Source organism: Balaenoptera ricei, chromosome 1 (assembly GCF_028023285.1).
Source record: "Balaenoptera ricei isolate mBalRic1 chromosome 1, mBalRic1.hap2, whole genome shotgun sequence".
Classification (NCBI taxonomy): Eukaryota; Metazoa; Chordata; class Mammalia; order Artiodactyla; family Balaenopteridae; genus Balaenoptera; species Balaenoptera ricei.
In genome coordinates, this window is record NC_082639.1 from 174,807,902 (window position 1) to 175,095,788 (window position 287,887).

General features: G+C 38.2%; 4 protein-coding genes, 1 non-coding gene and 2 pseudogenes across 7 annotated transcripts; 5 read left to right on the forward strand and 2 right to left on the reverse strand.

Moving 5' to 3' along the window:
• Positions 1–5,158: 5,158 nt before the first annotated feature.
• Positions 5,159–96,186, forward strand: RAB3GAP2 (RAB3 GTPase activating non-catalytic protein subunit 2). Its single transcript, XM_059942260.1, has 35 exons — positions 5,159–5,433; positions 23,652–23,713; positions 40,076–40,199; positions 41,079–41,160; positions 43,064–43,111; positions 43,187–43,262; positions 43,572–43,673; positions 47,893–47,992; positions 50,263–50,361; positions 56,539–56,687; positions 57,874–57,953; positions 58,077–58,166; positions 59,916–60,055; positions 61,941–62,157; positions 62,730–62,873; positions 63,110–63,192; positions 63,545–63,609; positions 66,891–66,981; positions 68,997–69,124; positions 71,852–72,065; positions 72,451–72,548; positions 74,548–74,653; positions 75,279–75,439; positions 76,530–76,758; positions 78,834–79,007; positions 79,108–79,214; positions 81,588–81,654; positions 84,047–84,117; positions 86,617–86,652; positions 88,484–88,558; positions 88,846–89,064; positions 91,400–91,489; positions 91,693–91,914; positions 92,810–92,968; positions 93,174–96,186. Exons 1-35 carry the CDS (start codon positions 5,319–5,321, stop codon positions 93,327–93,329), a joined length of 4,179 nt encoding a protein of 1,392 aa, XP_059798243.1. The 5' UTR covers positions 5,159–5,318; the 3' UTR covers positions 93,330–96,186.
• LOC132354874 (small nucleolar RNA SNORA36 family) lies at positions 52,634–52,765 on the forward strand. Its single transcript, XR_009499442.1, has one exon. It is a non-coding gene; the product is annotated as a small nucleolar RNA SNORA36 family (small nucleolar RNA).
• Positions 96,187–96,438: 252 nt separating the features above from the next.
• On the reverse strand, positions 96,439–174,462 carry IARS2 (isoleucyl-tRNA synthetase 2, mitochondrial). The gene is made up of 23 exons (XM_059942273.1): positions 174,101–174,462; positions 172,614–172,736; positions 136,942–137,101; positions 135,170–135,318; positions 135,037–135,086; positions 134,847–134,956; positions 134,669–134,759; positions 134,121–134,236; positions 130,774–130,943; positions 129,939–130,029; positions 128,476–128,627; positions 126,240–126,400; positions 116,588–116,690; positions 115,864–115,957; positions 106,295–106,403; positions 105,227–105,329; positions 104,032–104,157; positions 103,283–103,414; positions 102,358–102,464; positions 100,971–101,116; positions 100,085–100,275; positions 98,160–98,304; positions 96,439–96,956 (listed from the first exon to the last, which is right to left on the reverse strand). The coding sequence occupies exons 1-23, from the start codon at positions 174,365–174,367 to the stop codon at positions 96,814–96,816; spliced, it is 3,039 nt and encodes a 1,012-aa protein (XP_059798256.1). The 5' UTR covers positions 174,368–174,462; the 3' UTR covers positions 96,439–96,813.
• Positions 159,304–159,754, forward strand: LOC132347414 (D-aminoacyl-tRNA deacylase 2-like; annotated as a pseudogene).
• Positions 174,463–177,821: 3,359 nt separating the features above from the next.
• On the forward strand, positions 177,822–197,943 carry BPNT1 (3'(2'), 5'-bisphosphate nucleotidase 1). Of its 3 annotated transcripts, XM_059942287.1 has the most exons (10): positions 177,823–178,130; positions 182,275–182,402; positions 185,371–185,475; positions 186,171–186,278; positions 187,556–187,604; positions 188,827–188,918; positions 190,374–190,418; positions 193,310–193,507; positions 195,906–196,011; positions 197,042–197,943. In XM_059942287.1, exons 2-10 carry the CDS (start codon positions 182,283–182,285, stop codon positions 197,188–197,190), a joined length of 972 nt encoding a protein of 323 aa, XP_059798270.1. In that variant the 5' UTR covers positions 177,823–178,130; positions 182,275–182,282; the 3' UTR covers positions 197,191–197,943. The 3 variants fall into 3 exon arrangements, with proteins under 3 accessions (XP_059798282.1, XP_059798270.1, XP_059798272.1); XM_059942299.1 differs by lacking the exon at positions 182,275–182,402 and having other exon boundaries at positions 177,822–178,130; XM_059942289.1 differs by lacking the exon at positions 190,374–190,418 and having other exon boundaries at positions 177,958–178,130.
• Positions 197,944–202,284: 4,341 nt separating this feature from the next.
• LOC132373306 (serpin B4-like) lies at positions 202,285–204,083 on the reverse strand (annotated as a pseudogene).
• Positions 204,084–210,514: 6,431 nt separating this feature from the next.
• Positions 210,515–278,667, forward strand: EPRS1 (glutamyl-prolyl-tRNA synthetase 1). The gene is made up of 32 exons (XM_059942313.1): positions 210,515–210,802; positions 214,541–214,625; positions 217,441–217,540; positions 218,404–218,560; positions 219,858–219,997; positions 221,281–221,375; positions 224,916–225,042; positions 225,736–225,928; positions 227,750–227,921; positions 229,335–229,568; positions 230,622–230,706; positions 231,127–231,186; positions 236,034–236,144; positions 239,408–239,544; positions 240,934–241,141; positions 241,758–241,870; positions 245,241–245,358; positions 250,565–250,924; positions 258,093–258,326; positions 259,312–259,574; positions 261,501–261,552; positions 262,031–262,240; positions 262,626–262,698; positions 264,031–264,110; positions 264,340–264,441; positions 265,814–265,969; positions 266,440–266,637; positions 267,118–267,291; positions 271,080–271,240; positions 273,643–273,721; positions 278,136–278,200; positions 278,307–278,667. The coding sequence occupies exons 1-32, from the start codon at positions 210,757–210,759 to the stop codon at positions 278,455–278,457; spliced, it is 4,539 nt and encodes a 1,512-aa protein (XP_059798296.1). The 5' UTR covers positions 210,515–210,756; the 3' UTR covers positions 278,458–278,667.
• Positions 278,668–287,887: the final 9,220 nt, after the last annotated feature.

Consider the following 287,887-nt stretch of genomic DNA (forward strand, 5'->3'; position numbering starts at 1 on the left):
AATCTGGGCACATAGCTGCCCTGGTAATATAGGGGTTATCTTGTAAAAAACGAGGGAGGGGGCATGGCTAATGGGCAACTAGTAATCTCTTCCACATGTCATCTCATTGTTTTAAATATGGTGGCTTATTTACCTGAAGTCCTAAATGCATTAAGTTCAAGAAGATGGAGACTTACATGTGAAATTTAAAAAAACAAAAACAATAAAAGAGCTGTTAGACAGCATAGTGGCGGTTGCCAGAGTGAGGGGTGGGGGGTATGGGGAAAAAGGATGAAGGGAGTCAAAGGGTAAAACTTCCAGGCGTAAGATAAATAAATCACAGGGGATGTAATGTACAGCATGGTGACTATAGTTAATAACAGTGTAGTAACACTGTAACTTAATATTTGTAAGTTGCTAAGAGAGTAGATCTTTAAAGTTCTGATCACAAGAAAAAAAAATGTAACTATGTATGGTGGTGGAGTTTAACTGGACTTATTGAGATGATCATTTCACAATACATACATATTGAATCATTATGTTGTACACCGGAAACTAATATAATGTTATATGCCAATTATGTCTCAAAAAAAGTAATCAATAGCACACACACACAAAAGAAGATGGAGACTTAAAAGCACTATAGCACTTAGATTTTTTAGCTATGTTAATATCTTCCTTTCTTATGCTATTATAAAGTACATTTTGGCCCACTATAAACATTGGAAAATATTGAAAATATAAATATATTTTCTTGTATTCAAAAAAGCAATAAATGTTGCTTTTGTTAAGTGAAGTTAGTTTTTTCATGAGTGGTAAATGCCAGCAAAAGAAACCCTTCTTTTTCTTCCTAAAATGTTTCTCCTTAAGCCACAGTTAAAGACAAAGATTGCCATAGCTAGCCTCTGTGGCTGTTAGAAAAAGAATCTACTAGTGAAGAGAGGTTACAAATTTTCTGCCAAGGAAACAGAGTTTGGCTGATCTGTAAGTTGGGTAATCACTTGTGACTTCCTCCTGACTAAATGCAATCATCTCTTCTCAGCCTTCACTGCCCTTAAATTCTTTATTGAATTCAACACAGTAGATTCACCTGTTCATGAAATTTTCTTTCCCTTCCCTTGGCCTCTGTGACATGGTGCTACTATATATGGTTTATTTCTCTGACTGCTTCTTTTCAATCTCCTTTTCTAGAGCTCCTTCCTCCATGCACCCCTAAAAAAGTAATCCTCCCATCTTGTTTCCAGGACCCAATCCTTCTCTTACCCCATGTAGAGTTCAGTGACACTTTCATCCCCACCCTTCAATATAACTCCTGTGGATGGCCTCTCTAATCCCACATTTCTAACTTCTGTTTATAAAAAGCATGTTTGTTTGTTTGTTTTAACCTAGATCTTCCATAGACACTTCGAATTCAACAACTCCAATACTGAGTTCAGCCTATTCCTATCTGCATCCAAATCCATTCCCCCTTTTGCCTTCTCCCTCTTGGTTGCTGACATGACACTGCCATCTCTCCAGTTCTTTAGACAGAACACTTGAATATCATCTTGAGTCTCATCTTCCCTCCCCACCATCCATATCTAATCATATACCAAAAATCCATTGATTCCGGCCCCAGAATCATTTTCATTGCCATTAGTTTTCATTTAGAATAATGTTACGTTACCTTGAGGTGTCTCTCTGCTGTCGGTCATGCCACGTACCGCTACCCATCCTGTCCTACCTCTTCTAAAAAAAATCTTCAATTGGCTACACCTTGCACAGAGAATAAAGTTCAGATTCTAGTATTTGGACTTTGAAGTTCTCTCTAATCTGGAACCAATCTGTTTATCGCCTTTCATACCTCTTTCCCCACTACTCCCTTTCCACGGGACAAGCCTAGGAATCAAAATGAATCTCCCCCTTATTTCTCCCACAGCACTTTATGAGCACCGAAAGTCACCCATGGGAAAAAAAAAAAAAAGTCACCCATGGTACTCATCACACTCTGCTTTTTAGAGCTATTTGTGCTTGTCTGTTTCCCTGGTTAGGCAGTGAGTCTCTGGAGGACTCATTCTTACCACCTCACTGTGCTCACAACAGTATCTTTAGTGTAGTAAGAGAGATGTTATCCTCCGTGGATGTTTGCTGAAGAAAAACGAGCTGTGTACAGCCTTTGCTTCTGCTCACAGAATTCAGAGTTCAATTCAAGGACGACCCTCAGCACAGCTGTGACATAAGGCTTCAGTGCTTCAAGATATTCCCTTTTTCCGCTCTCCTTTATTTCACTTACAGATGCTCAGTGCCCTCTTGTTCACTCCTGCCCACCCAGGCCCCTTACTAGGGTGTCTACATAGACCCGTCCTTTTGAGCAACTCCAACGGCGAGAACTTTTCCTTCCCATTTTCTTACCAAAACCTATACATCCCTAAGATGGACTTCAGACTCCATTCTTCCCATTTCATAGATCGAGGGACTAAGGCCCAGCAAGGTGATATGAATTGCCCAAGTTCATGTGACCTATTAGGAGGCCTAGCTGAGACAGAATCGGGTCCCTTGACTCCAAGTCCATTGCCCTATTTTTCACACTTTGCTGCCCACCCTTTCTCTCCTTCAGCCTTCAGCCTCTGGCTGCTGTTAAAGACTGGCAAGGCCAAGCCTCTAATGCTCAGTGAGTATCTCTCTTTGAAAGACAGTTATCCATGCTCTGAGTCACAATAACAGGTATCGGAGAGAGTTCACATCAGTCCCCTCTTGCGATTGTTTGGTCACAGTCTCTTCCTAGCTTCTGAAGTCGCACCTTAGAGAGACACTGTCTAGGCTGGGATATGGAAAGCCTGCACATTTCTGAAGCACATGTGCTTCCTTATGGCTGTGTGGTTAGTGATATTCACTGTGTAACACAATCCTCCCACGCTTCACAGAAACCATGGCAACAGAACTCCAGAGGCATCCCGCTGCAGCTTTAGAACTTCCCCGGGGGGAAGAGTTCAGTTCATGAATATGAGGTAACTTCCGTGAAGGGTATTTAAAGCCCTTAAAAACATTCATGAATGAGTCTTTTCAATACTACTTGGAAGGAAGTCAGGGACTTCACCATTGAAACCGAGCAGTAATGAAATTCAATGTCCGCCACACAAGAGATATGAATGCCTCAGGGCAGAACAAAGACCAGCTGAATCAGCCAAGGGCAGTTACTTCCACAAAATGCATTTACCTGAATAGGAACTTGAAGGGTTTTCAAGGAATGACACTGTGTCCTTTCCAAAAATATCATGTGTTCTTTAGTCACCATGTAAAACTAAGAATCTAAATTTTATTCTAGTTTGGTCTTGATGCCATATTTTACGGTTTAATCATCAGGGCTGGATGATCTGAGGAAGCACTGCATTTTTTCAGATGGAAAAAGGAAGCAGTGAAAGCTTGCCTTTTCTACAGGCTTTGATTTTAGAATTATAGCTCTCTGATGCTGAAGGAACTTTGTAGCACATCTAAACCAACCATATATTTTAGAAGTAAAGAACTGGTCCCTGTTCATCTGATAACATAGAAATTATCCTATTTTGTGAAAATCATTCTACTTTAGAAACAGGAATTAATGAAGTAGGAATCTGGGCACTTAATCACAGTTGTTATATTATTAGGACTGAGTGGGCACACAGATCTGACAGAAATGAATGCTCTGGACTTCATCTATTTGCCTTCAATTTATTTCCATCCCATTTTTCTGTTGTACAAAGTAGACGACCACTTTAGGTTTCCTTCGGAAAGCTTGTGAGTGTCTACATTTCTTTATGCTAACATTAAAATAATTCCTTTGCACAACAGAAATTAATCCATTGATCTAAGAAAGAAATGGAAAATTTTATTTGAGCCACATTTCAGTATTATAACCCGGGAAGAGCAACTCAGAAAGCTCTGAGAACTGTTCCGCCAGTTAGAAGTCCAGGCACAGTTATATAAGTGTTTTTTGAGACAGAGGACTGTACATCAAATGACATATTATTGACAGTTTACATAATCCAGATCTAAGTGCCATGTGACCCCTTACAAGATCAAGAAGGAATGTTATCTTTTTTGGTTTTTACTTTTTAGAAAAATCATTTAAATGGACTTAAAGAGTCTTCTCAGAGACACACAGATAAATTTCTTCGTTAAAAAAATGAGATAAGACACACTTTTTCAGGATGGCATTGTGACTACCTAATTGGACAATGTGTGGAAAAATACTCTAAAAAATATATAGTTCTTTGTAAAAGAAGCGGGTTGTTCTATTTACGTTATGTACACATTCCATTTATTCCTCCAGCAAATATTTATTGAGCTATGTGCCACGTCTTGTGCTATACACAGGATATAAAGGGCATGAAATGACATCCCAACCTTCAGGAGCTTATAATGAAGTCTGTTCCTGATCTTGGCAACCCTCCACCTCCACCCCAGCAAAACAAAGCAAACAAAAAACAACTAGGTGAGGTTCCCTGTTATGTTGTCGCAGCACTTTGAACTTACTTCTTTCGTTCCTGGCATTATCACAATTTGAGTTAAATAGGTGAGTAAATAATTGCTTACTACCCGTGTCAGCCACTAGAATTTTGAGCTCCATGGAACAAGTATTTCATCTCTTTTGTTCTCTGCTTTATACTCAACGCCCTTGCGCGACTGACATAGAAAAGAGGAGGAATGTATTTGTTGAATGGATGGGTGAACGAATGAATGAAAGGGGAAAATGCATGTCGAAAACATGAGTACAATACAGTATAACACGTACTACATTAGGCGTGCACAGGATGACAAGAGGATTTACAGGAGGAGCATTTAAAGCTAGGCTTGAGCGGGCTGATTTCCAGAAGGGAAATTAATCTTTTCAAATTCAGATACTTGCATGATACTGTCCCCCACTGGCCTGCCAGTAGCTTAACAGGGATTATTCTCGGAAATATCAAGATCATGCCAATAGTAGGACATCAAGAAGCTTGGTTAAATGACTCAAAGGCCGGCGCGGACAACGTCCAATTAGATCATCTCTGGCTAACAGCCAGAATGAATAAAAGGGATCAATCCCGGGTGCAAGAGCAGAACTGTGACTAAAGCCGGCTCCCAGCCTCCGCTTCGACGTTAGACCCCCGCTGGCCGCCGCTGGTCACGTGACCCGGGCCGCGGCAGCCTGGGCCGTCCCGCGCATGCGCAGTGCTCCGGGCGGCGGACCCGAGGGTGCTGACAGCTTCCGGTTTGGTTTCCCCGTCCCTGCGTGGCTAAAGCTCTTCAGGCTCCGCGGTGGCGGCTGTAGCAGCGGCGGGGTGGCGGGGGGCAGGGCGTGGTGAGGTAAGGTGAATGCCCGAACAGGGTTCCCCGGAGCCATGGCCTGCTCCATTGTCCAGTTCTGCACCTTCCAGGACCTCCAGGCCGCCCGGGACTTCCTCTTCCCTCGTCTGCGGGAGGAGACCCCCAGCTGCACCGTGAGGAGGGATCCCAGTAAGTGCCCCCGCCTCGCCGCTCCCTTCCCCGCCTCCGCGCGCGGGACCTGCTCGGCGGCGTCGGGCCTCCCACCCCCTCCACCCCTTCTACCCCGCGGCTCCTAGTTGCCCCCGCGCCGCCTCTCTTCTCTCTACGCGGATCCCTTGCCCTCCTCGTCCTGAAGCCGCCTCCGCCCGTCCTGGCTGCGTCGTTGCTGTCTTCCTCTCGCCTAAGCCACTCCGCCCTCTGGCCAAACACTGCGTCTTGCTTCATCTGGTCTCTGCCTATCCCACTTCCCCACCCCCAACTAGTTGTCTCTCCTCCATCTCCCCTCCCTCCAGCCCGGGGTCCCCTGTTACACTCTGCCTGCTCCGCGGTCGCATCCTCCTCCCCATTCCTTGCCAGCTGTCAGCGCTCTAGCCTCGTTTTGCCTCAACCCCTACGCTCCTGTATGCCTGGGACCGTGGCCTTCTGCTGCCTCCCCTTCCGATAGAGTTTATCATCGCCCACACTCTCCCTTCTTCCATCCCCTTTCCTCCCATTCACATTTAGAGAATAAGTGATTGACAAGTGAGGGACTCCTAAGGTGGCGGGTAGGCGGCTCTCAACTAAGGAAAATAACCTGTTAGGGAGTGAGAATCCGCACCAGGAACTAAAGTTACAGTAGCATGGCCATGAAAAGTTAATTTGCTTTATTGAGATGAGAAACCGTCCGCCTGTTTTTATCATCAAACAGTGTGACTTGCCCACGTAGTATAAAATCCCAAGTCTGGTTTATTGGCTACTGCATATTTCCTCAGAATTTCCTACATTTCTCCTATGGAAACGGTGTGTTCTTTTGTGTTTGATTTCTTCATATTTCCACTCTGCTACAAAGCCATATGTCCAAAGCACATTTGGCTTTGTAGTATAGTGCTTTTACTTTGTGCTATACTGGAATGGTGATGAAAGGCCCACTAAATAAACTCCTTCCCTTTTTTAAAATTTAGAAGATATCAAATCAAACCTACTTATGAATATTTACTCTGTGCCAGTCAGTAGTGCTGCAAATCAAATAAGGTTGGTGGTCTCTGCCATCTAAGAGCTTATAATTTGCTGGGACAAATAAATTAACCCCTTGTTAATTTCTATATATCTCAATACAGCGTGATTGAGATATATATATATATATATATTTATTTATTTATATGGCACTAGGGGATACTTCGTTGAATTGGAGGTACTTAGGCCTACCTTTGAAGTAGTAGTTAGATGAATAAGGGAGAGGTAATAGCATATGCAGAGGAAGGGAGGCCTGAAATGGCATTATTTAGAGAGCCAAGAAAGGCTGAATGGCTGAAGAGGAGAATATGAGGGAAAGGGTTGGGGGGGGTGAGCTGTAAAGGTAATAAGGAGCTTGATCACGAGCCTTCTGAAAGGAGTGGGATGCACCTGAAAGACATTAAGCAGAGGAATGACGTGGTCAGATTTGTACTTAATGTGATCAACAAAGTTTTTGAATACCTGTTTTGTGCTTTGACAGCAGTGTGGAGGAGAGATAGGCAGCAGGGAAATTGGTTGGGAGGCTATTCCAATAATCCATGCAAAAGTGATGCAAGCTTGAACTAAAGTAGCTTCAGCAGGACTTGAGAGCAGGAGGTAGATTAGAAAGATATTAAGGAGGTAGAATCTACAGGACCTAATGAAGATCTGGTGCTAGGGGTTGTAGCTGGTGAGGGAGAGGGAGTTGAGGATGCCTTTGGCTTTTGGCTCGGGCAAGGGTTTCTAATGAAGGGGAATGAAGGAAATAGGTTTTGGACCTTTTTCATCTTAAATGTTTGCAGTTTGTCCAGTTTTAAATGTATGCAGTGAGTCCAGTAGAACAGGTCTAAAACTTAGTAAGTATCCCTGGGCCAGAGGCATTAATTTGGGAGTTACTAGCAAAACGTGTCAGTCAGTCTCAAGGGTTATGAATATAGTGAAATGAATGCAGGACTGAAGATGTGACCATAGAGGAGCACTGAAGTTTAAGAGTCAAATAGAGATTAATGGGAAGAAGACTGAGAAAGAGTAACAGAAAGAGAAGAAACCCAGGTGAGAGTAATGCCCCAGAATTGAGAGCGGATTTGATGAAGGGAAGAGTGGTCCGCAGTTTCAAATGCAGCAGAGGTCAGCTAGGATAAGAATGGAAAAGGGCTCATTGGCTTTGGGAAGGTGGAGGTGACTGGGACCTTAGGACAGCTTCAGTGGAAGGGTTGGGGGCAGAAAGCATATTTACCAGATATTGAGGAGTTAAAAAGTGAAGTTGCCTATTTCAGGGAGCCAGGTTGTGAAGGATGGTGAACACAGGACTGTAGACAGGGGATGTAGAGCATGGACACATTTTCTCTATCCCATTCCCACTTGCCTGGTCCAGGCCACCATCTTCTCTCACCTGGGCAATGGCACTAGTCTTCTTTTAACAGGTCTTCCTGCTTCTACTTTTGGTTTCTTTTCTTTCTTTCTTTTCTATATATAATAGTTTGCATCTACTAATCCCTAACTCCCAGTCCTTTCCTTCCCCACTGCCCCCCATGGCAACCACAAGTCTGTTCTCTATATCTGTAAGTCTGTTTCTGTTTTGTAGATATGTTCATTAGTGTCATATTTTAGATTCCACATATAAGTGATGTCATGTGGTATTTGTCCTTCTCTTTCTGACTTACTTCACTTAATATGATAATTTCTAGGCCCATCCATGTTGCTACAAATGGCATTATTTCATTCTTTTTAATGGCTGAGTAATATTCCATTGTATATATAAATATATACCACATCTTCTTTATCCATTCATCTGTCAGTGGACATTTAGATTGTTTCCATGTTTTGGCTATTGTAGGTAGTGCTGCTATGAACATAGGGGTGCACGTATCTTTTCAAATTATAGTTTTGTCTGGGTAAATGCCCAGGAATGGGATTGCTGGATCATATGGCAACTCTATGTTTAGTTTTTTGAGGAACCTCCATACTGTTTTCCGTAGTGGCTGCCCCAATTTACATTCCCACCAACAGTGTAGGAGGGTTTCTTTTTCTCCACACCCTCTCCAGCATTTAGTATTTGTAGACTTTTTAATGGTTTCTTGTAATTTGTAGACATTTTAATGGTTTCTTATAGTTAGTTACCAAAAGCAGTCAGAGTGAACTTTTAAAGACATAATTTAATCATAACAGTCCTCTCTCTGTAACCCTCTTTGTCTTTCAATTGCACTTAATATAAAATCCGAAGTTCTCAAATGGCTTACAAGGCCCTTGAGGACCTGCTTCCTGCCACTTCTTGCACCTCATACTCTTCTCCCCTCATTTCTTACGCTTCAAACACACTTTTTGGTTGTTAAACCAGTCAAGCCCATTCGTGCCTGAGGCCTTTGCCCTTGCTCTTGTCCCTGCGTTGGATATTCTGTGCAGATCCTTGCGTGCTCTGTGCATCTTGTTCAAGTCTCAACATCTCAGGGAGGCCTTTTCTGACCATCTAATCTAAAACAGTCACCCCTACTCCCTTGTTCTCATTTGTTACTCGAAATCATTTCATCTTGTTTATTTTTCATCACCAAGTCTATACTGTCCAGTATGGTAGTCTCTAGCCAGAACTAGCTGTTGAAATGTGGGAAGCGCTACTGAGGAACTGAATTTTTAGTTTTAGTTAATTTTAATTAATTTAAATTTAAATAGTCAGATATGGCTAGTGGCCACCACATTGTATGGCACATTTATAAATGCTAAAAGTTAGGCACCAACAGATTGAATACTTGTCCAAGGTCACACAATGAAGGGTAGCCTTAGGCTATGAACTTGATCCAGACATTTGGGAATATAGTCATACCCCAAACATCTAGATTAATTTATAATATGCCTATGGGTTTGCAAATATGATTTAATTTATTACCCTTTTAAATAAAATTCATAGCATATGTGTGTTGGTATTATTGTGGCTACCAGCAATTCAAGTAGAAAAAAAATGGAGAAAGAACCTCTTAACCGGTGAGCCCCTTTGCCAAATCTGTATTTTACAGTTAGAATGGTGCTTTAATTTAGAAATGAAAATCAGAAAAATAGCTTGTCCTATTGTAGATGGTTTACTTGGAATTCTTGAAATGACTAGGACTACAGATTTCAGTAATCACTCCAGGCCATCTTTTACAAAACATCAGGCTTTGTAAAGAGCTCATCATTAAGAAAACCTGAACCTAAACTTTTGTGAGGGTGAAAATTTAGAGTAAAAATGAAGTTATGGTGGTGTTTGGCTTTGCTTTTCTTCACTTTATTAGTGTTGTAAATGATTACTTTATTGGGAAGTAGAAATCATGAGATCATTTTATTTAGCTTATATAGTTTTAATTTCTTATACCCGTTCATCTCTAGAGGGTATGTAAAACCAAAAAAAAAAAAAAAAAAAGAAAAGAAAACTCAATTACTTGTCATGATTTGTCCTAGGCAACTGATAATTTTGAAGACTTATCTATTAGTTTAATAATTTTTTAATTTTAATGTGGATAGCTGCCATTGACATAGTGATACCTAGTACCTGGGCACCCAGATCTCAGTACTACTCTTCTATATTTGAATTGTCAGAGAATAACAGTATGACTTTACGTTACTTTGTATCATCAATTATAAAATGAGACTGTCTTCTGTTGCTTTAAAAGAGGTCTTGAACCCTACTATTTCCCAGTGTTTACATTAGTGATAAATATTTATAATTGGTTCTACTCAATCTAGTGCTATCTATTTAGACATAAAATTTGGTCTCATACTTTGAAATTTTGGAGATGGGCAATAGTATGGGTCCCCACCTGGCCTACAGTGACATAATTTCCAGGGAGATTGGATTTCTATACCAGAGCCATCTGATATTTATAATTGAGTTAGGCAAAAGAAAGGAGAGAAGGAAGGAAGGAAAGAAAGAAAGACATGTACAGAGAGGGAGAATCAAAATATTTGGAGGTAATTTAGGTATCATAATATTGTGGATCTATTAATTTACCTAATAGTAAAATAATTTTCTGTTGCCATACTAATGAGGTAGAGCAGCTTTCCCTCTTGCCTCTTTTATCAGAAAGATAGAAGAAGATAAAGCATACAGAGAATTTACCTCAATTAAAGTCACGTTTTTGTCCAATCACTGAGAAAAGTATGCTTTTTAGGATAACCTAAAATCATGGAATCACTTTGGGATATTATAAATGGTGTAAAGTACCCACTTTTTTATACTGAGTGAAAATGCTTTCTTTTGTTTGTGACCATAGTGGCGAGAGAAAAGTAATCTGAAAGTAGAATATTTATAGGAATTTCAGAAAATTTATAGAGGTATTGGATTTCATTAGCTATTTAAAATTGGAAGAGGATCTTAGAGATAAATTTTTGTCAGTGACAAAACTGACACATGAACAGTCTAATTCCTTTATTCAGCTAATATTTATTGAGCACCTACTGTGTACAAAATAGTCTTAAAGGTAAATAAAATGGGTCCCTCTCCTAAAGGAGCGTTCAGCCAGTAAATGAGTGTTAGAGGTGTTATGCTATAATTTGACACGTGATAGTTGGAGAATGAAGGAGTGTTAGTTCACGCTGTTTAGGGGACTCAGGAAAGTCTTCACAGAGGAACTGTTATTTTCACCATGTCTTAATAGTTTAATAGAGGTCCATCAGGTGGAGAGAAAATGGTCAGGCAAGGGATGTGAAACAGCATGGGGTTCAGAAAGATGCAGACAGTAAATTCTGATGGAAGAGTGGGATATGGTGGGATAAAGCTGCAGAGATTGGCAGAGGAGTTTAGATTTTATGCAATAGCAAGGAAGTAAGAATACCTTGGGGATTACAGGGAAATTTGCTAAAGTTTACTTGGGAACAGATAGTTTTAAGCAGGTCAGCTTCCAGATGCACCTATATAAGTGCCTACTTTCCCACCCTACCTTCTCCTGTTTACTAAACAAAGGCTCACCTCTCACACATTTTAAATATTATTATAGTAAGTTGCTCCCAAGGCATTTAAGAAAACCTCCCCTTTAAGGCACCGTAAACTCCCCCATCCATCTTAACAAGAGACTTCCAAATAATTTTTGCTATTTATGTTTAATAATTATTTGTCAACATTTGTGATAATGTATGTTGTTTTTCTCAGTTATCTGCTTCTAATAATAATTGCAATAAGTCAAGTAAGAAAACTTTTAATACTTAGAGCCTTTGATCCCAAGAAAACTGCTTTTTCTCAGTTCTTATCTGTTTTTGCAGAGAAAGTTTTGGACTGATGATACATATCTGTATTACATTAGAATAGCATTCTGTGGAGGAACTGAATGGAAATAAGAATTCAAGGAGAAAAAAGGACTTATAAAATTACTCTTAGAGAAGATAATCATATTTTTTAAATGGGTGTTTGTGGGTAGTATTTCCCAGTAGTATTTAGAATCCACTGAATAAATTTAAAAGGATGATATAAATCTATATTGAAACATCCATGTTTAATATATCAGAAATTACATTTTTTGTGCAAGGGATACATATTATTGAAAAACTCTTTTGGGGTGTGTATAATCAAAAAGTTTGAAGACATTCTATAGGGCTCTCCTTCCCAATCTTTTTTTTTTTTTTCATCATAGCATGCATAAAAATGAGACCTACGCCCTGAATAGTGAAAACAATTTTGAAGAAGGAGGAAAAAGTTGGAGTACTTCTACTTCCTAATTTCAAAACATATTGCAAAGCTACAGTAATCAAAAGTGTGTGGTACTGGCATAAAGACAGACAAATAGGATAATGGAATAGAGAGCTCAGAAATAAGGCCTTGTGTATATGATCAGATGATTTTTGACAAGGTGTCAAGACCACTCAATGGGGAAAGGACAGTCTCTTCAACAAATGGTGTTGGGAAAACTGCATATCCAAATACAAAAGAATGAATTTGGACCATTATCTTATACCACATTCAAAAATTAACAAAAAATGGATTAAAGACCTAAATATAAGACCTAAAACTATAAAACTGTTAGAAGGAAACATAGGGGGAAAACTTCATGACATTGGACTTGGCAGTGAGTTTTTGGATATAACACCAAAAGCACAGGCAACAAAAGCAAAAATAGACAGATGGGACTATATCAAACTTTAAGACTTTTGTGAATCAAAGGCTGCAATCAACGAAGTGAAAAGGCAGCCTACAGAATGGGAGAAAATATTTGCAAATCATATATCTGATAAAGGATTAGTATCCACAATATATCAATACAAAGAACTCCTACAGCCCAACAACAGTAAATAACTCAAGTAAAAACCAAGCAAAAGACTGGAATAGACATTCTTCCAAACATGTTATAGAAATGGCCAGTAAGCATATGAAAAGATACTCAATATCACTAATCATGAGAATCACCAGCTTGGCTACTATTAAACAAAAACAAAACAAAACACACAAACAGAAAATAACAAGTGTTGGCAAGGATATGGAGAAATTGGAACTCTGTACACTGCTGGTAGGATTGTAAAATGGTACAACTGCTATGGAAAACATTATGGAGTTTCCTCCAAAAATAAAAAAATAGAATTACTGTATGAGCAATCCCATTTATGGGTATATATCCAAAAGAATTGAAAATAGTGTCTAGAAGAGATATTTGCACACCCATGATCATAGAGGGACATTCATAAAAGACAAAGAGTAGAAGCAACCCAAATGCCCATCGATGGATGAATGGAATGGGGTATATACATACAACGGAAAATTATTCAGCCATTAAAAAGAAGGAAATCATATCACATGCTACAACACGAATGACCTTGAGGACGTTATGCTATGTGAAATATTCGCCAGTCAAAAAAGATAAATGCATGGTTCCATTTATATGAGTTATCTAAAGTAGTTAAATTCACGGAAACAGGAAGTAGAATGGTGGTTACTAGGAACTAGGGAGAGGGAGGAAAGGGGTCTTGTTTAATGGGTTTTACAGTCTCAGATTTGCAAGATGGAAAAGTTCTAGAGATCTGTTTTATAACAGTGTGAATATACTTAACATTACTGAACTGTACACTTAAAAATGGTTACGATGATAATTTTTATGTTATGTGTTTTTAACATAATAAAAATATATAAATTAGTATGGTAGTAAAGAAATGGGTCATAAAATGTAAAACAAAGCTGTTCATGGTGGGAGGTGACCTGCTAGAGGTTCCAGTAGTCCCAGGCCCTACTTGGCTGTCCTGAGAGCTGAGAGGATCAATATCTTGGCTCACCTGTAACCCATTTGCAGTTTACTGGGAATCTCTGCTATAGGCAGAGGGTAACCATTGGTGGTTTTAAGCAAAAATATAGCATTTCAAGATTTGAGTTGCAGAGAAATGGATTTGGGGTCTCTGAAAAAGGTTGGGTAGTTCAAAGCTAGAGGTAGGTGACCATTTGGGAGATGTTCATACAAGTCCAGATCAGGGCCTTCAGAATTAAAGACAGGACTAAGGCGTTAGCAGTGGTGATGGAGTTTGAAAGTTGCTAGCTATAGCAGTGGCAACCTATGCAAAGAATTTGAGCTGAGAAACAGGATAACCAGGTTAATATTTTAAACACCTTCCTTTGTCAGCAGATAATGAATGGGAATGGTGGGTGAAAGTGGAAATAGAATGACCAGTTGGGTGGCCTTTGCAGTATCTTCCAAAAGGGGAGATAATCTTTTCCTTAGCTTGGTATTCTTCAGATGTTATTTAATGGTCTACACAGTGACAATCCTGGAACTATAAGACAGCAAGTATTTTTGAGTGACTACTATGCTAATATCATTTGGGACTTTTGAGACCCTAAATGAACTTTCCTCATGAGAGGGAATCCTTGAAACTCTACGGTGTCTGCCATGCCATATTCCTCCTTTGAAAAGAAGACCAGAAACAGTCCCTTGAACACAGATCACTTTTCTTTGTATCATGTGAGCATAAGCCTCACATATAAATTCCTCAGAAGAGAGAATCTCAGGTCAGGAGAGAGATAATTACCCATGATCACATTGCCTCTTTTTATTTTTTTTAAGTATATAAAATCAGACGTATAAGCTACCTTCTGGCTACTCACATCCCACCTTCCAAATGTTAAAACTTTAGTATTATGCTGTCCAGTATAGTAGCCACTAGCTATATGTGGCTATGTAAATTTAAGTGTAAATTAATAGAAATTAAATAAAAATTCAGTTCCTCAGTCATACTAGTTACATTTCAGTGGCCACATATACCTACCTAGTGGCTACCTAATTGGACAGCACAGATAAAGAACACCTCCATCATTACAGGAGGTTCTATTATAAAGTGCTACCTTAGTGAGAATCTTCCAGACTTTCCGCTGAGACAATAACACACACATACTGCTTGGGTATTTTATTTATCTATTTTAAATTTTATATCATGGACTCATTCTTGTAAAATGTATATTCTGGAGCTTTTTTGGTTTACTTAGTTTAATGTCAACATCTTTTCAAGCTGTATATATAACTCTATAGCATTTTTTCCTAATGTCTGTACAGTATTCCAATGAAGACTCTACCAGGTTTTAGTTAACCATTCCCCTATCAATGAACATTTAGATTATTTCCAATATTTTTGCTATAAGAAAATGCTCCAGTAAGCATCCTTATATATGCTTTTACCCATGATGCCAATATTTCTGTATGTAAATTTCTGGAATTGGAATTGCTGAATAATAGAAATTCACATTTTAATTGTTGATCATAGTTGCCAAGTAACTCTCAAAATTGGTCAGGTTCATTCCTATCCATGGTAAACAGAAGTGCCCATTTACACACTTACTTGTCATCTTTCTGTGTTATCAGTTTTTTTGACTTTTGCTCTTCTGATAAATGAAATGTGGTTCTTGTGTGATACTAAGATAATTATCAGACTTTATCTGTATTTTTTTTTAAAGCAGCAAGTAATAGCAAAATTGAGCCTGTATTGCAAGAATTTAGCTTAAATATAAGGCAAGTTTTCTCACAGGGACAATAATTGAATATTAGACTGTTCTAATAGAGGAAGGAAGGAAGGAAGGAAGATACTGAATTGGTTTTAGAATATGCAGAAATTAGCTTTGGTGAGCTGTGTTTATGTACCTTCATCCTCATTTACATTCCCTCACATTATTTTATGCTGCCTTGGATATAATAAATCAATAACACATAATTATGAAGTGGTAGGAAAGAATTATGTAAGTTCTATCTAATATACATAATATATTATTGCCCTTAGTGACTTCCTTTGAAAAATAAAATGAGTAGAAATAAGAATAGGGCATATTAAATTTCTTCAAGTCTACAGATTTGTTTTGTTTTGTTTTGTTGTTGCTTTTGTCAAGATAGGTCTAAAAGATTTCTTAGGTTTTTGAGCAAAGGAAGCATGCTTAGTTTTTAAACTTTAGAGCAGGAGGATACACTCTATTTCTGCTTAAAAATATTTTCAGTTCTGTCCTTTTGTGAATTGATTATCAGAACATTCTTCTTCTTCTGTGATACAGGAGGCCACTTATTTGACAACAGGAGTCATTAGAATTCCAGAACTGGAAGGGACCTTATAGACCTAGTCCGATTTAATCATGGTGTTTTGAAAGAAACTCCTGCTTATTGAAAATGGGATGGCCTCGTCATTTTAGACTGCTGCATATTTTTATGTGCTGAAAGGAATATGCTAATTTGAAATTTATATTCCCATTTCCATTTCCTTAGAAATAGAAAAAGATTAATAATTCTGAGGCATAGGAAATTAAGCAGCTTCTCTGTTCTTTAGTCTTTTTTTTGGCTTTGTATTGCTATGTGATGCTTTCTGTGCCTTGGCCAAGAAGAGCCAACTAAAATTTGTTGCGCCCCTTGAATTATTTACAAGTCATAGGTTCTAGAGGTTCGTGCTCTTTATAGAAACAAGTACATTATCTCTGTTTTTTTCTTGTCTTAGAAGAACGGAAATGAATTTGCTTCAGCGCTAATAAGATCTTTTCTTAGACCATGGAGATTAAGTTTTCCTTTTCCTAACGTTTAAGGATTTCAGTTTCTCATTTACTTTTTGATCTTGACATACTCATATTGGAAAAAGTAAATACTGTCAAATTAATTGCCCACTTCTAGAATTCAGTTTCCTTTCTAGCTTCAGGTTCTTGTTAAATGAAAAACCAGTACTCAGTTTATGAGGACAGACTGTTCAGAGGCAAGTCAGAATAATGTATATTTTAAATTAAATAGACCTATGGAAAGCAGAAGTTGAATTTCTCATTTAAGCTTTTGTTGGCAGAATAATTCATTCGTTGGAAATGTCCCTAAAAAAGACATCTGTAATTTTTTGATGATTGAATTACAGTGTTTCCTCTATAGTTTGAAGGTTTCAATGACTATAATTTGTCAAGTGAGAAACTGAACAGTTTTTTAATACTAGTATAATCTACTCTCCTCAGGGAAAAAATTCTCTCCAGAGGGAGTTGTAGTTCCATCTTACGAATATATTTTAAAGTCATTGGTTTTATTCACTCAGGCAAAACATTTAACTTGATAAGCGTAAGAACAAGAGTTTATGTTTATGTTACCAATTATTCTAGACAGTTCAAAATAGTCCTCTTCAGTGATAGGTATAAAAAAAAGTTACGGATTGAAAAGTCAAGTTACTAATCAATGAAGAGGTAGTTGCTTTTTGTTACTGTTACTTGTAACTTCATCTTGCTTGTTTTTATTTCTATATCATGTAAGTTGGTTGGAGATCAGCTTAGGAATTTTATTTATATAGAGAGCAAGTATGATTCAAGGTGTGGTATGAAAAAAGAGTGAAAGGTAATTTCAGCAGATGAGGTCGACTAACAAAATAATCTAAACTGGCAAACTTCTTGAAAGACTTAAATTGAATCCTCAGTGCAATCCTTGATTATCTGTGAATTTTAAGGAAAAATGGTTAAGAATGTGAAAAGAATAGAGTTTAAAGGAAACTCACCCCTCAAGAATGGTTTGCTCCCTGCTTCCCCCCCAAAAAAGTTACAGATTCAAAACTAAGCAGAACTGTCTCTTGGACTTGGAAATGCCTTTTTTTTCAGTAAGTTGAACAGGAAATGAGGTGGGAAAGCCCAGTTAAAACATGAACCTTTGAAATATTTTGCTTATAGCTGATGCTGTCCTGATGTAATGTAGTCGTAAAATGACTGCTTTAGGAGCAAACATCTGGCACATGGTCATAGCACTAAAGTAACAAGACTAGGGAATTCAGACAGAATTCAGGAATGACGTGCGTGTTCTTTTCTCTCTCTCTCTTTTTTTTTTTTTGCCTTTAAAATGGTATGGTAATTTATCTGGGGACTCAGTGTTCTTTGTAATTATTTTTTTCTAGCCTACCAAAAAATTAGGTTGAAAGTCATACTTAATTGAATGAATGTGTTGGTTTTCCTTTATTGATGCAGGATCTTTTTAAAGTAATGACACAGTGTTGTTTTGAAATGTTGAAATATACATTGTATATGTGTGTGTGTTTATAAAATAAAAAGATCCATTAATCCATATCAGGCCAACTATTTTGAACTGTATATCTAGAGGATCTTTTTTTACATAGTCAAATTCTGCCACTTAGACTTGAATTCGAACAAAAATACTCTATTTCTCCTATTCTTAATCAAAACTAAAGCTAAGAATTGTTTTTTAATTTTTTTCTTACTATCTAAAATTGAATGGAATGGAGAATTATCAAAATATATATATTTATAATTTTATATAGAAAGCTTATTTGAAAGATGGTTTTGATCTGGGATATAAAGTCTGAGTATATACAATTTATAAAACAAAGTGTTTTTGTATTTCTCTGGAAATGTAAAAGGTTTAGAATCAGCATCTGATTTGGTTACTGTATTTAAATATATTAATTTAAATCTTGATGCTTTGATCCCTATAAAGGGATATATGGGGAAGCATTTGGGTGAGACGGTCATTTTATTTATATTCTAAATGGATATAAATATTTACTTCGTACTTATAGTGTCCTTGAAGATACTTATATATGTGTGTGTGTAAGAGTTTGCACGCACACACAATATACGTATTCCCTGTCCTCCAAGGCTTAATGGTTAATTGTATCGACAAGATGTACATTTATGATAAACAAGTTAACAATGCAATAAATGACCCAACGCAGTTTATAATTAAGTTCTGAAAGAAAAATATAATCAAATGCTATGGTTTCACAAGATCATTGGTGGGTTCGAGAAAACGTCATGAAGAATTAATCCGAGTCCTGAAGGAGAAGTTGGCTTTGGAGAGGTGGAGACAAATGGGAATGCATTTTAGTTGACAAATATGGGATAGGCAAAGGCAGAGAGTAAGAATGAGGAATGGGGATGCTGTATTTGGAGAGTAATCATTTTAACAGCCATTAAGGATGTAAATGTGGCAAGCACTGTTCTTGTAACTGTATCAGTAGATACAGTTATTGACTCCATTTTGCTAAAGAGGAAGCTGAGAGGGAAGAGATTAAATCGCCCAAGGACATATGACTCTTCAGGGGTAAAGCTGGGTATCAAACCAGGCAACCTGATACCAGAGACCTAATAGTTGTTCTAGACTTGTGCTGTCTCAGACTGTAGCCAAGAGCCACATGTGCAGTGGAGCACTCGAAACACGTCTGGTCCAAATTGAGATGTGCTCTAAGTGTAAAATACGTGTCAGATCTTGAAGTCTTAGGACCAAAAAAAAACCAATGTAAAATATCTCATGAATAACTTATTATTGATTACATACTGAAATAATATTTTGGCTATATCATATTAGATAAAATGTATTATTAAAATTAATTTCACCTGTTTCTACTTTTAAACTATGGCTACTAGTCAGTTTAAAATGGCATGTGTGGCTTGCATTATATTTTTATTGGATACTGCTGCTAAAGACTGCCCGCCAGTGAGTGAAGAGTCTAACTGAAGTGAAAGAATAGAAACAAGGGTGAGGGCAGGCAAAGGAAAAAAGGAGATTTCCGATCAGATTATTAGATTGGCATTGAAATTTATCCTTGAAGCTGGTGTTCCTCAGAGCGTGATCCGTGGACAATCTGCCTCACGTTTTCAGGATGGGGTCAACCCTGAAACTTCAGTCATCCCTAATTCATTATTTTAGTCTCTTCCTTGCAGAGATTTTAAGGCTACCTAGAGAGGGGAATCTGCAGAAGAGACTGTAACTCTGGTTTTACAAAGGCAATGAACATGGATGCCATTTTCTTAATATTCTGATCAGTGTTGCTGAATTGGACTTCAGCAAAATAAAGGATACAGGCAGTTGATGACAGTGTCATTTAAAGAATTGCTTTCTGGAGATTGGATGGTTGCTACTTATTTATTTAATATATGGAGGGGAAAAAAACGCTTAAAATTACCCCATAACTTATAGCCTAGCCTTTGACTGAAGTGATTGCCACTTGGCTCATTAGGTGAACTGGGTAAATGCCAATGCCTATGTGATTTGGTGATTTGTGGGGTCTTTGGAATGTTTACATTGGACCCTGACCACCCTAAAGAAGTTGTATGTCCATACGCTATAGTACATTTTGTTAAACTGACTTACCTCTTAAGTCATACCAGAGCTTGGCACTTTCAAATTACCTTGGCCGATAGGAGATTTTGATCTATTTATTCTAAGTGACAATCATAATTGGATAACAAAAAGTAAATTAGTTTTATTTCTTCATGAGTACATAGAAATTTATAGATCTTAAGGTTTTACAGTAAATGTTCCGTATTGACATTAAACAGTGCATAGTTCTCAAATGATAGACACGTTGCTGTGATCATCCACAACCTTGATCAATGATCAGTTAAAATACACTGATGATGATGTGGATTGAAGAATACCATCCCTCATAGAACTGAATAAAATTCAGGACTGCCTGAATAAAATTCTGTACATGAACGGCAACTTTATCAGACATTCAGCAGCTATTTTTTCAGTATAAACTTCTTTTATTTTTAAAAGAATGTGCTTGATCTGCTTGCATATTTTGAGGGCATAAGAAATAACCTTGGTAAAGTGCTGAGATTCTGACACTTTTTAACAGTCGACAATAATACCTGTCAAATAGCAGCCTGCAAAACAGTATCAAAATGATTTTCAGCATAAGTCAGGAGGCAGCAAAATTTATAGCACTGGCACTGAGTAGAAATAGCCACAAGGGTAGTACCAAATTTGCAGATATTTCCGTTTTTGTTTTTTTTAATGTTTCCCATTTTTAAGTTGACTAGAATTTGGAATGCATTTTCTTACAGGATTATAAATAGAATTCTAGACCAGCCTTCAGAAACATCTTTAACCTATCTGAGTCAGTTCTGTTTCACCTTCCTTTAACCTCCGTTTGTACTATGACCTCTTTGGGAAATGTATTCCTGTGATAGCGGGAGATGCCTGATTAAATTTTCTTTCTGTCTTGTTAATAGAAATTCCCCAGTCAGAGGCATTGAGAAATGGGTAAACTGTCATGAACACAAGTATTTTGTAAAAAGAAGGTATTTCTCAAGGTCTTTCTCTTCCTGGATTGTTTTGAATTGCGCGGTAAGGAGATAACTGGGTCTCTGCAGGGGCAGGAAATCCAAATTCCTGCTGTCTTCTCTTGATCCTATGAGTCATTTGTGAATTGAGTCAGGTACTTTTTATACCAATATGGAAGAGAAATAACACATTTTTCATAGTTTTCTTTTGTACAGCATTCAACAAGGTTATGTGCACAAACTAAGCTCTTTGAAGGCTTATTTGCTTTTGTATCTCCAGCACTTAATTAGCACAGGGCCCAACACAGAAGAGATGCTGTGCTGTGTTGAATGAATGAATGAATGAATGAATGAATAAATAAATAAATGAGTAGCTGACCTTTATGAAGTACTATAAATTCTGCATGGTCTCCCAAAGATTTGTGGTAATTTGATAAATATTTTAATAGCAATTTTAACATTGAATTGTGGACTTTAGAGTGATAAGCTTTACTAGGTCTTTGCTTCTCTTACGAGAGACAGAGCATTTTCTAGACGTGTATAAATGGGATGGCCTAGTAGCCATCAGCCCACAATAAGACAGTTGTTTTTGGTGCAGTGGAAAAATTAGCAGAATAAAGAGATTGCCTAACGGAATTAGATTGCCGAAGAGCAAACTGTAACTTTCCAAGTTACAAAAAAAATTTACAGGTCTGAATATCAAGGGAATACTTCCCTTTTAAAATAATAAATATCTTGCTTTTGACCTTATTTGCAAGCCCCACTGTTTCCTAATCTCATCCTTTATAAGCCGTAGGAGTAAGTATAGCAGAATACTTGCTAGCACGGGCTTTGGAATTCAGGCAGACCTGAGTTCAAACCCCATTCCGACACTTAATCCTCTGTCATCTTGGTAGAGTTAAGTAAACGAGGTAATCTGTATTTCTCATTGTAAAAAGGGGGTGACAAAGGATCCTTGTCATGCTTATGTGAATTAGTGTCTATAACGCATTTAAGCATATAGAAATGCTGAATAATGTTAGTTGTTATGTGATAGCCTCTATCTGAAAATGGCATTTTTTGCCTCCGCCTTTGAAAAGTTCCTAGCCACTTTTTAAAGACTTACTTGAAGATGACTCCTCGCTGTATTTTTTCATCTCTCTCACTACCTCATCTGAGTTCCCATAGTAGTCGATTACAGCACTCACCATGGCTGTTACATGTTTGTTTCTCTCCTACACTAGATCACAAATTCTTTAAAGAAAAGGAGTTCATATGTTTGTATTTCTCTGTGTTTCTCCTACAGGGTTTGGCACATGGTATTTCACAGAACATGGGTTAAATTGTTTAATTGATGTGTATACGGAAATCTTCTGTAAGTTGTAAAGTGTTAATCAAATGATTAGAACTATTTTAGGACTTAATACATGCCTAGCAGTGTGCTTGGCACATTAGAAAGTAGTTATTTGGTGTTTAAGTGCCAAAGATGGGAATATTACCACAAAGCTAACTGAGCAGTGATTCCAAGTACCAGACTGTAACATTTTTTATCATCTAATATGTAATTGACTTCAGCAGCTTTTGAAACCTCGTAGGTAAGTGGACGTTCTATTTGCTTCCTTCCTGCCGTCAGCATCCTAGATAACAGGTTCAGTCGCATCTTTTAAGTTGATTCTTCCCCCAGAATTTTGAAGCTGATTGGTTTAAGTACAGTATTTTATTTATATTTTGTAGTATTTTGATAGCTAAATACTGATGACTAGCATTGAGAACTTATCACGTGTCAGGCGCTGAGGACTTCAGTGTGCTGCCTGGTTTAAACGCTCGCAGCAACCCCACTAGGTACTGTCGTTTTCCACTATGTTATGGTAAGAGAACTAAAACTTATAGATACAGGATAACTTGCTCCAGGTCACAGAGCTGGTAAGTGCTGGATCCAGGTTGTGAACCTAGGTAATCTTGATTCTGGGGCCTAAACTTATAATTAGGCAACTGCCTGCTCTTTTCACATTTTGGGGGAACTTTTTTTTTTTTTAATTTAATTTGAGGTAATACATATAAAGTATACTGTTTGTTTCAGAGTAGTTCCTTTAAAAATTATAGTTTTATTCCTTCTCTTCTGATACGATGTGAGATAAATTCAAAGATAATTATATAAAAATGAGTAACACGAGCATTGTAAGGGATCATACTATCCAAACCAATTTTGGGATTTTTAATTCCCTTTTGCAATGTTGGTTGAACATCTTATTTTATTCCAAGAGGGTGTTCTCACATATAAGAAATCACAGAGTATCAGGAAAAGGTGGTGAATAGTAGACCTGTCTGGTTTCAGAATTCAGTTTTCTTTATCTTTGATACCTTGTCTTATTAAAACACTTTTAAAGATATCCGTGTGGAATTTTAGGTGTGTTTTTGGTCACTGTGCATACTTTACTTGTCTGATGTCTTAAGTAACAAATATTTGTCATTTTAAGATTCTTTTAAAATCACATTTGCAGTTTGATTTAAATGTAAATAAACTTGATGTCCAGTATCTTAAGGTCCAAATAACCTGCACACTTTTCCATAGATCTGGAAATTCAGGTCAAATGTTTCCCGGTTATTATTACATAGAGCAAAATCCTGATCTAGTATAGTTTACCATTGTTTTCTTCCTTAATATGAACATTATATTTATATAATATTTATTATATATCAGGGGTTGATTCTATTATGTTTAGAGGAAATGTTTTTAAAATATTTTAAGCTCTATATTTCATGTAAGCACTTTTCATCTTTTTCAAAATAGGTAAATCAAACTGGGAAGATGATGGTTGGGGAGCATGGGAAGAAACAGAGCCCCAAGAACCTGTAAGTCTTTGTAAACAGGTGCATGCTTTTTGATAACGGCATTTTCCTTTTGTAGTGATGGTGACATATTTCAGTGTTAGGTTAACATTTTAAAATCTTTGTCAAGAACATTTTTGTGCTTACTTAATAGTACTTAAGTAGATGCCTCTTCTTAAGGATTTGATGACTTCATAGCTAAGTGGGCTAAATGGAGAATAGTTGTTTTAGGATTCTTTCCCCTTCATTAGTTATTCTATTAGACTCTTGCACTTACTTATTCAACATAGATTTGTTAAGTGCCCACCGTATTCTGGTTGCTGGGAGTATAGCAATGAGGAAGGTAGACGAAGCCCCTGTATATGGTAGTGTATTTTCACCTATAAGTAATAGAAAGTCTAACCTAAACCGGCTTAAGTAACAAGGACATTCATTAGCTCACATAAAAGGAAGTCAGAGATAGTATGTACGCCCAGTTAGGTTGATCAGGCAATTCAACTATGTCATCAAGGACTCAGGTTCTTTCCTTCTGTCTACTCTGCATATACCATGTTGACTTCATCCTAAAGCTTGTTCCTCTCACAGGTGTGGTGGGGCAACATGTGTCTTTATTCCTGACCAGAGGGAGAAAAAGGCCGGGGCTTTTCATGACTCTTTTCCTTGCCTTTTATCTCCTTGGCTCAGATTGGGCCAAAAACTCATTTCTGAACTAGCCACTAGCAAGATATATGAGATTTTCATCAGTCAATCACATCATTTCCTGGAGCTGGAGGATAAAAGGTTCAGCTTCTCCTGAGGCCCACGGCTGCACAGGGGAGGAGTTGACAGCTGAACAAAGTCAGGGTTTTTTATTGAGAAAGAAGAATGAACCTATATACTGGATGGGTCTTAGCATCCCTGTGCCCAGCAGCTTACACTGTAATGGGGAGAGATTTAAAAAAAAATTTCTTTTAAGATAGATTAAAAAGTATCAAATGGTGATAATAGTTACACAGAGAATTCAAATGGTGATGTGATAGCAAGTGATCATGTGACTACTGTAGATTGAGTGGTCTGGGAAGGCTTTTTGGAGGATGTGACATTTAGGCTGAGGTTTGAAAGATGACAGGCAGTCAACGAGGTGCAGGTCTGGTGAAGAGCACCTCAGGCCAGGGCAACAGCTCATGGAAACGCCCTGTGGCAGGATGGGCTTGGAGTTTGAAGGAGTGCAGAGAAGGCCAGTGTGGCTTGGTAGGATGGAGATGGCTACAAGATGGGGTTAGAGAAGCAAGAAGGCCTGATGGAAGGCTTGGCAAATTTGGAGTTTATTCTGAATGCAATAGGAAACCACACCGATCTGATTTCTCATTGTTAAAGTTCATCTTGGCTGCTACTTGGAATAGATTGAAGCAGGGAGCAAAAGTGGAAGCAGGGGAGACCAATTACGAGGCTGTTAGAGTAGTTCAGTTGAGAAACGATGGTGGCTTGCATTAAGGTGGTATTAGTGAAAATGAGCAATTGGTAGATTCGGGATAAGTTTGAGAGATAATGCTAAGACTTTCCTATGAACTGGTTGTGAGGGATGAGGGGGAAAAGAAGAAGCTAGAACTGACTTCTTTGATCTGGGGTATGGTGTGGAGTAGATTAAACATAATAAGACGTTGCTACTCCCTAAAGCTGAGTAATAGGTACCATTCTTTTTGTCAATCTTTGAAAATATCCATGATAAAAAGTCTTTTAACACACCTCCCAGATACTTGGCTTGAGCTACTGGGTGGACGGTGTGTCGTTTATGGAGTCGGGGAAGACAGATCTGGAGGAGAAATGAAAGAGCGTCACGTCATGAGCAGCAGAGCGTACTGAGTTCCTGTGGAGTTACAGCAAAGCTCCAAGGGGAGATGAAGGACAGGAGACCATTTCAGAAGACCTCAAGGAGGATTGGGATGTATTGAATAGGGTGTAATGCAGCTCAGGGACCTTGGTTGTCCCATCACCTCAGCAAACAAACACCTTGTCGCTTTCTGCTCTAGTCCCGTGTCAATATGGAGACCCGCTTATACTCTGTGTCTGCTTTTTCTAAGACTGACTGGCTTCTGCTTACTCGTGATTTAGACTTTCACAGCTTCTACTTCTGTCTTTTGTTTGTGGTTGTCTTAGATTCTTTCTTGTTTTTGTATCACCCTCAGAGCTCATGTGAGGATTTTACTGAATCTGTTCACCACCTTCCAGTGTAGGATATTTGGGAGCAGGGGACTTAGATTTATACCAGGTCACTGCACGGGACATCGGCCAACCTGGTAGTGCCGCCCTCTCGTCAGGCATCCATCAGCAGTCAGTGTGAGCTGTGGCAGGAATGGGGAGGTGCCGAGGGTGTTGGATGGGAGGGGTAAGTATTGAAAGGGTTGGAGCCTCTGCGGGATTCCATGTGAGTAAACCTCTCAGGAGGGCATGTGCTTTGAGAATTTCTCAGAAAGGGGTAGTGTAAGTGGCAGCAACCTCGCAGTTACTTTTAGTATTTGTTTTCGGGAATCATATAGCTAAGTGACTATTGTGAGTAATAGGACGAACTCCCAAGTAAGTTGGAGGTTTTCTGGAATAAACCTCACAGACGTTACACATGCCTTCGTCATCTCAGAGGAGCCTCCGCTGGGACAGTTGTTATTAAATATATAAAATAGTGCTGGTGCCGAGTTATGGTACTTATTTACAAGCCCAGAGGCCCTCATCTTAAACAGTCCATTGGTACATAGTTGGTTCTATCTGGAATGGATTTTTACTTGTGAATGACGCAGTTGGGGATTTGTGTGTGAGGCTAGTTTTCCTTACAAATATCTGCTACATCTCCCCTGAAAATATTAAGGGGGTGGGTTTACTGATAGCGTGCCACAGAGCTGCTTTTTGGCTCAACTAACAGCGTGCCTTCCCTAAGCTCACAGTCTCTCATGGCGTGTAACCCAACACAGGAGAAAATGATTGCTGCTGCAAGCTGGGGTCGGAGAAGCAGGCAGGCCTGGTGTAGAGCTTTGTGAATTTGAAGTTTAGTCTACATGTGATCAGAAACTGCACTATCTGATTTCTGGTTTTTAAAGCTCACCTTGGCTGCTTTGTGGAATAGGTAGCCTCTCATACTCATAAAGATCATGGGTTGGTTTATTTTACAGTATTTTATTTTAATGTTCCACTGTTTCAGCTGATTCTGGGTGACGTGGGCAATGATAGCCTAGTTAGAATGTGTAAGTGTTATCAGGCCTCCTTTAAATCTGACCTGTAAAGTATGTTGTCTTCTCTTTATTGGCAAGCAGATCCTAAATCTCGGGATGACATATCTTAACTGTTTCAGTTAAAAGCTGAAGTATGCTTCTACTCATTCTGAAAACACATGAAATTACTTACATGTGGAATATTTTTTCATTCGGATAAAATTTGAATATTTACAGGTGGCCCTCAGGGATGAGAGAGGCTTGTTGTTCTCTTTGTCTTGATAGGTTTGCTCACACTGTGGATTTGGCAAATGTGGCGAGTGAAACAGTATTGTTAGGCCTCGTTGACAACAATTTTGGGTGTAGCAATCATTCCTAACTGTTTGAACTCTTTACCCTGTCACAGTCTTTTGTACATGGTGAGGGTGTTTGGCAGACAACAAAAGTGGGCCAGGACATTGAGGTTCAGAAGTTATTCAGATGTTAAAGTCATCCTGCAGTGCTTAAGAGAGCTTCTTTGAATTTGAATCCTGTCCTCAAAACAAGACAGCATCTTTGCCAAGGGAGCCTATTTGGTGGGTGAGAACATAAATGGCACTGTGGCCAGGGAAAAGGGTATGACCTCTGCCTTACACTGCAGCATCATCCAGAACTTTCCATGTATAGGATCATTATGAAGTTTTGCTGAGAAACATGTTTTATACCAGGACTATTAGAAATTTTACTAAGCTGAGGCAAAAGATTTCTGTTATTTCTACTACCGGCTATGGTGATGAACAAGTCCAAAGGCACAGCCAGCTCCAGAGGCATGGCAAGAATCAGAGTTAACTTTTGGCGGATGTGTGAAACGCAGAAGTACATGCTCTAGTCAAGGTTAATAGGTGTAGCCACCTAGTCAGCATGGAGAGGGAACTTCGACTCTCGCCTGTCATGCACAGACAGCAGACTCAAAACCTGCCTTCCCTCAGAGCCCACGTGGCAGGCCTTGTCCACGTTAAAGACGAGAGAGACCAGGACTGGGAAAAGTGGACTGTCTTAAGGTCACTTTACGGTTGTGTCAGGGTGCTGTAACTGTCAAAACAATGATAGGCTTCTCCATCAATTGCCACTGGGTGGTGGTTACTGTGACCAGCAGAAGAAAGTAGGCTTTCACTCTTCATTAGTCTGGCATTGGAGACATGTTGTGTTCTGGTCTGTTTAGGCCGGCTGCAGTGGTGTGTCGGTGAACCACAGAGAAGGTGCCTAAGAGGCAAGTGCAGTAGCCACTGCCACCGAATGCCGACCTGCAGGCCAACTCGCTGCTACTGAGTCCAGCGAACAACTGTAAAAACTTCAGGGTGCTTTTTATCTCCAGAAGTCTGTCAGCTCTTTGAGAGTAGTTTCTTATTTTTATGGCAGAAGAGAGTAAAGGGCTTTTGTAATCACAGAGATTTAGTACCAGGGGTCTGGATAAGGCTTTTCTAAGGAAGGAGAAAGCCTCTTTCATTTCGATTCTGGGGTGTCAGCTATAATGAGGGCTTAGGGAAGAAAGCATATTCTAGTATCTGTTATCAGCAGTAGCCAGCCACGTCCAAGAAAGCAAGCGTCTGTGACACTGGTAGGCTTTGGAACTTTAAGGATGGCCTCTCTTACAGAAAAGGACAAACGTCCTTCTCCTATAGATATTTCATACCTGTGTTAGTCTGCTTGGCTGCCATAACAGAATACCACAGACTGGGTGGCTTAAACAACAGAAATTTATTTTCTCACCGTCCTGGAAGCTGGAAGCCCAAGATCTAGGTGCCATCAGGGTTGGTTTCTGGTGAGACTCCTCTTCCTGGCTTGCAGATGGCTGCATTCTTGCCGTGTCCTCACCTGGCCTTTCCCCTGTGCATGAAGACAGAGAGCCGGTTCTGGTGTCCCTTTCTCTTCTTAGAAGGATACCAGTCTATCAGAGGGCTGTGCCCTTATGACCTCTTTTAACCCTAATTAACCTCCTTAAAGGCCCCATCTTCAGATACAGTCACATTGGGGGGGTTAGGGTTTCAACATGTGAGTTTTGGGTGCAGGATACAATTCAGTCCATAACAATGCCCAAAATAACGGATCCATGTCAGGCGTAACTTTTATGTGTACAAGTGCAATGAATAAGGTTAAGGAATTCCTCCTTGCCCGTGAGTAAATACACGAAAGGATTGAAAGGCAAACAGAATAGGCTTTCAAGACGGAAGAAAAGGCAAAACAAAGATCTTCCTCTGTGCTATATTTTAAGCTGACATCATGACAAATGGGACCTGGCTGGGGGAAATGGGAAAAGAAGGTTGTTGTACTACAACATCTACCTATTAATGATCCTATAACAAATAGTAAATAGTAGTTTTTACAGTGTTGTAAGGGCTTTTAGTTGGGGTTATAATTTTTTTGCTTTGGGAAAGAAGTGGTATTTTGCTCAGCCTCATGCTGTAATGGGAATCTAGGCGGTTTGGGAAGAAGCTTGATAGGGTTTAATTTAATTTTAACTGGCAAGGCAGATTTAATGAGCTTTCCTTCATTGGTGTATTAAGACCAAAGGGTTGGAAGTATAGAATCAAGGATTTGCTTGACAGCGGTTTCTGGAACAGGAAGCACAGAAGGTCCTGGGTTAAGGTCCTCAGTTAAGGTAGGCAGCATGGAAATTTTCCACTTAAGAGACACCTTAGGAATGTGTTCCATCTGTTTTACAGAAGGTGATATAATGCAGTTTATGGAGGCACTAATGATTTAGCAGATTAACAGGGAATGAAAAAAGCATGCTGGTCAGATAGAGGCCCCAGAGAAATGTTTGTTTACAGGCTGAGAAATAGGAGACAGCATGACCTGATTAGAGACTCTTAGAGCATTAATAATCTGGGGTAATGCTGGAAAATATTTTGCCTTATTTTAGTGTCCTTAGACTGTGGTGCCATCTACCATGCAAGAGACATAAGCAGTGGATTGGCCAGAGGCAGAAGGAGAGCACCCACATTATGCCAAGGATACGCCCGAGGCCCTCCTCCTGTGAGGGGATGGTGGCCACAGAGGGTCTCTTTCCTCAGGTGGGCTCTCATCAGGACTTTGGACCTTGGACTATTAGAAACACTCATTTTGCCAGTGACTTTCCTCTCTACATTAACACAAGCTGGGTTTAGCCTAGTGCTTCTCAACTGGGGGTGATTTTGCCCCTTAGGGGGCATTTGGCAATATCTGGAGACATTTTTGTCTGTCACAAGTTGGGGGAAGGTACATCTAAGTGGGTAGAGGCCAGGGAGGGATGCTGTGAAACGTTTTACAATGCACAGGACAACCCTTCAAACAAAGGATTGTCAGCCCAAAATGTTTGTCGTGCTGGAGTTCAGAAATCTTGGTCTCGCCCGTGGCTTTCAGTATAACTCTCCCAGCTTTTCTTCCTGCCTTTACCCCTTTTTGTTCTCTAAAATTTCTTGGCCTCTTTTGGGGGCCTCAGAACTTTTGATCTTGTAAATCAGCTCTACCTCAATTAAAAAAAAAAAATAAAGTTATTTAATAAATGAAAAAAAAATAGAAGAGGGGGGAAAAAAACCCTTTGATCTTAATCTTTATGGCCATGAGTTTGGTTTTAGTAGATACCGGTGGAGTGACTTGCTAGTGTGAAAAGTGCAGTTAAAGGATTGTTTGCCAGCCAGCAAAGGTGAGTGTAAGCTGTTCCCCGGCCTTTGGCCACAGACCAGCCAGTATCCGGGCTCAGCCTTGGTGGCACTGTTTATGCCTAACTATGTAAGAGTGACCTGTTCTTAGTCTCACTGTGTAGTCAGTCACCTCTTTTCCTTGCTGTTGTTGATAGTTGTTAATTTTAGTTCAAGTCTGGACTCCTCAGGCATTCCTGCAGGGTGGCTCTGTGAGTTGGTTTTGGTTTGGTGATGGGCCTCTGGTCTTCTGCCAGCAAGGGAGGGACAGTGGCTGACTGTGTGGGGTGGGGGAAGGGATCTGGGGACCTACTTTCAACCAAGCCTCCTGACTTTAGCCGCATCTTTGCCCTCACTCCCAGGGGGAGCTGGCACCAACTCCTAAGCCTACTGGCAATCTCGCAGTGCAGCTGGGGTTGCTTCTCAACTTTCCTCGCCACCACTTTAGTGGGAGTTAGTTTTCCAGGGACTGTAAAATCAGTTACCACCTGTCCATCTGCTTTCTAGCTCTCAAATTTTAGTGGCTTTTCTCCTCTCCTTTTTGTCTGTACTTGAAACAAACTCTTCTACTGCTGTTTTTAGTGGGGTTGAGAGTGCTGGGGAAAGTGAGAGTAAAATTGATCTGTTTAATTCTCTCTTTACCTGGAAGTCCATGTAGACTTCATTTTTACTTATTGTTCTACCTCTTGCCTTTTCCATTTAATGTAATACGGAGGTTTTTCTGTGTCTGCATATATAAATCATCTGGTTCTTGTAAAGGAATACTAACTGTTTCATTGTATAGATATACTATGATTTATTTAGCCACAGCCCTGTTGAGGGACATTTTGTTTTTGTTTGTTCTTTTTCTTTTCTGTTTTCTGTCACAGGCGATGCTGTAATCATCTTTATATCTACTATGCATCTTTGGTTACACATGTGTGTAGTGTCATGAATGAAAGTCAGACTGCCTGAATTTCTATCCTAACTCTGCCACTCAGTGACTGTTAAACCTTGGGCAAGTTACCTAACTTCTCTCAGTCCAGTTACGTCATTCCTAAAGTGGGACTAATAGGATTATTAGTTACAGGATTAAAATCATAGGATTATTAAGAGGATGAAATGAGACGTGCTTAGAATAGTACCTGGAACACACATAGTATGTGCTCAATAAATGTTAGCCATTCTTATTTTTCCTTTAGAATAAATAACTGAAAGTGGAATTGCTAAGGTTAAAAAGTCTACATATTTCAAATATTAATAAAAATTGTTGAAGCGTGCTTCCAAAAGCCTGCCCCAGTGTGTATTCCAAACACAGTATGTGAGAGTGCCTCCTTCTACTCTCTGTGTCACAGAAATGAAAACATCTCCGAGGTAATTGCTTTTTACCATTGTGCTCTATTTATTTTGTAAAAAATGAAATATTTCTCTGTACCCATATTTTTATCAATATTGGGAAACTCAAAACTATGAGAGATGGATGTGTTTTCTTACAGAGGCCTGCTTTTCTCAGGTACTTCTTGAAATTGTTTGCCCCTAGTAGATTATCAAACTTTAATCTTTGCAAAATCAGAATGGTGTGAAATGCCATTTCAGTGTTTTAATTTGTACTTTTAAATTTATGAGTGAGGTTTGTCATCTTTTCAAGCTTTTCACTCAAATATTTTTTAGGAATGTGTACTGTTATCGTGTGTGTGTGTGTGGACACTAATAGCAATTTAAGGTCCATAGCATTTAATTTAACTCTTAGCTCCATTTTGATTTATATTGGGTGCTAATTGATTCTTGTTTATTAGTCTTATTTGTCCAACTAGACAGTAAAGTTTTTGAGCAGGAATTGTTTGGTACTTTCTTATATCCCATGGTGCCTAGGAAGCACATAGATTTAGTATTTAATATTAAACAGTTGTTTCAAAAATAAAGAAGAATGCTTTTTAGTTTTGGTGTTTTATTGTAATTATTTGTGAAATGAATTTTTTTGTGAGTAATGAATTTGTAAAAATGACACGTTTATTACCGAAAATTCAGGTATTATAGAAAAATAAAAAGAGTAAGATAATCAACTTTCTAACACCTAAGGATAATCATCATTATTAACTTTAAGAGGTTATAAATGTAGGCATATTTGGTTGAGTGGTTGGATGAATGGGCCACACAGAAAATTCTCTAAAAATGGGGTCACACTATATATATAATTAAAAAATAAATAATAGAATTAATCCTACTTGAATTGACAGTTGAAATAAAACTGTAAGAGTTACTGAATTATCATTAACTTCCTCTAAGGTTAAGAAGAACAGTAATTTTAAAAATTGAGATTGAAGTCGGAGGTTTTTGTGACTAATTGTGTTTGTAATTTTTTTTTTCCTTTGGGTTATCTGTAATCAAATTTGTAACCAGATTTAGAGCTCTTGCCTTGCCTCATTTTAATTTTGACAAGACCTTAAGATCTTTCACTTGAGAATTTTAGTCCCCGATCTGGAAAATGGCCGGGACCAGTACTTTTCATGCCATGTTAGAGAAAGCTCTAGGGCTCTGCAAAGGTGCTAGGTGTAGCTTCCTCGTTTCTGCTTTTATCTGTATCATATATTAAGATATTGTATAAAATTTTGTTCGGGAATAAAAAGTCTTGCTACCTAAAAAAACGTTTGAGAAGCATTGGGTATTATATATACTAATAGACTAGAAAAAAGGAAAACTTACATGGCGTTATTTACTTTTTTGTGTTTCAAAATTGCTGAAGCACTTATGTCTCTTTGTTTAGAAAGTGTAGGTGACTAGTTTATTTCTTTGATTTAGGTAGGTAAACTACTGAGAATTACAGTGAATATGCTGACAGACCCTTATTTATACTGGATTTTGCTGGCACCGCTGTTACGTGTACATGCCTGTGAAAGTCAGCACGATGACAGTGACAGTAAAAATTGCAAATGACGGACTTATTAACTAAAATTGAAAGCTTTGAAAAATTACTGTGGGCTACTTCAGTGGTTCTCTAGTCATCACAATAGCTGATACACCAGAGAACATTTGCCACTATGTTTACAGAGTGATAATTTACCAGCCCCTGTGGTGGCCAGCTATAATTGAAAGACTGATTAAATTACTGAAGTTTTACCATCTGCTGCGTTGTGAAAGACTAATCGTTTGACAAATTTGTGGGCTTAAAATCAAAAGAAATAAATTTTTAAAATATATATTTGTTGCAGCCCTAGTGTTTAGAAAAGACTCCTTTTCATAACCCACATCAGTGGCTTCCATTATTTGTGCAGATTTTTTTTTTTTTAACATCTTTATTGGAGTATAATTGCTTTACAATGGTGCATTAGTTTCTGCTATATAACAAAGTGAATCAGGGGAGGGAGATGCAAGAGGGAAGAGACATGGGAACATATGTATTTGTGCAGATTGAGAAAAAATTTTACTAGTCTCAAGGCAAAGAAAAATCCTTGAAGTTTAGTCCACACTAAAATAAAATTATACATTCTCTCTTCCCACCGCGAAACAGGAGCTGTGTTTTAAGGCTAATGGATGTGTTTAATGTTACCTTTAGTAACTGAGTACGTGCTGGCTTTTGTGGAAAGCCATGGTAGTCCCTGGTGATGCTGTTTTTGTTTTTGTTAATATCATGCCTCCCTGCGGAAATTAACTGCCTTGTCAGAGGATGGCATTATTTTAGGATCATTATCTTCAGGGGAGTATTGTTCATGGCTGTGGGCCCCATTATTGTGTGGGAGGTTTTCAGAAAAATCTCATTGGTAGGCAGATGCCCTTATGGTAGAAAACAGTGATGAGCTTGCATCTTATTGGCCAACGAATGTGTCCTGAGACTTCCTGGCACATTCTTCCTAGGCCTTTACAGCCCCCTTTCCTCCGTTTACTTTTTTAATCATTGAGGGGCACTCGTCTTTTAGTCTAGAAGCGGAGTAGAGCTTCTCGTCACCCCCTTCATTCTGAACACACAGCAGCAGAGCAGAGTTAAAGGTGCTGTGGCAGTTTTCCTTATAGGGCCCAGCTTCCCAGGGCAGTGCAGTGTGGAAGCAGCACAGAGGTTGCCCAGGCAATTGAACCCCAGTGCCTGTGTCCAGATCCCTGCTCCGTCTGTGTGATGTGGGGAAGTTACCTTGATCAGTCTCTCTTTCTCCATCTCAAAATGAGGGTAGGAATAGAAGCTTCTCTATAGAGTGACAGTGAGAATTAAGTAAGACTTATGTGTAAAGCATTTAACACAGTGTCTGGCACTTCGTAAGTGTTTGGCAGATGTTGCTGTGTACATCATCCAAATCACTGTCGTCATTCCTGTCTCATTCCTGTTGAGTTAGGTGGCCAAACGCAAACACACATCTGGGGCAAACACTTCTTGACGGGCCCACTGTCCTCTGCTTAGGATGATGCCAAAGGATTTCCTTACCGTGAGAGGAGATTTCAAGTGACTGTGGCCTGATTTCTACCAAATTGCTTGGTTACAATGTAGCAGACATTATAGAACAATTTAGGACATGTACTTTCCCATCCTTTTATTCTTTGTTTGCCTTTGTATATAGCGTGTTGATTGTTGATGTATGATCCAGATGTACCAAGGGATTTTTTTTTTTCTTTTTTGAGGACTTATTGAAAGAAATTTGATTTATGTAAGACTTCTTCTCCCACCTCCACTCCCAGTTGTTGTCAATTTTTAAATTTGCTTTATGCTTTTCTGATGACATTTACACTGCTTGGGGCAAAATAGCTAAACCCATGGAGAAATAACAAAAATCTACCACTGTGTATAATTTTAAGGATATCACTTGTTTTCAGTTGTGTCGTTAGCAGCTTTTTATCTTATTGAACCTGATACACTGAATGTTGTGCCTTTGGAATGACATGTGACCGGGAGCTGGTGGTTGTCCCACGCCCACCCCACTGTGGCTGTGGATCCCAAGAGCTCTCGGGCTCGTCTTCAGAGCACACACCCTTGCATTTCGTGACAAAAGCTAGCATCATTCCCAAGCGGCAAGACTAAAGCTTTAGCTCTAGAATTTTATGACACGTCAAATCCTAATGATGATATGCTATAATAGTATAGCATAACATAATCTACTACAAGCATGCCCCATTTCATTGCACTTTGCAGATATAGCATTTTTTTTTTTTTTTTTTTTTTGCAAATTGAAGGTTCGTGGTAACCTTGCCTCAAACAAATTATCGGTGCCGTTTTCCAACAACGTTTGCCCACTTCATGTCTCTGTGTCACATTTTGGCAATTCTTGAACTATTTCAAACCCTCCACCAGCAAAAAGATTATGACTTGCTGAAGGCTGAGATGATGGTTGGCATTTTTTATCAATAAAGTATTTTAAAATTACAGTATGTACATTTTTTAAGGCGTAATGCTGTTATTACACACTTACTAGACAGCAGGATAGTGTAAACATAAATTTTATATGCTCTGGGAAGTCAAAAAAATCCATGTGACTCACTTTGTTGTGATATTTGCTTTATTGTGGAGGTCTGGAGCCAAACCCACAATATCTCTGAGGTATGCCTGTATGATAGAATCACGTGAGGGTTTCCTAACCTGTTTTCGGTGTATGGAACTCCTGCTTGTACGCGTCCAGCTTTGCCACGACAGACTAGGAGAGTCTGCTTTTAGCCCCACAGTGACAAGGAAAGATGGAGAGTTAGAGAGGACGTAGAAAAGGAAATGCAGTGAAGAATGACAGAAGGTACTGGTCTTCACCCTCTTTCCCCCGCATCATCAAGAGATGAAGCCGGAGCGCTGATCCACGTGAAGGTGCTTCTTCTGGTTTCGTGTTACTAAAAATGCACACTTATGAGATGGCTCAGCAGGGTTAGGGATGGAACTAGTCCTTGTGGGGTAGTGTCTCTGAATTTGCTTCCCTGTAAGTGATACCGGTTTCTTGTGCTTTTATCTTGGTTAGTACTTACGTGGCAAAATTCATGTTTGCTCTGGGATCACTTGTAGTCCATTTGCTGGGTTGGTGGCAGGCAGAGCACGATCATAATTTGACACTGAGTTCTAGGCCCAACTAAGGGAGTAGTACTCTGTCCCTTCTCATATATAACTTGTACCTGCCATGGATATACCAGCCAGAATCTTGAAATGTTAAATCGTAATATTACTTAAGGAAAAACATAACTAAAGATGCTATTACTTAAGGATACGTTACTTAGGATACTAACTTTGAATCAATTGCTCATTGTCGTACAGTTTCATGTGCAAGAATAGATATTAGGTTATTCAAGTGTCTTTGTGACTACAAGTAAGGAGAAATTGGAACCCTATTATTTGCTCATTTTTGCCATTAGGGCTGTGCTGCATGTGGAGTTGAGTCATAGAAAGCGTAGAAGGCTTCTAGTCTAGCGTGGGAGAAACGCAATCCCAGCATAAACAGAGAATAGTAAGAGTTTTCATTGCAATAAGTTCGAAAGACGGTAGAAGTCAGAGGAGGATGGAATTGTGATAGGAGCTGCAACTTGAGATGGACAGACAGAAAAGAGAGGGAAGAGTATTCCTAAAGGAATGCTTAAAGGAATGCCTCAAGAGTATGCTGGCTCCCATGTTCAAGTATGGTTCTTCATGGCTCTAAGTCGGTTCACAGAACCACAGAAAGATTAGCCTGGTATATAGTGATAAGTAATAGGGAAGTTCTTTTTGAGAAAGACTTTTTATTGACTGAGTCTAGAGTCAAATCCCAAGGGGAGCCAGGCTTCTCAAAGAGCTGTCGCAGGTACCCACCAAGATGATCAGGGCCCTCCTTTGGGCTCTGACACTGATTGTGTGGCCCAGAGCACGTCTCTTAACTGCCGTAAGACTCTGCTATCTTTATTATGAAATGAGGTTTGGGCCAGTTAGTCTTTAAATGCCTTCCATCTTTGAATTTCTTAAACTCTTTGTCTTTTGAGCAAACATAAAAATACAGATCTCATCCTTATTAGTGGCATTATTTTGAAAACAGGATAGAAACATAGAAACAGTGTTCTTTGTTGAAAAGTAACTTTTACAAACTTTCTAGAGTTTACTGTTTGTACATAATTTTGGAAGTGTGATAAAAGGAAGAACCCATTTGTATAGATGTTCAGTTATTTTTTTTAAGTTATTTTTTGTGGAACTTGCCAAAACGAGAGCTGCATTATCCCTTTTCTGGAGCATTGTTTGGCTTTCTTTTTTATTGCAATGAGATGGAAATTTTAGGATAAGAGACCAATCAAAGAGTTTTAGACGCTCCTAATTTCTTATCAAACACAATACCTAAATTACATCCCTGTATGACTTGCCCTGCTTCTAGCCTCCTTACTGAAGGGGAGACTCCAATCATTTGAAAAATCCTGAACCTCAGAGTTGGTATAATTGGGTCTCAGTTACTGGGGAGGGAACCATAGGGTCGTGATGCCCTCAGCTTACAGCCGAGGCACCGTGAGGAGTCCTGGGTGAGTGCTGGCTAAACAGAGACTGTATGCTCTGACAGAAACTGTGGGTCTAGGGAGAAATGAATTACAACTCACTTCTGCCTTATAACTTTCATCTTTAGGGGATCATTTTCTCCCTAGTTTATATGTAGAAAAACACACATTCAAAACAGCAAACTGAAAAAACAAATCAAAACAAAACAGCAAACTGGATAGCAAAATTCCTAAAAAATGGAGCTTTACTAAAACAAAACTGGGATTTTGCCAGTATTACTCTTCTCGTTATCTTTCGGGAGTGGGTGCAGCCTCTTTAGCATACCTTGCAGAAGAAAGAAGTTCCAAATCTATTCGATTCCTCAGTGTTCCATTGAGAAGGAAAAATAATCACATGACTATCCCAGAGGCTTCAGACCTACTTGGAGATTTTCCTGAAGATGTCCTATAACCAATATTTTATTTATATTTTAAACATTTCTTTGATAGTATCACAGCAAGAAATAATTTATCTTTCCTAGAAATACTACCGTAATATTTCTGATTAGGATGATTTTCTGTTTTTAAAATCTTTAAAATTTCATTATGCTAGTAATACATGCTTACTGAAAGCTTTAAAAAACATAAATATGTATTTTTTTTTTTTTAATGAAAGCAGGCTGCATCTCTTCCCCCCTCTTCCCTGCCCCCATCTTGATTAATTTAATCCAAAAGCTATCGGGTAGGGCTGCGTGAGGTAGGAGTCCGCATGACATAAAACCTAGAAGCCGTAAGAGAGTAAGTTAGTTGATAATTTAGCTACATAAAAAACTTCTGCATGAAGAAAAATAAGCTATGACATGAACTGGGAAAAACTATTTACAACTCTTATGTTCAAAGGACTAATTTTCCTTGTATGTAAAGAGTATATACAAATCAACTAGAACAAGAACAGCAATCCAGCAGGAGATCTGCAAGGGAAAGAACACGCTGTTCATAGAAAAGGCTCTTAAGCATATGAAAAAATGCCTATTCTCATAAGAGGAGCGCTATAGACTGAGATATTACTTTTTACCTGTTAGTTGGACGAAGATCAGTCAGAGTTGAAGCATCATTTGAAGAGTCCCTGAGGAAGCAAGCACTTTCAAAACTTGCTGGGTCAGATTATAAATTAACACAACTTCTGTGGAGCACACTTTGGGGATATCTAGCCAATTTACTAATACACATTCCCTTTGACCCAACAGTTTCACTTCTAGAAACTTACCTTACTGACACACTCCCACGTAAACTGACAAATGTATAAAGTTATTCATTGTAGCATAGTTTGTAGCAGCAAAAGAGTGTAAACAACACAAATGTCCATCAATAGGGCGCTGGTTGACAAAATTGTGGTGTGTCTATACAATGGAATGCTGTGCAGCCATTTAAGAAATTAAGAAACTTCACGTAGAATGAAGTCTGAGGTATATGCTAAGAGAAGAAAGTAAAATATAGAAGTATGCATATAGTATGCTACCATTTGTGTCAGAAACAGGGGAAAAGGGGTAGTTAAATGTATTTGCCCATGTGAGTGGTGTCTCTGGAAATAACGTACGAGAACCGGTCACACCGCTGTCTCCGGAGTGAACAAAGGGTGGGCTGGAATACAGGAATATCAGAGAGACTTTGCAAAGAAGACCTTTTTAGATCTGTGAATTTTTAACCATGGGAATTTACCTACACAGTGAATACATTTTCAATTAAAAAAAGAAAACACCTTTCAGGTTACGTAAAAAGATGTGTCCAAATTATCATACTTTATAGGTCGTAATCGTCAGATAATGTTTTCTTTGCTGTCTAGCTGCAGATACCCTAGCTATCTGTCTCGAATAGGGTTATTTACTAAATATCCTAGTACCAAATTATTCCTAGAATAATCCCTGTGGGAGGTTCTTTTAATGTCTTGCTATCTGTTTCGTTTTAAAAATTTTCAATTAATATTCAAAACTGAGATCTGCTTGTAGTGGATATTTTGTTTATTGGTCATCTTTGACATGTTTTGATAAGGAATATTACTGAGACTATAAAAGAATTGGGATGGTTTCTTTTTCCTTTTTTCCTCTCCCTTGCTTCTCAAGGTGGACATGCTGAGTTGAACTGTTCTCGATATTTTTCCATGGAAGTAATTGTAGTTTTATTCACAGGAAGAAGAAGGAAATACGTGCAAAACACAAAAAACTTCCTGGCTTCAAGATTGTGTTTTATCCTTATCTCCAACCAATGATCTTATGGTTATAGCTCGGGAGCAAAAAGCTGTGTTTCTAGTGCGTAAGTACTCTGTTATTTTCATTTGTTTTAATGCATAGAATAGAAAATGGATTAGGTAGAAAGAAAAAGTTTTACTTCTCTCGTATGCATTATATGGTGGCATTCCATAGTTTGATATGTTATATAACACTTTTTATTCTCTTTCTTTTTATTTCTCTCTCTCTCTCTTTTCCCCTTTTTTTTCCCTTTCTTTTCTGTTTCTTTCCTCTCTTTTTCTTTCTTGGCTGCAGATACTGTAGCTGTCTCTCTATGGCATTTCAGAGGCAGTACTGGGCATTGCCCAATTCTTACATGGGGCAGTCAGAGCTAAAAAGGGCACTGACTGCTTCTTAGTAATAATGTGAGTCAAGTGACTTTCAACTCTAATTTGAAAACTCACAGTGCTGTAGTTTCCTGTTTGGGGCATAAGTTTTCATCTTATAATTTTTGTTGAAGATTAAATTTAAAGTTTGGGTATATATAGAATGTGGAAAACCTCACTGATCAAAATAAGATCTTATATTAAATGGATATGGAATGGTCTTATAAAGCAAATTTGCCCTCCAGTAGCATAAATCTAATAGAAAAAATTTCTCTGCCAACTAAAGATAAAAAGTAGTTTTATAAATAAGGAAGGTGGGGTGGTACATAATAATTAATAACTTTATTATATGGATTGAATTGGAGGAAAGAGACTAAAGAGAGAGTTTTATAAAAATCTTATAAAAAGTTTTAAATATTATCTTATATTTACCTATAAAAAGACCCAACTCAATTAATATAGAACTATTAAATTCTGTACTCATCATTCTAAAGGGAAAGAGTGAAATTTATAAATTCTCTGTTTTAGTATACTGTAGTTAAAGAAGTTATTTTGTGTGATAACTTAATTTTTTTCAGCAAAATGGAAACATAGTGATAAAGGGAAGGAAGAAATGCAGTTTGCTGTTGGTTGGAGTGGTTCTTTAAGTGTCGAAGAAGGGTAGGTACCAGTTAATTTTTTTTGTCTCTCTGTGTGTTAAATGTATATGTGAAATTGTTTGACTTGTATGTGAATCTATTAAGAAGTTTCATTGTTTGGAATGTTTAGTAAATGTATATTCTTTGCAGCTTTAGAAGTTGTAGAGCATGATTTGGCCAGTAAATTTTAATTTTATTAACCATGTGATTACTTTAAAAAAAAAAAAAAAAAGACCTCCTGTTTGGAGAGAATTTAAAGGGGAATTCAGAGAGAATCCCATAACATCCTGTCTACATTTTGTCTTTTCCTCAACTCTTCATTAATTTTATTCAGCTAAAAAGTCAAGGGCAGCCCTTGTCTTCTCTGCTTTGCCAGCATTGGGCTTGTACTTAAAGGGGACAGTGCTACATTAATTCTTAAAACTCATAAATACTTCAGAAATGCAAGCTGATAAATTCAGGTTTCCTACTGATCCATTAAGAGGTTTTTTTTTTTTTATTTTTAATTTATTTACTTTAATTTATTTATTTTTGGGTGCATTGGGTCTTTATTGATGCGTGTGGGCTTTCTCTAGTTGCGGTGAGCGGGGGCTACTCATTGCGATGGCTTCTCTTGTTGTGGAGCATGGGCTCTGGGTGTGTGGGCTTCAGTAGTTGTGGCACGTGGGCTCAGTAGTTGTGGCTCACGGGCTCTAGAACGTAGGCTGTTTAGTTGTGGCGCACGGGCTTAGTTGCTCCGCGGCATGTGGGATCTTCCTGGACCACGGCTTGAACCTGTGTCCCCTGCATTGGCAGGCGGATTCTTAACCACTGTGCCACCAGGGAAGTCCCAGTAAGAGTTTTAAAACCAGATCTCTAGCGTGGTTCCATGAGGGAGCTGCTAGCCTGGAACCTGCAGCCAAAACCTGTTTTCAGTTAAATTTTTATGACTGAAAATTACCTGGTTGGAATGAATAAGATTCTTCAGACTTTGAATTCAGATAAAGACAACCAAGTAGAAATCCATAGTACATGGCTGACACTCTGTAGATACTCAATGAATTGTTTTCTACTTTTATCAAAATAAATAATATTTCTCCTTAAGTCATTTAGTCTACGCATTTTGAAGACATTTAATTTCTGTCCGAAATGCAAAGCAAACATAATGGTTCAATTACTTTAGAGACAACAAACAAACAAAAAGGTTAATTTTGTTTGGTGATTATCTGGTTTGATGTATGTGGAAGAGGGTTTATATTTCGTTGAATAAGCTGGTGATGGTCCTGAGGTTTTACAGGTTAAATAAAAGTCAGTAGGAGTTATTTTAATTTTGAGGCTTGTCTCTGAGTGCGAGACAAATTTTTCACGTCTATGTGTCAGAAAAAAAAAATCTTTTAGGGACCATCCAGCCTAGCAGGTGCGTAGAAATAGGTTATCAGGAGCAATTTCTGCAAAATCTAAAAGAAGAAGCCAGCCAATTGAAATACAGTAAGTCTCTAGATTAACCTACTCAGCAGAAATGCAGTTTGCCTGTAATGTGATTGCCCGTTCCTCCCACCCTCTGCCCAAGTTCTTAGCTGATGCGGAGGAGAGGGGAACAGTAGGAAATGACTGCTTGGAGATCATTTGATGTTTTCTCAGTTTTGTGTATAATCAGTCATGTACAGTAAAGGTGTGCTTTCTTTACTTTTGTGCTTTTCATGACAATACAGAGTGAAAAACACTGTTTTTTATTAACTACAGGTGAATGTGACATTACCTTTTATGTAAATGGATTTTATGACCCTACTTATGGGGGGAGTTTTACTGTTTTTTTATGTAGGCATTGGATACAACTGATCCACAGAGCTGTCTTCCGCTTATTGCCCTTTAACATCCCATTATAGAGCTTTCAAAATAATTGATCGATTCATTAAGTAAGCATATGCTTTTGTTTTTGTTTTTAGGGAATGCATAACCAGCGCTCTGTGTATCCCACTAGCAAGCCAGAAGAGGTAAGGATGAATGAGTCATTTGTTTTCTTTGCTTTGATTATGAGCGCTTAAGATCGTCACTTTTGTTTGTAACAGGAGTTCCACTGGACGTCCAGACTGGACCTGCATTGTGGTGGGCTTTACTTCGGGTTACGTACGCTTCTACACAGAGGTGAGTTGAGTGCTGTGCGGTTCAGGGATACCAGCTTGGTAACCCATCCCCATTACACTCACTTGTGACTCATGACCACCTGCCCCTTGGGACTGTGTATTTGATACTTTATGGGGTGGAGGCTGGAACAGGGGGAGCAGTGGCGGTAGAAAGTTCTGGTAGGAGCTATAGAGAGGAGAAGCCATATTCTGCAAACAGACTACCAGGCATCTATGGAAGGCCTGTTGGGGGAATGATGCTCTCTGGCCGTACCTGTTCCGGTATATTGGTGAGAAAACAAGCAGGGCTTATCTCTGTGCTTCCTCCTAGAGTGGCGTGCTCTTGCTCTCACAGCTCCTGAATGAGGACCCAGTGCTACAGCTCAAGTGCAGGACCTATGAAATCCCACGACATCCCGGCGTGACGGAGCAGGTAGCATAAGAGATTGTGTCCAGAGCAATAGTGGCTTTACTTTGCAGTCGTTTCTTCCCTCTTCCATTGGGTGGAAACTTTAAGTGTCTTCTTGTGGCACAGTTAGCTGTGCTGTCATATTCTAAATAGAAATGTAAGCTACTCATAACTGAGTAAAGAATACCAGTCTTGCTTTTACTTACTTAAAGAAATATTGTATGCTTTGCTCTATAATGAAATAAGACACTTAAGTCAGAAGACAAAAAGTTTTCTCAGTTTTAGAATTTAATAGTGACTTAAGGTAAAAAATGGTATTATGTAACTTTATATCTTTTTTATTTGAACTTAGGTGTCAAAATTATATAGAGAGTCAAAGAAAAAAGTTCTAGCTGTATTATTAATAGTGCTACCACGTTGCACTAACCTATTTCTCAGAAACGGAGTTATTAAGTTTTTATTTATTGTGGAAAATATTTTATATTCATTGAAGATTTTGATAGAGAAAATAATACTGTTGAGTGTCTCAGGCTCTCCACAGTTTTCACTTCTTCCTGGTGCTGTGTGAGATTTTGATTGTCTCACAGTCAAAAAGTAATTGTAGAGCCACATAAACTAATACGCTCTTGTTCAGCACATCTTGTTTGGTACCTTGTCAAAACTATATAATATGCCTTCTTTCTTTGTGCTATCCTGCTTCCAGAAGATTTGAAGTAAACAAATCTTCACATTTGCCCGTGTGGACGTAAATTGTGCGACAGATGGACTGGAGCTGTAGAAGAAACGTAACTAGTGAGAGAGGCTAGACTGATGCCTATTAACACCTGTGAATGAGTTAGTCAGTAATATTAAACAATACCGTATTATTTGCTAGTTTTTATGAACAGAATAACTGCTGTGCACGTTTAGAGAAGAGGGAACTCAATTAGGACTAGGACGAAAAAGGAAAATTTCATTGAGGGGGTGAAGTTTGAATTAAACCTTGAAAATGGGTATAGAACTTAATTAGTGAGAAAAGAAGGGAAAGTATTTTAGGTAGTCCGGAGAAAAATGAAGGAAGATTCAAACATAGGACTATGTATGGGACAACAAAGAAACCTATGTTAGAAACTAATGAGAAATTGTTGAATAGGCGGAGTGGCCAAATTCTTCATAAATTTGAAAGCCAAGCGAAAATCGGAATTAATTCAGGAGATTTAGAAGCTACTAAAGATTTATGAGAAGGAAATGATGTAATCAGAGGGATCTTGAAGGACTCTTTCTTGAGGATGAATTGGACTTGTGAGAGCCTGGAATCAGGGAAGCTAGTTACCTGGTTTTTTAAGTTATCTGTAATAGATGTACAGTGCTAGGAGCCAGGACTGCAATGGCTGTGGGAAGAGAAAGGACTAGTACAAAAATCATTTTGGAGGAACATTTGACAGGACTGGTTATCGTATTGAGATGTCGAATTTTAAAAAGAAAAATGAGTTGCCTCCAAGATCTCCATCCTGAGGCGTGCCATTGACAAAGTTGGAAGAGGGGACTGCTTTGGCAGTAAACAAAGGTTATTAAATTTGGTTTTGGACGTGTTGAGTTTGAGGTGATGGTAGGAAATAAAATGAAAATACCATCATGAATACCATCATGCCTGTAGTGATACGGAACTACCATCTAGACACAAAGACTAGATTGAAGACGATGGTTGAAGTCATAGATAATGAATGAATTCTTCCACGTAAAGGTTATAGGAAAATAAAACTGAAGCCTGAAGACTTAAGTCTTATCATGTTCATCGTAAGGAGACGGGAGAAAATGGAACTATTGAAGGAAACAAGGAAGAAGCTGTTGGAAATCCAAGAAGATAATCTGTTTATTGAGGCTATGTCTCAAGAGCCATTTCCCTTTTTTTTTTTTTACAAATTCTCTGGAAGATGAAGTTTCTTTAAACACTTTAAAGTTGGTTATGTCTATAATAATCTTTTTTTAGAGCTGGCGGGAAAATATAACTCACATTTAAATATTTGTTTGCTCTTTGCTTTTGTGAGTCAAGAAAATCCTTTAGTTGAAAAATAACTCTTGTTAAACATGCAGAGAGAAGCCTTTGTCATTACCCTGTATTCTACATAGCATCTCTGGATCTGATACATCAGTTTATATATCAAAAATATCTATTTGCTGCTTCTTCAGTATACTCCTAGATCTATTAAAGATCACAGGAGCAGATTTCCTGTAATTCAGTTCTGGGGGCAGTGAGTGTAGTAGGTGTGATGGCTGATCATTGCAGGAGAAGATTCCAAATGTTTTTCTGGAATGTCAAAGGATCTTCTTCTGTGGTTTCTGCCTAAAGATCTCTGTCATGTAGCATAATTTCTGCAGCTGTTGGACCACTGGTGTTTGTATGAGTGTCTTCTTCAGGAAGGCGGTTTCGTTTTGGAGATAACTGAGGAGCTGGTGATTAGTTCCTCCGAGTCAGGGGCTCTCTCCGCGCTGCCACGCTCAGTGGACTGTGTAAGCGTAGCCTTGTGAACTTGTTATGTGAGCCCACACCCCAGCTCCCTCGTCCCCTGCTTCCCACCCCTTGTGGCCCACAAATGTCTTTTAAAAATGGAAACACCCCAACAGTCCAGTAGAAAAAGGGGCAAGGCAATTCTCAAAAGAAGAAATATAATTGGTCTAAAGCATATGATAAAATTTTGAACCTTATTAATAATCTAAGGACTATAAGGAACTACATTTGGATAATTTTTCACCTTTCAGGTTGGCAAAGATGAAGATTAACAAAAGTTGGTGACAATATGGAAAAACAGGCACTGTCATGTATTGTTGATAGAAGTAAAAATTGATAGGTACTTTCTTGAGACAGTTTAATAACACAAATGAAAATCATGAACACCCTATGACCCAACAGACCCCCTTGAAGGAATTTACACCAAAGTGATGTGAAAAGATATATACAGAAGAACGTTTATTGCAGTGATGTTTATAATAATGAAAATATTTAATTCATTCACAAATATTTATTTACTGCCTATTATGTGCCCAGCCCAGTTCTAACCACTGAGAATCCATTGGTGAGCCAGACATGCAAAGTTTCTGCTTTCTTGGGGCCTGCAGTTTGGGGATGGTGGAGGGAAACCAGCGATGAATAACTGGGGATTCCAAGGTGATTCCAGCCTCTGATAGGTGCTGTGGGGGAAGTAATCGTGTTGATGAGAATGTACTGAGACAAGGGAATGGAGATGATGTTTGAGACGGAGGCTCAGGAGTAGCCTCTCAGAGCAGCTGCATTTGAGCCGAGACCTGAACCGTCAGAAGAATTAGGCAGGCAAAGACCTGGGAGGTGAAGGTCCAGGCACGCGGAAAGTACTGAGGTGATAATGGCCTTCGTGTTCAAGGAGCCGGGGAGAGAGGTGAGATGAGGTTAGAGACAGGGCCCGCATCTTGTAGCATGGTTAGAGTTCAGGTTTATTCTAAGTGCAGAAGGGAGCCATAGGAGAGCTTTAATCAGGAGAGTGCTTCAGTCTGCTGAGTCTCAGGAAGATCACGCTGGCTGTGGAGCATGGGTGGTGGAGAGCAGAGGCAGAAGCAGGAGGCCAAACTAAATGTCCATCAGTCAGAACTGGTTAACTGAATTTTGGTTCATACAATGAAATACAGCATCTCCACAGCAAAAAATGATTTGCTCGCTTATTGAAATGGAAGAATATCATTGACGTATTATTGAGTAATGAAAAACGTGTTATTAGAATAGTTTTAGAATACCAGAAACATGTTATATGGTATAGTCTCATACAAAAGTGTGAGATTATATGTGACACTATGTACTGATATATGTATATCAGTGTGTATACATTTCAGGTGAGTTTCCTTTTCCTCTTCTTTTCAGATGAGTTTCCTTTTTCTCTTCTTTTTACTTTTATGTGTTGTTTTTATCCATACAGTGACTATATTTCATTTTTATGAAACTTGTACATTTTTTTGGTTACTCCCACCATCGATCCTGAAAACATTATTCACCATGTACAAAGGCTCATAGTTGAGAAGAATGTTAAGTCCTTGGCCAAAAGGCATTCTGAAATTGTCTCTTTTTACTGTTCCTCTGCCTCATATTGTTTTGTGTGTTGGGTGTTTGACAGTTGTTTAGTTATAGTATTTTTTTATTTTACATTAATCATGACATTCAGCTATAATAGAAAAATAGATATGCTTATTTGGCAATAATGAAAATTTATTATTTTCTTCTTTCTTACTCCTTTAATAGAATGAAGAGTTGAGTATCTTATATCCAGCTGCCATCGTGACTATTGATGGATTTAGCCTTTTTCAGTCTCTTCGTGCTTGTCGAAATCAGGTGGCAAAAGGTAATTTTGGGCAAGAAATAGCTAACCTCTGGTGATGTTTGTCTTATTTAACTTAATCTACTTAGAGAATTAAATATGTCTTCTAAATTAAAAAGGCCTTCTGAACTAGATTTAAAGGGAAAAAAAAAAACGGTCACTGTAGAAATGGGAGTGCATTGTTGGGTAGATTGCTTAGTAAGATAAAGGCGAGGACTAGAACATCAACTCTCTTTACATGTTGCCAGTTGAACTGCAGGCTTTGTGCACTGATTCAGCAATATGTCTTGGCCAGTTAAGAGAGAGATTCAACACTGGGGTAGAGAATTTAGTTGCATCTAGCTGAGAAACCAGATTTCTCACTAGATGGGCAGCTATTTGGGCCAGCATACTAAAATCTTATGATTCTACATTGTTTCCATTCTCACTGAGGGTAAAGATACCATAAAGTTTGCAGGGGGCATTTCCCTCACAGAAGGCAGGACCCAATAGGGAGTCAACATAAGCTGCTTTTCACTAACTTGAAACACTTCTGAACAGAAAAAAGAGACCTAAATATAATCTATATAGGCAGCTACATCATTTCCAGACTTTGGCATGAAAAGTGCACAAATAATAATTTTTAATCTTTACTACCCATAGTTTACACTCTGATGCTATTATGTCTTTAGAAGAGGATATTGGTTTTCATCAAATTCAAGATGCCATTGATTATAAGGTGCACTATCATTTTCTGTTTCACTAAGAAGTAAAAATGCTGCCAGTGAGAGTCACACCATCGATTTCCAGTTTTAGAGATGTTCAAATGTTAAAATCATGGGAACAAAAAGCCTTAAAATCAATGAAAATTCCAGTGTTGGTGCTGACTTTCCCCATTTTCTTCTGGGTTTGGATAAAGGAGCCCTAATGGTCCTAAAAAGAGCAAACAAAGTTTAACTCTTAAATGATTTAGACAGCTCCCTGCAAGAAGAGTTCAATTAAGATGTGTTATCTAATTCATAAAGATTGTTCGTAAATCCAGAACTAAACTATAAGACACAAAAGAAACAATTTCTTCTAAGGAAAGAATGCAGCATCTTACGTTGCAATAGAAAAATTTTCACTGTCTTTTTAGCAGATTGTAAAATTCTTGGTTATATGGCTCTTAAATAGTACATGCTTTTCTGTAAAGTCAAAATTTGTTTGAATTTTTATACCTATTTTCATAATCTTTTAAATTATTTAAATTTAGCCCACCATAAGTTTCAATATCTTTGTTATCTTGGAGACATAATAGTCACCATTAATGTATGTGCCCAGAGAGACTGGCCATTTTCTGTAGATAAAAATTCTGTCCATAAAATAAACTAGAAATAGACAATTGTGTTTTAATTGGTATCATCAGCCGTTTCATTTTTACTATTTTTGAATTTCCGTTTATTTTGTTATGTATGAGTCCATAAAGCCATTTCATCTCCTAGGAAGTAAGTAAGTAAGCCACTTTGTGCCCTCTTATTTATTTTAAGTTGCTCTAAAAATAATTCTGATTACTTAGCTGCAGACTGTTGTGACTTCTATTTCACAATATAGGAAAACTCTCTTCTTGGCCTTACTCTGAAATCTGAAGTGCTAAGAGGATTACATTTTTCCTTTATCAGAGTACTTCTACTTCCAGAATAAACAACCAGAATCCAGCCGTTTTCTAATATGTAGCATGAGAATGTACTGATGACTGGAGCCTTGGGCATGAACCTGTGGCAAGAGCTGGAACTGTTGCTTTTCTTTGCATTATTCACTCCCTAGGTGGAAATGCTGAGGTCAGTGATCAGCATTGCATTCATTTTTCTGGCAGCGCTATCGCTGTTAGCATACCTTTCTGGCAAGCCTGGCCTCAGTTACTGGCATTGGAGACCTTTCTGTCACGTGTCCTTTGCTGGGCACGTTGTCAGGTCTCGCTGAGGCACTGGTTGCTGTCCCCAGGATTTCATCCACTGTCTTACTCAAGGGGTAGAAAGTCGGTACTTGGCTTCTACTGCAGTTTGAATTCACCTTGATTTTTAGTGGTAGTCTAGAATTTTTAATAGTCTTCTCTAATTCCTTGAGTGTTCCAGAATCTCTTATGACAGCCAGCTTTTTATGTGCATTGTCTTGGTGTGAATAAATCTCACTGTATGCGTCGTTTACATTACTTTGCCTCGTTATTTTTAGTTGAAATTTTAGAATAATAAACCAGGTTATTCTTGATGATTTTTTGATAAAGCTTCATTTTCTCCATTATATTTAAGTTTGGATTGTCTAATTTTTATCTTTGACAGCTGCAGCATCAGGCAATGAGAACATACAGCCACCACCGTTAGCTTATAAGAAATGGGGTCTGCAAGATATTGACACAATTATTGATCATGCTAGTATTGGTAAGCATGACTAGTTCCAATGCTTTTGGAATTTACTTCTTATACTTTTTGATTGAAGTGTCTCATTTATTGGAAATGTAGATTTATTCTCATGTGAAAAGAATATGCGTTGTCTTTAGTGAGACATTTGGAAGGTAGTTCAGACTTAGAGATTATCAAAGGTTAATGTCTTTAAGAAACGGTAGCAGTTTTAGCAATTATGCCCTCAGCAGCAGTACTGTACAGTTTTAAGTCACCCACTATTTGACTTATTTTTATACAGATGAGTTTAATTCATATAATTACCAGATAGATCATTCTTCAACAAATGTAACTTTTAGACCAGCAAAATATAGAGAAAAGCAGATTTTTTCCTTGCAGCCAGTATTTGAAGGCATACTGTCTTACGTATCGGGAATGCAGGGGTGGAAAGACGTGGGTCTCTGCTGTCAGGAAGCATGAGGCTAGTTGGGAGAAACATGTGAAAACAATACGGTACCACAGCATGATGGTTGTCATAGTAGACAAGTGGACCGGCTGTAGTGGGAGCAGAGGAGAAGCCCCCAGCACCAAGGGAATCAGGGAACAGGAGGTTGACTTCAATCTGAGATGGAAAGAATGAGTAGGACTTGACCAAGAGAACAAGCGTGGGGGAGGCACTCTAGCCAACAGGTACTAGGCCTGGGGTGGAAGTGCCTTGTGTGCAGGAAAAACAGTGAAGACTGGCCCAGGCGAGGCCAGTCTGTAACTAGGAGTCAGGTTCTGAAGCCCTAGTATACTATGCGGCGGAACTTATATCTTTCTCCTCGCCACGTTGAGAGTCGTTGAAGAATTCTGAACAAGAGAATGGTATTATCACTTAGCCTGTTGGAAAAATCACTCTGGTGGAAGTTTAGAGGTTGCAATGTAGGTCAAGACTAGAAACTAGGTGCAGTAAGGAAGCTATAATAATCTCGGTAAGAAGTGATGGGCATCTAAATTAAGAGTAGAAATGGGTGTGGAGAAGAAGGAAATGCTATTTTAAAATATATACCTATTTTTTTCTGTTTAATAATATAGTATATGCTTGTTAAAATTTTCAAATAGTACATAAAAATATAAAGAAAAAAGGAAAAAAATATCCCTCTAAATCCTACCGTCTAGAGGTACTCACCATTGGCTTTGTGGTAAACATCCTTACAGACGTGTGTAAGTGCAAGTGTAATATGTGTATGGTTATGCAGAGGTACGTCTTCATAAAAGGATTCTATCATGCCAACTATATTGTAGCCCTTTTCTAATCAACATATTACAAAGAGGCTTTCACAACAGTTTTGCTAAATATACATTTTCTCAGAGTCCTAGTAGAAGACAGATGGCATCCTTGAAATAGGATAATTGAAAGAGGTTTTATTTGCAGAGAAACTACTTATACAGATGTGGTATAGGAGAACCACAAAGGATAGTACAGCGTCTTGCGGGCTGATTAGCAGTGCAGCTGTTAACCACTCCTAGGCCTAAATTCTGCTCATTGGAGATAATGAGTAGAATCAGCTCCTTAAGAGCAGGATGGCTTTTGGCCAGTGGTCACAAGGAAATAGATATCCTGTCTTCGTTCTCCTTTCTGTCTTTGATGTCCTAGTGGGACTTCCCATTGTCTGAACCCAACTTGAAGTCTGGGCTAATAATATGCACACACTGGCTCCTCGGGGCCAGCAGGGAGAGAAGGAAGGAGTGTGAATCCAGGGGGGGGGAACAGAAGATACCTGACACACAGATTATCTTTGTGTATTGTTGCATTTCTGGTACAGAATACAGGTAGACCTTGTTTTATTTTGCTTTGCTTTATTGCGTGTCACAGATACTGCTTTTTTACAAACCCTGTGTTGAGCAGGTCTGTTGGTGCCGTTTTTCCAAAAGGATTTGCTCACTTCGTGTCTCTATGTCATATTTTGGTAATTCTTGAAATATTTCAACCCCTCTACCAGCAAAAAGGTCATGAGTCGCTGAAGGCTCAGATGATGGTTAGCAATTTTTAGCAATAAAGTATTTTTAAATTAAGGTAAGTACGTTGTTTTTTTAGACATCATACTCTTGCACACTTAACAGACTACAATATAGTGTAACCATAATTTTTACTTGCACTGGGAAACCAGAATATTCACTGACTCACTTTGCTGTGATATCTCCTTTATTTCAGTGGTCTGGAATTGAACCTGCAATATTTCCGAGGTCTACCTATAATCTGTAATAAGCACCTTGTTGGTAGACATTCGTTTGTCTTTACTTTTTGCTAACATAAAAATGTGCGAAATTCCAAAGTGTTGAGTTCAGTTCAGGGTGACTTCCCTGTTCTGTTAATTAAACTTTGGAACATTGAGACAGGCTAGGAGAAATGATTGGATAGAAAATATTATTCTATTCATTTATCTCCCAGCCTACAAAATGAAAAAAGAAAAAAAGGTGCCATGAGCTTTATTCTGTGTACATCTTTATGTAGAGGTCTGACTAATTCATTCAACAAAGAAATGAATGAATACCTGTTACATCCCCAGGCACTAATATTGGTGATAGAAATACAAGGCAGACAGTACCCCTGCCCTGATGAAGCTTACGTTCTGGTGATGGGGAGATAAAAAATAAACAATTAGACCAAATGAATAAATAGGGTAATAACGAAATGTTAGTAAGCATCATGAAGAAAATAAGCAGAGGGTTATGACAGAAGTAAAGGAAGAGGGGACTCTGGGTAAACTGGTGAGCAAAGGCCTCTCCTGAGACATGCAGGATGGGAAGAAGCCGAGATAGAGGCCCGGGGTGGGGGGAGATGGAAGACTGGAGGCTTAAAGAAACAGAAGGGAGGGCTTCCCTGGTGGCGCAGTGGTTAAGAATCCACCTGCTAATGCAGGGGACATGGGTTCGAGCCCTGGTCCGGGAAGATCCCACATGCCGCGGAGCAACTGAGCCCGTGCGCCACAACTACTGAGCCTGCTCTCTAGAGCCCGCAAGCCACAACTACTGAGCCCGTGTGCCACAACTCCTGAAGCCTGCATGCCTAGAGCCCATGATCCGCAACAAGAGAAGCCTCCGCAATGAGACGCCCGCGCACCACAACAAAGAGTAGCCCCCACTCACTGCAACTAGAGAAAACCCACGCACAGCAACAAAGACCCAACGCAGCCAAAAATAAATAAGTAAATAATAAAATTAAAAAAAAAAAAAAAAGAAACAGAAAGGAGGTTGATGTGACTTGATTGTACAGTGAGGGGGGAATGGGACCAGGTAAGGCTGGAGATGTAGACTGGGGTCAGATCACAGAGGGGTGAGGAGTTCGGGTTTTATTCTAAATGCAGTGGACGTCATTGATGGAGTCTAAGTAAGGGATATTTAAAAATATCCCTCTGACTGCTCTTTAGAGAGAGGCTTACAGAATAAAGAGAAGACCAGCAAGGAGTTTGCTGCAATAAGAGAGAATGAGGACTTTGTCTAGGGAGGAAGCAGTGGTGCTAGAGAGAGGTAGACAGGTTGGAGATGTATTTGCACTTGCTAAGGGATGGGTATTAGAAACGAGAGAAGGAAAAGAGTCAGCGACTTCTTGGCTTTAAAGTTTGAGCAGCTGAGTGGACGATCAGGCTTTGGCTGAAATGAGCATAGAAGGCAGAGGTCTGAGTGGACAAGTGGAGAGTTGTGTTTTTTACAGGTTAACTTCTGACACAATCAGACATTGAAATGGCGATGCCAAGTAGACAGTTGGATATACGAGCCATGAGGTCAGGAGAGAGGTCCGGAGTATCCATGTAAGTTTGGGAGGGAACGGTTAACTGTGGAATGCGTCCTAGAATTCAAGAAAGGAGGAGGTCCGTTGGATTTGACAACATAGAGCTAGCTCTTCATTGACCCTGATCTGAGAAGTTTAAGTGGAATGGCGAGGATGAAAGCCAGATGGGGGTACATTTAAGAATAAATATTTCCACCCCCTACTTTCAAAACTCAGAAACGCAAGAACAGGAAATCAACTCACAGCATCTCCATTTTGACTCCAGTCCTGACCTCTGCACTAAACTTCTTACTCATTTTCCAACTACTGAACATTTCCCCCTGGGTATCCAAACTTAACAGATCGCAAACAGAGTTCTTGATTTCCTCTCCTCACACTTGGTCCTCCTTTGTTCTTCTCTCTCGTCTTCGTCTGCTTTCGCCCACAGCAAAAGCGTTCGAGTCGTCCTTGACGGTTCTCCTTTTCTCACACTCCTCGTCCAGTCCCCTTCGTCTCTCCTGCCCCCACAGTCGATCCTGACTCTGACCGAGTCTCATCTCCGTCGTTGGCAACACGGTGGTCCATGCCACCATTGTCTCTTGCCTGAACTTGAGGAGAAAAAAATCCTAACTGGTCTTTCTGCTTCCTTTCTCTGATCTCTCAAATCTGTTCACCAATTAGCAGCTAACGTGATCCTTTTGAAATATAAGTCATAGTTTTGTCCCTTCTCTGCTCACAACCTTATAGTGGCTTCCCATCTTATTCCTGATAAAACCCAAAGGCCTTACGTTGGCATCCAAGGCCTGACATTGTCTGGTTTATGGTACCTTTTGACTTCATCTCCTGTAGAGCTCTCCCCTCCTCACCGCCCTGTTCCACCACGCTGCTCTCCTTACTGATCCCCAGATACACCAAGCATCCTCCCACTTCGGAGTCTTTGTAACTGTTGCCCTTTCTGCTTGGAAGGTTTTACCCAGCTAGTCACATGGCTCTCTCCCTCACTTCGTTCAGGTGTCTGTTCAAATATCATTTTGTCAAAGAGGCCTTCTTTAGCCAATAATAATAGACCTAGAAAATTATCCAGTGAGTTTGACTTTATGGAAATTTGTGTTAAGAAGAACTGTAAGGTGTTTCAAAGTGCGGAAAGGCCTCAGTTGTTCAGGGAAAACCCTAAATGACAAGGTAGTAATAAATCCAGAAAAGAAAAATTCACGTCTGAGGCAGTGTAATTACAGTAGGCAGCTTGTCTCAGCAGTGAGTTCTTTATAATGAGAACAGGGAGTGTGAATTTAATTTAAAAAATTGAGATATGGTTATATTGGAAGAATATGGGGGGGAAAAGAGGGGCTGTATATATGCTATGTCTTCATTTACCTTAAATCAGTGAAACATAGTGCTAAAATTGGTGAATCAAAAGACAACAGTCCTCTAAAGCCCACCAATTTGCCACAATATAGAGAGGAGGACAGAATGTTAAATAATACCACAGGGATGCAGTCAGCAAAATCTAGACTGTAGGAAATCAGTGTCCAACAGCCTGGTTTCTTCAATCAATAGATTTCAAGAGATTTGGGCATGAGAGGGTAGAGGGGCAGAGAAAGACAGTAGGATTTTGGGCTGGTGTTGTATGCCCATTTGTTTGGTGTATTGTTTTTCTCTGGCAATGATCAGCTCTTTTGCTGTAGACAGCAGAGAATGCAGAAAGTTTAGGTCAGATGCTCTCCTACCTTTTTGGTCAGGGTGTAAAATCGGCAGCACTCTACAGTATGCAACGTCACAGTACTTAATAAATTTTTTTTAAAAATGTAGATCCCCTTTGAGCCTGCACTTCTGTTTATGAGGATTTGCCATACAAATGAACTTATATATAGATATGCACAGATCTATCAAGGATATATGTTGCAGCATTATTTGTAGTGGCAAAAGGTGGGAAATAACATAAATGTCCATCAGAGGGTCAGATCGGTTATGGCATGGCCACACAGTGGAATACTCTGAGTGATTGCCAAGAATGAGGCATGTCTCCTTGATATTTTATTAAATTAAAGAAACAAGGCACACATCAGTTTATTTGGTGTGCTGTTATTTATGTACATACAACATTTCTGGAAAGCAGCATAAGAAACTGTTGCAGTTGTTACCTCGAAGAAGTGAACTAATACCTGGAGATATTGGTGGACTCTATATTTCTTGTAGCATTTGAATTTGTGTCTGTTTAAAAAATTAATATTTAAATTTTGTAGTATTCCATAGCTTAGAGTAATTATAGGTGGCAACTTTAATATCTTATGAATGTTTTATGACATTGATCTTGTAGCTTTTGAAAATGACTTTTGTCTGTTAAATGAAACTCAGCAGTTAGCATCTTAGAATGGAGTTGAAATAAAAATCTAATAACCTAAAATGACAATGTCATTTCAGTTCATTAAAATCATGCGTTGTTATTGCTGTTTTATCGTTAGGTATTATGACTCTGTCCCCTTTTGATCAAATGAAGACTGCCTCCAATATAGGTGGATATAATGCAGCAATTAAAAACAGCCCACCCGCCATGTCTCAGTATATCACTGTAGGGTCCAACCCATTTACGGGCTTCTTCTATGCTTTAGAGGTAAGTGTTTCATCACTGATCTTGATTTTTCAACATATCTACAAATTGGGTATGGTAACATAGCCTTAGAAAGATTAAGCAGTTCACATTTCTAAGTAAGCTAAAATTAGTCTCAACTCACTTTCTTCTAAATTCTTTAGATTAACTGAGAAGGTACTAAAGTCAGTGTAAAACAAGCAGCCTTCTTTGTTTCTGATGCCCCGAATTCTTAGTTGAGTTGTCTTTAAATATTGGTGCAGTAATCAGAGGCTTAGTGTTGTTAGTGATGTCAGCCCACCAGGGATTTGAGTAAATGAGGAATTGTAAAGACAGAACAAGCCGCCAACTATAGTTGACAAAGTGGTGAAAATTGCTTCCTAAAATTGGGAAAAATTAGGTGTTAGATTTAGTATCTCCTGTTGTTCGCTTAAAAAGCACCCTTCTCAAAATGGTTCAAACCATCTTTTTGCTTTAATAAAAATACATTTTTAAAAAATAGAGGGGGAGGGATAAATTAGGAGTTTGGAATAAATATATACACACTCCTATATTTAAAATAGATAAATAACAAGGTCCTACTGTGTAGCACAGGGAACTATATTCAATATCTTGTAATAACCTATAATGGAAAATAATCTGCAAATTAAAAAATATATATATATATATGTATAGCTGAATCACTTTGCTATACACCTGAAACTAACACAACATTGTAAATCAACTATACTTAAAATTTTTTTTGTATAATATGAAACATTTCTAAATAAAAACTGCTTAAAAAATGGAAAGAAAAAAAAAAAGAGGGAAAAGGGCCGGTTGTATATGGATAAGAAATCAATAGCCCTGGTAGAAAAATGCCATTTTAATGTCCTAGTTTAAATTTTTTAATTAATTACAGTTTAAAGAGGGAAATCCTAAACATAACTAAACTACTAGTGATGTTACTTTTTTTTTTCTTTTTTTAATTGGCCATGCCACATGGCTCGCGATATCTTAGTTCCCGAACAGGGATCAAACCCGAGCCCCGTGCAGTGGAAGCACGGAGTTCTAACCACTGGACCGCCAGGGGATTCCCTTACTTTTAAACTGTAGAGTTAAAACTTTTGATTATATTGCTACCTTCTACCTTTTTAAGGTATATCTTGTTTAGAAAATATATTTTGTTTATCTGTCAGCTGTTTTCTCTTTCAAATGTTCTGTTTTTCAGGGAAGCACGCAACCATTATTATCTCATGTTGCACTAGCAGTGGCAAGTAAACTCACTTCTGCTTTATTTAATGCTGCCAGGTAATTACGTCACAATTTAAATGATCTAATTTGCATCTCACTAGGTTTTAACTTATATTTTGATAGTCTGCAGTTTAAAACTCTGGAAGCCCTGGTTTTAGTCTGAATTTTCTTTCTTTTCAGTGGTTGGCTTGGTTGGAAAAGCAAGCATGAAGAAGAAGCTGTCCAGAAGCAAAAACCCAAGGTTGAACCAGCTACCCCATTAGCTGTAAGGCAAGTCTGTCGTGCTCTTCTCAGATTTTAGTATTTTTAGGAATGCGCTCTTGAATTAACGGTCTTTCTGTGTGCTTAGCTGATTTGTTGATTTCCTGAGTCTTTGGAGCTTCTAAAAGTCATTAATGTGGGACTAATTTTTTTTTTATTTGTATAAATTATTTTATTTTATTTACTCATTTTTGGCTGCATTGGGTCTTTGTTGCTGTGCACGGGCTTTCTCTAGTTGCAGTGAGCCAGGGCTACTCTTTGTCCCGGTACACGGGCTTCTCATTGAGGTGGCTTCTCTTGTTGCGGAGCATGGGCTCTGGGTGCGCGGTCTTCAGTAGTTGTGGCACCTGGGCTCAGTAGTTGTGGCTCGCGGACTCTAGAGCACAGGCTCAGTAGTTGTGGCGCACGGGCCTAGTTGCTCCGCGGCATGTGGGATCTTCCTGGCCCGGGGCTTGAACCCGTGTCCCCTGCACTGGCGGGCGGATTCTTAACCACTGCGCCACCAGGGAAGCCCAATGTGGCACTAATTTTTTCCACCAGAATGTAAAGTCCACGAGGACAATGATTCTTGCCTGTTTTATCACAGCTGTCTCCCTGTCATGTAGTGGGGGCTCAATATGTATGTGTTGAGTGTGCTCTTCTACAGACACCTGTACACTTAGCTTAAGTTGCAGGAAAATTGGGTTTTTGATAGCTGTTGGATTTCTTTCTGTAAAAAGTTTAGTTTGTCGTTAAGCTGTAGAAACTCAAAAAGGACTTAGTGATGTCTTTACATAAATAAAATAAAACTAGGGGGTCTCATGCATCCAAGCACTCTTCAACATGCTGGCTTGTGCTTCCTTGCTTGCTTCAGCAGTGCTGTAGGATATTTAGTGGATTCGTCAGGTTTTGTGGGGAGTGAGCATGATTTTTGCCTGATTTTGTTTTTAAATCATTTTTTATTACCCAAAAGAAAGGGAAAGAGAAACCTCCTCCCCTTTTTTAGATGTTCTTAAAGAGATATAACTAATTATCTGTTATTAAAATTGATTAAAGATTATCTTCCAGGGTTTTTTCCATCTTAAAGTATGTTATAACACATCACATTTTCTAAGATCACCCAAGAATCAAGAAATAAGCCAAATGGCCCTTATGTTTCCAAATAGATGTAACAAAGTTTGAGTACTTTTGTCTCAGGGACTTTTTTCAAAATGAGCTCTTCTGGTCCTTTCTCAGTACCTCTTTACTTTTATTTTACTCACAGTTCTATTAAGACTGATAATAGACCAAGAGCAGTTTACAGATAACTATTTAGAAGAAGGAAAGTTCTTGTACCTGCACTGGTATCAGCAAGATATGATATCTAGAAAAAAAAAAGAGAATAGATCAGAAATCAGAACTACACAGATGCCTGTGTAGGAGCAGAGTATTCTAAAGTTTAGTTGGTTGTGAGGGTATTGTTTCCTATGATGTATCACTTAATCAAGGAAAGCTAGTTGTACTTGAGACTCTCTGAAAATAGGTTGTGGATATCTATATAGAAAATCTCTGAAATAAAACCTAGGTGTTTTTATTTTGTAATAGAAGAAATTTCCTTATGCATTTTGTATTGCAAAATGTGGTGTGATCAGTTAATAGATTAGGTATTAATCCATAGAAAGTTCATATTTCTTTATATAAAAACAGATTCAGCCTATTTTGTTAATGCATTTCATTATTCTTTTGTGTATTTCTAGATTGCACTTTGATTTGAGCTTTCTGTTTTCTTTCAAATATCAGATTTGGACTTCCAGATTCTAGACGCCATGGTGAAAGTATATGTCTGTCTCCATGTAACACGCTGGCAGCAGTAACAGATGATTTTGGCAGAATTATTTTGTTGGATGTAGCTAGAGGGATTGCAATACGCATGTGGAAAGGTACTTTCTTACAAAAATCCAGAAAAAAAAGTTAATTTGCTTTCTACCCCAGCAGTTGGACAGTGTTATCCTTCTTCAGCTTCTGGTTGATAACAGTGTTTATTTCTTTACGTTTATGCTTTTTGTTTGTTTGTTTGTTTAAACCATAAACTCAGATCAGCAACACTTGATCCAGTAGTCTAACTGATATATCCTTTAAGTTTGACCAACTCATAGGCACTTTTAATCTCTTCCTTACATACCTCTTTTCAATTCTCACTCTCATTGTCAATTCCTGAATTCAGTTTCTTGCCTCCTCGAATGCCAAGTCTTTCAGATTTAAGATGGCAAAACCTAGCAAAATTCATTTTTTTCTAATTTGACTTCCATATCTACGTGCTTGGGTCAGTTCACTTAAGTGTCTCAGTAACTTTGTTAGAAGTTGCATTTAGTGGCCAACAATAGAGCCAAGTACAGAGTTGATAGAATGTCACTGTGATGTCCTCAGGAACTCAGTTTCCTTCCATGTAGCTTCCCCATGCAAGGTAATCTCATGGTTCAAATGGCTGCTGAAGCTCTAGCCTTCTTATCTGCATCCCAGGAAGGAGGAAGGGGAAAGGAAGACTGCCAATTTAGTCCACTTTGAAGATACTTTCTGAAGTCTTGCCAAGCTTTTTCTACAATACATTAGCCAGGACTTAGTCACATAGCCAAACTTAACTATAAGGGAGACTTGAAAATATCTAGGCACATTGTCAACCTGAGTAAAATAAAATCTCCTTGACCAAGGAGGACGGAAGAATGCATTGTTTGAAGTTATCTGGAATAGCAACATGTCAGCACAGACTACTGGTTAGAAATCACAGTTTTGGTGCAATCTGGTCTGTTTTTAGCATTGTGAGGAATAATGGATTTGAGGGCATTAAATTACTGTGGACCAGACTGAGGCCACTATTAACCTTCTTGCCAGAGAATTCCTGCAGTGTTTACCTGCCACATGTTTAAGTGTCTTTAGAAATAGGTTTTAATGCTGCAGATACATCATTTCTCCCTGAAATGGTGCTTGTCTTCTGAAACAACATCAAGGGTGTGTTCTCAGCAAGACTTCTCCAGAATATATACCGGCTGGTCCAAATCCACTATGGCGATCTTATCGCTGCCATTGTTGCCCGTCCTTCTGCAGCTGGTGCGGTCTGTCGTTTTCCTCCCTGTACTGGGAGGAGAGGGGTCACCCTCAAGGGGAAGACGTGTCAGCTGCATCTTTCTTCTCACAAGCCGGAGCTGTTTCCCATCACTCTGCAGCCCATGTTTTCCCTCTGTCTGCACATCACCAAGGGACTTGAGTAGCAGGGAACCAATTTGATCTTTTTCTTATATTTTAATTGTATTTTTAAGTCTGAACCTGATAACCTCCCCAGAATTTTTTAAAAAGAGGGAGGGAGGGGAATGAGATGAGGAAAGGGTGCTCACGAAGCCTCCAGGATAACTGATTTTTTCATAAAGAAAAAAAAAGTGATCAGAAGCAAATATAGCAAAATCTGAAGTTTTAATAAGACTTGGTGATTTAGTGTTTATCATAATTATTATCTTCTTTTCTGTTTAATGTATTTCATAATAAAAAGATAATGTACTTTTTTTTTTAACATCTTTATTGGAGTATAATTGCTTTCAATAGTGTGTTAATTTCTGCTTTATAACAAAGTGAATCAGTTATACATATACATATGTCCCCATATCTCTTCCCTCTTGTGTCTCCCTCCCACCCACCCGATAATGTACTTTTTCAGCTTTTTCTTAAGGCTCCCCCCCACCCCACCCCCGCCAGAAACATCCCAGAGTGCTTCAGGAGGCTACTGCTAAACCTAGATGACATAACTAAGTAGCTTTCCTTTCCTCTGTCTCCAAGGGTATCGAGATGCACAGACTGGTTGGATCCAAATTGTAGAGGACCTCCACGAAAGAGTGCCAGAAAAGGTGGACTTTTCCCCCTTTGGAAGTCCTCAGGGTCCAAGTCGAGTAGCTCAGTTCCTTGTGATCTATGCACCGCGGAGGGGCATTTTAGAAGTGTGGAGCACACAGCAGGGCCCTAGAGTCGGTGCTTTCAACGTGGGAAAGCACTGCAGGTAAGCTGCAAACGCCGGCCTTTTCCTGGTTACAGAAAGGAATGCTTTTGTTAAAGTAAAACTTTTATTAAAGCTACTTATTAGATTACAAGTTGTTTGAGAATTGAAATGTCCTTTATTATGTTTTTTTTCCTGCGAGTGCCTGGTATATAATTAAGGATTAAGTATTTAATAACAAAGGAATCTGATTGAAGAGGCCGTGATATGCTACTGAATTAAAGTCAGCTTTGGTGCTGCCATTTGTCCCCAACCCTTACTTACACTGTGGAGGCTCGAAAGGAAAGATTCTTTCCAGTTCCCCTGGTGATGATGTTGAGTGAGGTGAATGCTTTGTTTGCCACTGCAACTTAGGCCTGATTGTGTTCATTTAATTTTCTAGCACATTTTAACAAGGTGTAAGAACCCTGCTAGTTGGGTTCTGCTTTACTTATGTTTTTGGTATCAGTATTTATTTGCCTTACTAATGCTTCTGAATTGATAATAACGTAGGGGTCCCAAGCTGTAATAATAGCACCTTTTAACATTTTTCCTTTCTCTAAGATTTTTACCATATTGGTATGTGATTTCCTCAGGCTTCTGTATCCTGGCTATAAAATAATGGGCTTAAATAACGTTACCAGTCAGAATTGGCAGCCGCAGACTTACCAGATCTGTCTGGTTGATCCAGTGTCTGGAAGTGTGAAAACAGTAAATGTCCCTTTCCACTTAGCACTGAGGTAAGTTGTATCACGTGCCAGCTTACTTATGTCCCTCTGCTAACTTTTCCTGGTCCTTTATTTGCTATTTGTTTTACTTTGTTTCGTAGCTGTCGTTTTGTTCTCTTTTCTCATTAGACTGATACCTTTAAAGTTAAATAGGAAGAATAGAAGGGAAAAAGAAATCTGGAGTGTGTCAGAATTAGAAGGAAAACAGTTTCACATTCTGTAAGAATTTGTTGTATTTGTTGTTTTAGTGATAAGAAGAGTGAACGAGCCAAGGACATGCACTTAGTGAAGAAACTGGGAGCCTTACTGAAAGCAAAATCTCCCAATCTTGGTAGGTGTCCTTCAACAAAAATGAAGCAAACTGTTATGTCATTTTTTTAAATTATTAGAATATTCTAAGTGGAACAATCAAAACACTTCAGTGCATTTATGAGCTATTTCAACTGCTTTTTGGAATGAGGTGAGGTACAAGTAATCATGTGTAGTTTTTACTGGAATTACTCTGTAGGATGAAATGTGCCATCGAGGGAGTATTAAAATGTGTAACAATAAAACGATAATTTCCGAGAGAACCCAGAAATCCTTTAGACTGACTGATATTGCAAATACATGATTTTTTCTTTCAGAATAAAGTTTAACTGTCATAACAGTGAAAATTTTACTTTGGTTAATTTTCTTTCTAGATTTGATTGAAACAGAAATAAAGGAGTTAATTCTCGATATTAAGTACCCTGCAACCAAAAAACAAGTAAGTGTATATAATAAATGAACTTTCTTGCTGAGTAGCTAGTACATATCCTTCTTAACAAAATCTTTTTTTTTTCCTATTTCCTTCCAAACATGACAGGCTAAAATCTTCCTTTGTGTTTTCGTTCACGTTCATCCTTTTTTATATTCCCATGTGGAAGCTTCTATTGTTTCTTTTTTTCTTTCTTCTTTTTTTAATTAAGTAATATTACCATACACGGAAGCACATGTGTTTTATACACATACACAAACCCATACATAACATATATTCAAATTAAATAATAATAAGACAAAGACGTGTATGACCACCCACCTTAGGAAACAGAATGTTACCAGGAACTCTGAAGAGCCCTGCACGTCCCTCCTCCATCCCATCCCCTTCTCCCATCCCTAAGGTAACCAGTCTTCAGAATTTTGTGTTCCTTTCTCTTTTGCTTTTCTTTACGGATACAGCATTTCTGTATGGCTCCTTTAAAACATATTGATGCATTTTCTGCTTTTTTGGAACTTTATATGAACGGAGTCATGCTCTGTCTTCTCCTGCGACTTACTTCATTCCTTCACCATTGTGTTTCTGGGACTCATCCACATTGCTGCGTGCGGCTGCAGTTGACTCATGTACTGTGCTATATGAATTCCACTCCGTGACTGCCATTGATTTTTTCACTCTCCTGTCAGTGGACATTTAGCTTGTTTCTAGTTTTTTGCTATTAACAACAACGATAGTGTGATTATCCTTGTGCATTTTTCCTGGTGCACATGTGTAAGAGTTTCTCTTGAGTTTATACCTAAGAGTGGAATTTGCTAGGTATGAGCTTTGGCTGTACTAGCTGATGATAAATTGCTTCTCAGAACACTCGTACTAATTTACATTCGCATTTATACTGTGGAAGAGTCCTTGCTGCTCCACAGCCTCAGCCGCTCGTGATACAGTCAGACTGGTTACCTTTTCCAGGCTCCTGGTTATAACATGGTGACTCATCGTATTACTCCCACTCCTCCTATCCACGTCCCTCAGAATGCTGCTCAGGTTCTAACTATAAATTCTTACATGACACATCAATCCTCATGGATGCCTCTGAACTCTACTTTTAATCAGAACCAGAGAGCTAATGACTATAATCGTCCTTCAGTATCCTCAGGGGCATTGATTTCAGGACCCTCTGTGATACCTAAATCTCAAGGTGCTTAAGTCCCTTATATAAAACGGTGTAATATTTGTATGTAACCTATGCACATTCTCTTGTATACTTTAAATCCTCTCTAGATTACTTGTAATACCTAACACAATGTAAGTGCTATGTAAACAGTTGTAAATACAATGTAAGTGCAATGTAAATAGTTGCAAGTGTGTGGCAAATTCAAGTTTTGCTTTTTGGAACTTCGTGGAATTTTTTCTTTCCAAATGTTTTCAATCCATGGTTGGTTGAATCTGCAGATGCGGAACCCATGGATACGGAGGGCCGACTATACTTGTTTTCTAATTATTTCATGTATATTAGTCAAGCTCCCCAACTTTTTCCTCTTTACCTCTTTTAAGCTCCTTCAAACAGGGACTTTACCAAATACGTCATTTTCATAATGCACAGCATCTAAAGTAGTGGGATGAGTTAGTGAATACTGATTTGTTTCTATCCCTCTTATTCTACTGTGGCAGTCTTTTTTTTTTTTTAACATCTCTATTGTAGTATAATTGCTTTACAATGGTGTGTTAGTTTCTGCTTTATAATAAAGTGAATCAGCTATACATATACATATATCCCCATATGCCCTCCCTCTTGCATCTCCCTCCCACCCTCCCTATCCTACCCCTCTAGGTGGTCACAAAGCACTGAGCTGATCTCCCTGTGCTATGCAGCTGCTTCCCACTAGCTATCTCTTTTACATTTGGGAGTGTATATATGTCCATGCCACTCTCTCACTTTGGCAGTCGTTTTTTTAAAACGCTGTTTATCGTTTTATTGTAGAACAGGCAAGTCTCTGACTTTTAATTGAGTTATCCATTCCACTGACAGTACTCATGGGCTCTCATCTTCCTCAGGGCAGCCTCCGTTATTAAAGGGATCTTGTGAGAAGGTGGGCATGTGGAGAGGCAGTTTAGGGCATCAGTCGTGGAAAGGAGGCTCATAACCCACACAGTTCTTCTCATTTTGATACCATCTTTCTTATCTTACATCGTGGAACAACAAAATTGGGAAACTTCAGCATAGTGCAAACTGTCTTCTTGATTTTTTGTTTTACTCTACTACTGAATTTTGTATGAAGCTATGAATTTTATTAAAAATAGTAGACAGCCTAACAGTGAAAGTTGTGTATTGTTTTACAACAGTTAAGGGAGAAAAAAAACCAGTTTCGACTTTGGAAGACTGAATAATAGGACAGTGAGCCAGCCGCTAGCTTGTATAATAGTAGACAGAACAGAGGCAGATTACATTTTCCAGGGTATTTGCCTCTTTTGGTCACTTTCTTTATATCCTCCACCCAGTTGCCTCATCATAGGCCGGACCAACCTCTTGAGCCGCCCTCTACGCCCAGAAACTGCGTCACAGACACACAGAGTTGTTGTGTTACAATCTGATATTTGTCTCATGCCACATTCTTAGCCTACCTTTTAGACTTTTGAATCTCATCAGTCAAAATCCAATTTAATGTGCTGATATGAACAGATAAGTAGGAACTTCAGGTGCTGTGTCTGACCCATTTGTGATTCTGATGGTTGCTTCTTTAGGCATGAAGAGGGATTTTGGAACTGATGATGACCACTCTTAAATATCTACTAGTGGGTAGGAAGGGGGTAGGTGGGGAGTGTATATATATATATACCTATATCTAGCATGGCCTGTGGATTCAGCCAGCCATGCTCAAGGGCAGTAATATAGCAGAAATTACGTTATTGTCTGCCTTTATTATTGACATGACAATGACAGTGTCTGCTTTTCGTTTATACCTATAGAGTATAGACTTATTCAGACTCTTATTGGTGAATACCTTTATCTCTGTTTCTGTTTTGTCTTGGCCATTCTGTTGAACATCAGTTGCCTTCTAAGTTGTTTCATTCTCAGTCTGGACTTTCTGTCATTGTACCATGTTTGGCATGACATGAAATTGATTACATAGTACTTATGATGCAACTTTAATTCTCAGGTAAGTATAATAAAACATCTTAAAAATGGAGCTTCCCTTTGAAACTTGGGGTGGTGAAAGTATAGGCATAAATGTAAAATTTAAAAAACGAAATCATTGCCTTCTAATTATGAGAATTGCTCCATATCTTTCTTCTAGGCATTGGAAAGCATTTTGGCAAGCATACGTTTACCATTTTCCTGCCTTAGAAACATCACTCAGACTTTAATGGACACTTTAAAAAATCAAGGTAATAGGATTTGTGCTAGACTGGAGGTTATGGTCTCATCTCAAATTTTATAACTCTGACGATAGAAAGTATTAACTGCTTATGATGCCATCATGTTACTGTATTTTTTAATTAATTCATTAATTTTTTTATTTTCGGCCAGGCCGAACGGCTTGTGGGATCTTAGTTCCCTGACCAGGGATCGAACCTGAGCCCTCAGCAGTGAAAACGCAGAGTCCTAACCACTGGACTGCCAGGGAATTCCCCATCATGTTACTTTAATGTGGAAATAATATATAAGAAAGAAGGAAACTTATTTCATACCTTTAGTATTGGGGACTTTTTAATTCCCTGTTGCTGTTTTAATTCCCTGTGTGCTGTTGATCTTCCTGTGAGCTTTCTCTGAATATGTTGCCTCTGTTTCTTACTGTAAATATTTTTAATTTGACTCCATCTACTGGGAGGAAAGGTGTCAGTGTAGAACGACGGGAAGTGATTACGGTGGTTTGGCAGGAGGGGACGGAATGGCTGGTGGTGAGCAAGAGACAGCCGGGGTCTCCTGCTGCCATTATGTCTTACTTAACTTTAAGTAATGCTGTTTTGACTATGATACTGATTAAAAAAAAAAATTCTAGGCTTTGATGTATGTTTTGTTAATGTGTGGAGTCCACATGTTTTCATCCACGTCCCTCATGAACGGAGCTAGGACTTCCAAAATCACAGACTATGATTACATGACCAGTTCTGAGTTTTCTGGTTGTTTTTTACCGTTCAGAATTTATTTGTCTGGAAAAGAATTACATCTCTAACTGTGGGTTTGTAACTCCATATTCTGTCCAGCCGAGCTAGAAAAATTTAATTTATTCTGAATTCCTAACATCATTTAAAAATGTAGTGTGTGATGCAGTGACTTCATCTAGTCATGACTTTTTGCTTGTTGTGTAAATATGAAACCAGCTGCGTATTTAATTATATTTAAGCCAACTTAGAGTAGCTTAATAGATAAGTCGTACTATGCTGTTTCAGGACTTTAAGCATCCTAATTTTGAGAATTTTTTTTTTCCAACACATATGTAAAGCTGACTCTTGGTAAATAGTAAACTCCTGTAATGCATACAGCTTGTTAGAAATACCTCTTTCAAAAAGTATAGTGCACTGATAAAGTCCCCCTATCCCCTAAGGCCTTAAACAATATCAAAATTTATTAAATTAAAAATTATCTTGCACTAGGCTGGGAATAAACCAGACACCATTGTCAGAGTTCTGTAACATCACTAGTTTCAAGTTCTACCCATAAATGAGACTCCTAAAAATGCCAAGTATTTAGTATGCTAAGTTTTATTATGGCTGTAAGAACTTGGACAGTCTTCCATGTTACTATATCCCATATCAGAGTTCTTGGGAGTTTTCAGTGTGTGCCTTTTTGGAGAATAAGTATTCATTTGTATTAGAAATAAATATTTAAATTATCATATGTATTATACAGAGAGTGAGTATTTTTCCAGCACTAACCTTGAAAAAAAACCTGATTGATGGAGGATATTAAGTGGAATTCTACTTTTTGCCAGCCTTTCTTGAGGATACATCTGTCACAATCCACATTTTCTGGTTGAATTATAATATCTTTGACCATGATAATAAGAAGAGCCAAGCAACCTTCTATTTGTCTTTCCTCAGGGTGTGAGCATAATAGACAACATATGATTGACGGGATGAGGGAGAACATTTTCAAACCTGTTTCCAAATCATTTATTTAAATTTGAGTACTAGACTAAAATATTTCTTCTTTCTTTCTTTTTTTTTTTTTTTTAACATACCCTGCTATTAGAGCACCTTATTTCATTTAAAAATTTAGACATTTTGCCATGATGGGAAAAATTATTTTTGCCTTCTTAATCCATTTTAGCTTAAGCATCCCAATATTTAATAAAATAGAACATCAAGGAATTATGTAATATTAAGAGATTTAATGAAAGAAAGGCCTTTTTTATCAGTCTGTTAAATATATCTCTTTATTTTTTCCTTCTACCTTATAGAGCTTGAGTGTGTTGATGAAGGATTGCTACAGTTTTGTGCCAATAAATTGAAATTACTCCATCTTTATGAGTCTGTCAGTCAATTAAATTCCATTGATTTTCATTCAGACACGCCATTCTCTGATAATGTGAGTAATCCCATTATTCATTATACAAAATAATCTCTTTGATTTTTTTTTAATTTTTTCAATTGGTAGTAAAGGAGTAGAATATTAAGTTTTTTCTTTTAGATGTAAAAAAAAAGTATTTTCTTTACAAGACCTTCTGCTGGCTTTCTGTGCCTTGCTGCTAAATTTATATTATTTAGGCTAGAATATTGATCTTATTGTTAATCCATTTTTAATACCTAGAAGCATTTGGTTTTCCTTATTTTTTAAGGTTACTTCTTACAATACAACTTCTTCTGGACAGGGTTTACCAATTAAAATGTATGCAATTTACTGAAGTAGCAAAACTTGAATTTCTTTTAAAGAAAAAAAAAGATTCTGCCAAACAGAAGAGACCAGCTTTTCTGTGTTGTTGTTAGCAAGCTCAAACTGCTCTGTTGTTTACTATGTAATGAAATACATTTTTAAAAATATTTTATCTTACATCAGAGTGTTTAAAGTAATTGTGGAAAATGTTCTGTATTTTTATTCTATGAAACGTAAAAATCTGATAACACCTGTATTACAGTGCAGCGTTGCTCATTTCTGAGGAGAGTGTACAGACTTCTTACTTTCCATCTAGAGAAATCGAATTTCTCCTGATAGAGAATAGAGAGAAATATTGTCCTCTCTTCCCTCGACTACTATGTGACCTTGGGCAGGTTGCCTGGCATCAGGGCCTCATGTCTTTTATTTGTCTAAAGGAAAATTATTAAGGTGATTTTAGTGATTTTTCAAGTCACTGGTAATGCTTTTAAAAAACTCATCTGGTGTATCTGAAAGTTAATTGAGTTTTTTGTTTTTGTTTTTTTTTATTTATTTATGGCTGTGTTGGGTCTTCATTTCTGTGCGAGGGCTTTCTCTAGCTGCGGTGAGCGGGGGGCCACTCTTCATCGCGGTGCGCGGGCCTCTCACCATCGCGGCCTCTCTTGTTGAGGAGCACAGGCTCCAGACGCGCAGGCTCAGTAGTTGTGGCTCACGGGCCCAGCTGCTCTGCGGCATGTGGGATTTTCCCAGACCAGGGCTCGAACCCGTGTCCCCTGCATTGGCAGGCAGATTCTCAACCACTGCGCCACCAGGGAAGCCCTAATTGAGTTTTAAAGTGGATGCCTTTTATTGTAAATACACATACATGAATAAAAATTTTTAAACAGAAAAATGAGAGAAGGTTTTCCCTTTGTATTGGAAATAACCTACAAGTCCTAACATCTTTTTTTATCTTTGGGGTTCTAGATGGATTTTATAAAGCATTTTAACAATCTCTTCCCAATAATATTCTGTGAGTGCCATTATAAATGACAAAGCCATTTTTCAGGAGCTTTTGTTTTGCTATCTACTTCACGAATAGAGAAAAATCATTTCAAGCAACAGAAAAGTTCAAGTTGATTAAGTTATGTCTATAGGATTGCCTGGACATTTCATAGATTCTTCAGTGCCTAAATTTTTTTTCATAAAATCAAAACTATCTCTCTTGAACCCTGCAAAGGAAACTTAAACATATGGCATTAATAATCCCTTGTAGAATTCATTTCCACTTGATGGCCCGAATATAGTGTGCAAAAGAATTATAAACTTTTAAAAATCAGTAGACAGATTGTTCTTTTTTATTATTTTTTTTATCTTTAAAATGCTTTTAAAGAATTAAAACCATATTTTGCTGTAGACTTATTTGGATCCTTAAAAAAACATGCAGTCAACTTCTAGGCTGAATGGCTAATTTTGTACATACAAAACTAAAATTCAAATCTAAACTAATTCATTTTTGCTGTCTGTAGGACATAGTTCATGTAAGTTTGGTATAGCATTGAACCACTTGTGTGTGTTCCTTAGCATTTTGCAGTTTACTACTTGTTGTTAAAACAACATCCATAAGTAAATAAATAACAAAACTGCTCTTGATTAAGAATGCAGCTTTAATCATGTAGCATGAGGGGAAGAAAGTTTTGCTTGCTGTGGCGAATTTATGGTCTTTTAAGCATGTGTGTGCGTGTGTGTGTGTGTATGTGTATGTGTGCACTTGTCCCTAATTTAGAAGAATAATAGTAGATCAGGAGATGTTTCTGCACCTAAGGTATGTAAAAACAGTTTGAAAGGCTGGCAGGTTGTATCTCTGCAGCCCCAAGAGCCACATAGAGGATTTATATGTAGATACAGTGAAGACTGTTTTCCACTGCTTTTATTTTATAATGTTTATGCCGCATAATAAACAAGCATTAAATTTCAAATAGTTCTTTAGTTTCCTCGGAATCACAAGAGTTGGCTGTTGACACCCTTTTAATATTTTTTTTTCAGCAGAGAAAGGTTCATTGCAGGGCCAAAGAAGGAGAACAGGTGGCTCATGCTCAAAAACCCCGAACTCCCCGATGGTTTGGGGGGAAAAGCTTAAATTTTTTTTCTGACTAAGCAATAATACATGTTTATTAAAATTTTGACATTTTAGAAGAGTATAATCTCAAGAAACTTTCTAAAAGTGGTACTTTCAGTAATATGTAGTATTTCAAGATTAGTTTATTTAAATAACCTCCTACTCATGAATTGAGAGTAAAGTTTTAAGCAGAGCACATCATAGCTATCACACTAATTCAAAAGTCATCATCTTGTGCTTATAGTCTTGCATTTCATTTCAGATGATAGTGTTGACACTTACGGAAGAGTCATAGAAAGAGACATGGTCTATTCAGAACTTTTTTTTTCCCCCCTATATTTAAGGACTTGGCTGTGTTACTAAGGCTTGATGAAAAAGAACTCCTTAAGCTCCAGGCGTTATTAGAGAAGTATAAACAAGAGAACGGCAGGACTGCTGTCCGATTTTCTGATGATAAGGATGGTGTGTTGCCTGTCAAAACATTTCTGGAATATTTAGAATATGAGAAAGATGTGATCAGCATAAAGAAGATAAGTGAAGAGGACTGTGTGGCTTTAGGTGGGTAGAAGGAGAAATTGCTCTTTGAATCCTCCCTGTTCTAGATGAAAGCCTGGGGGGAGCTTATAGCATCTCCAAGATTGAGTTTGTTTTGAAATTAATTAACCAAAGAATTTAATGTGTGTTTTACAGTCAACAGAAGATCCTCTGGACAGGTAGGCACTATGTCATAAAAGTTGTACTGAATTAGTAAGTACGCTTAGGAGACAGTGTCAGACATGTAATGATTTGCCTTCTGCTTTAATCACTTAAGCCAGTTAAACCACTGATTTCTCTCCTCTCGTGTTGTTTTGCTCCTCTGGGGGTCTAGGTTGCAATTCAGGAAGATTGTGAGTCCAGATGGTAAGTGGTCATTGTCTGACGTGTCTTGTTTCTGTTTTACCAGGCAGTTTCTTTTTTTGGAAGTGTTTATGTGGAGAGAGCTCCACGGAGGATATGTGTCACACTCTGGAGTCAGCTGGACTTAGCCCCCAGCTGTTGTTGGTAAGGTTTCTTGTTTCTGGATGCTCTTCTTCCTTGCTACTGTCACCCAGACGTGTCAGTCTCTTTTTTTTTTTTACCATTGTCTAAAGCATATCATAGAACGTACATGAAAACTTTCTAAAAATGATCAAGGAAATTTCTAATCACCGTATTTAATTGAATAATATTACCTTACTTTGCTCATTCTCTGTGAATTATAACGAGCATATTCCGTGGCTGGCCTAGAATAAATTTAGAATCTGTCATGTATGCGTGCATTTACAATGGACTGTGATCATCAGTAAAAATGTTCATATTGGAACTAAAGAGATCTTATCTGGAGAACAAAGGAAAGTTCCCTTAAAGCAGTATAGAATTATCAGACATTCCCAGACTTTGACCATAGATTAGGATTTAATCTCTGTGCTATAACAAATACAAATAAAAGAATCCTCCAATGGAAAAACTACAACACTAAATTTTCACCCTTTCTGAAAAGGGCAAGGGAGTTACCCCACCATCACCGTCCTGCCCTTTACCACCTCCCACATGTACACATACACACACTCTGTCACAGCCCCACACACATCTTAAATTTTGGCCAGGATTTGGGCATTCCACCTCTATGAACTTGTTGACTGTGTTAACGTATTGTTTCTTAAAGAGATACATACTACATGATTTTATTTTCATAACCTTTATAAAATAACACAGTTGTATAGAGAGAGGACAGCTTAGTGGTTGCCAAGGGTTAGGGATGAGTGTAGGGGAGGAGACAGGTGTGGCTATAAAGAGTTAATAGGAGGGAGTCTTGTGCCGATGGTGGAGTCGAGTGTCTTGATCGTGGTGATGGTTATGTATGCAGTGCTACACGTGATAAAATTGCATGATGCAAAACGAGTGCCTGTATTACTGGTGAAACGTGCATCAGCTTTATGGATTTTACAAATGGCAGTTTCTTGGCTTTGTGTAGGATGTTAACATTAGGGGAGACTGTGGGAAGGGCGCACGGGACCTCCATGTGTATTCCTTTGTGCCACCAGTGAATCTATAACTATTTCAAAATAGAAAGTTAAAAAGAAAGGAGACAAGTATTACCTAGACCTCCGTGTGCATTCCTTTGTGCCACCAGTGAATCTATAACTATTTCAAAATAAAAAGTTAAAAAGAAAGGAGACAAGTATTACCTATCACTCAAAATTGTGATGCTTAAATAGATGAACACAGAATACTACTTATTTTCCGTTGTGTTTAATCAATTTCATTTAAATTTGTTGTCTACATTAAATCGGGGTTAGAGAAACACCTGGAAAAAACAAACCTCACACCTTTACCTCAAGCCATATATAAAATTTAAGTCAAAATGGAACATAAATATGAGGTAAAACTAACAAAGCTTGTAGAAGAAAACACCAGAGAAAGCTTGGTTTAGGCAAAGGTTTCTTAGGGTACAAAAAGCATGAACTGTAAAAGAAAAATATTGATAAACTGTGCTTCATGAAAATTCAGAACTTCTGTTTTTTAAAAGACTGTTAAGAAACTGAAATGGCAAGACTCTTTTTCAAAACAGATCTGATAAATGAATTGTGTCCACATTGTACAAAGAATTCGTACAACTCAGTAATAAGACAAGAGTACAGTTTAAAAATGAGCAAAGGATTTGAACAGACACATTACCAAAACATATACATACAAATGGCAAATAATCAATCACCTGAAAGATGTTCAACACCATTAGCCATTAGGGAAATGCAAAAATAAAACCAGTATGGCCTCTGTCCCAAGAGGCCTAAAGAAGTGGTGGAAATGGGATTTAGATCCCCAACAAATGATAATCTCTTAAGTTAGACAAGCTGCCTGTTCCACCCCTCACGCTACATCATGTAACAAGCAAGCACTTCCCTCTCAACCAGAGAGGCTGGATCGTTCATGTGTACATGTGTGCTCTCTAGAAAAGTACAAGATTTTGTTTATGGTGAATATTTTCTTAGACTGAAAAAGATTTAAAATCTGATTTCAGTCTCTGCTCCTGAGTGTTTGGCTCGCTAAGGAAAAGGATATTTTGGACAACCCGCGGTCTGTCTGCTCTCTCCATACAACACTGTACCTCCTGAGCAAGATGAAAGGTGAGCGCCGTGGACGCCGAGGTCCAGCTCTTCGGGCGCGTGGGCCCCGCTCCCGGAGACAACGTTCAGTGTTGGAATTCTGCGGAAACGGGAGGGAGGATACTTTCTCTTAACAGAAGGAGGCCAGAGGGTCCAAAACGTTTCACTAGCGAGACTCTCCTGTGTAGTCATAGAAAGCTCTTAATGCACTCAAAGCGCGCTTTATGAAAATTATATTTTGCATCATCATCAAAAATGATGTGAACAGTGCGTTTTCTCATCTCAGTGAGGTGAGTCAAATGGTCTTTTGTGGAGGTAATATTTCTCTTATTATTTGGCATGATGAGAACAGTAGTCTGTTATATTAAACATTCAAGAGTAGTTTTCAGCAATGGCGAAAATATTCCAAATGGAGCTTTACAGTTGATTCAGAAGCAAGATGCCTAACAGCATAAATAAATGGACTGTAAGGGTTCTGAATAAAATAAATTGTAGATTTATTTTCCAATTCATTGAGAAATATATAGATGCATCAGTGGGGAGTTTAGTTTTAACATTATGTTTAATGTCGAAGTTTGGACCAATATAAAAAAACGATCTCCCAGCTAAGAGTTTCTTCTCTTTAACTGTCCGCTTTTGCCTGCAGTGGCCGGCGAGGAGGCCTGGGATTCGCAGTCGGTGTCCCCTTGGTGGCAGCAGATGCGCACGGCCTGTATTCAGTCTGAGAACAACGGGGCTGCTCTGCTTTCTGCGCACGTCGGGCACGCTGTCGCCGCCCAGCTGTCCAACAACTTGACCGAGAAGAAAGTGAGTGGGCAGAGGGCGGCTCTGTAGGTGGGGGGGCACCTCTCCGGCCGGCTCCCGGGCCGCTTTCCCCTTCTGGGCTCCATCGTCTTCAGTGTTGTGGAACTTCGAGGATTTGAAATGTGTGTCCAGCAGGATCTTATCTGTCTCTCTCGGGGGTGAAGGGTGCTGTCCTTAATTTGTTTATTCCGATGACATGCGTACTTGAACTTAGTCTCCACATGGCGTAAGGGAAAAAGCACTGGATTCGGAGGGCAGGGATCTGGTCTCAGCCATCAGCTGGTGATCCGTGGTGAGTGCCTTTAAAAGGCAGGTCCTGGTTCAGTTTTCTCATCCAAAAGGATCAGGGTTAGACGGCATCATGTCTCAGATTTCTTTCGGCTCTGACGTCCTACAATTGTATTTATACCTCCCTTTTATAAACAAAGGTGGTTTTGGCATAGAGTGTTGAATGACTCAAATGGAAGTTTCCTGTTGACCTTCTGCTTTGTGGCTTTTCCCCATCTCTTGAAAACTGAAATGTATTTAAGAAAAGAAAAAGACTTAACATCCCTTATATCTCATGGTAAATCAAATAATTTTTTTCTGGGGGGATGTTGCATTAAATTAGATGAGACACTTTAAATAAGTCTGTAGAGATTCACTCAACATTGTCAGTCTCGGTAGTTTATGGGCTAAATTTAATATGACTGGCTTAAGATGTTTCTAATAACGGAGAGAGAGAAATCTAAGACACATTTTTTAGGTTGGCGAGTACATCCTGAGGAGCTGTCAGTATCCTGGTACTGACAGAAAAAGCTGTGGCTCTTGCAGGGATGGCCCTGAAACCTTTGCAGTGCGTGTTAGCTGAATCGGGGGTCTCACTGCTGTTCTCTTCATAAATGCCGCGACTCCATCATCGTTGCCCCCGAATCTCCAGTCTGCTCCTGACCCTCATGTTCCATCCAGCCGAGTAGCAATAGTTGTGAAACAGCATCTGGGTGTTGCTTTGTGATGTGTCCTGACTACGCATCAGCTTTCAAGTTAAAAGCTCATTCAAGTTCATGTAGATCCAGAGTCTTGGCCAGAGTATCACCTGTGCATTTTCTGTTAGTTTTCCCAAACAGTTTCGGGTACTGATTCGGAGGCCCTCACTGATTCCTGGGAGGCCCTTTCCCTTGACACTGAGTACTGGAAACTTCTGCTGAAACAGCTGGAGGACTGTCTCCTACTTCAGACTCTGCTTCACAGCAAAGTGAATGGCCCAGCCTCCAAAGCATCGTCGCTGCAGGCTGAGCCGCTCCCGAAGCTTTCTGTTAAAAAGCTGTTAGAAGGAGGAAAAGGTAACCTGAAGCTTATTTGAGCATCTGCATCCATATACATTTTTTTTTATGGTATGGGCTTTTTTGGGGTTTGCTTTTTATAGAAATGACTGAAAGAATAAGGAAAGAGAACTACACTCAGATTTTAAAAATAAATAACCCACCACATACTTCTTCTCAGTTCATCTCCTCCAAGTCTGATCCTGTCAATCCCTTGCTCAGAAACCACCAGCTACTTCCCCTCGCCTTAGAACATAGGCCGCGGTTCTCAAAGAGTGGTCACGACGGTCCTCTTTTTTTCCAACTTCATCATATCTGTGTGAGGCCAGATCTTCCTCATGCACCTCAGCCAAAACATCAGATCACAGTGGATGGAATGTCGAAGCTGATTGGGCAGTCCACGTCCAAGCTAGACATCAAAGAGATTTGCGGAAGTGTAGTGCCACTCTTCTCACTAAATATCTTGTTTTGCTTTGGCAAATACAATTATTTTCATAAAATACTAGCATGTAACAGGTTTATTATTTTTATTTTAAAATGAATTAATACAATTTTTTAAACATTTTCTCAGTTTTAATTTCTGATACCGTAATTATCAATAGATATAACCCGTAAGCTAAAGTTCTTTGGGCTTGTCAAAAATTTTTACTGGTCTCAGGGACTAAGATTGGGACTGAGAAGTTCAGAAGTGGCTGGACAAAGTGTAAACTCTTAAGCCTGCTCCCCACGCACCTTCAGCTTGGAATGCAGCTCATTTCCACCTCTTGCTTGCTTGTTGCTAGATTTTAATTCAAGTGAAACATCTGTGATTCCCCATCTCTGGCTCTGAGAGGCCGAGGTGCTCCCCGCTCATGGGTCCTAAATCTTACTCACCTTCCAAGGCCCGCCTCGAATGCTGCCTCCCTCCAAGGAACCTCTCATGATCCGCTAACTGCGGATTCTCTCTTCTTCCTCCTAACTGCCACAGAACTTTATGCCGCTTTTCCGATGCATCACTTTCTACTGTCCCGGAGTCACTGGGTTCCTTTGCTTGTATCTTGCAGGATCATGAGCATCTTAAATTTTGAATTTATCGTGGCGTACTCCCTCTCCTTACCAGCCGCTCTGTCAGGCATTTGATACTGGAGTGACTCTATGTCTGGGTTTAGAAATACTGGTATTTATAGTTTTTACTTAGTTAACTCGTTTTTTCATTCTTTACAAGGCTAGTGAACATTTCTCATTGTAAACTCACTACACTCCAATGCTGCCACCTGTTGAAAATGTAGGAACACCATTTTAATATCAACCCGAGCGATAAGATCAGGGCCTTGATCCTGGAACGGGAATTATCAAATGATTTAGAAGCCAAACATAGGAAATCAGATTACCTGGCATACGGCTCTCATTTATTGATATCTCCACTGATAATTATGATTTTACATTCTTTTTGTCAAAAGGTTTATATTTGAATCAAAATAGGAAGAAAGACTGAGAGGAAAAGTTTTGGTTTATTACAGAAGATTCTATTTGTTTTAGGTAATGGGACTCTTCATCTTGAATGTTTTGTATAATTTATAACTTTCTGAACTATATTGATGACGGAAATATGGTATAGCATCATGTTGTTAATTAACTGTGGCTAAATTTTGCCCCCAAATATTCCATATAGGCAAGTTAGTTGACTATTAACAGTAGTGTTTTGCCCTAAGAAACCTAGACACAAGTATCATGCTAATCAGTCTGTTTTCACTTGTATTTAAATGAAAGCATTTTAAACATGCATTCATGTCTCCATCTATGTCCGATAAAGTGCATTTTGAATTTGTGGACGTTGAAGGTATGTGGTGTACAGACTTATGTATGCATCTGCATTAATATTTAGCTAATCTTTTACAAGAGTATAAAGATGCCCTTAGAGATCCAGTATCCCACTTGCCCTCATACAGTGAGTGGTAGGTGGCGACACCTACAAATCTCATAGCTTTGGGGTCACTTTCAGGCTTAAAACAACGTGGCACTTAGATCTTCATGGAGACATTCAGATCCTGTGCTGTACGGGCTCCTTTTGGCAAATGCTGCCAATTTTCATTTCCTTTCATGTCTCCAAACTTTAGGTGGCATTGCGGACAGTGTAGCCAAGTGGGTATTTAAACAGGATGTCAGCCCTGAAGTATTAAAACTGGCTAATAAAGAAAGACATGCAGAAAACTCAGAGGAACCCAAAGAAGGTATTAACAGAGGTTCATCTGAGGTGTCAGAGGTGGAGAAGGACTTGGGAGCCATCCCAGGTAAGACGGAAACGTGGGGAAACATGAAATCTGGCCTAGGGAAGGAGGGCGGAGCTTTCCTCCAGGCAGCAGTAATACGTCGCTCTCGTCTGACTTTCAGACCTGCTGCACTTGGCCTACAAGCAGTTTCCTTGTAGCCTCGAGCTGGACGTGCTGCACGCGCATTGCTGCTGGGAGTACGTTGTTCAGTGGAATAAAGACCCGGAGGTACGGCTCTCGTCACCGCTTCGGTGTTGGTTCTGTTTTGTGCTCCTGCTGTACGTACGTGGGACTGTGTCCTTCCGTCACTTAAACACGCTGGCTTTTTCCCCTTTGCAGTGTCTCCACACCAGGAGCTCTGCCAGGCCTTTTTCATACATTCTCTCTCAGAATCCTCACCGTAAACCTGTGAAGTGTGGGTGTCATCATTATCCCCACTCTAGAGAAGAGAACAATGGCTCGGAGAAGTCAGGTTCCTTGCCTGAGTCGGGCCAGGTTTCAAGCCTAAGTTTCTCTGACGCCAGTGTGTTTTGCCCTACTCCTGGTTAAATTGTGATGAGTGTATTTTTTTATTTCCTTTGGAATTTCTGTGTGAGGTAGCATCTACCTATAGACAGTTCTTCGTATTGTAGTCATCATGATAAAAGCCAGAGTGAAGATTCTGATGCCAACCTGACTCTCTGCTGGGGCATCACTCTCTGCCCCTTCCAGCAGCCGCCCTCGCTCCCAGGCGTTCTCAGTCTGGAAGCGGCGCGGGGAGAGGCCCGAGGCCTGGAGGCTGGAGGCCTGGACTTGATGACTCCAGACAGGTGTCTGGGTTTGGCCCAGTCACTGAATCTCTGAAGCTGGTTTTTCTCCTCGCACCCTTTTTTAATGATGGTGCCAATCCTTCAGGGTTGACACCAGGATAAAGTAAGACGTGAAAACATATGACATGTATTTCTCTTTGCTGTACAGTCGTTCACATAGGCTTCCTTAGTCAGTACTCTGGTAAATTAACCTTTTCAAATCAAAATTCTTTCCTTTATTGTCCTTATATCTGGTTGTACTTTTGAAGAAAAATCTCATTGATGAACTAATTCACACTAATACATTAATGATAACAATAGTTTTCCTTCCTCTAAGAAAAATGTTGTCTTGAACATGTAATCACTTTCATATTAAAGGAAGACATTTTAAAAGTAAGTGCTTCAAACAAAGTAATCGTCTTTGATCAATTAAACTTTGACCAAAAGATGATTTTTAGGGTAGGGGGCCTCTTCATATGCCTCCCATCGCCGTCTTCATTTGACTGCCCTGCACCCTGAATGGTGAACGTATTTAGGCGCCTACTAAACAGGATACTTTTCCCACATGAGAAAAGAACGTTAGGACCAGAACAGAGACATAGTAATTTCTAAAATCTGAATGAATTAATTCCAGGTTCAGGTCTAACAAAGTGATATTTAACCAAAAAACCTCCGTTTTACAGCATTCATTTCTAAACGAGAGGCAGTTTGCGTACTAGACCCAGATGGAGCAGAGTTGAGCCCCATCACTACTGGCTGCGTGACCTTTGGGAAAAGTTCTGAGCCCTTTGTGCTCAGTTTTCTCCTTAAGTAGATGAGGACCATAACAGTAGTATCTCAAAGGGTTGTAGCAACTTACAAAGAAAATGCACGCATAGTGCCTGATGTTTTGATTAGCATATCGTTATCGATTATTATAATTGTTTACATTTAAAATAAGTGGTCAGTTTAAAATGTTTGTTTAGTGGTCATTTTTCTTGTTCTTTTCCTGTTAAATATTTATCTCCTTGTCCCATTCAACAGCCCCTATCCCAATTCCACCATTTTACACACACAGCTTTATTAGGCTCAAAACAGTCGAAATTACTTTTGGGGAACTTCTGACACACATTAGCAAAGGTGATGTGTTTAATATTGTACAGGCCACAAATTTATTTAGCAAACATTCAGATAATTTCATCAGTTTTAATACCATATTTGCGTTTTCATATGTAAACTACCTTGATTAAAAATAGTTGAATTTCCAACATCCCCTCTGCTATTTCCTATTTCCCTTCACTGCTTTAATGTTTTCTCTTTGGCACTTATTACTAACATCCTATGTAATTTACTTATCATATTTATTATCTAGCGCCCTCACTAGAGCATAACCTCAGGGAGGGCAAGGATTTGGGTCTGTTCTGTTCATGACGGTATCTCTGGTGCCTCCAGCAGATGGGTGCATAGTAGTTGCTCAATAAACATTTGTTGAAGAATGAATGAATGAATGAATGATATTTGTAAAGAAAGTAAACCTATTGTTTTCATATCTGTGTGAAATTCAAGTATTTATTGGAGAGAATACTGCTATGATGTACAAACCACAGTAAATTTTGAATCCAGATGTCCTAGGAATCAATCATTCTATAGATGATGTAAATTTAAGAGCGACCATTATCTTATGCAAAATTACTTCTTCCCTAATAATTCTGTGTTCTTAGTATAACATTCTTGGGTAACTTTATGTGGAAATTTATGTAAGAAGTCTCCGTTTGTATTTGAAACACCTATTAAATAATATCTTTTTTCTCTCTTTTTGCTCCCTCTATGTAAGGAAGCACTTTTTTTTGTTAGGTCAATAGAACACTTGGAGCACATTCTTAATGCACATGTTCAGAATGGTAAGTAAACAGGTGTTAAAAACGTTAACTGTTTCATTCCAAAGAGCCAAGTCTCTTAAATTCACATCCTGTTAAAATTTTCTTTGACAGTCCTACCACCTAACACATTACTTTGTATTACTATATGCAAAGTACTGGCTGTTTTAACTGCTTGAAAAAAATGCTGTCCCCAAAGGGGGAGGGGGCTGGCACTAATTATCACCTTCTCTCCCCACCAATCAGTTTCCCACACTGATGACTATTCCTAGGTATAAGTAAGGAGAATATTACGCATGAATTATTGATTCCCTCTGTAGTTCACAGGTAGATAAGGAAAGAAGAATGGGCTGCTCAGGACTGTAATTCCTGATGAAAAAGTTAGATAGCCAAAGCCTAATAATACTGTACCCTACAAACTACTTTGTGCTTCTTCTTCCTCTTCTTTTTTTTTTTTTGTATTTATCAGTAACCTAAGTTTATTTCATTTGTTTACAAAATGAATTGTCTGTGTCAGTATCTGCATCAATTAAAAAAAATGTTTTTATTGAAGTATAGTTGATTTACAATGTTGTATTAGTTTCTGGTGTACAGCAGAGTGATTCAGTTATACACATATATGTTCTTTTTCATATTTTTTTCCCTTATGGTTTATTATAGGATATTGAATATAGTTCCCTGTGCTATACAGTAGGACCATGTTGTTTATCTATTTTATATATAGTATAGTTTGTATCTGCTAATCCCAAATTCCTAATTTATCCCTTCCACCTTGTGCTTCTTTTGATAAACATGAGTATTCTCCATTGGCTGCTGTACCACGGGGACTGCTGATGTCTCCTTGAAAAAAATGTTACAAATTATTGTAGAAAAATTGTCACCAGATTGCTGGTTCCATTTAATAGATAGATGAGTTTCCCTATAAGAATTAATCAAGGAACTCAGTACTAGGCTAGTCAGATACTAAGATAGGCAGTTAATAAAACACTTAGTGGTGAGACTAGGTTTGGGTCCAGGTAAGGGGAGGTATCACCTTTATGTCTCTGTGATACATTCTAGAGAAGCTGCTTATTTCCTCTCCTGTAACACCTTCTTGCAGGTGGTATGAGGGCAAACTGCAGAAATTCTGAAATGTCTCATTTTACATGATAAGAACTTAAAATTTATTTTATATATTCGTATCTTAGCTCTTACTTTCTTCCAAAGGGGAAAAAAAACGATTTAAAGTGACTCATTTGGAAAATATTGTCTCTAGAATATTCTGTCCTTACTGAAAAAATTAAGTTACCTACTGACTTCAGGCTAGTATTTCTTCAAGTTAGAACTTTACCCAGTTTGTCAGGGGAGGGATAAATTAGGAGTTTGGGATTAAATACACACACTACTACATATAAAAGAGAGAACCAACAAGGACCTACTATATAGCACAGGGAACTGTACTCAATATTTTGTAATAACCTGTAAGGAAAAAGAATCTGAAAAGGAATATATACGTCTGAATCACTTTGCTGTACACCTGAAACTAACACAACATTGTAAATCAACTATACTTCAATTAAAAAAAAAAAAACTTTACCCAATTTGTGCATTGAGTAAGCTTCCTGGCTTCCTCTGCAGGACCTCACTCCTAGATACAGAAGCAGCTGTGTGGGTAATAATACAGCATGTGAAATGTCATGTTTACACTGCCTGTCACCTGTTACAGAAGTTTAATATCAGTGCCACAGTTTATTGTATATGGACGTGTAAAGCCCAGATTTTTTGTTTGGTTGGGTTTTTTAAAAACAGTTTTTTTGTATTTTGTTTTGCTTTTTAATACTTTTTTTGTATATCGCTTTATAGTGGTCACATATTAGAAAACTCCATTGGGGTTGTTTCCAGTGTTTGGCTGTTATGCATAAAGCTGTCCTTGACTCTCTCCTACATATTTTTGTGATTGTTTCTGCAGTGGAATTGCTGGGTCACACGGTAGACATACTTAGCTTAGGTAGATACTGCCAAGTAGTTTTCCAGGTGGTTTTACCAATTTATTATCCCACCAGCAGTGTATGAGCATTCTCATTGTTTCCACATCCTCGTCAACACTTGGTGTTGTCATATAAAAAAATTTTAGCCTTTCTGTTGGTTGTGTAATGCTATCTCTGTGTAGTTTTAATCTCTATTTCTCTCATGACTAATGACATAGTCTTTTCTTACGCTTACTGGCCATTTGGATATCCTCTCACGTGGCCCAGTTCTGATTTTTATTAAAGATAAAGGTTTTTATTAATTTTATTATGTAAGATATAAGAAATAATACCTAAATAAATAGCCCAGATAGTTTTATAAGCTTAAGGAAGACAGCAATTTGTTATATATGATGAAAGAGAAAATACAGAAGCATTCTGGTCACTGCTTTACTTTACTTGTTGTTCAGGCATCGCACTGATGATGTGGAACACATTTTTAGTTAAAAGGTTTTCTGCTGCTACGTACTTGATGGATAAGGTAAGGTAATTGTAAATTTCCTGTACCGACTTCTTGTTTATTTGGCTCCCTTAATAATTGACTGATATAAGAAAGATTACTCATATTAGGCCTTGTTAGACTGTTTTTTATTTGACATTACATTTTATTTGTGCTCAGCTGTGCTGGCATTTTGATGATGGTGACTTGAAGAGCCCAAATCCTTGAAAGAGAGTAATGTCCTGTAAAAGCCTCTTAACCCAAGTGATTAGGACCCGTGGTCGATTCAAGCAAGGATTTGCACTTTATTTTAAATTAAAACATATAAATGCACAACTCCTCGCCAATCTTTGGATGTAGATATTTTGGGCCAGGATCTTTGGGCCAAGATATTTTCTCTAAATAGGGTCGATTGCAATTTTACTTAGGTTTTCCTACATTAACCTCACCCATAAAGCATTGCCTGTGATTTCTAGATCCTGTTTCTTTAAAGCTATGATGCAATCTGAGTGCAAAATCTTTAGATTTTTATAATTTATCCCCTAGTTTTGTAGTTGTTTCCTCTGTATCTAATCCAGTAGACCTAGGAGTTAGCTACTCCATAAATCTTTTTAAAGGGGTCAACACAGTATTCACATAAAGAACTCCGTTTTTTCCTCGTTCATATTTCATCAGTTACTTAATTACAGTATGTACAACCAGCATAAGTAGATTTGGGAACAAACCTAACAGGTAAGCCTATAACTCAACCGGTGGGAGAAGCTGCTGGTGTACTGGAGGGTAGCCTTTGGGCCTCAAGCAGTGTGGCCAGGGCCCTTGTCAGTGTGCTTTACAGGCCAGGTGAGAATGTAGGTTACTCTGGCGGCAGTTAAGTGGATGTCAGAACTACCACTATAATGACAACATGTTCTTTGAAATGTACAATGACAGACATTCCTAAACCAAAAACAGCACTGCAGCTCAGACCCCCTGTAGGCCATGGCTCTTCTAGAAAGTGCTTTGACATCATTGGTAACCTTTTTTTGTAGTTAAATCTAAGTTCTTTCCTGTGCGCTCATCTTTCTTGACCACTTACCTGCTGCTTTCTTGAAACGCACTCCTTCTGGCCTTTATGATATTGTTCTATTTCACCTCGGACCACCGTCTTGAGAGACTAATAACACAAAGCCTTCTCTATGTTTGTGTTACCGTGTACAGATGTTCAGCATTCTATACCCACTGTCCCATCTGACCCTCAAAACTCGGGTTGGGGTTTAAGCAGTCCTGAACCAGGAAGCAGAGAGTTTAGGATCATTCATTCAACAAATATTTATTATAAGTATCTCTTATATGCCAAGGACTGTGCTAGGTTCTTTGGTTGCAGAGATAAAAGTCACAGCCCCTGTCCTCAAAGAACCCACAATCAGAAAGATGCTAAACAGACAATAGGGTGCTCTTGGAACTCAGAAGAGGAAGTAAATGACAAGGGAAGGCTTCTGGGCTGAATTTTGGAAGATGAGTATATATGAATCAGTAAGAAGTGGGTGAGGAGAAAATGTCTCCAGCAAAAAGTCCTGGAGATGGGAGACAGCATGTTGGATTCAGAGAGCTGCAAGTAGCTTTGATTGGTTGAAGCACAGGCTATAGCAAGGAGCAGGAAGCCAACCGTGGAGAACTTCCTGTGTGGGCTGTGGATCTGGGGTTTTCTAACACGTGTAAACTAGTTAGCATAGCGCCTGGCACCGCTGGTGAGGGCGCAGTAAATGGTAGCTGTTATTTTGTCTTGAAGACATTGGGGCAGTTTTAAGCAGAGGAATGATATGTTCAGATTTGCATCTTTAAAAAACGATTCTGGCAACAGAGTGAAGTATGTTGAAATTGGGGTTGAAGGCCATTGCAGTAATCGCAGTGAGAGGTAATGAGGCGAAGAGTCTTTTGTCCTTTTCATTTTCACTGTTTGCTGTGAATTGTCTTATCAAGTAATGTTCCTGAAGGGCAGAACCTTTATCTCCCCCACTTATTACCGTATATAAAGTATACAGTTGAATCTTACTAATTACTTACTGAATAAGGACACCAGCTGATTTTCTGAGCCAGGAATATAACTTCTGTCTGCTTTAGATCGTTTTTCCTTCCTTCTGACCATTTAAAGTTTTGTATCGTGTATGTTCATCAACTAGCAGAATTCTTAGCTGCTCCTTATTCGTAGCCTTGAGTTTGGTTCTAGGTTTTAAGGTAGTACAGTAATTTGATTATGCAAAGTGGGAACCAGATTTTTGGAGTTTTTCTTATCTAATAGTTCAAAAATAAGTATTTTTGAAAAGGATTGTTTGTAAGCCCAGTGTATTTTTCATAATATATTTTTAAGTTCCACCACAAAATTAGTTGCTTTGTGTTATAAATGAGTAGAACCAATGTTTAATTGATGAAATTAGTACTGGCTTTATTTATAGCTGCATTTACATTTTTTAAATTTGGTTACTTTTTACTTCCTGTACCATAGTAATGCCTTTTGATTTAAATTATTAATTAAATACAGCATCTTGTGTCCTCTTGTCTCAGGTTGGAAAAGCACCAAAGGATAGGTTATGCCGAAGGGTAAGTGAATCTCCCTTACCTAGATGTATAGTTGTTAATTTTGCACTTTATATAGTACCTTATTAACTGTAGGGGTGAACTTTGCCTTTAACCATTTTGATGACGTATCGGGAGATAAGAAAAATGGAAAGAGAATAGTATATTAATAAGGAAACTGGTCATGAACTATGGCCAATTTTAATTTACCTTTCCAGATTATCAGATAGTATGTTGAAGCTAAGTTTGCCAAGATGTCTTCAACTTTGGACTGTGGACAGGAGGCTGACATGCTGTGTGGTTTTGCCGTCCTTCAGATTAGAAGTTTACAGTGGAAGTGGATTCATACGAGTAGTGAGTTTGCCGTCCTTCAGATTAGAGGTTTACAGTGGAAGTGGATTCATACGAGTAGTGAGTTTGCCGTCCTTCAGATTAGAGGTTTACAGTGGAAGTGGATTCATACGAGTAGTGAGTTTGCCGTCCTTCAGATTAGAGGTTTACAGTGGAAGTGGATTCATACGAGTAGTGAGTTTGCCGTCCTTCAGATTAGAGGTTTACAGTGGAAGTGGATTCATACGAGTAGTGAGTTTGCCGTCCTTCAGATTAGAAGTTTATAGTGGAAGTGGATTCATACGAGTAGTGAGTTTGATCTACCTTTATCTAATAGCTGTTGTACAAATAGTGTTAAATAGTGTTCCAGTCCATGGATACTGGGGCTTGTATTTGAGGTCAGTGATTCACAGTGCTAGCATTTGCTCAAAACTTTGAAATGTTCTTATTACAAATATCTTAATAAATACTTGGACACAGGAATCCAGCCATTATAGGCCCTTAGTCCTGAAAAATCTCCACTGTTGAAGAATTCGTGTATATGCTCTTGAGAGTGACTGTATGACTACCGTTCATATGTGTGTACACACACACTCACACACGTGCCGTATTCCTTAAGGATGACTTACTCAGGGATGTAAGGGATTTGTTGGCTCTTGGTTTTAAAAAGACTGCATGTGAGCACAGTGGCCCCTTGGACAGGCCCCTTCAGGAAGGATCCGTTGCCCACAGCATCAGTCTGGTGTTTAGCTCACTGTCTTGGGGATCCTAGTTTTGTTCAGAGGGTTCAGTTCGGTCCCTAAAAGATGCTCTGGGGGCTTCCCTGGTGGCGCAGTGGTTGAGAATCTGCCTGCCAATGCAGGGGACACGGGTTCGAGCCCTGGTCTGGGAAGATCCCACATGCCGCGGAGCACCTAGGCCCCTGAGCCACAATTACTGAGCCTGCGCGTCTGGAGCCTGTGCTCCGCAACAAGAGAGGCCGCGACAGTGAGAGGCCCGCGCACCGCGATGAAGAGTGGCCCCCGCTCGCCGCAACTAGAGAAAGCCCTCGCACAGAAACGAAGACCCAACACAGCCAAAAATAAAAATAAATTAAAAAAAAAAAAAAAAAAGATGCTCTGGAACCAGACCAAGCTGTTTTCTTGGAACTTATAAGATTCACACATGAGAGGAATCTTACCGCACACCGTGATGGTTTGGCTAGCAAATGCCTCAGCGAGCCAGATGTGAGCGGGAGTGCCGCCCCGCAGTCTGTGGTTAACTGATGACACTGCGTCTTTCCAATACAGAAAGACACTCATTTTTTAAAAGTTGAGGGTAGAACTGTCTTTTTTAAAGCCTAATTTTAAAATTAGTTGAATCTAAAGAAAGGAATTAAAATGTGCTAGTGCCTTGACTTTAAATTCTTACCTAGACAAGAATTCAGTGTAGAAAGTCGAATAGGTGCGTTGTGTTCTGTTTATTTTTCTGATTAAAAACTAGCAGTTTTGCTGCTGGAGCTAATTATGTCCCTTCTTAAAAACAGGATGTGGGGATGAGCGACACGGCAATGACATCTTTCCTTGGCTGTTGCTGGGATCTTCTTCAGACTTTAATGGAGGTAAAAGAGCTGTATTTTCATTCTGAACTGTCTCTAAAGTGTCAAATATTTTGAAAGTCATTGGACTTAAGAACTATAAAAAAGATTATTTTTCATTGATCCACTCCTAAGTTTTGACTTAAGCCTAAAAAATAGTGATGTTTCTTATTATAATTAGATTTTATGGTTTGTTTTTTTTTTATTATAACTTGAGGGGTGGGGAGAAATACGGGTTTGCACTTTGCTGCTGGTAGTAAGCTCCTTAAGATGTTTGCAAACTGTTATTCCTCCCTTGTCAAAACTCCCAGGCAGACGTCAGCCGGGATGAGATGCAAGTGCCCGCCGTGGACGCGGAGGACGCCTGGCTGGCCGTGGAAGGGCCGGTCTCCATCGTGGAGCTGGCGCTGGAGCAGAGGCACATCCACTACCCGCTGGTGGAGCACCACTCCGCCCTGTGTGCCCTCCTGTACGCCGTCATGAGGTTCTCCCTGAAGGCCGTCAAGCCCCTCTCCCTCTTTGACAGCAAGGTGATCCTCGGAGAACTTCAGAGCCTCTCGGAGCTGAGGGTCTAGCAGGACTGGCTGATCGAAGAGAAGTCGTTCAGCCCTTTGTGTGTGTCTTGTATAGGATTCTTCGTCCTGGGGGGTCTCTGTCCCCTCTTCCTCGTCAGGCTCCCTGTTCTGAGTTACCTTAAATATTGGTGTCCCAGGGTTCTGCCCTCTCAGCCATCTGCCCTTCTCATTCTGCACATTCTTCTTGGATACACTCCTTTTCTCCCTCTTGTGTGTCTCCAGGCCTGACCTGTCCCCAGAGTTTGGGGCATGTATTTCTACTGAACGCCTCTCTTGGCATGTGCTGTGGACTGCAGATACCTCCTTCCTAAAATCTCTCTCTACCCTCACCTACCCTTTCCTACACTTGCTGTTCCCCCCGAGTTCGCTGGCTTGGTCAGTTGATGAGTGATGTCGCTGTCTGTGCCCTGGCATAAACTAGCAGCCTTGGAGACAGCTAGCTCAGTTCCCCTCTTCAAGTCCCACAGTCACTGTAAGTTCATTCTTACCTGTTCTTCCTTAAATCCTTTGTGTCCTTCCCCCTCCATCACTGTAGCCTGAGCCCAGGCCTCATCGTCTCCCCTAGGCTGGGACAGCAGCCTCCAGTTTCCCTTTACCCAGTCGCATGCTGCCAGAGCTTTCTTCCCCAAACACAGATTCAATTGTATTAGTTTCATGCCAGTACGTAAAACACAGCCTCAACTGGCTTCTCCACCCCAGCTTGTGTCAGTAAACGATGGTCCCGCTCTTGCGCAGCCAAGGCTCCCGTGGACGGACACCTGCAGGCTTCCCGTGGGGCTCCTGGCGCCGGGAGCACAGGACAGGCGCTCCCCCAGGAAGGCTGCGCCCCGGAAGAAGGGGCAGCAGGGCGCTGCCGAGAGCTCAGCTCCTTCTCCCGAAGGCACCGTCCATTTGGGCAGCAGTGAGAGAGAGCAGGAGACCTGGCATGTTGTTCATATTTCCTGCCACGGGGAAGCGTGGAGCCCGAGGAATCCCACCTCTGCCGTTTACTGGCTAGAGTTACTTCAGTTCTCCTAGCCTGAGACTGATGATTCTAGTGCCTGCCTCACGGTTGTCATGAGGGTTAAACGACATACTCAGCATGAAGTGCTTCGTGTCTGGAACGTAGTAAATAATAAATGTGCACACATACTCCCAATCCAAAGGCTCTGGTGTAGAATAGACCCTTGTATCTTAAGACCTCCAGGTAGAAACTGTAGAGTAACAGACTGTGGGTGAGTGTGTGGGAAAACTTTCAAACGGTCATGTCCAAATGCGGTGGGTTGCCCTTGGAAGTCTGGTATCTCTCACCACTAAAGGATGAGTGGCTTCACCCTACTTGGCGGTCACACCAGCTGACCTGCAATCACAGATTAGGTCTAGAAAGTACCTTAGGTGATATCTGGCATGACCTGAAAAAACAGCAGCCCAGGATGGTGGGGTCATTTGTCCAAGGTGACCTGTTTGGAAGGGTTGGGCCTGGGACTAGAGCCTGGGTCTTCCAGCTCTTTGCTCTGTATTACATTTCCTTCCTGGGGACTTCTGAAATCCTATTTTCTGATATTCCTTTTTGGCTTTCTGGAAACAGATCTGTTCTCTGAAACAAATGTTTTTAAACAGTTCAACAAGTGTTTTTAAGAGGATGCAGAGTATATACTATGTATTAGTTATCGATTATTGCACAACAAATGATCCCCAAACTTAGTGGCTGAAAACAGCAAATGAGTAGCATGTTTTTGAGTCGTTAGGTAGCTCTGGCCCCAGGTCTCTCGCGAGTCTGCAGCTGGGGTGTCAGCCAGGGCTGCAGTCTCACCTCAGGGCTCCACCAGGGTGGGGATTGGGGACCCACTTCCAGGCTTACACGGCTACCAGCGGGATTCAGTTCCTTGCCACACGCATGACTCCACAGGGCAGCTCACGGCACAGCAGCCCTCCGAGCAAGTGAGAGTGACTACGAGCTCCTAGGGCAGAGGGCAGAGCCCTTTTGTTACCTGATCTCGCAAGTGACGTGCCTCATCTCCACCTAATTCTGTCCACTAGCAGTGAGTCACCAGCACCCCCTCAGGGGAATGGGATTACACAGGCACGGGTACCAGGAGGAGGGGACCACTGCGGCCCACCCTAAAGGCTGCCTACCGCACGCTAGATAATAGTTATAAAAATTAAATGAATAGAATTAAGTGTTATAGTTGAAAGACAAAAAAAATCGAAGAGTTATTTTTGATTAAATGACTTCGTTTTTAAATCTTTTTTTCACTTCTTAGTAACAGTTCATACTCATCAGTTTTCTCGGTCTCTTCTTTCTCTTTAGGGGAAGAACGCATTTTTCAAAGACCTAACTTCAATTCAGTTATTACCTAGCGGGGAAATGGATGCAAATTTTATTTCTGTACGACAGCAGGTAATTATACAGTTATTGGGATGACCACCTCTAAGGTATTCTTGAGACTTAATTTCCCTGTAAATTATGTGTCTTTTTTTGGTAACTATTTTAATGGAAAAGCCACAGTGATTGACAGGAAAGTCCACGATTACTTGGATTTGCGTATTTTTAAATGAAACATACTAACAAGATGTTGCTATCCTTCTCTCCCCATCTTCCAGTTCTTACTGAAAGTCGTCAGTGCAGCTGTCCAGGCCCGACATGCAGTCACGAAGGACAAAGACTCCTCAGAAGAGGCACTGACCACTCTTTTTGGGAAAGACCAAGATTGGCCAGTGCTGGCCCTGGATCTGGCCCATCACCTTCAAGTTAGTGAAGATGTTGTTAGGAGGCATTATGTGGGGGAACTCTACAGCTATGGAGCTGACCACTTAGGAGAAGAGGTAATAATCACCTGGTGAATGTCATTTGGGCTCAAGTTTTAAAATTGATAGCTGGAGTAAAGCATCAGTAAAGTCGCCAATAAAGCTTTTTGCTTTTCCTTCTTTTGTTAGAACTTCTAGGCACAAAACTTGAACAGAATTAAAATAAAAGACTAATCAGATTCCTGTTTCTGGTCAGTGTTTAGTGTAACTCCTGCCGTATGCCGGGCCTGTTTTACGCAGAGGGACCGAGCCATAAACAAAACAGACAGGGTGCCTTGCGCAGACTCCACAGTCTACTTGTAGGAGCAGAGAAGCACGCTCAGTTCTGTCCTGCGTGGTAAATGCTGTGAAGAAAATTCACAAGAGCATGTGAACAGACAGAAGTGTAACAGGGTGGTCAGAGGTGACATGAGAGCCGAGCCCCCAAGGATAAGCAGCAGCCCAGCCTCTCAGAAAACCGGGGGAACATTGCTAGAGGCAGAAAGAACACGGAGTACAGAGGCCCTGAGGTGGGGACGAGCTTGCCTGCCGAGGTCTGAGGTCAGGGACCAGGTCACAGGAGGTCTCATAGCCCGTGGTTATTTGAAGTGTGTTCAGAAGCCATCAGAGGGTTTAAGCAGTCACGACATGATTTAATATGATCCCTTCTTTTGCCTAAAGCTTGCAAATAAATGACTCCTGTAGTCATGGTGAACTGAAAAATTAGGAGATAAGAGAAGGAAAGTCAGGTGACGAGCAGAACTTTGGGTTTTAAATGCTGTTTGAATTGGGCTTTATTTTGGTTGTATAAATGGCCATACCTCAAAAATGAAGTAGCCTCTCCTGGGCACCGAACTAGGCACGGGTGGTGCCTTTCCTAAAGCAAGTACAGCTGTTAGCTTTTGCATGTGTCTGTTCACGTTCGTCTCCACAGGCCATCCTCCAGGTTCAGGACAAAGAGGTCCTGGCCTCCCAGCTGCTGGTGCTGATAGGGCAGCGGCTGGCGCACGCGGTGCTGCGCACGCGGACGAGCGAGGGGCTGGAGCTGCTCGCCAGGCTGCCCCCGACGCTGTGCACCTGGCTGAAGGCCATGGTAGGTGCCGGCAGCGGGAGGAGGCGGCAGGCCCCCGGTGTTTTCTTACATGCATTTTTCATAGAGGAAAACTTTAAGTTTAATCTGCTTAGTTCTGAAGAAAAAGCATTTTTACTGGGAAATTACTCTCTGGCTAACTCTTAAGTTCAAGTAAGATGATTCAGTTGTATGTAACTGACAGGTTATTTTTGTGTCCCATTTGCAGAACCCCCAGGATCTTCAAAACACAGAAGTGCCAATTGCAACAACAGCTAAGCTAGTAAATAAAGTAATTGAGCTTTTACCAGAAAACCACGGGCAGTACAGTTTAGCCTTACACCTCACGGAAGCTGTGGAAGCCATAGCTATTCCTCCTTTATGACACTTATCTACTGTAAACAGTCTAAAATTGTGTGACTATAATATGATTTAGTGCATGGTTATTTTACACAGTTAAGATCTGGAATTTTATGGAGGGAATATGGTTTTTTTCCTTTTGTAAAATAAATAAAAATACATTATTACTTTTAAAAAGTGCGGTCTTGGCTAAATTCCCCTCCTTTGGTTAATACTGATGATAAAATATGAGCAAGTATCAATTATACTATTAATTCCTCTTGCAGATGTTTTACTGTTTATTTTTAATTCAAGCACTTAAGTAGCTTTATTGTTAAACTTTGCTATTTAAAATTGGTTATAATTTACAGATTATGTTCTTATTATAACATTCTATATTTCGTACTCAAAACGTTATTGTAATTAAATTTAAACGTGTTCATGTATAGTCCCCATCAGTTAAATGAGAGGAATACACCACTTCCTTTTAACAAATGTCGGGAAAATGCTTTTGTTATCACGCTTGGTCCCGTACTGGGCACTGCCCCCTGGAGATCTGGATGCTGACAGGTTTCTTTCCCAGAGGTTATGCTGTTGCCATCAGAGGATGATGACCCTGCCTGTGGAGGAATAATGGGTTCAAGATCATATATTCATCAGAATGGACACTAAATAGAACCCTTAACCTGCTGTACTTGCCAAAACAGAATCTAAGATGCAAGCAACACAGCAAAATTAATTAAAATGCAAGTTAAGATTTGCTTTTTGCCAAGATTCAAAGCTGTATCCACATCAGGTAATTGTAAAAATGTATTATCTTGTAAAACTTACGTTTAAAAAAAAGGGGCAAAGATGCTAAAGATCTAAGGTCCAACTTTATTTTTCCTACGAGTGTTTTGCGATGTCTGCTTCCGGGATTTGGTAATGTTACCTGTTCTTAGGAACAATACAGAAAATGCTTAGTGATGATACTACAGCTTCAGCGAACCTACCTCCCCCCACCTGGCTTGAGAGGATGAATACAACTGATTTTGTACCCTGTAGTGCCTAGAGCAGTCCGAGTGCTGAATAATCATTTGGTGATTAAAACCAAATTAACCAAAACTCTGTAAGAAGTGCTTTGAGCTGTACAGTCACACCAAGTACTTATTATGGTAAATCTCTGGAATGTAGCCATACAGTGCGAGTACTGACATGTCCTGGGTCACAGCTGTTATTCACAGCAACTCGCTGTGAGACAGAAGTTTGTTTCTTCACTTCCTTAGGAAGAAGCCAACTCTCGCAATAGTACAGATTTGAGGCGTTGTATCAGGAACATAAAGAAAAAATCTGATGTTTGAGGATATCCCAATGTAAATTCTTTTTAACTAAGAGATCACATCCAAATAAGAACTGTCTAAAACTTAATAATTACTGTTTGATTTGTCGATAAAATCTTGAAAGATTAATTTTTCAGATGTCTTGAGGATGTGGGGTGAGGGCCTTGTATGTCTGATTGAGGCACACGCTGCGATAGAAACACTGAAAACGACCTCGGGCTGGTCTAGCCTCTCAGCCTCCGCTGGGATCTCTGCTGCCCCATCCAGACACATTTATATGATTTCTCGTAAACGTGTCTAGCTTTATATAGTCACTTGTGTGTATTCTGAAAGATTAGTTCTTTCTGTGACTTTTCTAAATACTCTGAAAGTAGTTATGAATCTTGGAGGCTGGTCAAAGAAACTTGGAATTACAGGCATTTTTAAAGATTAAATCAGTCACTTTGATTCCATTATCACTTTTGGGGGACAGGGTATCTAATAAGCATTTTAGATAATAAAACTGGCTGAACTTATTCTAGTAGGACATGTAATCAAATTTGGGGATTGCTGAGCATGTTAATCAGCTGAAATGTGGCTCCGAGAACCGTAACAAGTCATTGAGTCTAGTTAGATTTGTAATCCTAAACTTTGCCATTCAAAGAATTTAAAAATTGAATTCTCAGTTGTATGGTTAAAAAAAGCAGTTAAATATTTTACTACTTCATTAAGGGCTTTTAAAATAAATCTGATAGAGGAAAGGAAAATAAATACCTGTGTATGCATTGTGTAACCACGAAGAGCCACAAATAACTATACAGAATGGACGGTTTCTGAAACAGGTTATGTTGCACATACTGCAGTTATTGGTGGGAAACCGATAACCAGTGAGTAGTGTTTTCTTAGATCTACTTCCACCACCACCCCCCAATACACCTTTCCTCATGAACATTAAATAGGCATTTTGTACCTTGTTAAATTCTGTTGTATAATGCAAAGGAAAACAAAAGCGTTCAAATAATCATAAATTCTACATTACAGGTTGTATTTAGATGTAGAACTAGAAGAGACAGGATAAATGCAGATGAAGAGGAATATAGCACACCAAGCTTCTAAATGGTTCATGCTTTTGCAAAAAGAAAAATGAGGTATGGAGAAAAGTGTTTCACCTTTGTTATAAAAATTAAACTAAGGTCAAAGTAAACACTGTTCAATTTAAATTGCTTTCTTTAAAAAAAAATTGATTACAATTTAAAACCACAGAAAACTCAGATTTAATAACACTAAGCATGCATGGAATAATAAGTTCACTTAGCAGTTGCTGTGGTTCATTTCACTTATAAGAGACAAATAGTTTTAAAGTACTCAATAGCAACAGTGCAGGCCCTCTCTCACCCTGACAGGAATGGACTTGCTATATTTCTGCTAAACAGAATTAACCATCCTTGGAAAGATTTTAATCCAGTACTGAATTGTTTATAAAATGCCCTATTATCTACTGTAATGTATTGTAAGTAGTCAAATTCTGTATATACTGCTATTTTCTGTGTCTGTTCATTGTAATGAACTTTTATGTGTATTAGTGAAATAAATTTTCAGCTTTCATGTTGTTTCCTTAACATCTATAAATGTAAGTATTAAGATACTTTCCGCTCTTACAGGAGAATAACAAACTTGGTGATGTCTTCCCTTCTGAGGCAACCCAAAAACTAGCTGTTCTGAAAAGGCCGGTGCGTGCTGTTAAGGCGGAGTGAAATTACTCTTGTCATCTCTTAAGCGAGACACCCCTCTGCCATTCCCCTTCAAAACCACAGGTTTTTATTGGATATTCACAACTTTTGCACCACCATCAGTCAGTAATTTCCCAGGTGCCTTTATTTTTAGACATTATAGAACTTAAATACTGAGTCCAGAAGATTGATAAAATATAAAACATTTTCTGCTGAGCCACATTTGTAGGCAAGCATTTTCAGTGTCTATGTTCTGAGGAAGTCCATTATGGATCCATCTGCATAGGTATATTTTTCCATGTGTATATATACACATTATTTTTTATTTAGTTGCAGAAAAAACTTGTAGCTGTAACTCTGACTCTCATCCTCTACCATTTACTCTTCCACTCATTACCTAAATCTTGGATTTCTTTCCAGTGCTGTGAACAATCCACCTAAACCCCCATGCAGTCCCGTCAGGAAGTTCTTGCTCAGAAAGCCCTCAACACACAGTGAGGTATTACTTCCCTCTCACAACTTCTGCGCATCGCGGACAGAGTGTGTCTGATGACTCAGCAGTGTACTTCCAACAGCGAGGGCATTTTTCCTTGGTAGTTGGCATGACAATTACTTTATATGAAGACTCTTCACGAATATCACCACCTATGAAAGAAAAACACGTGAGGAGTATTTCTGATAGGCCGCTGAACTTGTACAACTCTCTATTTTTTAATTGGTTGGCAGGTGCTTTTTCAAAGCTTCCTCCTTCCTGCCTTGGAAAATACTGCTTCATTTGCACATTTGTACATAAACAGCCAAGACCGTGGGGCTCATACAACCTGGACTGACTGGGGAGAGACGAGGAATCTGAGACCCTGAGAGGCTGATTTTTCCACAGGTCACTGAGTTCTGCATCTACTCAGGCAGAGCAGGCCTTCTAGCTCTTCATCTGGGTACAGTTGTGATAAATTACACTGCCTCTCCAGCTACATACTGGATTAAGAATTTTAAAAAGAGCCAAATTAGACTGACAGTGGCAGTGTCCCCACATTAAACTTCTTGGTTTGGACAAAAGGAAACAAAAACTTCTACACAATGAATAGACCTCAGACTGGTAATGTACAGTAAAGGAAGTAAATTATTTTCTAGTCATCGCATAGAGAATGTAGATCAACATTTTGCCAAGCACATTAAGCAAGAATCTACTACATGGTCAATGCTGCCAGGCCTCAGATTTCAGCTGATGCCTCCCACCTGCTGCTGGCACCTAAAAGCTATTATGAAAAACACAGACAGCATCACTTTTCCCAAAATATCTGCATGTTTTTCTCTGTTAACATTACTCGGCCTCCTTTCCATCAACGAGAATGAATTAAGTTGACAAAATCCCCTATCAAACAAATAACTAACTACAAAATGCTTATGAGATATCAATGTGGGAATGAGTTCAATAAAACTTCTTCCTTGATTCTTCATTAACAGTGGCTACATAATACTTTAATTTGAGGTGAGCACAGTAAGAAATTTTAGACTCAACAGTGGAGAAGGGTAGCAGGGCTGGGCAGGACTAAGTATCAAAGGACAGGGGCACAAAAGCCAACCGAAGTACGGCAGACTGACTTCACATGCAGTGACAGTGACTTATTCCCTCTCCTCCCCCTACCCCTGTGTTCTCAAGATCGGCAGGTGCGGCACTTTGAGAGCTAGTTTAGAAACCTGGCCACTGTTGACACTGCTTCCATAGAAAACCGTAGTCCAAGTGTATATGTGCCTTTAGAATACAAGTAGTCCAGTGCAAAGCTGAAGATGACCTATAATTATCATTCAGTTCCCCAGACAGCAGTGTTACTGTCACCTCCTTCTTACCTTCTAGGTTGATTAGAAATGTCCCTTTAAGCTCAGTTACATCTGCAGCTACTGCTCGTGGTTCCTGAGAGAGCAGAGTTGTCTGGGACGCCATCATTAATTCATTCAGCTGAGAGGTGCTGGAAGTCTCCTCAGCCTGTAGCATCTGGGCACGAGCATTTGCAAGTTACTATCTATCTAAATTAAGCTGTTAACCATAAACAGGTTATAAAAAGAGATGCTGCAAGTTCTTGTGTTTGGTGAGGAACCCTTTGGGACCATTACCTCCTGAGCTAATACTATTAACTAAATCAATTCTTACTAGTATAAAAGGTTATAACTAAAAACTTCTAATCAATAGTATTGACTGAGAATACACTGTAAGCCAGGCACGTCACTTTGCTAGATGCTAAATGTCCATGCAGTATTTGTAATGATCACAAAACAGCTACGGTGTTTTTTATCCCCATTTTACAAGTGAGGAAGCTTGCTCAGAGAGGTTAACTTGCCAGGCGTTCCCGACCAGTAAAATGGTGCAGCTGCAGTTCCAGCCCAGGTCTGTCCACCTCAGAGCCCATACTTCTTCCCTGTATCATGCTTCCTACAGTAGGAGAGGGGTTAAGATACTATCTAAACAAGGATCTGCTTTTAGCAGTGTAGACCAATGGTGGCAATCTGAATAATGCACAGAGCTCTTCTGAAGCACACAATCTGGATATCTGATAAGCACTCTTACATTTTCTGTTGTAATTTCCATCTTCAAAACGAGTGTGTGAGCTAAGTAATACGAAATTCCTTAAGGAAAAAAAAATCAGCTCATGAGAAAAGAGGAGATTCAGAGATTAATTTGGTTTTAACAAATTCATACAGTTAGTAATTGATAGATCCAGGACTCCATTAGACAGCTAGTTAGTGTAATTCCTAAGGAAAATACATTCACATTTTTGAAAATCCCAAAGTATTTTTTTTCCAATATAAATGATCCAAACAAGCTGTGTTGTTTTCAGCTTATTACTCAGAACTAATGAAGTCAAAGGAAACAGGACATGTAGGGGAAAAGCCCAAGTACTAGGCTGTGTGGCCCCAGCCAGGTCGCAGCTTCAATGGGGCTCAGTTTCCTGGCTCATAAAATGGAGTCATCAGCTTCCCAACTTGTAAATTTTAAAATGTGAACATCTTATCAAAATTCTGTTATCTGATCAACAATCTTATACCTACTAGCTATTTCAAGCCTCAAATCTCAATCAATTTAGTTATATTATTAAAAATTTAAATTGAAGTTCCAACCAAATGAGATGGTCATTTTTTAGTAAATTACGATACCAGTAAAACTTTTTTAAAAAACATATTCACTACCAATTTTCTTCTCAAACGTTAAAGCTAGAGAAAAATCTTGAGTCTATGTTAAGCTGTAAGTCAGGCTGCCCAATCAACCCCTAAGAATCCCAAGAAGAAACTTCTGATGGCCCTTTTGAAAATTAAAAAATAGGATGAATGCTTTGAGATCACATGATAATTTGCTGGAGCAAATGAATTTTCTTCAGATCTCATGAGAAAAAGATAAAAAATATTTTTTTGGATTTGTTCTGAATCTGGTCCAGATGGACAAAATTCTGAAAGCTCCCGATTTTTGTGTATTCTGATACGACTGCCACATTGTCTAATTAGCCCTGAGGGCTTACATTTCAAATAGAACTTTATTACACCTTCCCATCCCAACCTATAAAAAATAAGTAGCAACAGTACATGTTTCATAAGAGAAGAAAAAGGAAGCACAGAGAAGTCGGAAACAAAGAACCAGTGATTAATACTAGGATTAGAAGACAGAAATCCTAATTTATAAATTTTTAAAAATATATTATTTACACTGAGATTTTTTAAAACTAAATTTCACGTGAAGCTGTATGGTATGAACACCATTTCAAAAGGAACAAATTGCTGCTTACTTCTATTATCTCAAAAAGCAGTCCCGGCTCGATCACAACGATGACCTCGTACTCAGCGGCATTTCTGCCAGGGATGCTTCCGAGAAACGAGTCTCTCATCGCACACGCGCTCTCCACTGCTTCCTCCAGCCCCGGCTTCTTCCAGACAGAACTGGTTCTAATCCAGCCAGTACGAAAAACACTCTTGGGGTCTTAAAAAAAAAAAAAAAAAGTTAACCAATTTACATGTATTTTAAAGTGTATATAAAGCTCAAACCATTATTTACTATGTATGGAAAATAAGAATTGTTATCTATGACAGTTAGCACGGAGCCATCCTAAATGCTTACCAAACATTTACATCAACATGTGGAAATGTAAACAAAGGATAAAGACATACAGTGAGATCTCAAAGGATGCCTAGAAGAAAATAAAATAGAAAGAAATACCCCAATATTACAGTAGTTGTCTCTGGGTTATAAGTAAGATCATGAGTGACTTTTGTCCTCTTTCTAAAATTCTACAGTTCCTAATTTTCTGTAAGCTGAATACAACCAGACAGAAAAAACTATTATAAAAATATTCACTAACAGGCACTATACTTTGTTTTAGTAAAAGCCTAAAATATATTTCTGACATTTATAAAGGTATTTAAGAAAAGTGATTTCTCAGTATAATCAAGCTGCTAATACATTTCAGAAAGCATTTTAAGGTGGCATGAAATCCACGCTGAAATTCATCCTTCTCCACACACAGGTGCAGAAACTACTAAATGATCGAGATGCACCATGCCACAAAACAGTCACTGTAGCTGAATAAGTGCCTCTTATGGGAAGTAGATAAAATGAGAAGCTGCACCCTCAGCCAGGGTCTTTCTCATTCAGAGAACAAATCAAGTATTTCTTACCTTTGAGGTAAGGTATGTACTGGAATACCTCTTCAGCCAAGTGAGGAAGAATGGGAGCAAAAGAACGAACCATTACATCCAAAATTTCGGCTAATGCAGTCTGACAAGAGCGTCGTTTGGGATCATCTGCATTTTCACAATAAAGCCTGTTCAAGAAAAACTTATTGAGCGGTTGGCAACACTTTGTACACGATGACTGCCAAGATGGGATCTGCCTCAGGCTGGGTTCATTCTGACAGTGCCTAAGCCTATGGCTCCAACGTCTTCTAATTAAAGGATAAAATATTCCATCATACAACTTTTTTGATAACATCTTCTATGCCTTCCAAGTGTGCCCACCTCCTCAAAAACTCTCATACCTATGCTATGTCCAGTTCTGTTTTTCTGATTGATAATAGCTAGAATCTAGACAACTGTGTTAAAGGAAAATTAATAAGTGAGTTGATGGTATTTAAAATGTGACTCCCCACGCCTGTGACCCTATCGGTGTGTCAAGGGAATGGCTGGGAGTTACAGTCCCAGGGGACGGTCCCTGAGGTGCTGACAGATTGGGGCTGACACCTCACACTGGCTCAGTTACTGTCACACACAAGAGTCACACCATAGGGCATCCCTGGTGGCGCAGTGGTTGAGAATCCGCCTGCCAATGCCGGGGACACGGGTTCGAGCCCTGGTCTGGGAAGATCCCACATGCCGCGGAGCAACTAGGCCCGTGAGCCACAACTACTGAGCCTGTGCTCCGCAACGAGAGGCCGCGATAGTGAGAGGCCCGCGCACCGCGATGAAGAGTGGCCCCCGCTCACCGCAACTAGAGAAAGCCCTCGCACAGAAACGAAGACCCAACACACCCCCAAAAAAAAAAAAAAAGTCACACCGTGTCGCCTGCATTCTGGAGCAAAACATGAAGACAGCACCAAGCCTGTCTCTAAAAGGGCATCGCTGATGTTATACAATGTCATTATATTAATAACTGCCTGAATACTTCTCTCTGAGAAATTACCCCCCTCAAGATCAGCAAACTCCTGAGAACAAGCACCGTGTTCACTACCTCACATTCACAGCTAGTACTTACTGAGCACTGACTCTGTCAAACACAGCATTCAGCACATTACTTATATTGTATCTTTTCATTTCCACATTCTGAGACAGGTATTATCATCACCATTTTACAGATTAAAAAACTGAGATCATAGGATAAGTTGCCTCAGCTCATAAAGCTAGTAAGTGACAGGATGAAACTTCCTAATCAGACTTGACTCAAGAACCCAACTTCTTAATAATGGTACAGGGCAGCCCCTCTTGCTTGCCTCTGCTTTCCAACATTTGCCAAGCAGAGTAGACGTTCAAGCAGTGTTTGTTGAGTATTTCAATATTCAGTCATACCTACCTATCTTTGATTACGCTGAAATAAAAGTTGGAGAGTTCTCTGGTATAAAATGCTCGTAATAGCCGAACAACTTTTCCAAAGTCATATTGCTTATATGAATCGGTAATCTAGGGAACAAAGCCAAAATAAATTTGGAAGCTGGGATAAGCAAATAAAAATGCAAGTCATCATGAGAAAGGATGTTCCTTTTCAAAATATGTTTCAAAGGCAGACAAATACAAAACAGGCAAAACTCAAGAGCACCTAAGGATCTTTAAAATGTAATTTCTGGATATGAAAGTCACTATCCTCAGAAAACACTGAGTAGTCTACCCTGAAAACTACAAAAGAACACACATCAAATGAAAAGATCACGTTTTAAATGATGAAGCCACACTATTTTAAAACAGCAAAGAGTTTAAGTTACCAATGTTCCTTCATTTATGCCTGAAAAGTAAAACTGGGCAAAAATCTGCATGTACGACTGTTACGGGTATGTGGAAGCAATTCCAATTTTTGAGAAAACACAAAATATTTGTGTTTATATATGAGAGGATATCTTATAAGACATAGGAATCATCATTTCAGTTATTTCTATACTTTTGAGATGTATATTTCTATACTTCTACAGTTAAATAAAGTACAACTCTATTTTATTCCTTCCTATTAAAGAAATACATGGAACTGATTTCAAGAGAAAAATGTGGTCTGAGGGGAGGCCTGGGCCTACTGCTGCCACCAGGTACTCCTCTAGTCTTTTGAGAGACCAGGAGAGAAATCATAAGACTTCATACCTAATCAACCTAGGACCATGTGGAATTTATCAAGTATAACTTTTTTTAGTGCTTTTAGATACTATTTCTAACAAGGTTTGTTCCACTCGTGTACAACCCAAATTTCAACATACAACTGTGCTATTTCCAAAAGCTTATGAATGCACACTTACCTTGTTTGCTAAATCCTGCAGTAAGTGTAGCATATACTGGTCTATGACATACATATTGTTAACAGGGATAGAATCTGTTTCTGGGTTGAAACCAGCCACATTTCCCAAAAGAAAGCGGAGTGTATTCCTAAGCTATAAATATTGAGGAAAAAAATATACAGTCAAAAAATATATGAGTCCTTCAATTATTACTGAAAAATTATTTTCTTTCTCTATAATTTTTATCCAACTCATGTTACCTTCTTAATGGGATACTTTATATCATTCCTATAATAAGACTACAAATGCAGAAAACAAACTCTCATTTCAAAAGCTCAGTTGCAGAAACAACCACTGTACTTTATACATAAAAACTGAATTTTCATTATATTTCTTTAAAATCTAAGGGCAAATCACCTTTCAGTGGCCCAAGTTTGTTCATCTGTGTCAGTAAGAATGTTGTGTAGGTAAAAATAAATGGAATAAATGTGCACAGTCATTGAGCACATAAAAAGTATACAAAATTAGTATAATTTCATATTATATTAAAATAAAATATAAAAAGTGTATAAAATTATCAGCATTACTACTTATATTTTTAAACAAATAAATTAGCACAGGATATTTTTAAAAGCTCATAACATGTGGAGAACTCATTTTCACTCAGCTGTGAAGTGCCAACAAAAATGTGCCTCATTTTTTTTTTAACAACGACTCAGTGAACTTTTCATTCGGGAATAGTACATAATAGAAAGAGTAGTGACTCTGACCTTGCTAATGTCATCTCTGGCAGCATTCAGTACAGATGGACTAATTATCACTTCAGTGAAGACGTTGGACTCAGCGACCCACCAGCGAAGGACATCAGCACCATAGGGAGGCTCTTTGCTTTGATCCTTTTCATTGAGGGAAAAAAACATATAAACATATAAATGACTTTCGATTACAATTTGGTGAACAGAGGCTTTAGGTAAGACTCCTATTCAGAAACGTTTGAGCAAAATGCAAGCACAAATATACCTGTACTGTAATGAAACAAGCGCTAACGATCTCAGAGATCAGGCTGAATCTAAAACAACAACAAAACTGCAAGAAGGGAGAGTTCGGCCTGCAGTCTCGTTCAGTGGCTTCCTGTCATGTCCGTAAACAGCCACGACAGCAGGTGGACAGAGTACTGCCCCGGATGCGTCTGTGATGGGGGAGCCGGCTGGGGGAGGGGAAGGATTGCTTGCTTTTCCCTCTCAATATTCCCAAGCTACTCCAACAAAGAGAATTGATGACTGGACACTAGAAAGGCAGTAAAAAGCCAAGGGAGTAAAATAACAGAGAAGGGATTTCTTTTCTGAAAGCAACTCCAAAATAAACCAAGGTATCAGCAACCCCAGATTGATGTTCATTAATGACCTGCTTTAAAGTGTATCATTTCCAAGAATATAATAGTAAAACATTCAATCATTCATTCATTCATTTATTTATGGCTGCGCGGCTTGGGGGATCTCAGTTCCCCAACCAGGGATCGAACCTGGGCCCCCATGGGGAAAGCGTCAAGTCCTAACCACGGGGCCTCCAGGGAATTCCCTAAAACATGCATTTAGAAGATGCGATCTAATTTTTTTCCTATACTGTTTCTGTTTAACTGTAAAACTATAGTTTATAAAGTTTTAAAGTTCAGACAATTAAAAGAGGGATAGCATGGCTCAGGACCTAACTGGAGATTCAGACCTGAAATGAGTCAAAAGGGCCACAGTCCCAACCCTGCCCTTTTCCAAAAAAGAAAAAAAATCACGTATCATTTAAGAGTCTAGATTTAAAACATGGTAAAGCATTTGCTATTAGTATAAAAGATAGTTTTGTGAGGTTTTTGTTTTTTTTTTTTTTTACACTGAAGTAACTATATTAAGGGTTTTCTGGCTGCCAACTTAGCCTTAAAACAAAAATAAAATGAATTTTTAGGGAACCACCTACTTGTCCTCCATTGATGACAACATCAGGATCAATGACATTCCCGAGAGACTTGGACATCTTTTCTCCCTTTTCTCCAAGGGTAAATCCATGAACAACCACTGTCCTAAGAAGACAAATTAGCTATTATAATAATGAACACAATGATGATGGTCTTTTTGAAGATGACCCACAGCTTAAAAAGAGTAACTTAGTTTGACATAAAAATCATTTTTCTTGACAAATTATGTATGAAAACTTTTCTTCAAAGTCTGATTCTCAGCTACTTATTTATCCTGATAGTTAAATAGTAAGCTCTCTACTTATACACAAACAAATTTTTATGTTTACATTCACTAAACAGTTATCTCCTGAGCATCTATTATGTACTGATTTTGATCATTAAAACTAACCAGGAAAAAGTACGTCTTAAAAAAAAAATTATCACCACAAAATTATCTTCAAAAGGACAATTTGAGAGAAATACATCTGCTGTTCTACTGACTTTTAAAAGCATGTTATACAAGAAACATAAAACATGCAAATTGTGAGATGGGTTTTCATTGTAAGATAGCAAAAATCTTAAGCTATTTAAGAATCTTTCTGATTAGAACCTCTATTCACATATTTGAATAAGGAAAAGCTATTCTCTGTAGCTAAATAAGAATACCTAATTTAATAAAATTCACAGAAGAAATATTTCCATCCATTAGCCACTTGTGGAAATTACAAATGTAAGGATATCTGACTGAGGCTGTCTTCAGTCAAGCTAGAATATCCTTCTCCACATCCATCCGTGTGGGTTTCTCCACTACTCCAGTCAATGCCGGTTTTACCTCTTCTAGGAATTATGATCTGTATCGGAGTGACAAGGCTTCTCTGTATTGCTGTCTCTGTTTTTGTCTCTTTTTTTTTTTTTTTTTTTTTACTTCAAACCTATTTCTCTCCCGAGACTGCAGACTGTAAGCTAATTAAGGGCAGTGTTTTATCATATATATATTATTCAGCACAGTGCTTCTTCACACACTGGCGAGTATTAAGTAGAAATACTCAACCGTATGCTGACTTGTTTAGCTTAGGTGTAATACTTACTTAAAAGGTGATTTATTCCTTGCTGCCACACTTGTTAATAAGGAAGACTGAAACCAGCCCCCAAGCTGGTCTTTTCCTTCCAAGTACAAATCTGCTCTTTGGTCAGTACCTCAAAAATAAATATGAAAAAACAGAAATTTAAGTTAATTAAACAGGAAAATGAAAATGTTTATCAAGGTATTAAAATATTAAAAGTAATCATGTTACTTATTTCTTGTGTCATGCTATACCCAATGGCTAGGTTGCATTCACGTGGGCTGTTACCCTCACTGCCAATTTATTAATCAAGATAAAGAAAATAAACCTTGGAGTATGATCTCCCAAACCACAGATAACTAAAATATTATCTAAATTAGGGACTGATTCATATTAACTACCAATATCAATATTTCCAGTTAAATCTTTTATGAAAATAAACTATTTTTATTAATTCAACAATTATTTGCTGAGTATCCAATAACTTTATATGTTAAGTCATTTAATTCTCATAGTAACTCTAGAAGGTAGATAATATTATCCCCATTTTACTGATGAGGAAAGTGAGACACTGAGAGATTTTATAACTTGCCCAAGGTTATGCAGACAGTAAGCAGTAGACATGGAGTCTAAATGTAGACCATCTGGCCACGGAGCGTATGCCCTTAACCAAGATATTAAACAAATTAGGAAAAAAATGTCTTATAAAGGGCAAGTTATTAACTTCTAATTTGACAACGACCCAGTCAGAAGATGGGCAAAGCATAAAAAAGCCCTATGAGCCAGGGGTTGAGGCACGAGGTTGGTGGCAGGGCGGGGGAGGAATGAGCAGGCAGAGCGCGGAGGATGTTTAGGGCAGTGAAAATACTCTGAACGATACTATAATGATGGATACATGTCATTATACCTCTGTCCAAAGAGTAAACCCTAATGTAGACTATCTACTTTGGATGATGCTGATGTGTCAAGGTAGGTCCATCCATTGTAACAAATGTACCACTCTGGTGGGGGACCTTGATAACAGGGAAGACTGCCTGTGTGAGGGCAGAGGGTACAGGGAGATCTCCGCACCTTCCTCTTCATTTTGCTGTGAACCTGAAACTGCTCTTAAAAAATTGTCTTTAAGAAAAAACATGGCAAAGGAAAAAAAAAATGCCATACAAATAATTGAGCCTCAAATTCGTTAGGACATATATGTACGCAAGCTTGAGAGCTACTTTAGCATTCAACACATAACCACAGTTAATTCAAGAGTTAAAAATCCGAAATACGGGACCATTTGGCAAACATCATAAGTAATGATCATTTCAGTCAAAAATCATCAAGCACGCTTAAACACTAGGTGAAAATCTGGTGAGAAAACAGGATATTTCCACAGTCTTAAAGTATCTCTCTACAAGATACAGTTGACCCTTGGACAACACAGGTTTGAAATGTGAGTGCCCACTTATACCCGGAATATTTTAACTAAATACGTGCTATAGTACTACATGATCTGCCGTTGGCTGAATCCATGAATGTGGAACCACGAATATGGAGGGCCAACTATGAAGTTAGACTTGGACTGCACGGAGGGTTGGTGCCCCTACCAACATTGTTCAAGGGTCAACTGTACGTATAATAACAATTATGATGGGGAGATGGGGGTGGGGGAGGAGTAACTCTGCAAGAGAAAATGGGCAGGCACCACCTTAACCAAGTGATCAAAGTTAAACATCTCCAGCAAAAGACATCATGTGACTTCTGACATGACGCACTGAAAAGGACACAGTATCACTTCTGTGATATTCCTGCCAAAAATGCACAATCTAAATCCAATCATGAGAACACATCAAAGAAACCCAAACTGAGATACTATCTTCTACAAAATAAACCACCTGGAACCTTCATGAATGTCAAGTTTATGAAAGACAAGGACAAAATGAGGAGACTAAAGAGATAACTAAATGTCACATGAGATCCAAGATTGGGTCTAGGCCCCCTTTTTTTTTTTTTTTTAATTTATTTATTTATTTTTGACTGTGTTGGGTCTTCGTTTCTGTGTGAGGGCTTTCTCTAGTTGCGGCAAGCGGGGGCCACTCTTCATCGCGGTGCGCGGGCCTCTCACTATCGTGGCCTCTCTTGTTGCGGAGCACAGGCTCCAGACGCGCAGGCTCAGTAGTTGTGGCGCACGGGCTTAGTTGCTCCGCGGCATGTGGGATCCTCCCAGACCAGGGCTCGAACCCGTGTCCCCTGCATTGGCAGGCAGATTCTTAACCACTGCGCCACCAGGGAAGCCCCTAGGCTCCTTTTTATTTATTTTTTTTCTTTTCCCATATAGGACATTACTGGGTGAAATTGGAGTAAGATCTATATAGATAGGTAACAGTATGGAATCAGTGCTAATTTCCTGATTTTGACGTTTATATTGGTTATACAAGAGACTGTCCATGTTTTTAGGAAATACACACTGAAATATTTCGGGATAAAAGAGCATCAAGTCTGCAACTTACCTTTAAATTGTACAGAAAAAAGTTTGTTTATATATCCATATAGAAAAAACATATATAAAGCAAATGTGGCAAAATGCTGACTATGGAAAATCTAGGTGAAGGTATGTACTTCTTTATACTATTCTGTGACTTTTCAGAATAAAAATGGTTTTCAAAAAAAAGGAGCATGAGGTCTTTGGGGAAGACTACTTCCATATTTTAAACCTAAACTCAGAACTCTAAGAAACCCCAGCAATCCCTTTTTATTTGTAAAATGATGGTGATTTGCTCTTATGTCCTAACATTGAGGATTCAGTGTTGTAATCCTTATGTGACAAAGAGTATCTGGGTGAAGGTGGGAGACAAAACTGAAATAATGTAATCAAACATTAAATCAGTTAAATACGACTAACATTATCAAGCACCTAGCAGGTACTGTGGTATCTGCCCTCTTGGAGATGACAGCCAGTAGGGTAGATTTTCTGTTAAACAAGAAATAACTATGTTGTTATCAGGGTGAAAACACAGGTTAGCCTAGTCTATGCAGTTAGGAAAGCCTAGGATAATATAAAACGATAAATGCCTATGCAATGAGAACAAAAATTTTAGCCTCAACCTCTAGGATGTTACATCTATATCCTACTTTCCTTCTTCCTCTACTGATCTGTAACCATTTAAACTTTTACAATACCAGTACTTAAACCCCATCCCACCCAAAATGTTAACTTCCTACTGGAGACCACATTTTGGATGTAGCAATAATTAATGAGAAGATTAATAACAGAATACTAGAGGAAATCCTTCTCTGAAATAAGTGGAAAATGCAATAGCAGGAAGTATTTCATTTCTTCAGAAAATACCTACTTCTGGCCTAATGAAATGACAGTCCATAATCATGAAATCAAACTAAAGTTCTGTCATCTTGGAGAAATCATTGCTTCCAAGCCTTGATTAACACACCTAAAAAAACAAGGGGTTTAAATAATCTCTGAAATCTCTGCCAGCTCTAAAATTTTTAGTTTTAAGAAAGCTGGTTGTTGCCTAAGGACTTACACTATGCAGAATAAAAGCAATTTGAATACTGCACAGTGGCTAGATTCAGACTGCCTGGGTCCAAATCCTGGTTGTGGCGCTTACTACCCATGGGGCCTTAGCATAACCTTTCCATGCTTCTATTTCTTCCTCACTGAAATGAGGATAACACCAAAATCTACTTCCCTTATAAGGTTGTTCTAGAGATTAAAGAGGTAATATAACACGCTTAGGACATAGTAAATACTCAGTAAATGTTAATTATTATTAAGATACATCATAAAGGGCACTTGATAGTTGCTGATGGAGAATTAAGAGTCTTCCTGGTATATTTTTTCAAACAGTTTTATATGAAGGAATACTTGCAAAAATGTGATTAGGTATACTAAATTACTTTTAAAATACATGGTCTCTGATTCTGTCCTAAAAACACATGTTGTACCTAATAAAATCAGGCCATTAATAATAGCACAACAAAACAACTAATTCATATTAAGGGTAACGTCTTGGTGTCTTTCTCATTCTCATATATGCTGAATTATTGGAATTGGGTAAGGAGCAAAATATCATTCTGGAAAAGGAAGTGTAACCCTAGAAAATTTCTGCAAACAAGAGCCTATCAAGATGGTGTATGAAACCGGAAGAAAAAGACGGAGGTGGGGAAGTTTTGGAGTACCAAAGCACTGAATAAGAAATGAAAAGATAAAGTTTACAGGAACTTTCAAAATAAAGATGAGAAGTTTAGTCTTAGATGGTAAGTAATACGAGCCACAGTCAAACTCAAGTGCTGGTATACTGTAGAATCATTTAACAACCTCATATAATTAATTATTGGGACTATTTTCTGTTCTAGTAAGTTTATTTTTAGTAATGCTTAATTTTTTTTCTAACAACAAAAAGCACATTCTCACTTTAAGAAACTTGTAAAACAGTAAAGTTCAAGAAAATAAAATCACATATATTCCTGATGCCCAGAGATAATCACTTTATTTCAGCATATTTCCTTCCACTATTTTGTCTATGCATACCAATATTTACATGAGTAAATATCCTACATCTTTGTATTCCGCACTTTTAAAAATTTAACATGCCCTTAAATAATACTTTCCCATGACCATTTAATGTTCAAAAAATGTTCAAAAACATGACTTAATGGAGGCATATCATTCTACCATATGAATGTATGCCATATCACTTTAGCCATTTTTCTACAGATGGACATTGGGTTGTTGGTCAAGGTCATTTACTATTTGAAATAACACTGTAGTGAATATCTTCACACATAATTTTTCATCCAGATCTGATTACTTCTACAGAATAGATTCCTGTAAGTGGAATCACTCAGTCAAAAGACAGAAAACTACTTCAAAGCTTTTGACGCATAATGTGAAAACCCCTTCTGGTAGGTCTGTGCCAATTTACACTTCCACCAGCAGTGTACAAGAGGGAGAAACGGTGCCCGTTTTTTTTCTGCCTATTTTTTATCCTTTTTCCTTCCTGCATAGATTTTTTTGTAATTTTATTATTATTATCATTATTTTTTAATATTTTCTTGGCAGCATGTGGATCTTAGTTCCCCAACCAGGGATCAAACCTGTGCCCCTTGCATTGGAAGTGCGGAGTCTTAACCACTGGACCGCCGGGGAAGCCCCTGCATAGATCTTTCAGTGGAAGAAAAATTTAGAACTTTCTTATGGAAGCATAGTATGTTTGGTGTCTTAAAATTCCAGGAAAAGTAGCGATTAACCATGTGGTAAAAAGTTAGTATTTCTTTACAATAACTTTCGCTCTTATGAAAATTGTAGGAATTCCCTGGTGGCCTAGTAGTTAGGATTCTAGGCCTTCACTCCTGTGACCCGGGTTCAATCCCTAGTCAGGAAACTGATCCCACAAGTCGCCTGCGCAGCCAAAAAAAAAAAAAGTAAAGATTCATGATTAAAGGAAACAACTGTTCAATACCTCTAGGACTGTGATTTAGGTATGGTAAAAATTTAAAGAATAAACCAACTAGTAAAAAATTACTACCAAAGAGGAATTAGCAAAAAACTGAGTAATCTATAATTTCATTACTAAATTTGTATAATTTTTCTGAATTGATGAATTTTGAGCAAGATTATTATACTGAACTAAGAAGGCAGGCTGTAGAACCAGCACAAACATATTTGGCAAAACTACTGTTTAATGTACATACATTTAAAAATAAGTTAAACAAAAAATAATTGCTAAAAATAATCATTAACTTTTGAAATTAAGCTATTAGTACTGTATATGTCCTTAAAAGGGTAACTTTAAAAAAAACTTATTTGTAAATCTGTTTCTGTTTCAAAAAATGATCTCTTTTCTCTACTTCAAGTTATTTCTCTGTTAAAAAGAATCAGAAATGATGTAGAATAAATATTTTAAGACACTAATTACTTCACCAGGTGAATGGATAAACTGTGGTACATCCAGACAATGAAGTACTGTTCAGCACTAAAAAGTAATGAGCTATCAAGCCATGAAAAGACGTGGAGGAACCCTGAATACATATTATTAAGTAAAAAGCCAATGTGAAAAGGCTACATCCTGTATGACTCCAACTATACCACATTCTGGAAAGGGCAAAACTATGGAGACAGTAAAAAGATCAGTGGCTGACAGGGGTTAGTACGGAAGGAGGGATGAAAAGGTGGAGCAGAAGATTTGGGGGGCCATAAAACTATTCTGTGTGATACGTGCCATTATACATTCGTCAAAACCCACAGAATGTACATCACCAAGAGTGAACTCTAATGTAAACTACGGACCCTGGATGATAATGATTTGTCAACGTGAGGTCATCGAATGTAACAAATAGACCACTCTGGTGTGGGATGCTGATAATGGGAAGGCTGTGGGGAAGGGGTACAAGGGGTATGGATTCTCTCTACTTTTCTACTTTTAAAAAATTTTAAACATTAATTAGTTTTATTTTATTTTTAAAAATTTTTATTGGAGTATAGTTGCTTTACAATATTGTGTTAGTTTATACTGTACAGCAAAGTGAATCAGCCATACATATACAAATATCCCCTCTTTGGATTTCCTTCTCATTTAGGTCACCACAGAGCAATGAGTAGAGTTCCCTGTGCTATACAGTAGGTTCTCATTAGTTATCTATTTTATACATAGTATCAACAGTGTATATATGTCAATCCCAATCTCCCAATTCATCCCACCACCCCCCTTCCCCTTTGGTATCCATAAGTTTGTTGTCTGTGTCTCTATTTCTGCTTTGTAAATAAGATCGTCTATACAAATTTTTTCCAAAAAATAAAGCTGTTTTTTTAAAAAGTTTAAATTTTAATTAGTTTTAAATCAGTGCAATAATTAATGTCTTTGGTAAACATTTAAGGAATGTTTTAGAAATATGGATATGACTTATTACTTATATATAATATAATTCATTTAAATGCCATTCCCTTTCAGAAAGTGTTCAAGTTTCAATTTCTTAAGTTTTATTGACCTTGAACTCACTCACAGTGAAACTCACAAAGAACTCACCAGGTCCTTGACCTGGTGTGAAAACAGAAGCCAAATCTCTTTCACTGCTATAAAATCCGTCACCAAAAAGTGAAACTAGATACGTATGCTATGTAATCACCAAATTCAACTCGTTAAACATTAGCAGATACTGATGAAGACTGGTATCTAAAATTAAGCTCAAAATCAAGCTGATTTTACTTTGCAATAATACACTCTCAAAGAAACATGCAGACACTGAATCATTTCATATTAGATTTGATACACGCCATCTGAGAATGAAAAGTACAGTAAGCCTTCCCAGGAAAGTAGGTGACTGCTCGTTTTGTTTTGTTTTTTAAAGGAAAATCACCTTTGCATTATGGTTTTTTGAACTATAAATTCACTTAGTATCTGGACTCCTTCCCACCTCATTCTTTCTGCCTACCTTTTGAAATTTTTTATCATGAAAGAAGAAAAGGGAGGAAAACAGGATGAAATATAAATCAATTAATCTAACTTACTGATCAATCTCGTAAGATTTTTGTTATTTTATTTATTCTTTACTTTTTTTTGAGGAAGAGGAATATAAGATCTCAGTGAAAAAGAAGAAACTACAGTCTGAAATTGGGTTTGTGGTACTTCCCTGGTGGGCCAGTGGTTAGGACTCAGCGCTTCCACTGCCGGGGGCCCGGGTTCAATCCCTGGCCGGGGAACTAAGAACCCACAAGCCGCACAGCGCAGCCAAAATAAAATAAAATAAAATAAAATAGGGTTTGTGTATTATCTGTGAAGATAGTTTACTTATGTTCTGGCACCCTCCTATGCATGCAACACACATGTTTAAATGGCAAAATGATTTTCTTTCTTTGAATTAATTACCTATATATGACATGGAAGGAAAAAATGATTTACTGATTAGGTGCATTTTTACCACTAATTTTGTTTGATAAACTATTTCTGTCACTGTCAAATATTTAGTTAAGAACAAACTTGAAATAGTACGACTAAACTCTATCTGTACCACCGACAGCAGCACAGATAGGTTTTAATAACAATTTTCACGCAGTTTAACAGTCAATGGCTCCAGTTAATAATTTGCACTTGCTGCACTTGGTAACATAAAACCACTTTAGAAATTAAAAAAGCAACAATGCCAGTAGCAGCAATTCTCACCAAGGCTGAAGCAGCTAATGAACTTTGAAATATACTTTATAAGCACTATTTCACATATGACATATTTATTGTATTTTGAAATTCAGGATGCTGCCCCAAATGTGGTAGGAGGTAACTCTTTTTCCTGTTTATAACGTAACACTATTTAACCTACCTACCTACCTTCTGTAGTGTTATCTGCCAACATTTTCAATATAATTTAGGAAAACGAAGTACCTAAACTGGCAATATTTTCTCTTGAGTACGGTGGGAGAAATGTATGAAATAATAATTCTGAAAATTACTGCATACAATATTATAAAAATTATATTAATATGTTAACTTATATTAGATCATTACGAATTTTTATGTACAGTTTAGCTATAATACAGAGTAAGCATGAATTTCTGTGTATTTTGCTTTTCAAATTTCCTAGGCTGAAAGAATGGCCCAATTAGAGCATTCCTAACATTTACCTGCTAGGAATCACATTGCTGTCCTCTCAATAATGAGGCCTACTACCAGAAGCATACCCCAGGTAAAACCTGACCACAATCCCTCTTCATCCCTTTAACAATGGTCAGCTGAACAGGCAAGCTGTTTTCCCACATTCCTTTGCTCCAGAAAGCAAACAGGATCTCCTGGGTAAAAGCCAGCACTCAGCAGCAATGTGAGGAACTATGTGATGCACCGTTGCTTCCCTGCCACCTCATCCCGGTCTTTAACCTCACAGTGGGGACAAGCTCTACTTCATTTCACTTCCAGCTTCTCACTTAGTATCCTTGAAGGTATCTTCTCACATCTGAACACGTCCTCTGTGTGCCTGCTACTACCCCCTTCTAATTCCTGCCCAATCTCGCCTCCCTCTTTATCCACTGAGTCAAAAGCTTACCCTAACTGTGAGGAGGCAGAAATTAGTCAGCTGTCTGCATAGAAAGGGGTAAAGCCGTGAGAAGGTAACGGAGTACAGATGAATGAGAACCGGAAAGCAGGGTACCCGAGTTCTAGTCTGACACTAAGCTATGTAACCATCACCTAATTGGACCCTAATCCAATCTCATCTCCTCTTCTGAAAAATGATTGGGTCAGGCTATTTCAGTGATTTCCAAACTTTGTTTTACAGAACTAAGTGCCTTGGGGTCAAGGAGAATGAGCTGAGAGGAGGAAGAAAATTCCCATGTTTATTAATCTTATGTATTGTGGTTCTATATAAAAATTTCAATTGGCAAAAAAAAAAAAGTTTAGAAAGCATTGGATTAAATGATTTTTAATCATTTTTTAAAAATGATTAAAAGATCCAATAGCTCTTCCAGATCTAAAATTATATTATATCAGGAGATGTACTTCCAAATAAAGCATAAAAAAAAAAAAAGAGTTCTTGATTACAGATTTCTTCTGATAGCATTTATTTTTCAAAACTGCCTGATTGGTATTTAATCTACTCTTTTAAATTACCTGGAAGAACATAAGACCATGAAGTTCCACTGTCAAACCAGATGTCCAAAATATCCTGACCAGGCACATACTCCAAAGCATCAGGACCACCAACCTAGTAAGATAATGTAAAAGCATTTTAATTACACAGCCATCACAACATTTACAATTAATACCCAAAAAGGTCTTAAGAAAATGAAATACTTACAACCATTAAATTCACATTTTACAATGAAATTTCAGACATTTTTAAGTATTTTGCAATTAGATACAACTGCTTCATTTGCACGTAAAAGTGATTGTGGCCACTTAATTACACATTTACTAATGGAAATATAAACTTTTTATTTCTTGAAATGATCTTCCAATTTGGATTTTTCAATATGTGATGCCATCAGTTAACTTGAATTCATGTCCTACAAAGTCCTGATACACCAATGTTAGGCACTGTTCTCTCACAGTCACAAGTGCCTCTCTCTGCTCAGCCAACAAAGCAGTTAAAATCAATCTTGGCCCTCAGTGAGACAGCAAATATCCCTCACACTCTACTGCTACACCATATACCCAGCTTCTCTAGCTAAATACAAATGTCTGCTCTCAAACTGCACTGGCTCCTCATTTATGACGAATAAACTCATGAACCTGACAGGATAACATAACTACTTTTTAACTCCCAGGGAATCCCGTGTTGTCATTAAATCATGCAATACGTAACAAAGGCTGTTAAATACAAATAGAAATTTACCTGAGATAAGACTTCTTTTGGAAGAAGTTGCTCCGGGGGAAGAGTCCACCAGATATCACTGCCATGTTCTTCCACTAGTTTAATAATATGCTCAATAGTTTGGCTATTTTAGGGGGAACAAAGAAAAATTGTTCACTTAATTATTGTGATTAATACCTAATATTTTAAATTTAAGAAACAGTAGTATTTTTTTCCTTATCTGCAGGATATTTATCCCAATATGCAGGGTATTTTTTCCTATCTTTTCCCCCAAATTTAGTGGTATTAATCTTCAGTTACTTGCTTACTTAGTTCCTGCTGTCATCTTAAATTCAATAAAATAAAATAAAATTGATCATATGGAGCCCTTAAAAGAAAAAGAAAAAAAAAAAAAGACTTCTCCTGATATCCCTATTTCAGTTACTGATTTTCCTGTTTCTATCAATCTATTTTCTAACCAAGTACCTGTATTCAAAACCTGCTAATTATCTACCTCCTCCAATTTCTGCTCAAATTAAGCCAACATATTCTGTCAGTTTCTACCTTGAAATATTACTCAAATTTATTCTTTGAGTAAATAAAAGAATATTAGTCCAACCTCACTGTGTCAATACTAGATTGATGCAATGGTCTGACTTCTCCCCTATGCTCATTCCTCTACATGGCACATGAGATTTAATTTGTATGACACATCTCTGAGAGAGCTGCATTCCTAAAACTGCTTTTATCACACCAATCCCCTCTCAAAGACTTGCAGTGCCCCCTCACTGCTTACAGGACTGAGCCCAAATACATCTGCATAAGAGGCATTGCTGTACCAGAGCACAGATTTTGATATCTGATATTTGGTATTTGATAACAGATACCCAGACTTATATCTTGACTCTGCTACTTTTTATATATATGACCACACACAAGTACTAAAACTTCTCTAAGTCTTGGTTGTCCCTTCTGTTAAGAAGAATTGTACAATTTTTGTTCAAAAATATTTGAGAACCTCCAATGTTTTGGACGCTGTTCTAGGCACTGGAGATACAACAGTTAACAAGGCAGATAAGATTCCCACTGTAGTAGAACTTGCATTTTAATGATCCTAGATACTTTCGTCAGAATGACTGCAAACTAAATGAGATGATCCAGTAAAATTTAACACATGCCTAACACACAACAGAAAGCCAATAAATGCGTATCAAATGAATACTGAAATTGATCATTATCTTTGGGAAGATAAAATACACAGTTATAAATTGTCTGAAAATTAAACTCAGGGAATATTTTATACTAAATTTTCTCACAGGAATAATATACTTTTAAGTTATTATCACAGCTTTATTGACATTACAACTTCCTCTAGTTGCTTTCCACTGAGTCACAGAATATACTGGTCAAGAACATGGACCCTGTGTGGAGAGAAGGGAACCCTCCTACATTGTTGATGGGAATGTAAATTGGTGCAGCTACTATGGAAAACAGTTTGGAGGTTCCTCAAAAAACTAAAAGTAGAGTTGCTATATGATCCTGTAATCTACTACTGGGCATATATACAGAGAAAACTATAATTCGAAAAGTGACAGATGAATGGATAAAGAAGATATGGTACACATACACAATGGAATATTACTCAGCCATAAAAAAGAACAAAATAATGCCATTTGCAGCAACATGGATGGACCTAGAGATTATCAAACTAAGTGAAGTAAGTCAGACAGAGAAAGGCAAATACCACACGATACCACTTATATGTGGAACCTAAAATATGACACAAATGAATTTACCTACGAAACAGAAACACACTCATACAGAACAGACTTGTGGCTGACAAAGGGGAGAGGGGGGATGGATTAGGAGTTTGGGATTAGCAGATGCAAACTACTACATATAGAATGGATAACCAACAAGGTCCTACTGTATAGCACAGGGAACTATATTCAATATCCTGTGATAAACCATAATGGAAAAGAATATGAAAAAGAATTCAGTGTGATACACTGAATCACTCTGCTGTTCAGTAGAAATTAACACAACATTGTAAATCAACTATACTTCAATAAAATAAATTAAAAAAAAAAAAAAAAGAACATGGACCCCAGAGCCAGACAGCTTTCATTTAATTCCTGGCTCTATAACTCACTAGCTATGCGACCCTAGGCAAAGCACTCAACGTTTCTGTACCTTGGTTTGCAAAAATGCATATAATAACAGTATCATTAATAGAGCTATTATGGATATGAATTGAGCTTATATGTAAAATGCCTAGAACAGTGCCTGGCACATATTAATAGGTATTATATAAGCATTAGCTATTATTTAAACTGATTCTTTTGGGGGTTTTTTGGCCTTGCCACGCAGCATGTAGGATCTTAGTTCCCCGACCAGAGATCAAACCCATGCACCCTGCATTGGGAGCACAGAGTCTTAACCACTGGACTGCCAGGGAAGTCCCATAAACTGATTCTTTGAAGTCAGGAAACTTAAGACAGTTAATTTTGTTAACCAGTTACCAAAACACATATCCATATTAATATTTAGAGATTAAAGTACATATAGTAAAGCCAACTTTTCAATTATCCTCTTTTCTACCACACTCCATTAATGCAAGTAACTAAAAATGTACGTCTATGAGAGTCGATGGAAACGGAAGGAGGAGTGGATAGGAAAAAGTTCTAAGTTCTTAATCTGGATCTGCTTCTTATTAATCATGACTATGTATGGCAAATCACTGAACCTCTCTGGGTCTGATAATTCAGATAAAATGAAGTGTTTATGAAAAATTGTTGTGGGAAGCAAAAATCAAATGGGCATTATAAATTAAATATGCTCTACAAATTGATATCCAAAATACCTAAGTTGATTATACTACGAAGGACAATGAAAAAGTATAATGCTACCACATCTATTCTGAAGAAATTATGAATAATAAGAATGTTTAAATGGGCACAAGTCCATATTTCTAATACAGTCACACATTTCAGATGGACTTTAACAATAAAGATAAACTTTTGTGACATGAGACCATAAAAACTCTGTGCAATAACAACCTAGTTATATGACAATATTTAGTTACATATTACTATTTTAATAGTTTGCACAGAACATTTTATCAGTTAAGAAAATATGAATATACTGTAATAGAAAATCTGAATAAACCTAATGCTATTACTCTTAGAACTAAAAAAAAGGGAGATACTAGCAAAGTACATTTACACACATATATCATACCAATTAAGAAATTTTCATTAAAAAAAGATTCTAAATATGAGTGTCATTTTCATTTTGCCCTTCTTTTTTTTTTTGGCCACTTCATGCGGCATGTGGGATCTTAGTTCCCTGACCAGGGTCTGAACCCGTGCCCCCTGCATTGGAAGCTCAGAGTCTTAACCACTGGACTGCCAGGGAAGTCCCCTCATTCTGCCTTTCTATCTTTACAATGTTATCATTAGATTGTAATTTTAGGTAAACAGTAAAATAAAACAGTGAAGCACCTTTAAATGTGTTGGAAATAAACAGATAAAAAAATACAAACATAAAGGAAAATCATTCAAATTTCATATTAATTTAGGAAATAAGGTAGAGATGTTAGGATTAATATTATTATTAATCAAAATAAAAGCATTTATGTGTATACCACAAATTATATATACACATTTATGTGTATACGTTTAAAAGGACTTTACAAGCACTCTCTAATTGGATTCATAAAAAAACATATTTATAGCTAAACTGACAGATAAACTGTTCTGTGCCTTGGGGTTCCTTAAATCATGAGCCTAATAAGCAAGTAACAATTAAAACCCAGGCCTCGAAACTGTCTCTTCTAAATCATGGCTCGGTTCTGCTTTTACTTCTCCATTCAGCCTTTCTAACTCATTTAGGAAGACAACACTGTATCTGTGAACTCACACTCCCCTTCTCTGGGGTTTGCTAAGCAAAGGCAAAAAGACTCTTATTACCCATGTGTAATGAAAGCGTGAACCAGAGACCAAGTCAGGGCAGCAGGGAGTCCCAGGAGATTAGTGTGCTGACAGAGCGGGCACCAAGTCCAAAGACCAGAGGCTATCTGCGACTTATTAGATACTGACAGGAATACATCATGTTTTTTTTCTGAGCTTCAGTTTCTATGAACGTTCGGAAAAGCTGGGAGAAGAAAGGCTATGTGAAAAATTTTATTCTTAAAAAAGTCCTAACATTGTAGTCAGTAACCTTAACATCTGTAGATGATACTTACATATCCGTTTCAGAACGTCTGATTCAACTCTAATGAAACTAAGTTCTTTTTCATATCGCTAAATAGCAGATAAATTCAATGAAGTTTCAGAATTATATTTTAAGTATTACTTAACTATATTCAAGTATCTCAGAGAGTCTGTAACTAAAAATACCCAACAGCAAAGAAAGATTCCAATTTTGCAGCTGGCATGTTATTAAGGCAACTATAAAATCCTGCCAAGTTTAGTCAACCAGCTCTAGTCTAGCTAAAGTTGAAGTTTTAATTGCTACATTTTCTTATAAAGATATAGGTAGTTCACTTAGATAAACAATATAATATTTCAATATGAGAAGAAATTTAATCTTGTATTATATAAACCTTATTTGCAAATATACTTTTTAACTCATAAAGGTCTCTTATTTCAGTGAGGAGGAAAGTTTGGTTTTGTTTTTCTTTTAGTTTACCTAATAATACTTACTAAAAATGGCATAACCATACAATGTTATCTACACCAATGAAAATAATCCTGTAGTAGCTTTTAAAAATCTAGTTTCAAAAAGGCTGTCATAAATAAAACTACATACTACTAAAAATATGACTCATTATTTTTGTGTCCCTTCTGACATATACAGATGAATTTGGACCCCCAAAAAATGTTTTTTCCAGTTTATCGAACAGAAATATGAAACATCTTAAAGAGGGGAGAGAAGAAGCTCGGCTTCATTAACAGACCAATTCCTACTAATATTTAGAGTAAGACTTGCTTCCTTCCTTTTTATCGCGAAATATAAAAATATGACGTACTAAATGTACTTTAATGGGCATTATCTTCTGTAACAATTCTATTTTGAGATCTTAGACAACTATATTACTTAAGTTTTTAAAAACAGGAAAATAAAGACAACTCTGAGTTAGAGTATAAAAACTGAATAAAACTGATGACAAATAAGAATGCAGATTTCAAAGACAAAAACATTCTCACAATCCAAACAAATCAAAATATAAGTGCAACGGAATTGGTATCACTAAGTGAAAACTTTCTTCTGACTTGTACTCTGGTGGTCTGAATGATCCTAAAAATATGGTGGCAGAGCTATAAAAACAAAATTTGCAATAAAAATAAACAAACACATATAACCTCCAAACTTGAGGTAACTATAGTAGATTGCAAAATAAAGATAAATTTTACATTCAAACAAAATCTGAAACGATAATTTCGATTAAAAATACAAGTAAATGCTGCACAAGTGCTCAAAAGATACTCATTATAGCACTGTAGCAAAAACTTAGAAACAGCCAAATGTCAGGATGGGCTACATTTATTTGATTTTCATACACAAGGAACTAGGCAACCATTAAGAGCTAAGCTACCATTTTTAATGGTTACCTATTCATTCTTCCAGAATTGACTTTAATTATTTCTTCTTTTTCATATCATTACGTTTCTTTATAAACAATTGTATTAGACATCCTTACAGATATGTGTATATATATATCTTTGTACAAGAGACGTTAGTCCTTTTGTTTCCTTCGGATAAATACTTAGAACTGTAATTTTTTATTACAAAACCGAGATGGTGATTTAAAAAGTTTTAAGACAATTTTATAGGCATTTCTAGTGATATTAAATATTCTTCCCAAAAAAACCCAAGAAGTAGTCAAAATTTGTGTTTTGAAATGTAAGAATTCCCCCCTTTGTTACTAATACCCTATACTTAACACAAACACACAGTTAACTTATAACCTAAAGATCGTATAAATTACTGTTGATAAAAGTGGGTGAAACCACTTATCACTACATAATCTCTATGCTTCCATCTTAATGCTGTATTTCATAAAGCAGTAAATCCATCATAAAACTTTGTACTTTACGCAACGGCCTTATCTAAACACACGCATTATGTGTCCCTTCTTAGGTTTCAATCCGTGAAAATCCGCTAGGTACTACCAGCCACTATAACACCAACCAATCATTCTAAACTTCGCTATCAACTGGGCTGAAGCTTATTTTACGTGTTACCAGAAATTAAACAGCATTAAGATTGCTAGGTAATGAACAAACTGTTGCTGCCATTTCATTTTCCTGTATTTTGTCTTTATAAAAGCAAAAATATTAAGGACTATAATATACTTTTCTTCTGGAAGTTACTGGAGTAAGAATGAGGTAAGAGGCTAAATGTTTCATATTTATTTACTAAGTTTAATTCTAGAACACAATGAAATTTGGGGGAGCTCTATTTTTAATTTAATTCTATATTTACGTTTTGAAGATGACAGGAAACAATTTTGGAGAAATTTTTATTTGATGAACATTATCAAACTTTTTCACCAAAAAGTCATTATTATTAACATGAGCAAAAATTTGAGGTAGCTTAAAGCTAACACCCAAACTTGAAATCCTTGCCTGCTTCTAGTGAATTTCTCACAATTTCCAGAAATCGGGGGGCTAAGTTTCCTAAATGCATGTTAACTATTGCATTAATACTCTTAAAATGATTAAATGGTCTGAAATGAAAGAAATTTAACTAACAACCTCTTTTCCTTCCTAGGTAGCAAATGTTCCTACATTTTATCTTTTTTATGCTAAAAAGTATTTGTCTTTATTAATTAGTAATAGATTTCCACCTAAATTATAAAGGCATTATATTACAGATTAAGAAAAATGATCAATGATGTTAAAGTCAAAAATGGAATTACTTCTTGAGAAAATACAAATATGAATATAAAATGCAAATGAGAACATTAATTCAAATCAAAATTAAACATCTGAGTTTAATATCTACCAATCTCTCAGCTTACTCAGAACATGAATAAATCAAGATTTTCTTCTGTGAAACTAGTATCCTTAAGGGAGAATTTATAGACTTTCATCAAGAAAAGCGGAAGGAACCTTCTGATCTGCTTAATGGGGTCATCAGCTGTAACAGCAACTCCATGTGGACTGTGCAGCAATTTCCAGTGGAGATGCTGTTACTTTTGATGGCTACCAACTCACTTCAATGTAGAGGCGTATTCAAGAAAGACAAAGAAAATTATGGTCACTTGATTCTCATTTGATTAAGGAGGAAAAAAAAGACAGCCTTTCATGCAGTCTTTAAAAATTGACAAATAATTAAGAATTAACATCCATTTTTAAAAATTAACTGTTATGTCACTTAAAGGACCAAAAACGGAAGAGGATTAGAGTCATTATTCAGAAATGGTGTACAGGAAAATGACCTATGAATTGACAGACAGTATGGTTGTTTGTCTGTCATTTCTGTAGGCCAATATCCTGTATATCTCTGCGACTTCAGAATCAGAAATCAACTATACCACGCAAGCAACACAACGGCAGATGCACAGAAAAGCATCTGTTACATACCATGTAAATGTATTGACTGTAAATAAAACATAAATGATACCTAAAGAAAATCTGCTTGTGTTTTTCTGACAAAGCTCACATTTATTTCACCCAGGTCACCGACAAATCGATCTATGTACCATTTTATTGTAGTGATTAAATAATGGTCAAATAAACCAGCTTGCTCTACTTACTAATACGTACATTGGTCCACTTGAATCACTGCAAGGAAACACCCTAAAAATCTTGCTCTCTAAATATGGAAAAGAATGAGGAACAATGGCAGTGTCTTATAGAGGTTTCCTTAAAAGAAAACTCTCCAGTGTGGAATTTTAAGCAATTCTTGTGTAAACGTATCTCAACTTTAATTCTTAGTAGGGGAAATAAGATATTAGTTTTTATGTGATCAAGCTCTAAATTTTAAGAACAACATATGCAACAATATTTAGGCCAAAGAGTCTTAGCTCCAAGTTGTAATAATATTGCAATAGCCTTAAAATCACCTCCTGGTCTCTAACCTCTAGTTTCTTTTCCTAAAACATACTGTGACTCTTCATGCCTACTTAAAAAGTTTAAATTCCTTAGCCTGGTATTCAAGACTCACTTCAATTTGCCCCAATCAATCTTTCTTAGGTGTTTATCTTTCTGATCCCCTCACACAACCTTCAGCCCCATTATGGTTCCTATATACATGCTATATTTTCCCCACTCTGGGTCCTCAGCTCCTAATCCCACTACTTTCCCCCACTTCCTACCTAATCCTCCAGGCCCTACTCAAATGCCATATCCTTTATAACTGAAGCAAATGAGCTGTTTTAGGGTTCAATATTTGTTCAAGGCAGAGCCTTTAGTTCTTCCCTTTGAACCACATTGCCATAAGGTGTCAGATTACCCATGAAGCAGTGATACAAGGAATATTTCAAAGTGAAAAGGAACCTTCACACCAAGGATACTAAGAACTACCTAATATTGGCTAAAGGTAATTAAAAAAACAAAAAACAAAAAACACTGTAGTCAACAATTTAAAAAAACCCTAAAATACATATATTCACAAAAGTACCACCTAAAGAAATACTAATAATGTTGACAATGAAAAGCAGAACCTTTTTACAAAAATGATGATGAACCCCAAGGTAGGACATTCAACTCTGTCATCTCTCCATTACTTGCTGGCCTCCATGCCCTCACAACCCTCACTGAATCCTCAACTGATGAAATGTGAAAATACTTAAACTTAAAAATACTTGACTTACCAAAACGCAGTCAAACTCTTTGCTCATGTTCTAGAATAACTTAGTAAAACATCCAAAACAAAATTACTTCAAAAAATGAAAACCCAGGATGTATTCGCAAAAGAAATGATTAATATTCCCCTTTCCACATCTGTTAATAATAGCAACAATACTGAGAGTCACCTTAATTTACTAGAAGATAAACTAGCTAGATTATCACCTCATCAAGAGCTTGGACCATGTCAGTCTTGTTTACTGCCTCAAAAAAGGGTCTAGTATATGATTAGGGAAAACAATCTTCTTTTTACCATATAAGCTGTTCTACTCTGAATTGTTTACTAGGTTCATGTATTATCTTTCCAAATCAAAAAAAAAAAATTAAGGAAAAAAGAAGAAATAACTAGGAATGTAATCATCACTAGAGTTAATTATGTGCATTCAACTATATTATAGTTTCTTAAATTTTAAATTACCTATACAATTACCTAATGCCATTTCTACTGAGATGAGTCATTTCACTCAGAGCGAAAGACTGACACTAATTCCTGAAGAGAAATCACATACTGGGCTCCACCACTCAACACTGCTTATCTCTGGGCTCCTGACACCTTACCCCAGCACAGGGCACAGTCAGGGACAATGAATTCTCATAGGAAAATATTCACAGTCTTTGCTTCTACATATCAATACTGAAAAAATAATCCAGTGTTTGTTAAAACTTCATCCACCTGAAAGGATCTTTCTGAAATTTATATTTTACTCCCCTCAAAAAAGATAGCTATTTTAGAATATTTAACATATATCAAGAGTTTTCAATAGTCCACTACTTTTTCATTTTTGAAGAAAATACAACTCACTTTAAAATGTTGAAAATTTTAGAAAGAGTTCTACCTGTTGATCAAGAATTCATCTTTTGTCTTATGATGAAACACAGGAATTGGAACACCCCAAACTCTTTGCCTTGATATACACCAATATGGCCGCCTGTCCATCATTTCAACCATGGCATTCAGTGCTGATCCAGGAATAAACTTCACTTTTTTTAACAATTCCTGCAATTGATTCACAAATCAAGTCCAGTGAGAGAAAGCAGAACAAATTTTCTAGAATTGTCACTATTTATCCTAATACAGTTCTTTATTTTAGAGGTTTATTGTCATTTACATGCCCCCTCCCCCCCACCAAAAAGAAACTAATCTAAAAAAACCATAGATTTCAGAGCAAAAGAGACAATGTTAAAATAGGGCCACAAAGGATCTAATAAATAACATCCAGAGCAGACTTCACCTTTGGAGGATGTGACAAGAAATTTTATACTAAATTCCAAGCACCCTAGATCAAAACTGGTAATAACAGGTTTAGTAGAAGTATTATACTTTATTAAACTACAGTTAAGATCAATTCAAACTTGATTTCAATAATTCTTTTTTAAATGCTTAAGAAATAAGCTACTATCTTAGGTGGACAAACAAGAACTGCAATATAACCTAATTTTACATAGTATGGTTTACAACATAGAAAACACTTTCTCAAAGTAAGTTACTTCCTATTTACTTGCTGTCTCTCAAGAACTCTCCTTCCCTCCACCTCCCCCCCCAAAAAGTTGTAAACTACTAGCATTTGCTTTCATTTGTTAATTACCAAGAAAAGAATTATATAGCAAAAATGTTTAAAAATATCCGTAAGTGAAAATATAACTTCATTTTAAAAAGTCTCAAAGAAAGTCTCTCTACCCATCAATAAAAGCATTTTTACATTTTTAGAGCATGTTTAAACAGTTTCCTTGCTTACCTGAACCACCAGAAATCCCCTCCCCCAAAGCCCTTTGTAGCACCACCTACTGGTAGAATGGCAACATTCGCAATTTATTTTGATTAAAAATTGGAACGTGATACTGACTTGATACTGGATTTTGTTAAGGAATAACTATTATTTTTTTAAGGTGGTAAAAATGGCATTAAAATTATGTTTTAATTTTAAATGTCAGATATACATGATGAAATATTTATGGAAAACATAATGCCTAAAAGTTGCTTTAAAATAATCCAATGGGTAGGAAGTGTAGATAATGGGTAGGGATGCAGATAAAAATAAAATTGGCAAAAGGGTGATTATTTTTGAAGTTGGGTGATGGAAACATGGCAGTACATTATTCTCTCTACTTCTGCGAGGAACAACTGAAAATTTTCTATAAAGAAGTTAAAAAAAAAATTTGGCTTCAGCGTATTACATCGGCATCAGACTCAGATGTTCTGCAACAAAAATCCGTGCAGAGCTGAAAGTTACAAATTATAACATTTACAGGAGAAAAACTGGCTTCAAAGAAATGTAAAAAACAGAACAAAACAAAGAAACGGTCCACAGCACAGCTGTCCACTCTACACCAATGCAGGAAGTGTAAATTGCTTGCATAGCTTTGGCACGGACCCCAAATCGCCAGGTCAACAAATGAACCAACTAGTAACAGCAATGTTACATGCAAGCTGTAAAGCAAAATATCTGTATACTCAGCCTGGTTACCAAATATATATTTGAGCTCTTTCATTTAATAGAATCAAGTTGTTCATGAGATACACACACACAGATACATACATGTATTGAATGAAAGAGCTCAAATAAATATTAATATTTAAAATGCCAGTTATAAAGTATTTGTTAACTCAAAAGAAATAGCTTTTCAAATGAACTGCAATTTCAATTTGAAGGAAGCAAAGAGTTTTAAAAGAGTTTTGCTGAATGCCTATTATGTGCCAGACACTGTTCTGGGAACTGTTATTCACTTATCTTGTGAGGTAGGCATTATTATCACTTTTATATAAATGAGGAAACCGAGGTTCTGAGAGGTTAAACAATTTGCTGAACTCAAGCCCTAATTCTATGCTATTTTCACTACACTGGGCAGGAAATTAGAGCAAGTTAACCTCTTTAAGCGTGATTTTCCACATGTGTATAATGAAGGGATAGAAACCCAAGGTCCTTCCAGATCTAAAATTCTACAAGTTTATGAAACCAAATAATAATAGCATTAATCCCTTCTACTCCCAAAACCCTCTCCCAAGCTCACATGTAAACCTTCCATACTGAGGGAATGATAAACCCAGCCCTTACAGTAGGATGCCTTTTATACCTTGGCTGTAGTCTTAATATCCGTGATATTTACAAACCACTGCTTGCTGGCACGAATAACTACTGGTTTCTTAGTCCTCCAGTCATAGGGATAGCTGTGTACCAATTTCTCCTCTTTCAACAAATTCTTGGCAGCCTGAAGCATCTTTATAACTTAAAAAACAATTAATAACAATTTACATTAGACACAATTAAAAAGCACTACGAAAATCCTAATAACTCTCTAAACTCCCAGGGAGTACTAAATCTGGGCCAACAGGTGACAGTAATAGTAGCCATCTACCATGTAGCAAAGGCATAATCCGGGAATCTCCGGGCAAAAAAAGCAGAAACTGTAAAACCTTAATCAGACTCCAAATTATGCCATTCCCATGGCTCTTCATTTCAAAGATGACAGAATACATCTGGAATTCTACATCTCAAATTCAGAGTCACAATCTTTCATACTATGAATCTTAAAATGGTCTCCAGGTAATCCAGAAGAAACCAGGTATACTGGGTTGAATTCTGTCCCCCCAAAAGATACGTTCAAGTCCTAGCCCTTAGTATCCTAGTACTTGTGAATGTGACCTTATTCGGAAATAGGGTCTTTGTAGATGTAATCTGCAATTAAGATGAGGTCACACTGGATTAGATTGGGCCCTAATTCCAATGCCTGGTGTCCTTCTAAGAAGAAAGGATACGCAGAGACACACAGAGCAAAGAAGGACATGTTACAATAGAGGCAGACTGGAGTGATACAGCTATAAACCAAAGAATGCCAAGGATTACCAGGAGCCACCAGAAGCTAGGAAGAGGCAAACATGGATTTTTCCATAGAGCTTTCAGAGGGAGCAGAGCCTGGCCAACACCTTGATTTCAGACTTCTTGCTTCCAGAACTGTGAGAGAATAAGTTTCTGTTGTTTGAAGCCACCAAATTTATGGTAATTTGTGACAGAAACCCTAGAAAATTAATACACCAGATCTAATTAGCCTTAGTCTTAGTGTGGGCAAAGAAAGGTTTTCATAGTACCTGGTCCTTGGATCCATATTTATAGAAAGGCAGAAAGACAACTCAAGACTGGAGGACCCCTAAAATTGTTCATACATCCTATATGTATCAATGATATAAGGGTTACAAACGGAGTGAGAGTGTCTGATTCACAGTCAGCATCTAGTCCCAAGGTTGATTTCATCCTTCCACAAAACTAACACTGCTGATGACTATCTCTATAGTCCTAAAATAACATCACTCTCTGTTGACTGCCTTGATCTGCTTAAACAAGTAGAGCAACTTCAAAGCAAAAGATGAAAAAGTGCCAAACTCTATTTTAAACCATGTGGCAAAATAAAATATAAATAAAATATAATTTTAGTTTTTTGTTTCTGTTGAAAGTACAAAATGAGAGAATTGCCAGCAAAGGTTACTGCTGACTGCTTTTCAGAAAATACATATTTATGATACCAACATACACAGTACTCACCCGCAACTGTTCCCTCTTCAAGAACAGCTTTGTTTTGAAGTTCAGGACCTGCAGCATCTGTGAAAACTCCATCTTCATTCACTAAACAATCCTACAAAGAGTCATTTTGAACAATTAAAATAAAGTATCAAGATATTTTATCTTATGACAATATCTAGCAAAGCAGTATACTATATAAAACATCTCATTATAGTCTAGTCTTTCACTAGACTTACACTGAAAATTTGGGTACTTCTTATTCAGTCAATCAGAATTTGTGAATTTACACATTTAAATCACCAAAGGCAAAATGTATTATTAAAATATACACCTAAAGTTTGATTACAAAAAGTAATAAAATATACTAAAAAACTCTATTAATTTACAGATCTATGGCAGTGTACATACATTGTGATGACTTTGAGACTTGCCTTTAGCTAAATGGAAAAACTGGCTAAGTAACTGACATGTGTAAAATAAATTTAGAGAAGACTGTTTAGTCTGAAAAAAAAAAAAAAACAGCTCTTTTCAACTATTTAGTAAAACCCACTTGCTATTTTTCAGAGATTGAAAGTAATTTGTCTATGTGACTTAATACTTGGAAAAAAAAAAATGCCCCCATTTACTATGTATTCTTCAATTCTAACTCTGTGACAACTTTGTGCTAATTCTGGGAAATCGTTCTCAATTAGTATGAGTTAATGAGGCTTTGGAGGCTTACTGCACAGAAGCATTTCACAACTTAACTATGATGACAAAAATTATTGTTTATTATCAAAAGTAAAGATGTTAGTTAGGGTTTATTGCTTTAATTCTACAAAAGGAATAATTTAAAAGGAAAAAAGAGGAGCAGTACCATGGGCAAGTTGTGTTGAGAAGCTACACTGTAATCTTCCATACCATGAGCTGGGGCTGTGTGAACCAACCCTGTTCCTTTTGTCATGGTCACATGACTGGCAGGTAAAAGAGGAGACACCCTCTCAGAAATGAAAGGATGAGCACAAGTACCATTTTCCAAGTCAACACCTGTGGGGAAAGAAAGCTACAATTAAGAATTATTTTGGGGGCTTCCCTGGTGGCGCAGTGGTTGAGAATCTGCCTGCCAATGCAAGGGACACGGGTTCGAGCCCTGGTCTGGGAGGATCCCACATGCCGCGGAGCAACTAGGCCCATGAGTCACAATTACTGAGCCTGCGCGTCTGGAGTCTGTGCTCCGCAACAAGAGAGGCCGCGATAGTGAGAGGCCCGCGCACCGCGATGAAGAGTGGCCCTCCTTGCCGCAACTACAGAAAGCCCTCGCACAGAAACGAAGACCCAACACAGCCAAAAATTTAAAAAAATTTTTTAAAAATTAAAAAAAATTTTAAAAAAAGAATTATTTTATATAGCAATTCTTCTACCTCTTTAAGAATAGCAATAGACATCAGGTGAAAAGAGCAGAATCTGGGATAAGACTGGGCTCAAATTCTGGCTTTCCCTTTTGCTTGTTCTGTGACCTTCAGGAATCTATAAAATGTGAACAATTATGGTTCCTACCTCAGAGGTCTGCTGTGAACATAAACTGGGTTAATGCACGTTAAGCATTTTGGGTACTTAGCACAATACTTGCCACACTGTAAATGCTTTAAAATATTAGCAATTATTATAACAAATACATAATCAAATGAATCCAAAAAAACTTCTCTAATTTATGTGCAGTTATGTACCGTTTAGAATAGAGGACAAAAAAATTCTAGATCAACAGGTCAATGACTAGTAGGTTCTAATACTATCTCTGCAGGAACTCGTTGTAGCTTTTCATGATGTTACCCTAAAAAGGTAAGAGATGATAAATAATACCCGACAGTTACTGGGCACCCACATGTACTAGACGCAACATAAATTCTTACCTCATCTTCACAATACTACAAAGCAACTAGCATTATCCCCAATTTACAGATCAGAAAACAAGAAAATATAGGCTAGGAATGAGAAGTATATATTTTCCTCTGAAACAGGGTGGCTAAAAACGGCAATCAATTTTTCACAAAGTAATAATTTGAAACAATTATGCAGTCTAGAAAAATGACCTTTAAATTTAACCTTAATACTTTCAAAAACCTTTTGAGAATGCCACTCAACTTCCGTAACAACATCTAACATGTCAAGGAAGTCTATTAATACCTTTTGCACTTAAAAAAGAGGTGGGCTGTGGTTAATAATACTGTGCTGTATATTTGAAAGTTACTAAGGGATTAGATCTTAAAAGTTCTCATCACAAGAAAAAAAATTTGCAACTATGTGTGATGATGGATGTTAACTAGACTTATTATGGTGATCATTTCACAATATATACAAATACTGAATCATTATTTTGAATGCCTGAAACTAATATAATGTTATATATCAATTACATATCAATTTTTTAAAAAAAGAGGTGAGAGAGGGGTATGGAGTAAAGAATATACTGGAGCCTCTAAGTTACCTAATGCACCAACAAGGTCCAAATGGTATTAAATATTAAACATTCTGGAGCTTCTTTCATACCTTTGACATTAAAAACCTTTTGATTTTTGTTAAGTTTGTTTAAACCTCTAACTGGTTTATATCTAAACCAGTGCATTTTGAGGCCTTCCTTACTTTGCTAGGCAATCTTTCCATTTTTGAGTATCTATTCTTGTGATTTTTTTTTTCTTTTGTAAGAAACTCAAAGATATATCATCCCTAAGGATCAAAGGTAATTTTAAACTTCCCTAGATTTCCATAGTTATATTTCTTTTTTTTTTAACATCTTTTTTAGAATATAATTGCTTTACAATGGTGTGTTAGTTTCTGCTTTATAACAAAGTGAATCAGTTATACATATACATTTGTTCCCATATCTCTTCCCTCTTGCGTCTCCCTCCCTCCCACCCTCCCTATCCCACCCCTCTAGGTGGTCACAGAGCACCGAGCTGATCTCCCTGTGCTATGCGGCTGCTTCCCACTAGGTATCTATTTTACATTTGGTAGTGTATATATGTCCGTGCCACTCTCTCACTTAGTCACAGCTTACCCATCCCCCTCCCCAAATCCTCAAGTCCATTCTCTAGTAGGTCTGTGTCTTTATTCCCGTCTTGCCCCTAGGTTCTTCATGACCTTTTTTTTTTTTTTTTCTTAGATTCCATACATATGTGTTAGCATACGGTATTTGTTTTTCTCTTTCTGACTTATTTCACTCTGTATGACACACTCTAGGTCCATCCACCTCAATACAAATAACTCAATTTCGTTTCTTTTTATGGCTGAGTCATATTCCATTGTATATATGTGCCACATCTTCTTTATCCATTCATCTGTCGATGGACACTTAGGTTGCTTCCATGTCCTGGCTATTGTAAATAGAGCTGCAATGAACATTTTGGTACATGACTCTTTTTGAATTATGGTTTTCTCAGGGTATATGCCCAGTAGTGGGATTGCTGGGTCGCATGGTAGTTCTATTTTTAGTTTTTTAAGGAACCTCTATACTGTTCTCCATAGTGGCTGTTATCAATTTACATTCCCACCACCAGTGCAAGAGGGTTCCCTTTTCTCCACACCCTCTCCAGCATTTACTGTTTGTAGATTTTTTGATGATGGCCATTCTGACTGGTGTGAGGTGATATCTCATTGTAGTTTTGATTTGTATTTCTCTAACGATTAAAGATGTTGAGCATTCTTTCATCCATAGTTATATTTCAAAATCAGCTACTACTTCAGAAGTCCCAAATTATAGCTTACTAAGGATCCTTTTGATAGAAATGCTATCTTGGGAATAACTTTCAGAATTTATTCAATTTCCTTATTAAAATCATATACCCCAAAATAAATATATTTATTTCCTTCTTTGCTCCTTTGATCAAATCAGATAAAAATAATTTTCAGTAATTTAATTTTGAATAAAATTTTAGATGGAAATTTGTACACTGTATGTTGTACAAAGGGCATCTGTCTAATTTTCCCCTCGATATTTGCCAAAAATTTTTTTTAATCTATTGTGCCTTTGTCAATGTTCACATTTTCTATACTCCTATCATGTTTAATGCATATTCTCCTTCAGTTTAATCAATGTAAAATATATTCTAGAAAGGTAGAGGCCATATCTGTCTTGATTCACAATGAGCAATCTTCAGCAAGGTACTGAACTCAGATCAATCCAATATTTTGATGACTTTGATGGTCAGAATACCTGTAAATCCTTACCTGAAAATGTTGAAATAACCTCAAATGTTGTTTCCAAAGTAGAAGCAACAGATGTTACTTTATCTGCAGCTAAAAGGTAGAAGTCTCCAGATTTGGAACACTTCACAAAAGCATACCTAAAATAAAATTTTAGGAGTAAATTACTAATAATGAAAAAAGAAAAACCACAGATAACATTTTAAATGTTTTACATCATTTTAGAAAAACTAACTTTAAGATCAAAAAAGTACTATTTTCAAGGGACTTCATTCCTTACATTTCTCTTTTCTTTTCCAAAAGGTAGAAATAAGGTCTTAAGTAGAATCCTCTAAAGCTTAATAAAATCTATATGAACTAAAGCTTAATAAAACCTATATGAACTAAAGCTTATAATCTTTAATCTATATGAGCTAAAGCTTAATAAAATCTACATGAACTAAATCTATATGAACTAAGTTATAATTCACTAATTTTAAAAGGATAATAAGGATTAAATAAGATCAAAATAATGCTAAAAATGGAATTGATCCTATTTGTGGATAAAACAAAAATTGAAATAATATACCTACTTTGATTCTGGCATATAACAAACAGCCTGATTGGCTGGAATTGTCCAAGGCTGGGTGGTCCAGACTAAGAAACTAACAGGAGATGAACCATCTGTGAAAATAAAATTTCAAATATGCTAGCAAATCAAATGTTATAATTCCATAACTTTAATAATCTCAAGCAACAGATAAATCTTACCTATAAGAGATGCCAACTTAGGAGAAGGTTTCAAGAGAGGGAATTTTACATATACTGAGCAACTGACATGCTCTGGATTATATTCAAGTTCTGCTTCAGCCAATGCAGTCCTAAGGTTTAAAAATATTAAACATAAATATTTGGAACCCTCACAAAATTCTCCCCTTTAGTACCAGAAAGACATAAATACCTTGATGAGGGAGACCAAAACACAGGTTTGTAAGATCGATAAATCAAGCCCTATAAAAGACAAAGAAAAATGAAAGCTGGAATTCTGTAACACATATTTTAACATACTCAAAGAAAAAAAAAACTTTTATTACCTTATCATACATTTCGTAGAAAATTCTCAACTGTCTGGCTTCATATCTTCCATCAAATGTATAGTAGCAATTATTCCAATCTGCCATTATTCCCCAACGAATAAATGCCGATTTCTGTTTCTCAATTGCTGCTTTGGCGAATGATCTAGCTAAAAACAATAAAAGAAACAAAAAGCTTTTGAAAACAAATTAATTCAAATTCTTAAACATGGCTTAGCATGTATCTCTCTCAATGCAGGTACTGTACACAACATAGACTATAAAAATTTTTAATAGGAAAATTATCTGAAAGTTAAAGTGCTCAGAAGATACCTACAACAAATTCTAAAATTCACTAAAATTTCAAAAGTTAAAATTTTGTTACCATCTCCTCGATTATTGAGAGATCATAAAATGACCTTACTTTTAGAAAAAATAAACTGGAAAAGTTATTCTTCATATTTCTTAGTTTAAGAAAAGGTCAGAGAATAATTCTTATTTCATTATATATACACACACACAAAAGTAATCAGTATAACCAATAATACTCTTTCATAAGGAAGTATGAAATCTTCACAATCATATCCAATTATAAAATAGTTTAGGGACTTCCCTGGTGGCACAGTGGTTAAGAATCCGCCTGCCAATGCAGGGGACACGGGTTTGAGCCCTGGTCCGGGAAGATCCCACATGCCGTGGAGCAACTAAGCCTGTGCGCCACAGCTACTGAGCCTGCGCTCTAGAGCCCGCAAGACACAACTACTGAGCCCGAGAGCCACAACTACTGAAGCCCGTGTGCCTAGAGCCCGTGCCCTGTAACATGAGAAGCTGCCACAATAAGAAGCCCATGCACTACAACGAAGAGTAGCCCCCGCTCACCGCAACTAGAGAAAGCCCGCACACAGCAAGAAAGACCCAAAGCAGCCAAAAATAAATAAATAAATAAACACTGAGGAGCCCTTTAAAAAAAAACAAAACAGTTTAATATATAAGAACAGAAGGGGGACTCCCCTGGTGGTGTAGTGGTTAAGAATCCGTCTGCCAATGCAGGGGACATGGGTTCGATCCCTGGTCCAGGAAGACCCCACATGCCGCAGAGCAACTAAGCCTGTGTGCCACAATCACTGAGCCTGCGCTCTAGAGCCCATGAGCCACAACTACTGAGCCCTGTGTAACAACTACTGAAGCCTGTGCACCTAGAGCCTGTGCTCCACAACAAGAGAAGCCACCGCAATGAGGAACCCGTGCACCACAATGAAGAGAAGGCCCCGCTTGCTGCAACTAGAGAAAGCCCGTGTGCAGCAACGAAGACCCAACACAGCTAAAAATATTAATTAATTAATTCTTTTAAAAAAAGAAAAAGGATAGAAGAGTCCTCCCTGACACATTCTATGGAAGGAAAGGATCAAAAAAAGAGATCTCTTAAAAAAATTTTTAATTTAATAATTACTTTTGGTTTAACACCTAAAATAGGTCAAGTCCTAGCCAAGAAAGTAAATAAAAACATTGACCAAAATCATAATTTCAACAAAATGTGAAGACTAAAGAACTGAAAAATGTACTTGGATGTGTTCACAAATCTTTCCTTCATTTCTGAACATAAGTTCTCATAAAAGTCAATTACACAAAATCTTAATTTTCTTTGACACAAAGTGGTTTCCAAGAGATCTCATTATAAGCGAAAAACAATAGCAAAAACCAAAAAACAACAGGTGTCTTTGATAAAGCCCTGACTTTTCCAAGGAAGCAGTGTTTACAAATACCATTTTAAAACAGAAATAGAGATTATTTACCTTTCTCTCTAATTTCCATAGCTGAAAGATTCTGAGCTTTTCCACCAAGTTCTGATAATACTTTTATTTCAATGGGTAACCCATGACAATCCCAGCCTGGCACAAAATGTATTTTGGAACCTCTCATCATATGGTATCGGTTGGCTATATCTTTCAAAATCTGCAAAGATAAAACGATAATCATCATTCACATGTAAAGCATGTGGCCTACAATTTATATTCTCTTAATATCATTTTAAAACACTAAGAAAACCTAATTTTAATAAGCTTTATATAGAATTACCTATTAAATCTACCAACTCCCTCAAGTTCTACATAAGCAACAAGAGTAACAAATACCTGATTTTTAAAACGCCATTAACTCCCCCAGAAGGAAACTGAATTATAAAAGATTCTAAAGTGAAAAACATTACATCCACATTTACTAATTTGTCTGTAAAGTTGGAGTATGCAAATATGCAAACCATACTACCTTTTTAAGAAATAATTTGAGGGCTTCCCTGGAGGCGCAGTAGTTAAGAATCCGCCTGCCAATGCAGGGCCATGTCCTGGTCTGGGAAGATCCCACATGCCGTGGAGCAGCTAAGCCGGTGCGCCACAACTACTGAAGCCCGTGTGCCCTAGAGCCCGTGCTCCGCAGCAAGAGAAGCCACCGCAATGAGAAACCAGCGCACCACAACGAAGAGTAGCCCCCGCTCACCACAACTAGAGAAAGCCCGCGCGCAGCAACAAAGACCCAATGCAGCCAAAAATAAATAAATTAATTAATTAATTTTAAAAAAGAAATAATTTGAACTTTCTAAGTATCAGAGTACAAATTACAAATTTGCTTTACTCTTATGAAAAAAATTATTAATGTGAATAATCCAATATTATGTATATTTAGTTAATAAATACTATAGAATCAACGCGGAATTTATAATGCACTCAGAGTATGAAATATCATGGTTAACTTTTTTTTTTTTTTTGTGGCCGCACCTCACGCAGCATGTGGAACTTCCCTGATCAGGGATCAAACCCGCACCCCCTGCAGTGGAAGCACGGCATCTTAACCACTGGACCGCCAGGGAAGCCCATGGTTAACTTTGTTATTACTAAAACCCTAAATAAAACAATAGACCTCTTCACTTAGTATAGTTCTGTAACTGTTTCTCAGCTCATTTTAGATAGTAGGGGGCAGCAGAGTCTTTTAAAAAATATATTACCACTAAAAAATGGGGGCTCAGGGACTTCCCTGATGGTCCAGTGGTTAGGACTTCACCGTCCATTGTAGGGCGTGCAAGTTTGATCCCTGGTCTGGGAGCTAAGATCCCACATGCCTCGTGGCCAAAAAACCAAAACATAAAACAGAAGCAATATTGTAACAAATTCAATAAAGACTTTAAAATTGGTCCACATCAAAAAGAAAAATCTTAAAAAAATAAAAAAAAAAAAATGGGGACTCAAAGACAAAGGACAGATTTGGCTCCAAGCTTAACTCCTTCTTCCCAAAACTGAATAGTGCAGTAGTCCAGAAAAATATTTCTTCCTTTCCATGTCTCTCAAAAGTAGAAAAGATAATACACATTCTTCCCACCCCTTCTTCCACGTAAAAGTCTTTCAAACTTCTTACCAAAGGGCAGGGGGGCCTTGTGATCTGGGTGGTAGTCATACTGCATAAACACACTCATCTACTGATATATACTTAAGACCTGTAAACTTTATGTTATGTATATTACTTAAATCAATCAATATAAATAACATCCTTCCCACTTACCGCTATTCAAAGTTATTTTATTTATTTAATTATCTGTCCCTTCGTGAGAAAATATAAACTCTCTGAAACCAGAGATCCCATCTGTCTTCTTCATCCGTAAACACTAAGCATTTAGAATGGTATCTGGCACTATTCTAAAGTACTTATTGAATAAAGGAATGCATGCATATATGTTCTAGACTGTGATGTCTTATACAGTAGTCACTAGTCACCTAGTGCAGCTAATGAGCATCAAAATTGGCTAGTCTAAATTGAGAGGTACTGTAAGTATAAAATATATACCAGATTTCTAATACTTAATACCCCAAAAAAGAATGTGAAATATCTCTAACAAAATTTACAATGGCTATATGTTAAAATGATGGCTCAGATATGTTGAGTTAAACATAATATTAAGATTAATTTCATCTATTTCTTTTGAAATATTTTTATGTGGCTACTAAAAAAATTTAACTTACCTATGTGGCTCACATTTGTAGCTTGCAACATTTCTACTCTACAGTGCTGCTATCCATCATGTTAACAGAGAGGCATCGTTTAAGCTACTTTTAATTATTTAACTAAAATTTTAATTTAATCATGAGCTAATAATTAACAATGTCCCTAATAAGGAAAGACAGGAGCCTTTATTAGAAGCCTCTAGTAAAAGAAACAGCAGGGATGCAAGAGGAATATTTTCCTAATTGCTCAGTATCAAACATTACCCTCCTCCTCTCCAAATAAGTTCCTCCATACCTTTAAGAGCCATTTGTCTCTTTTGGTCACGACAGTCCTCTCTGCCCTCATTTCTCCTTTTGTTTTTCATTTTCCTATCACAATACTCATGTATTCCTTTGTTTAACAGACAAATATTTGAATGCCTGCAATGTGCCAAGCACTGTTCTAGGAACCTAGAGTATGGCAGTAAACAGGAGAAACAAGGTCCTTCTTCCGATGGAGGAAGACAGAAGATAAACATATTCGCTCACTATGAAGTTAACAGCACGGTAAAGGGTTTGAAAGAGGCATGTGGGTGGTGGTGGTGGCACTGTTTTACAGGGACATCAGTAAACCTGAAGAGATGACATCTGAACAGAGATATGAAGGAAATGAGCAAGGGAGCCATCTGAACATCCAGGATGTATCCTAAGCAGAGAAAAACAAGCAAAACTATACACGGCACCGTCTGAGGAAGAACGAGAACTGTTCCTCCTCTAGTTCCAAAGTGCCCATGGTCTTGGACAGAGCCTCCAACTAGGCACATAAGAGACAGTTGTGTGGGGTGCCTCAGTTTTGCAGAGAATTACTGCTCAATCCTTAAGCCACGTGGGGCCTACTGCCCTCCATTCCAGCTCTAAGGGTGAACACATGATCCACTGCAGCCATCAACATATTTTGTCCCCAAGTCCAAAATGATTGCTTCGGGGATAGACTTGTGACCCAAAACAGGCCAAGCAGATTCAATTACAGGACTTGTGTAAGAACTGTTAGAAAAGAAAGGATGGAATGTAAGCCTGAAAATGTTGGGAAATGAGGGGTGGGGGTAAGGGTGAGGGGACAGACATCAAAAGGGGGAAAGGCTGCCCAAGAGTGAAAGAGAGAGAAACCAACCCCTAATATTACCTGAGTCCCTGGGTGCAGCCATGCAAGGAGCGAAAACTACCGTTACAACGGTCAATAAATTCCCTGTTTTGCTTAATCCAGATAGAGTTGGCTTTTCTATTCCTAGGAACCAAAAGAATCTGGAACAGTAGAGTTTTGTTTTGGACTTTTATTATAACATACAGTCTCACTGAGTGTATTAAAAACAAGAGACTAGGCTACCTTTCTCAAATTAAAGTGTCTTCACTTAACATAGGCAGCAGAAAGTTCCAGAAGAAGAATGGAAAAGTCAGCCTTAAATAATTTAAAATAGAAGAAATGACTTAAAAGCAACAACTTTAAAGCAAAGATAATACCTATTAAAGCTTCTGTGTGGTAAATAACAATATATTAGACTAAAAACAAGACTAGTCCAGACACCTGTTTTGTCCTATTGATCTGAACCACAAGCAGATAATACTGCAGGATACTCCTATCTGATAGAGCAATTCAGTCCACAGTCTTCCTCTAAATTTTCTTGACTATTCAAACTCATTTACTTTCCAGATTTACTTTTTAGCCACTGAGAACATTTAAAATTTTTTTCTGTAAGTGACGGCCTTCCTTTGCCAGAGAGGTGTCAGTGAAAACTAGCTAAAACAGAAAGTTTTAAATAAGATGCCAAATCTCACAATACAGAAAATGCCAAGGTTTCAACAAAAATTCACTCATACCCCAAACCAGGAAGATCTGAAACTGAATAAAAAAGACAGTCACTAGATAACCAAGACTGAGACAAGAGAAATGTTAGAATAACCTGAAAAAGACTTTAAAGTAACCATGATAAAAATGCTTAAAAAAAAAAAAAAAAAGCTTAAATGACCAACTGTGAACACACTTGAAAAATATGAAAAAAGAGAAAGGCTCAGCAAAGAGTCAGTAGATATCCAAGAAAAAGTAAATGGAAAATGTTTTTTCTTATATTTGATATCTCAATTTTAGTGAGCTATCAAATGCAAATTTTAAAAGAGAAAAGTGCAATAAGTGAAATAAAAAGTTCTGTAGATGGGCTCAACTACAGAATGGAGGGGAAAAAGGGAAGAACCACTAACCTTGAAGTCAGAACAATAAACGACCCAATCTAAAAAGAAGAGAGAAAAAGGACAGAAAAAAAAATATCACGGAGCTGTGGGACTATAACAAAATATCTAACTTTGGTGCCACTGCTGCCCTGAAAGGAGACTTTTTCAGAGCAGAAAAAAGTACACAAAAAAATAATGGCTGAAAACTCCCCAAACTGCCATGAGACATAAACCTATAAATTCAAGAAGCTTAACAAAATCCAGAGGAAAAATCCAAAGAAATCCATGTCAAGACACATAATCGTTAAACTTTTGAAAATAAAAATGTCTTGAAAGCAGTTGGAGAAAAATGACATGTTGTTTATTAGGGGAAAATAATTTAAAAGACAGCAAAGTTTTCATTAAAAAACATGGAGGCCAGAAAGAAGTGGAACAATATTTTTCAAGTGCTAAGAAAAAACTGTCAATCCAGAATGCTATATACGCTGAAAGTATACTTCAAGAATGGAAAGAAATCAAGACACTATCAGATGCAGGAAAACTAAAAGGATATGTGACCTGCAGACCTACCCTAAGGAATGGCTAAAGAAAATTGTCTAAACAGAAAAAAAACAATAAAGCAGAGATGCTGAAACATCAAGAGGGAAGAAAAAGTATGGTAAACAAAAATATGGGTAAATATAATAAACTTTCCATTTCCTCAAGTCATCTAAATTATGTTTCACAGTTGAAAAGATAACTGTCAAACACTGTCTTATATGGACCAAAATACATGCAGAGGAAATATGTAAACCAAGCTAAAAAGAAGGGAAGGAAAAAAGATATAAAGGGACAACATGCTTCTAAATAATCCATGGATCAAAGAACTCTCAAAGGAAATTTAAAAAATACGATGAAATGAATAAAAATGGAAATTCAACATGACAAAATTTGTGGGACACAAACTACAGGAGTGATGACACAAATTTACAGCAATAAAATACATACATTAGAAAAGAATAAAAGTCTGATCAATAATATAAAGTCTTACCTCAAGAACTAGAAAAAGAAAAACAAAGGAGCCCAATGCAGGCAGAAGCAAGGAAACAATAAAAAAAAAAAATTGATGAAATTAAGAACAGAAAAAGAAAAGAAAAATCAATGCAACAGAATTTGACTTCAGGCATGACAGTGTAAAAAAACTACATGGATGGGCTTGCCAGGAAAAGCGGTGAAAATAATTTAAAACCCTAATCATTTAAAGCTTCTGTAGGCACTTCCCTGGTGGCGCAGTGGTTGAGAATCTGCCTGCCAATGCAGGGGACACAGGTTCAAGCCCTGGTCCGGGAAGATCCCACATGCCGTGGAGCAACTAAGCCTGTGCGCCACAACTACTGAGCCTGCGCTCTACAGCCCGTGAGCCACAACTACTGAGCCCACGTACCGTAACTACTGAAGCCCACGCACCTGCAGCCCGTGCTCTGCAACAAGAAAAGCCACAGCAACGAGAAGCCCACGCACCCTAACGAAGAGCAGCCCCCGCTCGCTGCAACCAAGACCCAACCCAGCCATAAATAAATAAATAAATAAATAAATAAATGTATAATTAAAAATAAATAAATAAAGCTGCTGGAAATGGTCCTAAGGGCATAGAGCAAACAAAGAAAATATCTAAACAAGAAAAATGCCATGAAAGTTTGGCAAGAAACATGAGAACCAAGACCCCTCCCTCCCTCCAGCCTGCCAGCTCTGTGAGGCCGGCTCCACTCCAGACCATGCGGCCAAGGGGACGGGGTTCCCTGGGGAGAGCAGGGGGTCAGCATTTACGATCCTGTTCCACCTGCCTGTGGCTGAGGCCATGAGGTCGAGATTCTCTACTTCTAAGACCCCACTCATGGAACAGAAACTTTACCGTGTGTGAGAGTCTGCTGGGAATGCTGGAGCTCTGATCACCCTTGTTTGGGCTCATGAAATGGTGGTTCCACACCAGGAAAGGCAGTTCAAGAAGATCTCAGGCTACTGACCCTCCCCATGGGTGCTCAGCTCCAAAAGTCGGGGTGTCTCTCACACAGAAGTGTAGTTTCCCCCACTCCCAGTTCCAGAGCCCTGCCTGGCAGGTTCTGCCTGGGGGAAGGAGAAGCAGGCAGTAAAACAAATAGCTCTTACTCTCCTCCCAGCAACAGAGCAAGGAGAGGTTCAGGCCTAAGAGGGCTCTGAACAAGAGTAGAGGCTGTGATGAAAGGCAATCGGGAAAAGTTTCACAGATTCAAGATGACAGAGCTAAACTCTAGGCCAGCTCATTTGCAGGAGAGAAGACGGCTGGGAGGAGTCCTCCTGGGATCAGAACAAGAATCAAAGACGGACCTCAGGAACCAATACTTCAAAGGACCCCAAACTGGACTGAATTAGTCTACAAAACAGTTTATGCCCAAGGGCACTGTTGAAAACAACAGAGCCAAGAGCTGGAAAATTTCAGAACAAAACAGATGGGTGTTGGCAGAGAAACAGGATGGGAGCCCTGCCAAAACCACTATCCTCTCAGGGTGACTGCGCATACCCAAAGCTGCTCCTCCCCAGGAAGCAACATCAGAGGCTTAACACTAGAGAAAAATGGGACGGGGTGGGACCAGACCTCATGAAAATAATCCTGCCAGTCACCAAACATATAAACAAGCCAATTACAATGAAAAGCCAGGGCAGGAAGCAGGCGGTGGCAGAAAGACAAATATACAGACTTATTTCAATATATTACTAAAATGCCTGATTTCCAAGAACAAAAAAAATTACAAGACATACAAAGAAACACAAATGCATGGCACATAAACTGAAAAATAAGCAGGCAACATCAACTACCTATGAGAGCAACCATATGTCAGGTTAACAGAAAAAGAATTCAAGACTGCCATTATAAACATGTGTAAAGCAGAATTCCCTGGCAGTTCAGTGGTTAGGACTCGGCACTATCACTGCTGTGGGCCTGGCTTCGATCCCTGGTTGGGGAACTAAGATCCCACAAGCCACGTGGTGTGGCCAAAAAAAAAAAAAAAATGCGTAATGAACTTAAAGGAAACCATGATTAAAGAGACAGGGAGAAATGATAATGATAATAATGTTGTATCAATAGAAAATACCAATAAAGAGACAGAAATTGTTATTTTTGTTAAAAAGACCAAAAGGGGAATTCCAGAGTTGAAAATAATAGCTGAAACACAAAATTCCCTAGAGGGGCTCAACAGTATATATGAACTGGCAGAAGAAATAGCTAGTGGATGTGAATTATAGAGGAATAGAGATTATATAAAACAAAGAAAAAACAGAAAAAAGAACAGAAAAAGAAGATCAGAGCCTCACAGAAATGTGGAACATGAATATTCAGTATACCAACATAATGGAAGGAATGGGAGTTTCAGAGGAAAGGAAAGGAGCTTAAAAATATACAAAAAAAAGGGGACCTTCAAGATGGCAGAGGAGTAAGATGTGGAGATCACCTCCCTCCCCACAAATACATCAAAAATACATCTACATGTGGAACAACTCCTACAGAACACCTACTGAACGCTGGCAGAAGACCTCAGACCTCCCAAAAGGCAAGAAACTCCCCACGTAACTGGGTAGGGCAAAAGAAAAAACAGAGACAAAAGAATAGGGACAGGACCTGCACCTCGGGGAGGGAGCTGTGAAGGAGGAAAAGATTCCACACCCTAGGAAGCCCCTTCACTGGTGGAGACTGCGGGTGGCGGAGGGGGAGAGCTTCGGAGCCACGGAGGAGAGCGCAGCCACAGGGGTGCGGAGGGCAAAGCGGAGAGATCCCCACACAGAGGATCGGTGCCGACCAGCATTCACCAGCCCGAGAGGCTTGTCTTCTCACCCGCCGGGATGGGTGCGGGCTGGGAGCTGAGGCTCGGGCTTCGGAGGTCAGACCCCAGGGAGAGGACTGGGGTTGGCTGCGTGAACACAGCCTGAAGGGGGCTAGTGCACCACGGCTAGCCAGGAGGGAGCCCAGGAAAAACTCTGGACCTGCCTGAGGCAAGAGACCATTGTTTCGGGGTGCGCGAGGAGAGGGGATTCAGAGCACAGCCTAAACGAGCTCCAGAGAAGGGCGCGAGCTGCGACTATCAGTGCGGACCCCAGGGATGGGCATGAGACGCTAAGGCTGCTGCTGCTGCCACCAAGAAGCCTGTGTGCAAGCACAGGTCACTATCCACACCGCCCCTCCCGGGAACCTGTGCAGCCCACCATTGCCAGAGTCCCGTGACCCAGAGACAACTTCCCCGGGAGAACACACGGCGCGCCTCAGGCTCGTGCAACGTCACGCCGGCCTCTGCCACCGCAGGCTTGCTCCGCATCCGTACCCCTCCCTCCCCCCCGCCTGAGTGAGCCAGAGCCCCTGAATCAGCTGCTCCTTTAACCCCGTCCTGTCTGGGTGAAGAACAGACGCCCTCAGGTGACCTACATGCAGAGGTGGGGCCAAATCCAAAGCTGAACCCCGGGAGCTGTGTGAACAAAGAAGAGAAAGGGAAATTTCTCCCAGCAGCCTCAGGAGCAGCGGATTAAATCTCCACAGTCAACTTGATGCACCCTGCATCTGTGGAACACCTGAATAGACAATGAACATCCCAAAATTGAGGAGGTGGACCTTGGGAGCAACTGTAGACTTAGGGTTTGCTTTCTGCATCTAATTTGTTTCTGGTTTTATATTTATCTCAGTTTAGTATTTAGAGCTTATAAACATTGGTAGATTTGTTTACTCTCTTCCTTTTTTTTTTAATATATATATATTTTTTCTTTTTTCCTTTTCTCTTTTTCTGAGTGTGTATGTGTATGCTTCTTTGTGTGATTTTGCTGTATAGCTCTGCTTTTACCATCTGTCCTAGGGTTCTATCTGGCCGTCATTTTTGTTTTTTTCCTTAGTACAGTTTTTAGCACTTCTTATCATTCGTGGATTGGTTTTTTGGTTTGGTTGCTCTCTTCTTTCTTACTTTCTTTTTTGTTTTTTCTTTTTTTTTACTACTTTCCTGTTTTTTTATTTTTAATAATGATTTTTTTTACTTTTTATTTTAGTAACTTTATTTTATTTCCTCCCTCCCTCCCTGCCTCCCTCCCTCTTTCTTTCTTTTTTTCGCCCTTTTCTTCTGAGCCGTGTGGCTGACAAGCTCTTGGTGCTCTGGCCGGGTGTCAGGCCTGTGCCTCTGAGGTGGGAGAGCCGAGTTCAGGACACTGGTCCACCAGAGACCTCCCAGCCCAACGTAATATCAAAAAGCGAAAGCTCTCCCAGAGGTCTCCATCTCAACACTAAGACCCAGCTCCACTCAACGACCAACAAGCTACAGTGCTGGACACCCTATGCCAAGCAACTAGCAAGACAAAAAACACAACCTCATTCATTAGCAGAGAGGCTGTCTAAAATCATAATAAGGTCACAGACACCTGAAAACACACCACTGGAAGCGGTCCTGCCAACCAGAAAGACAAGATCCAGCCTTGTCCACCAGAACACAGGCACTAGTCCCCTCCACCAGGAAGCCTACACAACCCACTGAACCAACCTCACCCACTGGGGGCAGACACCAAACATAACGGGAATTATGAACCTGCAGCCTGCAAAAAGGAGACCCAAAACACAGTAAGTTAAGCAAAATGAGAAGACAGAGAAATACACAGCAGATGAAGGAGCAAGGTAAAAACCCACCAGACCAAACAAATGAAGAGGAAATAGGCAGCCTACCTGAAAAAGAATTCAGAGTAATGATAGTAAAGATGACCCAAAATCCTGGAAATAGAATGGAGAAAATACAAGAAACGTTTAACAAGGACGTAGACGAACTGAAGAGCAAACAGACAATGATGAAAAACACAATAAATGAAATTAAAAATTCTCTAGAAGGAATCAATAGCAGAATAACTCAGGCAGAAGAAAGGATAAGTAACCTGGAAGATAAAATAGTGGACATAACGATCACAGAGCAGAATAAAGAAAAAAGAATGAAAAGAATTGAGGACAGTCTCAGAGACCTCTGGGACAAGATGAAACGCACCAACATTCAAATTATAGGGGTCCCAGAAGAAGAAGAGAAAAAAAAAGGAACTGAGAAAATATTTGAAGAGATTATAGCTGAAAACTTCCCTAAAATGGGAAAGGAAATAGTCAACCAAGTCCAGGAAGTCCAGAGTCCCATACAGGATAAATCCAAGGAGAAACATGGCAGGACACATATTAATCAAACTATCAAAAATTAAATACAGGGCTTCCCTGGTGGCGCAGTGGTTGAGAATCTGCCTGCTAATGCAGGGGACACGGGTTCGAGCCCTGGTCTGGGAAGATCCCACATGCCACGGAGTAGCTGGGCCCGTGAGCCACAACTACTGAGCCTGCGCGTCTGGAGCCTGTGCCCCGCAACGGGAGGGGCCGCGATAGTGAAAGGCCCGCGCACCGCGATGAAGAGCGGTCCCCGCACCGCGATGAAGAGTGGCCCCCGCTTGCCGCAACTGGAGAAAGCCCTCGCACGAACCGAAGACCCAACACAGCCAAAAAATAAATAAATAAATAAATAAAGTAGTTATAAAATTTAAAAAAAAAAATAAATAAATAAATAAAAAAAAAAAAATTAAATACAAAGAAAAAATATTAAAAGCAGCAAGGGAAAAGCAACAAATAATATACAAGGGAATCCCCATAAGGTTAACAGCTGATTTTTCAGCAGAAACTCTACAAGCCAGAAGGGAGTGCAGGACATATTTAAAGTGATGAAAGGGAAAAACCTACAAGCAAGATTACTCCACCCAGCAAGGATCCCATTCAGATTCTACGGAGAAATTAAAAGCTTTACAGACAAGCAAAAGCTAAGAGAATTCAGCACCACCTAGCTTTACAACAAATGCTCAAGGAACTTCTCTAGGCAGGAAACACAAGAGAAGGAAAAGACCTACAATAACAAACCCAAAACAATTAAGAAAATGGCAATATGAACATACATAACGTTAACGACCTTAAATGTAAATGGATTAAATGCTCCAACCAAAGACATACACTGGCGGAATAGATACAAAAACAAGACCTATATATATGCTGTCTACAAGAGAGCTACTTCAAACCTAGGGACACTGAAAGTGAGGGGATAGAAAAAGATATTCGATGCAAACAGAAATCAAAAGAAAGTTGGAGTAGCAATTCTCAAATCAGACAAAACAAACTTTAAAATAAAGACTATTACAAGAGACAAAGAAGGACACTACATAATGATCAAGGGATCAATCCAAGAAGAAGATATAACAATTGTAAATATTTATTCACCTAACATAGGAGGACATCAGTACATAAGGCAAATGCTAACAGCCATAAAATGGGAAATTGACAGTAACACAATAATAGTAGGAACTTTAACACCCCACTATCACCAATGGACAGACCAACTGAAATGAAAATAACGAAAGAAACACAAGCTTTAAATGATACATTAAACAAGATGGACTTAATTGATATTTAAAAGACATTCCATCCAAAACTAACAGAATACACTTTCTTCTCAAGTGCTCATGGAACATTCTCCAGGATAGATCATATTTTCGGTCACAAATCAAGCCTTGGTAAATTTAAGAAAACTGAAATCATATCAAGTATCTTTTCCGACCAGAACGCTATGAGACTAGATATCAACTACAGGAAAAAATCTGTAAAAAACAACAAACACACAGAGGTTAAACAATACACTACTAAATAACCAAGACATCACTGAAGAAATCAAAGAGGAAATCAAAAAATACCCAGAAACAAATGACAATGAAAACATGATGACCCAAAACCTATGGGATGCAGCAAAAGCAGTTTTAAGAGGGAAGTTTATAGCAATAAAATCCTACCTCAAGAAACAAGAAAAATCTCAAATAAACAACCTAACCTTACACCTAAAGCAAGCAGAGAAAGAAAAACAAAAAAAAACCAAAGTTAGCAGAAGGAAAGAAACTATAAAGTTCATATCAGAAATAAATTATAAAAGAAATGAAGGAAACAACAGCAAAGACAAATAAAACTAAAAGCTGATTCTTTGAGAAGATAAACATAACTGATAAACCATTAGCCAGACTCATCAAGAAAAAAAGAGAGAAGACTCAAATCAACAAAATTAGAAATGAAAAAGAAGTAACAACTGACACTGCAGAAATCCAAAGGATCATGAGAGATTACTACTAGCAACTATATGCCAATAAAACGGACAACTTGGAAGAAATGGACAAATTCTTAGAAAAGGAAAATGTTCTTGAGACTGAACCAGGAAGAAACAGAAAATATAAACAGATCAATCACAAGCACTGAAATTGAAACTGTGATGAAAAATCTTCCAACAGACAAAAGCCCAGGACCAGGTGGCTTCACAGGTGAATTCTATCAAACATTTAGAGAAGAGCTAACACCTATCCTTCTCAAACTCTTCCAAATTATAGCAGAGGGAGGAAACTCCCAAACTCATTCTATGAGGCCTCCATCACCCTGATACCAAAACCAAAGATGTCACAAAAAAAAAACTACATGCCAATATCACTGATGAACATAGATGCAAAATTCCTCAAAAAAATACTAGCAAACAGAATCCAAGAGCACATTAAAAGGATCATAAACCACGATCAAGTGGGGTTTATCCCAGGAATGCAAGAATTCTCTAATATACACAAATCAATCAATCTGATAGACCATATTAACAAATTGAAGGAGAAAAACCATATGATCATCGCAATAGATGCAGAAAAAGCTTTCGACAAAATTCAACACCCATTTATGATAAAAACTCTCCAAAAAGTGGGCAAAGAAGGAACCTACCTCAACATAATAAAGGCCATATACGACAAACCCACAGCAAACATCATTCTCAATGGTGAAAAACTGAAAGCATTTCCACTAAGATCAGGAACAAGACAAGGTTGCCCACTCTCACCACTAGTATTCAACATAATTTTGGAAGTTTTAGCCACAGCAATCAGAGAAGAAAAAGAAATAGAAGGAATCCAAATCAGAAAAGAAGAAGTAAAGCTGTCACTGTTTGCAGATGACATGATACTATACATAGAGAATCCTAAAGATGCTACCAGAAAACTACTAGGGCTAATCAATGAATTTGGTAAAGTAGCAGGATACAAAATTAATGCACAGAAATCTCTTGCATTCCTATACACTAATGATGAAAAATCTGAAAGAGAAATTAAGGAAACACTCCCATTTACCACTGCAACAAAAAGAATCAAATACCTAGGAATAAACCTACCTAACAAAAGACCTGTATGCAGAAAACTATAAGACACTGATGAAAGAAATTAAAGATGATACAAACAGATGGAGAGATATATCATGTTCTTGAATTGGAAGAATGAACATTGTGAAAATCACTATACTACCCAAAGCAATCTACACATTCAATGCAATCCCTATCAAACTACCAATGGCATTTTTCACAGAACTAGAACAAAAAATTTCACAATTTGTATGGAAACACAAAAGAGCCCAAACAGCCATAGCAATCTTGAGAAAGGAAAACGGAGCTGGAGGAATCAGGCTCCCTGAATTCAGACTATACTACAAAGCTACAGTAATCAAGACAGTATGGTACTGGCACAAAAACAGAAATATAGATCAATGGAACAGGAGAGAAAGCCCAGAGATAAACCCATGCACATATGGTCACCTTATCTTTGATAAAGGAGGCAACAGTATACAATAGAGAAAAGACAGCCTCTTCAATAAGTGGTGCTGGGAAAAGTGGACAGCTACAAGTAAAAGAATGAAATTAGAACACTCCCTAACACCATACACAAAAATAAACTCAAAATGGATTAGAGACCTAAATGTAAGGCCAGACACTATAAAACTCTTAGAGGAGACCATAGGCAGAACACTCTATGACATAACTCACAGCAAGATCTTTTTGACCCACCTCCTAGAGAAATGGAAATAAAAACGAAAATAAACAAATGGGACCTAATGAAACTTAAAAGCTTTTGCACAGCAAAAGAAACCATAAGAAAGACGAAAAGACAATGCTCAGAATGGGAGAACATATTTGCAAATGAAGCAACTGACAAAGGATTAATCTCTAAAATATGGAAGCAGGGGGCTTCCCTGGTGGCGCAGTGGGTGAGAATCTGCCTGCCAATGCAGGGGACACGGGTTCGAGCCCTGGTCTGGGAAGATCCCACATGACACGGAGCGGCTGGGACCGTGAGCCACAATTACTGAACCTGCGTGTCTGGAGCCTGTGCCCCGCAACAAAAAAGGCAGCGACAGTGAAAGGTCCGCGCACCGCGATGAAGAGTGGCCCCCGCTTTCTGCAACTAGAGAAAGCCCTTGCACAGAAACGAAGACCCAACACAGCCAAAATAAATAAATAAATATTTAAAAAATAAATAAATGAAATAAAATAAAATATGAAGCAGCTCATGCAGCTCAATATCAGTATCAAAAAAAACAAACAAGCCAATCCATAAATGGGCAGAAGACCTAAACAGACATTTCTCCAAAGAAGATATACACATTGCCAACAAACACATGAAATGATGCTCAACATCACTAATTATTAGAGAAATGCAAATCAAAACTACAATGAGGTATTACCTCACACCAGTCAGAATGGCCATCATCAAAAAATCTACAAACAATAAATGCTGGAGAGGGTGTGGAGAAAAGGGAACCCTCTTGCACTGGTGGTGGGAATATAAATTGATACAGCCACTATGGAGAACAGTATGGAGGTTCCTTAAAAAACTAAAAATAGAACTACCATATGACCCAGCAATCTCACTACTGGGCATATACCCTGAGAAAACCATAATTCAAAAAGAGTCATGTACCACAATGTTCACTGCAACTCTATTTACAATAGCCAGGACATGGAAGCAACCTAAGTGTACATCGACAGATGAATGGATAAAGAAGATGTGGCACATATATATACAGTGGAATATTACTCAGCCATATAAAGAAACGAAATTGAGTTATCTGTCGTGAGGTGGATGGACCTAGAGTCTGTCATACAGAGTGAAGCAAGTCAGAAAGAGAAAAATAAATACCGTATGCTAACACATATATATATATGGAATCTAAAAAAAGAAAAAAAAATGGTTCTAAGAACCTAGGGGCAGGACAGGAATAAAGACACAGATGTAGAGAATGGACTTGAGGACATGGGGAGGGGGAAGGGTAAGCTGGGATGAAGTGAGAGAGTGGCATGGACATATGTACACTACCAAATGTAAAGTAGATAGCTAGTGGGAAGCAGCCGCATAGCACAGGGAGATCAGCTCGGTGCCTTGTGACCACCTAAAGGTGTGGGATAGGGAGGGTGGGAGGGAGGGAGATGCAAGAGGGAGGAGATATGGGGATATATGTATATGTATAGCTGATTCACTTTGTTATAAAGCAAAAACTAACGCACCACTGTAAAGCAATTATACTCCAATAAAGATGTTAAAAAATTAAAAAAAAAAAAAAACTTCAATGAGATATCACCTCACACCGGCCAGAAAGGCCATCATCAAAGAATCTGCCTGCTAATGCAGGGGACACAGGTTCGTGCCCTGGTCTGGGAAGATCCCACACGCCACGGAGCAGCTAAGCCCGTGAGCCACAACTACTGAGCCTGCACGTCTGGAGCCTGTGCTCCGCAACAAGAGAGGCCGTGATAGTGAGAGGCCCGCGCACCACGATGAAGAGTGGTCCCCGCTTGCCACAACTAGAGAAAGCCCTCACACAGAAACAAAGACCCAACACAGCCAAAAATAAATAAGTAAAAATAAAAACAAATGTGGGGTTAAAAATAAATAAATTAATTAAATAAAATACAACTTCTATTAAAAAATCTACAAACAATAAATGCTGGAGAGGGTGTGGAGAAAAGGGAACCCTCTTGCACTGGTGGTGGGAATGTAAACTGATACAGGCGCTATGGAGAACAGCATGGAGGTTCCTTAAAAAACTAAAAATAGAATTACCATATGACCCAACAATCCCACTACTGGGCATATACCTTGAGAAAACTATAGTTCAAAAAGAGTCATGTACCACAATGTTCACTGCAACTCTATTTACAATAGCCAGGACATGGAAGCAACCTAAGTGTCCATCGACAGATGAATGGTTAAAGAAGATGTGGCACATATATACAATGGAATATTACTCTGCCATAAATAGAAACGAAATTGAGTTATCTGTATTGAAGTGGATGGACCTACAGTTTGTCATACAGAGTGAAGTCACAAAGAGAAAAACAAATACCGTATGCTAAGACATAAATATGGAATCTAAAAAAAAAAAAATGGTTCTAAGAACGTAGGGGCAGGACAGGAATAAAGACGCAGACGTAGAGAATGGACTTGAGGACATGGGGAGGGGGAAGGGTAAGCTGGGATGAAGTGAGAGAGCGGCATGGACATATATACACTACCAAATATAAAACAGATAGCTAGTGGGAAGCAGCTGCATAGCACAGGGAGATCAGCTCAGTGCTTTGTGACCACCTAGAGGGTTGGGATAGGAAGGGTGGGAGGGAGACACAAGAGGGAGGAGATATGGGGATATATGTATATGTATAGCTGATTCACTTTGTTATACAGCAGAAACTAACACACCATTGTAAAGCAATAATACTCCAATAAAGATGTTAAAAAAATTTTTTTAAATATAGCCAAAAAAAAATTTGACAATTTCTGAAATTTACTGAAAAACACTAACCTACTCAACCAGAAAGCCAAATGAACTCCAAGAAGAATAAACACAGACGGATCCAAACAAAGATACATTACAGTAAAAATGCTGGAAGTGAGAAATAAGGAGAAAACCTTGAAAGCCGAAAGAGAAAAAAAGAGTATCGACAAGAGAACCCCAGTAACACTAACAGCTGAGTTGTCAGCAGAAACAACGTAGGGCAGAGAGCAGTGGGATCACATACTGAAAGTGCTCAAAGAAAACATTCTCAACCAAGAATCCTACATCCAGCAGAGCTAAACTGAAAAAATGCAAGCAAAATAAAGCCATTCTTTTATTTTTTTAAAAAAAAAAAAAGAGAAAGAGAGAGAGGGAATGAATTTGTTGCCAGCAGACCCATCTCATAGGAAAGGACATGAGAGGAAGTTCTTCAGGCTAAAAGCAAGTGCCCACAGATGGTAATTCAAATCCAGAGGAAAAAACGTTCCATAAGATGTTACGGAAAAACCCCGAAAGAAGTTTTTGGCCAACCGAATACTCTCTTCTCCTAACTGATGTGAAAGGCAAATGTTCAAAAACTATGTATGTAATGTGTTGTCCAGTGTAAAACATACAGAAATATAATATATTTGCAGATAACAGCACAAAGGAGGTATATATGAGAAAGGCTGCACTGGGCTAAGAAAATGACTACAGATGGTAAAGTAATAATTTATAACAATGTATTGCAGAGTTTGTAACATTAATGGATGCAATGTGCATAACAAGAAGACCACAAGAAGAGACAGAAAGGACCGGAACTACAGTTGACCCTTGAACAACACAGGTTTGAACTGCTCAGGCCCACTTACACAGGGATTTTTGTTCATTAAATAGGTACTACACAATCCGAGGTTGGCTGAATCTGCAGATGTGGAACCAAGGATGAGGAGGATGACTGTGAAGTTATACCCAGACTTTCGCCAGTGCAGAGAATCGGCAGCCCTAACCCCCGCACTGTCCAAGGGTAAAGTGAAAAAAGGCGTAACATCTCTACATCTCACGAATATTAAGCTAGTGTAATTCTGAAGCTGACTCTGACAAGTTAAGATATATACACAAGCACTAGAGCAACCACAACAACATTAAAGAGGTAGTGGAATAATGAAAATTAAGTAAGGGCTGTCACAGAGATGGTGGAGTAGAAGAGCCCATACCCACGCCCCCACAAGGTTCCGCAACTAGACAGCCGTCCATGAACAAAAATGGCTCTGGAGCCCACTTGAGAAGCTTCCACAACACAGTGGGACAAAAAAACCTGAGACAAATGCACAAGAAAGGGGGGAAAAACAGTTTGCTCTGGCTGCGTCATCTCGTCACCCAGGGCAGACACTGGGTACTCCTTGGCTGGAGAGAGTTCCCGTCACCAGGAAAGGGAGAGAAAGTAAAGGACCGGCTTCTCCAGCCTTCCAGGGTCCCGTGCGGAGCATGCACTTTGGTTTCACTGCACCTTAGAGCGCAGCAAAGCTGAGACATCTACACGCAGCTAGATCAAGGAAGATGGGCAGGGGCAGCCAGTATCAGCCAGGCAGCATGGGAACCGCAGCGCCCACTGGCCTCCTTCCTCTACGGAGGACCCTAGCAGCCTACATCAACGAGCACCTCAGGAGCTCTGTGGATGCTGCAGACCTCCCCAGCTTTTGTTACTGAGGACCTCGTCACAGACGACAACAGACTGCTCAGCAGCAGCTCTCACCACTGAGCAAAGCAACAGTCAACACAGATGCCGCCGACAACCCGCAGATTTCACCACTGAGGTTTTCCAAGTTTTCATGCCTGGAGATACCAGCCGTCTGAGGCTCTCCCTCCTAGCTCCCCACCTTCTGCTGCTAGAGCCCAGGAGCCACACCAGCAACCAGCACCAGCCACTGCGGCTGCACACACGCAGGACACCGCCGTAGGCCCCTGCAGATGCACAGAGGCACACTGACCGCCAAGGCCCCACAACTGCTTAAGGACAAAGATCTGGCCCTGACGCATGTCACTGACCCACACCACTGTGTGTGCCTGCGTTCAGCCCCAGCAGCTGTGCACCCGCACACTGCAGGCCCCCAACTCAAATCACCAGCATCCACTGCCGTGCACACGCACAAGGCTAGCCTCCGCAGATGCACAAGCGCACACTGGCAGCCAAGGTCCCCACAGCTGTTTGGGGAGAAGACCTGGCCCTGACGCCGTCACTCGCCTGCAGTTAGCCCCTAGGGACACACACGCGCACACCAACAGCCAAGGCCCCCACAGCTGCTAATGGGGCTGGATCTGGCCCTGACTCCTAACACTCACCTGGAAGGGGCCAGCCTCAACTCCCATCACTGACACCCACTGCCATGATCGTGCCTGTGGCTAGCCAGTGTATTCATGGCAGTACGTGCTGACAGCCAGGGCCCCCGGAGCTGACCACGTGCTTGCAGGTGGTCCCGGACACTACTGCTGACTCTGACCCTGACCACTGCATGTGAGTTTGCAGCTACACCCTGCCACCATATAGGTGTCTGTGGCCAGCCCCAGCAGCCAAGCCTGTGCATATCACCAGTTCCAGCCATGACCACTGCTTGCCCTTGTCCCCAGCCACTGAACCTGGAAACATCACTGAACACAAACAGCCCGTGCAGCCATGAAGGACCACCTGCAGAGCCCACCAAAGATCATACAGGTGTTATGTTGTAGACCCCAACTGCCTCTGCAGACAAGACACCACACCAGATCCATCTCTGACCCAGAGCGGCCACACACCCACACTTGGCATCCTGCACCAGTACACCAGCAGTTACAGCACATTCCAACATGTTCCCACACACAAGAGAAGGTCTTTCCTTATTGAAATCAGTCTGTAAAGTCTGGAAGAGGTGAAAACTCCTTCAAATGTACAGTTATCTATGCAAGGCTACAGGAATCACAAAGGATCAAGGAAACACAGCTCCACCGAAGGAAATAAGTAAACTTCCAGTAAAAGAACCCAAAGAAATGGAGATCAACAAACTTCATAACAAACAATTCAAAATAACTGTTCTAAAGATGCTCTGAGAACTACAAAAACAAACAAAAACAAAGAAAACCATCAGCTTAACATAATTACAGATAACAATTTTACAAAATCAGAAAGCAACTCATGAACAAAATGAGAAACTCAACACAGAGATAAAAAATATAAAACAACCAAAAATAAATTTTGGAGCCGAAGAATACAATGGATTCTTTAGAATTCAACAGGAGCTTCAACAGCAGACATGGCCAACCAGAAGAAAGAATCAGTGAAATCAAAGATAGATCATTTCAAGTTAACCAGTCAGAGGTACAAAAAGAAAAAAGAATAAAAAGGAATGACGAAAGCCTGTAGTACTTATGTGACACAACTGAAAGAAACAATATATGCTTTATGAGAGTCCCAGAAGGAGGAGAAAGGGAAAAAGAGTCAGAAAGCTTATTTAAAGAAAGAATAGCTAAGAATTTCCCAAATCTGGGGAAAGATATGAGCATTCAAATTCATGAAGCTCACAGATCCCCAAACAAATTCAACCCAAATAGATCTTCTCAAAGACATATAATAATAAAAGTGTCAAAAATCAAAGACAAAGTGAGCATCTTGAAAGCAGCAAGAGAAAAAAAGCTTGTCACTTACCACTTACAACGGAACCTCCATAAAGCTACAACTAGATATCGCAGCAGAAACCTTGCAGGCCAAAAAGAATGGGATGATATATTCAAAGTGCTGCAAATAAAAAACTGCCAACCAATAATACTTAACTGGAAAAGTTATTCTTCATAAATGACAGAAAGATAACTACTTTTACAGACAAACAAAAGCTGAAGGAGTTCATCACCACTAGACCTACATTACAAGAAATCCTAAAAGGAGTTCTCCAAGCTGAAATGAAAGGATGATAATTAGTGCCTAGAAAACATATGCAATTTTACAATATGGTAAAGGTAAGTATATAGGCAAATTCAAAATACTCCTATACTGTAATATGGTGGTATGTTAATGACATAACTCTAGTATAAAGGTTAAATGACAGAAGTGTTAAAGTAACTCTAATTAAAATAACGTGTTAATGAATATACAATATAAAAAGATGTAAAGCAAAATTGTAAGAAACATAAATGTGTACTGGGAGTGAAAGGGCAGTTTTTGTGTGCAATCAAATATAATTTGTTAGTTCATACAGACTGTTACAGCTATAAGGTGCTTTATGTAAGCCTCATGGTAACCACAAAACAAAAAACCATAGTAAAGGTACAAAAGATAAAGAGAAGGAAATCAAAGCATGCCTTTAAGAAAAATCAACAATTCATGAAGGAAAAAAGAAAGAGAGGAACAAAGGAACTACAAAACAAACAGGAAACAATAAGTTGGCATTAGTAAGTACTTGCCTATCAATAATTATTTTAAATGTAAAAGGATTACATCTTCCAATCAAAAAGTATAGAGTGGCTGAAAGGATGGAAAAAAACAAGACTCGACTGCATGATGCCTACAAGAGATCATGTCAGCTTTAAAGACACACTTAGGAAATCAGGTAAAGGGATAGAAAAAGATATTCCACGCAAATGGAAACTCAGAAGAGGTAGCTATACTTGTACCAGACAAAATAGACTTTAAGTCAAAAATTCTAATAAGAGACAAACGATGTCATCATAATGATAAAGGGGTCGATTTATCAAGAGAAAATTATTAGTTGTAAATATATATGTACCCTACATCGGAGCACCTAAATATATTAAGTAACTACAAACAGATGTGGAGAAATAGAAAATAATACGATAATAGTATAGGACTTCAATACTCCATTTTGAACAACGGATAGATGGTCCAGACAGAAAATCAATAAGGAAACAATGGCTTTAAACTATACTTCAGACCATATGAACGTAACAGACATATACTGAACATTCCACTGACAAGCAGCAGAATACACATTCTTCTCAAGCACACACTGATTAATGTCCAGAATAGATAATATGTGGCCACAAAACAAGTGTTAACAAATGTAGAAAGAGTGAAACCATACCAACAATCTTTTCTGACAACAATGGCATGAAACTAAAAAATCAACAAGAAGAAACCTGAAAAACTCACAAATATGTGGAAAGTAAACAATACATTTCTGAAAAACCAATAGGTCAAAGAAGAAATAAAAAAGGAAATCAAAAATATCTCGAAAACAAATGAAAAGAGAAACACAGTATACCACAACTTAAGGGGCGCAGAGATTGCACAGCACTTGGCCTGAACTCATTGGATTGTTGTTCAGGCTCCAGCCATGGCTGAGAGCGGCCAGACACCTTAGGCCAAGGTACTCCTGCAGCAACAGCCACACACCCAGCTGCAAGTACACCCCACTGCAGCCCAGTGGGCGGAGGTTCAGAGAGGACCAGAGAGGACTAGTGATCTACACGTGCTTTTTCAAGGGAGCTGGCTTGTAAGATTAGGTAACTGAGACAGAAAATGCAAAGCACATCTCTATATGGAATCTACCTGGTGACATTCTCATCATCCCTGAAGCCACCTCTGTGGGGGAAGTAAAAGGAGGAAACATGTGGTACCACTCTAACTCTGGAAAAGAAGAAGGGTTAGAACTTTAGTCCAAATTCCTGACTCTATGTGAAAAAGAATTAGCCGCTAACAGCAAGTGTGCTGGAGCTGGGGTTGTGGTGGAACATGGCACTCACAGGCAGGTATTAAAGCTGGATACCAATGGACCATGCACCTAACTAAGTTCTGAAACACTCAAAGTTACTTGCTACAGTTGTTTTTCTGGTATAAAATGATGTGGGTGGGCTATAACTAGATTTTCCTCCCCTTTGTTTTAAATACACTCATCTGCAGCATTTTTAAACAAGAAAATCCTGCCTGGGTCACATCCACAACTTCAACCTGTTAATTGGATGACTTTGCCAAGTCACCCAAACTCTGGATTTTAGTCACCTTGCATCCTGCTTTCCCCTCCACTTACACTCAGATTTGAAAAATGTTTTCTATACACTTAATGGTCATTATGAAAATGTTCTTAGAGGTCTGTACTTAAGTATTTTGCAATAAAAAATTATGTGCAATGAAGAAAAATATATTTTTTATACCTTCAAATGTATGTAACATGTAACAACTATTTTCATTAAAATTAGGTAAAATCCAGCATAAACAAATTACAATTTTGTCAATTTAGTTTTACTATTTCAGTTTTCCATATTTTGAATGAAAGAATATGTGATTTATTTTTCCTTTCAACAATATCTATGAAAATGTAATATAGAAATGTTACTGTGTTTTATAATATTACTTTCCAAGGATGTCTGAGTGCTTTAAGTTACCTTAAGAATCTTTAGTTGAGGACTTCCCTGGTGGTGCATTAGTTAAGAATCCACCTGCTAATGCAGGGGACGCAGGTTCGAGCCCTTGTCCAGGAAGATCCCACATGCCACGGAGCAACTAAGCCCGTGTGCCACAACTACTGAGCCTGCGCTCTATAGCCCGTGAGCCACAGCTACCGAGCCCGCGTGCCACAACCACTGAAGCCCGCATGCCTAGAGCCCATGCTCCGCAACAAGCGAAGCCACCGCAACAAGAAGCCCGTGCTCCGCCACGAAGAGTAGCCCCCGCTCGCCACAACTAGAGAAAGCCCACACGCAGCAACAAAGACCCAACACAGCCAAAAATAATAAATAAATTTATAAAAAAAAAAAAAGAATCTTTAGTTGATACAGGAACAAGGTATTGGGGATTAAAGTTGTTTTTATTTAATATACCAATGGTTTAACACTCTTTCTCACTTTTTCACCGAAACAATATATTAAAAAATTGAAAGAATGAATAAACAAAAGGTAATATTCAATGTGTGCAAATTTCCCTTATTTAATTTAAAAAGATATTTTAAAAAAGTAAAAAGACAAATGGTAATGTTTCTAATTACCAAAAAGATGAAATTTGAATAAACATCTTAAATAACTGTTGGAAAAATATCTTATGGGATGCAGTAAAAGCAGGTCAAAGAGGGAAGTTGACAGTTATAAACACCTACATTAAGCAAAAAGACAGATCTCAAACTACCTAACTTTACACTTCAAGGGACTAGAAAGGAACAAACAAAGCTCAAAGTTAGGAGAAGGAAAGAGAGAACAAAAATTGGAGCAGAAATAAATGAAACAGAGCATAGAAAAACAAATAGAAAAGATCAATAAAACTAAGTGGTGGTTTTTGAAAATATAAACAAAATTGACAAACCTTTAACTAGACTTACCAAGAAAGACAGAAAACTGAAATAAATAAAATTATAAGTGATACAGGAAACATTACAACTGACACTGGAGAAATACAAAGAAAGGATCTAAGAGACTACTGTGAACAATTATATGCCAAGAAATTGAACAACCTAGGAAAAATGGATAAATTTGCAGGCACGTAAAACTCACCCAGACTGAAACATGAAAAAATAGAAAATCTGAACAGAACAGTAACAAATAAAAAGACTGAATGAGTAATTTTAAATCTCCCAAAAAAGAAAAGCCCAGGACTTCATAGATGAATTCTACCAAATATTTACAGAAGAATGAATGCCAATCTTTTTCTAACTCTTCAGAAAAACTGAATACTCCCAAACCCATTTTATAAGGCCAACACTACCTTAATACCAAAGCCAACAAGGATACTACAAGAAAACCACTGGCCAAAATCCCTGATGAATATAGATGTAAAAGTTATTAACAAAATACTATCAAATCAAATTCAACAGCATATTAAAAGGATCGTACACCATGATAAAGTGGGATTCATCCCTGGGATGCAAGGATGGTTCCACATAAACAAATCATTAAGTTGACAAACCACATTAGAAGATAAAAATCACATGTTCATCTCAACAGAAGCTGAAAAAGCATCTGACAAAATTCAACATATAAAAATTTCATTATAAAAACTCTCAATATAGTGGGTACAGAAGGAACATACCTCAAAGATAATACATTAGGCCATATATGACAAGGCCACAGCTAACATCATACTGAATGGTGAAAGGCTGAAAGCTTTTCCTCTAAGATCAGGAATAATACAAGGGTGCCCACTCTCACCATTCCTATTCAATATAGTATTAGAGGTCCTAGCCAGAACAAATAGAAAAGGAAAAAAAAAAAAAAAAGAAACCCAACCAAAAAGTAAGCAGTAAAATTGTCTTTTTTTGCAGATGACGTGACGTTATATACAGAAAATCCTAGACTTGACAAAAAAACTGTTAGAATAAACAAGTTCATTAAAGTTTCAGGATACAAAATCAACATACAAAAATCAGACATGCTCCTATACGCTAACAATAAACTATCTGAAAAAGAAATTTTAAAAACCCTCTATGTACAATAGTACCATAAACAACAAAACATTTAGAAATAAATTTAACCAAGGAGCTAAAAGATCTGTACACAGAAAACCATGAAGACATGGATGAAAGAAATAGAAGATGACACAAATAAATGGAAAGATATCCCACATTCATGGATCAGAAGAATTAATACAGGCATACCTCATTTTATCGTGCTTCATTTTATTGCAACTCAGGGATATTGCATTTTTTAGAAATTGAAGGTTTGTGGCAACCCTGCCTTGTCAGATATTGGTTACCATTCCTTTAGCAATATAGTATTTTTAAATTAAGATATGTGCATTTTTTGACAGATAATACTATTGCACACTTAATAGACTACAATGTAGTGTAAACAGCTTTTATATGCACTGGAAAACCAAAACATTCATGAGACTAGCCTCGACCCAATATTTGCTTTATTGCAGTGGAATGGAACTGAACCCGAAATATCTTCCAAGGTATGTCTGTACTGTTAAAATGCCCACACACCCAAAGCCATTAAAGATTCAATGCAACCCATGTCAAAATTCCAATGACATTTTTCCCAGAAACAGAAAAAAAAAAATCCTAAAATTCATAATGAACCACAAAAGAGCCCAAACAGCCAATGCAAATTAGAGAAAAAACAAAGCTGGAGACACCACATTTCCTGATATTACAAAGCTACTGTAATCAAAACACTATAGTATTAGCAGAACAACAGACACAGAGACCAATGTAAAAGAATCAAGAGCCCAAAAATAACCTTTGTATATAAAGTCAACTAATATGTGACAAGAAAGCCAAGAATTCTCACTCAACAGGGAAAGAATAGTCTCTTCAATAAATGGTAATGGGAAAACCATATATTTTTATGCAAAAAAAAGAAAGTAAATCCCCTATCTTACACCACACCAAAATTAACTTGAAATGGATTAAGGACTTAAAGTTAAGACCTGAAATTGCAAAACTACTAGAAAAAAAATATAGGGGAAAAGCTCCATGACTTTGGTCTTGACAATGATTTTTGTTGCACAAGTAATGAAAGCAGAAACCAAAAAGTGGGACTACATCAAACTAAAAAGCCTCTTCACAGCAAAAGAAGCAATGAACAAAATGAAAAGGTAACTTACAGAATGGGAAAAAATATTTGCAAACCATTTTTCTGATAAGGGGTTAATAACCAAAACATTAAGATATTTACCATATGAATATATACTCAATATAAGGATATGTAAAACTCAACAGCAAAAGAAGCAAATAATCCAATAAAAAAATGGACAAAAGACCTGAGCATTTTCCCAAAGAAGACAAAAAAATGGTCAACAAGTACATGAAAAGGTACACAACATCACCAATCACCAGGGAAATACAAATCAAAACCACAATGAGTTATCACAACTGTCAGAATGGCTGTCCTCTAAAAGACAAGAGATAATAAGTGTTGAGAAGGATGTGGAGAAAAGGGAATCCTTGTGCACTACTGATGGGAATGTAATTTGGTGCAGACACTATGGAAAACAGCATGGAGGTTCCTCAAAAAATTAAAATAGAACTACCATATGATCCATCAATTCCACTTCTGGGTATTTATCTGAAGGAAATGAAAACACTTGGAAATATATGTGCACCCCCATGTTCACTGCCCCATTATTTACAACAGCCAAGACAGGGAAACAACCTAAGTACCCACTGATGGATGAATGAATATGGAAAATGTGGTCTATGTATACAATGGAATATTATTCAACCATAAAAAAGACGAAAATCCTGTCATTTGCAACAACATAGATGGAACTTGAGGGCATTATGCTAAATAAAGTAAGTCAGACAGAGAAAGGCAGATATCCTATGATCTAACTTAGATGTGGAATATAAAAAAAAAATCAAACTCCTAGAAAGATTCTAACTTTGATGAAATTAAATTTATCCATTTTTCCTCATATATCATGGATTTTTTTAAAATCAGAGAACAGATTGGTGGTTGCCATAGGTGGGGGCTGGGGGGGTTGGAGATATGGGTGACAATGGTCAGAAGGTACAAACTCCAAATTATAATACTTACCAGCTCTGGGGATGTAAGGTACAGCATGGTGCCTATAGTAACAACACTGTATTATATATTTTAAAGTTACTAAGAGGGTAGATCTTAAAAGTTTTCACCATAAGAAAATAAAAATTTGGAACTATGTGACACAATGGATATTAACTAAACTTACTGTGGTAATCATTTCACTATATATATATATTTCAAATCATTATGTCATATACCTTAATTAATACAATGTTACATGTCAATTATATCTCAATAAAACTGGGGGTAATTCTTTTAAATTAGTTCTCACAAAAATTTTGCATACTGCTTGCTGTTTACTACCTACCCACACAACTGACCTGGTACCTGCTAATACTCCCAAAATTCAAAGTCAAAAAAATTATTCTAAATTTTAATGTAAAGGCAAAGAAACCAAAATAGCTAAAGCAATTTTGAAAAACAAAAAAATGGGAAGAATCAGACTACCAAATTTCAAAACTTACTCTATAGCCATAGTAACCAAAACTGTGGTATTTGTGGAAAGAGAGACATACAGAACAAAAAAACCAAACAGAATATCCAGAAATAGGCCCACACAAGTTTGCCCAACTGATTTTTGACATTGGTACAAAAGCAATTCATTAGGGAAAAGATAATAATGGTGCTAGAGCAAGTAAACATCCATATGGGAAAAAATAAACCTCAATCTAAGCCTCACACTTTATATAAACTCAAGACAGATCATGGGGTTTAAATGTAAAGTGTAAAACTTTTAGGAAAAAAAAAAATCTTCAGGACCTCAGGTTAGGCAAAGAGTTCTTAGACATGACACTAAAGGCACGATTCATGATAGGAAAAACTGATAAATTAGACTTCATAAAAATTTAAAACTTTCAATTTGCAACATACTCTGTTAAGAGGATGAAAACACAAGCCACAGACTGGGAGAAATAGTTGCAAACCACGTATCCTGGCAAAGATTTAGTACCTAGAATATATAAAAAACTCTCAAAATAAAATAGTAAAAAATTAAACAATCTAATTAGAAAATGGCCAAAAGACATAAAGAGGCATTTCACCAAAGAGGCTCAACAGATGGCAAATAAAGAGATGGAAGTGTTTAACATCATTAGCCATTAAGGAAATGCAAATTTAAAACCACAATGGGATACACAGCTATCAGAATGGCTAGAATAAAAAATAGTGACAACACCAAATGCTGCTGACATGCAGAGAAACAAGATTATTCGTACATTACTGGTAGGAATGTAAAATGCTAAAAGCCACCACTGAAACCAGTTTGGTATTTTCTTAAAAAACTAAACATGCAACTACCATATGACCCAGCAAGTGCAGTCCTGGGCATTTATCCCACAGAAATGAAAACTTACATTCAGACAAAAACCTGTACGTGAATGTTTAGAGTAGCTTTATTCCTAATAATAAAAAAACTGGCAACAAGCCAGGTGTCAACAGGTGAATGGTGAAACAACCTGTGGTACATCACACCAAGGGATACCACTCAGCAATAAAATAGACTATTATTGATATGCTCAGTAACCTGGATGAGTCTCAGGGAAATTATGCTGAGTGAAAAAAGTCAATCCCCAAAACTGTATGATTACATTTACACAGCATTCTTGAAATGACAAAAATACAGAAGTAGAGAACAGATTAGTAGTTAAAACAGCTAAAGGAGGTGGTGGGAAAAGAGGGAAATGAATATAGCTATAAAAGAGCATCATGAGGGATTCCTGATGGAAATGTTTGGTATCTTGATTGTATCAATGTCAACATCGTGGTTGTGATATGGTACTACAGTTTTGCAGTATGTTACCATTGGGGGAAACTGGGTAAAATGTACAAGTAGTCCTCTCTATTTTTTCTTACAAATGCACTTGAATCTACAATTACTTCAAATATAAACTTTAATTAAGACAAAATTTGAATGATATTGTTTTCGAATAACATGTACTTAAAAAACAATAAAACAAAAAAACCCCAAGCACTTCAGTTTTGTCCATGAAAAGAAATAAATGCCCTTTTACCATCTGATGTAATACGTCTAATAATTTGAAAATGAGCTATCAAGCAGCATAATTTGGCCTCTGCCAAAGCAAACAAACTTAATACTGAGGAATGTGCAATATGTGTAACACATCTCAAATGTTTCAGAAGTTTTCAATACAATTAACTGTTCTAATACAATGTATAATACATGTTACAATTCTGCTCTAATAGCAATACTGACTTGTTTAGTGACCAGATTTCTGGTTTTGAAAATACAGACAGATGTCAAAGGTCGTGCCCTCTCCAAATTTTCCATTAAAGTATACATAAAAATAAAGGACTGAAAAAAATAGTGAATAAATTTTGGTACATTCTCTCAACGGAATGCTACTAACCAATTAAAGACAATTAAAAAGGAATCAATTATTGACATCTATAACAGCACATACGAGTATCAAAAAATACTACACGAGTTAAAGAAGCCAGACACAGAAGAATATATATCATGATTCAACCTACCTGAAATTTTACAGTGGGCAAAAAAATTAAAGCAATAGAAACCAAAACAGTGACGAGGGCAGAAACTCCTCATTCTATGAGGCCAGCATTACCCTGATACAAAAACCACACAAGGACACTATTAAAAAAAGAAAATTACAGGCCAATATTACTGATGAACACAGAAACAAAAATCCTCAACAAAATGTTAGCAAAGTGAATTCAATAATTCATTAAAAGGATCATACACCATGATCAAGTAGGATTTATTCCAAGGATGCAAGGATGATTCAATATCTGCAAATCAATCAATGTGATACACCACATTAACAGAACAAAGAATAAAAATCATATGATCATTTCACAAGATGCAGAAAAAGTGTTTGCCAAAATCCATTTATGATAAAACTCTCAACAAACTGAGTATAGAGAGAACATAACCTGAAATAATAAAGGCCATATTTGACAAACCCACAGCTAACATCATACTCAGTGGTGAAAAGCTAAAAGCTTTTTTCTTCTGAGATCAGGAACAAGACAAGGGTGTCCACTCTTACCACTTTTATTTCAACATAGTATTAGAAGTCCTAGCCACAGCAATCAGACAAGAAAAAGAAATAAAAGGAATCTAAATCAGAAAGGAAGAAGTAAAACTGTCACTGTTTGCAGATGACATAATACTATATATAGAAAATCCTAAAGATGTCACAAAAAACTATTAGAATTCATCAACAAGTTCAGTAAAGTTGCAGAATACAAAAATAATATACAGAAATCTTTTGCATTTCTTTACACAAACAACAAACTATCAGAAATAGAAATTAAGAAAACAATCTCATCTACAGTTGCATTAAAAAGAATAAAATACCTAGGAATAAATCTAAGGTAAAAGGCCTGTGCTCCAAAAGCTATGACACTGATAAAAGACACTGAAGATGACACAAACAAATGCAAACAAATGGAAAGATATATTCTGCTCATGGATTGGAAGAATATTGTTAAAGTGGCCATACTACCCAAGACAATCTACAGATTCAAAGCAATCCCTATCAAGATACCAACAACATTTTTCACAGAACTAGAACAAATAATTCTAAAATTTATATGGAAACACAAAAAACCCTGAACAGCCAAAACAATCTTGATAAGGAAGAACAAAGCTGGAGGTATCATGCACTCTGATTTCAAACTACACTACAAAGCCACAGTCATCAAAACAGTATGATAGTGGAACAAAAAACAGACACATTGATCAATGTAACAGAATAGAGAGCCCAGAAATAAACCCCACATTTATATGGCCAATGAATCTATGACAAAGGAGGCGAAAATGTACAATGGGAAAAAGACAGTCTCTTCAATAAATGATGCTGGGAAAACTGCATAGCTACATGGAAAAGAACGAAACTGGACCACTTTCATATACCATATACAGAGATAAACTCAAAATGGATTAAAGACGTGAATTTAAGACCTGAAACCTTAAAACTCGTAGACAAAAACATAAGCAGTAAGCTCTCTGACATGGGTCTTAGCAATATTTTTTTGGATCTGTCTCCTCAGGCAAGGACAACAAAAGCAAAAATAAATGGGATTACAACAAACTAAAAAGCTTTTTGCACAGTGAAGGAAACAATCTAGAAAACTAAAAGGCAATCTAGGGAATGGGAGACAATTTTCAAATGATATGTCTGATAAGGAGTTAATATCCAAAATCTATAAAGAACTCATACAACTCCACAGCAAAAAAAGAAAGAAAACACACACACACACACACACACACACACACACACAAAACTCAATTAAAAAATGGGCAGAGGACCTGAACAGATGTTTTTCCAGAGAAGATATACAGATGGCCAACAGGCACATGAAAAGATACTCAATATCACTAATCATCAGGGAAATGCAAGTCAAAAGCACATTCAGATATCACCTCACACCTGTAAGAATGCCTATTACCAAAGAGACAACAAATAACAAGGACATAGAGAAAAGGGAACCCTTGTCCACTGTTGGTAGGAATGTAAATTGATACAACCATTATGGAAGACAGTATGAAAATTCCTCAAAAATTAAAATCAGAACTATCAATACCATATTATTTAGCAATTCCACTTCTGGGTATTTATCTGAAGAAGACAAAGACACTAATTTGAAAAGATACACACATTTCCATGTTCACAGCAGCATTATTTACAATAGCAACCTAAGATATGGAAGCAACCTAAGTGTCTATCAATAGATGCATAGATAATGGGTATGTGGCATATATATAAAATGGAATATTACTCAGCCATTAAAAAAAAACAATAAAATATTGCCACTTGGGACAACATGAATGGACCTAGAAATAAGTGAAATAAGTTAGACAGAGAAAGACAAATATCGTATGATTTCACTTATATGTGGAATCAAACCAAACAAAACAAATATAAAAAAAGAAAAACAGACTCATAGATACAGACAACAAACTGGTGGTTGCCAGAGGGAAAGGGGGTAGGGAGATGTTGAAAAAGGTGAAAGGAAAGGTGAAAGGGATTAAGAAGTCCAATTTACACTTATAAAATAAATAAGTCACAGGGATGCAATGTACAGTATAGGGAATATAGTAATATTGTAATAAATTGTATCGTGACAGTAACCAGACCTACTATGGTGATCATTTTGTACTGTATAAAAATATTGAATCACTATGTTGTACACCTGAAACTAATTAATATTGTAAATCAATTATACTTCAATAAATGTGTGTATATATATACACATATATATGTATCTTCTATATCTTGCACTGGGAAGTTAACAGATGTATAGAGCTGTCATAACTCATCAAACTGAATAATTTAAGATTGGTGCATGTTACCACAGGTTATTCTGGAAAAAAATTTTTTGAGAACAACGAAATTATACATTCGTCCAGTACTATGCAAAGGTGCCAGTCTATTTCAAGAGAAAGAGCTTTACATCAAAATGCAAGTCAACTCACTGCTTCCTTCATCAAGAAAGTCTTGCTACAAAAATAGTCACTAAACTGAGTGCTTAGTAACCAAGTTGATTTACATTCTGGTTGAAGCTCTCTATTTCAACACAGGCAGGCCTGTAACATACAATTTGATATCAACAGCCACTCAGCTGGGCTAGCAGCCTGTGGGAGAAGGAAGAAAGAAGAAATGGGGCTTAGAGCAAGCTTAAACTTGAAAATCCCTTCCATTCCTTTCAAATTCAAAGGAATTTTGTATTCCATTTCATATCATGTGTTACGGTCTGAATGTCTGTGTGTCCCCCAAACCCCTCCTTTCATATGTTAGAGCCATAACCCTCAATGTATTGGGAAATGAAATTTTGGGGGTAATTAGGGTTAGATGATGTCATGAGAGTGGGGCTCTAATGATGGAAACAGTGCCCTTATAAGAAAAGCGTTCTTCCCCTCTCCCCCTCTTCCCTCCATCACCCCCTACCCCCATGTGAGGACACAGTGAGAAGGTAGCTTTCTGTAAGCAAGGAAGAGAGCCAAGATCAGCTGGCACCTTAATCTTGGACTTCCCAGCCTCCAGAACTGTAAGAAGTAAATGTATGTTTGTTAGGCCACTCAGTCTAAGGTATTTTGTTATAGCAGCCCAAGCAGATTAATATGTGTCTTAACATAAAATGGTTTTGAATGACTGGTTAAATATCTTTTTTCTCCCAAACTACAAATAAAATTGATATTATGGGAAGATATACCACACTTACCCTCGTTTTAAAAATACCACCCAAGACTGGGGTATCATAATACCTTAAATGGATCAATTACATACCTGCCTATTTTATTTTATTTTATCTTATTTTCTTTTTTAATTTTATTTATTTATTTTTTAAATTTTCTTTTATTTTCTTTTTAAATTTTATTTATTTTATTTTATTCTATTCTATTCTATTTATTTATTTCTGGCCTTGCGATGCGGCTTGCGGGATCTTAGATCCCCTACCAGGGACTGAACTCAGGACCCCGGCAGTGAGAGCCCCGAGTCCTAACCACTGGACCACCAGGGAATTCCTGTGCCTCTTATTTTAAATAGAAAAACAAGGTTTAATTTATGAAAGTGCTCAAACATATCCATTGTAAATATTGGATAATACCCATAATGCAAGAACAGAAGGAAAAAATTACACGCCATTTTGTCTACAAATGGGGGCATTTCAAGGAGTCTTACAAGGCTCATGCAAGTAACTGAGTAAGTTGAATAAAAGGGAAAAAAAATTCTGACTGGATGCTAGAAATTGAGATTTAGATACTCTTCTAGACTCAAAAGGAACACTGATGTCAAGCAACAAAATCTCTGCTTTGCAAAAGGCATGCATGTGTAATTACTACTCTACTTGGCAAAAAAATCTCTTGGGGTTCTGCAGGGGGTGGGGGGGGAATGCCAAATGAATTTAAAAACTCAAGGAGAGTACTAATATAAAATGATTTAACCTAATGTAGGTGAGAAATAAGAATCAGTAAAGAAAGGTGAGCTGATAAATAGCCTGTAATAAAAACAACTGTTTCCTGGAAAGCAGACTACTACCTCAGCATAACCATGAAGCAAACTATAATCATTCTTACTCTTCATGGTAGAAAGCAGAGAAAGCCTACATGATACTCAGGGAAGTCGAGTGAGTCCTCTTAGAGGAGAACCTAAATTTCTCGCTCAATTCATTTACTATTTAAAATGCACCTAGCAGCCACTCCTCAAAAACAAAACAAAATGCAACCCTGAACTGTATATGGTGATGACCTATCAATTTACATATCCAGTATGGACCTCTCGCCTCCAACAGCCTATTTAGTATCTCCACCTGCATGTCTAATCTTGCCTCAAAGGAAACATGCCCGGGTCTGAACTCCTGACTTCGTCCCCCAAACTGATCTTCCCAGTCTTCTCCATCTCAGGTAAGAGCTCTTCTGACTTTCTAAGTGCTCAAGATGCTTTTTGGAGGCATCCTTGACTCTTCTCTTTTTCTCACCCCACACATCTAATCCATCAGCAAATCCTGTCAGCTCTACCTCCAAACTGTACCCAGAATCTGACTATTTCTCACACCACTTTCATGGCTTCAACCCTGGTCAAAATGGCCATCATCTGTCTCCTGAATTATGCAGTAGTCCCCTTCTTAGTCTCCCTATTTCCAAACTCCCTCTACCTCTACAGTCTATTGCTCACATAGCAGCCAAGAATGACCCAATCACCTCTCAAAGGCCCCACTTCCAAATACTACATTAGGGATTAGGTTTCAACGTATGATTTGCAGGGGGCGGGAGCCAGGACGACACACAGACAAATATTCAGTCTATAGCAACTATCTAACATATTAAATATTTTACTTATTTATCTTATTATGCCTTCTTGTTTAGAGCACAAGCTCCATAAAGCCAGGACTTATCCTTATTTTGTTCACGGCTATTCCCAGAGTCTAGACAATACCTGGCACATAACAGACACTCACTAATGATTTACTGAATAAAATGATACTAACATAAGTTCAAAGCAAATACGAGTGATGTTATTTTTCACACAGTACTGAAACTGTTTATTGCTACTTTCTATTAAGACATTTTAGTTTAAGTACGCCAGTGCAAATTTACATAACTGTCATAAAACTAGAATATACTCTTTTGCAAAGTGTATTTAAATAAAGGTGTTCCCTCAAGTCTTGTAACCTAAATTATAATTACCTTATTTAAAGCATGTCCAACATGAGGGTCACCATTTGCATAAGGAGGTCCATCGTGAAGACAAAACTCTGTCTTCACTTTTCTTTCTCTTTGCCATGAATAAAGTTCCAAAAATTCACATTTCTGTTTAAAAAGAACAATAATGTCTGAACATCATGTAAATACATACTCCTGAATCTTACCATAAATAACAACCAACACCTGCTTATTTCCTATCCCATTCTAATGTATTCAACTCTAAAACACAAATGGTGAGGTTTCTAAAATGCACATCTGATATTCATCTTTTAATACTTTTGAATAGCTTCTCCGTAGACTTCAGTTTAAAGTCTAAGTGCTTTATAAACGTATACAGGACCCTACAAAGGTTTAGTACCACTAAATTCTTGGGCAGTCTCTCAGCACTCCCCACCCTCCACTCCATGCTGAAGGACCTGTAGGTCCCCCATCACACCCACCCACCCACACACACACACACACACACACAGACACACACACACACAGACACATGCACTCACATCTTATTCCTGCTATCCTTTGGCCTCAACACTCGCTACTCTCTTAATTTGGAATAACACTGATTGTAACCCCACTCTCCTTCCCCTACTTGCTGTGTGACCTTGGCCAAGTCACTTTGCCTTTGTAGGCCTATTCCCTCATTTGAAAAAAATGTTAATAATATCCAACTCACCGAGCTGGTGGGAAGATTATATGAGAAAATATCTGCAACTGTCACAGTTCCAGAAATATAGAAGGTACTGGATAAAACACTTTAAAAAATTAGATGGCCAAAACAGGTTTGTGAGTCTAGAACTCTGAGAGCTGTCATAAGAATATTTAAGCTAAGCGTATTTACTAAGACAATATATCCAAAATATCAGGGATTTTAAAGACTCTAAAATTACACAAACTAACAAGTGAATCTCTGCCCTTAGAAAATTCAGTCTAATACAGGAGACAGAGGCACAGTTTGGGAAGCGGACACTGAGGAAGTAACCACAGCTACCTGACCCTTCAAACAAGCCGTAATTCCAATTAAGGACCTATTGATAGCACAAAAGTAAGCTTCAACTTCTCATAATCGAATTTGTATTTATATGTGTACATGTTCATTCACTTTTTAAAAGCCACTGGAAAAGCGTCCAGATTCGACTGGTTCTGTCTAAGCTGAAACTGGGACTTCTATTCCATCCGTGCTATCTGAGCACCGCTGGTTCCCCCTTAGCCTTCCGCTCTGGAACCAACCACGTCTAAGGGACTTGCCTAGAGGTTTCTGCACTTCTGTTTTCACCCAATACAACCTGTGGGAAGCGCATGATTTCCACTGACCGGGTCGCAACACCCCTGGCCCAAAAGGGCCTGGAGCCTGCGGCCGGGTCCCGCCCCACTCGGGGTGTGAGTGGCCCAGGCGTGGCTCCGGGAAGGGCCCGTGTCCCCCCTCCCAAGGCCCCCCTCCCGGCCCGCGCCGCGCACAGGCCGGCCCGTACCTGCTGGACCTCCAGCTCCGTGTCGGGCTGCTGGCGGCCCAGCAGCTTCATGGGGAAGCTGGTCTGCGGCAGCAACACCGTGTCCCGATAGCTGCCATTACTCGAATTCTGCAGCTGGTTACTGGCCCCGGTGACTGACCGCACCAAAAGCCTCCTCGTCGCCCCTCGCCAGCCAGGCCAACGAGGAAGGCGGGGCGGCACCCACAAATTCCGGGCCACGGCCAGGGCCGCTGCCCCCGGCCCGCGAGGGCGCAGCCCCCAACGCATGGCGAGCCAAGCCAACCCCAGGCTCCGGAGAGGCGCCGGAGCCTTGGTTCCGGCCGGGCTCTAGGGGAAGAGGGAGGCCAGAGCACCTGCGCGAGCCTTGCGGGAGTGCGCAAGCGCGGGGCGGGGAAGGGGGCGGGGAAGGGGGCGGGGAAGGGGGCGGGGAAGGGGCAGGGAAGGGGGCGGAGAAGGGGCAGGGAAGGGGGCGGGGAGGCGCATGGGGCGGGGCCACGTCCGCGTCCCCGCGATAACCACCCCGGATCGGGGCTGATTCCCAGGGGCCGGAGGAGTTGGGACAGGCGCGAGCGGCTCATATATCAATCACAGCGGCCTGCCTTTTTTAAAAGTATATTTTCTTTAATCCAGTATAACCCAGATATTATCACTTCAACAGGTAATTAGCAAAAATTATAAGTATGATATGTCACATTCTTTCTCTTCATGCTAATTATACGTATGATATTTCACATTCTTTCTCTTCATGCTAAGTCTTCGAAATGTGCTATGTGTTTTACACATACAGCACATCTCCATTTGGACTAGCAGCTTGCCAAGAGCTCAACAACTACATGGGGCTAATGGCTACCTTACTGGGAAGCACTGCTTTAGCGAGTACAACCTACCTCCACATAACGTGTTGTTGAATGCAACAGTGCTCTCTGTTTACTCCTAAAACCTGCACTGAGGGTACACTGAGCTATCAGAGCAGAAGGCTACTCTCTAGGACACCCGCACACTTCTCTTCCCACCTGTTGGGCTCACAGTCAGTTGTGTTTATCCTTGAACTTATGCCAGTTGTACTCGCTGTGTAATTATACAATTTAATTATAAAAACCAATGGATGGTTAAGATGGTAAATTTTGTTATACTTATTTGTAACAATAAAATAAATGGTCTGACAACTCAGTTATTATGAAAATCAAATGAGATTGTGTAAGTAAAAGTCTTCTCAAACTAGAACTCCATGTAATGGCAGCCATTTGTTGATACCGCTCTCTGGTGAGTTTTTTTTTTTTTTTTAATAGAAATTATTGTTTCTTTCTAATTACAAAACTTTGGGAGTTACAGAAGAGCACACAAGTGAAAATTGTTCACTAACCACCCTCTCCCTGAAACCAATTTTTTTTTTTTAATTTTGGGCCCTGCCACATGCAGGATCTTAATTCCCTGACCAGGGATTGAACCCATGCCCCCTGTATTGGAAGCACAAAATCCTAACCACTGAGCCACCAGGGAATTCCCAAACCAATTTTTTTTTTTTTTTAATGAAAACTAAGCTGATGTTCTTAAGAATCTAGTAAAGGCATGTCTCTAAAAAACAAGAACTGCTGTTGAATTAGATGAAGCTAAAACAATTGTAAAGTATTGGGGAAAACATTGTAAAGAATTTGTAAGTATTCTGCTCTTAGAGTTTTCCTAATTGTCTAACCTACAAAACCAGATGGTGCAGTATGGCTCTGCATTATCAGGAAAGATAAAGCAAAATTCCAATCTGGGGACAGAAGTTCTAAGAAAAGGTCTGGACCCTCCTACACTGTTGATGGGAATGTAAATTGGTGCAGCCACTGTGGAAAACAATATGGAGGTTTCTCAAAAATTAAAAACAAAACAACCATATGATCCAACAATGCTGGGTATGTATCCGAAAAAATCAAAAACACTAACTGGAAAAGATACATGCACCCCAATGTTCATAGCTGCATTATTTACAAAATTATCAAGGTATGTAAGCAACGTAACTGTCCATCAACAGATGAATAGATAAGATGTGTTATGTCTATATACAATGGAATACTTCTCGGCCATAAAAAAGAATGAAATTTTGCGTTTGCAGCAACATGAATGGACTTGGAGGCCATTATGCTAAGTGAAATAAGTCAGAGAGAGAAAGACGAATACTGTTATGATATCACTTATATGTGGAATCTAAAATATACAATGAACTAGTGAATAAAACACAAAAGAAGCAGACACACATATAGACAGCAAACTAGTGCTTACCAGCAGAGAGAGCGGAAGGGGAAGGGGCAGTATAGGAGTAGGGGAAAAAAGGGTTATTATGGGATTATACGAAACCATGTGCAAAATTTTTGATAATTGTAAAGCACTATAGAACTTAATGAATCTTTTACCCAATAAAAAAAATGGGGCTTCCCTGGTGGCGCAGTGGTTGAGAATCCACCTGCCAATGCAGGGGACATGGGTTCGAGCCCTGGCCTGGGAAGATCCCACATGCTGCAAAGCAACTAAGCCCATGCACCACAACTACTGAGCCTGCGTGCCACAACTACTGAGCCCGTGTGCCACAACTTCTGAGCCCACATGCCACAACTACTGAAGCCCACATGCCTAGAGCCCATGCTCGGCAACGAGAGAAGCCACCACAATGAGAAGCCCGCTCTCCGCAACTAGAGAAAGCCCGTGCACAGCAACGAAGACCCAATGCAGCCAAAAATAAAAATAAATAAATTTATTTTTTTTTAAAGTGAAAATAAAATAAAGCATATGAAACTAGGAAAATAAGAAAAAAGAAAAGGCCTGGACAGATTGTTGTGGGGTTTTTCGATTGTTTTTTAGCAACGAGAATGTTGTGATGGGTTATTTAATTTTAAAATGTTTAAAAATAAAGTAGTTTTATTAATATAAAGGATACCTTTAACAAAAAAAACGCCTGTTCCCTTTGATAATTTTTCTTACCCTGAATTCTACTCTGATGAAACAGTGGGTTTGGCTTTCTAATTAATCAGAGAATTTCTCTTTAAATGGATGAGTTTAAACAATTTACATTTGTTATAACTGATATGTTTGCTATTAACTCTGTCATCTTATTTTATGTTGTTATATTTTAATCACAGTGCCCTGCTTTTCAATACTGAAAAAAAAAGACCATTGCCTCTTCGCTCTGCTGTTCTCACCGCAGGTCGGCTCCCACATGCACACAAAAATACAGGTAGACACAAGAAGTGTGCTCCTTAAATATATGGTGAAAGCCAAAATGAATAAACAGGAAATTTTTGTTTTTGCTTGTTTGTTTTTACTTTTGGCAGTGCAATAAAAGTCGTAATTAGGTTGTTGGGTTTTTTTTTTCTGTGCTTCAAAAAAACAAACAAAAATAATTAATATGGCACATCCGACGAGGAAGAGAGAAAATCTCCCAGGACTAATCAGTAGCCGAATGAAAGGGTCACAGACCCTTTCAGGAACCTGATAAATGCTTAAAAAAATAAAAAATAAAAAATAAACGCTAGTAAAACACTTCTGCATAAAGTTTTCTTAGGGGGAACAGAGGTAGGGGCGTCGTGGACCACCTGAAGCCAGTCCACGGACTCGTAAGGTTTCGAGGTTAAGTAGCCGCCTGCCGCCACGGGGCGGTATCACTAACCCGACAAACATCTTAAGAGTAAACTGTGCGCACAAAGTGTATTGGAAGACACCTGAAACCAGAATGATTACTTAATACACCTTTCGGTTTGACTTCAGGGGACTGGCGCCTATGGAAATCTTGGAAAGCTTGGAGAAAACACGGACAAGCGGAGCTTTCCGGCAGGTCTGGAGTCAGACCGGGCGGTGGCAAAGTAGCTGTTCTGCGCCTGCGCCGAACTTCCCGCATGCTCAGTAGCTGAGGTGGGTTTAGTCTGCATCCACTGATGACCTATCCCCGGAGGGTAAGCGCTGTACTGGACACTGCGGGGACCTGTTGCTTGATCACGCTTTTTTGGTTACCCCTGAAGTCTCTTTCGTCTGACTTGGTGCCAGTCTTGTCACTGTAAGTAATTTTCTCTCCTGCGGGGCAGCGCAAGGGCCTTAGGCAGATCTGAGTTGTTTATTGTTCCCCTAACTCCACCCCTCTGCACAGATATGAAGAGGTTCGAAGGATTTAATGTTAAAAAAAAAAAATTACGCGAATCAGAGTACTTCTCCAGATATTCCGATTTCGGACCTAGATTCTTGAGTGTCAGCATTTTGATTGTTTACCTGTACTGTTATTTTCGTGCCCCGGGGTCTTTTTATGGCCATATGTCGTTGAAATAACAAGGCAGACTTAGACGGTGGGTTCTTTAGTGCATCCAAATTCAGAGACTGTCTTACGCCTAAAATTAAATTTCGTTAAAATAGCAGACATTCTTCCTACTGCCTTTTCTGGTTGTAGACTTGCTTTATTTATTTAGATTCCCTGAAAATGTAATTGCTAGTTTAAAAGATGTGTACATTTTACTGTTAATAAGATTTTCAAAAAAGCGGTTTCACCACTTTACATCCTCGCTAATAATGCTCAGGAGGATCTTCCCTCACACTCCAGCCAACACTGGGCAAACTTTCTTATCTATGCCAGTCTTACATATGAACAATCATTTCTCATCGTTTTAGATTGCATTTTTTTCATAATTAGTGAAATTGAGCATTTCACGATTTAATGGCCTTTGCTTTTATTTTTCTAAGTATTGCCTATTGGCGTCATTTGCACATTTTTCTGTTGGATCATTCATCTTTTACATATTGATATATGTAAGCCCCTTATGTAACAAAAATTAGCACATTTGTCTAGTATGTGATACAAATTTTTGTTATCATTTTGTCACTCATCTGTTTGCTTTGTTTATGGTATTTTGGCTATATAGACATTTTAATTTTTATGCCTTCAGATTTATCAGTATATAATGGATTCTTGGTTTTAGTCATGTTTAAAAGTGCTTTTCCAAATTTATAAAACATTTCACTCATGTTTTATCCCCATACTTTTATAGTTTCATTCTTTACTTTTAAAATCATGCATTGATCTGGAATATACATTGATATAAAGAAGGCAAAAAGATTCCAACACTTTTTTAAAAGATTAGCAATTGTCCCCACCATTTTTTGCACAATTAACTTTCCTCCATGATTTGAATTATCGCCTTTAGTGTATTTGGATCTATCTCTGGAATTTATTTGATTGCATTGATTTGTCTCTCAAATTCTGCCCAGGACTAAACTTTTAATTACTATAGTTTTATATCATATTTTGATATATGCTCATTACTCTTTTTGTCAGAATTTGCTCTGTTATAGTCAAGTTCCAAAAGATAAATTATCTTAGTATTTTGATTGGGAACTCACCATTTATTTATTTATTTATTTTTCTTTTTTTTTTTTTATGGTTCTGGCAGCTTTATTGAGGTATAATTATCATACAATCAATGTAAATATTTAAAGTGTATAATTTGATATAATTTGTTTATCCACTCACCTGTTGAGGGACGTTTGGGTTGTTTTCAGATTTTGTCTGTCACAAATAAATCTGCTATAAACATTCATGAAGAAGTCTTGGGACTTCCCTGGCGGTCCAGTGGTCAAGAATCTGCGCCTCCAATGCAGAGGGCGCGGGCTCTATCCCTGGCCGGGGAACCAAGATCCCATGTGCCGTGCTGTGTGGCCAAAAAACAAACAAACAAACAAACAAACAAAATTCATGAGGAAGTCTTTGTGAGGACTTACACTTTTTTTTCTCTTGGCAAATAGCTAGGAGTGGAATGCTGGGTCAGCCAAACTGTTTCCCAAAGTAATTGCACCCTCTTACATTCCCACCTGCAATGTGTGTTACTCTAACCAGTGTCCTGTGAATGATGAGGTCTCCCACTGGCTAGTGGGCGCATGAGCTCCCAAGCCGTGTGAGCTCTGAAGATCACATCTACTGTTCCTTTCGGGAGGTGCATGCCCCGGCTTCAGATAGTTTCCTCACCAGCTTGCACTGATTAGCAGATCTCCAGAGGTCTCTCTGGTACTCTGCCCTGCACACTCCTATCATCTTGGCCTCCGCAGACACCCAGCTCTATCTCCTCAACTCGGATACTACTGCACTCCCCCTGGGTTCCCATTTCATCATTTATTTTAAGAACCTAATCCTCATATGCTCACCACCTTTATATTGAATTCAAGATACCTCTCCCAGGCTATGAGAAGAAATGGATCATTTGATTCCTCTTGTTTTTGTCCTTCTGAACTAGCCATGTTGACAGCTATAAAGATTCCTTAAATGATAGGATATTAGGTTGATTGCCTTAAATGTTGTACAACCTTTTTTCATACTCCAAGCCTCAAGCCCAGAACGTTATGAAAAAGAACCTGTGCTGCGATTCTGGGTCATATTGGTAATATTATATCCTCAGAGTCAAAATAATGTGGCAGAAGCTATAGGAATTTTTTTTGCCCTTAATGCTGCCCTAATGTCCCTGCAGGATAGCCAGCAATGAGAATAATCATTGTAATAATGGTTAGCCAGCATTATTGAGTGCTTACCTTGTGCCAGAGACTGATTTAATAATTACCATGACTCTATGTTATAATACTATTGCTAGCTCCATTTTACCAATCGAGGCACAGAGAATTTAAGTGGCTTTCCCAAGGTCACACAACTAATGTGTGCCAGAGCTAGGAATTGAACACAGGAAGTAAGCTTCAGTGCCTGTGCCTTTAACCCCTGTTTTTGAATAAGCTTTCAGAGAGACATGCTTACAAAAGTTAGTGGTTTACAACCCAGAAGGTGTAAAACTGGTAGAGAAGGAAGTACAGTGGATGTAATCTGAACTGCTATAAAGAAGTTAAGGACTTGCAGCTTCATTTTATTGACATATTTGATAAGTATCCTTTCTACATCCTCCTCTTCCACAACACTTTTGAAAAGATGCATTCAACAAATTTTTTAAACTGTATTTAAGTTAATGGCTAAAGGGAAGAAGACAGTCAGGAGCAGAGTCCTGCAATCTGTCACCAATGACCCTTTTCCAGGTTGAAAGTGAATCATGAATAAAATTATGGGGTAACATTGTTCACCTAGTTATGAGTACACCTAACAGTGGCACAGGATGGGGGATGAGGGCAGTTGGACCATGATTCAGTCCCAGCTAAGGCTCAGCCCACCCCACTGGGAATTTGGAAGCTAGGAAGGCCCATCAGAATTGGGGTGGCAGTCCAGCTGGAGTGAGGAATGGCCTTTACACCCCCCTGTTGACCAGTTTCAGGTGAAATGACTCTTCTTAGCAGATGAATTCCTAAAGAAAGGTGGCAGCCAAAGACCATCTGTTGGCAGCCCTCTCAGCAGCTGGGGAAGTAAGTCCTTCAACCCCAGAGGGAATCTGGGTGATGTATCCCAGCATCAAAGCAGTCAATAAAATTGCAGGATTTGAATTTGTATTTTCAAAAAGGAAAATGCTTGATCCTAAAGACTGTTTTTTTCACATTTTTTATTGGGCCAGGGGCTGCTTGACACTCATTATTTTTCCAAATGCTTGGTCTTCAGTCCAGGGGTTATGCTGCTTCTTCTCTTGATTTTGCTACTGATGAGGATGGTAGTCAATAACCAGCAGACTAAATTTTATTTAATCTCTAAAGGAATATTCATTGAGTTTCAGAAACGAAATGTAATCACATGCAGTCCCTCCCCTTTTTAATTACTTCCCACATACACACACGTCCCTTATGCTCTTCATACCTCTGTCAGCACTTACCAGTTTTATGTTATAGACATTAGGTTACAGTATTTTACCCGCAGCCCACCAAAATATTAGCTCCTTAAGGGCAGCTATTATACCTTATTTTTTAGCCCCTGAAGCACCGTCCACAGCCTTTGCACATTACACTCGTCATACATAAAACTTTTTCATGTGTTCATAGTCCTGGGCCAGTTACCCCCATGCCTCAAAATGTCCCATCTGCAGAGAGAAAGAATACTATAGAATTTATTGGGAGAACTAATGCTGAAATGGAGTCTTTTTCCAAGTCTCTCTTAGTAAATGTTTATCAGAGAATCTACACAGGTAATTGAAGCAGTCCCAAGTAAACACTCAATACCAATGTGTTGAATTGAATTCAAGTAAATGAAACCAGCAGTTGGCTTTGAAAGTAACATAACATTTCTCTCGATTTTCCTTTAGGGCACATCATGGCTTCCAGTCACACTGTGTTGATGCGGTTGGTGGCTTCAGCATATTCTATTGCTCAAAAGGCAGGAACGATAGTCAGGCATGTTATTGCTGAAGGAGACCTGGGTATCGTGGAGAAGGTACTGAAAGTCTCGTCTCATTTCATACCGACTCTGTTTTTGTCCCTTGAGGTTTAGCTAACAGGATATAATAATCTGGACAGACTTTAATAGTTGAAATAGTCAATGGCTCCCTTATGGAGATTGCAAGACCCTTAGTTCAAATGGGCTCCATTTCTGCTCTGCAGAGGACTCCAGACTTCCTACCTCCAAAACCTTTATTTATATGACTGGGCCTTCTAACTGCTGTCTAGCTCCAGAGCGCTGGAACCAAGCTTCATATCCTGAAGTAATCTACTTCATGCAGAGCCGTGCAGTCCTTGGTGAACTTGACATGTTTGGTAACATCTGGCATTTAAATAAGTATCCCCTATGTTCAAAGCTTTAAAATGTTTTTTCTGCATGGAAAAGAAACCTAAAGCAAAGGTTTTCTTTCCAGTATGGTCATTAAAAACTTAGGTAAATTAACAGAAAGATAGTTTATAGTGGTAGTTGATTCTTAAAAGAAGTCCCACCATGCATGTGTTCTAGTTTAAAATATAATTTCTTCCACAAGATTTGATGATTATTTCATATTACAAATTTTAAGTGTCAGTTTCCACATATTGACTTTTTGTCATAATCTTTAAGGAAGATTGTATTGTAATTTTGCCCAAGTGGGAAAATTTTAGGATATGATAAACATTTTAATGATTTGAAATAGAGATGTAGTTAAGACACTCCTTTATGATTAGTCAAGCATCTATTTAAGGCTATTTGTATAAAAAAAAAGACCTTATATATAAGTAAAAAACAACTTAGAAATAAGTTCCTGTGAACTACTTATAGGATATTCAACATAACTACTTTTAAAAATTAAGAATAAAAATCACAAGAACTAGTGAAATAAATCTCATTTCCTTTTTTGATAGATTTATGGGCTTAATAGTATAGGAAATAGATATAGGGTATCTTGATTTTGAAATCAAAATTGATCTGAATCAACTTTAAAAAAAAATTTGTTAGAGTCCCTCATTTTCCATTTTCAAAAAGCATTCAAGCTATTTATAATACATAGATGATATTTCTCATCCCCCATCCTGAGCCACTGTTAGGTGTACTCATAACTAGGTGAACAATGTTACCCCATAATTTTATTCATGATTCACTTTCAATCTGGAAAAGGGTCATTGGTGACAGATCGTAGGACTCTGCTCCTGACTGTCTTTTTCTCTTTAATCATTAAGTTACGTACAGTTTAAAAAATTTGTTGAATGCATCTTTTCAAAAGTGTTGTGGAAGAGGAGGATGTAGAAAGGATACTTATCCAATATGTCAATAAAATGAAGCTGGAAGGGCTAGTTGTTGTATTGGATTACAGAATAAGTATTCAAAATAGTTGCAAACTCTGAGAAAGGTGGGCCAAATTCAACAAGATATTACAATAGGAATAAAGTCCTATATTAATGTTCAAGTAATAAGGGGGGAGTCTGATTCAAATTTGTGTGAAAAAGAGGTTTTAGTTGATCACATACATGCTCAATGACAAGCCAACAATGTAAAACAGCTACTTTCAGAAGGCTACTAATCTTACTATCTTTTCTTTTTTATTGTTTTCTCTGTTATGAAACACAGGAAGTGGAGAAAAATAGCAAAAAGTACAAAATCATCTATTAGGCCACCACCGCCAATATTTTGGATCATATCTTTGCATATTTTTCTCTTAGCATTATTTATTTTGTTTAAATTGATTTTCTCTTGTGATTATATTAGATGGACCACTTTGTAGCTGATAGCTAAAGATTAATAGAAATACAGTGTTCAAGTTAGAAAGAAAGATAATAACCTCACTGTCTCTCTACTGGTCAGACACTTCTAGTACTTTATATCCACTTGTTGACACCTCATTTTAAAAGAGACAGGGCAAAAACAGATTTGTCACACAAAGTATCTAGAATGGTGAGATCTGGCACCATGTCGGTAGAAAGAGCAGGAAATATCTTATCCTAGAGAAGAGTTGGGAGAGCTTTCCTCATAGAGTTGAATGGCTATCAATGTGTCTTTTTTTCTCTGGAGCAGTGGTCTCTAAACTTGATTGATAGGTAAGTAATCTTCAATTTCAACAATTCTTTTAAGTAGTTTCATTCCACAGATATTTACAGAGCACCTACTGTGTGCCAGGCACAGTTCTTTCGAAAATAAAACAAAAATCTCTGCCTTTGTGGCACTACATTCTAGCAAAATTGTTCTTTACATCGAGACAACCAGCAGACTTCACTGTGGCAGAAAAGAGTTTGATTTTCGTAGTCATTCCTTATCTCATTACGAAGTATTGCGAAAGATCTGCTATTTAAGATAAAATAATGTGTAAATCCACCTAAACAGGCATGTATAAATTGCAACATGTCCTAATTCTCTGAAAGCAAGCTAACCAAGGAAGTGGTCACTGTCTTTCACAAGTGTGACTATATGAGTTATGGATTGAGTTGAGTGCCATAGGTGAGTTATGTAGTAAATATTACTGCCATTCACTTTTATTTTTTTTATAGTTTAGAAATAAAAATTTTGAAATAAGAAATAACAAATTGTTCTGAGGACCTCTTGAATTATTAAAATTAGGATTAATGAGTGGAGTTTATAGAAGGATCCATATAAGAAATACCTTTTAAATAACTAAAGAGTTATTTGTTATTATTAACTGCCTTGAAAATTGTGAATTTCCTGTCTGTCAACCTGCTTAAGCAAAAGATTAATGTAGAGATCTTATAAAAGGAATTTGTGAACTGGGGGAGAAAATGTTCTAAGTAATTTAAAAGCTCCTTTCCAAACTTTAGCCACTATAAATCCCATGAGAAAAACCAAGCCAAGAAATTGACTCATATGATGGTAAGCTCGATCAATCTTAAAACAGACAGTGTAATTTAAATGGATATAGATAATCACGCATGAGGCATCAAAGAACAACTTATTTCATACTTAGTTCTGCTAAAATGTGCATTCTTTGTTGCAGACCTGTGCAACAGACCTGCAGACCAAGGCGGACCGATTAGTTCAAATGAGCATATGCTCTTCTTTGGCACGGAAATTCCCCAAACTAACAATTATAGGGGAAGAGGTAAGACTATCGTATATTTTTTTTAATCCCTGTTTACTGTATGGATTTGTAATTGCCCCTTTAGTGAGTTATACACCACTTTTATGATTTCAAGCATTATATTTTTGTGTTTTAACACAAAAATAACTATCATGGTTCTTGGACTTTCAGAAAATACCTGCTTTTAATATTTTGGTTTATTTCTAGGCCAGATGTGTCAGTTCTTGACCATAGATGATATGGTTATTGTTGTGACGTTCCACATACAAAGTATAAGATGGGTAGAGTTCTAGAACTTTGGAATAAAATGGGTTTTATTGTTCCTGGTTTTTTTTTTGTTTTTAATTAAGGCTTATTTGCATACTTATTCAAAGACTAACACTGTGAAGGTGAAGGAATTGACATCATGTATTTGAGAGTTCGACATAGCTGATGGCAGAGTCACTTGTGTAAATAAGTGTATACTACTTAAAAATTCTTTTCTTTTTAATCCTTGTTCAGGATAATGAAGTTGGGATCCTTTGTAATCAACTTTGATGAGCCATATGTGGTTGTTTTCGCAATTTTATTCAGTGTGCTTTAAAAGCTCTAAATAGAAATGGTAAACAGGAGGGACTAGTGAAAACTATGATACTGCATTTCTTCTTGTTGCTGAGACAAACGGTATTCTGTAAACAGGAAACAGCTTCGGTCATCATCAGTGTTCTCTGCTTTAGGATCTGCCTCCTGAAGACGTGGATCAAGAGCTGATTGAAGATGGTCAGTGGGAGGAGATACTGAAGCAACCATGCCCATCACAGTACACTGCTATCAAAGAGGAAGACGTATAATCCATGTTATTACTTAACTCTCTATTTATCTTCAGTTTTTGTCATAGTAAAGGAAATAAAATTTGCCATCATGATGAAAACTTGGTAGTTATAAAACAAGGGAAACCAGGAACTTGAAATCTTTCAGAGCCAACATATAAGTGCCTGGCAACCATATGGGATGTCTGACCTATTAACTTCGAGTTCATTTTCTCATCCTATTGATTTCCTCTTCACTCTAAAACTGTTATTAAAAATACTTTTGTGGGAACTCCCTGGCAGTCCAGTGGTTAGGACTCGGCGCTTTCACTGCTGGGACGTAGGTTCAGTCCCTGGTCAGGGAACTAAGATCCCGCAAGCCGCGTGGCATGGCCAAAAAACAAAATACTTTTAGGGAGAAAATCTAATTTGTTATTTAGTAAATTTGGTAAATTTGGTAATTTGTTATTTAGTAAATTTAGTAAAACATTTCATTGGTAATTGGAGCTGGAAGGAGATGAAATGGATTGCTACCTTATATTTTTGGAAGGCCATAAAAATTACCCCCCTTGCTTTTTATAGTTGCTTAAATTAAATCTATGACTTCAGATAACTATCAAACTTCTTTAATTTTTGAGTTTTAATTTATTTAACACTCATTCGTTGAGCACTTACTATGAGTAAGGCACTTTGTTCTGTGATATGGAGTATAGAAAAGAAAGATGTGGTGCCTCCCGTCAGAAATATGCCCTCACAAATTTACATCAAGCATCTAGTGGTTAATGGCTTCGTATCCTGAATCATATTAAAAGTCCTAAGAAGAGGGGATTTCTTTTTTATGCTACTGCCAGTTTTATAAACCATTCATTTTTCTTGGCCATATACACGTGTGTCCTTACGATAATCAGACTGTCATCATTTATCTTAAATCAACATTTATATATAAAAATGAGTAGCATCCACACAAAACATTTTTGGTGCCACTTTCAAGTTTTCTTTATATCACCATCTAGAGCCCAGGATGTTCATGGCCACATGTTTAGTGTTCAGGTAACAATAAACTTTTACCAGTTAACCATTTTATATTAAAAAAATTTTTTATTGAAGTATAGTTGATTTACAATGTTGTGTTAATATTTTATTACAAAATATTTTTTTTACTATTATTTTTTAATTATTACAAAACTGATGACCTTGGCTTAAGCCACCCATAATATAGTTTCAAAAATTAAAAAAAAGGTAGTTTTAGTTTATCTATTTAAATCAATTTTTTAAATTTTAGATGCTCAATTTGGACATTTCCTCTTTTTTAGCTTGTGGTCTGGGTTGATCCTCTGGATGGTACCAAGGAATATACTGAAGGTTGGTATCTCTTTTATATTTGTATTTGACAGCAGTAGGACTAATATGATGTTTAGTTGTAAACATTTAATCTCCTTCAAATACCACCCCCCCCATACTCCACCAGTCCCACAATCCTAATGTCCCCTAGATGAAAATAACTAACATTAAACCGATGTAACCAAAGGGACTATACTGAACCCCCAGCTTTACTGGGTAGAAAAATGATGAAAAGTGTCACTGTATCGCCTTGCTCTGCCACCATCCCATGCCCATCCCTCACTCGCTTCCTCTGAGAACTGCTGTCTCACTTCACAGCCTCACCTCTAAAGATGGGTTTTGAAACACAGTGCAATATTTCTCCTTCCTGAAATTATCTAAGATGAGCAAAATTAGAAAGCAGCAAATTAAAATAAAATTGGCAACATTAAAGTGAGAAGTGCCAGGCTCAGAGCCAGAGTGGTAGGTTTTAGGAGCGTAGCATAAGCTTAGATTCTTATTTTTGAGAGGAAGATCAACGTAGGTTTTCTTATATTGGTTCTCAGCTGAAAAAAGAAAACTGTCTCGTAATTCCTAGAAAAAACTCTCTCTGTCCTTGGATGAGACATATCTACGATGAGTGAATCCCGTAGTACGTGTGAAAACGTCTCTGTAATCCATTGAGAAATAGGGGAGCTCTAGGCAGCTTTAGTGAGTGTAAGAACACCTAAACAGCTTGTTCAGCTCTCAACTCCAACCTCCAGAGGTTTTGATTCACTAGCTCTGCAAAGGAGCCTTGAGAATCTGTACTGAAAAAATTGAGCCAGTTAATTCTAATGCTGCTTGTTAGTCCATCGGCCCCACTGTGAGAAATCTTAATTTAGAGGCTTGAAATGCAAATCTAGAGAGTAATCCTGGAATCGAGAGTGATCTAGCAGGCAGAGGTGAGTCAGATGGTGGTAGAGGGGGGCACAGAGGAATCTAATGATGATGGCTGAGGAGTTATGGCTGATTTACTTGGTTGGTTTACAGATTATTACTAATGAGACCATGTGTATCAATTCAAATAAGTGGCCGTAGTCCCTACTTCTGTCCCTGGCCAACTCTCATAATTTGTGTGTTTTGCCAGAAGTAGGTTTAATCATGGATGAATCATTGCAAATTCCTTACCTTTATTGCAAAAATAACTTGGAGCCATTGATGTGCTGATGATGAGTCATAACCTGAGAAAGTTATGTAATTGATATGAATTTCTTCTTTTTAGGTCTTCTTGACAATGTAACAGTTCTTATTGGAATTGCTTATGAAGGAAAAGCCATAGCAGGAGTTATTAACCAGCCATATTACAACTACCAGGTATTACTATAAATGATACCAAAATATTTTATTAGATAAATAATTATGGTATTATATGATTCTTAATGTTATCTGATCCAATGATTTCTAGCTTGGTTGCACATGCAATCATCTGGGGGAGCTTTTCAAAGTAAGGATTCCCAGGTCATACCCCAGATGTATTGAATCAGGTCCTCTGGGGGGTGTTGATACCAGGAATGTGTATGTATGTATGTGACTGTACACAGACACACTGTATGATTTGCACAGATTTTTTTTTTTTTATCAATTTCCCCCCTCCTTTCCTTTTAATTAATTAATTTATTTATTTTTGGGTGTGTTGGGTCTTCGTTTCTGTGCGAGGGCTTTCTCCAGTTCCAGTGAGCGGGGTCCACTCTTCATCGCGGTGCGCGGGCCTCTCGCCGTCGCGGCCTCTCTCGTTGCGGAGCACGGGCTCCAGACGCGCAGGCTCAGTAGTCGTGGTTCACGGGCCTAGCCGCTCCGCGGCATGTGGGATCTTCCCAGACCAGGGCTCGAACCCGTGTCCCCTGCATTGGCAGGCAGACTCTCAACCACTGCACCACCAGGGAAGCCCTGCACAGATTTTTAATGTATGCCTTATGATTCAAATCATAAGCAAAAGTTTGGGAATTACTGATATGGCTCTTGGTTAGCTTGGTCATGGAGACACCTGATTTACAGGTGGTGCTTGAAGCACGTTGAAGAAATGAACCATTTCAACCAAGAAAAGAGGCTAGCCATGTTGTTTTGCAGGTAATACTACATAGTGCCTAAATTATAGTCAGCATTAACTAAATATGTTCTTGTACTCTTTTCTCTCATTTTGTCTCTCTAATCTGCTTTGACTTTCTCCTATACTCCCAAGAAATTGTCTTCCTTAGAAGTAAGAGGCTAATGTAATTCCAAATCAGGAATATACTGTTAGATCACGTTAAATTGGAAATTGTTGCAATAAAATACTTAAGGTATTTACATTAGTGTGACCTTGATAGAACTTTGGAGAAACAAAGTAACCAGAGTGGGGACTATTACTTCTGAATTTCCAATTTGAATGAAGAGCAGGATTAATCTCTATTTCTAAGATAAATTTGTTTTTTTTAATATCATTTATGTGATTATAACTTTTTATTTATAATCATGTGCATCTTACGATTATTCAGCAAAAATATTTTTGCATTCATTACTGGGAAAGTCTCATATTGAGTGCTTAAGAGTCCATTAATTCTTTAAATATGACGAATGTTTATACAGTATTATACGCAGACACAAGTTTGCAGTCATCATGTAAACTTTAAAGCAAGCTAGAACTGATACTTGAAATAGGGGCATTTAATTCATAGATAATACTGCAGTGCATGGCACCTTTTATCAAAAAAAGATCTAAGCGCTTAGGAGTTGTTAACAATTTCCATCACTTCTTTCTAAGATTAGAAAAATTGTATTCATTTTCCACAGAACAATGAAAATCAAAAGTTAAGGGAGCCCAGGAATGAAGCAAAGGTGAGGAAAATAGCTAGGCTTTTGGCTGCACTAGTGGGTAGAAAAGAGGTGGGCAACCTGTGGTACCCCAGGAGTCACTGCCCATCCCAGGTACCAGCTCATTTTCGCCTGCTCTGCTTCTCTCCTTTGTTACCTGTCCCTTCCCCACATTCCCTTCTGTACACTTTCTTTCTCTTCTCTCTTCCTTCTCTCTTGCTTATGCCTTAAAATTTGTTGCAACAAGGAGAAAAGTTGCTTAGCTTTGTTGGTAGTTTTCAAGGCTGCATGTCCAATTTAAAGTCATGATCATCATAGCTAACATTTATCAAGAGCTTACTGTGTACTGACAGACTCAAGGGATTCACATGCATTATCTCATTCTGATACTCACCAAAATCCTTTAAGGAAGCCTTTATCCTTGTTTTAAAGAAGAGGAAACTGAGACAAGTAACCTGCCCTCGTTGGTCAATGGCAGATCTGGGATCTACACTGCAGTCCAAGCTCTTAGCCACTGCTCTCTATTGCTCTCTTGAGCCAGATAAAAGACTTTTTACACTTCAGACTTTATTACTGCTTCTCACAGATACTGAAGCTGGGAAGCACCCAAAGGAAAGAGCATGGAATAGTGCAGAGAAACCCAGTCTGTCTGTATATCGGAGGTAGCTCCTAAACCATTAGGAATCTTACTGAACTCATCAGTAAGGTGAAAATGTTAGCCTTTTTCACCCCCAGACAGTTGGTGTGGGAACTCTGAAGGAGGGAGTCAGCAAGAGAGGCTGAGAGATCAGGAGCACAGAGGAAGGCTAGCTGGCTGCCTCAGGGGATTGCATTTACCTCATCCGGGCGCCAGATTCCACGGTCCCATCCTCTTTGCTGACATATTCATTCACAGAGGTCATCTGAGTTTTTAGGGACCAGAATGCTCATGTCCTCTATTTAGTATGCTTTCCTTTCGTTTTCAGAATAACTGGAGAGCTGAATTAATAAATAGGTTTCTTGAGCACATGAAATTAGTCTCAGCAATTGAGCTGAAGCATAACGAGCACACAGAGCCTCTCTGTACTTTTCCGATTCCAGCCTCTCCTATATTGTGAACTCAAGAGGGAAGAGGGGAAGCACTCGAACATACATTGAGCCCCCAGTGCTTGTTTTTTGGTTCCTGTGTTGCCCCATTTGCTGGGAGTGCTGTCCGCACAAAGCCTTCAGCTCTCAGCCTCTTCGGGGATTGCCTCACCTATGAAGAACACGCCCCTTCCCAAGGCAGTCCATTTCTAGTGACTGATGATTGGAGGGGTGTAAAGGCCTGGCATCTCATCCCAGTTTGGGATGTGTTCTCCCCAGTTTGGTACAACTCTGAAGAGCCATTCTGGCTCCAGAGCTCCCCATGGGGTTGGCTGAAGCTGTGGTCGTGTCTGCATCACAGCTCGGTTTCTCCCCCTGCCCACTCCCCTCCCTTCCACAAGTGTTGATCCCAAGGGCAGTCCTTAATAAACACCCTACCTATCTCAGAGTCTGCTTCCCAGGGAATCCAACCCTGCAGCCCAAGCATATTTCACTATAACAGCACCCAGAGTACTGCTGTAGGTAAATAAGATGATGTGTGTGAAAGCATTTTGAGAAGTAAACCGAGGTAGTCTACTAGTTTAGTGACGACAAACATTGGCTTTTTAAAAAATTTTTATTTATTTATTTTTGGCCGCATCCTGTGGCATATGGGATCTCAGTTCCCCGACCAGGGATCGAACCCACGCCCCCTGCAGTAAAAGTACAGAGTCTCAACCACTGGACCACCAGGGAGGTCCCGAAAAATACTGGCTTTGAACACAGATGAGCCTGAGTTTGATTATGATCTTCCTAGAGTCCTTGGTCAGGTTACCAAATGATTCCAAAACTCATTTTTCTCATCTTTAAAATAAGGATGATAATACTATTCCATGGGATTGTTCTGGGGATTAAATGAGATAATATATGTAAAGCACTTAGTGTGGTGCGTGGTACATGTTTAGTATTAAGTAAAAATATATGTCTGTATGTCTACTCTATTGATATAGTGGTATTTTGATGACTTTGTGTTAATCTTTTTTGCATCAGGTTTACTTTCCATGAAATACCAGTTATGTTTTTCTATATGAAGTGTATAGTTATAACAGTGTGGCTGAAAGTTCTTTGAGTGCTGCAAAGGAAAATACAGATTCTGGGATTGCGTTGTCATTGTCATTTTACCACCACAATTGTCAGTAAAATCTTTTAACCCTGACCCCATTATACATGGCCTCTCTTCAGTATCGGCATATTTACTCGCTTTGTCTCTATAGCAGCATTATTATATTATCACCATTACCTATTCCCATAGTAATGTGATCCTTATTGTTCCTTGGACAATGAAAAGTAATCAATACACGGTGTTTCATTTCCTGGGGACTTACGTACCTTTTGCAAACAGCTATTTTCAAATACAGTAATGAGATTGTTGGATAATTCTGAAAGGAACAGGAATCAGTATGTGATGTTGCCTTTCCTGAAGACTCCAGGGAATAACCAGAAGTTCCTTTCCGTACCTTTGGAACCCAATTATTATTATTTTTTTTGGCCGTGCTGTGTGGCTTGTGGGATCTCAGTTCCACGACCAGGGATAGAACCCAGGCCACGGCAGTGAAAGCCCAGAATCCTAACCACTAAGCCACCAGGGAACTCCCTGAAACCCAATTATTAACCAAAACAACAATGAGAATAATCAGTTGATGTTCTCAGGAAAATTTCTTTGTCGATGATACTGCTTTTGTACTTTATAACATTATCATGTTTTTATTTTTAAAAAATCATGTTGCTAATATAACTAAATGTTCTATTTATGGCGAACCTTTCTCTCCAAATGATGACAAGCTTTGCCATTGTTTCACCCATTTACATAGGCAGGACCAGATGCTGTGTTGGGGAGAACAATCTGGGGAGTTTTAGGTTTAGGTGCCTTCGGGTTTCAGCTGAAAGAAGTGCCTGCCGGGAAACACATTATCACAACTACCCGGTCCCATAACAGCCAGTTGGTTACGGACTGCGTTGCTGCTATGAACCCTGATGATGTGCTGCGAGTGGGAGGAGCAGGAAATAAGGTACCAAAATCCATCCATCATCTACCCTGAAATGCAACTGAATCATTAAAAGAAATACTGAGCTGTTACAAAATGTGAAATAAGAGTTTGGGAGAAGAGATTAAAGATTGTAATTTGCCATTAAAGACACATTTCAGCAACATTTGAATTTTTTTTTTTTTTTTTTTGGCCGTACCACGTGGCATGTGGGATCTTAGTTCCCCAACCAGGGATCAAACCTGTGCCCCCTGCAGTGGAAGCACGGAGTCCTAACCACTGGACCACCAGAGAATTCCCTGAATTTTTTTAAATGTTGTGGTTCAAGTCTTTTTTATCTAAGAGAATTCAGTGATAAGCCATTTGGATAAGACCCCGGCCCTCTTGCCAGTCCTTATTTTCTCAAGAACCCTCTTGGATTACTTCCCAGACCTTTCTTTTATAGACTCCAGGATGGGCCTGCCTGCCCCTTTCTGGATACTTACCCCATTCATTCACCTAGGCTCCCATCCTCCTGAGAACATTGTGAATTGGAACACAATTTGATCTCCATCCCTGATCTCTTCTCATCTGATTGCCCCTTGGTTGTCATGATGACATCCATCAGGTATCTCAAATTTGGCATCCCCAGTTGGAACGCATCCTCTTTCTACCTGCCCCCAGATGTGTTCCTCTCCCTACTTCCTATCTGCTTAATGGCACCGCCATTGTTCTAACTGTTCTAGCCAGACATCTGAAAGCTATCCTAGCCTCCTTCCTGCCTCACATCCTATCAATCTGATCCTACCTATAGATCTTCTTAATTCTTCCCTAATGTCTCATCCATCTCAACCGCCAGTGCCCTAGGTGAAACCTGTCAGCATCCCTCAACCAGCCTTTACAGCAGCTTCCAAAGTGATCTCCCTCTAAAAGCATTTACTTATAAGAGGATGAAAAATGGAAGTTTAAAAATAGCAGTATTTTGAAAAAAAATGTAAAACATTTCAAAGTAAAAATATATTCCTGATAGTCACTGGAATATGATTTCTCTTTGCCCCTACTGTTGTAACTACGAAATGCCATTACCTCTTTTATTCCCAAGGAGGTACCATTCCCCGTAGGAGCAAAGTCCCCACCCTACACAGCTCCCACCTTTTCTCCTTGCAAAGACCTTGTTGGGCAGTTCTTAACTTTTCTGCATCAAGGACCTCTTTGAGAATCTGACGAAAGCCACAGTCCCTCTTCCCTCAAAAAATATACATGGCATAGTTCTTGGCACATAGTAAGACTTGACACAGATTTCTTAAAGGAAAGAGAAAGCTTTTATTCAGAAGTCTGCAGCACGAGTTAATGGTTTGAACGTGTCATTGAATACAGGAATCCTAAAAAGAATAGCTGGTTACCTTGTGTTCACTGAGGCTCTCCTCATTCTCCCAGGCTGGCCTCTTCATCTCGATATTTGAAGTCTGAATTTTACAGCACTAATTACTTTACAGTATAACCAAAAAATAAGTCAAGCAACTAATGAAAGGCTGATAGCAAGTTACTGCTGAGAGTCATGCGGTTTCTATCGGTGACCTCAGATATTTTTTTTTTTGGCTACACCACGCGGCATGCGGGATCTTAGTTCCCTGACCAGTGATCAAACCCGCGTCCCCTGCGGTAGAAGCATGGAGTCTTAACCACTGGACCACCAGGGAAGTCCCTCAGTGACCTCAGTTTTGTATGAATATTACAGGCATTAGTAAGATGACTGTTTGATTTGATTTGATTTGATTTTTATTTATTTATTTATTTTTGGGCACACTGTGCAGCTTGCGGGATCTCGGTTCCCCAACCAGGGATCAAACCCGCACCCCCTATAGTGGAAGCACGGAGTCTTAACCACTGGACCGCCAGGGAAGTCCAAGATGACTCTTTTAAAATTCATACTTTGGTAGCAGAAAGAGCAACAGATACGATGCCGAAACAGAGACTTATGAAACTGCTTGTTACACTAGTCAGCATAGCATATCTGTTAGGACTTAGTACAACCTATACATTATTGTGCTGGTTGATATTTCTGTATCCTTTATATAATGATGGTCAAATTTTTACAAGATGAAAAAGCTTTATTTTTTCTACAACAAATATATATTGCTTTTACTGTAAGAAAAAAAAAAACAGCATAAAAAAGAAAACCTTATTTTAACTAACTTAGAATATAGAGACCATTCAGATATCCTCCTTGTAGCTTATTTGACTTCTTTTTTTCCCGTCAGATGACTACATTATTATGCATGTATTCTGTATATTTCTTCGTAATACTCATTTACACCTGCTAAAGGCTTTAACCCAAGTCTGACAGAGGAATTGAAATACACTGATAGAAACAAGCAGTTTCTCTTTATTTGTACCTCGGTTATTTCATGGTTGAGGGATAATTATTCTCTTGACCTTACAGATTATTCAGCTGATTGAAGGCAAAGCCTCTGCTTATGTATTTGCAAGTCCTGGATGTAAGAAGTGGGATACCTGTGCTCCAGAAGTCATTTTACATGCTGTGGGAGGTTAGTCCATTTTATTTGGGGGAATTACAGTTTTTATACAGTTTTCATATTATGCTAGGACATGATATTTCAGTAATGTTACTTTACCTAGACTCTTAGGATATAAAAGATGGAAGGAAAGTTAGAGGTTATCCAATCTAAGCCTCGCATTTCATAGGTGAGAAAGTAGATTTTCAGTGAATTCATTTTCCTTTAGTTATAGTTTCTCTTTTGGACCTTGATCTGCACACAGTTCATTTAATTAAACCCTTATTAACTTATGGCTTTAATGCTTTTAGGGGTTTTTTTTCTTGAAAAGTAAAATATTCATCATCACCATCATTAGTTTCTTTTGGTAAATGTCTCAGTGCTAGCGCTTAAAGATCATAGAGTTGGAATTTTTTTAATCTGCCTGCAAAAATACTACAGATATATACATAGCAAGATGATTTTTCTAATTCAAATAGACATCAGATCACATCTACTCTTAAACACTTGATTTTTATTTTATCATTTCTCCTGGTACATTATTGTGTTGATATCTCAGCATATTACATGACAAGGAAGTTAAATTCATCACGATCCATTCTCATTAGAGTGTTAAATGAGACTGTAATATAACACAGTTATGTTTTATGAACATACTTCACTTAAACTCTTACCAAATAAAGTGTTACTAATAAATGGTAGAATGAAGAAAACACTTTTGAAACCGGGAATCGTGGGTGATGGAGTATAACCAATAGGAAACGTAATCACTCCAGGAAAAGAGAAATTAGTTGATACTGAGAAGTATAAATTGAAAATACTAAGTGAAATTATTTTAATCAGGGAGAAAAAATCATGATTTAGCCTTTAGCTAGTCAAGTTCCTCTGTAGTCTTAAATTGCAAGTGAATTAATACTTAACCTTTGTGGTCACACATTATCTTCCTTATTTTATCCAGAATTCAATGGATATTATTATATAGGGAAGCAAGAAGCTCTTAGAAATAACTAGAAACATAATGATCCGATCGGCCATTGACATTGTATTGATGTTTTTTCCATAGGCAAGTTAACCGATATCCATGGAAATGCCCTTCAGTATAACAAGGAGGTGAAGCACATGAACTCAGCTGGCGTCCTGGCCACACTGAGGAATTATGACTACTATGCAAGTCGAGTTCCCGAATCTGTTAAAAATGTACTTGTTCCTTGAAGGGAAATCTCGTCGACTCAGCCAGGAGAAGGACTTGCTCCTCGAAATAATACACTTTAAAACTATAATTGGATGGAATTTGAGCTCTACCTTTACTTCATTCATTGCTGATCAGCGATTTACATTTGGTTACTTAGGAGTAGAAAATTGAATTTTTAAACGTCTTGATTAATGAATCAACCAGACCAATTTTGACATCTGGAAAACTTGTAAAGTCAGTATATTTCACATTTCATTTTTCCTCCTTTTATTTGGAGCAACGAAAGAAAAGCTTAGTTCCAACTGGCCATCCTGGTGTATTGTTGAATCAGCATTCCTGTTTTGTAAACCAGATTTCTTTACGGCACAGAACTACAAGTTATTACCTAAATCTCATTCTTGTCTTTCATAGTAATGTAAAAAGTTTTCCTACTCCCATTCTGAATACATTAAAATATCATTCTATATGTTGATGAAACAGATTTTGGAGAAACATTTCTTTATAATAAATTATTTAATTCTAGCTCTCTCTGTTATTCACCAGCTTTTTTTGTTTTTAAGTAGTTGGAAACTATGTATTCTCTACTGTGGGCATTACTTTATTCTTATGGCATCATTATGCAGTTTAACTGTGGAAAGTTAGGTAATTGCTCCTATTCCTTCCAAAGGAAGATTATAATGTATGCTGTCAAAATTATTCTGACATTCTGCCTAGGTTTTTATTTTTTAGGTCTCTGTCCTGTGCTTTTAAATAAATTTCTCTCATTGTATTAAGCAAGTGGTTTAAATTAATCATTCCCAAACCCACTGCATGTCAGAATCACCTGGGAAGCTTTTCAGAAAATATGAATTCACAGGCTCCAGCCAAGCGGTTTTGTCTTAAAATTCTGTGTACTTTAAGACAGCTACTCCAGGGATTCGGTAGTCATTTAAGTGTAACACTCACTAGAGACGGTGTTGGAGTACTGTTTTCACAAGGCAGCTGCAGGAAGAGGTCTTTGTGGCTTTGACGCCATTGGCCCCTCTCCCTCTTGCAACTCTCTTCTCACTGTCCTGTTTTTCTTCTTCCCCCAATAGCCACTCCTACTCAGTCTTCTTTCTTGGTTTCTCTTTGTCTCCCTTTCCTTGAATGTCAGTGTTCACCATGATTCTGTCCTAGGTTCTCTCTAGATGATCTAATCCACAAATACGGCTTCACTTAAGGGCCTTTTACCCAGAATTCCAAAATCTGTATCTAGCTTAGAACTCTCAAACTCTAGATTTCTATACCCAAAAGCCTACTTTGATGTCTCACAAGTATCTCTGAATTATGTCTAAAAAACTCTTCATTCTTGCCTACTCCTCCTTAAATTATTTTACAAATCCCCAAGGTGATCCTGATAGTTGGCCATGTTTGGAAAGTACTTCCTTCTAAGAAAAGAGTTCTCTATCTATATGCAAACAGTGGACTAAACCTAATTTTTTAAGAAATCTAAGTACAATGTGAGAATAACTTTGAAGGTATTTTCTATAGGCTCTTATATAAAAACTTCATCCAAGTGACATATTTGGAAGTCTGCATTCTCTCTCCATTCCCATTTCTTCTACATTAATTTACACACTCACACCCCTTTATTTCTTCCTTGAATCACTGCAGTGTCTTCCTGTCTAATCTTCCTTCCTGCACTGTTAACTCCTCTCCAATCCATCTCTCATTGGCTCCAGGTTTTTTAAAAAACCAAATGTAGTAATGCCACTCCCTTCCTCAAAAATCTTTTATGGCTTCCTATTGCCTTTAGGATAAAATGCAAGTTCATTACAATGACATATGAACCTCTTGATGTTATAGCTTCTTCCTTCTCCAGGATCACCTCTGTTCACTAACCTGTACTCCAGCCATGCTCAACCATTTAAAGTTCCCCCAAAATACCATGTTTTCTCTCACCTTGGCCTCCATTTATTCCATCATTCATTTACTCAACAAATATTTTTTGAGCACCTGCTGTATATTAGGCATGGCTCTAGGTACTGAACATTCAACAGTGGACATAAGTCTGTTCCTTTGTTGAGCTCATGTTCTTGTGAAGCAATACAGATAATAAGTAAATGAAATTATTTTAGATTGTGGAAAATGCTGTAGAGGAAATCAAGCAGGAAGATGAGCTGGGAAGCAGCGGAGGCAGGGAGGGAGGGGGGGGGGGAAGAAGATATCTGGTAGATAGAGTGGGGATGTCTTCTCTGAAGAGGTGATGTCTGAGACGAAAACTGGATGGAAAGAGGTCAACCATATCGAGAGCTGGGATTATTAGTGGGAATAATAAGCACATTGTCTCTGAGAAGAGAAAGCAAAAAAACAAACATAGGAAGGAAGCCAGAGTAGGCGGAAGTAAGGTGAACAAAGAGAGGAGTGTTATAAAGTGAGGTCGGGGAGGCAGGCAGGTGCCACATCATCAAAACCATTTTTTTTTTTTTTTAATTTTAAGGGTTGAGGGAAAATGAGAGTGACTACTGAAAGGTACAGAGCTTTTTTGGGGGGTGATGAAATGTTCTAAAATTGATTGTGGTAAGGATTGGACGATTCTGAATATACTAAAAGCCATTGAATTGTACTCTGTAAACGGGTGAATTGTATGGTATGTGAATTATATTTTAATGAAGCTGTTAGAAAAAAATAGCCACACATGGCTAGCGTCTACTATACTGTATAGCACTTCCCTATATCCTCTTTCTGGTTTATCAACAATTTTAACAACCACTCACATCTCCAGCAAGACATTTCAGCTAATAAATGAAAGGGGTCAAAAGGTACAAAGTTCCAGTTATAAAATGAATAAGTCATGGGGATGTAATGCACAGTATGGGGACTATAGTTAATAATACTGTACTGCATATTTGAAAGTCGCTAGGAGAGTAGATTTTAAAAGTTCTCATCACAAGAAAAAATATTTGTAATTATGTATGGTGGCAGATATTAAGTAGAGTTACTGTGGTGATCATTTTGTGATATATACAATATTGGTATCATTTTAAAGAACACCTCAACTAAGCCCCAGATTTATAATATGCAACTGCTACAGGATATTGACATCTAGGCATCTAACAAAAATCTCAAAAAACACTCTGGGACCAAATACTTTGCCAAACCTGTTTTCCCTCCTGTCTTCCCTTCTTAAGATGATGTAACCATCCACCCAGGCATCCAACTGAAATCTAGCAGTAAAACTAGACATACCTGCTTCCAGCATCTTATCTCCACCCCGCCCGCAGCATCTTACCGGTTACCATCAATTCTACCTCCCAGATATGCCTGAAACCTGTTCTCTATTCTCAATTCTCATTTCCACTGCCTCCGTTTGGGCCTTTATCTTCTCTCATGTGGACTTAACACCTCAACTGATCTTTCTGCCATCAGTTGTGCCCACTCCAGTCCGCCTGCTCTGCTACTGTCAAAGGCGTCCTTATAAGATGCAATCCTCATCGTATCTCTCATTGCACTTAAAACTCTTCCCTGACTTCCTATCGTAGGATAAAATCTTGCTCCTCATCATGATATGTAGAACTCTGCATAATTTAGGCTCTGCCTACCTTCCAGCCTTTTAATCTCGAATTGCCAAGGTATTTTACATTCTGGCCATAATGAACTAGTCAAAGTTTTCCAAATACACACAGCTTCCAAATATATGCAGCTTCCAAATACACCCAGGTTTTAGCTCATGTTGTCCTTTGACTTCTTTTTTCCATCCCCTAGATGGGTTATCTCTTATTGGAAGCTTTCCTTTACTATTCTCTCCTCCCTCCCCCATTCACCGTGGATAATCATTTTCCATCTTCTTAGCTACCTTTGTACTTTGTGCAAACATTTATTTATTATTTTTACTCTCATTTCCAAAATGTTTTTAGAATGAACATATTTTTTTCTATAGCTGCATGTATCCCCCTGTATAGTAATTTTTATTGATCTGTCTTTTTCACCTATAAGACTAGGCTCCTGAGGGCAGGGACTTTGTCTTTCATCTCCGTATATCCTGTTCATGTACAAAATAATAAGGGTTAGTATGTTGTCTGAATCTCAGTAGATGCTGAAAATACCTATTCTTGACTTTTTAAAACAAAATCCTGTTCACCTAAGAATAGAAGCAATTTTCCTTAACTGGATAATGAGTATCTATAAGAAACCAGCAGCAAACACTATTCTTGATAGTGAAATAGGGACATTCTCACTAAAGTCAGCAACCAGACAAATATGCTTTTGTTCAACATTATCACTGCTCCTATTCAGTGTTATTTTGGAAGTCCTAAACAATGAAAGAGATAAGCCTTCAGAGATACAAATGTTGCATAGAAAGAAAAAAATATCTATCTAGAAAACTCAGCATAACTAAAAAAAAAACTCTTGGAACAAATAAAAGCATTTAACAGATAGTGACATTAAGATCTAAGACACTTACTGCTGTGTCTCGCTTTCCTGAATGCAGGTTTCTTTTTGTGTACCACAGCTCTACACTCTTTTGTTTTTATTGATGACATTCCTTTCCTTGATGATTCCATGCTTCTCAAAATCAGTGATCTGGGGATGTAATGCTCAGCATGGTGACTATAGTTAATAATCTGGGACTGGGAAGAATAATAAAACTGGAAAACTCTAAACAACTGGAATATGTATCATTACTTCCTAGCACTAATCTCACCAGTAAACAGTCCCACTCTCTTCTGAACTCTTAAAGCATCTCTGGACTCAACCAGTCATTGGGCCCCTGGAATGTTCTGCTTTGTATTGCAGTACAAAAATAAAAAAGTGTCCAAGTTAACAAGTTTGGAGAGCAGGTGTAATTTGGTTTGGTTCATTTAAAACAGGTCACAGACAGAACAATATTTCAAATTTAGAAGATAACAGTATTGAAATATCCCCTTACCTTATCTTAAAGTTGAACATTTTGTCCAAAGGGAATTTTAATGGGACAAAAAGAGGGTTTCTCTTGTGTGTGGAGAGAGATTGCCTGACATTCTATTTCAACTATTAAATTCTTAGTGATGACTATGATATTGGAAAGGAAAATGAATCAAAGAGAACCTATTATTTCTAGCAATCAATTTACTGGAACAACTCTGTGATCTTTTCCCAAAAGTAGTGACAGGCTAATAGCGTCTAAGGGAAAGAAGCTCTGCCAAAGAAGATGATGCCGTTGGTTTTACTGTGCTTGATAAAGAGAAAGGGTAATCACGATAGAAATGTTCATAAATTGGTAATGATGCTAGAACAGTTTCCACACCAGTGGCAGCTGCAGCCTCAATGCTCTCCTCAGTCACCTCCACATAGAACTTGTGCAGGATTTTAGACACCATGATGCCTGAGAAGTCGGTGAAGGTGTCCACCATCTCCATGGCTCCCAGCATGGCCTTTAAGTCCTAGCTCTCTTCCATTTTGAACTGAGGTAAGTACAAATCCACATCACTCTTGTTCACGTTCTGTGAGCTTGCCCAGGCTCTTAATTTCTCAGTGGTGAGTTTATCCTCAAGCTCCTGCAGACCATTTACTTCATTTGGCAGCAGCAAAGTCATGCTTGGATCAGCAAAATCATGCTTGCTTTTTATGATATTTCCGGGATTTTGGCTTGCACATCCTTCAGGAAGGTGAAGTGAAGGGTCTTGCTTTGTTTCATCATCTGCTGGATTTGCTCACATCCTTGTTCAGCCAAGAGTCTCCTTCTTCAGTATTTTCTTTATCAAGGTCCTAGTCCCACTGCCCTTTGTAATAGACTGTGTCCACCAGAGCAGGATGGCAGAGCTGCTGAGAGAGCCCTTGGGAAATGGATCCTTGATTTTTTTTCATTCGTTTGGTTTTCCACCCAGGAATTAATCTTTTTACTTTCTTCTACAGCATTTACAAAACCAGCATATTCCACAATGACTAGGTAAAATTTCTTAACATTATTCAAGTACTCTTAAAGAAATTGATACATCATTTCTCCTTAGAGTCTGTTGGTGATATTCAGTTCAATATGTATCAGTGGGTTTCTTTAATTCAGAAGCTTTCGAAATTGGGGATGCACATTTCCCGACTTTTCAGCATGATCTACTGTAGCTCTTAATTTTGTGTTCATTAAAGTAAAGGACCTTAATTTTGAATGCAGTGTTTTCTCTGGCTTCTACACAGAGCAGGCCTAGGCTGATGAGATACTGACAGGAAAAGAAAATATTGTCCTCTTTTGACTTTTCAAACTTATGAAACAGATCAAATGCAAATTGGGTGTTTGCTTCACTGAGTCATGTGCTAGTATTTTCAAACTAAAGACCTATTATGCTTTTAATTTTTTGATCTATATTTTCTTCACCTCAAGCTTTTCTTTTCCATGAATTACTGAACTGCGGAATTTTTGCCTATAAATATTTTAAAATAAAATATACCTTTTAAACTTAAAAACAATACATATTCACTAAGTGAATATTCACTGTCTTCACAGTACACATAAACTTTTTCATAGTGCTTTCCTTAGCAGTTATAAAGAAAAATAAGTTATCCACAAACACCGTTTTCTTTTTTAGTGTCTGCTAAATATGGCACATATCATGACAACATTTATAATTACAGTTTTCTCTGCACTACCTTCTATAAGAGGCACAGCCAAGAGTAGAGAACTGTTATCAATGACACTATGATAAACATGATTTACTGTATACAGTAAGACGCTGAAGAATTTTTAAACTTTGTAGTAGCCAGTCTCAAAAGATTGCCCATCTATTAGTTTCCCAGAGTGGCTGTCACAAATGACCACAAACTTGGTGGCTTAAAGCAACAGAAATTTATTCTCTCACAGTGCTGGAGGTCAGAAGTCAGAAATCAAGGTGTTGGCAGGGTTGGTTCCTTTGAAGGCTCTGAGGGAGACCATTCTATACCTCTCTCCTCCTTTCTGGTAGTTTGCAGTAATCCTTGGCATCCCTTAGCTTGTGGCTGCCATCACTCCAATGCCCGCCTCTGTCTTCACATCTCCTTTCCCCCCTGTGTGTCAAATCTCTTTCTCCTGTCTAGGATGAGGTCATCACAAGATTCTTAACTTTATTACATATGCAAAGACTCTATTTTCAAATAGTTAACATTTAGAGGTACTGGGGGCTAGGACTTGGACATATCTTTTCCAGGGGACACAATTCACCCCACTACAGTCCCCAATGAAACACACCTCCTGGTATTCATGCCTTTGTATAGTCCCCTCTTTTGTATCTAGGCGGGTCCTGTGACTCATTGGTCACCAATCTAGTGCCACAGAAGTGATGCTGTGTGACTCCCAAAGATAGATCAGGAGAAGTCTTGCAGTCTTCATCTTGGTCTTTTGGAACCTCCACTCTTGGGGCAGCCAGCCACAACTTATAATGTCTTACTACCCTGCTTGTTGTATCACATGGGAGGTACCTGAGAAAACGTGGAGAGTAAGCAGCGTCCAGCTGAGCCTAAACTTCCAGACTTCCTACCCTAAGCACCAGGTGAGTAAAGTTTTTGCAATTTCAACCACCCTAACCTCTAGTTAAATAGCACCAAAAGACCCCACTTGATGTTACTTGGGGCTTCTATTGGTTACTCAGCCAAGGACTGTCCAAATTCCTAACCCACAAAAATATGAGATCTAATAAAATGGTGGTGTTGCTTTAAGCCACTAAATTTTGTGGTGATTTGTTAATAGCAAGAGATAAACAGAAAAACTTACTTTGAATTTCTATTTTTCTATTGAAAATGAATGAATCACATATTAAAATAAGGGGACCAATAATAGTTACATAAATTTAATTGTAAGGAACCAATTTATAATTAAAGCATCAAGAATCCTGTTAGATAAGGAACTAAATTATTCCTCCTCCAGTTCTTAAAAATCCATACGTGCACTTTACATTTAACTCATGTCTTTAGTTTTTAAGTCTTCACGTGTGTTATTATGTGGGTTATTGAGCAAGCATAGTATATTATAGATTGCTTTACCTGCATTTATCCACTCATTCATTCAACTCAACATTTATTGAGACCCTTCTATAAGTCAAGCACAGTGAATAATGTTGGAGACCCAAAGATGAATAATACATAGCTCTTGGCATTGGAGGGCTCAGGTTCAGTGACAATAGTGGGCTGGTTTATATCAGAGATTTGCATCTGAAAGATTCTCCAAAGCAGGATCTACAAATCTTTCTTTAAGAAGTAAGTCAACTTTCCCTCCAGTGATGAAACATCAGATCTTTGAATACTTGGATCCTTCTCATTGGACTGGGCTCAGTGTACATGCCTTCTCAAAGAGGCCTTCTTTGACAACTGTATCTGAAGTTCTCCTTCTCTGATTTCATCCCTTTTAATCCTATCATATCCTTTTGTTGTTTTTATAAAACTTACTATTTTATGAAATTAGCTGGTTTATTTTTTGCCTCATCCCACTATAATGTAAGCTCTACGAATTTAGAGACCTTATTTTTGTTCACTACATATTCCTAGCACAAAGAACACTGCCTGGCACATAGTTAAAATGTTAACTTAAAAAATGTTGTTAGGGCTTCCCTGGTGGCGCAGTGGTTGAGAATCTGCCTGCCAATGCAGGGGACACGGGTTCGAGCCCTGGTCTGGGAAGATCCCACATGCCGCGGAGCAACTGGGCCCGTGAGCCACAACTACTGAGCCTGCGCGTCTGGAGCCTGTGCCCCGCAACGGGAGAGGCCGCGATAGTGAGAGGCCCGCGCACCGCGATGAAGAGTGGACCCCGCTTGCCGCAACTGGAGAAAGCCCTCGCACAGAAACGAAGACCCAACACAGCCAAAAAAATAAAAAATAAATAAAAAATTAAAAAAAAAATGTTGTTGAATGAACAATGTATCAAAATTACTGTAGTATGTGTTGAAACCTTTTATGGTGCCCTCTCTATAAGAAACCTTGAGAATGTCTCTGTATTTAATTTAATTCTGGTCTCTGTATTAGCACAGTTGTGCTTTCCTCAACATATAGTAAATATTTTTCCTCTTGGCTTTGATTCCAATTTTTTAGCTCATCCCAAGAAGGTGAATAGGGTTTCATGCCATCTATTTAGTGTTCTAGCTTCTCTCTTGATGTCACCTTCCTTTTACATTCTTATTGTTTGCTTTCCACAATTAAAATGATTTGTTTTGGGCTTCCCTGGTGGCGCAGTGGTTGAGAATCTGCCTGCCAATGCAGGGGACACGGGTTCGAGCCCTGGTCTGGGAAGATCCCACATGCCGTGGAGCAACTAGGCCTGTGAGCCACAACTACTGAGCCTGCGCGTCTAGGAGCTTGTGCTCCGCAGCAAGAGAGGCCGCGATAGTGAGAGGCCCGCGCACCGCGATGAAGAGTGGCCCCTGCTTGCCGCAACTAGAGAAAGCCCTCGCACAGAAACGAAGACCCAACACAGAAATAAATAAATAAATAAATAAATTTATTAAAAAAAAAAAAAATGATTTGTTTTATCATGTTTCTAAGTGAGGAATTGAAGGATTTACTCCTCAGAACAAGATAAGGCAATGTAATAAGTATGATTTAAACTTGGTAAGATCCCAGGTGACTGTTTTCCATTTTGCAAGTCTCTCATAGACCTGTTTTCCTGATATCCCTCAAACTAGCTGGTCAAAGAGCAGGCCCACATTTCTGCATTTGCCCTAAAATGGGATGAATAAAACCGATTCTAGTTTGGTAGTGAGTCACTAATAGGCAAAAATGTAAAGTTTTGTTCTTAAGCCCTTTCTAGGCACTTGTGGGCAGTGCTTTCCACAAGGACAGCTCTTAGGCTCCTGGCCCAAAGCTCTTGCCTCATTCCCTTTGTTCAGCAAAAGTCAAACAATAAAAAGAAACATTCAATATCTAATTTATTCTGTTCTAAGATAAGAATTAACACATAGTTGCAAGAATACCTAAATTTTGTAAGATAAAAGATGCAAATTTATTTTACTTTTAAAAATTTATTTATTTTTTATTTATTTTTATTTTTGGCTGCGTTGGGTCTTCATTGCTGCGCGCGGGCTTTCTTTAGCTGCGGCGAGCAGGGTCTACTCTTCATTGTGGTGCACGGGCTTCTCATTGTGGTTGCTTGTCTTGTTGCAGAGCTCGGGCTCTAGGTGCACGGGCTTCAGTAGTTGTGGCTCGTGGGCTCTAGAGCACAGGCTCAGTAGTGTGGCGCACAGGCTTAGTTGCTCTGTGGCATGTGGGATCCTCCCGGACCAGGGCTTGAACCTGTGTCCCCTGCATTGTCAGGCGGGTTCTTAACTACTGCGCCACCAGGGAAGTCCCGCAAATTTATTTTCATTGTTTCATAATTCTTCATTATACTTTTCAAAGTCAATTTTGTTTTGTTTTTTAATTAATTAATTAATTATTTTTGGCTGCGTTGGGTCTTCGTTGCTGTGCGTGGGCTTTCTCTAGTTGTGGTGCGTGGGCTTCTCATTGTCGTGGCTTGTCTTGTTACAGAGCTCGGGCTCTAGGCATGCAGGCTTCAGTAGTTGTGGCACACGGGCTCAGCAGTTGTGGCTCACAGGCTCTAGAGCGCAGGCTCAGCAGTTTAGGTGCATGGGCTTAGTTGCTCCATGGCATGTGGGATCTTCCCGGACCAGGGCTTGAACCTGTGTCCCCTGCACTGGCAGGCGGGTTCTTAACTACTGCGCCACCAGGGAAGTCCTGCAAATTTATATTCATTGTTTCATAATTCTTAATTATATTTTTCAAAGTCAATTTTTAAAAAATTAATTTATTAATTAATTTATTTTTGGCTGTGTTGGGTCTTCGTTGCTGCACACAGGCTTTCTCTAGTTGCAGTCCGCGGGCTTCTCATTGTTGTGGCTTCTCTTGTTGTGGAGCATGGGCTCTAGGCACACAGGCTTCAGTAGTTGTGGCACGTGGGCTGAGTAGTTGTGGCTTGCGGGCTCTAGAGCTCAGGCTCAGTAGTTGTGGCGCACAGACTTATTTGCTCTGCGGCACATGGGATCTTCCCGGGCCAGGGCTCTAACCCGTGTCCCTTGCATTGGCAGGCGGATTCTTAACCACTGTGCCACCAGGAAAGTCCTCAAAGTCAATTTTGTATCACTCCCCACTGTCCCAGCAATCAATGACTTTCTGTCCTTTTCCCTGTACCAATTATGATAGAGTAGGAAGGACCCCTAGTATGTGCCGGGCATTGTGGGGAATCCAAGCATGTCTAAGATAAGGTTTCAGCAAACAAGAATGTGGAGAGCTGGCAGAGTGTGCAGAAGGGAAATCAATTTCAACAAAGAGGTAGAAAGGCGCCGTGTGGTACATGTAGGATCACCTGGGGGACTTGATAAAATGAGATTATGGATCCCAGCCCTACAGATTCTTTTTTTTTTTTTTTAATAAATTTATTTATATTTATTTATTATTTTTGGCTGTGTTGGGTCTTCATTGCTGTGTGCAGGCTTTCTCTAGTTGTGGCGAGCAGGGGCTACCCTTCATTGCGGTGCGCGTGCTTCTCTTGTTGTGGAGCACAGGCTCTAGAGCGCGCGGGCTTCAACAGATGCAGCACGTGGGCTCAGTAGTTGTGGCTCGCGGGCTCTAGAGCGCAGGCTCAGTAGTTGTGGCACACGGACTTAGTTGCTCCGCGGCATGTGGGATCCTCCCAGAGCAGGGATGGAACCCGTGTTCCCTGCATTGGCAGGCGGATTCCCAACCACTGCGCCACCAGGGAAACCCCGCCCTACAGATTCTAATAGGAAGGTAGGGGTAAGGGGATTGGTCCTGTTCTGACGCAGGTACCTTACCTACTCTGGGGGATGGCCATACATAAGATGGAGCCATCTCTGATAGTGGGTTAGGACAGGCACGGATAACGCCTCTATAGCTGTATTAAGCACTCAAGGCTCATATTTAATTTAAGCAACACTCACTCCCTAGTGATAATAGAGATGTCTTTGGGAAATTGAGATATTTTTGTAATCAGTCCTTGGTCCCTTAAGCTCTAATACCAGCCCCTGGAGTATGCTTGCTGAACACTCGCCAGCACACACGTCACAAGGTTTAAGAGGAGGAGTGACGACCCTCTAAAAGGCACGCTTGCACAGCCCAGGCAAACAGAGCCAAGACAAACTGGGGCAATGGCTTTTAGCATTGCTTTTTATAAATAAGCCCTTTATTATTCAAGTATGAAAATCACTTTTGAAAATACATTCTTCTTTTGAAAGAACTGAGAAAACATGAGAAAAACCTCCCCCATCCCCAGTGTAACCATGGATGTTGGTCTACATGCTTCCAGGACTTTTTTTGTGTTTACATACAGTGCCCCCCAACAGTATGATCTCGGGTGGCCTCGGCCTACAGTGGCTTGAAGCAGGGTTTCGGTTCCCGGCCAGAGATTGAGGTTGGGTCACAGAGCACCAAATCCTAGCAATTAGACCGGTGGTCAGTGACAAAACCCTGGCCGTTCGGCTTTGCAGAAAAGAATTCCCACAAAGACAGAAAGCAGTGAAACAAGTAAAGTGTTTATTAGGAGGAAAAGAGTACAGGACATGTGGATGGACACATGGGAGGACCCTGAGAGAGAGAGAGGGAAGGAGAGAGAGAGAAAGAGAAAGAGAGAGAGAGTGAGAGGGAGGGAGGGAGGGAGGGGGAGAGAGGGGGGAGAGAGAGAGAGAGAGGGAGAGAGGGAGGGAAGGAGGGAGGGAGAGAGAGAGGGAGGGAAGGAGGGAGGGAGAGAGGGAGGGAAGGAGGGAGGGAGAGAGGGAGGGAAGGAGGGAGGGAGGGAGAGAGGGAGGGAAGGAGGGAGGGAGGGAGAGAGGGAGAGAGAGAGACAAAGAGAGAGAGGGAGAGAGAGAGAGAGAGAGTCGTGCCCTTGACGTAGTTTAAATCACTAATAAGGGACATTTCTTCTGGGTTCCCTTTGGCCAATCATTTTGATTCCCCTGGTTCTGAGTCCATGTTTGGTTTATCTCACGGTCCTCCCATGTGCACACGCATCTCTCAGCCAAGAGGGATTCCAGCGAAGAGGCCTATGGGTAGCTTGGCATCACTCCCCTTTTGACCTCCAAGGAGCTTTCTAGTCGGGAAGGTCTCCTCGACTTCGAGAAGGAGAAATAGATGGTCTCTTATCTTTTACCTGCGCAGGGCCCAGCCTCCTCTCTTGACTGCCCTGCTATTGGTATTTCGGTGTTTCTGTCCACAGGGAACGAACTCCAATTGCTCACCCTGGGGGCGGGGCGCCCATCTACCTCCTGCCTCAAGTATACCACCCGTTTGTGGGTTTTGTTTTGGGCTTCCGGTGAACGCCCATCACACTGCAGAAACCGTCTTACCATTTACTTTTCTCGCTTTACGAACTGTCGAAAAACGTCGTGCGTTTCAGCGTCTCTCCCCCTTCAGCGGCTGGAAACGCCACGTTGGCCCTCGTGACCCTAGATGCCCGGAGTAGGGTCGAAGGTCCCCAAAGCAGCCGCCAGACGGCTGCGGCGGACGGTGATGACGCACTGTGCTGTGCGCCAAGACGCTGGCTGCGGCGCGGGGGAGGGGCGAAGGCTTCCGCAGCGTCAGGCGTGCGCACACGTTGCACCTTCTCGCCTTGGGCGAGTCGGGGGTGTTTCGGGTGGCAGGGCAGGCGCGCTGACAGGTAGACCGGCGGAGCAGTGCAGATGGCGACGCTCTGTCTGACTGTGAATTCGGGAGACCCTCCGCTGGGTAAGGGCCCGGGGCCGCCAACCTGTGTGGGTTGCATCAGCCCGGGAGGGTGCGGGGCGGGGAAAGTCGCCGCGCCCAGGCTTGGCGCAGTGACGGTCACTGTCTGGGAGGTTAGGCCTGCCTCTCACCCCCGAAGTGTACACGGGGTAGGCTCCGCGCCCGTCGCCCTCTGTCCCTGGCAGGTGGATCTGCCCCTGAAGACATTTTTCTGGGGCGTGGAGGTGGGCGCGGTGTGAGCCGGGGCAGGGGTACCCGAGGCTCAGCTTAGGACCTTCTCTCCCAGAGGGATGACTCCCAGCTTACTCTCCTCTCCCTTTTAGAAATGATGTCTCCTGGAGACCGAGCACCGGGCGTAGAAATAACATTTTTAAAACTTGAAATCCCATTACTTCGCTCCCCCTCTTTTAGCGTTTTCCCCTAAATCCACTTATCTTTACCTCCCTTCCTTCGTCCTCAGAAAAGATCTTCAACCCCCTTGACTTAACTTTTCTTTACGTTCATTGGGTTCAAAGGGAACGAGGAAGATGGTCGTAGAAGCATTTAAAATTTTAACCGAGGTTGCATTTATATTAATTAAAGGTGGAAGGGTGATTGCTGGAACACCCAAGTACACTGCGGACTGATGGGGTTGGTTTACTACACATCCGATGGAGGTAGTAAACGTCAGAGAAAAGGTCGGACTTGTCATCTTCGATACATCTTAAATTCGATTTGGAATTGCATTTTCAACGTGGCCAAGGTTACTGTGGATAGATAGCTTAGACTTTCTGCTTTTTTTTTCTATTGCTTTCAGAAATTACACAAAATAATCAGTTTATTGAGCTCATATTTGTTAATGCATTTCTTAACATACGCGTGCAAGTATTTTTCTAATGTTTGAGAGGCCTAGACTTTTAGATACAGTTGCCCACATAGGGCTGATGATTACTCAGTACATTCTCATTACAGGGTGTTTTGAGTCTGTTGGAACAAAAAACCCAATTTAATAGCCATTTAAAATACTTTAAAAAATGATAATGTTTTAGCATATTGGTTCCAGTAATTATGGGCTAACCTCACACAAATCAATGAACTCTGAAAGAACTGGGTTTGATTCTGCAGTTGGAAAGCACTAGACAGTGTGACCTCATGGTTAAGGGCAACGACACTTGGTTCGTGGAGACCAGGTCCATCCTGACTGCCACTTACTAGTTGTGGAACCTTGGCAAGTTCCTTGTTTGGCATCTCCCACTGTTTCCTTGTTTGAGAAATACGGAATAATATCTCCCACATACAGTTGCTTGCCAGAATCAAATGAGATTGCAGGTCAAGTTCCTGATACACTGTAGATACTCAATAAATAGCTGTAGTTTTTGCTGATGTAATTTAGAAAATCACCCTGAATATGATAGGCCTGTTTTCTTAGTGAATTATAATACTGAGAATCACATCTGCCAGTATTCTGGAAGAGGATCTTAAAGAAATTTGTTGTCATTATGAACTATAGACCAATTATAGAATATATATTTCTATTTGCTTCTCTCCCTCCTTTTTTTGTTTTTGATTTAATTGTTCCCAAGTGTTTAATTCAAATACATTCTGTTTTTAAATAATCAATATAATTAGATGAAACATTAAGATAAACAGATTGCATTGTGAGAATTTCCCTTATTTTATATGCATTCACCATTTTTTTTTTAATGTTAAAATAAGTTCACACTTAAAAAGGTGTAAGAATAGAACAAAGAACATTTTTTCTCCAGTGCCTTTGGAGAGCATACTGCAGATAATGATGCTTCAACACCCCAGAATACTCCAATATACATCTCTCTTAAGTAAGAAAACTCTATATGACCTCACAGGACCATTAAAATCAGGAAATACACATTGATATAATTCATCCATCTCCATAGTGCAAGGATCAAAATCTAGGATCATGCCTTGCACCTACTCATCACGTCTCCCCAGTTTCTTTCAATCTGGGATGTTTTTTTTAGTCTTTCATAGGTTTAACCTCTCTGGAGATTACAGGCCACTTACTTAAAGAATGTCCTCTGATCAGGTGTTTCATAGTCCCTCATGACTAGATTCAGGCTACACATCTTTGGCAGAAATAGCATAGAAACAATTCGTTGTTCTTCATTGCAGCCCAATAATTGGTACCTGAGTTTTTCCCATTACTGATGATCTAATCTTGAGTACTTAAGATGGTGTCTGACAGCTTTCCCCACTGCAGAGTTTTCCATTTTGCAGTTAACGGGCATTTTGTGGGGAGATGCTTTGGGACCATGTAAACATTTCACTCCCCATCAAACCTTTACCCACTGGTTTCAGCATCCGTTGGTGCTTCCTGCCCAACTTGATTATGATTAAGATGATGCCGGATGGTGACCTTCCATTCTGCCGTTCTTTCCACATGTATTAGTTGGCATTTTTTTGTGAGAAGATCTTTTTCTCGTTTAAAAAAATTAATAGCAATATATACTTAATAGGTTATACTCTGAATTATTTTTCATTTTCTGTTTTTAAAGTTAAAAATTTTTATTTTTAAAATTAGTTTTATTGAGTTATAACTTGCATATAATAAAATTCACCAGTTTTAAGTTGTAAATTGATTGACAGATATGTACAGTGTGTAACCACCAAAATAATGAAATAAAATATTTCCCTCACTTAAGAAAGTTCCCTCATGCCCCTTTGCAGTCAATCCCCTTCCCCCATCTCTGGCCCTTGATAGTCACTGATCTGCTTTCTGTCACTATTGTTTTGCTTTTCCTAGAACTTCATATACATTGAGTCGTATCAAACTATTCTTTTGTATATAGGATAGTTCTTTGAGATTCATCTATCTTGTTGCTTGTAATAGGAATTCAATTTCAAAATTTGCTGTATAGGATTCTTTGGTGTCGGTACTCTAAAACTTAGATTATTTACTTTAGTGGTTAAATTGGCCCTATTTGCTAGTGGGAGCCCCTGCAAGCTGACGTCTGTGTCCTTTTGGCATATCTCTTATCATTCTTTGAGTACTTCTTGCTTTTTAGCACAATGAAATTTTCCAGGTTTATTTTGTACCTTCCCTACCACAGCCCTGTCTCCAGTGGAGCATGGTATTTAGAAACCAGTATCTGGTTACTAGTTGTCCATCTTAGATAAATTAAGGACAAAGGATTAATGAATATTTATTAAACTTTATGATGTGTTGAGAGGCACATATCACTGTTTAGAATATGAGTTCTGGACTGCCGTAGACCTGTGTTCAAATCCTGACTGCCACATATTAATCAAGGACTTTGGGCTAGTTATTTAACCCCTCCAAGCCTCAGTTTTCTCTTCTATAAAACAGAGATAAAGGTGCCTACCTCTTAAGGTTACTGCAAAGATTAAAAATGATAATGATTGTAAGGCATTTAGCACAGTCCCTACCACATAGTAATCACTCTAATACTATCAACAATAGCTTTTATACAAGGTACTATTCTAATTTCTTCTTTTCTTCTGAGAGAAGGAAAGATTAATTTCAGTGTCCCTAACTGGACACTGAGTATATTTAAAAGCAGTTGGATTATGCCAGGGAATCGTTTCTGGTTTGTTACTTCTCCAAGACCAGCAGGCCATACTTTGCGTCTACAGACTCTAGGGAAAAATGTTTACTCCTTGCAGGTCTTAATACTGGTTTGTTGACTCATCCTCATTGCTTTATGATTCAGGTTTTAAATACCACATTGTTTACAAAGAGAAATCTTTTCATCTCATTTTTAGGAGCTTTGTTGGCAGTAGAACATGTGAAACACAATGTCAGCATTTCTGTTGAAGAAGGGAAGGAGAATATTCTTCGTGTATCTGAGTAAGTGCTTTTATATCTTGGTTTTCAGTACTGAACAGCATTTTAAAAATATTTAGGATTAAACGTTGTATGCTTGTTTTACTTGCTAACTGGTAAACGGTCCCTAAAAAGAAATATACTTTCTTCCTCATTCTAAAAGAACTATATCCAGAGACATATCTGTCAGCACACTATCTGATCACATATCTAATCCGTCAGAAAGAAACTAGAGATATACAGAAAGATTTATATATATGGGTTTTTAATTCTATTGTAATGTATTCTGGTGGAAAATTGGAAGTTTTTAAAATCAGTAATAATAGGAAATAAATTTGGAAGTCCACAGCATAGAATATTAGGCATCTGTGAAAAAAAGGCTTATGAAGAATTTTTAATGATGGATATGTTCATAATCTAATGTTAGTGAAAAAGCAAGACATAAATGTAAAATTACATATCTGCAAAGAAAAAATGAGAAGTATACAGCACTTTTAGTATTATTTCTTTCTGAGTTTTGGAATTGTGGGGTTGTTATTTTCTTTTTGCTTCTCTGTGTTTTCAAAATTTTCTGTAATGAGCATATACTGTATGTTCTTGATTAAGATGGATTATTTGCATCCCAGGATATAGGGACGATTGCGTGCACTTGGACTTATCTCTTTCTTTTGGAACCCACTGAAAAGAATTTAAAAGAACTGGGAAGGGAAACATTCTCGTTTAATGAAACTAAGGAATAAACACAACCTGGTTTCAGATTCTTTTAAGAATACTTTGCCAGATTGTGGAATTTGGACCAAATTGAAAGAGGGTTTCAAAGGTATTCTCAAGCAGGATGCAGATTCTAAAATGGTTTAAATGGTCTATAATAAACTGACAGAAAGACTTGTATTGGGGAAGGGCAACGTATGCAAAACACTCACTCACACAAACGCACCCTCCACTCCCCGTGTCCTCCTTCCTCCCATTGCAGTTGCATCAGAATTTTGATTGGGTCACCATTTAGTGTTTACACTGGGAGGGTCCTGTAAGTTGTATTCACTGCTGAGCCACATACTATGATTGCTTTTCATGTACAATTTTTACTTTTCCGTGGAATTATTGTTGTTTGCTTTGTTCTCTTCTGAAGCCTTTCTGAATCCTGTCTTTTCTGTGTGACTTCAGGAAGTTTGTGGACATCTTCCCTTAGGATTCAGTATTTAGAAATTTCACAATAATATGCTTTAGTCTGGATCTATTTTTCATCTGTTCTTCTGGGTGCCTGATTGCTCCCTTTAGTGTGGAAACTTAGAAATCCCCTTTTGGGGAATTAGAAAGTTTTTTCTCTGATAACTTTCCATTTTCTGTTCTTTATGTGGATGCTGGGATTAGTCCTCTTATTTTCTTAAAGTGTCACCTTCACTTTCCTTTTTATTTTTCATTTTTCCTCACTTTCTGGAGAGTTCTTCAACTTTTTTATCCCATTTTTCTATTGAGTTCATTTTTGCTGTTACATTTTTTGTATCTGAGCTTTCTGTTATTTATTATCTAGATACAGTATCCTGTTCTTATTTTATGATTGCACTATGTTTTTTCATTGCTCAGAGGAAATTTATTCACTTACTTTTAAAGTTTTCTATTCCTTGATTTGTTCAGTTTACGTCTGTGTGTTTGTTTTGGTTGCTACCTTTTAAGTTCAAGGCTTTCTTCAGATATTTGGTAACTCCTTATGGTTTTCTTAGATTTTAACTGGGAGGGTAAAGCTATTTACAAGTTCTGGACTCCAAGGTGAGCCTGTCAGTTCTCAGCTTTACTCTGGGGCGATCTGACTGAGCTGCTCATTTGAAGGAACTTCTGGTGTCAGTATCCTTGGTTCTTTTCTTCCTGGGTGGATCAGATTATCTGTCCAGAGAAGACTTTCAGTCTCCTGTTTGGAAGGTGAAGGAGAGCTGGTGCCAGAATATTCTGGGAGCTGAGGGTGGGAAGAAGGCTGAGGGTCTCAGCGTCCAGTATCGCGTGTTCTTTTATTCTCTCTGTTACCTCTGTAGCCCAACTTGCACCTGTGCCACATTTCCCCCATTTGAGAGACCCTCGGTTTTAGTCTTTAGAGAATAAGGCTCCGGTTTTTGCCAGGACTGGGTAAGAGGAATAGCCAAGCTCTGCAGAATAGGGTTTGGAGGTATCTGTGTTTCTGACTGATTTTTAAGTAGACTTTCAGCCAAGCCTCCTTATTTTAGTCCCAATTCACTCTCACTTCCAAGGATACCTGGTTTCATAGATTCGCAAGTCTTTAGAGGATTCTGAAATTTAAATTGGGTTGGTTTTCAGCTTTGTCCACTGTCCAGTTAAGATTCAGTTTTTTCAGGCCTATTAAGTCCATCTGCTTTCTAGCTTCTGAAATTTTACTGCTATTGTCTCTTCTCCTTAGTCTCTTTTTCCTGTTAGGAGCAGTTTTGATGAGGTTTGATCTACCATGTTTACCTGGAAGTTGATAAAACCAGCTTCTTTATGATGGTATATCCTTGGCTTCATTGCCTCGATTTATTTTAAATCACTTTATTCTCGATATCCCAATTTTCATATTTTCACCACTGAATAGACATGTAGAAACTAATAGTTAGAAAAATAATATAGTCTACTCTGAAGTGAATTATTGGATTTAGCTGCACATCTCAAAACAAATTAGAATTTGATAGAATAGAGTAAAGAACAAATTAGATCTATTTTTTTTACTATACTAAAAGATACGTGGTATATATTTGTATCTTATAAGATTTCTATTTTTACATTTTTCATAAGTCTCATGACTTACTGATTTGCTAGAGCCACAGTAATATTTTATATCATGCTTATATTCTAGAAATGTGGTATTCACGGACATAAATTCCATACTTCGCTACTTGGCTAGAATTGCAACTACAGCTGGGCTGTATGGCTCTAACCTGTTGGAACATACTGAGGTAAGGAATGAATGTTTCCTTGGGTGTGTTTTATTTTGTTTTGATTTAGGCTTTGACTCTTTTGTGAACTTCATTTTATTGTTGGCTTATGGACTATTACTCTATTTAAGGATATTAACAGAGTGTTAATCAGAGACCAAGTTAAGGAATTCTCATCTGTTTTTATTTTCAGAAAATAAGTCTTAGCTCCTAAGTTTGCACTTTCAAACCCATACCAGCTGTCCTGTTGGGTCATTTAGTGCTGTATTCCTCTTTCTGGATTCCTAGAATTTCATAGCTGGATGTGACTGCAAAGGTCATCTTATGCTCTTATGCAACTTTCTTACCTTGCAGATGAGGCAGCAGTTCTTGAAAAGTTACAAGGGCCCCGGGTCACACACATTTTCCTTTTTAAGTATATACCTTATTAACTATAGCAGTAGTAGATTAACTTTCAGTACGGCACTTTAGATGCCTTTCTTTTCCCTGTTTGTATTCAGCTCTAACTTTCCTAAATCTTACAAAATTCAGAATACAAAGAATAGTTTCCAAGTATTTACTTCTAAATTCCGCAAGTGGCTGAATCCGTTTGGCTGGGTACTGTCTGTTGCGTTCGGTCAGGCTCGTTATTCCCTCCTGCTTCCAGCTCTCATATTTTCCTTTTTCTTCCCTGAAGTGCCTCTTCACACCCCTGCAAAAAAAAAAAGAAAACATAGAAAAATAACCATATGTGTTTAAGTGCCAGTTTAGATCCCAGGCAATCACAGTTAAATCCAGGTAGTGGTAAATCCTGTAATTGAGATGAGACAGGCATGGTTCTGACTGAGGTCGTTTGTTTGCTTGTTTGTTTAAATCTAAACCCTGGGATGCATTTCTTTTCACAGATTGATCACTGGTTGGAGTTTAGTGCTACAAAATTGTCTTCATGTGATTTGTTTACTTCTGCAATCAACGAACTCAATCATTGCCTGTCTCTGAGAACATACTTAGTTGGAAACTCCTTGAGCTTAGCAGATTTATGTGTTTGGGCCACCCTAAAAGGTATCGGTAATTCTTCTTGAAGAATTTCTATTTTAATTATTTAATATTTTGCTGGATAAGGGGTACACATATTTCTACGTATATGAGCATCAATCTACCTAATGGCAGTCACTTAGGACTTTCTCACAAAGGAATGACCTCCCTGGCGATTTTATTCCTCTCCAGTTACAGGAATTCCCCGTCCTCTGCTGTCCCTGGAGGTTGGCCCCATCTTGGTACTGCAGCTCCTCTCGTGCCTTTGGAGCTGGCCTTGTTCCTCATCCCATTTATGTCCGCACCTTTCCTGTCTCAGCCATTACTTAACTCCAGTTACTGTTGTTTCTGGTTGCTCAGTATGTGTGTGTGTGGGGTGGGGTGAGCTGGAGTTGTTTCCCTGGGAGGTCACTTTTTCCATCTTCTGTGAGTAGTCAGAATATGGGATTGATGAGAGATACAAAGGGGGCTTGAATTCTGTTAGTTTATTTAAACAAAAAACCCCAAAAAAACCCTGCAGCAAATATGCCAAAATGTTTTGTCATTCTTTAAATCTGGGTTATGTGAGCATTTAAAAAATTTTTTTAATATACTCTGTACCTTTTTTTTGGGCCACGCCCTGCGGCTTGCAGGATCTTAGTTCCCCGACCAGGGATACTGAACCTGCACCCTTGGCTGTGAAAACATGGAGTCCTAACCACTGGGCCACCAGAGAACTCCCTCTCTGTACTTTTTTTGTGGCTTAACCTTTTCTCCAAATTAAATTAAATTGTTACAATAATAACTAACGTAAAATGAAGGACTTTCCTAGTTAGAACTTTTCATCTGTAGGTTTATGACATTTTGGTCTTTTGATTTTTGAGTTAATGTTCATAAAAGGAAGATAATATCTTATGGAGGTAGCTTTGTGATGCTAAAGAATTACGTAAACTTTCCTTCAGTACCATTTTTGATATTACAACTGAAGAAAAGAGCTACTTCTTGATCTTGATTTTTATTTTGTTCTCTAGTTGATCCACTTAAAGCTTTTCCTCAATTATGAAGTGTAGCATTGGCCTTCTAGTGGGTGTGTGGCAGTGGTGAGGGCAGGATTTAGGATTCACTCCAGTGAACTGAAATGAAAAAATATTTTAAATTAATTTTTGTGAATTCTTAAAATATGTTGAAGTATTAGAAATCACTTCCATGTGTACCCAGATTTTTAAAATTGCATTATAGAAGCCCAGCTTTAAGCCATCTCATTTACTTAAATTAACCACGACTGGAACTTTGCTTTTGAATTTGCAGATATGTTGAATGGTTTTCAAATTATGTTTGCTAATAGGAAATGCTGCATGGCAGGAACGGCTGGAACAGAGCAAAGCTCCAGTTCATGTAAAACGCTGGTTTGGTTTTCTTGAAGCCCAGCAGGCCTTCCAGTCAGTAGGTACCAAGTGGAATGTTTCAACGACCAAAGCTAAAGTGGTAAGCCTTTAAAATTTTTTTTTAATGCTCACATCTTGTCTGCCTGAGATCTTAGATCTGAAAAGAAAATTATGTTCATAGTTTGGTTGTTTTTTTTTTTTTCCCGATCAATTAAAAAGGATCTTCTTGGAAGAATTTGTCATTGTTGAGTCTTGGCTTGCCTTTAACTGCTTGCCTACGTTAAGCCTTAATCTTCATAATTATATTTCTAGATGATTATGATCATCCAGTGTGTGTCCCTTAGGAAATCCAAAGTCCAAGTAACTAAAATTACATTATTTTATAGCTATACCATCTTTTCTTCCTCCCAGATTTTCTATTCTCTGGCTTTTGAACCATTGTGACCTTTGAGTCCTGGGGTTCTGTAGTGCCTTTTTGTTGATTCTGTAGGAAGATGTGACATTGAATACAGTAGAAAAAGGTCCTTTCCCCCAACTAGAGTCACTCTACTTTGATCTGTTTACATATTACAGAGAATATGTTTACATATTTACATATTACAAATTCTACTCCGATGCAGTACAATTTGAAACCTGTTGTCTGCTTGGGTAAAGACACCACAGTCACCTCAGTTGTTCTGAGAAAGTATTCACCACTTTCCACCTCTAACTGGTCAACAAGTTCCATTATTACTTCTTGTATCTATAGATTTGTTTTCTGTCTCCACTGCTGTTGATTTTTATTGAGGCCTCATTACCCCCAGCTTGTTTTAAGACCATAATCTCATCACTGAACTTCCTCTTTTTTTTGGTCTCTTCTTTTTTCTCGTTGAGACTTTGCACTGTACTGGGTATAGTTTTAGAAAATACAGATAAGTAATTCCATACCCCTGAGGATTCCCCATTGCCAGAAACATAAAAGTCAACCTTATAAAGGCCTTCATGTTTTGGACTTAATCGACTGTCAGCGTCTTGCCTACCCACTCAACATTCATTCCTAACATTGCACTGCTCTTGCCTGACTTTGAGTCTTACCTGTGCTGTTATTCCTTTTCTTAGAATGACTGCCCTTGTATACTCTCTATCTGATACATTTGCATTTATTTTTCAAGGTGCAGCTTGGTTCTTGCCTCCTTTTAAGCATTTTCCTGATGACCCTAAATGCTGTTGGTTAACTTCAACTGATTTTGAATCTTCAAGTGCAGGGACAATATTCTAGCCAATTTTTTCTCATAACCATGCTTGGTGCATAGTGGGTACTGAGTAAGTATTTGTTGAATGAATTTATTCTTAAACATTTAACCATGTAACTATTTTTGTTGTTGTTGTTGTTCTGCTTTTCAGGTACCTGAGAAAAAGCAAGATGTTGGGAAATTTGTTGAGCTTCCAGGTGCTGAGATGGGAAAGGTTACCGTCAGATTTCCTCCAGAGGCTAGTGGGTAAGAAAATATAACTTATAATTGGATACATTTAGTGGAAAAGCTTTAAGACAGTTATCAAATACTTTAAAAATCAATAGGTTAATATATAGAAGGAAATAAGTCAGATTTTAATTGTGGGAGTTAAAATTCTAAACATCTTAATAGTTAATTTATAAAAAGTTTGTAGTTTTCGCTTATTAAAGCAATAGGAAAAATAACATTTTAATTTTATTCCAGGCAGAATTTTAATTGTAAATAGAAACACATCCATTAATAGAAAGGCTTAAGTTTTATTTACATTTTGAGATTTTGGGGGTGTCTTTTAGTAAGGGTTTGTATTTGTACCCTGAGCAATCCTTTCAGTTAGCAGAAGAAGTTATGGTAGATGTATTTTAAGTTATTTTTTCCCCAAATAAAGTAAGTGGAGTCCTGAAAAGCCCATTCCTATTCATTTGTTTCCACTGTTAGTAGGTTTCAAAACCCTTTTCACTCTTGGCAGCCATAGAAAATAATAATACATGACTAGCTTGTTAGGGAAAAGGACTGCTCTGGCTGGAGCCACCGGCATGGGTCTGCCTGGGTCCTTGCCCAGCATCCCCCAAGGCTGAGGGCAGTCTCTGCCTTTGCACATGTCAGTCTCTGTGACTCATGCTGGACGAACTTTGTAAAAGAACCCTTCCAGTGATGCTAATACAATAAAATGCCTTTTGTTAAAGCAGTTATTAGCCTCAGGAACTTAGCCATTGGGAAAGTATTGTGCCATATTTTACACATGAGATGGTTTTTTTCCCCCAAATTTTGTTTAATTTCAGATTTTGTGTTCTATAGCCAAATTCTTACCCATCTGTGATAAATGGAGTATGTAGACAGTAGGAAGTGACAGATAAGGAAACAATTTTATTTTAGCTGTTCTTAATGTAGTTCTTCACAAACTGTAAGTGCCATTAACAGCAAGCCAGTTTTAGAATTCCACATTTTCTCTCTGCTTTTCTAAGTTTGCCAGTTTAGGTGGTGAAGTAAAGGACAGGTAGAAGGAGATGAAAGGGAAATAATGGTTCTGGGAAATACACAGACTAAATCATTAAATGATTGATTGATAGCTGACTAAGTGGAGTCAGTCATAAATAATACTTACTTTACATAGTTTAATCCCCTCAGATATCCTGGGTCCCTACCACCCAGTATTCTGCTCTTGTGTTCTTGGTGTGAGAGGTCATGGTGTTCCGCTGGGTAGTGACTTTAATGGTTTGATAAAAGCTAGTTTTTTAGCCATGGCTGTTTATAGCTATGCCATTTGAACATTTGTCCCTTTGGAGTCTTTTTATATTTTCTGTCACTATCACTTCTTGGCATAGTGAGCTCCTCATATTTATTATTTACTGGATAAAATATGTTTATTTGTTGTGAATTATGTCAGTTTCAGTCCAACAGTTGAATACAGTTTTGGAATTTAGGATATAAGTCAGTGTTCAGGTTTAAAAACATTCATAATTTTGATCATATCTCCTTATACTGCAAAACAAGTCTTTTTAAATTAGTTTTTTAATCATTTTTTTTCCTGTGTCTTTTATGAAGGCCAGAAGGCTTGAATTTTGCCTTTTATTCGTATTCATAGCTAACACATAGATAGCACCTGTTATGTGCAGGTACTTACCAAGCACTTTACATGTAGTAACTTGTTTAATCCTGTCAGCCCTGTGAAGAAGGCACTGTTATTATCTCCAGTTTTCCAAATGGTTTCAGAAACTGATTCATACAATGTTTTAGCAACTTGCCAAATCCAAACCTATGCTGTCTGGCTCTAGAATCTGTATGACTAAAAATTATATGCCTATGTCTGTTTTGTGTGGGAAAAGCCCAATATAGCATCAGTACTAACTAATGCAGCATGGAACATATTTTTCTTTAGCTCTCCTGATGTAGTTGTCTCTTGAGCCAATTATTTTACTTATCTTGGGAATATTTTATAGTCCTGTTAGCTTTTCTGAGGTTTAGAATTGTTAGAATTGCACACATTATTTTAGATTCAGAGATAGTATCTTTAAGTATAATAGTTTGATTTCATCACGCCTCTTAAGGGTAATTCCTGTATGTAAAGCGCATTAACTGTCAATTAGTAGGTAGTCAGTGATTATTAGTCTTCTTTTTTCTCTTCTTAACATGTTAATTGGATGTAACACTTTCAGTGAAAACTGCACAAAGTATTTCTGTTTCGTTTTCAGAACTCACAGTCCTTTGTTTTACTTTTAATAAACTTTAAATTTTAGAGTAGTTTTAGATTTATAGGAATATTGCAGGAAAAAAAACAAAAAACCAAAAAGTTCCCTTGTACCTGTACCCAGTTTTCCCTAATGTTAACATCTTACATTACTATGGTACCTTTGTCACAATTAATGAACCAATATTGATATATAGTTATTACCTAAACTCCATACTTTTTTGGATTTCATTAGTTCTTCCCTAATGTCCTTTTTCTCTTCCAGGATCTCATCTGGGATGCAACTTATGGTGCTTTATTTTATGCAGAAAGTTTTGAATAACCCTAAATGCATTGCATTGTACTTGTCTGCATTAGCCTATGCATATAAACGCTTTAAAATTGAATCATTGACCTAGAATGCTGTGTGAATATCTAAAGAAATAGATTGATTTTAGAAATGATATAAAGACATATCATTGTACTTTTCCCTCCCCTCTTGATATCAACTGAGATCAGAGGTGTGCATGAAACTAGGTGACTGTAGAGCAGTGCAACTGTGGCTGCTGTTATTGATGAAAAGTGTATTTTCAACAGTAGTGGTTTAGGATATTGCTTTTTACCCACTTCATTGATAGAGGAGGATGTTGATATGTAATAATATTAACAGTGCCTCTGATTTATTTTATTCTATGTAATGGTCAGCTGCCCATAGAACAGAATAGTGTTTTCATAGGTTGTGATCTGTGGAATATTGGTACTGGATGAGACCTTCAAGATCATTCAGTTAAAGTCTTTTCATTTTGGCTTCTGAGAAAACTAAAGCCCAGAGAAGTAAAGTGCTTTCTTGTGGCTTTCTAATTCTCATGTGCTCTTTTATTTAATTATCACAGTCACAGTGGCACCCTCAGAGGTGCTTCTGTCTTGTTTGCAATGGACGGGTTCCCAGTTCTCAGTAGCATCTGGTCTTACGAAAGAGCCACGATTGTGTAGCATTGCAAACAGTTTTGGAAGCAGTTTTCCTCTAACTAAATTACCTTTCATTCCTCAGTAAAAAAAAAAAAAAAAAAAAAAGGAAAATAGAGATTAGCCTTAAGGTTGTAATGTTTGTAAATAACTTATTCCTTGTGAGGTTTTACATATGAAATTGTTTCTTGTGATTATTTTATAAATGTTGTAGTCTTTTTTTCCTTCCTCAGGGGCAGATTTTCTATTACAGTACTTCTTGTTAGCAAATAAAATAAGACTGGAATACCAACTAGAAGGATTTTTGTTTAGTTCTCATCTCCTCAAAAAGGTTAAGTTTAAGTATTTAGCTAAAACATGTTAATGAGTTTCTTTGTAAAATGTTTTTGTTGTAGTTACTTACACATTGGGCATGCAAAAGCTGCTCTTCTGAACCAGCACTACCAGGTTAACTTTAAAGGGAAACTGATCATGAGATTTGATGACACAAATCCTGAAAAAGAAAAGGAAGATTTTGAGAAGGTAATTAAAGGTGTAGTGATGACCCTTTGTCAGTAAAGTTGATTAAAATTAGAGGGTGACCTGGTACCTTCATGGTATGAAAATAAATTTTGTTCTCATAGCTGCTTCTTTTGCTCATCTGTATATTCTTTGCCTGAGACCTAAGCCAAGAATTGTGGAGCTCCCATGCCAAAAAACTTCGATTTATTTTTTTCCTCCTCAACTGCTGTAGAATTTACTTAAGTGTTACATTTTCCTACAAGTATCACTTTCTTAAATGAATTGGTCACTAGAGGCAGGTTTCCTTTTTGTCATATAATTTTATGAATGAAACGAACACTAAGTAGGTATTGGAAAATGTGAAGGTTTCCTAGCCTCTTATATCATCTGTTTAGAAGCACTGTAATATATTCAAAGAGAGGGCAAATAATTGTCAGCATGACCAATAATAATCAGCTTTTCCAGAATAAATGGAAAGCACCATGAGATCAGCTTTCTCAGCTGAAAATTTGGAGGCTAGTATAATGAATATCTCTCTCTTTTTTTTTTTTTTTTTCTTTTCTGATCTAATACCATACAACTTCCACAGCCATTTCCAGGCTCTGTAAGACTGATGGTGTATTATTACATTTGCCCAAATGCAGTGTCAAGGATTGAAAATACACAAGAAAATGCAAAAGATCAACGGATGGTTATTTTGGGTTCTTATTGCAGGTTATCTTGGAAGATGTTGCAATGTTGCATATCAAACCAGATCAATTCACTTACACCTCGGATCATTTTGCAACTATAATGAAATATGCAGAGAAGCTAATTCAGGAAGGGAAGGCGTATGTGGATGATACTCCTGCTGAGCAGATGAAAGCAGAGCGTGAGCAGAGGATAGAATCCAAACACAGAAAAAACTGTAAGGCACACTTAGTGTTTTATATTTTAACCGATACTCTTCTTGTATTCTGCTTCTTCAGTAGAAAATGATTTCTGTGAAAGATGCTGGTTTGAAACACATTTGGAAATATGTTTCCTATGTTAGTTCATCTCTTAGAAATCTTTTCTCTTTCTCTATCATCGTTACATCGTTATTACTTTGTTAGCATGCGTGTGCCCTCAGCACCTCGCTTGTTACCTGTATAGTCTTTTGCATGCGTTCACTCCATGTGATTCCGTCTTCAACTTTTTGTAGTTCTCTCAATTTAAATACTGAGCCTTTCTAATTAGAATGTTTGATGAGAATGTTAGCCATACCCAAATCTTCCTGTCAGCGTGTGAGTAAATGTGAGTATAATATGTAAGCTTGATGCTACCCAATGTCTGAAATATCACTTAACAAAAAAGCATATCTTTGTTATTACTTGTTCCTGAGCTCTGAATCTGGCTATTTTTATTCTGTGATTATGTTCCAGAACTTCCACGCTACTATTCTTAAATCTTTTTTTTTTTTTTTAAGTTTTTTTAATCTTATTATCCAGCCTTTTTTTAATATATATATATATATTTTAAATTAATTAATTTATTTTTGGCTGCATTGGGTCTTCGTTGCTGCACACGGGCTTTCTCTAGTTGTGGTGAGCGGGGGCTACTCTTCGTTGTGGTGCACGTGCTTCTCATTGAGGTGGCTTCTCTTGTTGCAGAGCACAGACTCTAGGCGCGTGGGCTCAGTAGTTGTGGCTCATGGCTCTAGAGCGCAGGCTCAGTAGCTGTGGTGCACAGGCTGAGTTGCTCCGCGGCATGTGGCATCTTCCTGGACCAGGGCTCGAACCCGTGTCCCCTGCATTGGCAAGCGGATTCTTAGCCACTGCTCCACCAGGGAAGCCCTATACTTAAATCTTGAGTGTCACATTTGGGAAGTGTAGTAAATTCAAAATGTTATGGAAGTCTGTCTTTTTTTTTTTTTTACCCCCTTTTAAATGTTTCTCTACATTTTCAGAGATAGTTAACAACTGGACTTTTAGACCTAACCTGATTCTTTGAGAACAGGTAAAATGTCCATCGTATCTTCACAGAGTTTTCCACAGAGAATCATTGCTTAACAGTTCTTTCTTATTCATATGGGGCAGGTACCTACCTGACATAAGTAGGACCATAGTCAGTGGGGATATAGAGTTTTTTCCCTGGCATAAACTTGTATCACTGTTTCTATCTCTCATTTTGGGGGATCCAAGAGTATACTGCTTTCTGCTGGAATGACTGAAGGTGCTTTTGGGGAGCCCAGGGGCTCAGGCTCTCAGCCAGAGATATGTTCTTTAGATGGGCATGTGCTGCAGCACCAATGCCTGGGCTGGGTCAGACCGGTCTGTCCCTTGGGTGTGAGGTGGCAAAGGAACAGAATGCTTCTGCTTCAAACACCCAGTGTTAAATTGGAGGGGGCGACTGACTGGCCAGTTGTGCCATGATGGGAACATGGAAAACACTGGCTGAGAGAAGCCTTCAGGCTTTAGACGTCATCTCTTACCCTTCATCAGTGCTACATCAGTGGAATGTATTGACTTCTAAAACATATAGAGAGTAAGTTTCCTAAGTGTTCTGTGGAATTTCTTCATTAAAAAAACAATGCATTTACTCTTGGTATCAGATATTGGAACTATTACGGTACTTTTAAACTAGTGGGGTGTGCTTATAAAATCAGAATGTGAAAATTTGTGTCAAATTATAAGGCTGTTAAAATAATTTGAATTCAACCAGATTAGTAATACATTAGATAAACTATAGTATAACTATCATTTTATAGCTGTTGAGAAGAATCTACAAATGTGGGAAGAAATGAAAAAAGGAAGCCAGTTTGGTCAGTCCTGCTGTTTGCGAGCAAAAATTGACATGAGTAGTAACAATGGGTGCATGAGGGACCCCACGCTTTATCGCTGCAAAATTCAACCACACCCAAGAACTGGAAATAAATACAAGTAGGTGTATTTCATTCATTATGCTCGGTAGCTTACTATGCTTTTGCTTTGATGCTTCTGTAAACATGGAGTAGGGAGTAGCTGCAGAATAGTCAAGAGATCTGGATCTTTGTTCATTCATGGCCTTCGGTAAAGCATGTAGCCTCTCGTTACTTACCTATCAATTAAGGTTATACTAGGTTATGTCTAAGATCATTTCCATCTATAGAAGTCCTTGAGTCTGCCTAAAGTTGCATTTTATGTATTGATCAGGTATACTGTGGTGTGTTTCTTTAGATGAAGATACTTCTTTTCCTATTATAAACTTTGATTCTGCTAGACATAAGTTTATTCGTAAACATGATAGAAGATTTAAAGAAATATGAAAAAGAAAGTTTCGTGTTTTTTCTAATTTTGGTTAGTTTTCTGTGTGGTTTTCAGGTTAATAGATTTTTTTTTTTCTTTAAATCGCCCCCACCTGGCCATTAATTTATAAAGTAACCGTAGAATATATTTTCTTGTACTTTGAAGAAGCCTACTACATACAAATGCTGAATTGTAACTTCTGAAGAGATTGGTGAATGTAAATGATTTCCTGAGTAGCTAATGTAACTTTCTTTAAACTTGTGGGTACAGGTATGTGTATCTGTATCTGGACAAACACTTCATGTGTGTATATATATGTCCTTCATTTTTAACAGGACAATTGCTCCTTGTTTACTAAGCAGATACTTTGAATACATTTGGAAAAGTGAATTTGGGTACACATTTTCAGTATCAGATAATTGCAAAGCATAGTGCAGTAGCATCTTAATGAAGTTGTATCTTAAAAATTAGAAGGCATAATACAATAATATGTTTTAAAAAATTCAAATGGAAACTGCGGATGTGTTGTATACATTATTTTAGACAGAAATTGTTTTTAAGACTATTCCATCCTAAATGGAATTTTAATCAACCTAATAATTTTCTTCTCTTTTACTTGTCAGAGAAGGAAACATTCTATTCTTGAATGCATTTACTTATGAAAGTATTAAACCTAGAGATTTACTTGAGTGTGGGATTATTTAAGATATTGAAAAGCTAAATTCCCTTGAAATTATTATTGCTTCTTACCATGATATACATTGGCCATTACAGAAATGTGATTATAGAATTCACTGCGCCAGTATCCCATTGTCTGTTAAATTGCATATTTGCTTTTTTTGTTTGAATATTGAGTGGGTAATTGATTCATTGTCCTCAAAGTCTGATTAAAAAAAATGTTTTGATGTACTTTGAGTATTATGAGTCATAACACCTGTTGGTTTTTAAGGAATTCTTACCTTGTAAAGAATTATGTTTTAAATTAGTACTGCTGCTTATAATGCCTAATCTAAGGTGAAAAGGGTAAAATCCTTCATTGATTTTCAACATATTCACTTTTTTTCCTAGTGTTTATCCGACATATGATTTTGCCTGCCCCATAGTTGACAGCATTGAAGGTGTTACACATGCCCTGAGAACAACAGAATACCATGACAGAGATGAACAGTTTTACTGGATTATTGAAGCTTTAGGCATAAGAAAACCATACATTTGGGAATATAGTCGGCTAAATCTCAACAACACAGTGCTATCCAAAAGAAAGCTCACATGGTTTGTCAATGAAGGACTAGTAGATGGATGGTATGTTTGCTGTTATCTAGAATTTTGAGAGGAAGTCAGGACATGGTATATCACTAATTTTTAAACTGCTTTGAGGGTTGGGGAGGATGAATGGGAGGGGTTGAAATGGATAGGGCTATAGGGTTTCTGTTCCTTGTCTTTATTGTATCCAGGTTCTCAGGTACTGCTCTCTTTTGCTTTAATGAAGCAAACATGGAGTGCCCATGTTTGGGCACAAAGATGGAGTCCATGTTTGGGACTAGAAAAAGTTTGAAAATCTCTGTAGCACATTAATAACCTATATGGGATTTCCATGAGAACGATGAGTATAAAAACTAAAATCATCTTAGAGGCATGTATCCATGTAAATGAAACCTGTTCAGTTGGGTTACCATACTTACAAGCCTAAGAATGTTTTTTTTTACCTGAATTAACATGAACGTGTGTATTAGTTTTTATTAGCATCATGTAATAGTGACACATATTAAGTATATATTGAATAATATGTAATTTTAGACTGTTTTACTGTGGAGCTGAATTTGATAAAGGGGAAGTTTACCTTGGGCTGCATACAAAGGGTGTTATTGCAAACTTACTGAAGTTTGCAGATCTCTGCAGAATATTAATAACCAACATGCATATTTTTTACAACCCAAAAGGCTTTATAAAGTGTATTTGTACATGAATGAGAGGCTAACCATCTCTTATCTGTGTCTCATGGTCATATGTAGAATAGGGATCTTGTATGTTTGTTAAATAAAAAGCAAATAAAAATGTTGTAATGCATATGTTTTCTGCATTTGAAGATGTCACCTTTGTGTCTTTTTTCAAATGTACTTTTACTGTTTCCAGTAGTGCATTTATTTTACTGAGTAATTTTTGACTAGTAAGCAGCTTTCTTCTTCCATGAACTTGGGCTCAATGGTATTATGATCTGCCTAATTATTATAACCAGCTCTTAGTCCAAATATTTAGCAAATGGAATATAATGTTATGCAGTAAGGTATATTGTACTCTCTGCACCTACACGTTAAAAAAGTCTCCTTGGTTCTTAAAACTTGCCGTATTTCCCAGGGATGACCCACGATTTCCTACGGTTCGCGGTGTGCTGAGAAGAGGGATGACAGTTGAAGGACTGAAACAGTTTATTGCTGCTCAGGTGAGTTATAGTTTCTTTTCCAGCTTCTCTGTTTGGATTTTTAAGTATCTAATAATATCCTTTTAGTCTTTATTATTCCTGTTGTTCTTTCTGTTCTTTGCTTGTTGCTTATAATGCAAGGGCAGAGTGTTTTTGAAAAAAACACTGTTATAATAGTGGAAAATTGAGAATGTCCTAAACTATGCTAGGGTTGGACAAAGGCAGCTGTGGTGTTTTTACCCAGTGAAACATGTGACTCTAACAGTTATGACTCTAACTGTTCAGGGTAACAAGATTAGTGTGTACGTACTAAGTTTTATATTCCAGTGGAAGTAAACTTGTAAGTATTGATTGGGTTTATTTTCTAGCATGCTTAACTTAAAGAAAATATTCTGGTTAATACTTCTTGCCCTTTAAGCTGTTCTATTATTGTTTTTCTAGGGTTCTTCACGTTCAGTTGTGAACATGGAATGGGACAAAATTTGGGCATTTAACAAAAAGGTACATGTTTTGACTCCTGGTCCTCTTTTTTTCATGCCTAACTCCTAAGTAATAGATTACATGTAGAATTCATTAGTGTGCTCATGGTAGAGAAAATTTTGTGAAGAATATTACAGTTTTGCAGATTTTTCAGGAAAATGGAATGTTTTACTTTTTTAAACATATAAAGTGCATTAAGCCTATAAACTATACCAAACAAGAGCAATGATTAAAACAAACTTGGAGTTATGGGGAATGGTAACAGTTTTTTCCTTAAATCTTTTTTGAACACTTTGCATTTCATTTTTCTGCTTTCAAGCTGCGAGCTCTCTGTAAGAAGGTATTACTTAATGCTTTTATTTGCCTTACTTAGCACATAGCTTTTAGCATATTACATGTTATAACCTGAGATGTTATACAGCTTTGAAGCACAATCACATTTATTTGAGACTTGCTTATACAGACCCACTGAAATGCATTATTCCTAGTTTAAAAAAACATGTCCTCTAGTTTTCTTAGTGGCAAAGGGAAGATATGGCTAACTCCATTTGACTGTTCCCTTGTTTACTGAGAGGACATAGAGTTTTAAAGTCACAGATTTCATTGAATTGTATTGAAGGTTCGTTAATTATAATCCCTGTGTCTTATTGAATCTAGCTTAAAAAAAAAAAAAGCTGTGTCTTAAAAGTCAAATAAGGAATACTGCATATTGACATTGTTAATTGGAAGCAGATGCTTAGACACTATAATAAGGCAAATCATTAAAGTGCCATGTTTTAAACTATGGTTTCTGTGATTGTGTTCTGTAAATTCTTTTTCTTTGTATTGCTGCTTGATTGTGCTGATGCCTTGCCTCAAAAAATAGTTGCTTGTCTCGCATGTGTCTTGAATTTATTTTATTTAGTCTTTTGTGTTTAGTCAGTCTTTGGATACATAATGGAATTATTAATTGGTTCGCTCTGTTGCTGCAGTTACTAATAAATACATTCAAAACTTATAGGCAGAGTTAACATTGGAATACTTTTCATTAATAATCCATGTACATTTAGTTCAAATATAAGAAATACATTTCACTACAGGCCGATAATTCTATAGGGTCTGTTAAATGAACAGCGTATTCCCCTGTCTTCTTTCCTTCCATTTTCTCTCCCTAGATAAATCACTTTCAGCTCTTTTAGATAATTGTTTTGGTATTTATTGCCCATATCTCTAAATGAGATGTGTGTGTTGCTTCTTCTTGATTTTCTGTTTGTTTGTTTGTTTTAGGCATCATCAGTTTAATTTCCACAAGGGAAGATGAGGATTTAGGTCTCCTATTTTTTCTCATAACTTGTTGGCTTTCTTGTGGCTAATTGTTTTGTTTTGTTTCCCTCATTTGTTTAATTTTCTAATTCCATCTCAGACTCTGCTCAAGTTGTCTAAATTTCCTGCCAAAGTGTTCGCGTGCCTCAGGTATTTCAGTTTCACCTTAGAGACATCTCTGCCGGGGCCTTCGTGCTGCTCACATCTGATCTAGAGGAGAGGCCTGTTAACTTCTGAAGCACAGCTGTCTTCCCAGGTCAATCTTCCTCATCATCCTGGGAATTCCCTTTGCTTTTCTTCTGTGATGGATCATCTGGTTCTTGGATCTTCCTTCTCTTTTTATTGCCTTCTTGCTTTGCTGTACTGTATCCTCTGGTAGCTCCCTGAGAAGGGGAGCATGGGATGAAGAATTTTGAGACTTTTATATGAACAGCTTCTTCACTTTGAAATTTCACAATGATGTGCCTTGGGGTGGGTCTGTTTTCATTCATATCCATTGGAAGAACATGTGGCTTCCAGACTGGAAACTCATTCCGTCAGTTCTGGGAAATTTTCCTGAGTTCCTTCTGTTTCTTTGTTTTTTTCTCTACTATGTTGTCTTTCTCCTCTGTGGAACGTTTCTTGAGCACGTGTTGGGTTTCCTGGACTGTTGCTCTAATTTTGTTTTCTCTCTTATTTTCCATCTCATCTTTTGGCTCTACTTTCTGGTAGATGTACTCAGCCCTATCTTCTCAACTTTTGTTGAGTTTTTCATTTATGCTGTCATATTTCCAAGATTTCTCGTTTGTGCTTTGAATTTTCAGAATAACTTCCTGTTCCTGTTTCATGGTTACAATATAATCAATGGTATTTTTTCTTATGTCTTTCCTCCAGGTCTATTTTGTTTTTTCTTTGATATTAAAGGCATTTCTTAGACATCTGGTGAGCCTTGGTTATCTGCTCATCTTTAACATAGGGGACTGAGAGAGGGATTGGAAGCCCTGAGAAAAAGATTGGGCTTGTCAGCTGTGCCTCACTGTAAGATGGTCTGGCTCGGCCGGTTAGTTGAAAAGCCTCGATGTCAGTAACCTTACATCTCATCTCTTGGACTAGGCAGTTTTTCCAGAGGAGTTTCTTTCAATTAAGTTGCCAGAAGTGTGAAGGCCTGACTGCCAGGGCTTTGGAACTGACTGGGGAAAACTCTGGGGACTTGACCTCTAATATACATTTTCTTAATACCCTTGTCTCAGAGCAGAACCCTCAGCTTCAGAAGAAGAGTCTCTGGACTCTTTGGAGTAATTTAAAACCACTGATCCAGAGATTCTGAGAATTGTACAATTTTAGAACTGAAAAAGACTTTAAAATCTTTTAATCCAAGGTTTCCAAAACTTGTCTGCTCCTAACCATCCTGTGGAATGCTTGTTTAAAAATGGATTTCCAGGGCTTCCCTGGTGGCGCAGTGGTTGAGAGTCTGCCTGCCAATGCAGGGGACACGGGTTTGAGCCCTGGTCTGGGAAGATCCCACATGCCACGGAGCAACTAGGCCCGTGAGCCACAATTACTGAGCCTGCGCGTCTGGAGCCTGTGCTCCGCAACAAGAGAGGCCGCGATAGTGAGAGGCCCGCGCACCGCGATGAAGAGTGGCCCCCGCTTGCCACAACTAGAGAAAGCCCTCGCACAGAAACGAAGACCCAACACAGCCATAAATAAATAAATAAATAAATAAAATTTAAAAACTGCTTTCAAGATCTATTAAAAAAAAAAAAGTGGATTTCCAGACTTAACTTCAGACATTAGAGTCACAGTCAGGGTTAAGTGGCATGAGACTCTGCGCAGGCCAGCGCCCTAAGGGGTCATTGCAATCCGTCAAGTGTGAGAAACAGCTTTCTACTCTGTCAGTTGAGGAAGCTGAGCTGCAGTGAACTGAAGTCAGTTTCTCAGGTTGGATCGTCTAGTTTTGGCTTCTTTAAAAGAAGAAATTGTATCTTACTGGCTTAAATACTAAACTGAGTAGTCACAAATTAAATCTGTGATCATTCTAACCCAGTAGAAGCTGAAAGAAGGAACCGTTAACCAGTAAGAATGACTTTTTTTTTTTTTTTTAACTTTTAGGTTTATTTATTTATTTATTTTTGGCTGTGTTGGGTCTTCGTTTCTGTGCGAGGGCTCTCTCTAGTTGTGGCAAGCGGGGGCCACTCTTCATCGCGGTGCGCGGGCCTCTCACTACCGCGGCCTCTCTTGTTGTGGAGCACAGGCTCCAGACGCGCAGGCTCAGTAATTGTGGCTCACGGGCCTAGTTGCTCCGCGGCATGTGGGATCTTCCCAGACCAGGGCTCGAATCCGTGTCCCCTGCATTGGCAGGCAGATTCTGAACCACTGCGCCACCAGGGAAGCCCAAGAATGACTTTTAAACCTCAGGGAAAGAAAGAATGAAATAGTAACTTTAGAGGGAGGCTGGTGCTGATTTAGTACTGGCATGAAATATAAGCAGGTAGGGAGTAGCAATCAAGGGGAAGTTAGATGGCCTTTCAGACTTTTCTGACTGACCCTCTGAGCATGGTTTCTTCTCTAAGTTCATTCAGAATTTCTGAAAAATACTCTCAAAGCAAACAACAGCAACAAAATACCAGCCAAACAATAGCAACAACAAAAACCCACTATAAACCAAAAGACACAGCCAAGTTTAATTAGCCATACCACTATCTCCTGCATCCTTCTAATGGGGAAAAAAATGACTTTTATTACTTTACTTAGCTATTTGACTCCGCACTTGCTTCTATCTACATTTTTCTTCCAAATGCTTTATTTAGTATCTGAATACTGCTGTTGTGATTGGTCATCATGGATAATTTTAAATTGAATAGTGAAATGAGAAAGATACATCGGATCCAGAAGGGGTGCTGCTTCTGTTTTGGAGGTAGAGTAGGTTAGAATGTAATGAGTACTACCATTCATTCAGTTAACCTGTAAATATGTGTTGATTACCTGCATGTGCCAGGCCCTTGGGAACACAGTGGTCCCTATATACGTGTGTATATATACAGCATGCAGACCAGTAGAAATACTTGTTTACTTTTAATCTATAGAATTGCCTTATTATAGTGACCTAATGCTGTTCTGCTTTTGATGGTGGTGTGTTGCCTAACACTGCTTATAGAAAATGATACTAAAACACATATATCTATATTCCTTCAAAACAGTCTTCTCCAACAATACAAAATGGAGTATCACATTTACCTGTAGGATTGTTACATAACCCCACAGGATAATTTTTCTTTCTAGTATCAGAGTTAAAAATTACTTTCAAAATATTTCTAATATTATGCTTTAACTATTGGTTTCTTTTCTCTTGTCAGTAGTTATTCTTGGAAAGGAACTCTAAATCCTTCATGCAGTCTTTGTTTATGATTGTTTTTCTTTTTTCTACTTGACAGCTAAATGTTAGAGAAGAGTTAGCTGGTAAACCAAAAAATTAGTAAATGCAGTAACAAAGAATGCCAGTTGTTATTCCTGTGCTATTACTTATTTTATTGATGAAGTTCTAAAAAATATCTGAATGTTTTAACACAAGGATGCCTTTGTTGCAGGTTATTGACCCGGTGGCTCCACGATACGTCGCGTTACTGAAGAAAGAGGTGATCCCGGTGAACATCCCTGAGGCCCAGGAGGAGATGAAAGAAGTAGCCAAACATCCAAAGGTCACCCTCCAGTTTCACCAATGTTGTTCTCTCTGTTAAAGGAGCAGGATAATCAAAGGGAAAAATGTGCTTTGGTGGCAATAGCATGATTGGGGATCATTTTTGATCCAGCATTATTTGTCAGGATTTCATACTAATTTAAAAAAAATTTTTTTTCAATTTTTTATACAGTTTTTAAAGGTTACTTTCTGTTTACAGTTGTTACAGAATATTGGCTGTATTCTCCGTGCTGTACATCCTTCAGCTTATCTTACACCCATTTGTTGTACCTCCCACCCCCTCACCCCTATATTGTCCTGTCCCCCACCCTTCCCCAACTGGTAACCACTAGTTTGTTCTCTGTATCTGTGAGTCTGCTTCTTTTTTGTTATATTCACTAGTGTGTTATATTTTTTAGATTCCACATGTAAGTCATATCATATAGTATTTGTCTTTCTCTGTCTGACTTATTTCAGTTAGCATAATGCCTCCCAAGTCCATCCATGTTGTTGCAAATGGCAAAATCTCATTCTTTTTTATGGCTGAGTATTCCTGTGTGTGTGTGTGTGTGTGTGTGTGTGTGTACACACCACGTCTTTGTCCGTTTATCTGTTGACGGGCACCTCGGTCGCTTCCCTATCTTGGCAATTGTAAGCAATGCTGCCATGCACGTTGGGGTGCATGTGTCTTTTCGAATTAGTGTTTTTGTTTTTCTCGGATATATTCCCAGGGGTGGAATTGCTGAGTCTTATGGTAGTTTTATGTTTAGTTTTTGGAGAAACCTCCATACCGTTTTCCACAGTGGCTGCACCAATTTACATTCCCACCAACAGTGCACAAGGGTTCTCTTCTCTCCACATCCTCGCCAACATTTGTTATTTGTGTTCTTTTTTTTTTTTTTTAAAGGAATTCCTTTATTTTTATTATTTATTTATTTATTTATTTATTTTTGGCTGTGTTGGGTCTTCGTTTCTGTGCGAGGGCTTTCTCTAGTTGTGGCGAGCGGGGGCCACTCTTCATCGCGGTGCGCGGGCCTCTCACTATCGCAGCCTCTCTTGTTGCGGAGCACAGGCTCCAGACGCGCAGGCTCAGCAGCTGTGGCTCACGGGCCTAGTTGCTCCGTGGCATGTGGGATCTTCCCAGACCAGGGCTCGAACCCGTGTCCCCTGCATTGGCAGGCAGCTTCTCAACCACTGCGCCACCAGGGAAGCCCCTATTTGTGTTCTTTTTGATGATAGCCATTCTGAGAGGTGCAAGGTTACATATCTCATTGTGGTTTTGGTTTGCATTTCCCTGATGATTATCGATGTTAAGCATCTTTTCATATGCCTGTTGGCCATCTGCATTTCCTCTGGCAAAACGTCTATTCACTTCTTCTGTCCATTTTTAAATTGGCTTGTTTGTTTTTTTGATGTTGAATTGTATGAGCTGTCTAAGAATTTGATACTAATTGAAGTAAATGTTTTTGTGGATTTCTTACTGAAGAAATTTATTCTAGCGGTATTACTGTCCACAGCACATCACACAGAACTGTTACACTCAGTTGGTGCCTATTTTTTATTTTGTGGAGATAGCATATTAGTGTATAATAAGAATTTATTTCTTCCTGGAGGTATTATATAATCCATGCTCTTATCTCTGTGTGAAAGCTGAGGTGCATTCTCTGTTAGCTGGGTTATTCGCTATTGCCTTTAAGCCAAAACATTTTACCTAATAGTATTGAATCACAGCTTGAGTCCAGAGTCTATCACGCTGCCATTGGCTGTGTTTTAGAAAATATCAGTGAAGTGGCAATGATATCTGTCTATCTAAATTCAGAATATAAATCTTAAATACAGGTAGCAGGGAGTTCCTCTTAGTTAAGCCATGTTTGTTGTCTCACATGGTTATAACTGCTAGGTTGATAGTCTTGAAGCAAAAATAGATCCTTTTGTTCCAGCTTTGTGAGCTGTCTGTAAATATCTTTATTATCCAATGAAGCTTACGTCCATAGACTAACTCACTCGTATACTAATAGACTAATATATTCATAACCTTACTCATAACGATGTTATGTTCATAGACTAACTCACATGTAAGATAATATGCTTCATGAAGAGCTATAAATGTTCTAAGTGGTAGCCTATGATTGCCTTTCTCTGTATGACATTAGCTTCTTTTTAATTTGGAAGACTTATTTTAAGGGTACCCCTAATAAGATCTGGGGAGAGAGAGTGTGTGTTTGTGTGTGTGTGTGTGTGTGTGTGTGTGTGTGTGTGAGTGTGAGTGTGAGATTGATTTGGCTTTACCGTTGCCTTTATCTTGCGTCTGATGGGTTCAGCCAGGTGAATGGTGGTTTCTGATGTATCATACTGCCCACTACAGTTAGCTTAAATGTGAAGCTTAATGTTTTAAAATTTGAACGTTGAGAATAAAACTTTTAAGGGTGCTTATTTGTAATAATAAAGAATAAGTAATAGTTAAATAACTAATTGATTAGGAAACACTTTAAATGATGACTGGATTGCTCAGTTTGCCCTGTGGAATTTTCATTATCCTTTCCTTCACAAAGTGTTCTATATTTAGCCTGTCAGTATTCTGTTCTGAGCCCAGCATAGTATAAGTTGTTGCAACATACCGATTTTTTTCAAGTCCATTGGTGCATTCAATGAACAATTATTGAACGCGTGTTATTTAACATTTATTCAAAGGATCTTCTTACACTTTTTTTTCTTTTGATTTCGGTCAAACAAAAATCTGAAATTTAACAAATAAAGCATTCTTTTTATTTTCCGGATCTCTTTTTCTTCTTCATATAATACATACCGAAAAGGCAGAAAATTCGTCTTTCTATACATGTTTGCTACTGTCTTTAAAATTTGTCTCCTAAAATGTGAAAGATCTACCATTTCCTGCTAAGATGACGTCTGTTCCTATAGTGTTGTTCCACAGCCACTGATGAGGAATGACTTTATTTTCTCCTTTGCTGCAAAAGCAGTGAGATTTTTGAGGCTAGCAAAGCAGATTCTGGTTGGAGGGACACTGTGGGACAAATACTGTCTTAGCTCTAAAAACAAAGAATGATTGTTTTAGGCTGGAAGTAATCTCAGGGGCAGACCACCTCATCTGACTCCAGTACATTATTGGTCAAGTGTCTGACCCAGGGTCACAGAGCTGGGAATCAAACTAATACAGATGACTTCTGTTTTTGTTAAGGAATAAAATGAATGAATGTATAAATTTCATACCGGGTTCAATAGTTGTTGTTTCAACGAACATTCTCTTTTTTTTTTTTTATCAATCAGAATCCTGATGTTGGCTTGAAACCCGTGTGGTATAGTCCTAAAGTTTTCATTGAAGGTGCTGACGCAGAGACGTTGTCAGAGGGTGAGACGGTTACATTTATAAATTGGGGCAACATCAACATTACTAAAATACACAAGTAAGAACTTTTTGTTTGTTTTCAAATAGATATGGAAGGAAAGTCTTTTATGTTTATTCATTTATTAAAAATTACCTGATTCAGACCCATTCATGATGCTGGCTGGTACATCTACCCAGGCATAGACGCTGCAAATTCTGGACACATTAAGGTTTTTTCCCATATATGTTTCATTACATTAATAGGGTATTAGGATATTGCTTGTGATGTTGAAAACGACTACATGTAGATATAAAAAATAATTCTAATACTTGAGGTCCCCCCTTTTATCATCTAATTCTCAGAATGCGATTGCATGGTGGAGAGATCCTTTGGACAGAATTTGTATGTATAACATTCTTTATCCTAAAGTCTTCTTTATTTTTTATTTAAAAATTTTTTTTATTGGAGTATAGTTGCTTTACAATGTTGTGTTAGCTTCTACTGCACAGCAAAATGAATCAGCCGTACATATATATATATCCCCTCCCTTTTGGCTTTCCCTCCCATTTAGGGCACCACAGGGCATTAAGTAGAGTTCTCTGTGCTATACAGTATGTTCCCATCAGTTGTTTATTTTATACCTACTATCAATAGTGTATGTGTGTCAGTCCCAGTCTCCCAATTCCTCCCACCCCACCTCTTTCCCCCTTGGTATCCATACTTTTGTTCTCTACGTCTGTGTCTCTGTTTCTGCTTTGCAAATATGGTCCTCTATACCATTTTCTAGATTCCACATGTATGGGTTAATATACGATATTTGTTTTTCTCTTTCTGACTGACTTCACTCTATATGACAGTCGAGGTCCTTTCACGTCTCTACAAATGACCCACTTTTGTTCCTTTTTATGGCTAATATTCCATTGTATATATGTACCACATCTTTTTTATCCATTCCTCTGTTGATGGACACTAAAATCTACTTTAAGTTTAATCGTTCTGTGGTGAATATGAACTTCCCAGTTATTATAGTGTGCTACACTTACCAGTTTGTTCTTAAGATTACACAAGTGGGACATAGTATGCTAAGATTAATTTAGTAAACTCTGAAATCTCAACTGTCCTGTCATTACATATGATGTCAAGTAATTGATAAATGTTTTGAAATACAGTATTTTAGGTTTTTTAATGCTTACTCCAGGTGACTTTAAAATTCATAAACATGTTCATGTTCTTCATCAGATGTATGGGGGATCTGTCCACATATTAGTATCTTGATAGCAGGGACTCTACTTCATTCATCTCTTAACCAGTTAATGTCTGGCAACTACTAGAAACTCAAATAAATGTTTTATTTGAAATTTTTCCAAAGAAAATTCCCTATCGATTTATTACAGGTACAGAACAGAATAATGCATTTGTGGCCGTTAAGGTTTGATTTCTGAAAACACTTTCCTATCTTATTTTTAGAAATGCAGAAGGAAAAATTGTATCTCTTGATGCAAAATTGAATTTGGAGAACAAAGACTATAAGAAAACCACTAAGATCACATGGCTTGCCGAGACCGAACGTGCTCTTCCTGTCCCAGCAATCTGTGTCACTTACGAGCACTTGATCACAAAGCCCGTACTGGGAAAAGACGAGGACTTTAAGCAGTATGTCAACAAGAACAGTAAGGTAGCCTCCTGAAAGAAACCCTGTTTCATCTTCCTCTGTTGTATCAGTATAACCTGTTCTTTAGAATTTTTAACATTAGTTTTAAGTATTTGTTTCCTCAGATAAAATGGAAAAGATTTCCAGAATTTTGCTGAAAATGATATAAAAGAATAACGTTCCCATTTTACAAATTCTAGAAACCGAGGCACAGTGAGGTTCAGTAAGTTGCTTGAGGACGGGCAATAAGGCGTAGAGCTGGGGTTCAAACCCAGGCCTCCTGGCTCTAGAACCCTTGTGCTTTTAGTGCTGTGCCAGCGTGCCTTTCAGCTAGGTCTGTGTGTGCTTCTTGCATTGTACTTCATATTTATAGTGGGAGATTTCTTTATATCTGCAGGGACACCAATCAAGTTAGTTAAAAGGTTCATGAAGCCCATCAGTATATAAATGTTAACTTTTAGAAATATAATAAATAATTGTTATTTATTTTAATATTTCACTGTTTTACTGCATGTGCTTAAGTAGTAAAGTTTTTAACATATCCTGTTGCAGCTGCTGGAAAAGCTGCTTGCATCTTAGGGTTGTTTTTAGTGCTCTGATGTTCAAGAAAGTGTATTTTGGTCTTGTACCATCTTTACAGCATGAAGAATTAATGCTGGGGGATCCCTGCCTTAAGGATTTGAAAAAAGGAGACATTATACAACTCCAGAGACGAGGCTTCTTCATATGTGATCAACCTTATGAACCTGTTAGGTAAATCGGTGTAACTGAACATCTAAATGAAAATGCTTAAAATTCTTAAAGTGAATAATATTTTAAAGATTGAACTTCCACTAAAATACTGTACCTGACAATTCTCTGTTCGGTTTCATTTGTTCTTCTGTGTTTACTATTTCAGACATCATCGTAACAAATTTTAACTTTGAAACAGCATAATATTAACAAATTTTATTTCTAGAACTAAACCATTCATCTTCACATGGTCCAAGTAAAAAGAAAAAAATTTCAATGTTATCTTTGGATAAACATTATAACTATTACCTTTTCTTTTTTTCTAAATATATTTTTTATTGAAGTATAGTTGATTTACAGTGTTGTATTAATTACTGCTGTACAGCAGAGTGACTCAGTTGCACATATATATATATATACATTTCCATATTTTCCATTATGGTTTATCACAGGCAGCTTTTCTTTATAGTGTACTTTAATTGGATATATTGTAGAATACAAATAGTACAGCAGGTACAGTTAGAGGATTATAACAAATGTTTGTGTTTTTTTTAAACCATGAAGTAATAGAATTACTAGGAGAACTTTCAGTCTCTGAAGTTTTGTTCGCGTTTCTTTTTTTTGTCTTTGCTATTTCTTATTGCATCTCTTTAACTTTGTGATCAGACCTCACTCCTGAGCTCCAGACTTGTGAATCTAATTAATGCCTTTTAGACATCTCTGAATAGATAACTTTCAAGTACCTCAAACTTCAAAATTCAAGATCCTAGTTACCATCTCTCCTCAGTTCTCCTTCATCCCCCATTCTAATCAGTAAACCTTGTTGTTTGTACTGCTTGCCTAGTTCATCTCTGTCCATCTACTGCTCTGCCTTTGTTTCAGGCCCTTAGCATTTCTTCCTTGATTGCCAAAACAGTTTCTAAAGTAGTCTCTTCCTTCCAGTTTTGCACTTTTCTGATCCACTTTTCATATGGCCCCCGGTCTAAAAATTTCAGAGTAACAATTTTATCACATTATCCCCCCCCTGCTTAATAATTCTTGTTAGCTTCAGAGGAAAATCTAAACTTCTTAGTTTGGCATGCAAGATTTTTCGTGTAATAGCCTCTCGACCCACCTGAGCCATCTGTGTTGTAGTTTACCTCTTCCTGATCCCTTCTGTTCAAGATACTGGACTGCTTGGGGCTTTCCAAAGTCATCAACTACCTTTGAACTTCTTACTTTTTCCTGGAATGGCCATGCTTCTTTTTCTTCATCTGGGTAACCTTTCAAATGTTACTTCTTCCAGAGCTTTCTTGTATTCCTCTCATCTGGATAGGCACCCAACCTATGTGTCCCCATTGCAGCGAGCACTTTCCTCTTTAGAATATTTATCACGTGCTGTTGTATCTATCTTTCTGTCTGTCTGTCTATCTATCTTGTTTCCACCACTGGAAATTCATTAAGGGCAGATACTTTTTTCATGTTCATGTTAGTATCATGTTGCCGTTAGTCAAATAAGACCATGTGTGTAAACGGCATGCACAGTGCCCAGTACTTATTAAGCCCTTGTTAAATATTTAGTGATGGTGGTGGTGGTGGTGGTGGTGGTAGTGATGGTCCCAACCAGAGTCATGCCCAGAAGAGAGTAGGCTCTCAGTTTATTCTGAAAGAATTGTTGAACTTTTCGACACATGGTGCTGTATCAGCAAACACATGCAAGAGTGAGCGGACCCCTACCTCCTACCATGTATAAAAATTAACTCAGATATGGATCAGGGACCTGAATGTAAGAGCTAAACTATAAAACTCTTAAAGGAAAACAAAGTTTAAGTCTTTGTAACCTTAGCAGTGCTTTCTTAAATATAACACCTAAAGCATAAGCAACCAAAGAAAATATACATAAATTGGACTATATCAAAAATTTTTGTGCTTCAGAGGACACCATCAGGAAAGTGAAAAGACAGTCCACAGAATGAGAGGAAAATATTTGCACGTGTATCTGATAAAGGACTTGTATGCAGAATAAACAAAGAATCCTTACAACTTGATAATAAAAGGACAGTTAAAAACGGACAAAGACATTCTCCAAAGCAGATATACAAGTGGTCAATAAGCACATGAATAGATGCTCAATATTATTAGTTATTAGGGAAATGCAAATCAAGACCACAGTGAGATATCATTCCGTATCCCCTTGGATGGCTGTAATCAAGAAGGCAGGCAGTAACAAGTGTTGAGGATGTGGAGAAATTGGAACCCTCATACATTGCTAATAGGATTGTAAAATGATTTACTTACTTTGGAAAACAATGTGGCAGTTCCTCAGAAAGTTAAACATAGTGTTATCATTTGACCTAGCATTTCCACTTTTATGTATATACCCAAGAAAAGTAATAACATATGTTCACACAAAAATTTGTACATGAATGCTCATAGCAGCATCATTTGTAATAGACAAAAGGTACAAACAACCCAGATGTCCAACAGCTGATGAATGGATAAACAAAATGTGGTGTATCCATACAAGGGAATATTTTTCAGCCATAAAAAAAAGTGAAGCGCTGATTCATGCTATAACACGCATGAGCCTTGTAAGCATTATGCTAAGTGAGGTAAGCTGGTCACAACAGACCACGTATTGTATGATTTCGTTTATGTGAAATGTCCAGAATAGACAAATTCATACAAACAAAGTGAGATTAGTGGTTGCTAGGGACCAGAGGCATGGGAGACTGGCAGGTAGGGTACAAAGGGCCTTTTTAGGGTGATGGTTGCACAGTTTTATGTAACCAGGGGTAGTGTACTTTCAAAGGGTGGAGTTTTTGGTATGTGAATTATATTTCAATATGCCCATATTCAGAAATACTGAAGAGATGTATAGGATTCTGTTGTCACTAAATTCTCTCACTTATTTTTACTCTGTGGCCTTTGCCACAAAATTCAAAACAATATTTTGCTTATGAGTAGTCTCAAGGGCAGTGGATTTTGCTAATGACTGTACCCTTTAGAATTGAGAAATTCCTACAAAATAAATGTTGTACAGAAATTCTTCTGCTCATAAGCAGATTAGGTGTGGTATGTAGATGCATTTCTTTTAAGTCCAGAGTGAGACCATGAACATCCACTCATGCCATTTCTGGTGGCCAGAGTAGATGTAACTTTGTCCTGGACTTAGCATTTTCATATCCATGAAAGTTCATAAATTGAAAGTTTATGGTTAGCACTGTCAATTTTTATATATTGTTTTTAAACTACTCTGAAGAGACTCTGATTTGAATAAGAGAATGGACTATATACTTATACCTTGAAAAGTATTAACAGTGCCATTGAATTAATCTAGGAATTCAATTTTAATTGCTGTTCAGATAATTTTGTTCAAACAAACTTTTTTGTCCCTTCATTTTCTTTTTAGTCCATATAGTTGCATAGAAGCTCCATGCATTCTGATATACATTCCTGATGGGCATACGAAGGAAATGCCAACATCTGGGTCAAAGGAAAAGACCAAAGTCGAAACAACAAAGAATGAGGTAAATAGTTGACTTTTATGGATATGTCTCTAATCAATGATCTTTCTGTCCTAGGGTTTAGAATCTGTTTGTTTACAAAGATTGTCTTCCTCACTGTTGAGATCTAAGAAGACAATAACTCTAACTTTTGCGATTTTTGTTGTTGTTGTTCTTTCTTATAAGATTTTAAAATACCCTGCAAAACAAGATTTTCAAAAGTTAATTTTTTTTATATGAAAGAGTAAGAAAGACTAGATTAAAAGAATCTTTTAGAGAAGGCTTTTTTAAATTCTAATAGAGCTACAGTAGATCCTTGCCCAAGAAAACAAGTCGTTACGACAGTGTTAGGACGGTGACCTGGTTTTCTGGCCCCCTGTCTGTACTTTATCAAACTCCAGTGCATCTTGGAGAGGAGCTCCCAACAGTCATTGAGGTTCAGAAGAGAGAAAAAGGGCAGATAAGAAACTTTGCCTCTTTCTGGTTTTTTTTCATCTTGGGGGTAATGCTTAATCTCTGTCTTTAAGAATGAGTTAGGAATCTTCCTGGCAGTCCAGGTCTGGAGGACATTCTGGATAGAGACACAGCTTCTGTCCTCATTTTACAGGATGTGGATTTGAGAGGCCGTGACATGTCTAGAGATTTCGGGGGTTTATTGTGCAGGCCAGAGGTCCTCAAATTTCCTCATTTCATAGCATCCTTAGTTTCCCAGTAATTTTTTTCATGACACCTCTAGGCTGAATGAAATTCCTAACTGTTCTCTTTATTAAGTAAAGTTCAAGCAACTAGATAAATATTTATATCCCAGTAACTTAGTAGCCATTTGAAAAAAATAATATACATAAATTGAAGGAAAAGAAACTTAAATTTCATTTATAAAAGATTTTGTTCTTAAATGTTAAATATTTAAATTTCTTATTTTTATTTCATTCTTAAAATGACGTATTAATTGAAAGAAAAAAATAATACTTTTATTTCTTCCTTGAACCTTGGACTCAGATTGGACACTACCATGCTTATTTTCTGTTTCCACAATGATTTTCCTGTGGTATTTGATTTTTAACACAACAGCTGTGAAAAATCCAGCTTTGCAAAGATATGACATCATTGAAAGGACTATAGCACACTCTAATGTTGAAACCGAGCCACCTTGAACTTGTAGTATGCAGCGTTTGACAGATGTTGGATATGTTACTGTTTACCTTAGATATTTAAAACATCCTGTGGTGACCCTAGGAATTTCCAGTGGCTCCCTGGAGCACCTTGCTGCACAGTTTGGGGTCCACAGGTGTTGGCAGTTGTGTCGTCATTGAAGATCTGGTAGCAGTGAAGAAGATAGTTTGGAGGGTGGATTGGACGTAGGATTAGAAGATGTGATAAGTGGTCAGGAAGCCAGAGCATGAGGGCATGGACGAAATAAAGTAGGACATGAATTCAGGAAGTAGAATAGGAAGACAGTAACTTCTAGTTTTGTTTTGGTTGACTAGGTAAGTGAGTGGTAAATAACCTGAGCTAGGGAAGACAGAAGCACAGTTCATTAGGAGATACAAGTTTGGAACTGTTAAGAGCCGGAATGTCATGACTTGAGCTTTTTAATTTACACAAACTAAAAGCTATGTAGTCTTAGCCAAAAGAAAATTAAAGGAAGAGAAGTAAGAATTTAAGTAGGGCAGTATCCTTGTGCTATTTATATACCAGCAGTTCTCAGACTTTTTGGTTTCACACTTAGAAATGATTGAGGACCTTCGTTTACGTGGATTATATTTATCAGTGTTTGCCATAAAAATTAAAATTGAGACGTTTTAAAAGAATTTATTAATTCATTTAAAAAATAGCAATAATAAACCCAACCATATGTTTATATAAATAACTTTTTTTAATGAAATATAACTGTTTTCTAAAAGAAAACTTTTAGTTAGGAGAGTGGTATGGTTTTGCATTTTTGCAAATCTTTTTAATTTGCCTTAGCCTCCAAAAAACTGCACTGTGTACTCATGAGAGAGTGAGAGCAAAAAGGACAAATTACATCTTATTATTATCATGAAAATAGCTGTGACCTTGCGGACCTCCTTTGAAAAGTTCTCAGAAACCCTCTGGGGTTTGTAGGCCACACCTTGAGAACCGCTAGTATATATACTAGAATAGCACGAGATGGGAAATTTGGCTACTGTTCCCTCATTGATCCCAATTTACACCTGTGCCTCTCATCTTTTACATTTCCTGTAAAGTTATTAGTATTATGCTATGAGTTAATGTATGTGTTCTTTTTTTTCGGTCTTCATTGCTGAGCACGGGCTTTCTCTAGTTGTGGCGAGCAGGGGCTACTCTTCGTTGTGGTACACGGGCTTCTCATTGTGGTGGCTTCTCTTGTTGTGGAGCATGGGCTCTAGGCATGCGAGCTTCAGTAGTTGTGGCATGCGGGCTCAGTAGTTGTGGCTCGCAGCCCCTAGAGCGCAGGCTCAGTAGTTGTGGCCCACGGGCTTAGTTGCTCCACATGTGGGATCTTCCTGGACCAGGGCTCGAACTCGTGTCCCCTGCATTGGCAGGCGGATTCTTAACCACTGCGCCACCAGGGAAGCCCCAGTGTATGTGTTCTTGAAAAACTTTATGTTCTACAAAATGACATACTAATCAGGAAAAATAGGATTGGGGCAAACCACTAAAAACTTGCATCTTTTGTGGTTTCATTCAAATTGTGGCTGTGCAGCAGTCATTGAAGGCTCAGTGAGGCTGGACATCCCAGATGGCTAACCCACGTGGGTGGCAGTTGATGCTGGCTGTTGGCTAGGAGCTCAGTGGAGGTGTTGACAGACAGCTTCAGCATGGGATGTTCAGGGTAGTGAGACTTTGTATGTGACAGATCAGGGCTCCAAAAGTGAGCATCCAATAAACAAGTTCGAAGCATCGCTGTATGGTTTATGATTTAACCTCGGAAACCTCACATAGAGTCCCTCTGCCATGTTGTATTTGTTGAACAGTCATAACCTTGCCCAGATTCAAGGGAGAGGATGTAGAGGCTTCTTGGTGGGAGGAGTATCAAAAAGTTTTTGGAAAAGCTTTGAAACCTGCGCAGATCCTAATAGAAGTTAAAATACAGTTGACGGGCATTTGTACCCAACTTTGCAGTTAGCCATCGTTGCAGCCTTAAACCTTAGGGGTACTGCTCTCTCTTTTGATATATAGATCTTTGACGGTATTTGCCTCCAGTAGATACCGGTGTTATCAAAATTAAAGTCTGGGGACTTCCTTGGTAGCGCAGTGGTTAACAATCCGCCTGCCAATGCAAGGGACACGGGTTCGAACCCTGGATCTCACATGCCGTGGAGCAACTAAGCCCGTGCACCACAAGTGCTGAGCCTGAGCTCTAGAGCCTGCAAGCCACAACTACTGAGCCCACATGCCACAACTACTGAAGCCTGCGTGCCTAGAGCCCATGCTCTGCAACAAGGGAAGCCACGACAGTGAGAAGCCCGCACACCGCAACGAAGAGTAGCCCCCGCTCGCCGCAACTAGAGAAACCCCGTGCACAGCAACAAAGACCCAACACAGCCAAAAATAAATAAATAAATCAATTAATTAATTAAAAAAAAATTAAAGTCTGATCCAGGGAGTACCCTGCTTCAACACTTTTTTTTTTTTTGAGCAGAAGAGGATATATAATATATTTGAAACTTCTTCATTCGTGCTTGCACCTTCATTAGATGGTTTAATGTTATGGAAAACAGTTTTTTTAAAGTACCACCTGCCCTAAAGGAATGCACTTATACAGACTTTCTCGTTCTTCTGTAAGATTGTCATGTATTTCTAAAGCTTTCTCTTTAATTGTGAGTAAGCTTTTTCCTTTATGCTCCTTTGACATAAAACATTAACACACTGGGAGAAATCACATACAAGGTGATGTGATTTTTCAGCATTATATTGATATGGTTCCACTGTTTACCAACCATGAATGAGTCAGTTCATCTTACCAAAAATAAGTGTAGCAGAACAGACTGTATATAATTTTGATACAATGGCTTCCTTTATTGTAGTCTTCCCTTATTATATAATATTATGCACTTATATATGCATATTAATGTTTATGACTGTACATATACATACCTCACCAAAAAATATACTATAAACTATGAGTGATAAATTATGAGTGATTTAAGGAATTTTGGGGGACTAATTTTTTAGTGTATGTGGTTTTTGACTTACATGGTGATTTTAGAACCTAATCTCCATGTAAAATGCAACTTTGAACAGCTTGAGGTGCCTCTTAGCTATCCAGGTAAAGATGTCTGGAAGACCATTCAGAATACTGGGTCTGGTATCAGGACAGAGTTCTGGAGTAGAGACAAAACATTTTGGAGTTTAATACCTATGGCTCAATGAATATGTATGAGATTATTCTGAAAAATTAAGTAGAAGACCATTAAAGAAAAAAGTCACAGGGAAGGTATGGTGTAGCAGGGTTTTAAAGTTGGAAGGGTTTCAGTAGGAGGAAAACATTCTAAGCGAAAGAAGAGCATGACATTGAGAATAAATACAGTATAGTTATTCACTATCCAGAAATCAGTTTAGGGAACATATCTCTGGATTTGTTGCACATGCTTATATACAACCATATGCCTATAAATATATAATTTTACACAAATGGAATTGTTTCACAGCATTACTATAAAATTGTTTCACAGTATTTCATGGAGCTCTTGCCTTGTCAACAATCTAGATATATCTCATCTTTTAAAAAATTAGTAATAATACCTAACTTACTGATATTTACTTTTTCTCAGCCTTTGTAACTAAGAGCTTTACATAGATTTATTACCTTTTATTTCCCATCAACCTGATGGGTTCAATACAATTATTATCCCTCTCTTATGGTTAAAAAGCAGAACTGGCTTAAGTAACTAATTCAAGCTTGCGCAGCTAGTGTGTGGTAGAGCAGATCTGGTGGGTGTGTCATAATTTCTTTAAATAGTCCTCTAATGGTAATGATTTAGGTTCAGTTTTTTGCTGTAATAAAAATGCTCCAGTGAATATCTGTGTACCTCTACCTTTGTTTACTTCTGTTATTTCTCATTAGGATAAATTTTTAGGAATGAGATTATTCATTTAAACTTTTTAAGGAGTAAAATTTTTAAATTTTGTTTTTAACTTAAAACATTAGAAAACAGTTTGATATAATTTTGTGGAGAGATTTTTAACATGAATTAATTTTACTTTTGGTTTTCTGCCTCTGTAGGCAGCTACTCCTCTTAAGACAAGGTCAGCTCCTTCTTTGAATAATACTTGCGCTACGTCTGAGGATTCCTTGGTCCTTTACAACAGAGTGGCTGTTCAAGGGGATGTGGTTCGTGAATTAAAAGCCAAGAAAGCAGCAAAGGAAGATATAGATGCAGCTGTAAAACAGCTTTTGTCTTTGAAGGCTGAATATAAGGAGAAAACTGGCCAGGAATATAAACTTGGAAATCCTCCTGCTGCAATAATACAGAATGTTTCTTCTAAATCATCATCAGATATTCTGGAAAGTAAATCTCTGTATGATGAAGTTGCTGCACAAGGGGAGGTGGTTCGTAAACTGAAAGCTGAAAAAGCCCCTAAGGTCAGTATCCTGGAACGAGTTTAGACACATTGTAAGTAAGCTTATGAAGTCAAACGACCTAGGCTAGTCTCATCTTATGAGACATGTTGTCTATAGACTGTCCGATTGAGTATTTTGACGTAACAGTCAACATTTATTGATACGTGCTATCTGCCAAGCTCTGGAAATATTAGTGTGAGACAGCTTACCATCTAGTGGGGGCGTGGGGCTGAGGAAGAGCCATGCACAGACTGTAATCCTGTATGATATGTATAAATGGCTCTCAGAAGTGTCTGTGTCTGAAATAGAGATGCTGGGAGCATGCAAGTTCTTATCCCAGATCCTGACATTCGCCACAATGATGCCATCCTGGGAACACTCCTGGGCAGAAATTTTCAAGAAGATTTAACATACACACCTTTGAAATAAAAGGTTTGGGTAGGAGCATATTTCATTTGAAAATAAAATCAATATTCTGATTTGGAAAAAAAAAAAAAAAAAAAAAGTGTCTGTGTTTGCAAGTGGCAGGCAAGGGGGAAACAGTTATAAAGGATATTTAAAGTAGTCCTGAAGTAGAAGAAGCCCTTTAAGGTGAATGACTTTCAGAGGAGGTACTCTTAGTGTAGATCTGTGGTTCTCAAGCTTTATTGTGCATCAGAATTACCAGAGAGCCGGCTAAAACACAGACTGCTGGGCCCTACCTCTTGAGTGTCTGCTTCAGTGAGTCCAGAGCATGCAGAGAATATGCATTTGTAAAAAGTTGTTCAGGTGGTGCTGATGCTGCTGGCCTGGGACTGGGTGTAGAAGATGCACCAGCAAAAGTTCGAGGTATATTCAGGGAATAATGAGTTGTCAACAGGTTTCTGACCAGTGACTATTTCAGATTTTTCGTAGGGGAGCCCTCAGGTGATACCACATTTTGACTGAAGTATAAATTTCATTCTCGTTTTAATGATATCTTTAGGAAAAACATTTAGCCAAGTGGGTGGTAGCACTGAGTGTGGTACAGGATTGCTTGCTGTAAATAAGAGGCAAAAGGAATGGCATCTGGGATAGAGAAGAATCAAGTTTAATAATCACGTCATGTAGTTCTACTCAAATAGTAGCATAGTTCTAAAACATGATCAAATTAGTAGTGCTGTAACTGGATAAGTAAGCTACCAAAAACTGTAGAATCTGGGCTGTGGCATGAACACAGAGAGATGTGACGAACCACTGGGCTTGACTTACGTGACTGGAGGAGATCTGTTCTAAAGTGTTCCCAGGGATCTGTCGTCTGGTCAATATCCTGGGCTTTGGTGGGAGAATGATTGAGTAACTTGAGGTTGTAAATTCCTCACCTCATTAACAAGTTTTTCTGCATCTGACTAGAAACCCTGTCCCCTAAGATACTTTCATTCGTGGACATTTGACCTCTGCTGAGGAGAGCAAACGCTTTGGGGAGATCTTGGGTTTTGCTCCAGGAGTTATTATTTTTCTGTCTCTTCATTGTGAAGTGTGAGAAATCTTTTCTCCTTTCTCTTCAACGAGCCTGTTGAAGTCCTGCATGGCTGTGATGCTCTAAAACAGCTTTGCTTCAAGGAATGAAGGCTGGTAGGTGTATGGGTTGGGCATATAAACCCTTGATGTTTCCTATCCTGTGGTGAGGTTAGGAGCATTTGTACTCTCTGTATATGTCATACACTCACTATGGACCCTTTTCTAGATGTAATTTGAGGGGAAGGGCTTTGCTCTTTACATTCCTTCATTCTGAGTAGAGTATGTGATATTCTGTGCTGATTCTTGGTCAGCTGCTTACGTGTGGGGCAGTAACAACGGCAACCATTATACTCACGGCAACAGCCAACTCAGTTTCCCATCCTGCTGGGTTAATGGATCACATCCATAAAATAGCACTGTTGAAGTTATGAAAGTCAGCCTGTGGGTAAAAAACTCTAAATTTCTTTGGAAATTGGGCAGGTACTTTCACTAGGTGCTTTTTGATAATGATAAATGTGATACTGAAATGAATCTGACTTCAGTGTAGTTTAACCTACATTTATTGAAAGCCTACAATGTACCATATCTGTGTTTCAAAATATTACTTATATATATATTTTTTTTTTCTCTAAATGCTAACAGTAGTAAATTGCTCTTTTTTCCTGAGAACCAATGCAGTTACTATGAATGGAAGTGTTATGTAGACTACATCTGGCACTGTTCACTATACATTGCTATTTTTGCATTTAATTCTCACAACACCACATACAATAATATTCAAATAATACTCCTTTTTTTATTTGTTGGTTTTAGTAGCCAATGAGAAACTACTTTCTGAAGTGAATAGGAATGTAAAAGTAACTTACTGAAGTTTGCAAAGCGTGGATTCCAATTTTGACTCATTCCCAAGTCATTTCCAGTTAGAGACATTCTAAGCACCAGAGAGTCATGGTTTTACTAGTTTGTTATTATTTATTAAGCAAGTCTATGCTTGTTTTACATTAATAATTTGTCTAAGCCACTTTGTCATTCCATTTCGTACGTCATGTTACTACCACTAAAGTAAGGAAAGTGGTTGGCTGAGGTTTTATAGTTACAGGTTTCAATGAGACTTTTCTTCCTCTATTCGTTCCCCCCCACCCCTTTTCTTTTTCAGGATCAGATCGGTGATTCCGTGCACGAACTTTTTTTTTTTTTTTTTTTTTTTTTCACATTAGGATTCTCTTTTTATTTATTTATTTATTTATTTTTTTTTTAATTTTTATTTATTTATTTATTTATTTATTTATTATTTATGGCTGTGTTGGGTCTTCGTTTCTGTGCGAGGGCTTTCTCCAGTTGCGGCAAGTGGGGGCCACTCTTCATCGCGGTGCGCGGACCTCTCACTATCGCGGCCTCTCTGTTGCGGAGCACAGGCTCCAGGTGCGCAGGCTCAGCAATTGTGGCTCACGGGCCTAGTCGCTCCGCGGCATGTGGGATCTTCCCAGACCAGGGCTCGAACCCGTGTCCCCTGCATTAGCAGGCAGACTCTCAACCACTGCGCCACCAGGGAAGCCCCCCGTGCACGAACTTTTAAGCATGAAGGCAGAATATGAGCATAATGTGGGCAAAGAATTAAAACCTTCAAGTTCACCCTCTGCTCCCCTTTCCTTTTCCTCCTGCCCAGTAGATAGTTGCGTTACAGTGCTGGATCAAGCAGAGTGTGAGGTGGAAATCCAAGAACACACCAAATATTTAATAACTCTTACTGCTGAGTTACTTTAATAGTTAAGGCCACTTTCAGATTTTAAGTATTAACTTTGAAAGTTTTAAAGTTGCAGTCCCAAAAAAATAAAGTTTTGATTTTGAACAGATTCTTCTGATTTGAAATTTGAAGTGTTTTGAACATGAATTTATAGTATTTCTTGAAATGGGAGTCAGAAAAAAAAAGTCAAAGGCTTTATGGAATACTATGACACTTCAGACTCCAGGACAGGGCTTGGCAAACTGTGGCCTGCACCTGTGTTCTGTAAGTGAAATGTTCCTGGAACACGACCACACTTACTAGTTTACATATTGTCCACGGCCGTTTTAGCGCTGTAATTCCAGAGCTGAGGAGTTGCAACAGACTTGCAAAGCCTGATATATTTACTGTCTGGCCCGGGCCCTTTATTATTGAAAAGTCTTTCCCTTAGAGGAAAGACTTTTCAGAACCTTTATAGTTAAGGATTTTAAAAGTTGAAGTAATGAATGGCAGTAAGATCAGATGATGACTACGTTGAATCAAAATCATAATCCACAGTTGTTTGGTTTTGTCAAACCTCGTCTGTGTTGAGGGGGTGCTGGTCACCTTTTACTTCTGCGCTGGCAGCATTTTAATTCACAGCACCTTGCATTTCATGCCCCCAGCAATTCATCTTAAATGTTTCTCCAACCTTTGCTCTTTTGTATTTTACACCAATGTTTTTGGTTTTAAAACCCAAATCACAGTTTATCAAGAAAGGAGACACATTGTTATATCCCTTTGTCCATTAAACAGACTGTTCTAGAAAACCACTACCCCTCACACCCACCCCAAATAGCCTTAAGAATTCTCAGGCCAAAAAATAAATGTCGTAGGCGGAGAAAATGAGAAGAAACAAACCCGTCTTTCCCTTGATGGTTTTGAGCTTCTTGTTTGGAATTTGTGCTAGTGGGTTTCTGCTATATTTGTATGTGGTACTTAATGCAAACTTACTTTTGCTCTAAGCAAGTATAAATCCAACCATCTTGTGAAACAAGACATTTCATAAGGATCTTCTAGGAAAATCAGAGGAGTTTGTATTGATTTATTTGTGTCATAAAAGTAACAGATACGTTGTGATGTAGGTAAGTGAACCAGGTGAGAAACGGCAAAACAGGTGTTCTAATCCAGGTTGACTGAGGAGTCTGGGCCCTTTCCTGTGCTGTATTGGTTCCTGGGATCCAGGTTCAGTAAATGGGCTGTTTCTTACAGGCTTAAGCTAAACATAGATTTCTAATCCATTGATTCAGAGAAGAAAATGCCTTTCTTTGAAAACCTTCAAACTTTAAGTTTGCTAAATCTCCAAGCAGACTTTTTAATATGATACAAGCTTCTCACTCCCCCTTCCTCATTTGAAAGACTCCCTCTTCTGATTACCATTCACCACCAACTCCTGAGGAGCAAAGGTGGGTGACTGTGAATAGAGTTGGAAAAAAAATAAAGTTTGAAAAATATTTTTTAAAGCTTTTTTCACTGATCGTTGAGGTGCTGAGGCCATTTTGAAAGGTTCTGTTCTTACTGTTCTGAATTGGTTAAGTTCTAGGTTTTTCTTTTTATTAAAGTTGCCTCCTTTCCCTGTGGGGAAATGTTTCCATCTAGTGGCTGCCGCAAAAACAGTTTGTGTACTTTTCATGCATTCCACCCAGGTGTGTTCTCGCCCATTTTCTACATTTTCAGTCATGTTTTAAATCATTCTTTCAATGTCATTTTTACTTCCTCAAATTCCCATCTTAAACCTTTACTGAAGTCTTTTTGTAGGCTGTTCCCATTCTCATTCATCCGCATCAACAATTATTTATTGAAAACTTTTTTCTTGTCTGTGTTGGCACATGTTAGGTAAGTTTAAAACAGTCTTTGTCCATTAAAGACTTAAGATCTATTAACAAGTGCTTTTTAACATTCTGCTGTTGTGTGATCTTGTACTACTGAGTAGTACTATCCAATTTCTCTTTGTAAATGTCTTTTAATCCAGAAAACTAGAATATTAAAAGAAATTATTTTTTTCTCATTCTATGAGACGTATTCAAGTAAGAATCAAAGACCTCTTTTGAAAAAGCAGTCTTCATGGCATGTTAGTTAGTAGGATTAAAATGAACGTTGAAATTTAGATCATTGTCTCATACCTTCTGTAATGCGATACGTACTATTGTGTTCAAGATGAAAGACTCTAGAATAAACCGTAGATTAAAATTCTCGCTCTACCACTTACTGTATAACTTTGGGTAAGGTACTTAATCCTTCTAAGCTTTTCTGCTTTCTTCTATAAAATGGATAAGGGTTGTTTTGAGAATTAAATAAGATGGTCCATGTAAAGCACTTAGCATAGTATCTGGCACAGAGTAAATAGGCCATAAAATGATAGTAATTATGTTTTATGTTGATAATTCTAATTCTTTCAAAAATCTTTAGGTACCTTCTAAATCATCAGATAAGACTGCATAGCAAGTAGTATGATTTCACTGTTTCGAAAAATAACCTGAATAGTTTAGTTAACTAATAATAATTTAGTTGGAGAGGATATAGACATACATAATTTTACTCCACTTTTAGTATATTTCATTCAGTAATGAAGTGGTTTGTCCATATTAATTTTCTCCTTTATAATATTTCAAATTGTAACCTTGCCACACAAGGGTTTTTCCTTTGTGAAATGTGTGCCATCTGACTTCAAACTCTAGTCAATACCTGCTTATAGTATAAAATGGAACTTCTTTCAAATAGGCCTCTTTTTGTAGAAATGGTTACAGGAAAGTCCCTTAACTATTTTATGCCATTTTCTTTCTTTTAGCTGATGGAAGTTTCTTGATTCTTATGTGTCTGATTAAATATGTTCTTTTTCTTAGGATTTTGCTGTGGAAACATTCAGTTCTAAAGACAGAATATAAACAAGAGACAGGTCAGGAGTACAAATCAGACAACCTACTCATTTCTCTTTGCAATTTCTCCTCTTACCTTTACTTCCTCTGTGATGCCTAGTGTGGCAGACTCTAACAGGCAGCAAAACTGTATCATAAAGTATCGGACAAGGAAATGTCAGTTGCTATTTTGTACATGCAAATTCTTTGAAGGTATACCGGTTCTTCCTGTGTTCCTTTGACCCCCATTTTAGTATTCTTTCTGCTTGTGTTGGGTTCCTCTTAGCTATTTGGAGCACTGTTAGAACATAGCCATAAAACTTGGATAAGGTAATTGGGAGGCACTTTTTCTCTGTTTTGATTGATGCCTTGACTTTCCAGTGGTATAGTATATAGTATATAGTGTAGTTTGTGGTTAGATGGTATCACCATTCAGGTAAGGTGTCCAGCGTGGGCCCTTTGCCTGTCCTTCTCTGCTGAAGTCACAAGTGTCTCAGTTGGGCTGTTTCATTCTTTTTCATCATAATTCTGTTGAAGTATCAGAGGCTGATATATATAGGTGAATGTCTAATTAAAACCTCAACATACCTTCTCATTTCACTGTAAATTTTTAAGAGTGATGTAGCTATTCTTTAGTTGAGTCCATACTGTGGGGGTTTTTTCCAGTGCTGTATTTAGTGTCTTTTTAATAAGCTGAAGAAAATAAGGATTCATACAGGCAAATTCTGATTTTGTAAATTCTGTCTCCACTGTTTACAGTCCCAGGGCTTGGAAACTGACAGTTTGCTGGGATGTTCTATAATTTGTCTGTTTACATATGTAAAGTGTAAAGTCACAGTATTATATGTGTATGTGCATTTGTGTTTACTTTTATGATTTGTATATAGATTTATGATATTTATATTTTGAACTTTTCTTTAGCTTTCATCTGCTATTTTAGGCTGATGATTTAGCTCTTTTGTGCTTGGGTTTCTCCATGATGATTATTTACAGGGATATTTTGGTGGTAGTTAATGATTTTTAATAATGATTGAAATTTTCAGAAATTTCAGAAAGCTTTAAATACTTATCTTTTTTTCCTCTTTTATCTCAGGCTAAAGTAAATGAAGCTGTAGAATGCTTACTGTCCCTGAAAGCTCAGTATAAAGAAAAAACTGGGAAGGAGTACATTCCTGGTCAGCCACCATCATCACAAAGTTCAGATTCAAGTCCATCCAGAAGCTCTGAGCCTCGTGGTCCAGAAACACCAGAAGCCAAATCACTTTTTGACAAAGTAGCTACTCAAGGAGAAGTAGTTCGAAAACTTAAAGCTGAAAAAGCTTCTAAGGTTACTGCGGTGTTATGTTTGTGTGTTTTTGTTTCTTACACTACAGGCCGTTTTCTTTGCCTGGAACCCTTTGTGTCCCGTCAGATCTGGCTAACTTCTACTCATGATGTCGGTTCTCAACTCTTTCATCTTGCCTTTTGGAGAAGCGTTCGTATGACACTGCCTTTCTCTGACATAACACTTAAATCGTTTAGCAGCTAGTTTAATTGTTGAGTTGTCTGTTTCTCTCTTGTCTGTAAGATCCCTGAGAATAGGGACCTAGACCATATCAGTGCCTGGCATACTGTAGGCCCTCGATGCGTACTCTTTGTTTGACTCATTCTCCTAAAGCTCTGTCAATCTCAAACGGCAAGTTTTATCTTGAGCTCTAGTATAGTGTGCGCTAGTTGTATTATCTTTATAGGAGGAGGATTTGTTGGTACCGATTCAGATGAGTGAAAAACAATAAGTCATTATAGGTTTTGAAGTTTAACCAGTAATATAGAAACTTGATTACTGTCAGTTTTTATAACTGTGAAATGTTCAACTTACATAATTTAATGACTCAACTTAAATTACCGTAGAATACATATTATGTCCTAGTGCTTTCTAATAGAACTTTCTGAGATGATGGAAATGTTCTAACAGTTCTGTCCAGTACAGTAGTTACTAGCCGCAAGGGCTGTTGAGCCCTTGAAATGTGACTGAGGAACTGAATTTTAAGTTTTATTTACTTTAATTTAAATTTAATCGGCCACATGTGGCCAGTGGCTATTCTTTGAACAGTGCAGTTATAGTACAGTTTTTTAGTCAGTATTTTCCAGTTCTGTTTCTGTTTCTCATGCTCTTTTATTCATTTTCAGTAGTGTGTATTTGACATTCTCCACCCCGTACCCCATACCCTCTGCCTTTGTGTTTTCACATCTGCTTATAAAGCGTTGGACATTGGTGCTGAGACAGTGATTTGAATTAAATGCCCTCTTCTCTTTTTCCTCTTTTATTAAAGGATCAAGTAGATACAGCTGTACAAGAACTCCTTCAGCTGAAGGCACAGTACAAGTCTCTGACGGGAGTAGATTATAAGCCTGTCTCTGCCAATGGGGCTGAGGAAAAAGATAAGAAAAAGAAAGAAAAAGAAAATAAATCTGAAAAGCAGAATAAAATTCAGAAACAAAACGATGGCCAAAAGAAAGACTCTTCTAAAAACCAAGGAAGTGGGCTGTCATCAAGTGGACCAGGGGAAGGACAAGGGCCTAAGAAGCAGACCAGGTAATAAAACGTGGAAACTTCATTTGAAGTGAAGCAAAGTTTTGGATGAAGTCAACTTTTAATTATTTTTTTAAAAAAACAAATTTTGGTTAGTTTGACTATCACATTAAATTGGAGAATGCTAAAGGTATAATGTCAGCAGATAGCTTTTGTTCATTTTCTGTTTATTTATTTAAATAGGTAACACATTCGTTTGCTTGGTTCAAGAATCTTAGAATATAAAAAGTTAAGTGCAGTCTCACTCCTATGCTTCTTTCCCATCTTCCCAGTTCCTCCTACCACCATAATGAATTGGTAACCACTGTTACTAGTTTCTTCCGTATCCACTGAGAGATTTTCATTTGCTTACACAAGTAAAAACAAATATATATGTGTGTGTTATATATATATATTTTTTCCCCCTCTTCTTCCTCCTTTGTAACACAATTGTTAGCCTAACTGTACGCATTGTTTTGCACTTCAGCAGATTTTTCAAATGAAAATCTTTTGTGGGGACTAAACAAGAACTTTGGTCTCAGTAGGTTTTTAAATTGGTTAAATATAAAACAAAGCTGGTTTAAAGACAGCACTGTGGAACAGATGGTGTTTCAATATCTTCGAATCCATATGAACAATATGATTCCCCCATTATCCACATCCCAAAATTAGAGTGAACTTTGTGATGTTCACTCTAAGCTGAACCTAAGTTAGGCTGTTGTTAGCAACTACTGTGTAGAGGTACTTTGGTGTTAGATTTGTTTAGCTGAATTTCAAATTCTGCCTCTCATCACTCACAGTATACACACAGTGTCTCCTAAAACAAGAGAATACAACAGTTATTTTCTTGCCCATTGACTGGGTGATCAGCATTATAGAATAGTAGAAGTGAGAATAGAACTTCTCATTTTTTACCTTCTGACTGCTTGTGAAAGGGCCAGATTTCATGTAGGCATTTTGTTGAGATGTATCAAAGTGAAACAATGGAGAATTCAAACATAAATACATTAAGATTTTAAGCCAATAAAGCCTTGTTTGTAAACTCTAAAGATGTACCTTTTATAAAACATAACTAATGGGTAGATTTTTCTATGTGGATCATAAGACCACAATTTCCTGAATAATGGTTGGTGTTTCAATAAAAAGATTATTGTCTAGAATAGTTTTCTTTGATTTCTTAGAGTTTATTGCACAATCACCATCATTAATGACTTCAAACATTTTTTTTTTAACATCTTTATTGGAGTATAATTGCTTTAACAATGATGTGTTAGTTTCTGCTTTATAACAAAGTGAATCAGTTATACATATACATGTTCCCATATCTCTAGAATAGTTTTTTATTGCAGATCTAATTTATTTTGGAAGCATCTGTCTCTGCAACTTTTATTTACTGTGGTTAAAGGAAAAACTTATAGAAAAAAAACTTACATGTAAGGAGATATATATATATATATATATATATATACACACACACACTTATATATTGACACATGTATACATATAGCCATTGTCTTTACTACTTTTTACATATTACTTTCAATGAGACACTGATCTTACTAACTATATTTTTATCTGGATTGAAACTGGCAAAAGATTCTTTTTATTTTTTAGTGAGAACACTATGTGAATAGGCTCTGTCTTTGCTACAAATACATTTCCTTATAAAAAACTTTGTAAAAGGAATGTCTGCATTAAAATCATAGCTTTTGTTACGCTTATTAGCTTTCCTAGGTTTTGGTGGATAGCATCACACGATCTTTTAAGAGATGATTGAACTGTTTTCTAGGTTAAGAACATCATGGGAATGAATATAGAAGAGATATAAATATAGAAATAACTCAGACTGAAGAAAAACCAAGCTATTTTGAGGTTTAGAGGTTTATTTCCATTCAACCACAAAGCAATTGCTGGATGAAGAGATTTGTATTTTATTTTTTATATCTGCAGGTTGGGTCTTGAGGCAAAAAAAGAAGAAAATCTTGCAGATTGGTATTCTCAAGTGAGTATGGGTTCAGTTGATTTTTACGTTTTAAATTTCTCAAAGACTACTTTATATTTAGATTCTAAATCCAGACACAAAGTAATAATGCATAATGCCTTTAATAATACATAGCATAGTCATGTAACATGTCAGATTTCAAAGCAATGTCACAGAAAGTATTGAATTGAGAAGTAGCCCTATGAGATAGTCATTATTTGATTTTTTTGTTTTGTTTTGTTTTTTTGGTGAGGTAAAGGGATTAGTCCTAAGTCACAAAATAGTAAAACAGCAGAAGCAAGGTTAGAATTCAAGTCATCTTAAGAATTTAGAGCCCTGGTGTTTCTCAGTCTAGAATGATCCATTTTACATGCCCATTAAGAGGATGCACCAACAGAGGAAGCCTCCAGACTTGAAGCTTGGCTATCATACTCTTGGCACTTATACTATAATTTTGGTTCAATTTAGGCTTCATAGACTGTATTTTTCTTTTAAAAAGGTCATCACAAAGTCAGAAATGATTGAATACTATGATATAAGTGGCTGCTATATCCTTCGTCCCTGGGCATATTCCATTTGGGAATCCATCAAGGACTTTTTTGACGCTGAGATCAAGAAACTTGGTGTTGGAAACTGCTATTTCCCCATGTTTGTGTCTCAAGGTGCATTAGAGAAAGAGAAGACTCATATTGCTGACTTTGCCCCTGAGGTAAGTTAGCCTGCTTTATTTATTTTTGCAGTTTTCTGTCATGAACTCAGAAGTATATTTTCAGTTCATACTTGAATAGTAATTTAAAAGGCAAGTTACTGCAGCCAACTTAGAGAAATGTAAAGCCATTTAAAAAAAATTAGATTTCTTTCATCAGGGCAAGTCATGATTCTTTTTGTTACATTCACTAATTAACTGGCTTTTACTTTTCAGTAAACATTATAAAGACAGTAAGTATCTACCTTTTCTCACAGTGAACAGAAGCAGTTATTTTAACTTGCCTTAATTGATATAGCAAAACTTGAAACAGAGATTTGACTGTATCTTTGCTCTTCCTCTGAAGTGCTGTTTAAAAAATGTATGAAAAATGATTTCATTTTACTAGGTTGCTTGGGTGACAAGATCTGGCAAAACAGAGTTGGCAGAACCAATTGCTGTTCGTCCTACCAGTGAAACAGGTGAGGATGGGCCTTGGAACACAGGAGAAAAGCTCATTGAACATTAGAGACAGCTTCTAGAGTTGAGTCTCACCTTTTATTTTGTGATATTTATAATCCTTACTGATGATACCAAGTTTAATGAATGTTGATGAAGATGAATGCAGACTTAAGTGGCGTAGAATTTTATTCTCTGTACAGTATTCATTGTGGAGCTGTTTATCATTAGGATAAAGATTTTTTTTAAAGCACTTTTAAATCATTTTTGATTTCATGCTCTAATTTTTCAGAGCTTTCCAAGAAGTTTTATTCTTGGAATAGTTTTTATTCTTGGAATTGATTATAAAATTGCAAACACTAATGTTTAATGCCTTATTTTCTTCAAATTAGTCATTTTAATATTACATTTACATTTATATAGGGTTTTTATAGGTTACTAAGTGATTTCATTTACACCTGTATTACATTTACACCTTGTATTATTCTAACAGTAGTGTAGTTAGGAAGGTAGGGACAGCTATTGTTATTTCCATTTTGCAGGTTAAAAAAAAGATCTCTGAAGGGTTAAATGATTTTCCTAAAATTGCACATAATAAATGGGAGTACCTCTTGGAAATTTTGAGTCTTTGGGCTTGTCACTGTCTCCAAAGGGATTATCTGTCTTTAGAGTTAAGGATTGTTTGCTTTTTATTTGATACTTTTAGCGATACTCTTGTATAATAGTATAATGATGTATTATTAAAATTATGACACCAGCTTTTTTTCACATACCAGATTGGCAAAGTTATATTTTGTTTTACTAATTATAGATAATCCTGAATAGGCTATGATAAGAAAGGCACCTTCACTTAAATTACCAGTTAATGGCAAGAGGTTTCAGACCCTGGGTAGATGCATCAGATGGATTTAACCTAAATTCTGCTTCTAATTCTGGATTCAGCAAGTGGTTTAACTTCTCTAAGCTCAGCTTCCACGTTGTCAATATTGAGATTATGATATCTATTTCATGGGTTGAATGTGAGGATTGAACAGGATAATGAAAGGAAATAACTTAACATAGAACACAGTATATACTATAAGATCTTCACTTAGTGTTTTTAGAAGTAAAACAGCCGAAAAGCTATCAAATTAAATGTAAATCTCATTGTGAAGAAAATAAAATACGGTCAGTTATAGGCGGACTTATTCCCTTGACTAATTCGTTTGATGAAATACAATACCGTTCACTTACCTGCACAAGCACAGCATTTTAATTCCTATTAATTATGTTTCCTGTTTAACGCTAACCAGCCTTCAAAGGGGAATAAAACCTTTAGTGACTAACTCTGCCTGTATTTTCCCGTGTCTTTTCAGTAATGTATCCTGCATACGCGAAATGGGTGCAGTCCCACAGAGACCTGCCCATCAGGCTCAATCAGTGGTGCAATGTGGTGGTAGGTGCACACCCCTTCTTACATTCTTTCATTATTCTTCTTATTCATTTAAAAACACACACACACATTTTTTTTTCTTGTTTTTATATTCAAAGGATTGGGAGTATGGAAGCATTTTTGAAGTATTTTGGATTACAATTATGATTTCTTATTACTTACCATATAAAGTTGTTAACCCAAAATTGAAAAGCTCTCTCTAAAGTTTAAATTGTGTTCTTGCCTCTTCCAGCGTTGGGAGTTCAAGCATCCTCAGCCTTTCCTACGTACTCGTGAATTCCTTTGGCAGGAAGGGCACAGTGCATTTGCTACATTTGAAGAGGCAGCAGAAGAGGTATAAAAGTTGTCTTCCATATTAATTATGTTCTAATTCTTTGTCCAGGCTGTGCTTCCCCCCCCACCCCAGCTGTAAGTAAGGCAGTGCTATCTATTTACATAGTAATCATTCAGTAAATAACTGTAAGTTGAAATTTTGTCTGATCTCAAAATGACATTAAAAGATAATTTCCTGGTATAAATTATTTTGTTCCTTAAAATTTATGTATCTATTAAAAGAAAAAGCAAGTTAATTCAAATGTACGTGGACTTAAGAAACTGCTTACTGAAATTTTATTAGAAAATGTGCCATTTTAAATTTTCAGATGAAAATAGTTTTGGACTTCAACGTATAGAAGAAATTATAATCCCATGGGTGAAATTAATTATTCTTCAGGAGATTTTTTTCCCTGGTTACTGTGTATCTTTCATAAGCATTTATTTTCTCTTATATTCTAAAGTTATTTATATTTAAAAAAATTATTCCACTTATTTGCATACTGCTTTGTTCAATGTTTTAATAAATTCACACTGGCTGCTTTGACCTTTCCATAAAAAAAGATATTTATTGTTTGAAGTGGTTTTTCCACCACAATTAGTTTTTTTTTCTTTTCTTTTTAATACATTTATTTATTTTATTTATTTTATTTTTGGCTGCGTTGGGTTTTTGTTGTTGTGCTGCGTGGGCTTTCTCTAGTTGTGGCGAGCGGGGGCTACTCTTCATTGCAGTGCGCAGGCTTCTCATTGCAGTGGCTTCTCTTGTTGCAGAGCACGGACTCTAGGCGTGTGGGCTTCAGTAGTTGCGACATGCAGGCTCAGTAGTTGTGGCTTGCAGGCTCTAGAGCGCAGGCTCAGTAGTTGTGGTGCACGGGCTTAGTTGCTCCGCGGCACGTGGGATCTTCCCGGACCAGGGCTCGGACCAGTGTCCCCTGCACTGGCAGGCGGATTCTCAACCTCTGCGCCACCAGGGAAGCCCCACAATTAGTTTTAAATAGTACAGTTTTTTTTTTTTTTAATTTTATTTATTTATTTATTGGTTTGTTTATTTATGGCTGTGTTTGGTCTTCGTTTCTGTGCGAGGGCTTTCTCTAGTTGTGGCAAGCAGGGGCCACTCTTCATCGCGGTGCGCGGGCCTCTCACTATCGCGGCCTCTCCTGTTGCGGGGCACAGGCTCCAGACGCGCAGGCTCAGCAATTGTGGCTCATGGGCCTAGCCGCTCCGCGGCATGTGGGATCTTCCCAGACCAGGGCTCGAACCCGTGTCCCCTGCATTAGCAGGCAGACTCCCAACCCCTGCGCCACCAGGGAAGCCCAATAGTACAGTTTTTATAGATCTATCATCAATAAATATACCATAAATTTGAACACTTTTCATTTATAACGTTGTTACAGGTTTTGCAGATACTTGACTTATATGCTCAGGTATATGAAGAACTCCTGGCAATTCCTGTTGTAAAGGGAAGAAAGACTGAAAAGGAGAAATTTGCGGGAGGAGACTACACAACTACAGTAGAAGCATTTATATCTGCCAGTGGAAGAGCTATCCAGGTATCAAACTGCTGCATAGGATTCCTAGGTGTCTGTAAGCATAGCCTGTGGGCAGATCTGACAAGTTTCTTCTGTCATCAGAGAAGTAGACTCTTAAAAATCAGTATATCACATGCTTTCTAAGGCCATATTATAATTTCAGGCTAATCTGTCCCATTCCCTGTAAATCTCCAAGGTCAGTTAAATCAAGGCTTATATCCTGAATTACCAAAGCATGGATCTTTTAAAAACCTTTGTAATTAAAGTAACTCCTATAAGAGGGGCTGCTCATAGCTGTATGCTACTATATATTTTTTGACTAATCTTCTTCTCTTTGTCGTATCAGTTATGCTTTAAAAACTTATTTAATATAAAAAATCAGGGAAGATAAAGCAGGTCTAGCGCCATTTTAAGGCGTGTGATCTTAGAGTAATTATTTTCAAAGGCATTAATAAGTTATTAAAATTAAAAGATGTGTTTCTCTATTTTAGGGAGCAACATCACATCATTTAGGGCAGAACTTTTCTAAAATGTTTGAAATCATTTTTGAAGATCCAAAGACACCAGGAGAGAAGCAGTTTGCCTATCAAAACTCCTGGGGCCTGACAACTCGAACTATTGGTGTTATGACCATGGTTCATGGGGACAACATGGGCTTAGTATTACCACCCCGTGTAGCCTGTGTTCAGGTAAGGAAAATATTTCTGTTTATCATTTCTTTTATAAAATATAAGCCATACTTAGCAAAGAAAATTTTAAAGTGTGATTTTTTTTTCTGAGTGTCATTCAGGTAGATTTCGCTGATACAGAAACAAGGTAGAATACAGTCTAGACCTTGCTATTGTGTAACTATGTATATTATTTGTGTTACTCTTTTTTACTCTTTTAATTTTTTTACCTACTTTATAAAAGTTTTAGAAATTATTTTTTGAATAATGATTTATAATAGGTTAAATGAAAAACAAATGTATTTAGCATGGACAAACAATATGCAGCTATTAAATAGTTGCTAGATATTCTACGTAGATTAGAAACCATACAAGTTGATTTGTTTGAAGGTTTATAGTCACTAGGCGGTTTTGACTCCTGGATACTAGGTGGTGATGTGACTTCATTACTTCCATATACTGCTCCTTTATATAAATTTGTGATACTGTGCTGGATTCTAGGTGGTGGTTATTCCTTGTGGCATTACAAATGCACTTTCTGAAGAAGACAGAGATGCTCTGATTGCAAAATGCAATGATTATCGAAGGCGGTTACTCAGTGTTAATATTCGAGTTAGAGCTGATTTGCGAGATAACTATTCACCAGGTTGGAAGTTCAATCACTGGGAGCTCAAGGTAAATTCTTCAGTTGCATATTTTACTCCCATGCTCCCAATTTGGATTTTTGTTACGTTAGAATTAAAGTGATCGTGAAGACCTTGTTTATGGTTAATAAACCTCATATGGTTGTTACTAAAATGTTTATATCAAGAATTCATAAAATAAATACGTTGTTTAAATAGACTATCAGAATAGTGGTGCATGGGCATCAACTAGTTGTCATTGTTACAGCTAATCAGAGATTAATTTCATACTTGGTTTTTCACACCACATTGTTTCACAGCAGTTTGTTGATTTTTATTTTCTATATTCAAGAGTAGTCTAAATTCTGGTTTAATGTTTTTGATATAACTTTTATTTATTGCACATTGTCATTAATAGATGATCTGTATTCTTTATTCCATTTTTCAGACTTCTGGGATTTAATTTTTTTCTTACGATGAAACGGGATCTTGTTAGAAGTAGCAATTAGGAGTCAAGAATTTATAAACTCATATGACAGGCAGTGGATGAGAAGGTGTAGTGACATTGCAGCTTCAGTCTTTCAAATATGGAAGCTCAGTAATACTGGGATTATTCAGTGTACATGTCGGGTTCCCAAAGTTGCTAATCTTTATCCCTTTATTTGTTTTAAATGGCCCCTAAGATAAATCTCTGTGCTGAAGAATAGTAGTTATATTGATACTGCTTTCCTTTTTGTAATATATTTTTTCCTTTAACGAAGGAAAAAATTTATTACTCTCTTACCTTTAATGAAGACTTTAAAGGTGAATATTTTCTCTGTAATTTCCCTTTAATTGCAGTCTTTTTTACTTACTTTGAAATAGTGGTTGTGTGATTGCAGTAATACCTTGCTAAACCCATTTGTGCTTGCCTGAGGTACCAAAAAAAAACCTGTTCCTTGCTACTAGCTGGATTGAAAGGGAAGAACGAATGTCATCCACACTTACTTCTGTGTCTCTCCTCTTTCCCTTTCTCTTTCATCTCACTCCTCCTCCTGGGACTGACTTGCCTTTGTCTCTGTCCCTCTTCTTTGCAGTACCCTGGTGAACCTGTGCTGTGTGGGGGAGGCATCTTGGTATGGCTTGGCTCTGCTGCAGCGTCCTGTCTACAGTAGTTGGGAAAGAAAACAAAGTTCCGAAGTGCTAAACTTGGGGCCGAAAATTAAAGAACAATGAGAAAGAGAGTTCGTTAGCTAGTGAAAAGTACCGCTAGTGCATTTAAGGCCAGGAATTTCCGAGGAAAGAAAACAGTTTGGGAGATCTAGATGCATATTTATTTGATAGTGATTCACTTTGTAAAGTGTGTGCACGTGTGTGTGTGTGTGTGTGTGTGTGTGTGATGTATGTATTGTGAGGCTCACCCAGATTAATAAATGAGGTGTATGGTTTGGTTGCCAGACTAGGACCCAGCGACTGACTCCCATAACTCTTCGTTAGAAAATAGGGGAAAATAATATGAGTGAATTAACTTACTTTTTTTTTTTTTTACTGTATTGGATGATTAAGATAATTTTGTGTTGCTGTTGAAAGCCAAACAAAAAACAGGAGTCCCTTATAAGTAAATTCGTAACTAGTTACTTAGAAAAACTACCAACAAAATACATGCCTCTTGTATGACTTGGCCTCAGATGATCTTTCCACTTTTGTTTTCCGTTATCCCCTCTCATAGATCTTTTCTCTCTTCTCAGTCTATTTTTCCACCTCTGTGTCTTTGCTTGTGCTGTTTCTTCCACTTGGGTTATAAAATTTTTTATCATGAAACAAACACAAATTTACAATAAAGGAAGTACAGTACAAAAATTTTTTTCCCTGCCTGAACCATTTGAAAACAAGATGCTACCTTGATGCCCCATCACTCTACAAACATGTTCTCCTGTATAATCACAATAAAGCCTATAAAATTACGATGTTAACATTGAGATTTATTGCCATCTAATTCTAGGACCCGTTCAGGTTTTGTGAGTTGTCCAACTAGTGTCCTTCACAGCAGAAGGATCTAGTTCAGAATTATGTGTTGCATACAGTTATCATGCCCCTTTAGTCTCTTTTAGTCTGGAATAGTTCCTCAGTTTTTCTTTAGTTATCATGGTCTTGACACTCCTCACTAGCTTTTTACTTAATTAAAATTTTTTATGGACCCATGGTTTCTGAGATTATTCAGTGGGTTATAATCTGTTACTATTATTATTTATTTTGATGCTCAAATTTGTCTTTTGTGGGACCAGTAGGATCCCTTAAAGCTAACTTTTGTGTTCTTTAGCACGTCCTTGCTTTTTGGCAGAAGATCTTGTAGGGTTTACCTTGTTCTCTCTCTCTCCCCCAACTCTGCAATTAGCCATATCTCTAAGAAGCCCTGGTTCTTTTTAAGAAAGAATGGTATTTAGTGCGGGTGTGCCCATCACTTTTGAGCTCTCACTGCTTCCAAGCCTTCTCAGTAGATGGGGCTACGGAATGCGTGTGCGTGTGTACATACACACACACACACACGTACGTACATACTCACATGTATTTACATCTGTTTTTCTGTATCCATCTATGTTATTTGATAACGGTGAGTTCACACTGATACCTTCAATTCCAGTCAAAACCCACGTGACCCCATCTAGTTTTCTCCCATTCCATATTTTAACTCTCTTCTCTGACAGTGAAAAACCTAGCTCCAGTTGTCCTTAGTATGTTTATTTGATCGGTCCCCCTGTGTTCATCCACTCTCTCGTTGCTGTTGCCACCCACTCCCCGGCCTGAGTGCCCTCCTCATCCCTCATGGGCTCTGACACCCTGTGCCAGGCTCTTCTCCTGTGAAGATGCCTTTTCACCCAGCTGCAGCTTCAAAACCTTGCTCTGAGCTGTCCCAGCTCTCCCCTTTTCCAGTACAGGATGTAGTTCTATTGCATTTTATTGTCATGTCTTTTTAGTTTCCTTTAATCAGAAGTAGTTCCTCAGCCTTTCTTTGTCATTCGTGGCATTGACATTTTTGTAAATATAGGTCAGTTATTTTATAGTACGTTCTTCAATTCTGATGAATTTACTCATTAATTTTTGCCTTCTCCAGTAACTTTTCTTCTCTCTTCCAACTGAGGATAGTTTCTCACTTTCGATTTTCTGTACTGATTTTTATTATTTGTATGCATGCCTTATTTACCCTGCAAAACATGAAGCTTCTTGAGGACAGGATCTCTTTCTTATTCATCTTTTAAATCTCATTGCACTTAACACTGTTTCCTACACATGCATGCATTGCATGAATAAAGAAAACAATAAAATAATGTAATAGTATATGATCAGAAACTCGGGCGGTGGAGCCCAGCAGTCTGTGCTTTGACAAGCCCTTCAGTGATTCTGATGCTCAGGGTAGAGCAGCCAGAGCTAATAGGGCTTCCCAACCAAAGCACACCACGTGCCATGAATGAGTCAGGGATGTACCCAGGTGGCTTGGGGTGGCTTCAGCCTCAAGAAGCCTTCTGTATTTACCCCCATGTGCCATACAGTGTAATTTTCTATGTGTGCTGTTACGGGAGAGAAGTTAGCAACACTGAGCTAGACAACTGCAGCCACCCTCACGTTTCCCCGTTAAACTCTTAGCTCAGAACCACCCGGGCAGTACCGTCTTTCCTTAGGTTTATGCCTTCTCATTGGAAGAGGTTTCTGTAATATCTCAGGAGTATTACCTACTTTTTAAAGTGGTTTGTGTCTGTCTTTGTTTTTTGGATTTTTATGATTTATAGTAGATAAAGCCATGGAATAAGTCTATATATTCAGTTGGAGACATGCATGTATTATGTTTAACTGCCTTTTTCCTAGGGAGTTCCGGTTAGACTTGAAGTTGGGCCACGTGATATGAAGAGCTGTCAGTTTGTTGCTGTCAGACGAGACACTGGAGAAAAGCTGACAGTTGCTGAAAATGAGGCTGAGACGAAACTTCACGCTATTTTGGAAGACATCCATGTTAACCTCTTTACCCGGTCAGTTCCTTAGAGTTGCTTGTGTCTCTCATCTTCACATTGTGCTCAGCCTTTGAGATATATACCAAGGAATCCTTGATTGCCCCAATGGGAAGTACTCTTTCCCTCTGAACTCTCATGGTTCTTAATTGGCCTTTCTCTTTGTGATTTTTAACTTGTATTATGAATATTTTGCTGTACGCTTTCTGCTCCCTACTAAGTTTGCAGTGATGGACTGTCTGCCCCATGGAGTAATTTGGGTTAATTTTAGATCCAGGCTTTCATGGTATATAAAATTTGAGGGACAAAGGCATTGAGTCTCACCTGTTGGATACACATTAGCAGCACCTGGGAGTCTTTTCAGAATACTTGTGCCTGGGACTCTCCCCAAGGGATGTTAATTTAATTGGTCTAGAATGGGCCTGGCACCTAGAGTATTAAATGCTCCCTAGGTGATTATGATGTGTCACGAAGGCTAAGAACCTCCTGATTGGGATTGGGGGTGAAAGGTGAGGGGAGGCCTCGGGGCTGCCCTGACTTCTGGAGAGGGGACTTTTAGAATCACAGATCTCAAGGCAGAGTCACTAGAAGATTGGTGGCATATGTGTGGCACCCTATTTTCTTTCCTACCCACCTGAAGCAGAGAGGAAGGACCATGGCCACTGGGGATAGAGGCTCAGTTCCTAAGGGAGAGTAGTGCCTGTATCTTACTCGTTTATCTTCTAATACCTTGTGCCTGATTCATATTCATGTTCAATAAATCTTGCATTTAAGGAGTGAACCCGTTTTAACTTTGGCTTTGGTGCTTATTTATGTGATTTTAGGCAAGTGATTTTGCTTCTCTTGGCTTGCTTGCCCTAAAATGCGAATGATAATATATCTTTTGAAGGGTTACTTCATGGATTTGTTTGGCCTACAAATTCATAATTCATGTGAAGTTCATCTGAACGCAGAACAGGCGATACTGTCCGAGGCGAAAGATTAGAAAGCTGCCTGTCCTTGTTGCTACCATTCGAATAGTGCTCTCAGTGCAGATGTGCTTTTCCAAAGATTCTCCTCAGGATCACCTGGGAGCTTTGGGAACAGAAACTTACCTGAGCCTCGTACCTGGAGATTCTGATTCATTAGTTTTAAGATACCTTCAGGTCGGGCTTCCCTGGTGGCACAGCGGTTAAGAATCCACCTGCCAATGTAGGGGACACGGGTTCGAGCCCTGGTCCGGGAAGATCCCACATGCTGTGGAGAAACTAAGCCCGTGTGCCACAACTACTGAGCCTGCGCTCTAGAGCCCGCAAGCCACACCTACTGAGCTCACGCACCTAGAGCCTGTGCTCCGCAACAAGAGAAGCCACTGCAATGAGAAGTCTGTGTACTGGAATGAAGAGTAGCCCCAGCTCGCCACAACTAGGGAAAGCCCCCGCGCAACAACGAAGAAGACCCAATGCAGCCAAAAATAAATAAATAAATAAATAAATTTATTTTTAAAAAAAGATACCTTCAGGTTATCTGTAATGTTAAAATGCTCTCTCTGTGATACACATGTACACCCTTGGTTGGAAAACCACTGCTTTAGTGACTAAAAAGCAGGGTTATTTGTTGACATTTTTATTCAGTAAATTTATTAATGTAAGTTGCTTAAAGGTGCATTTTTCTCCCTCCTTAAGGCTTCAGCCTGGGAAGTGGCGAGTTCCTTCCTCTGCATCTCATTGGCTGTAACTTAGTCACTTGGGCCCACCTCACTGCAAAAAAGTTAGAAGAAAAGGAAACAGATGTGGTGGATAGCTAGCTGTTGCTTCCAGGGTCCGCACAGTCTAGCCCTGAGGTTCAGAAAAGAAAAATATGCCTTCTCTTCCTTGGTCACCACCTCATGTAATGTGTGACCTTGAGTGTGGAAGAGAATATTTATTCCCATTTCTGAAACCGGAGGTTCTTACAGAAGACTTACATAGTATGTGAAAATAGCTCGAATAATGTATATTTATGTGTTTTTCCTTTCTTAAACATTTTCATGCCTTTGTATTTGATTCTAACAATTTGATATGGTAGTTAGATTTGAATATTTTTCCAGTTTTGTAGAAGGGAAAGCTAAGACCCCAGAGGTTTAAATAATAACCCACTCTTGTAGGTAATAAGTGGTAATGTCAAGAATTAGCATGTTGATCAGTAGAGATTTAATGGCTATTACAGAAGTAATTGTTACTTGTATGTGCTTGGCAAATTCTCCATTCATTTAGTGTTCACGATTATGCAGTGATGAGCTAACTGAGATTTACTGAATGTCACTGCTAGAGACAGAGTTGAGGTTCATATTGAATTCTTCTCTCTTTCAGGTTATTATTCTTTCATTAAATTATGCCATTTAAAAAAAAAACTTTGTCATATGAGTAAGAAAAAATATGTATTCTTTTCTAATTGTTTGTTAGGGCTTCTGAAGACCTTAAGACTCATATGGTTGTGGCTAATACAATGGAGGACTTTCAGAAGGAGCTTGATTCTGGGAAGGTAAGAGACTTCCGCAAAGTTTTGAATATAAACATATTTCAATAAATGGTATTTTAAGACTCACTGAATTTAGGCATGATGTTAATCCCTTTTTCAAAGCCTGTCACACAAAAGGATTATATATTACTCAGCATTACATACTCTTGTTTTCCGCTGTCTTTCCTGCAGCATTACAACATTATATCATTTTTGGATAACACTGTAAACTGATTATGTAACAGTTTTTTTCCCATGCTCATTTTGCTGGCTGAACAAAATTCATTCTGTATGACCCCTAATATTTTTATTATTGAAAAATTTTGTTTTCTCAGTTTGATGTAAGTTCCTAAAGTAAGCATTGTTCTAGTTTTAGAAATGTACAGATCCTAAAATAAGGAAGGCCCGTTTCTATTCTCTGAGCATATATACTTACCCAGATCTTAATTGACTGAACTTTCTGAATAATAAAAGAAACATATTACTTATTTCTAAGTCTGTTTTTGAGAATGAGTGTGTACTTCTGGATTCCTTAAAACTACACAGGTTTCCCTAATGGCTCTTTAAGATTTTCAGCTTTATGTGTTGTGTGTATGCAGAAGTTGCCAGCCGAAACTTAATTTTCATAAAGAAGAGGTCTTGATTTGCAAAGTTATTAATTCCTGGAATGAATCACTTATGAACTTTAGTATTTTGGTGCACATGTTTGATTATACAGCCAGTCCTGTGTCCCCAGGTTATAAATGAGAAATCCATGGACCAGAGTCTAAATAAATTACCCCAAGCCGTACAGAAGCAGACCTGGTATTAGAATTTAGATTTCTCTTCTGATTCAGCTTAACACATTATTGACTGGGGGATTTTTGCAGAAACTAATGCCTGTGGCCATAATACATCTCTGGTCAAAAATGTGTTAATGTACTTTCTTCTGTATCTTTTTTTTTTAATTCATGGTGAGGGTATAAGACAAAATTTTGCTTGGTTATGTTCATTCCCTCCTAATATGTCTCTTATTGCATGAGCTGAGAAAATGTTAATCTCTCTGGCTCTCAGTTTACTAATCTGTGAAATGAGTACAAAATAGATGGTATCAAAACCCCCTTCAGATCATAACTCTTCAGTATTTAGCCTTCTGTTATTCTTGGTTTATTGCCCATGTAATCTTCCACCTTTCTGGTGTCCATAATTTGCCATGTGACTTCAAACTATATACTTCTAATCTCTGTTTCTTCTAGCCCTCTGCCTGGAGAATGGATAGCCATCTGATTCTGTGTATATTTTTTCTTTCACTCTAATTTATTTTTTATAATTTTTTGTTCCATTAATTGTTGACTTTTAAAATTTCCTGTATTATAGAAACATGGTAGTCACTTTTACAGTACAGTCTTAAAGACATTGCATAAGAGTTAATAAATCGATAGAGTATCAGTTAATCCATTGCTGTCAAAGAAATGAATCTCAGCAGATATTAATGGAATCATATCTTTTATTCTAATATTAGATAAGATACAGGAGAGATTTCAACATCTCTCCTGAACCAGAATATAGTATTTTAGTTGTGTATCCGAAGATCATGTAGAGATCAAAGCAGATTTTGTTTCCTGTATTCAGTAGTCAGTTTCATCCCTCATCTCACCTCACGTTGGTCAGCTTAGGTATGTTGACTGACCATCAAGCAAGCTTTGAGGCTGTTGTATATAAAGTTGGATTTACTGGGAGGGGAGAAGGAGGAAGGGATCTTCAGAACTTGAATGTAGGTGAGAGTTTGATTTTCTACTCTTCCCTGTTGGTATAAATGAAAAAAAACATTTTTTTTATGTCTGATTTATAGGACTTGATTTTAGCAAATTTTTCCAAGGGGATATGATCTTAATTGAATGAAAAATAAATGTCATTTATATGTAACATACTTATTACTGTTGACATTCATTATTAATCTGTTGATCAATGATTTCTGAGTATTAATATTTCTCGTCATTACCATTTTCTGCTGCAGAGTTCAAGATATATATTGTAAAAGATTGTGTCTTTTTAAAACATAGATGTAGAAATAATAAAAGACAAAAAGGTAAAAACCTTTCCGTGGCTGAATAAATAGCCTAAAAATGCATGTTCTCCTTTCATATTAATGAATTATGTGTGTAGTAAAAAGAAATTTCAGGTCATATCATCTAAACTTCACTTTGAAGCTAGAAAGAATTAAAACACGGTTTTTTTTTAAATAAAATTATCATTTATGAGTCCAAATACATTTAATAACAGCTTTCGTTGAATTTGTTCACATGCTGCACCATTTTAAATTTTAAAAATTATTATTTTAGAAATACTTTCTCAAGGCTCAGTGATTTTTGTTTTTTGCTTGGAGAAAAGAAAATAAGACTACTTACTGTAAACTTTGTGAAAGTTATTTAAAAAATAGCTTTAAGTGTTGTGAGTTAACACAAGTAAAATTTCTGAGAAACCAAATTTATTATTCAAAAACATTCTTTGTAATTGTCTTAATATTTTTATCATTACGTAATTAGAGACTGATTAAAGTTTTCCCCCTATTCTGTCTTTTGGAATGAATTGTAATTCTTTTATGAATGTACAGTTTTTTCATGCTTTTTGTTTGTATAAATGCTAATGATTTACCAAGTTTCAATACAGGTGAGTAACTTTGTGTTATTTCAGCTCTTATATCTCTAGGTTTGTTTTTGCTTCAGTTTTTATTGAACAATTTCTATATTTAAATTTTATATTATTTATATATCCAATAATTATTGATTTTATATTATTTGTATATTTAATTAAAATATTTATATATTTAAAATAACTATATAATTGTTAATATATAATTTAAGTATATATTTTAAAACCTATACTAAAATTTTTCAAAATACTTGTTATTACCTTCCTTTCCACCTTCCCTTCACCCGTTCGTCCCACCCACCATGCCTAGAAGTTGACCGCCTCTTTATTGTCTTAATGCACATCATGAAAATAACAGTCTATCAACTGTGGGAATTAGACTAACATATTTTGCTTAATCAACACAAGAGACGTAGAAAACTAACCCTTCCTTGCCCTGCAGTACGTTCTCCTGTTGAATTACTCGTTTTTTTGTAATGTCCTCATCTCTATTTACTTTTACTGTACTTCTTAGAGAAACCTTTTGAAAAATGTTTAACCAAATCCCAAGTGCAAGGAAGGGTTTCCAGAAGGGACTCGATTTGAGCATGGAAGGTGTGGCTGGGACTAGTTGATGGGAAGTTGGCAAAGAAGCTGGATGACCTTCTGGTTGCTTTTAAACTAGCATTTCTAATGTTTGGGAATTATCCATGTCTTTGATCTCTCTGCTACTAACAGGAATTTTTTCTAGGACTAATGCATAATTATTATTGCAGAGAAGCGTCATTTTGAAGTAGACATGCGATGAAAAATTTAAGATTAACAGCTGTGAGAAATCTTAATTCTTGTCTAGTCCAGTATCCACATTTTACAGAAGAAAACTCAGGGCTAGAGATTTTCATATAGGCAGTGAATTTCAAAATTAGGATAAAATCTCAGGTCTCTTGATTCTGCCTATTACTCTTTTTTTTTTTTTTTTTTAACATTTATTAATTTATTTGGTTGTGCTGGGTCTTCGTTGTGGCAGCTGGGCTTGTTAGTTGCAGTTCTCCAACGCCTCATTTGCGGCACACAGGCTCCTTAGTTGTGGCATGTGAACTCTTAGTTGCGGCATGCACGTGGGATCTAGTTCCCTGACCAGGGATCGAACCCGGCCAGGCCCCCTGCATTGGGAGCGCAGAGTCTTAACTGCTGCACCACCAGGGACGTCCCACTGCCTATTATTCTATATGGTCTATGAAAGAAAATTTGAGAGGTTTTTGTTTCTGATACAAAATGATTTTTGATTTTTTTTTTTTTGACTTTTAAAATACCCTTGGACTTGAAAAATGATTCACTTACCTATAACATGTTAAGAACAGCACGGTTTTTTTTTATAAGGACGTATAAAGTGAGGTTTGCTTGATTGTTAATTGTTATCTTAACAACAGCTTAAAAATCAGTTTACTATTTGTTCTTTCCCCTCTATCCTCCTCGTAACCACGTGGCCAGGTAGAGCAGGCAGCAGTGCAAATTTGAAATGAAAAAGATTCGAAATTCACCCTTTGTTCCTTCTCTTCAGCACTATGTTGCAGCCAGTTTATTTGGACATTTAAGTGTATTGCAAAGATTCTTTGTTACATCCGGATGTTATATGATGTGTGGGTTTGGGATAGTGAAAGACATTCTTTGTTATCTCGAGTACCTCTGAGCAGAGTTGCTAGCAGGTTTGCAAAAATACCATGGCCTGAAAAAGACTGGGAGACCTATCCTGTTTGCTTATAGGTTTAATAGAGAACTCAAATGTTCCTTTTACAGAATGTAAATACTGAACGTTTTTCCTTGTTAGATTGCTCAGATTCCATTCTGTGGGGAAATGGACTGTGAAGATTGGATCAAAAAGACCACTGCCAGGTAAGATAATTACATGTAACAGATAAAACCCACGAGGTATTGCAGTGAAAAAGAATAGAAATGTATGGCATAAAAGAATGGAATTCTTATTTGTTTTTAATTTCAGGGATCAAGATCTTGAACCTGGTGCCCCGTCGATGGGAGCTAAAAGCCTTTGCATCCCCTTCAGACCACTCTGTGAGCTGCAGCCTGGAGCCCAGTGCGTCTGCGGCAAGAACCCTGCCAAGTTCTACACCTTGTTTGGTCGTAGTTACTAAGGGATAAGACAAAACCCCGTCTCCAACCCTCCTCACTTTTTAAGAAGTTGATACTATTATCTTCCCAGATATAGACAGTTTTATGATTTTTTTTTTTTTAAATAAAGGATCTAAAAGGAGGTCACATGAGAAAAATACCTATTCTTATGCCTAAATAGTGGAAAAGAGATTTTTCTGTAAACAACCCCAGTAATAAATATCATGAACTAATACTGTTCCATGTATTCATTTGTTTCCAAAATACCTGAATTCTATGCTACAGAGAAATTCCTATGAAGAGGTGAAGATAACTGCTCTGATCTAAGTATCTCTCATGTTTCAGACCTTGAACCACCAGTTTCCTGTTTCTTCTCTGTTGGAGTACTTCTTTTCCGTAACTCCTACTGAATTTAAAATTGCCCTAAATCTTTCTGATTAAAAAGCAAAACACAACCACGAATGTAACAAAAAAGATTTCTACTGAGCTCCTCTCCCCCTCTTGTGTCTCGTAGTTACTATGGCGTCTTCAAAAAACTAGTCATGCTTTCTGAGAGAGTGGTCAGCCCTCCTCGCCTCTCTGCTTCCTATTTTGCGTTCTCCCTCACGCTGCTTCTGCCTCCACCGCACCACTGTTCTCACAGAGCTCACGCTGCCACTCCTGCCCAGAGCTAACTTCTTCGTTCCTTGTCTCACCATAGCTCTCTGCTGCAGTTCTGCTGCTGTAACACGTTTCTCCTGTTTACTAAAATTACTCTCGTGACTTGCCCTGCTACCTTTCTGCCTCTTTTTCTCCGTCACGTGTCTCCCACTGGCTTCCCTCCCTTGGCCTGCTTCTTAGACATCAGTGCTCAGTGTCCCTACTTGGTCCTCTTCTTAGGCTCCCTGATCAGCCTCATCTCACCCCACGGTTTCAAATTGCATTAATAGGATGATGACTCCAACATTTTTATCGCCCAGTCTGACCTCTAGACCTCTATTCCAACTGCATCCTGGATTTTCTTGAGTGTTCCTCAGCATTTCAGGGCCGCCTGTCTCAGAAACCTCATTTCACTCTCGACTCCCAGACCTGTTCCTCCTACAGTACTTCCTGCCTGAAAGGTCAGTGTTACCAAAATGGACCCAGTAACCTAAACCAGAACCCCAAGAGTCCTCCCAGTCAGCCCCTCCAGCACCCCAGCAGCCCTTATTATCAGTTGGCTGTAAAACATACGGCTACGACCTCTGATGTCTCTTGGGTCCACCCTGTCACAGATCTGTATTGCCTTCTTGCCTGTTGCCTCTTATGCTGATTACTATACTGGCCTCCAGTTTCATCTCCAGGCCAGATTCCACATTTCCACAGGCTTTTTTTTTTTTTTTCTAGTGTGCAGTTTATTAAGATGTTTTTCTTCCCCTTAAAATCCCTTCGTGACTCACCATCAATCACTAACAGGATAAAATGTAAACCCTTTAGCCTATTCTGGTTCAGCCTACCTGTCTCCAGTCTCCTTTTCAACCAATCCAGCAGAGTCCTTTGCAACCTAACCATTTGGGGTTTCCTAAAAACAACACGCTATTTCTCACCTCTGGCCCTTTGCCTGAAATGCCTTTTATCCCTCATTTCTAGTCTACTTGGTATAGATCCTTATTTCAGGGCCCTGCTCCAATATGCTTTCCCACTTGGTAGTGATAAATATACCAATAAAGGGCAAAGCTTCAAAAAGAGGACTTGAAATTCGAGCTGTGTTTTGAAGGGTGAGTAGAATTTTAATAAATAGAAGAGGAAGAACATTCCAGGCAGAAGGAACAGCATATGCAAAGCCTTTCAAAGTATCTGCTGTGTATGAGAACACAGCAAAACTGTCCTTAAGTTGGTGAGAAATTGTCAAATGAAAGATTAAATACAGCATGCTTTCAAGATCAATGTTTTGAGCATGTGTATTCATATGCCTAGCTTAATGAGATAAATATCTGGGCCACACTTTTGTACTCAGAATCAGTATTTCTTATTGATCTATGGCAGTTCAGGATGCTTTATCTTGTTTTTCTGCCCTTAGTAGCTGTGTAAGCTCCCTATTCCTTCAGTTGTAAAATGGAGACGAAGTCTAATACCTATTTCATAGTTATTCTACCTTATGAAGTACTCAGAACAATACCTAGCACATAATAATAGCTAATGTTAGTTATGGCAGTGTTGCAGGGTCACCTGGAAGTTGCTCCTTGTATACAGCTCTAGTGAACAGTTATTACCTTAGTGCCTAGGGGTTTTTTTTTGGTTTTTGTTTTTCTGCAAACTAACAAATGCTTTAATGGACAAGGGTTTTTTTAGCCAGTCCCTGACAAAAGCCTGAAAAGTAGATCAAAGACTCATAACCACATTTTGTTCTGTAGCCCCTGGCCATTTTGGAGGTGGCCATCTCTGACGCAAAGATAAATCCCCAGGCTATTTTTTTAAGCTTCAGATAAGTAGAGCTGATCACAGAAAAGCTTGACCTTTGCTCCTTTAAGGGAATCCACTGTTTAAAGGAACTCTACAGTAAGTAGTTATGCTAAGGAAGGAATCCTTCACCCCAAATCTACATGTGATAACTTGTCTATTTTCTTAAATTGAGGTTCAGCTAAAATATCAGAACTCTTTCAGAGACCTTAAGCATGGTGGTGTTTTTCAAGAGGGTGTATAAACCTGACTCCAAACAATATCCTTTAAGAAATAATCACCATTTTTTACTTGCAGACCATAGCCACTAACTAGATACCCGACTGACGGCCACAAAAGTAATTGTGTGCCTAGCGTTCGTGGTTTGCAAAAAGAAACAAGTCAAGGTGTATTTACTACTGGCTCTGCTCACTGGGATTTCCGGTATAGATCACATGTTAGCAATCTCTAGTTTATCCATGACAGTGTGTTTAAAATAGTTCCTGGACTGCCCTGGTGGTGTAGTGGTTAAGAATCCGCCTACCAATGCAGGGGACACGGGTTTGATCCCTGTTCCGGGAAGATTCCACATGCTGCGGAGCTACGGAGCCCACACGCCGCAACTACTGAAGTCCTCTAGCTCTAGGGCCCACGTGCCGCAACTACTGAGCCTGCAAGCCACAACTACTGAGCCCACGTACGGCAACTACTGAAGCCCGTGCGCCTAGAGCCTGTGCTCCACAACAAGAGAAGCCACCGCAATGAGAAGCCCGTGCACCGCAACGAAGAGTAGCCCCCGCTCGACGCAACTACAGAAAGCCCGCGCACAGCAATGAAGACCCAACACAGACCAAAAAAAAAAAAAGTTCCTAATTATGCCAGTAAGTCACATGAAGCCCTTATGAGAATTGGACAGTAACAGCAACTCATTTGGCTGCTACTGGAGAGGCTTCGAGTCTTAAGATCAGCAGCAGTGGAACACTCCATAAGACAAGCAGAAACAAGGCATTATGGCTAGAGAGTGTGGCTGTGTCACCCTACTTATATTTGATTTTAGTTATAAATATTGATACTAGTCATTTGTCATATAACTATGGTGTTCAGCGGCTGTCAGGAGAATCAAAAGTTTGGGGAGGCAGCTACCCCTACCCTGTTATTTTCAAACATATCTTTGGCCCTTTGTCATTTTTACTACGTCTAGAAAAGGCTAGCCATTTATTTCTTTAATAAATTGAGTGCTCGCTCCATACAAAGTGCCAGAGCAGACAGTAGTGAGTTAAACCAAACATGCTTTTTCCCTTTCTTGGCTTTATCTCCTCAAAGTTGTTCTATTTTAGGTGGAAAATCAGGCAATCAAGTGGACACGGAGATGGAGCAATGGTAGGAGGCCATTGCCTAGTGACAATGACACTGACACGTCATGAGATGATCCTTGCCAATAGTAGCACACTGAGAACTACCCTACACGTGAGATGTTAACAGCTGGAAAATTAAACTACCCTATTCTGCCACACCCATCAGGCTTAATACAACAAATACAAACACATTTCTATGGCTCAGTAGGTGATGTTAAACCAGTGGCTTTGTTCAACTTTACTGGAAGATTTAAGAGCTTGGAACATCAATAGTACTGAAATGATATAAAAAGATCCTATTAAATAAGTCTCTCGTAATAGGGGTATTTCAAATATATTTTAAGTATGTCACCAAAACCAAATTTTGTGATTGAGAAATACCTGCTGAATGAGTGAGGAGCTTGGGGTTTAACAGGCTGGTGACAGTGTTCGCATGGGGGTTACTTTATATGTGCTAAATAGGTAATCGGATTATATTTCCCTCATTCATTCATTTTCTCCACTCTCGTGGACAATTATTTCATAACTTTTTTCTCCTGGGATTTTCCATACTTCCCCCTTCTGACTTTTGGTTGATCATCTTGATTTCTATTTCATTAAGACAGAGAAAATATGAACAGAACCCGCAGAACCCTCCACCACATCTACCCCACTCATATGTCCGTATATCCTCCTTCTCTGCTGTTTCAGATGAACCGTCTTCTTTTTTTAAAATTTATTTTATTGAAGTATAGTATATGATTTACAATGTTGTGTTAACTTCTGCTGTACAGCAAAGTGACCCAGTTATACTCTTTTTCATATTCTTTTCCATAATGGTTTATCCCAGGATATTGAATGTAGTTCCCTGTGCTGTACAGTAGGACCTTGTTGTTTATCCATCCTATAGATAATAGTTTGCATCTGCTAATCCCAAACTCCCAATACTTCCCTTCCCCCTCCCCCTTGGCAACCACAAGTCTGTTCTCTATGTCTGTGAGTCTGTTTCATAGCTATGTTCATTTGTGTCTTATTTTAGATTCCACATATAAGTGATATCATATGGTATTTATCTTTCTCTTTCTGACTTAGTATGGTAATCTCTAGGTCCATCCATGTTGCTGCAAATGGCATTATTTCATTCTTCTTTAAGGTTGAGTGATATTCCATTGTATATATGTACCACATCTTCTTTATCCATTCTTCTGTCGATGGACATGTAGGTTGTTTCCATGTCTTGGCTATTGTGAATAGTGCTGCTAGGAACATAGGGGTACATGAATCTTTTTGAATTATGTTTTTGTCCCTATGTATGCCCAGGAGTGAGATTGCTGGATCATATGGTAGTTCTATTTTTAGCTTTTTAAGGACCCTCCACACTGTTCTCCACAGGGCCGCACCAATTTACACTCCCACCAACAGTGTAGGAGGGTTCCCTTTTCCCCACACCCACTCGAGCATTCGTTATTTGTAGATTTTTTAATGATGGCCATTCTGACCGGTGTGAGGTGATATCACATTGTAGTTTTGATTTGCATTTCTCTAATAATTAGCGATGTAGAGCATTTTTCATGTGCTTGCTGGTCATCTGTATGTCTTCTTTGGAGAAATGTCTATTTAGGCAGATGAAATTCTCATAGCAAAGGGCAAACCGTCCTCTTGTGCACTTGTCCTCTCATCCCCTCTGGCCTTCTCAATGGTGGCACTTCAGCAACCCTCCCCATGTGTCATCACATCTTCTTTCACTACTGGATCTTTCCATCAGCTTACAAATGTGCTGCTATCTTCCCCAACCTAAAAATACCCTTTCTTGGCTCCATATTCCTTTTGCTTTACCATAAAATTCCTTGAAAGAATTGTCTGTACTTGCCATCTCTGATTTCTCCTCTCTGTTCTCTTAAACCCACTTCATGTTTGCCCTCTTGCTAAGGTTGCCAATGGCCTCCATGTGGTTAAATCCAGTCATTCCCAGTCCTCATGTTTCTTGCCCTCTCAACATTTGACTCAGCTAGTTCTCTCCTCTTTTTTTTTTTAACATCTTTATTGGAGTATAATTGCTTTACAATGGTGTGTTAGTTTCTGCTTTATAACAAAGTGAATCAGTTATACATATTCATATGTTCCCATATCTCTTCCCTCTTGCGTCTGCCTCCCTCCCACCCTCCCTATCCCACCCCTCTAGGTGGTCACAGAGCACCGAGCTGATCTCCCTGTGCTATGCGGCTACTTCCCACTAGGTATCTATTTTACGTTTGGTAGTGTATATATGTCCATGCCACTCTCTCACTTTGTCACAGCTTACCCTTCCCCCTCCCCATACCCTCAAGTCCATTCTCTAGTAGGTCTGTGTCTTTATTCCCATCTTGCCCCTAGGTTCTTCATGACCATTTTTTTTTCTTAGATTCCATATGTATGTGTTAGCATACTGTATTTGTTTTTCTCTTTCTGACTTACTTCACTCTCTATGACAGACTCTGGGTCCATCCACCTCATTACAAAAAACTCAATTTCGTTTTTTTTATGGCTGAGTAACATTCCATTGTATATATGTGCCACATCTTCTTTATCCATTCATCTGTTGATGGACACTTAGGTTGCTTCCATGTCCTGGCTATTGCAAATAGAGCTAAAATGAACATTGTGGTACATGACTCTTTTTGAATTATGGTTTTCTCAGGGTATATGCCCAGTAGTAGATTGCTGGGTCGTATGGTAGTTCTATTTTTAGTTTTTTAAGGAACCTCCATACTGTTCTCCATAGTGGCTGTATCAATTTACATTCCCACCAACAGTGTAAGAGTGTTCCCTTTTCTCCACACCCTCTCCAGCATTTATTGTTTGTAGATTTTTTGAGGATGGCCATTCTGACCGGTGTGAGATGATATCTCATTGTAGTTTTGATTTGCATTTCTCTAATGATTAATGATGTTGAGCATTCTTTCATGTGTTTGTTGGCAGTGTGTATATCTTCTTTGGAGAAATGTCTATTTAGGTCTTCTGCCCATTTTTGGATTGGGTTGTTTGCTTTTTTGATATTGAGCTGCATGAGCTGCTTGTAAATTTTGGAGATTAATCCTTTCTCCTCCTCGTTGAAGCACATTCTTTCTTGGCCTTCAGAATACTTTACTCTCCAATTTTCCCTTTCATTCCTCTGGTCCCTCCCTCTTATCTATTTGTATCTTCTTTTTCTATTTTCTCTCATTTCCTTGGTTATCTCAGGCAGTCTTATGGCTTTTAAATCTGTATATTGTCAATTCTCAAGATCATGTATTCCCAGCTTATCCATCTCCTCTGAACTCCAGACCCCCTTGTTTAACTCCCTACTTAGCACTTCAACTTGGATGTCTAATAGATACACCAAAAGACATCATTTCCACCTCTTGCTCCCACTCTGTTCCTACAACTGTCACCTTTGTTTTACCTTCATCTCAGTTGCAATGGCATTCTTCTAGGCCAAAACCCTTAGTGTCACCTTGACTGTTCTCTTTCTCTCGTACCTCACATCCAATTGCTCAGCCAATGCTGTTGACTCTAACTTCAAGTATATCCTGGATATATTCAGGGCCCTGGGATTGCTTTAATGCTCTGCTGTTGCTGTGTTGAAACTTTGAATAAGGAAAAAAATTTAATTGTGATAAAATAACATAAAGTTTATCATCTTAATCATTTTTAAGTGTACACTTCAGTGTTGAGTATGTTTACACTGTTGGGCAACCAATCACCAGATCTTTTTCATCTTGTAAAACTGAAACTCAAAACCCTTTAAGCAACAACTCCCTCATGCCCTCCTCCACTCAGCCCCTGGCTACCATCATTCTACTTTCTGTTTCTATGAATTTGACTATGTTAGATAGCCCATATAATTGGTATCACACAACATGTCTTTTTGTGACTGGCTTATTTCACAGGGCATAATAATGTCCTCAAGTTTCTTCTATGTTGTAACATGTGTCAAAGTTTCCTTCCTTTTTAAGATGGAATAATATTCCATTGTATGTATAGATCACATTTTGTTTATCCTTTCTTCTGTCAATGGACACTTGAGTTTCTTCCATCTCTTGGCTATTGAGAATAGTGCTGCTGTGAACACAGGTGTACAAATATCCCTTTGAGACTCTGCTTTCAATTCTTTTGAATATATACCCAGAAGTGGGATTACTGGATCATATGACACTTCTATTTTCAATTGTTTGAGGAACTGCCATACTGTTTTCCATAGTGGCTGCACCATTTAAAAACTCAATAATTTTTGAACAAAGGATCCTGCACTGCCATTGTACTAGAACCATGAGTTATATAGCTGGTTCTGCCTGGATAGTCCCACTTCCTACCTGGTCTAAGTCGCCCATACTTTCTTTAGATTATTGCCAACAGCCCCCTAACTGGTACCTCTGCCCCATGGAATCTCAACATGGGATCCAATTATTCTTTTAAAACATAAATTAGATCTTGTCATTCTTCTCCATAATCTCCCGTCTCAGGACCCCACATGATCTGCCCCCTTCCTCCATCACCTCCGTGACTTCATATTCTATTTCTCTCCCTCAGTCACTCCTCCTCAACCGTGCTGAACTCTTTGGGTGGTCCTTGAACTTCCTATGCCCATTGCTTCCTCTGCCTAGAAAGATCTTCTTCAGATGTCTTCATGGCCCAGTTTCTTACCTCCTTTACTCAAAGAACATCTCAGTAAATTCGTCCCTGACCACTTTATTTAAAATTACAAACTCACCCCTTTGCCAACACTCTATCCCTCTTCTGTGCTTCATTTGTCTCCATCATTTTTTATTACCAGCTGACATTCAATATGTTTTATGATCTATTTTGTTCATTACCTGTGTCTTCCCCCATTAGAATGTAAGCTTCATAACGGCAGGGATTTTTCTCTGTTTTGGTCACTGCTGTCTCCCCAGAGACTAGAACTGTGTTTGACATGTAGGAACTCAGTATTTGTTGCATGAATGGATAAACGAGATAGTCTTAGTGCAATAATTTTTACAACCAGGTTGTATTAGAAGTCTCACTGTTAGAATATCAGCTGAATTGGAGATTATTTATGAGATGCTAAGGAAATTATTAAGGCTGCATCTAAAATATCAGGTTTTAGTCAAAGTCAGTGCATTAGTCTAAGTTCTCCAGATAAATAGAACCAATTGGATGTGTCTATAAATACAGACTTATTCAAAGGAATTGGCTCACATGATTATGAAGGCTGAGAAGGTCCCAAGATCTACGTGGTGAGCAGGAGACTCAGGAGAACCAGTGGTGTAGTTCTAGCCCACAGGCTCGAGACGTAGGAAGAGTTGATCTTTCGGTTTGAGCCTGAAGGTAAGAAAAAGCCAATGTCCCAGCTTGAAGGCAGTCAGTAGGAGGAATCCTCCCTCACTTGCAGGAGGGTCAGCCAGTTTCTTCTGTTCAAGCCTTCAACTGATTGGACGAGGCCCACCGACATTAAGGATGACAATCTGTTTTACTCAGTCTACTGACTCAAATGTTAATCTCATCCAAAAACACCCTCACAGACACACTCACAATAATGTTTGACCAAATGTCTGGGCACCTGGAAGCTCAGTGAATTTGACATATAAAATTAACCATCAGGGATTTTTCTGTAAACCTACATCGTTGGAAATGCCTCATAGATTAACTGTGTGGTTTCCTTTACTCATAGAACTAACTACCTGTTAGGTCTGTGGGAAAGAACTACAAGACAGAGCTGCCAAGT

Excerpts from the sequence above, each read along its gene's own strand:
- BPNT1 (XM_059942287.1), top strand. The coding sequence starts at position 182,283 with ATGGCTTCCAGTCACACTGTGTTGATGCGGTTGGTGGCTTCAGCATAT. Across the intron at positions 182,403-185,370 it reads ACCTGGGTATCGTGGAGAAG|ACCTGTGCAACAGACCTGCA; the intron begins GTACTGAAAGTC and ends TCTTTGTTGCAG. Across the intron at positions 196,012-197,041 it reads CATTTTACATGCTGTGGGAG|GCAAGTTAACCGATATCCAT; the intron begins GTTAGTCCATTT and ends TTTTTTCCATAG.
- EPRS1 (XM_059942313.1), top strand. The coding sequence starts at position 210,757 with ATGGCGACGCTCTGTCTGACTGTGAATTCGGGAGACCCTCCGCTGG. Across the intron at positions 225,929-227,749 it reads ATCCAAACACAGAAAAAACT|CTGTTGAGAAGAATCTACAA; the intron begins GTAAGGCACACT and ends ATCATTTTATAG. Across the intron at positions 265,970-266,439 it reads CCAGTGGAAGAGCTATCCAG|GGAGCAACATCACATCATTT; the intron begins GTATCAAACTGC and ends TCTCTATTTTAG.
- RAB3GAP2 (XM_059942260.1), top strand. The coding sequence starts at position 5,319 with ATGGCCTGCTCCATTGTCCAGTTCTGCACCTTCCAGGACCTCCAGGCC. Across the intron at positions 86,653-88,483 it reads AGGATAGGTTATGCCGAAGG|GATGTGGGGATGAGCGACAC; the intron begins GTAAGTGAATCT and ends TCTTAAAAACAG. Across the intron at positions 89,065-91,399 it reads TCTCCCTCTTTGACAGCAAG|GGGAAGAACGCATTTTTCAA; the intron begins GTGATCCTCGGA and ends CTTTCTCTTTAG.
- IARS2 (XM_059942273.1), bottom strand. The coding sequence starts at position 174,367 with ATGCGTTGGGGGCTGCGCCCTCGCGGGCCGGGGGCAGCGGCCCTGGCC. Across the intron at positions 134,957-135,036 it reads TTTTGGTCTCCCTCATCAAG|GACTGCATTGGCTGAAGCAG; the intron begins GTATTTATGTCT and ends TTTAAACCTTAG. Across the intron at positions 96,957-98,159 it reads ATTTCTAATCAACCTAGAAG|GTGGTGATATTCGTGAAGAG; the intron begins GTAAGAAGGAGG and ends TTTCTTTCATAG.